The sequence below is a fragment of the Moschus berezovskii genome, chromosome 27, assembly GCF_049115385.1.
Source record: "Moschus berezovskii isolate FMDL1 chromosome 27, NW_MosBer_1.0, whole genome shotgun sequence".
NCBI lineage: Eukaryota > Metazoa > Chordata > Mammalia > Artiodactyla > Moschidae > Moschus > Moschus berezovskii.
Genome location: NC_142486.1, coordinates 19,421,087 through 19,688,325, shown reverse-complemented (window position 1 = coordinate 19,688,325; position 267,239 = coordinate 19,421,087). Strand labels below are relative to the sequence as shown.

At 44.7% G+C, this 267,239-nt stretch overlaps 3 protein-coding genes and 2 pseudogenes across 7 annotated transcripts; 3 read left to right on the top strand and 2 right to left on the bottom strand.

The window, feature by feature from the left end:
- Positions 1–31,842: 31,842 nt before the first annotated feature.
- On the top strand, positions 31,843–80,341 carry SLC5A11 (solute carrier family 5 member 11). The gene is made up of 15 exons (XM_055408908.2): positions 31,843–31,977; positions 35,456–35,527; positions 42,252–42,356; positions 43,556–43,615; positions 52,931–53,035; positions 54,555–54,660; positions 55,748–55,828; positions 61,221–61,426; positions 66,058–66,193; positions 73,379–73,486; positions 73,777–73,927; positions 76,838–77,006; positions 77,385–77,600; positions 78,462–78,630; positions 80,042–80,341. Exons 1-15 carry the CDS (start codon positions 31,843–31,845, stop codon positions 80,245–80,247), a joined length of 2,025 nt encoding a protein of 674 aa, XP_055264883.2. The 3' UTR covers positions 80,248–80,341.
- A 1,285-nt stretch (positions 80,342–81,626) lies between these two features.
- On the bottom strand, positions 81,627–182,585 carry ARHGAP17 (Rho GTPase activating protein 17). Of its 5 annotated transcripts, XR_008683712.2 has the most exons (22): positions 182,388–182,585; positions 141,434–141,473; positions 137,164–137,268; positions 131,440–131,513; positions 130,206–130,317; positions 129,906–129,982; positions 125,882–125,993; positions 122,186–122,254; positions 121,946–122,027; positions 117,180–117,307; positions 116,295–116,406; positions 115,676–115,757; positions 113,140–113,220; positions 111,038–111,151; positions 108,545–108,636; positions 105,614–105,773; positions 103,433–103,666; positions 101,919–102,082; positions 95,092–95,694; positions 93,841–93,888; positions 92,077–92,125; positions 86,275–86,360 (listed from the first exon to the last, which is right to left on the bottom strand). XR_008683712.2 is itself a non-coding variant. In XM_055409707.2 (21 exons), the coding sequence occupies exons 1-20, from the start codon at positions 182,438–182,440 to the stop codon at positions 93,842–93,844; spliced, it is 2,541 nt and encodes an 846-aa protein (XP_055265682.2). In that variant the 5' UTR covers positions 182,441–182,583; the 3' UTR covers positions 86,222–86,360; position 93,841. The 5 variants fall into 5 exon arrangements, 4 of the variants coding, with proteins under 4 accessions (XP_055265681.2, XP_055265684.2, XP_055265682.2 ...); XM_055409707.2 differs by lacking the exon at positions 92,077–92,125 and having other exon boundaries at positions 86,222–86,360; positions 182,388–182,583; XM_055409708.2 differs by lacking the exon at positions 93,841–93,888 and having other exon boundaries at positions 86,272–86,360.
- Positions 182,586–183,686: 1,101 nt separating this feature from the next.
- Positions 183,687–188,545, top strand: LOC148773660 (thyroid receptor-interacting protein 11 pseudogene; annotated as a pseudogene).
- Positions 188,546–199,358: 10,813 nt separating this feature from the next.
- Positions 199,359–266,026, top strand: LCMT1 (leucine carboxyl methyltransferase 1). The gene is made up of 11 exons (XM_055409710.2): positions 199,359–199,599; positions 224,282–224,373; positions 226,476–226,597; positions 233,817–233,893; positions 236,506–236,567; positions 247,884–247,986; positions 254,657–254,777; positions 259,081–259,182; positions 260,560–260,651; positions 262,331–262,428; positions 265,810–266,026. The coding sequence occupies exons 1-11, from the start codon at positions 199,493–199,495 to the stop codon at positions 265,830–265,832; spliced, it is 999 nt and encodes a 332-aa protein (XP_055265685.2). The 5' UTR covers positions 199,359–199,492; the 3' UTR covers positions 265,833–266,026.
- Positions 261,605–262,206, bottom strand: LOC148773659 (protein CEBPZOS pseudogene; annotated as a pseudogene).
- Positions 266,027–267,239: the final 1,213 nt, after the last annotated feature.

Here is a 267,239-nt window from a genome sequence, read left to right as displayed (position 1 = left end):
ATTGGAGTTTCAAACTAACCAGGGTGGAATCTGGGATGGTTAATTCTACATTCCAGCTTAGCTGGGCCATGGTCAAATATTATTCTGGATATTTCTGTGAGAGTATTTTTAAATATACAGACTTTTAAAAAATAGAAAGAAAATTAAAGGGACTTCCCTGGTGGTCCAGTGGTTAAGACATCGCTCTTCCACTGCAGAAGGCACAGGTTTGACCCCTGATCAGGGAACTAAGATACCACATGCCCTGTGGCACAGCCAAAAATTAAACAAATAAATACATAGGAATGAATTCTGACAGCAATAGGCCTTTGGACTTGAAATTCACTGTTGATTCTTCCTGGGTGTCCGGCCAGCTGGACTACGCTATAGATTTTGGATTTGCTGACCTCTATAATTGCATAAGCCAATTGCTTAAATGTCCTATTGTTTCTGTTTTTCTAGAGAGCCCTAAGATAGAATCTTAAATTTGAGAGTGAGACTGTTCTCATGACACAAAGCAGTTGAGCTATTAGATGTAGAATAGTTAGGAGCAGTGACCAGACAAGCTAAAACTGGTTTAAGTGTATGCCTCCAGTGGGTTGCAACTTCTAGAAAAAATAGGTTATATTTTTGTCTTAATTGATCTACTTTCACTCTAAGAGCATTCGCTTCTTTTTTTATATATATAACAACTTTATTGAGAGATAACTCACATGCCATAAAATCCAATGGTTTCTAGTATAGTCACAATTGTACAGTCATCTCCATGGTCAAGTATAGAACATTTCATCATTAGCAGTCACCCTCCATCTCCTCTCCATCTGCCAGCCCTGGGAAACCACTAACCTACTTTCTGCCACTATAAATTTGCCTGTTTCGGCCATTTCGTATAAATGATCTTTATCATCCAATATGTGGCCCTCCATGTCTAGCTTAATGTAAACCTCAAGTAGCATAATATTTTCAACATTCATCCATGTTGTTGCATGTGTCAAAATTTCCTTCCTTTTATTCATTTATGTATTCATATTTAATCATGCTACATGACATGCAGGATTCCCCGATTGAGGGTTGAAACTGTCCCCTGCAGAGGAAGCTCAGAATCCTAACCATTGGACCACTAGGAAATCCCCTCCTTCCTTTTTAAAATGGAATAATATACTGACAGTGTGATCCAGCCATTTCCCACCTAAGCGTTTACTCAAGAGAAGGGAAGAAGTGTATCTAGTCAAAGACTTATGCTGTTGTTCACACCACTTTATTCACAGTCACCCCAAATTGGAAATAAGCTAAACATCCACCAACAGATGAACAGATAAACAAATTGTGATACATCCACACAATGAAATTATCATGAAAAGAATATGTGTATATATATATATATATATAACTGAATCACTTTGCTGTACAGTAGAAATTAATGAAACATTGTAAATCAACTATATTTCCATTTAAAATTTTTAAATTAAAAAATCAAAACAATGAAGCTATCATAATTATAGATAAATCCAAGAACATGGATGAATCTCAAAATAGGATGCTGAGTGAAAAAAATGCCAGACAAAAAAGAGCGCCTGCAACCTAATCCTGTTTATATAAAACAAAGATCATGGCATCTGGTCCCATCACTTCATGGGAAATAGGTAGGGAAACAGTGGAAACAGTGTCAGACTTTATTTTTTTGGGCTCCAAAATCACTGCGGATGCTGATTGCAGCCATGAAATTAAAAGACGCTTACTCCTTGGAAGGAAAGTTATGACCAACCTTGATAGTATATTAAAAAGCAGAGACATTACTTTGCCAACAAAGGTCCATCTAGTCAAGGCTATGGTTTTTCCCATGGTCATGTATGGATGTGAGAGTTGGACTGTGAAGAAAGCTGATCGCCGAAGAATCGATGCTTTTGAACTGTGGTGCTGGAGAAGACTCTTGAGAGTCCGTTGGACTGCAAGGAGATCCAACCAGTCCATTCTAAAGGAGATCAGTCCTGGGTGTTCATTGGAAGGACTGATGCTAAAGCTGAAACTCCAATACTTTGGCTACCTCATGCAATGAGCTGACTCACTGGAAAAGAGTCTGATGCTGGGAAGGATTGGGGGCAGGAGGAGACAGGGTCGACAGAGAATGAGATGGCTGGATGGCATCACTGACTTGATGGACATGAGTTTGAGTGAACTCCGGGATTTGGTGATGGACAGGGAGGCCTGGCGTGCTGTGATTCATGGGGTCACAAAGAGTCGGACACGACTGAGTGACTGAACTGAACTGAACTGAACTGAGAATGTGTAAACTAGTCAACAGTGACAAAAACCATATCAGTGATTGTCTGGAGATGGAGTGGCTGCCAGGAAACATCGGGGGTGGTGAATATTCTCCTGTGTCATTGGTTTCATAGGTGCATGCACATATGTCGGATCTCATCCACTGTCTTTAACATAAATGATAGCAATATATTTTTTGGATCTGTCTCTCCTAAGACAAAGGAAATAAAAGCAAAAATAAGCAAATAGGACTTGACTTTTGCACAACAAAAGAAATCATCAGCAAAATGAAAAGACAACCTAGTGAATGGGAGAAAATAACTGCAAATGATATTTAACAAGGGGTTAATATCCAAAATATATAAACATCTCATACCACTCAACTTGAGAAAACAACCTAATTTTTGAAAATGGGCGGAAGACATGAATAGACATTTTTGCAAAGAAGACATGCAGATGGCCAATAAGCACATGAAAAGATGAGCTCTCAAGGTCGCCAGTAATGAAAGAAATGCAAATAATCAAAATCACAGAGAGAAAATTTGTTTATTTTTTCTTGTCTTGCCTTAAAATGCAAATTTTATTTCATCCCTTATGCTAGCTAAGATATGAAAGCAATCTAAGTGTCCACCAAAAAACTGAGGGAATGGATAAAGAAGATGTGGTGTATATGTAATAGAATACTGTACTGTGCTGTGCTCAGGCTCTCAGCTGTGTCCGACTCTTTGTGACCCCACGGACTGTAGCCCATCAGGTTCCTCTATCCACGGAATTCTCCAGGCAAGAAAACTGGAGTGGGTTGCCGTGCCCTCCTCCAGGGGACCTTCCCATCCCAGGGATCGAACCCAGGCCTCCTACTTGCAGGCGGCTTCTTTACCAGCTGAGCCACCAGGGAAGCCTGCAGTAGAATACTACTCAGCCATAAAAAAGAATAGAATGCTGCCATTTGTAACAACATGGATGAACTTGAGGGTTATTGTGCTTAGTGAAGTAAGTCAGATAGGGAAAGAGAAATACTGTATGATAGGGTGGAATATACGAAATCAAACCAGTGAACATAATAAAACAAAATCAGACTCATAGACCTAGACAACAAACTAGTGGTTACCAGTAGGGAGAAGGAAGGGGCAAGACAAGGGTAGGGGATTAAGAGACACAAACTACTATGTGCAAAATAAATAAGCTACAAGGATGTATTACACAGCTCAGGAGACATAGCTAAATTCTCTAACTACAAATGAAGTGTAACCTTTAAAATTGTGAATCACTGTGTTGTACAACTGAAATTTATACAACATTGTACATCAATTGTACGTCAATTAAAAAAAAAAAAAGCACCTCATCCTGAGACTTCCCTGGTGGTCCAGTGGTTATGACTGGACATTTTTTATACGTGTGGTTTGTTGTGCCTCAATTATGTTCCCATCTAGCCATTTTTTAGGACTCCTTTTGGTCAGTCTTGCATTAGAATGTCAATACTCTTGCAAACAGCCCTTTGCTTGCATGACCATTACAGCAGTTGTAGTGAGGAGTAGCCTTCAAGCCAAGCAGCCAGACCTCGTGAGAGCACAATCCTCATTTGCTGTGGGTTTCCTAACCCTTCGCAGGTTTTAGCCACTCGTCTGTAAATAAAGAAAATAGCCACCAGGGGGCGTATGGTGATTTTCCTTTTTTCTAGAAGAAAATTGGCGACATTAAGGTTTTCTGAGGTTAGCAGGCCTTTCCACCAGAACACTATAAAATCTTAAAAAAAAAAAAAAAAAAAAACCAGCCAAACAAAAAACCCTCAGAAACTCTTGTAAAAATCAATCTTCCACGGACCAGCAACCCCATGCCTAGGATCTGACCTAGAGGAATTCCAGTCTAAGAGAAGACGTTGACCACAATCTTCACAGCAGCCTTGCTTGTAATAAAAACTACAGACGGTAGACCCACCCTTCATTAAGGGTATCAGATCAGTCCTTCTAAAACAATGATGTGTGCGGACTCCCCTGGAGATTTTGTTAAAAGGCAGAGTCAGAGTCCCTAGGTCTGGGGTATGGCCAAGTGATGCCCCTGCTTTTGGTTAGAGGACCTCATGTTAGGAGTATTGGCTCACTGGCTGGACTAGAGAGACCCCAAAATGCAGCAGCTTCAACCACAGAACCGAGTGGCTGTGGCTGCTCCATCGCTGGCTGCCAAGTGTCAGGGCTGCTTGCCCGAGTTTCTCCGTCTGCGCGGTAAAGTTTCTCTCCTCTGCATGGCCTGAGACAGCTCCTTCCCACAGGCACATCCCAACCGGGGAGAACTGGTACAGCAGTGTGCAGAGGACACACCCCTTCTTTTTAAGGGCAGGACCCTCATGTCAATCCTCAAACATGCTCACTTCCCACAAGTCAGAGCTTGATCACGCCAATCTGGGAGGCTGTGACGTGTACTCTATTTGGAATGTCATGTCCTCATCTGCAGCGTAAGCGTTCTGTGATTAATGAAAAAGAGGAAACTGGGTATTGGGGAGCATCGGCAGTATTTGCTCCAAGAAGGGACTGGTTAAATTATAGTTTATCCAGAAGCTGGAATATTCAGCTACTAAGACGATGAGAAAGATAGGGATAAACCACTACAGAAAGGCATCTCTAACATGGCTAAGAGGGGGAAAAAAGTACAGTTGCAGAAGATCCTACTAGTATAATCTCATTTTTATTTGCGGGAAAATAAAGTCAGTGGGTCATGCATGCATTCTGCCTCTACACTGGTTAATTTTAGAAAGAGTCTGGAATGGTTCACAGGAGGGTATGTTTCCTCAGGAGATTATGTGATGGAAAGGAGTTACACAGAAAGAGGACAAAGGACTGCCTTGATTCCTGGGCCACCTGCCCTCTCGTGGAAGGGATTTGGGGCATTTGGTTTCTGAGAGGGGAAGGGTACAGCCACGTGTCTATGAGAGAGCCCATCACAAACTATGCCCCAGCCAAGCACTTTTCACTCAATTTTCATAATGAACCAATGAGCAAAGGAAATGGATTTGCATTGACTTTCTGTCCAGCACACCCTCCACCTTCTGGAAATACCAATCTTTATTTCCTTTGGGAACAACTCAAGGACAGCAGAGACATTACTTTGCCAACAAAGTGACTATGTCAATATAATCAAAGTTATGGTTTTCCCTCGGAGAAGGCAATGGCAAGCCACTCCAGTACTGTTGCCTAGAAAATCCCATGGATGGAGGAGCCTGGTAGGCTGCAGTCCGTGGGGTCACTAAGGGTCGGACACGACTGAGTGACTTCACTTTCACTTTTCACTTTCACACATTGGAGAAGGAAATGGCAACCCACTCCAGTGTTCTTGCCTGGAGAATCTCAGGGACGGGAGAGCCTGGTGGGCTTCCGTCTATGGGGTCGCACAGAGTCGGACACGACTGAAGTGACTTAGCAGCAGCAGCAGCAGCAGCAGCAGCATGGTTTTCCCTGTAGTCACGTATGGATGTGAGAGTTGGACCGTAATGAAGGCTGAACGCTGAAGAATTGATGCATTCAATTGTGATGCTTGAGAAGATTCTTGAGAGTCCCTCGGACAGCAAGGGGATGAAACCAGTCAATCCTAAGGAAATTAACCCTGAGTATTCCTTGGAAGGACTGACGCGGAACCTGAAGCTCCAATACTTTGGCCACCTGATGCAAAGAGGTGACTCACTGGAAAAGACTCTGATGCTGGGGAAGATTGAAGGCAAGAGAAGGGGACAGAGGATGAGATGGTTGGATAGCATCACTGACTCAATGGACATGAGTTTGAGCACACCCTGGGAGATAGTGAAGGACAGGGAAGCCTGGTGTGTTGCAGTTCATGGGGTAGCAAAGAGCTGGACACAACTTAGTGACTTAGCAAGTGAACGCCAAGTACAACAGGGACAAAGCAATTGTGCTCCGTGGCCCAGGTGAGTTGTTCAGAAATAGGTATGTGAACCAATAAGATTCAGGCCAGAGACTGTTAGGACTGTTGTCAGATTTGCTGGTGAGTCCTTGTTTCCTACTGGACTTGAACCTGAATGGATGGTAGCTGGAGATTTTTAGGACCATGATGAAGAAGAAAGCTGCTTGAGAGCAAAGACAAAACCAGAAATCACAGCCAGTGAAATAAAGTCCTGATGGCATAATTTGAGACAATGGGGCCTGCCAGACCGGAAGCTTGGTACATTTCATTGTGTGAGCCAATGTTTTTTCTTAAGCTAGTTTGAGTTGAGTTTCTGTTGCTCACACCTAAGAGAGCGTTTAATGATACCACTCCCCATTGAGTGCATGAAAAAAAAATGCAAAAAACTCTTTTTATTTATTTATTTTACCAGACTGCAGTAGGTTTAATAGTGGTCCCCAAAGGTATGCCCGAGTTGCAAACCCCAGAACCTACAAAGGTGACCTTATTTGGAAAATGATCTTTGCACATATATTTTGAGATGAGATCACCCTGGATTTAAAGTGGGGCCTTGTTTATTTGTTTGTGCTCAGTTGTGTCCTACTCTCTGCAACTCCATGGACTGTAGCCCTCCAGGCTTCTCTGTCCGTAGAATTTTCCATGCCAGAATACTGGAGTGGGTTGCCATTTTCTTTTCCTGGGGATCTTCCTTGTCCAGGGATTGGACCCACATCTCCTGCACTGGCAGGCTGATTCTTTACCACTGAGCCACCAGGGAAACCCCAAAGTCCCACTAGAGAGTGTCATATGGAATTTGTCCCACAGACAGTTGAAAGGTTTGTGAGTCAGGGTTCCAGCCTGAAACAAATATCACAGTCCAAAGAACTTAACCTAAGATAGTTTCATAAAGGGACAGTTGGTTGAGATGTAAGCAGGATCAGTGGCACCAACAAGGGTCAGTAAAACACCTGTCACAGGGTCACTGTGGGGAACAGCGATTCCTAGGCTGGAAAGAAGGAGGGAATAATGTTACAGAGCTTCTGCAGAGCAGTGGCCGTGGAGGAACGAAGAGGCAGCAAGAGAGCTGGGGTGGTGCGGTAGGGGGAGGGACAAACACCCCGACCACTCTCTGCTACTCTCGGACCTCCCATAGGTGCCTCTCATCAGCCAAGTCTACCTGGAGACCAGAGAGCAGAGGCCAGGTGATACAGCTCCGTGAAATGAGCCCACTGAAATGAAGCACCTGGCCCAGCAGGAGGAGCAGAAAAGGAACCCGGAGAGGGCGAAGTGGTTGAACAGGGCAGACTAACCATCTCCTTCTGCAAGGCTGCAGGGGAAGAACTGGAAGGAGATTCTCACTGCTTCCCTTTCATGTTGAGATGGTCTGTGTTTCCCCATAAGAACCCATTTGTAAAAAGACTCTTTGTTTTAAGACCTTTTTTTTTTCCGTATGAGTTTTTTTTTTTTTTTAATCGAAGTATAGTTGAGTTTGAGCAAGCTCTGGGAGATGGTAAAGGACAGGGAAGCCTGGTGTGCTGAAGCCCGTGAGGTCTCAAAGAGTTGGACACGATTGAGCAAACAACACTGAACAACACTCTGGCTGATTTGGGCTTCCCCAGTGGCTCAGTGGTAAAGAATCCGCCTGCCATTGCAGGAGACTTGGGTTCAATCCCTGGGATTCCCCTGGAGAAGGAAATGGCATCCCTCTCCAGTATTCTTGCCTGCAAAATCCCATGGACAGAGGAACCTGGTGGGCTACAGTCCATGGAGTCCCAGAGAGTCATTCACAACTAGCAACTGAGCACACATGCATGCATGTGTACACACACACACACACACAGTTGATTTACAATGCTGAGTCAGTTTCAGGTCTACAGCAAAGTGATTCAATTATATATATATATATATATATATATATATATATATATACATACAATTATATATATATATATATACATACAATTATATATATATATATATACATACACTTTTTCATATTTTTTTCCATTATGGTTTATCAGAGGGTATTGAATACAGTTTCCTATGCTATACAGTAGGACCTTGTTGTACAAGAACCTACAATCCAGATAATAAACAGACCCATCACCTCCAAAAGTTAGCTTGGCCCCTTTGTAATATCCTCTGTCCTGCCATCCCCTCACCCAGGCAAATGTTCATCTGCTGCCACAACAGATGCATTTACATTTTCCAGAATCTTGTGTAAATGGAATCATCCCATACATACTCTCTTTTATCTAGCTTCTTCCCCACAGTGCACTATTTTGAGATTTTAAGCATGAAAACATGTAATAGAGAGAAGTATTGAGAGATTGCTTTGTTCACAACCCTATCTTGTTCGTTTCTTCTCTCAATGGCTTTGACAAAGATATAGAAAGATTATATGGGCTTCCCTGGTGGTGCAGAGGTTAAAGCATTTGCCTGCAATGCGGGAGACCTGGGTTCGATCCCTGGGTTGGGAAGACCCCCTGGAGAAGGATATGGCAAACCACTCCAGTATTCCTGCCTGGAAAATCCCAAGGCCAGAGCATGAAAACATGTAATAGAGAGAAGAATTGAGAAATTGCTTTGTTCACAATCCTATCTTGTTCATTTCTTCTCTCAATGGTTTTGACAAAGATATAGAAAGATTATATATTTTATTAAAAGTCTCAAAATAACTTTTTTTGGGGGAGGGGACACACTGTTTAGCATTCAGGATCTTAGTTCCCTGACCAGGGATCGAACCCAAGACCCCTGCATTGGGAGCTCAGAGTTTTAACTACTGGGCGACCAGGGAAGTCCCCAAAGTCACCATATTGATGGTCAGACTGGAAGGCTTTTTTGTTTTGTTTTTGCCACACCACATAGCTTGAGGGATTAAGGGATTGTTCCCCAACCAGGGGTAGAACCAGTGTCCCTTGCAGTAGAAATGTGTGTGCCTGCTAAGTCGCCTCCATTGTGTCCCACTCTTTGTGACCCCGTGGACTGTAGTCCACCAGGCTCCTCTGTCCATGGAATTCTCCAGGCGAGAATACTGGGGTGGGTTGCCATGCCCTCCTTCAGGGGATCTTCCTGACCCTGGGATCCAATCTGCTTATGTCTCCTGCATTAGCAGTGGTTCTTTACCACTAGCGCCATCTGGGAAGGCCCAGAAAGATGGAAAGGTAGAGTCCTAACTTCTGGCCTGTCAGGGAATTCTCTTGGAGTGTTTCTGAGAATGACATATCTTTGTTACCAGAGACTTACCAGACTACATTCTTTCCACTGACATTTCCCCAACCAGTTGGCTGTATTGTCTTCTGAAAGGGAAAAGTAGGGTTGAAAATCTTTCCTGTTAGTGCCCCAAACTCTGGGGATGCTAACTCATTGAGTGATGCTATAAGTTAAGGGACAGCAAAAGTTTTCTGTAAGAGCCAGATGGTAAATATTTTAGGCTTTGCAGCCCATGTGGTCTCTGTCACAAGTACTCACATCTACCACTATAGCACAAAAGCAGTCAGAAACAAAATGCAAATAAATGGCATGACCGTGTTCCAATAAAACTTTATTTATAACAACAAGCAGGGGGCCATATTTGGCAGGGTGAAACTGAGTAGGCCCCCTGTAAAGTTCCTGAGTACAAATCCTTTCTATGTCCCCATTTTTTATTTGTAGAAAATAGGCTTTATTCAGCCTCCTTGACCATCCCTAAGTTCCTGAGGACAGGTTCAAACAGTAATCAGGAAAGGGAGGGATTGCAGAAACAAGGGAGGAGCAGTCAAGAGACAATAGCCCAGTGTTAAAGCAGGATCTGGGTTCCTCCTTGAGCAACATACAAAACCGTGTCTTTGAACTAAGGCTCCTACCCAGGTGGAGGATTGTAACTTTCCACTGAGCACAAGATCCCTGGAGCACCACCCTGTTACCTCACCACCAACCAATCAGAACAAAGTCACACACCTCCAACCCTTGCCCAAATTTTGTCTATGAAAACTGTTTGCCCAAACCACTGGGGAGTTCAGATTTTTTGAAACTTCAGCTACTTGTTCTTGATTGACCCTGAAATAAACTTTCTCTGCTCCAAGCTCCAGCTTCTTGGTTTGCTTGATCTGTGTGTTGGGTACAAAAACTTTTGTTCCTGTAATAAATATGGCTGTGATGTCAACAGGCACCATTAACAGGGTGACATTTCTTAAGACACGGCTGTTGTTGTTGAATCGCTAAGTTGTGTCCGACTCTGTGTGACCCCATAGACTATAACCCTCTGTTCGTGTGATTTCCCAGGCAAGAATACTGGAGTGGGTTGCTATTTTCCTTCTACAGGGGATCTTCCCAACCCGGGGAACAAACCCAGGTCTAGCACATTGCTGGTGGACTTTTACCATCTGAGCTGCCAGGGAAGTCTAGCGGGCCCCATTATCTGCCTTCTCTAATTTGTTCCCTCTCCCCACCACAGGCCATGGCTGTATGAGGACAGAGAAGGGCCTGGGACTGGAAACCAGACACTCCTTGTTTTCAGGTGATCAGTTCAGTTCAGTTCAGTTTAGTCGCTCAGTTGTGTCCAACTCTTTGTGACCCCATGGACTGCAGCACACCAGGCTTCCCTGTCTATCACCAACTCCCAGAGCTTGTTCAAACTCATGTCCATTGTTGTTGGTGATTCCATCCAACCATCTCATCCTCTGTTGTCCCCTTCTTCTCCAGCCTTCAATCTTTCCCAGCATCAGGGTCTTTTCCAATCAGTCAATTCTTCGCATCAGGTAGCCAAAGTTTTGGAGTTTCAGCTTCCGTTTCACTCCTTCCAATGAATATTCAGGGTTAATTTTCTTTAGGATTGACTGGCTTGATCTCCTTGCTGTCCAGGGGACTCTCAAGAGTCTTCTCCAACACCATAGTTGAAGGCGTCATTTCTTTGGTACTCAGCCTTTTTTACTGTCCAGCTCTCACATCCATACATGACTACTGGAAAAACCATAGCTTTGACTAGATGCACCTTTGTCAGCAAAATAATGTCTATGCTTTTTAATATGCTATCTAGGTTGGTCATAACTTCTCTTCCAAGGAGCAAGTGTCTTTTAACTTCATGGCTGCAGTCACCATCTGCAGTGATTTTGGAGCCCAAGGAAATAATGTCTGTCACTGTTTCCATTGTTTCCCCTTCTATTTGCCATGAAGTAATGGGACCAGATGCCATGATCTTAGCTTTTTGAATGTTGAATTTTAAGCCTCGTTTTTCACTCTCCTCTTTAATTTTCATCAAGAAGCTCTTTAATTCCTCTTTGCTTTCTACCATAAAGGTGGTGTCATCTGCATATCTGAGGCTATTGATATTTCTCCTAACAGTCTTGATTCTGGCTTGTGCTTCATCCAACCCAGCATTTTGCATGATGTACTCTGCATATAAGTTAAATAATCAGGGAGACAAAATACAGCCTTGACACACTCTTTTCCTAATTTTGAACCAATCTGTTGTTCCATGTCCTGTTCTAACTGTTGCTTCTTGACCTGCATACATGTTTCTCAGGAGGCAGGTAAGGTGGTCTGGTATTTCTGTCTCTTTTAAGAATTTCCCCCTGATCGCTCAGTTGGTAAAGAATCCACCTGCAATGCAGGAGACCCCAGTTTGATTCCTGGGTTGGGAAGATCCCCTGGAGAAGGGATAGTCTATCTACTCTAGTATTCTTGGGCTTCCCTTGTGACTCAACTGGTAAAGAATCTGCCTGCAATGTGGGAGACCTGGGTTCAATCCCTGGGTTGGGAAGATCCCTGGAGAAGGGAAAGTTACCCACTCCGATATTCTGGCCTGGAGAACTCCATGAACTCCATGGGGTCGAAAAGAGTCAGACACAACTGAGCGACTTTCACTTCACTTAAGAATTTCCCACAGTTTGTTGTGATCCACACAGTCAAAGGCTTTAGCATGGTCAATGAAGCAGATGTTTTTCTGGAATTCTCTTGCTTTTCTTATGATCCAACGAATATTGGCAATTTGATCTCTGGTTCCTCTGCCTTTTCTAAATCCAGCTTGAACATCTGGAAGTTCTCAGTTCACGTACTACTGAAGCCTGACTTGAAGGATTTTGAGCATTACTTTACTAGCGTGTGAGATGAGTGCAATTGTGCAGTAGTTTGAACATTCTTTGGCATTGCCTTTTTAAAAATTGGAATGAAAACTGACCTTTTCCAGTCCTGTGGCCACTGCTGAGTTTTCCAAATTTGCTGGCATATTTAGTGCAGCACTTTCACAGCATCATTTTTTAGGATTTGAAATAGCTCAACTGGAATTCCATCACTTCCATTAGCTTTGTTCACAGTGATGCTTCCTAAGGCCCACTTGACCTCACACTCCAGATGTCTGGCTCTAGGTGAGTGATCACACCATTGTGATTATCTTGGTCGTGAAGATCTTTTTTGTACAGTTCTTCTGTGTATTCTTGCCACCTCTTCTTAATATCTTCTGCTTCTGTTAGGTCTGTACCGTTTCTGTCCTTTATTGTGCCCATCTTTGCATGAAATGTTCCCTTGGTATCTCTAATTTTCTTGAAGAGATCTCTAGTCTTTCCCATTCTATTGTTTTCCTGTTTCTTTGCACTGATCACTTAGGAAGGCTTTCTCTGGCTGGCCAAGCACCTGCTAGATGCAGCAGCCAGATTAAGATTCAGAACAATTGCAATAGGTGGAAATTTATGAGACATCTCTGCCAGAAATTTGGAAGCAGTCACTAAAATAAGAGCACAAATTTAATCAGCCCTTGCAGATGAAACTTCAACAGTTTACATGGATTATATTGTTGAAGCCTCACCAACTCCCCTGTGTGGGAGGCATACTATTTCTCCTTGTTTAGCAGATGATGAAGAATCTTTGGAGAGTGACTTGCTCAGATCATACACTGAGTGAAGTTTGAAAGCAAAGTCAAATAGAGAACAGACCTGTGATTGCCAAGGGAGGAAAGGGAGGGGAGGGAGGGGAGGGTTGGGAATTTGGGATGAGCAGATGCAAATTATTATTTGTTGTTGTTCAGTCGCTAAGTCGAGTAAAACCTTCTTTATGGTCCAACTTTCACATCTGTACATGACTACTGGAAAAACCATAGCTTTGACTAGACAGACCTGTGTCAGCAAAGTGATGTCTCTGCTTTTTAATACACTGTCTAGTATTGTCATAGCTCTTCTTCCAAGGAGCAGACATCTTTTAATTTCCTGGCTGCAGTCACTGTCTGCAGTGATTTTGGAGTCCAAGAAAATAAAATCTGCCACTATTTCCACATTTTCCCCATCTATTTGCCATGAAGTGATGGGATCTGATGCCATGATCTTCGTTTACTATTTAAGTAGCAAGGTCCTACTGTATAGCACAGGGAAGTCTTCAATATTCAGGGATAGTCTATCATGGAATAGAATATGAAAAAGAATATATATACATGTATAACTGATTGACTTTGCTGTACAGCAGAAATTAACATTATAAATCAACTATATGTCAATAAAATAAGTTTAAAAACTAAAAATAAAAGCAAATTGAAATGTCTCTGCTCCACTGTCAAAGATTAAGAATGTGTTCTGGGTGTGTTTCCAGTGATGAGGGACAAGAAAAGGTGTGTCCTTCCAGAGCAGGACCCCCGGATCCTGATTGCAAATCTTAGTGATTATCATAGGTACAAACTCTTCCAAATGCTTTGTGGTTGTTCAGTCACACCAGGTTTCCCTGTCCTTCACTGTCTTTTGGAGTTTGCTCAAACTCAGTTCCATTGAGTTGATGATGCCATTCATCCAAATGTTTTGCTTTTATGTTTTAGGACAGAAGGCTGTGCTATTACAACCAGAGCCCCAGTGATGACTCATTAAGAAATGAAGCCCTTTCAGTTGGATTTTTCAGTCCACAGAGAGTCTCCACTTTGTTAACTTCTCTGCACCACCAGGGACCCCAGCTGCTGGCCTCCACAGGTGCCTCCAAGACCATCCTATTGTCACCATCCAGAGGAAGGGCAGGAAGGAGTGACAGCTCTGACCAGAGATCTGTCTTAAGCAAGAGAGAGAGAAATCATCTGGATCATATGCCCTCTCAAGCCAGCAGTCATACCCCGACACACATGTCGTGCAGGAAGGGAGAAGGGCAAATTTTACCAGCTAGTGTCCACCTCAGAAAATTCTTTTACTCCGTCCTTTTTGTTCAGTTGCTAAGTTGTGTCTGACTCTTCGCGACCCCGTGGACTACAGCACACCAGGCTCCTCTGTCCTCCACTGTCTCCTGAAGTTTGCTCAAATTCATGTTCATTAAGTTGATGATGCTATCTACCCTTAACCCTTACACACCCCTAACTAAATATCTGACAAATGGAGAACATCCAGGACCGGTGTGGTGAAGTAGAGTGATGACTGTCATCCACTAACTTAGTAGAACCAGGATTTAACCACACACGGGAAGCAGAGCCCAGGGACTGAGTACAAGCCTTATGACTGGCCCCACGCTGGAAGGATGCCAATGAGCTTGAGCCGTCCCTATAACCGTCTCTTGTAACCCAGACTCATGCTGGGGGCAGTGTTGGTCAAGCTGGCTTTCACGGGATGCTGTTCCACTCCAATAATCTCCAAGTGTGTTGAAGTCACACTCCAAACTTCAACCTCGCTGTCACAGATGACCTGCTGTTAAAGTGTTTAGTGATTAAGGAGAATCCTTGTTGATTCATTAACTATCCACACTATACCCTGACCCACAAGGTCTCCTGACTTACAAACAACTTTCTCTCAAAGACCCTACGGCCACGAACAGACTTCCCAGGTATGGTTCACTTTGATCAGAACATACCTTTTAATGAACTGTATGGATCTGGGTTTAGACCATTTCCAAGACTCTTCCCAGATCCACAGGTTCTTATTAAGTTTGTCATAGCACAGCGATTCTCAAACTTTTTGACCTCAGGATTCTTTCACTTCATTTATGTGGGTTATATTAATAGATAGATATATTTTACTGAATCAGATGCTTAAATGAAGAAACAATTAAATATATTAATTTTAACAGAACAGTAAGAAACCCATTATATGTTAAATAAATAATACTTTTATGAAAAACTACCAGACTTCCCAAAAACATTTAGTGAGAAGACTTGCATTGTTTTACACGTTTGCAAATCTCTTGAATGTTTGATTGAAAAGAAGACAGCTGGATGCTGACATCTGCTTCTGCATTTGGCCAACAAAGGTCCGTCTAATCAAGGCTATGGTTTTTCCCATGGTCATGTATGGATGTGAGAGTTGGACTGTGAAGAAAGCTGAGCACCGAAGAATTGATGCTTTTGAACTGTGGTGTTAGAGAAGACTCTTGAGAGTCCCTTGGACTGTAAGGAGATCCAACCAGTCCATTCTAAAGGAGATCGATCCTGGGTGTTCATTGGAAGGACTGATGCTAAAGCTGAAACTGCAATACTTTGGCCACCTCATGTGACGAGTTGACTCACTGGAAAAGACTCTGATGCTAGGAAAGGTTGGGGGCGGGAGGAGAAGGGGACGACAGAGAATGAGATGGCTGGATGGCATCACCGACTCTGTGGACATGAGTTTGAGTGAACTCCGGGAGTTGGTGATGGACAGGGAGGCCTTCTGTGCTGTGATTCATGGGGTCGCGGAGAGTCGGACACGACCGAGCGACTGAACTGAACTGAACATCTCAGGTCTTGTAATTTTCCAGAAACTTCACTAGACATTCATGAAATAACGAGAGAGAAAAGAAAAACAACATCTTAGTACTATGAAGAATCAACTCAATGGACATGAGTCTGGCACACTCAGGGAGACAGTGAAGAACAGGGAAGCCTGGCATGTGCAGTCCTTGGGGTCACCAAAAGCTGGACACAACTGAGCAACTGAACAACAATGGTTTAGTTTCTTGAGTCTTCCTGGTAAAATGGCTGTATGTTACTATTATGACGTCCCCTTTTCCAGGTGAGAAAATCTGGGTTCAGAACGCTTGAGTCATTTACGTGAGAACACACAGCTGGCAGCAGAGGAACTAGAAGGAGGTTGGGGTCTGCCTGACCCCATCTCTGGGCTCTTAACCTGCACACTGTCCTGCAGCCACTGTGGGTGAAAGGCCACCCACGTCCCAGATTTGTAGGAAACGTGATTCTGGGAGAAACGAACAAGCAAAACCAGAGAGAGAGATAATGCAGTGTTTACTGGTTGACGCCATCATAAAGATTTCTCTTTGTATATAGAAGGTTTGAGAGTCTCAGTGGCAACTAGACGCAAGAGAGGTACCTGGGGTTTATGTCTGGGAAGAGGGAAGGAGCCAGCATGGACTGAGCACCTTCTATTGCCCAGTGTTTCTCAGTGGTCTCTCATTTCATCTTCTGCCAAGACGGTGTTGTGAATATCGTTTGCAGCCAGGTCTCACAGTTTCTAAGTTCAAAAATGTATCACGTTTTGTCCCCCACTGGGCTCACTGCACTACCCTTGCCTATTGGTCAACACAGCTTACCTATTTCACTGTTTTTAAGCTTTGATCTCTTCAGTTGTTACTATAAACAGCGATATTGGTCTATAGTGTGTGAGTAGGTGAGGTGTGTTTCTAAAAGGCTGTAAAAAATACAGGAAGGAATTATGGCCTCACGCAGAGCTCAACCTGGACTCCAGACTAGCAAGGGATGTGACTTGGGGAAACTGGGTAAGATTGTGGGACCAATATCAACCTGTGGGTCCCTCTCCCCAGACCCCTCTCCTGGCCACCACGTGACGCCCTGACACCTGCCCCAGACTCTGTCTACCTGGAAGTAGCATCAGGGGACGACAGAGGATGAGATGGTTGGATGGCATCACCGACTCAATGGACATGAGTTTAAGCAAGCTCGGGGAGATGGTGAAGGACAGGGAAGCCTGGCATGCTGCAGTCCATGGGGTTGCAAAGAGTTGGACACGACTGAGCGACTGAACAACATGATTGAATCATGTTGGCTATTGGCAACTGAATCAAGCTCCAGCCCTTTCCTTCCCACTTCCCACTCCCAGGGGGTGGTCAGAGGGTTGGACTGAAACCCTCTCTGATTGCCAATCTGAGGCCCCAGAGTCATCTCATTAACAAAACAAAAAACATCTAAGCATGTTAAGCTAACATCTAAGCATGTTAAGCTAAGCATCTCATTAACAAAACAAAAAACAAAAAAGCATGCTAAGTTGCTTCAGTCATGTCTGACTCTTTGAGAGCCCATGGACTGCAGCCCACCAGGCTCCTCTGTCCATGGGTTTCTCCAGGCAGGAATATTGGATCTATTCCCTTCCCCTGGAAAAGCCATTTCCTTCTCCAGGGGATCTTCCTCTTCTGCATTACAGGCATATTCCTTACCATCTGAGCCACCAGGGAAGCCAGAAATAGAGGTGAAGACCAAATATATATTTCTTACTATAAACCACAATATTACACAGGGTTCCCAACACCATGCATGCATCACTTGGTACCCACAGTGGTTCCCCTGTATCCACAGGTGGTTTGTTCCAGGACCCATGGATACCAAAATTGGAGGATGCTTATGCTCCTTATATAAAAAGACATAGTATTTTTGTATAAAATACGTGTACCACTTTCTCCTGTATGAATGATCTTTAGATTACTTCTACTGCTTAATACCATGTAAATGCTTTATAAATAGTTGCCAGCATGTGACAAGTTCAAATTTTGGTTTTTAGAACTTTTCGGGTTTTTTGTCCCTGAATATTTTGGGTCTGTATGTGATTGAATTCTAGGATGCAGAAACTGCAGATACAGAAGGATGACTGTACAGCAGTTGTATCTGTTTTTGTTAATTCCAGACTACTCACTCAACCTTATAAAACAGAAGAGTCCATATAAAAATGGAGACTTTAGGATTTCTCTTGCAAAGTCAGGCACTTTGATGACATGGGACCCACCTTCTTACATGGAGACAATGGGCTGGAACTAAACCTGGGAGGTAAGATCTGAGTAGGGAGGTAAGATCTGAGTAAAGACCACAGCCTCCACCATCAGAGAAGCAAGAGCTGATTTGCCAAACACACCATTTGCACCTTCTACCCTGTTTTTTTTTAAAGGTGTAATTTGCATACAATGAAATGCACAAATTTTATTCAGTCCAATGGATTTGAACAGTGGTATATACCCATATAGTTACCACTTAAGATACAGAAATTTTCTTCTCCCCAGAAAGTACTCACATCTCTTATCACCATAGATTCATCTTTCCTGTTCTTGAACTTCACATAAATGGAATCATAAGATGTGTTTGCGCCTGGCATATTTCTGAGATTCATACATGGCTTTATGTCATAGTTTGTCCTACTAAAAACAAATGTGTTTCTCCATAGAGTATTGTCACCTGAAAACTGAGCTTGCCTCTTGGTGGGTGTCAAGCCTGTAACCAAACCAAAGATAAGGAGAAGGAAGGATTTATTATTACTTGCAGCAAGTGGGGAGAACACAAGGATCTTTCCCAAAGCAGTGTTTCCCAGAACAGCAAAATTGGGGAAATTGTTAAGCTACGGGCACATGTATATTCATGAAGGCACTTAAGCAGAGGAGAATTCAGCCTAGAATTGGGGCAAAGGGTGACAGGATCCAAGCTTTATTAGTTGATGAAGTCAGGAGGGTCAACAACGTCCTTCCATCCTCCACCTGGATGGGGGCCTTAGTGTCTGCAGAACTCAAAGTTATGTTATTATGTGTATCCCTGGAGGAAGAACCAGGACCCTGCCTTATCACTGCACCATTGTTTGATTGTCATTTCCCTGTTCATTTCTTTGTTTCTTTGTTGTTGTTCAGTCCCTAAGTCTTGTCCAACTCTGGGATCCTATGGACGCCAGGCTTCCCTGTCCTTCACCGTCTCCCTTTGTTCCCATAAAATCATCAATTACTGAGACCTATTCAAGGGTGAGTGTTATGGCCAAGCTTCGATCACAGAATGGCTTAGAGCAAAACGGGTTCTCTTCTGTCAGGAAAGCCATGCCTGGTTCTCCCTCTCCAGTGAATCCTTACCTACCCTCTCTGCTTGCAACATGAAAGCATCACGGTTTGCCCATTTTTCTATCGATCAACACTGAGCTGTTTTCCCCCTTTGAGGCTATTGTGAGCGAGGCTGCTCTGAACATTTGTGTAAAGTCTTTGTAGAACTTATGCTTTCATTTCTCCTGATAAACAACTAAGAGTGGAATTGCTGGGGCATCGGCTTTCCTGGTGGCTCAGATGGTAAAAAAAAAAAAAAAATCTGCCTGCAGTGCAGGAACCTGAGTTCGATCCCTGGGTAGGGAGGATCCCCTGGAGAAGAGAATGACAACCTACTCCAGTATTTTTGCCTGGAGAAATCCATGGACAGTGGAGCCTGGTGGATTACAGTCCATGGGGTCACAAAGAATCAGACAAGACCAAGCAACTAACACTTTCACTACTTTCAGTCAGCCGTCCCCCACCCCCACCCCACCTGTCAGTCCTCTGGAGAGAGACTGTCCAGCACAGGAGACTCAGTGTGTCATGCAGGCCACTGTCAGCAGAGATTAGTCCTCAGAGATGGAAAACCACTTCACATGTGACCTGCATTAGGCCTGCAGGAAGGAAAGACCTTCCTGATCTTACACATTCCTGAAAGATGTAAGAGCAATAGTTTCCCCTTTTCACCTGGGACCAATTAAACTGTCAGTTTGGGGATACTGGGCTCAGTATGGCTCAGTGCCAGGGCAATTTAAAAATATATCATGGTTTCCCTTCAAGCAAATTACTCAGTGATCAAAGTGGTGGAATGAACTAGAGAAGGGTAGAGACTAGGGAAGGAAATGGCAATCCACTCCAGTATTCTTGCCTGAAGAATCCCATGGACAGAGGAGCCTGGTGGGCTGCAGTCCATGCATAGACTTGGACACGACAAAGCAACTGGGCAAGAGGGTAGGAATATGCTAACTTCATAAGAAACTTCCAAAAGATTCCCCAAAGTGGCTGCACCACCTTCTCTCCTATACGTCTTAAAAAAATATTTATTTGGCTGTGCAAGGTCTTACTTGGGGCACGTGGGATCCAGTTCCCAGACCACCAGTGTTGGTGAAATAGTTTGGTGTCATTTCAGAGGGGGCTCCTAAGAGCTCTGGTACCATAGTTCTTTATGTCTCAGTACAGAAAAGAATTGAGCGAGAGGCAAAGTGATAGATAAGCAGTGATTTATTAGAATAGGATGCTTGTGAAGGTCACAAGTGGGCGACAGAAATGCTGCTCCCTGAGAACTGAGGCTACAGTTTCATAATCAAACGGAAAGTGGGAGGTAGCAGAAGAACTCGTTTGTCTTTGTTGAACAGACGTCATGCTTCCATCATCAACTCCTCCTTCAGGTTGGAGTTGGTCAGCCCGAGTTGGTCAAGCAAGTTCTACAGATTATTGTGGGTAGTTCAGTGGTAAAGAATCCATCTAGCAGTGAAGGAGACTCAGGAGATACAGGTTCAATCCCTGGGTCAGGAAGATCCCCTGGAGAAGGAAAGAGCATCCCATTCCAGTATTCTTGCATGGAGAATCCCATGGACAGAGAAGTCTGGTGGGTCATATAGTCCATAGGGTCGCAAAAAGTCAGACACGACTGAGTGACTAAGCAAGCACACACATGGTCAAAGTATTGTTTTTCATGTGTGCAGAGAGGTTATCCCAGGGGGTCATAAACTTACTGAGCTTACTGGGCAGTATGTGGGTCTCTTACCACCATTTTTTTTTCTGGTGGGGGGGGGCATGTCTCATGCTCCTGCTGCATGATTTTGTGGCTAAGCAAGTCAGCCTGGTTTTGTGGTTGAGCAAACCTGCCCTCTTGAGTGATCATTAACTTGCAGGGGTCTCTCATATTTTTTCTACTTACACTCCCCTTGTGGAATTAACTATTGAATCACCTACTTTGTCCCTTTACGCTGTCCCTATCACTGAGAGCGCAGAGTCTCAGCCACTGAACCACCAGGGAAGACCAATCTTCTATTCTTTACAGTATTGAACGAGAGCCAAAGAAGCTGGACAATGAGAGGAACTGTAGGAAGCGACGTTCCAGGGACCACTGGGACGCAATCATGAGGCTAAAATTCTGGACCTCTCATTTTTCCAGAACGATTGGAAGGTCTGGCCCCATTTGGCCTGTGTTCCCCCAGTTGGAGCTGAGCTGGGGACATAGCTCTCCCATCCACCATAGCGCCATCTGGCCTCTCTCGCTCATCTGTGTACTTTGTTTGTAGCCCTGTAACCAAGGAACCTGCCCGTGATCCCCCAGACATGCCCCTAAGCAGTCAGGACTGGACCTCGGGTTGATGGAGCCTGTTCTGCCTTTCTGGTGTTGAGTCCTCAGTCACAGGCTCAGGCTGTCCATTCTCCGGCTGTCTGTCTGCCAGTCCCCCTTCTCCAATTCCAGCTGTTCCTTCTGTCCATCTTTCCCCCTAGGAAGGTCCCCTGTTCATGCTGATGTCAGTCCAATTGCTGAGTGTCTGTGCATCCAGGCCACCTCCATCCACTGAGGTTGTTTCTAAGCTACCTCCACAGCTCTCTGGGTTTAATTCCCGGTTCTGCCACTCACAGCTGGTGACCTGGGCAAGCCACTCACCCATCTCTACCTCTGTCTTCTCATCAGTAAAATGGACATAAAACTATCAGTCCAGGCGGCTTGTTGGAAAGACCAAGTGAGCAGAGAATTGGAAGCACTGAGCCTGGAGCATATTGAGTCTCACCATGTTTTCTGAACTGCTCTGAGCCAGGGGTGGCCCCCGCCCAGGGCCCAGGTCGAGGGAAGGAGGCTGGAGGTGGCCTCTGTGGTGGAGGGAAGGTGGTCGGCCAGCACTCTGCTCTAGCCAGTGGCTGTCCTGCGGCCTTGTGGAATGGCCAGATCTTCAGATTGTTCTAGTAAACTGGGAAATCCAGAGTCTCATTCGATCCCTTGTTTTGCAAATGCTAGTAACTATCCTTTTCCTTTTTTAAAAAAACAATTTTTGGGGGGAACGCTCTGAGCATCCGGTGCAAGCCTTCCGTGGTCCCCTACTGCCTGTCCTGGTCTTGTGGGCCCCCGGCCCCCGGCTGTCACTCCTGACAACTCCTCTGGGCTCCAGGCGCCTGCCTTTGTCCCGCCTCGGTCTGGAGAGCGCAGGGCGAAGGACCCGAACAAAGGTGGTCACTGTGACTGGTGCTGTCCCAGCGGTGGGGCCGCCGCGAGAGCCCTCCTGGGACTGTCCCTCTGTCCCCTGCGTCCCCTGCCAGCCTCTCCCCTCCCCCGCCTCCAGCTCGTCCCGAGCCCGCTTGTCCCCAGCGCGGAGGCGGGCCAGTGGCAGAGTGGGCGAGCGGGGCAGGACGCGCCCGGGCGGCAGCCGCTGCCCGCCCCTCGTTGCCATGGGCCCCCCACCAGGTGAGGGGGTGGGGCCATGTGGGCGGGGCTCAGGTCAGCCCATCGTCCCCTCCGGGGCCTGCCCAGAGTTCAAGTTCAAGTTCAGGGTTGGGGCCGGCCGGGGGCCTCTCCTACCGGCCTGGGGGAGATCATTGACGCTTCCTCTAACCCCTGCAGTAAGCCCAGGCTGGAATTTGGAGTTTGACCTTCGAGGAGCCTCTCTCAGCAGGCGGGGCCGGAGGGAAGGCCACCGCTGTCCTTTCAAACTCTGGCTGCGAGGGAAAAGGAGCCCAGAAGTTTCCTCCTCTTCACCGCCAGCTCTGTCTCCCTCCGCCTCAGACGCCGCCGCCGCCGCCGGGACCCAGGACAGGTGGGCCCTGCACCCAGAGACAGGTAAGACTCCATCCAGCTCTCCCGCAGCCCCCAAACTGATACCCATTCTGCACACGGGGGGCAGCTACTCCGGGGCCAGAGGCAGCGCTGGCAAAGGACCGGGTGGGGGGCAGAGCTCCTCTCCCGGGAGGGGGCTGGTCCTGCCCCACGCACACGGGCGATGCAGCCCGAGCACCAGGCCGTGCCGAGGTCCCAGATCCTCCACTTGCCCGGCTTCAGGCTCCTGGGATGAGCATTTCTCCTTATCTGTCAATTGACAGTGTGAACCTCAGCGTAGCCCAGCCCACAGGTGTGGTGGACTCATGAGGCCCCAGGAGATAAGCAGGTGCAAAAATACCTACATAAACAGCGAAACACTGCTGGGGGCAGCAGGGGGCGTGTAGGGGGTGAGGGGGTGGAGGGGGCACTGCCTGTGACTGCCATGCGGCTGCTGTTAACTGCAAGCAAATAGGAGTCAGACTCTTTTGGGGCTGTGATAGTAGGGTGCCATCTGAAGGATGAGTAGGAGTTCGCCAAGCCAAGAGTGTAGGGAAGAGCATGCCAGGTGGGGGGAACAGAATGGCAAAGACCCTGAGGCAGAAGTAGCATCCATGGGCTAGAAAGAAGACCAGGGTGAGATGGGGCTGGCAGAGCAAGTCAGCAGGCGCTGAGATGCTTTGAGCAGGAAAAGGAACCCATCTGATTTATGTTCAAAGATCTTTCTGGCTTCCATGTGAGAGGAGTGGATTCCAAGGAAGCAAGAGTGGCACTGGGGAGGTAAGATTCTTCCTCTGCACTAGACACCAGTGATGGTGGCTTGAATGAAAGCAAGAGAAGTAAAGTGAGAGGAAATAGATGGAGTCTGGCCAGGCTTTGGACATACAACAGAATGGAGTCAGAGGTCAGTTCTGGGAGACTGAGATTCTGGGAGTTGAACAGGAGACACTATAATGTCTTTTTTGGTGTGTTTGCCAGGCCTAGCATCTTTGGTGCTTAGACACAGTACCTGGCGTGTAAGATGTGCTCACAGGCCACTGGAGGAGTGAATGAATGCAAAACTGAATGAATGCAAGATTTGAGGATGACTCTCAGACTTCTGGCCTGAGCAGCAGAGTGGATGGAGTTGCCGTTTAGGGAGACGGAATGGACTGGAAGCCCTTGAAGATCACCATCTCTGTCTTGGATGAGTTACCTTTGAGATGGCGACTGAGACCCCATGAGAGATTCCATGCCGGCACTTGGATGGGCAGGTCTGGGCTCAGAAGGTGCCCTTTTGACATGTGTTCTCTCTAGAAGTCATGAGACAAGGTCATCCCTGGAGTGGGGAGGGGGATGGAGAAGAAAAGCCTCACACCAGGGTCCCTTGCACTCACACCTGTTAACCCCGCAGGGACTCTTTGTGGAAAGCTGAAAGGCCCTACCGTGCCCATGGTTTTCTTGCTAATGACTGGGGAGGTGGCTCTTTCTAACAAGCAGGGGACAGTCCCAGCCTCTGCTTCAGCCCAGAGACCCCCGGAATCTGTCCTCTGGTCTCTTTCTAGAGACCTGTTCCTAATAAACCGCATGGCATTAGCTGTCAGGCCAGAAGTGGTCCTCCTTGCGTCCTCTCTTCTGCTGTTTTCGGCTCTGATGGCCCCGCTTAGCCTTTGCAGTACCGACCCCTCCCTCTGATGGGGCTGCCTCTACCATCAGCATCTTGAATTTGAGCCAAAGGCCAGGCTTATGGCTGAAGAGGGGGCTGTTACCTCCACAGGGGAATGGAAGAAAAGGGTGTGAGGGGTTGCCGGCCCCGGGAGGTGCAGCCTGTGTGGGCCCATGTGGTCACCTCTGGAATTTTCCCTGCTAAGGGCCCACTGTGCTGAGCGGTAGTTGAGAACTTGCAGATCAAGCCCCAGTTGGAAGCCCCAGTTCAGTCACTTACCAGTGGCGTGACCTTGGGGCCCCAGCTTGGGCTTTCTATGGGGTTAACCAGAGACCCGACCTCTTAAGGGTGCTATGTGCTTAAAATGAGATTCATACATGTAAGGCCCAGGATCTGCATGACCACAAAGTCCATGCTCTTTTTTAAAAAAATTTCCTTTCTTTTAATGATTTTACAAGAAGGATGGGTTGGGACTTCCCTGGTTGTCCAGAGGTTAAGACTCTGTGCTTCTACAGGGGGCTTGGGTTCGATCCCTGGTCAGGGAACTAAGATCCTGCATGCTGCTCAGAGTGGCCAAAAAAGTAAAAAATAAATGCTTGATGAAAAAAAAAAAAAAGAGGATGAGGTCAGACCTAGTAGGTCTGATCACATTCTATAATGAACTCGATTAATGCTTTTAGCAAAACTGTGACATAGGCCTGATTAATATCCCCATTTTATAGATGTGAAAACTAAGCCTCAGAGAAGTTATTTGCCCAAGATTACGGAGCTAGTGAGAGGTAGAGCTGGGATTTGAACTGGGCAATGCGGTTCTAACCTCTTTACAGTTGATCAAAGGCCATCTGTTTCCCAGGTAGTTTGTAAGAACTCCCGTAATTAACATTTGTAATTAGACAGTCATTGTCATCTTTAGCCAGTGCAGAGTTCTTCCCTGGTTTCTCTGTCCGTCTGTCTCATTCTCTGTCCCTGCGATATGTTTGTTATTCTTCAGCAAATAAGCCTGCATCCTGGCAACACAGTTGGTACTATTTTTCCCGTCAGCATGTATCCATATTTAACATACATGTATGGTTTTATGCTGTAAATCTTGCTCCATTTGTCTCTCTTTCTTTCATTATGAAATGTTTCAGATGCACACACATTGTAAAGAATAATGTGGGGAAAAAAATAACGTAGCCCCACCAGTGGATGCACATAGAGGAGCCAGCGTAAGAAACCCAACACAGTGAAGACAGTCAGAGCCCCCACGCTGCTGTGGGCATGCTGGCCCATCTTTGCCTAGCATCGGGGCTCAGAAAATTTCCTCATCTGCTCTGGCAAGTTATGTAAGCGGCCAGAAGGAAAGGGGTGAGCAGCCATCTCTGCTTGCTGAGTTTCCTCTGTTCTTGGGCCAGTTGGCAACTGCGAGGGTAGGGTGTTCTTGCAAACAGGGCCCTTGTTACAGCGCCCGCTTTGCATAGACTCCTGTTAACCCTGGCCTCCCACAGGGTGGTTCTGTCTTAGGAAGTGAAGCCCTCTGGGGCAATGCAGAGGGTGGCTATGGGCACAGAAGGGGCTGCAAAGGGTTGGGTGAGATCTTGCAAGGTCAGGGACTGGGTGAGATCTCGCGAGGATGGGGACCAGGTTCACTGTCATCACCACTTTGTCCCCCAGACCTAGCACAGAGCCTGGCACACAGCTGGTGCCTAATAAATGTTTGTGGAGAAGATACAAGTAGATGGAAGGTAGGAGGGGAGGAGAGAAAGAAGGATAGAAGGGCAGAGAGGAAAAGAGAGACAGACAAACCAGTATAGGGTAGCAATGAGCTTCAATTCAGGACCTGAGTTCGAATCCCACCTCTGCACTTCCTATGACCCAGAGGCCAGTGGAACAGCCGTGACCTGAACCCAGCTCACTCTTACTTCATGGTGGCTCCATTTCCCACCTGTGAAATGGAAGTATAACCTGGGTGGCTCAGTGGTAAAGAATCTGCTTGCCAATGAAAGAGACTTGGGTTCAATCCCTGGTTTGGGAAGATCCCCTGGAGAAGGGAATGGCAACTCACTCCGGTATTCTTGTCTGGGAAATCCCGTGGACAGAGGAGCCTGGTGGGCTACAGTCCAGGGGGTCACAAAGAGTCAGACACAACTCAGACTGAACGGTAGCAACAAGTGTGTTTGCCTCACCGGGCTGACCAGGATGAGTAAGAGGACCAACGCAAACTGAGTTCCAGGCCTGCAACTCCAATAAATAGCTTTAGAGATGCTCCCTGTTACAGTGATGGTGTGGCTTAGCTGTACGAGGGCACGTGGAGGGCTGCCCTGGGACATGTGGCCAAGGCTCCAGCACTTGGGTTCCGTAGCCTCTTTGGTCCATGTTGCTAGCTCCTATTCCCATCCTGAAGAAAGCCGTACATCCTGGCCACCGGCAGGGCCCCACCTCCCTGGGACTCGAGAAGAGCCTGGAGTCAGTGCCAGCCTGCCCAGAGCCGGTGATGAATGGCTTGTTTATCTGCTCCTGCCCCTCTCGGTGCCTGGCAGGCAGAGGCCTGGAAGGGGCAGCTGGGAGCGGGGCTGCGGACGGGGGAGGGCTGGCTCACCAGTCTGTCTGATGCCCCTCCTTCCCTCCTCCCCCTTCTCCCTTTCAGACCTGTGGAGTTCTAGGACAAGCCACCCCACTCCCCAGTTCAATATAAATCTCCACCTTAAGCTGCTTCCTCCACTCAGTCCTCATCTTCCTCAAGTCCCCAGTTTTGGAAGCAGCAGGGTACTTGAAAACAGTTGAAGTGTTTGAAAATGCAGGCTCTGAACCCTCCTATGCTGTCGGTCGGAATGTGAATTGGTGTACCACTATGGAGAACTATATGGCGGTTCCTCAAAAAGCTGGAGTTAACATATGATCCAGCAATCCCACTCCCGGGCGTGTATTCAGAGAAAACTCCAATCCAAAAGGATACATGCAGTATTCATAGCAGCTCTGTTTACAGTAGCCAAGACACAGAAGTGTCTATCAACAGAGTGGATAAAAAAGGTGTGGTACATATATACACAGTGGAATACTACTCAGCCATAAAAAAGAGTGAAATAATACCATTTGCAGCAACATGGGGGGTACCTAGAGATTATCATACCAAGTGAAGTAAATCAAAGAACACTGACAGGCGGAATCTAAAAAAATGAGCAAATTAATCTACATACGAAAGAGAAGCAGACACAGACATAGAAGACAAACTTATGATTACCAAAGGGAAGAGAGGAGAGATGAATTAAGATATACTACTATAGATAAAACAGGTAAGCCGCAAGGGCCTGCTGTCCTGAACTATATTCAATATCTTCAGTTCAGTTCAGTCGCTCAGTCATGTCCGACTCTTTGAGACCCCATGAACCACAGCATGCCAGGCCTCCCTGTCCATCACCAACTCCCGGAGTTCACTCAAACTCATGTCCATCGAGTCGGTGATGCCATCCAACCATCTCATTCTCTGCCGTCCCCATCTCCTCCTACCCCCAATCCCTCCTAGCATCAGACTCTTTTCCGGTGAGTCAACTCTTCGCATGAGGTGGCCAAAGTATTGGAGTTTCAGCTTTAGCATCAGTCCTTCCAATGAACACCCAGGATTGATCTCTTTTAGAATGGACTGGTTGGATTTCCTTGCAGTCCAAGGGACTCTCAAGAGTCTTCTCCAGCACCACAGTTCAAAAGCATCAATTCTTCGGTGCTCAGCTTTCTTCACAGTCCAACTCTCACATCCATACATGACCACGGGAAAAACCATAGCCTTGACTAGACGGACCTTTGTTGGCAAAGTAATGTCTCTGCTTTTTAATATGCTATCTAGGCTGGTCATAACTTTCCTTCCAAGGAGCAAGCGTCTTTTAATTTCATGGCTGCAATCAGCATCCGAAGACCTATAATGGAGAAGAATCTGAAAAAGGATATATATCACTTTGCTGTATACCAGAAACGGACACAATATTGTAAATCAGCTATATATTAATAATAATAATTTTTTTAAAAGGATGGTCAGGGAATTCCCTACTAGGGAATTCCTGGTAGTCCAGTGGCTAGGACTCCATGCTTTCACTGCTGAAGATGAGGGTTCAAACTAAAATCCCAAAATCTGCATAGTCAAAAAAAAATTAAAAAATAAAACACATAGTTCTGAAATCAGATCTGGAATTGAGTCCCGCCTTGGGCACTCAGTCACGTGACACCACTTCCTTGTCTGTGGAGTGGCAGTAAGAACACTGCTTAACCAAGGAAGGCTTCACCCTCGAGTCAGACCTTAAGGACCATCTAGCCCCCTTGTTTTCCAGCCTCCAAATCTGCCTCCAGGTTAGAGCCTCCTTTATGAATCTCTGCTTCCACCCTTGGGAGCTCTCCAGCAGTCTTCCCTTCCCACTTTCTCCTTGCAAGTTCTCTGGTTCAGTTAGGCTATTACCATCCCGTTGGACTGATGACAGTGACCATAAAACCTAGCTTGGCTGAGGCAGGGAGGGCTGAGGGGTGACCTGGGATGGAATTTGGGCTTCTGCTACGTACTCCTGCCTTCAAGCTGGGTCAGTGAGTTGGGTTTGCCTGACACTGGCAAGTCCATCTTCCTTCCTTCCCACCTTCTCTTGTCCGTCCATCTTTGGATCAGTGTTAAGGATCAGTGGTTGTTTGGATCATCTCTCAGGTCTGAGAAGCTGTGAGCAGCATCCTCTCAACAGAAGAGCGAGGCCCAGGCCCGGGGAGAGACGTTGGACACTCCACTTGCTGTGGGAAGGAACGGTAAAGGTTATTGAGCGCCCCCCTGAGGCATCGTCTCTAAATGAATGTCTCTAGAAGGAAATGGCAACTCACTCTAGTGTTCTTGCCTGGAGAATCCCAGGGACGGGGGAGCCTGGTGGGCTGCCGTCTATGGGGTCACACAGAGTCGGACACGACTGAAGTGACTTAGCAGCAGCAGCAGTCTCCTCCAGGGCTCTGAGGCAGTGCTTCTCAACCCAGGGGACATTTGTGGCTGCTGTGGCTGCTGCAGCTGTGGAGAGGTGCTGCTGGCCTCGAGTGGGTGGCTCCCAGGGATGCTGCTAAACATCTACAATGCACCAGGCAGCAAACCCCCCCCGCCCTTAACAAGGAATTACGAGATCCAAAATGCCCATAGTGTTGCAGATGAAAAGCCTTGCTTTAAGAACCAGGAGCGTGTCACCCAGGTGACCAGGCTACTCCACCTTTGGGCAGCTCTGGTTAGAAGCAGGAAACGGCTCCCCAGTTCTTCCCCTCTCAGTTAATCTACAGGTTCTATCAGTTCTGGGGCTTCCCTGGTGGCTCAGTTGGTAAAGAATCCACCTGCCATGCAGGAGACCCTGGTTTGATTCCTGGGTCTGGAAGATCCCCTGCAGAAGGGATAGGCTACCCACTCTAGTATTCTTGGGCTTCCCTGGTGGCTCAGACAGTAAAGAATCTGCCCACAATGCAGGATCCTTGGGTTCGATCCCTGGGTTGGGAAGATTCCCCTGGAGGAGGGTGTGGCTTTTTTTGGTTTTTTTACAGATTTAAACATTCTGGTTTTCCTCTGTAGAGTCACACTTTATTCTGTGCTTCTGGAATCAAATGGATTCCAGTTTTCTTATTTCTCTTAAATTCAAAACTTACTCAGTATAATGGGTAAAAGCATCTGACTCCCCCTTTGAGTCAGATGGAACAGTTATATGTTGAATTATCCATCATTTTAATCATAAATTGCTGTTCTTTTATTTCTCTTTTATAATAGAGCTTTATATTGATTTTTTAAAATGTGTGTAGGTAGGTAACATTATCTATGAGTTTCATTTCAGCATTCGGTAAAAAGAGTATTATAAAATATTTGTTATAGAAACAGGGGATAATATCTGAAGATGATGATATCTGCTTTCTGTAGAAAGAAAACTACTGACCTTACAGAATCCTTTGAATGACATCAAAGAGCTGGTATAATGCCTTCATAGATAATGAATCTCACTGCCCACTTCCCTGCTCTCAATCTTAATCTTCAGGAAAGAATCTGATGGTTCCTTCAGCACGACACATTTATTCACATCTTAATGTCTGTGGATACTGTTGCCTTAGCCTGGAATGTACCCCCATCCCTGCTCATGCCATGTAGGACCACCTACACACTCTTCAAAACCCAGCTCATATACTATCATATGTTTTCCTCCATGTAAAATTAGGTGGTCTTTGCCTCACTTTCTGTTGTAGAAAATTAGTAATAGTGATAATAGCATCTATAATTTACTGAGCACAGCTGTGGCATTGTTCTCCACACTTCACAGGTACTAGATCATGACGATCTATGAAACGCAACCTCTTATTGTCCCATTTTCAGATGGGAATGTGAAAAGTTAGAGAAGTTAGGGAATTTGTCCAAGCTCTCAGGATCAGTAAGGGGTGGAGCCAACTGGATGGCTCTTAGGCTTGAATCCTTAATACATCTGTCGTTTAACACACCCACTTGTATGAGACATCATGTTGTGTTATTATCCACGAGTTGAGTTACCCCATTATTGGGCTGCCTACTTTGCAAGGTTATAAACACTTAGGATGATGCCTGTCATGTAGCAGGTGCTATATAAATGTTTATTAAATAAACACATTTGAACTTCCTCGGTGGTCCAGTGGCCGAGAATCCACCTGCCAATGCATGGACACAGGTTCCATTTCTGGTCCTGGAAGATTCCACATGCCACGGGGCAACTAAGCCTGTGGGCCACAACTACCGAGCCTGTGCTCGAGAACCTGCGAGCCACAAATACTGAAGCCACACACTCTAGAGCTGGAGCTCTGCAACAAGAGAAGCCACCACAATGAAAAGCCCATGCACCGTGATGAGAGAAAGCTCACACGCAACAATGAAGACCCAGTGCAGCCAAAATAAAAAGCAAATGCAAACTTAAATAAACATACACATTTTATGGGCATATCCCACAGTGAAATAAGATCGTATTGACTGGCTGAGCCTTAGACAAAACTGCTGGCTTGACTTTCACCCGGCTGCGAGGTACCAGGGAAACAGACTGACTCGGGTGTCCTGTTTTCCTCTCACTCCTGGTTACGTGGAAGAGGGTGGTGAGACATCTATACTACTTAAGCTGTTTATTTTTCTTTGTATTTTGCCAAGTGAGTGGTGGAGTTGGTGAACATTAACTGTAGATTGGATGTGACTTCCTTGTAAATATTTGCTGAATGAGAGAGAGAATGGATGGATTTGCCTTCCTAGGTCTTTCTCCATCACATATCTTTCCACATGCGTCTTCCTGCTTGGTTGCCCAAGGAGGCAGTTACAGAGAGGGATAGAAGAGTGGCACCAGGTCCTGGTATGTGACGCACATTTGCACTTCCACAGTGTTGCAAGAGTTCGTTCAGGACCATGGAGAGCAGCGCCAGCAGCCCTCCCCCCACACAGTCACATCCCCTGGAGGCGTTTCCCCGGAGGAGACTGGAAGCAGGTGACATCGCAGTGCTGATTCTGTACTTCCTCTTTGTCCTGGCTGTTGGACTATGGGTAAGTCAGGTCAGAGGGAGAGACTGGCTCAAGGTCTTACAGTAAGTAGAACTTGATTCTTTTTTATTTTCATCTTTGGCCGCACTGCATGGCTTGTGGGTTCTTAGGTCCCCAACCAGGGATCACATCCATGCCCTGTGCAGTGAAAGTGTGGAGTCCTAACTGCTGGACCACCAGGGAAGTCCTAAGAGTCAAGGTTTTCAAGTCAGACAGGATTGGGATCAGGATTAAAGGGTACAGGCAGAGTTAGAATAAGGGTTAGAGTTGCTGAGAATCTGTATTTTCACAAGAGAATCAGGAGACTATGATGTAGGACTGGTTTGGGAAGTCCTGGATTTAGATGACCCCTTTTAGCTCAAGTTCTTTACTCTTGGAAAATACTTCTGGATTCAGCAGGAATGAGCCATAGTGTCTGTTTTCTATAGTAAGATCTTTTGCAGGGATGAAAAGATATCATTTCATGTCATCTCCCATCCAGTAAGACTCCTCTTACCAATATCTTCACCCAGTGCTGGGAGAAATTACAACTTATCCAAGATCATTTAGTGGTTTAAACGTCTTTACCTTTAGAGCCAAGAAGCTCACTCCTAAAGAGCTCTGAAATCAGGCTGACCTGGGTTTGCGTTCTCAGTCTTCCTCTCTGTAGAAATATGGCACTAGATAAGTGACTACTTCTGAGCCTTGGTTTGTTCATGTATTAGATTGGCTTGATGACATCAACCTCATAGAAACTGAAAGTGAAAGTTGCTCAGTCAAACTCTTTGTGACCCCATGGACTGTAGACTACTAGGCTCCTCTGTCCATGGAATTCTCCAGGCAAGAATACTGGAGTGGGTTTCCATTCCCTCCTCCAGAGGATCTTCCTAACCCAGGGATGGAACCTGGGTCTCCTGCATTGCAGGCAGATTCTTTATCATCTGAGACAACCGAAGAAATCTTGCACAGGAGTTGGTGAGAATTAAAATGAGATTATGCTTCAAAATGCTTACTGCAGAGCCTGGCATATAGTGAGTGAGTGAAAATCACTCAGTCGTGTCTAACTCTTTTTGATCCCATGGACTGTAGCCTTCCAGGCTCCTTTGTCCATGGAATTCTCCAGGCAAGAGTACTGGAGTGAGTTGCCACTTCTTCGGAGGATCTTCCCGACCCAAGGGATTGAACCCAGGTCTCCTGCATTGCAGGCAAATTCTTTACTGTCTGAGTCACCAGGGCAGCCCTGGCACATGGTACTGATACTCAATAAATGACAGCCACTGTGGGCTGTCACGGACAAACCATGGTCTAAGCTCAGATGCCTAGGGGAACCTAGTAAGTTACTATACATGTGTGAGGCAGGGAGCTGTAGTGGGTATTGACCTGAAGAGTTTGGCTCCTCTAAGGGATTCAAACGAAAATCTTAAAAACCAGATATCAAACAGGGACTCCCCTGGTGGACCAGTGGTTAAGACCCCACCTTCAAATCCAGGGAACACGGTCCGATCGCTGGTAGGGAACTAAGATCCCACCTGCGGTGGGGGGACTCCATCCATGCGCCGCAACCACTGAGCCCTTGTGCCACAATCAGAGAGAAGCCTGGGTGCCACAACCAAAACTCCACACAGCCAGAAACCAATAACAAGGAGCTATTAAAGAACACCCTTATGGCAGAAAGTGAAGAGGAACTCAAAAGCCTCTTGATGAAAGTGAAAGAGGAGAGTGAAAAGGTTGGCTTGAAGCTCAACATTCAGAAAACAAAGATCATGGCATCTGGTCCCATCACTTCATGGGAAATAGATGGAAAAACAGTGGAAACAGTGTCAGACTTTGTTTTTTTGGGCTCCAAAATCACTGCAGATGCTGATTGCAGCCATGAAATTAAAAGACGCTTGCTCCTTGGAAGGAAAGTTATGACCAACCTTAATAGTATATTAAAAAGCAGAGACATTACTTTGCCGACCAAGGTCCGTCTAGTCAAGGCAATGGTTTTTCCCGTGGTCATGTATGGATGTGAGAGTTGGACTGTGAAGAAGGCTGATCGCCGAAGAATCGATGCTTTTGAACTGTGGTGTTGGAGAAGACTCTTGAGAGTCCCTTATACTGCAAGGAGATCCAACCAGTCCATTCTAAAGGAGATCAATCCTGGATGTTCATTGGAGGGACTGATGCTAAAGCTGAAACTCCAATACTTTGGCCACCTCATGAGACGAGTTGACTCACTGGAAAAGACTCTGATGCTGGGAAAGGTTGGGGGCGGGAGGAGAAGGGGACGACGGAGAATGAGATGGCTGGATGGCATCACCGACTCTGTGGACATGAGTTTGAGTGTACTCCGGGAGTTGGTGATGGACAGGGAGGCCTGGCGTGCTGTGATTCATGGGGTCGCGGAGAGTCGGACACGACTGAGCGACTGAACTGAACTGAACTGATTAAAGAACAAACCGTGGGTCAGACAAAGCATATTTGATCTAAAAAGTACAACAAGCTAGTGAATGTAACTATAAAGAAGTAAAAGGACTTCCCTGGCTGGGTGTGGGTTCCAGCCTTGGTCAGGGAGCTAAGATTCCAACGTGCCTCGTGGCCAAAAAACCAAACAAAAAACCCCCACATGAAACAGAAGCAATATTGTAACAAATTCAATAAAGAATTTCAAAAATGATCCGCATCAAAAAACAATCTTAAGAAAAAAACAAAAAGAACAAAAAAGTAGAGTCACAGATATAAAGAAGAAACTAGTGGTTATCAGTGGGGGGGTGGGAGAAATACAGGAGTAGGGCATTAAGAGGTACAAATTATTATGCATAAAATAAGCTGCAAGAATATATTGCACAATACAGAGGATATAGTCAATATTTTATAACTATAAATGGAGCACAACCTTTAAAAATTGTAAACACCTATAAGTTATATCATATCATACATCACCTAAACTTTTTTTAAAAGGACCTCAGAGGCTTTTTTTTTTTTAATTAAAAAAATTTCATTTTGGGGCCTTACCACAGAGCATGTGGGATTTTAGTTCCCTAACTAGGGAAGTAGAAGAAAAGAGTCTTAACCTCTGAAACACCAGGGAAGTCCCTCACTTAAAAAAAAAAATTACAGTTTAGAGACTTTCCTGATGGTCCAGTGGTTAGCATGCCATGCTTTCACTGCCAAGGGCCCAGACTTCACCCCTGGTTGGGGAACTTTAATCCCACAAGCTGCGTGATGCAAAAGATAGTGAAGTAAGATATTTCATGCAAGCAATGCCCATGGGAAGTATTGCTCAGGGACTCTTACAAAAAAAACAAACAAAAACACAAACCAAACAAACCCCAAAATATATTCAACGTCTGAATCTGGCCTGCTGGACTCGCAGGTTATAATCAGGGACTAGACCATTTGGGGATGCCTCTGATTGCTATGGGATTGCACAGACTCAGACACGACTAAAGTGACTTAGCAGCAGCAGCAGCAGCTGAATGCTAACATTTCCTTTACCCACTGCCCTTCTCTGTTTCAGTCCACAGTGAAGACCAGAAGAGACACCGTGAAAGGCTACTTTCTAGCTGGAGGGAACATGCTGTGGTGGCCAGTAAGTAGTCTTTGGTTCAACTGAAAGACTCTTCAAGTCCCAGTACTCTGTCTAGCCTTTGCTTTCTCAGGACTCTCTGTTCCGTGTTGTCTGGAAGTCACAGTCTAAACTAGAGAAGACTTAGCTCCAGCTCAAAATTGTTTGAACAAAAAGAATCTATCAGGTCACCTAAGGGAAAAGACTAGAGTTGGTCTGGTTTCAGGTATGGCAGAGTATAGGGGCTCAAGTGATCATTGGGATCTGGTTTCTCCCTCTGTTTATCCCATCTATCTATCTATCTGTCTTTCTATTAATATCTGTCTATCTATTTGCTTGTCTATCTGGGCTTCCCTGATGGCTCAGAGAATAAAGAATCCGCCTGCAGTGCAGGAGACACAGAAGATGTGGGTTCGATCCCTGGGTTGGGAAGATCCCCTGGAGGAGGAAATGGCAACCCACTCCAGGATTCTTGCCTGGGAAAATCCCATAGAGGAACCTGGTGGGCTACAGTCCATAGGGTCAGGAAGAGTCGGACACAGGGCTGAGGGATTAAGCACACACATTTATCCATCTATCCATTATTTGTCTGTCACCTATCTCTATCAGCTTCTCTTCTTCTGGATGGGTGCCATTCCCAGACAAGCTCAACTTCATGTCAACAAGATGATGGCCATTGCTCCAGACTTTTCATCCTCTCCGTCTCCAGCCTAGCATGGGAAGAGCACCTGCCTCCATGGCAGGATCCCTGGAAAATATGTGTCCCAAGCCCATCCCTGTTAGTCACTGTGGCCGAGGTGGTTTGCTGTGTTAAGTGACTCAAGCCTGGGCCACACAGTGCCTCATCTGGAGGGCATGGCGCCTGCTCGGAGGCATGTGGGATGAGAAATAAGAAGGGCTAGACCCTGAAGGAAAACTGGAGACCGTTACTGAGACAAGGTGGGAAGAACATTGAGAACCCAAATAACAAATGCAAGCTGAGCACCGAAGAATTGATGCTTTTGAACTGTGGTGCTGGAGAAGACTCTTGAGAGTCCCTTGGACTACAAGGAGATCCAACCAGTCTATCCTAAATGAGATCGATCCTGGGTGTTCATTGGAAGGACTGATGCTAAAGCTGAAACTGCAATACTTTGGCCACCTCATGCGAAGAGTTGACTCACTGGAAAAGACTCTGATGCTGGGAAGGATTGGGGGCGGGAGGAGATGGGGACGACAGAGAATGAGACGGCTGGATGGCATCACCAACTCGATGGACATGAATTTGAGTGAACTCCGGGAGTTGGTGATGGACAGGGAGGCCTGGCGTGCTGAGATTCATGGGGTCTCAAAGAGTCGGACACGACTGAGCGACTGAACTGAACTGATTCAAGGGGAGCTAAAGGCATGCTGAATACTTTGCTGTTGTTGTTCAGTTGCTCAGTCATGTCCGACTCTTTGCGAGCCCATGGGGTGCAGCACACCAGACTTCCCTGTCCTTCACCATCTCCCGGAACCCGCTCCAACTCATGTGTGTTGAGTCAGTGATGCCATACAACCATCTCATCCTCTGTCATCCCCTTCTCCTCCTGCCTTCAATCTTTCCTAGCATCAGAGCATCAGGGTCTTTTCTAATGAGCTGGCTCATTGCATCAGATGGCCAAAGTATTAGAGCTTCAGCTTCAGCATCAGTCCTTCCAATGAATATTCAGGGTTAGTTTCCTTTAGGATTGATTGGTTTGGTCTTTGGCAGTCCAGGGACTCTCAAGAGTTTTCTCCAACACCACAGTTCAAAAGCATCAATTCTTCGGTGCTCAGTCTTCTTTATGGTCCAATTTTCACATCCATACATGACTATGGGAAAAACCATAGCTTTGACTAGAAGGACCTTTGTCGGCAAAGTAATGTCTCTGTTTTTTAATACACTGTCTAGGTTTGTCATAACTTTTCTTCCAAGGAGCAAGCATCTTTTAATTTCATGGCTGCAGTCACCAACTGCAGTGATATTGGAGCCCAAGAAAATAAAGTCTGACACTGTTTCCACTGTTTCTCCATCTATTTACCATCTATTTGAAGTGATGGGACCGGATGCCATGATCTTAGTTTTTTGAATGTTGAATTTTAAGTCACATTTTTCACTCTCCTCTTTCACCTTTGTCAAAAGACTCTTCAGTTCCTCTTTGCTTTCTACCATAAGGGTGGTGTCATCTGCATATCTGAGGTTATTGATATTTCTCCTGGCAATCTTGATTCTGGCTTGTGCTTCATTCAGCCTTTCATTTCGCATGGTGTACTCTGCGTATAAGTTAAATAAACAGGGCAACAATATAGAGCCTTGAGGTATTCCTTTCCCAATTTGTAACCAGTCTGTTGTTTCATGTCCGGTTCTAACTATTGCTTCTTGACCTGCATACAGGTTTCTCAGGAGGCAGGTAAGGTGATCTGGAGTTCCCACCTCTTGAAGAATTTTCCACAGTTTGTGGATATACGTACAAGCACATATATGTACACACATGTGTACACATGCACGCACACATATGCATACAGGCCTCTGCTTCATGAGTCCTGAGTAAGGAATCAGGAATGATAATTTTATTCATGATCTTCTATTATAAGTGTTAAATCTGCCAACTAAAAAGAGAGAAGACATTTCCCATTTGCAGGGAGTCCAAAAGGTATAAGATGCAGAGAGATAACAGGTATCCGAGCCGCTGGTCAATATGATGTCTGAAGGCAATGACCACACTATTCTCAAAAGATGCCAAAAACGAGCTCTGCGTTATATATTCAGTGAATTTATTAGAACAGTACCCTGTCCAGCACTGCAGCAAACAGAGGAGACATCATTGAGCTTGTCTTCACCCTCAAGGAGCTTGTAATCTAGTGCAGCGTTTGCCAAAATATGCACGACAGGTGCACCATGATTTTTCAGTTGTGTCCAGACACAGCATTAAATAACATCAGTTTACATTGTGGGAGTATTCCCTTTCCTATTCTCAGTTAGTCCTCTTGATTACATCGAAGAAAAGTCGGAGTTTGCTACTAAGATGGCTTTCCTGGTCTTTCAGCACTGACTAATCTGTGTTTAACAAAGAGAACGCAAGCCTCAGGTTCAGTAAGTTTGGTAGTCCAGAGATCCTGGATAGAATTTAATGATTTTTTTTTTCATTATTCGTATGGGTCTCTTCTATGTAAAGCAAGTGATACTGGTTTTCCACATAAAGTTGTAAATACATATATATGCATGTATCATATTAATATATAATAATTGGTTAAATAATAAAATATATAAGTTGAAGAAGAAGTCAGTATAAGGGAAAATATTGAGTAAATACCTGTGCAGGTGCAGTGGACTTAGAGATGGCTACTCAGTGACTGAATTTTTTTCTTTACAGTTTTTACTGAAATTGTTGCAATAATGCTTCTGTTTTATGTTTCGGTTTTTTGGCCATGAGGCATGTGAGATCTTAGCTCCCAACCAGGGATGGAACCCACACCCTGTGCATTGGAAGGTGAAATCTTAACCACTGGACCACCAGGGATGTCCCACAATGAGTGAACTTTAAGAAATGCTGGTCAAATGGTCTTTATGATGAGTGATGGGGGCTCAAAAAAAAATTCAGTTGGAATATAGCAGCTCACCTAAGTGTGCCTGCTTTTGCTTACTTGTATCCATTTCTTTGCTCATATGCTTGGGTGACCCTTCTCCAGGTCAAGAAGGAAAGGGCAGTTGTGGAACTTTCTTTGCTTTCTTCACTCAGGAGAATGATGTCAATGGAAAGGAGGTATGGTTAAGAGAACGGGCTTTGGAACAAGTGCATCAATTAGCTATTGCTGCCTAAGAAGCCACCCACAAATTTAGTGGCTCACAACCACTACAGTGTATTGTTTCTTTTTAAAATTTATTTTTAAAAAGCTGAAGTATAGCTGACTTACAATGTTATGTTAATTTCTGCTATACAGCAAAGTGGCTCCGTTTTATATATATATATATATATATATACACATAGTGTATTATATCTTTGTAAAAGATTAATTTTTGGTTATGCTGCATCTTCATCGCTCCACTTGGGCTTTGTCTAGTTGCAGTGAGTGGGGGCTGCTGTTCGTTGCAGTGCACAGGCTTCTCATTGCAGTGGCTTCTCTTGCTTCAGAGCACAGGCTCTACGTGCACGGGCTTCAGTAGTTGCCGTGCACAGGCTCAGTAGTGGCAGCTCGTGGGCTCTAGGGTGAGGGCTCAGGAGTTGTGGTGCACGGGCTTTAGTTGCTCAGTTCCACAGCATGTGGAATCTTCCCAGACCAGGGATCGAACCCATTTCCCCCGCATTGGCAGGCAGACTCTCGCTCACTGTACCACTAGGGAAGTCCCAGGGTATTATTCTAGTGATGGCATGGTTCAAGTGGGTGGTTCCCCTCCCCTGCTCTTTAGCACTTTAGCTCTTTGGCTGCATTTAGCTGTTGGCTGGATGGGCTAGAAGCCAAGACGGCCCCATCCACAGATGTGGCTCTGGTGGGGATGGCTAGAAGGCTGGGGCTTCACTCTCTACATGCCCTTCATCCTTTAGTGACCCAGCCAAAGGTTTTTACAAGGCATTTGACTCGAAAGGGCAAAAATGAAAGCTGCCGGGCTGCTGAGCCTTGACCTGGAAGTCACACAGTGTCACTTGCACCCCATCATATTGGTCAAAATAAGCCATGGGGCAGTGCAGGTTCTTTATGGGAAGAGTGGAAAAGTGACATTTCAGAGGAACATGCAGGGTGGTGTCATTGGGAATCGCAGAGTAAAGATGTTTGAAATTTCCTCTGGAGTGTTTTTATTTTAACTATTTATTTACTTTATTCTTTTTTGGTTGCTGGGTCTTTGTTGGGGCATGGACTTTGTCTAGTTGTGATAATCAGGGGCTCCTCTTCATTGCAGTGCATGGGTTTCTCATTGTGGTGACTTCTGTTGTTGCAGAGCACGGGCCCAGTAGTTGCAACTTGCTGGCTTTAGAGCATGGGCTCAGTAGTTGCCACACATGGGGTTTGTTGCTCCCCAGCATGTGGAACCGTTCCAGGCCCGGGATCAAACCTGTGTCCCCTGCATTGGCAGACAGATTCTTATCTACTGTACCACCAGGGAAGCTCCCCTGGTGTGTGTGTGTCCTAAGTCACTTGAGTCGTGTTTGACCCAGTGTGACCCTATGGATTGTAGCCCGTGGGATTCTCCAGGCAAGAGTTATGGAGCGGTTGCCATTTCTTTCTCCAGGGGATCTTCCCGACCCAGGGATTGAACCCATGTCTCTCACGTTTCCTGAAGTGGCAGGCAGGTTCTTTACCAGGGAAGCCCCCAGGGAGCTTTAATTCAAGAAAAACAACTGAATCTCAATAAGACCAGGAAGCTTTGTGGTGTTTTACCTGGCTCTATTCCCATCCCCTTCTCTCCAGCTCTGCAGTGGTCTTGAAAACCAGTAGGTTAGAACAGGATTGGATCTCGTTCAAAGCCCCATTCTCATATTATTGCCAGTGTTTTACCCTAGAAAGCACCCTTTGTACAACTTGTTTTTATTTGATCTGAATCAGTGATCACCCAGTGTGGGCAGCTTTTTATCCGGAGGTGTTAGTTCAAAACCCATCAATTTGACATTGCAGGTGCCTGAGCTAATAAGGGAATTAAAACGGCACATCAGGTAGTATCTAGTTAACACAAAGAGTAACAGTCCTTAAACTGAACTACAGAGTCAACACAATCCCCGTCATAATTCCATCTGCATCACCCCCCCCACCTTTTTTTATTTTGCAGAAATTGATAAGGCAACCCTAAAATTCAGATGGAAACACCAGGGACCCAGAATAGCTGAAACAATCTTGAAAAGGAAGAAAAACGTTGGAAGGTTTAGGACTTCTCAACTTCAAAACAGTACCAAGCTATAACACTCAAGAGAGTGTGATAGTGGCAGATCCATGCGTAGAGTCAGATGAAAACCAGAGACGAGAGAGTCAATGGGAGGAACCACAGTCTCTCTCTCTCTCTCCCCCCATCATCTGTCTCTATCTTTGTCTCTGTCTGGCTCTGTCCTCCCCTGAGCTGCCTTTCTCTGCAAGTCTTCTTCATTTTCCTCTCAGAGTGGCAGACATGAACGTGCTATTCACCCCGCTTCCCATCCCCTAGCTACACACACACACACACACACACACACGCTGCCCTGGGTCACATGTACCCCAGTCTAAGGGACCAGCAAAGATGATTTCCCAGGTCCAGATTCCCAGGAGAGAGAATGTAATTGGCCCAACTGGGGCCAGGTGCCCAAACTGTCTTATGTAATCAATGACGTCCAGGAATTGGGGTCTTCAAAAACTGTTCTGGCCACTTAGACTTCTACTGGAAGGGCTCTCTACTTTGCTAAGTGAGAAGTGGAGCTGAGGAACAGCACAGGCTTCCTGATTCTCTTCATGGAGCACTTTCTACAACACCTGTTATCCTCCCTAACCCCTAGGGAGACTGCATACCGTTGTTCAAGTTGTGCATTGCACAAGCCTGGTAGGGGGCACAATTTACATTTTCGGCATTCTAGATGTGCATATTTGTTATGTCAGTTTCCTAAAGATGAAAGTAAAAGAGTCTCGGAGAAGAGTTTTTTTTCTAATTTGAAAAAAATTGCTAGATAAACTAGGGATGGCCCCACTTTCTCCTTTTGTCTTGGTTCCTTTGGAGAATGGGAAGAAGGGGAGTGGGAAGAATCCACCCCAGACCTTGGCTGCAAGATCTGACCCGTCCATCTCTCCACAGGTGGGTGCATCCTTGTTTGCCAGCAATGTTGGAAGTGGACATTTCGTTGGCCTGGCAGGGTCAGGTGCTGCTGCTGGTCTTTCTGTAACAGCTTATGAGCTTAATGTAAGTATGTTTCCAGGGCAATGTCAGTTCAAGAATACCAAACAGGTGGATCCTGGGGGATGGGGTGGGTAGTTTTATGGATGCTCTGCTCTTCTAAATATAGAGTGGTGCTTTATGAAGAAACAAGCGGGAATCATCAAGGGCACCCCTGCTTAGCAAAAATCAATTTGATCTGCAAGTCATATTGCAGGCTTCCCCGTGTTTTCTTGATGGGAGTCCGTAAGGTGAATGCATGTGGGAAGAAGGCACAGAGTCTCTTCTGCGCAGATGCAGAAGACACAAGGTTTTTTGGGACTGGGGGGTGTTTCTGTGTATTAGATATCAATTGCCCATCACAAAACTTATGTGGTTCTGTGGTTCTTGATCTTTTTGCCACCCCACAGATACTCAGGAGATAGGACACACTCTCTGTGTAGCAGGCTCAATCAGGATATGATTTTTACTGAATGGGAGGGGATGCACTTATTAGTAGTGATCTTCATCTTCATAACAACTCATTTTTTTAAGTGCTTACCCTGTGCCATTGACTTAAGTACACTACATACATCATCATATTATGGGATTCAATTCCAGATTAGAACCAAACCATCTGGATTCAAATCTGGGCTCTAAAACTTACAAGCTGTGTGACCTTGGGCAAATTACTTGCCCTCTCTGAGACTCATGGATAAAACAGAGCAAATAATGGTACCTGCCATATGGGGTCATTGTGAGGATTAAATGACTCCATGCTTGTAAAGCGTGCACAGGAATGTCTGGAGTATAATAAGTGCTCAGTAAGCACCGTCTTACTGATTCCCTTGCAACAACCCAGTGGCGGCGCTGTTACTGTCATTGCACAGGTGAGAAAGAGTCTCAGAGACCTGTGTAAACTCTCCCAGCATTACCAGCTATTCATCAGCATGGTCTGCCTGACCTCACAGCCTTGTTTTAACCCCTGCCCAAGGAGGGGAGGGAACACAAGGGGACGAAGCAGGATATGCAAGGTTTAGAAGACACAGGCCTGGGAGCCACTCTGCCCCACTTCATCCCCATGTTCTGTTTAAATATGGGGATGTGGTGGCCCAGGGAGGGTGAGTTACTCAGTTAGAGATGGAACGAGAGGCAGACCAGACCAGGTTCCATCCAGACATAAGGAAATCCAAATTGTCACCACAATGTGGCCTGGAGCTGAGTCCTGATTCTGTTTTCTCCGGCAGGGCTTATTTTTCGTGCTGATGTTGTCCTGGATCTTCCTTCCAATCTACATCACTGGTCAGGTGAGTCTGAGGGGGTCCAGGTGCTATGGAATAGGAAGATCCTTAAGGAGGGTCAGCCCTGCATTCATCGCTTCCCTCCTAGCAGCATCCCTCTGGGCTGCCAGTGGACATCCGTTACACAGTCCCCAAGATGTTGCCGCACCGGTGAGGGGTGACTTGTGTATTAATTAGGACAATTAGGAACACTGTCCTTAGCAGTTCCCACCCAGTAACGAAGGGACATTTTGAGTAATGACATCAAAGAAACATGCGGGGTATTCAGAGGCTGGAAGAAATGTGGACTCCAAAAAAAATTTTTTAATGTCAAACACAAAATCACAGTCTTTTCTGAATGTTTAAGCCATGCAGATTACTGCTTTCAACACAGACACACAGACACACACGTACACACAATTCAGTGATTTTTTTTTCTTCCTTTCTATCCAAAACCATAATAATTGAGTTATTTCTGGCTGATGTGATATGTCAGACTTTTTGTTACAAAATAGTAGTGCTTTAGACTTTTTGACAAAGGTTGTTTAAAAAGTCACTCTACTCTTCTTGGCAACTTTCTATTACACATAGCCTCTAGACTTAATCTTGCTTTAGATATTCTACTGCACAGAGCAAGATCACACAATATCAGTGTTATTCATCAAGTAATAACTGATTTTAACTTTTTATTGTGGGAACTAAAAAAATATACAAAGTAGAAAAAACTACTTAATGATCAGAAAAATCATTTTAAAAAAATCACTCTGTACTGGAAGTTGTGCAATCTTATGCAAAGGCAGTGAGGTAGGAATAAATACATTATCTTGCTTGGAGATAATACTGAATCTAGAATCATAACTTTCGGTCGATGGGGAGCCTGGGTCTGCCCAGTCCCTACCTGGACAAAATCTCTGAGGCAGAATAGCACTGACTAGAAGTGAAGATCTCTGGATCAGTAGGTCTTTCTTGAACACCTTGTATAGGAAGGAGTAAAGGATGGCGGAGGTGTAGGTCAGTTTAAAGGTAGTGTGGCCAGATATTTTTAGCTGATGGTTTCTATTTTCTCTGTGAAGTAGAAGATAGTGTCATTTGCTGAGCGTGAGGAAGGAACTTGTGTGGTTGAAGGTTAAGAAGAGGCACGAAGAATTGAAATAACTGCTGTGGTTTGTAATAGAGAAACCTGGGGACTACCACAGTATCGCTGATAGGCGGATTGGGTATCCGTACTGTGAATATCATGCTGTGAAAAGGGCTGAAATTGACAGAGTTGTGCTGCTGTGAAAGGATCTCCAGGCTTTATTGCTCAATTAAAAATTCCTGTGGCTCCAGACATTCTTTGGTCAACATTTTATTCAAAGGGGAGATGAAGCTGATGTTAGATAATAAATGCCACAGTGCTGAGGAGCAATAAAATAAGTTACCCAATCCATTTCTATTGGGCAATAAAATAAACACAGAGAAGTGATAAGACACAAATGTGGTGCTTAACAAATTACTGTAAAACGAATACCCAAATCAAGTCACAAAGTATAATACCCTCCCTCACGTGCCTTTACCAGATAACAGTGTCTTCCTTTCTTTGTGACTTTCACTGAACTCACTCCCTTACTTTTCTTTGCAGTTTTAATTGTGCACACCTCAAGAATATGGTTTAATTTTACTTTTCTGGAATAAAATATAGTACATGGAATTGGGGGTAACTTTCTCTCCTTGCGTGTGCCTGGTTTGTTAATTTCCGTTGCTATGTAATATCCCGGAGTATAATTATACTCCAATATATTTGTTTCTTCTTTTGTTCACAAGCAATTAGGTGGTTCCTAATGGTGGCTCAGAGGTTAAAGCATCTGCCTCCAATGCGGGAGACCCGGGTTCGATCCCTGGGTCGGGAAGATCCCCTGGAGAAGGAAACGGTAACCCACTCCAGTATTCTTGCTTGGAGAATCCCATGGATGGAGAAGCCTGGTAGGCTACAGTCCATGGGGTCGCATAGAGTCGGACACGACTGAGCGACGGAACGGAACGGAACGAAATGTTAGCTTAGAGGAGAACATGGCCACCCACTCCAGTAGTCTTGCCTGGAGAACCCCCACGGGCCTGGTGGGCTAAACCGTACATGAGGTTGCGGAGTCAGACATGGCTGAGAGACTAAGCACAGCCCAGGGTTAGCCTGTGATGGACGGTGTTGCTGGTAACATTTTAAAAATTACTTATTTTTGGTTGTGCTGGGTCTGCGTTGCTGCATGTGGGCTTTCTCTAGTTGTGCTGAGTGGGGGCTGTTCTTCGCTGCAGTGCATGGGCTTCTCATTGCGGTGTCTTCTCTTGTTGCAGACCACAGGCTTTAGAGTGCAGGCTTAGTAATTGTGGTGCACAGACTTAGCTGCCTCACGGCATGTGGGATCTTCCCAGACCACGAACCCATGTCCCCTGTGTTGGCAGGTGGATTCTTAACCACTGGACCACCAGGGAAGTCCTGGTCACGTTTCTATACAAGTGTCGTGATGAATATAAACATTATGTTTATGGAGAAAAATCTAACTGTAGGTAGAATTTCTGGGTCATTGGATATGTTTGTCAAGTTTGCTTGCTGCTGCTGCTGCTAAGTCACTTCAGTCGTGTCTGACTCTGTGTGACCCCATAGACGGAAGCCCACCAGGCTCCCCCGTCCCTGGGATTCTCCAGGCAAGAACACTGGAGTGGGTTGCCATTTCCTTCTCCAATGTGTGAAAGTGGAAAGTGAAAAGTGAAAGTGAAGCCGCTCAGTCGTGTCCGACCCTTAGTGACCCCACGGACTGCAGCCCACCATTGCCAAATTCCTTCCCAGAGTAGTTCTATCAGTTTATACTTGCGGCAGCAGGGCATGCAGATCCCCTTTGCACCGTTGCTGTATGTCCTTGTTAATACTTGGTATTTTTCAGCTTTAAAATTCTTGCCAATTTGGTGACTGTGTAGTTTTCTTACTGTGCTTTCCATTGGCAATTCTGTTTATATATTTTCTGGCCATTTGGACAGAGAAGGCAATAGCCATTTGGATGTCCTCTTTGGGAAAGTAACATGTCTAGGACTTTTGCCAACTTTTCTCTTATGCTATAGAGTTTCTTCTTATTGATAGAAGTTCTTTGTACATTCTGGAAACAAGCCCTTAAGCTGATTACATGTATTGCAAATATCTTTGCGCCCCTACTTTGTGGTTCACCTTTTAACTCTTAATGGTATTTTTGGATAAACAGATCTTTTTAAAAACTATTTTATTCAAGTATGGTTGATTTACAACGTTGTGTTCATTTCTGCTGTATAGTAAATTGATGCAGTTATATATACATATATATATATATTCTTTTTCATATTCTTTTCCATTACGGTTTATCACAGGATGTTGAATATAGTTCCCTGTGCTATACAGGAGGACCTTGTTTATCCATTCTACAGATGAGATTCCATCTGCTAACCCCAAACTCCCAATCCACCCCTCCCCCACTCCTCACCCCCTTTGCAGCCACAAGTCTATTCTCTGTCTGAGGCTATTTCTGCTTTGTAGATAAGTTCATTCATGTCATATTTTAGATACTGAATATGTTACATTATACAATATTTGTTCTCTCTCTGACTTACTTCCTTAGTATGATAATCTCTAGGTGCATGCATGTTGCTGCAGATGGCATTATTTCACTCTTTCTTATGACTGTGTGATATTCCATTGTATATATATATATCACATCTTCTTCATCCATTTATTTGTTGATGGACATCTAGCTTGTTTCCATGTCTTGGCTATTTTAAATAATACTGCTTTGAATATGGGTTGCATGTGTCTTTTTGAATTATAATTTTTTCTGACATACATGCCCAGGAGTGGGATTACTGGATTATACAATAACTCTACGTTTAGTTTTCTAAGGAAACTCCACTTCCCTTGTGGCTCAGCTGGTAAAGAATCCGCCTGCAATGCAGGAGAACTGGGTTCGATCTCTGGTTTGGGAAGATCCCCTGGAGAAGGGAAAGGCTACCCACTCTGGTATTCTGGCCTGGAGAATTCTATGGACCTCGATTCCTTGGGGTCACAAAGAATCAGACACAACTGAGCAACTTTCACTCACTCAAGGAAACTTTGTACTGTTTTCCATAGTGAGTGTACCAATTTACGTTGCCATCAATAGTGTAAGAGAGTTCTCTTTAACAGATCTTAATTTTAATGTAGTTCCATTTACCACTTTTCCTTAATTACTGCCTTTTATATCTTATTTAAAAAATATTTTCCTATTCAAAGGTCATAAAGATATCCTCCTATATTACCATCTAGAACTTTTCATTTTTAAGTCAATTATCCACCTAGAATTGACTTTTGTATACCATGTTTTGAGACTGGGATAACGCTAATTGTATCCATCAAGAAAACTGCAGACCAATTTTACTTTTAAATACGGAAAATGACCCCTACTCTTTAGAGATCCACCCCACTCTCCATCCATAGTATACTCCTGTCAGTTCATTCATTTATTCGTTCTTTGAAGAAGCATTTATTGAGCTGTGTGCGAACTGTATTCCAGACACTACCTGACAGGTCCTCATCCTCACCAGGCTCTCTACATCACCAGCCTAAGGCAAAACTTTCCCCTCTTCTTGTAAAGTTTTCCTTTTCCTTTGTGGTTTGGTTAGTTCCTATCATCTGTCCAGTTCCTACTTTAAGCAACTCTTCCTCCAGAAAGACCCTTCTGGAGGGCTAACCTTTCTGGTTAAGTCTCCTTCTTCGTTTGCCATCACAGCTGTTTTGTATTTGCTTATGTGATTGTCAGATTAATACACCCCTCCTATTAGACTGTGTTTCTCCCACTATACGTTCTCAACATTAGCAGTGGTGACATTTGGGGCAGGCTAATTCTCTTTTTAAAAATATTCATTTATTTATTTGACTGTGTTGGGTCTTAGTTGCCACACATGGTATCTAGTTCCCTTACCAGAGATTGAACCCAGGCCCCTGCATTCAGAACACAGAGTCTTGGCTATTGGAACATCAGGGCAGTCCCTGAACCAGGATAATTCTCTGCTGTGTGTGTGTATATGCGTGTGTGAGGGGTGGTCCGTGCATTTTAGGTTGTTTTTTCAGCATCCGCTACCCCTATCCACTAGATGACAATTAGTGTTAGCTAGTGTTAGCCACTCAGTCATGCCTGACTCTTTGCGACCCCATGGACTGCAGCCCACCAGGCTCCTCTGTCCACGGGATTTTCCAGTCAAGGATACTGGAGTGGGGTTGCCATTTCCTTCTCCAGGGGATCTTCCCAACCCAGGGATCAGCACTGCAGGCAGATTCTTTACCAACTGAGCTACAACTAGATAACAATAGTGCCCTTCAAATTGTGGCAGCCACAACGTCTCCAGACATTGCCAGATGTTCCCTGGGGAGATATGAAATCTTCCTCCTTCCACTGAGAACCACTGCCCTAGACTGTGCGTCTCTACCATTAGATCGTAAGCCCCAGGAGGGCAGGTACCCGTTTTGGTTTCTCTCAGTATCTAGCATAACGTCTGGGGACTTCCTTGGTGGTCCAGTGGTTAAGAATCTGCTTGCCAGTGCAGAGGACATGGGTTTGATCCCTGGTCCAGGAAGATGTCACATGCTGCCGGGCAACTAAGCCTGTGGGTCACAACTACTAAGCCTGCACACTTAGAGACCATACGCTGCAACAAGAGATGGCACTGCAATCAAAAGCCTGCGTATACAGCAGCAAAGACCCAGGGCAGCCAAAAATAAATAAACAGTGTCTAATACGTAGTGGATACTTGAAAAATATTTGTTGAAGCTACTCAGTAGCAGGGTCCATGATTTCAGAAGGAATCAAAAGGAAGGATGAGCTGACATTCAAAAGAAGAGGCACCATTTAGGGACTAAAAGTCTCAGTTAAGTGCCAAAGCCAGGGTCATCAGACTGAGCAAATGAGATGGTGGCATTGATGAAAACTCTGAGGACTGGAGCTGAATGGAGTCCTGGAGATGACGAGGTTTGGATGCTGGCCAGAGAAATGAGTGGTTGAAGTGGAAATGCCTGTCTGTTGCTGGGGCTAAGACACTGTACAAGGTGTCCCATGTATGTGCTCTGCACTGTCCTTGAAACTGCTTCCAGACTGGGGGAAAGCCTGGAAACAGGGCAAGACCACAAAGGAGCTGAAATTGTCATTGGCTACTGAACAGGGTTCTGGGGAGGGTTGGGGTGAGCGGAGGTTGCTATGGCTGACGGCATGGCTTTCCAAGGAAGAGGGAGGGGTTTCCCACGAGGACAGAGTGTGGTGGTCTGGATGAGATTCAAGGGAGAGTAAGGCAGATGCCGACATACCCTGGCCGCCCTCCATCCCCAGGAGATGAGGAGCCCCCAGAGCGTGGAGCTCTCTCGGGGCCGCTGTCATTGGCTGCATTTATTTCCTGTTAACGTTCACCCAGCAACACTCAGAGGGTGGTTCCTGCGTCAACAGTCATTCTCATCTCTGTCTCTCAACCTTGTTTTCTGGCAAATTGCCTTCTCAGCCACTTTACAACTAACAGCCTGGGCTCTGCCTCCCATCTGTCAGCTAGCGCCACATTTCTCCCCAGAGTTTGATTTCTAGATCCCAGTGCTGCTCACTTTCTGATGACTTTCATGCCTCCTTCCTCTCTTAGCTCATTAGAAACTGCCTGCATGTAGCAGGCTGTGCAGCTCTCTGTAGATCGAAATGGAGCTCACTTGATAATAAAGGCTGTCAGTCAAGATAGGAATGTCGCTCTGCAGCAAGACCAGCTGGTGGTTGTCATTCACAGACCAGAGAGTGAATCCGCTGGAGCAGCATCATCCTTGGCCCACTTATCTGAATGGGCTGAAGCTTTCCTGCGCTCTCTCTAATTAGCTCTGACACCATCACCACGGGGCCTCCCAGGTGGCTCAGTGGTAAAGAATCTGCCTGCCAGGGAGATGTGGGTTTGATCCCTGGGTTGGGAAGATTCCCCTGGAGAAGGAGATGGCAACCCACTCCAGTATTCTTGCCTGGGAAATCCTGCGGACAGAGGTGTCTGGTGGGCTACAGCCCATGGGGTCGCAAAAGAGTCGGACACGACTCAGCAACTAACAAACAACAACACACCATCCCCCATAGTGTGTCCATTCAGTACGGTTTGATTGAATCCCTCTGTGTGTTATTCCCTGATAGTGTCAGACTTTAGTGCCATGTGCTTCAGGAAAAACCCCTGTTTGCCTTGCAACAAATCAGAAGGTTGAGACAAGACATTCGCCAGGGTCAGAATCCCTAAGTGCCCTTTCAGGGATGGGGGAGGGAAGAGATACTTTTTAAGCTTTTAAAAATTTGAGGTGTTCATTTATTTACTTCTATGGGCTTCCCTGGTGGCTCAGTCGGTAAAGAATCTGCCTGCGATGCGGGAGACCTGGGTTTGGGTTCGGAAGATCCCCTGGAGGAGGCCATGGTAACCCACTCGAGTATTCTTGCCTGGAGAATCCCCATGGACAGAGGAGCCTGGTGGGGTGCAGTTGATGGGGTCGGACACAACTGAGCGACTAAACACATATTTATTTCTAGAGTTCAATTTTTTGGCCAGTATTTTATTAGGAAAAGATTTTCAAACATACACTAATGTTGAAATAATTTTACACTGTACACCCTTATAGTCTTGAATACCCAGGTTCTACTATTAACAATTTGTCATTCTTTTTTTTAAATTTATTAATGTAGCTGCATTGGGTCTTCATTGTGGCAGGCAGGATCTTTAGTTGCAGCATGCAAACCCTTAACTGTGGCATGTGGGACCTAGTTTCCCAGGGAATGGGGAACTCAGGTCCATTGCATTGGGAGCACAGAATATTAGCCACTAGAGCACCAGGGAAGTCTCAGTTTATCATTCTTAAATCAAGTCTGGCCATCCAGTTTCTCCCAGTCTCCCCTCCGAGCTGCTTCTGCCTTCACATCTGACCTTGGGATGAATGGTTGGCCATTTGTCGGCTCATGTTTGGGTACCCATTAGCCTCCTCCCTGGGTCGGACTAGGAAATATCCAAGCAGCAGCAGCCTGGAAGAGGGACTGCAAACATTTCCGTGAATATAATCAGTACTCTGTCCTTCTCCATCTGAGGTCTAGGATCTCATGGAAGAAAATTTTTTGGTTTGAGGTTGTTTTGTCCAGACACAGCATCCATCCTCTGAACCCAAGTCTGGGGGTACAGTGAGGAGATTGGGAAAGGACATGCCATCCCCCAAGAAAAGTATCACCCAAATAATGGTTCTCATCAGCATGACCCAGCCCCTGGGGTGCCCCATATGGCAAGGACACCCAGCCTGGGACCACCCATCTGGACCATGGGCAAGCCGCTCACTCAGTGCTGCCCTGGTCTCTCTGCTGTCTCCGCAATGTGCACATTTTGCTTTTAGGATTCTCTGTTCCTCGTAACCTGGTTAACAGGTTACAGGAGAGTAATTTTCCCAAAGTTTAGAGCAAGGACAAGTGGAGATGCTTGAGATGATTGTATGCATTAGCTGTGGAGCCAGTGACACTGAATCATCTGGTGAAGTTATCACCTCCTCCATTGTCTTCAATGAGCTCAAGGGTAATGTCTCAGGTTGGTGTCAGTGTGCTTTTCACATCTGTCCAACACTTTTCTGATGATTTTTTTTTAAGAGTAGGTTCCAGGCCCAGGGATTTTGGTGTGCAAGAGGAAGGCGCCAGAAATGAATAGAACATAAATGAGTTATTTTATTATCAATGTGTATATTTTTGCTGGTCTCCTTAAGTTTAGGGTTGATTTTTCCATTTCACAGTAGTGATTTACATTGTTATTTATAAATGTGAGTGTGTGTGTCTGTGTGTGTTCAGTTGTGTCTGATTCTTTGCGACCCTGTGGACTGTAGACCACCAGGCTCCTCTGTCCATGGGATTCTCTAGGCAAGAATACAGAATACTGGAGTGGGTTGCCATTTCCTTCTCTTTTTAGATGTTTATTTAAATCTAAACATGATAAAGCAATTATCCTTCAATTAAAAAAATAAATAAATATAAAAAAATAAACATGAGTTGGTTTAAAGAAAAACATTGTTTTATAGTAACATTTATTATATTAATAAGTTTTATAAAATAACATTAATAGCACAGATGGCAAAATTTGGGATAGAATATGCATTTGGAATATATGATAGTTAAGTACATAGCTCTTCACAGAGCCCCAGTTCATCCTCACCCTACCCGTTGGTCCCCATTTTCTCCTCCCTCTTAAGTCTCCCATTGAGAATCCCAAGAAGAACATCTGTGCTTCTGAGTTTGGGGAGGAGGGGGAGGAAGGGCTGCTGGGTGGCAAAAGCTCAGCTCTGGTCCCCAGGTCACCACGATGCCAGAATACCTACGGAAACGGTTTGGTGGCAACAGGATTCCCGTCATCCTGGCTGTGCTCTACCTGTTTATCTACATCTTCACCAAGATCTCGGTAAGGTGGGGCCGCAGCCGGTGAGAAGCTCATTACAGCCCATTGCTGGTGGTGTCCGCTTCCTATCCACATTCTTCTCTTTTTGAGGAAGCTTCCGGGAGGTTCTAGGAAGATGGGAGGGGTGGGGGCAAAGGGTAAGCAGGGACGGAGGAAGAATGGGGAAAAGGTGGAGAGGACTCCTCCCCCGTCTCCTGCCAAAGCTTCTTCAGCAACATCTCAGGATGGCACCCGACTCTGAGTGGGGCTCCGAGAGCCCTGGGGTGAGTCTGTAACATTCCTCCTGGGATCAGGCAGTTATCAGCTATGATTCGTATGTGCTGACAACCACTCAACCTGCCCCACCCTAACCTTTGGATGGGCAGATCTCCTGGAAAGCGGACAAGAGCAGATGCTTGGCAATCTCCAGGAGGTGCGGCTCGGCCTGACTCACAAGGATGCCATCTTTTCTTCAGTCTGGAACTGGGGGAGACCTTGTCCGATGTGAGGTGGCATAGGGCGGGGTACAGGAATTGCACTGAATTCAAACAACAATAGCTGACTCTCTGCCAGCTCCAGATGTGAAAGAAAGACTTAGAAGGACAACGCTTGCTCTCATCCTGGTGGGAATCTACAGACGTGGGGAAGCCTTCCCAAGGGAAGTTATGTGTGAGAAAGATGCTGAGAAGATATAGAGAAAGAGGAACTGGCATTCCAGATGGATGGACAGAACAAGCAAGTTTGACTTGTTAGGGAAACAGGGTGTATTTCTGCATGCCTAGAGGACTGGGAGCTTGACGTGAGTAAAGGAAATGAAATCAGGTGGCAGGCAAACTGTGAAGCACCTGGCAGAGAGCTCTGACTTATTTGGACATTATCTGAGGGGCTCTTGAAGGTTCCTTGGACAGATCAAACTAGTCAATCCTCAAGGAATATTCATTGGGAGGACTGATGCTGATGCTGAAGCCTCAATACTTTGGCCACCTGATGCAAAGAGCTGATTCACTGGGAAAGACCTTGATGTTGGGAAAGATTGAGGGCAGGAGGAGAAGGGGACGATAGAGATCTTTGGATGGCATCACTGACTCAGTGGACATGAGCTTGAGCAAGCTCCGGAAGATAGTGAAGGACAGGGAAGCCTGGTGTGCTGCAGTTCATGGGGTCGCAAAGAGTCGGACACAACTTAGCAATTGAACAACAATCTTGGGGGCAAGCAGGGAGCCACTGAAGAGTTTTGATGAGGAGGAGAGGATGAGATGATCGTGATGGTATTTGATAAGGCTGCAGTGTGGAGGATGGAATGTAGGCAGATCAGGAAGAGAAGCAGGAAGGCCACTGAGGAGCTGCTGTTAGCCTAGTGAAGGGATCTCAAACATAGTCACTCACAGGGCTCCCATTTGAGACCCTTGATCTGGGAAGAGGTGGGTGAAGAAAGGACAACATATGATGTTTCTGTGTTTCTCAGAATCAAGGCTAGGGCCTGAACCTGGGGAAACTGCGCTAAAATGTCCATTCATTCATACACCCATCAACTTCTCTCTAGGTTGACATGTATGCAGGCGCCATCTTCATTCAGCAGTCCTTGCATGTGAATCTCTACTTGGCCATAGTCGGGTTGCTGGCCGTCACAGCTCTATACACCATTGCAGGTACAACTGGACAAGGGGTGATGCTGGGAGAGGTGGTGGGCGGGGGCTGTGGTCTACCCCATCTTCTCCTGGCCCGTCTTCTGATGTTCCAGTGTGCTAAGACCTTGTCTTCGTGAGTTCTCAATGTGTTACCCTGGAAGATATGATTTCGCTTGGCCATCGTCCAAAGGAAAAAGACTGCCTGATGGAAGGGAGGATTTCAAAATGTACCATGCCTGCATAAAGCTATTTTCCATTTATTCCTTTAAGAACGTTTCCTCAGAACCTGCTAAATGCTGAGCAGGTGTATTCACAAGCACTGTGCACAGCTGGACCACAAACCACTGCAATTTTGGAGCCTGAGGCTCCTCTTTTCCCCTAAGACTTGCATCCCAGAAGAGTGGCTGGTGGGGAGCAGGGCCTTGATATGCATCTGCTTTTTCTTTTCTGTAACGTTTATTTATCTGACTGTGCTGGGTCTTCACTATTGCACACGGCTTTCTCTGGTTATGGTTACTCTCCAGTTTTGGTGTGTGGGCTTCTCATTGTGGTGGCTTCTCTCGTTGTGGAGCAAAGGCTCTAGGGAGAGAGGTCTTCTCTAGCTGTGGCATGCAGGCTTAGTTGCTCTGCAGCATGTGGGATCTTCCTGGACCAGGGATCGAACTCGCGTTCTCTGCACTGGCAGGTGGATTGTTATCGACTGGGCCACCAGGGAAGTCCTAGACTAGGCTTCTTAAAGAAGCATAGCAGTCTTGGGACAACACAAGAACAAGAGCAGGGGCTGCAGGGGCCCCTTAAGGCCCAGGCTTGAAGCTCCGTAATAGCCCCCTCCACCATATCTATTGGTTAAAGCAAGCCATTTGGCCAAGCCACACTTAAGAGGAAGAGAAATCAACTTCACCTCAATATGAAAGGAGCAGCAAAGCTACATGACAAAATGAGCAGCACATGAAAAATGGATGCTGTTGTGGCCATCTTTGCCAAGAGTCAACGCTAAGACCTCTGTCCCATCAGGTCTTGAATTTCAAAGTTTCCTCTGCCACCACCCAGAATAACTCCTCTCCATCAGAGTACCTGACCGTCGCCTCTGTGCTCATCTCCCCTCTAGGTGGCCTGGCAGCTGTGATCTACACGGATGCTCTACAGACTCTGATCATGCTTATAGGAGCACTCATCCTGATGGGCTACAGTAAGTGGGATCCCAGGGTCATTTGGGTGGATGACAGCACCTCTCTCAAGAAGGGACATCTGCTTTCTTCACAGTTTCAAACCCAGCTGGGGATTCCTGCTTGAGGCATTGGTTATTTTAGCTGGAAGAGAACTGTGCTTATCATGGAAACGTAACTGTTTCTTAAGGAAAAATTAATAGATCTTCTTACACTGGTGTGGACAAATAGCAAAATGAAAGGAAGTAAAGGAATCATTCTTCCTTACAGGAAAATTCCAATTAATAAATGCAGGTGGGGTGAGGGAAATAGAATAACACCATTAGAACACCAAAGTAATAACTGCTACAGGCAAAAGCCAATGATAAATGCTGAAGTTAGCAACTGAGTTTATGAACAGCATATTTGCTTCATCTCAAAGTATCACATCCAAAATATTTATTAATTACAACGGGATGTACACCAAGTTTACAGTGGAGAAACATGGCACCACGGTATTAAATGATCGAGATATAGTTACTGATAACACAATAATCAGGTGTACCTACATGTAGCTCCTGATATGGTCACTGAGAAGGACACAGAATCACCTCTGTGCCATTCTTGCTGAAATATATATTATAAACGTCAGACAAACTGAGGGACATTTTACAAACTACAACGACCAGTATTCTTCAAAAGTATCAGGGGCGTAAAAAGAGAGGAGGAAAATAAAGAGACACAACAAATAAACACAGTGTAGGATCCTGAACTGACTTCCAGAAGAGTGAAAGAACATGAGTGGTGCGATTGGAACAGCTTCTACTGTAGTTAATGGTAATGCACCAATGTTAATTTCCTAGTTTCCGTAATACTAGGTGAAGGGTGTATGGAAACTTTCTGTGCTTCTTATACAACTCTTCTCTATGTCTGTAATTATCTCAAAATTAAAAGTTCAAAATTTAATAAGTATTAAAACCCTTGTGATCCGGATGTGCTGTCATTTAATGCTCACAGCAACCCAATGGTATTACTGGTATTCCCTTTGTCGGATGAGAAAATTAGGGCACCAACTGATAGAAAAGTTGCCCAATGTCACAAAGCTAGAATTCAAAGCCAGGATTCAAGTCCCGGTCAGACTGACCTCAGATCTCACCCTCTTCCTTCCTTATCACACTGCCTGGTGATAAGAGTAGGGAGATGATGTGGTAGTAACTTTATTGGGAAGAGTCTAGGAGCAGGAGTCAAGGAGTGTAGGCAAGAATTTTTACCTTAACTTTGTGTCTTTCTGCACAGTTATGCAGAATGTTGTGCGTGCGTTACTTTCACCTTTCAAACAAAATTTTTTAAAAATTCATGGAGTTATAAATTAGTTTCACACACACACAAAAAAACAGCAATAAGACTTGCTTATTATAAACTTTAACAGGAAATGTTCTGGGTCCTTACAAAGAAGAAAAACTTCACTGGTTTATATAAAGAAGAAAACAAATGAGGAATACATATATAAAGACACATGTTCAGCCTCACGAGACAAATGTTGAGTGTGGTTGCTATCATAACATTTTGAACCTCCCAGTGCCACCTAAGTGACTCATAACACTCTCAGGTTTTGGAGGCAAAAGAGCCAAAAGATAGACCTTCACATGGTTTGTTATTTAGCCAAACTTCCTGATCTTTCTTCCTACAATATGGGGTCTCAATGAGGAAGTTCCACTACTTAATTCATTATGATCGGTCAGGAGAGTGATTACCGATCCACCTTCAGCAACCTTCCTCATTCTGCTCTACCTAGCAGACTTTCTCCTAAGGTATCTGTAGGTTTTTAAATGTGGAAAACTGATTGACAATATACATATGATTTTCTTTCTTTCTTTTTTTAAATCATAAAGCTTATTATTTTTTAGAATTAATCTTTATTGGAATATAGTTGATTTACCATGCTATGTGAGTTTCTGCTGTACAGCAAAATCAATCAGTCATATATATATATATATATATATATATATGTATATCCACTCTTTTTAAGACTCTTTTCCCATGTAAGTTATTACCGAGTGTTTAGGAGAGTTGCCTGTGCTATGCAGTAGGTTCTTATTAGTTATCTAATTAATGTATAACAATGTGTATATGTCAATTCCAATCTCCTTGTTTATCATGGTTTTATTTCTGTGCCTTTAAAAAATTTTATTTACTTATTGGTTGTGCTGGGTCTTCATTGCTGTGTGGGCTTTTCTGTAGTTTCAGCAAGCGGGGACTACATTCTAGTTGTGGTGTGCTGGCTTCTCATTGCAGTGGTTTCTCTTGTTGCTGAGCATAGGCCCTAGGGTGCACAAGCTTCAGCAGCTGTGGTGTGACGGCTCAGTATTTGTGGTTCCTGGGCTGTAGAGCGCAGCCTCAATAGTTGTGGTGAACGGGCTTAGTTGCCCTGTGGCATGTGGAATCTTTCCAGACCAGGAATCTAACTCATGTCTCCTGCATTGGCAGGTGAATTCTTTACCACTGGGTCACCAGGAAAGTCCTGTTTTTGTGCTCTGAATTCTGTTCCATTGGTCTACAGGACTGCTTTTTCCTAATATCACACTATTTTGATTACTGTAGCTTTGTAATATACTTTGACATCAGGAAATGTGATGCTTCCATCTCTGATCTTTCTCAAGGTTACTTTGGCTTTTCAGGATCTTTTGTGGTTCCATGTAAATGCTAGGATTGTTTTTGTTTTCTTTCTTCTATTTCTGTGAACAATGCCATTGAAATTTAGATAGGGATTTCATTGCATCTGTGGATCACATTGAGTAGTATGGATGTTTTAACAATCTTGATCTTCCAGTCCATTTAACATGGAATATCTGTCCCCTTATTTGTGTCTTCTTCAATTTCTTTTATCACTCTTATTTATCATTTTCGGTGTACAGATCTTTTCACCTCCTTGATTAAACTGATTCCTATTTTATTCTTTTAGATGCAATTAGAAACGATAGTGTTTTCTTTTCATTAAAGTATAGTCAATTTACACTATTGTATTAGTTTGAGGTGTAAATATACATGTGTGTATATTTATTCAGATTCTTTTCCATTATAGATTATAAATTATTTAATATAGTGCCCTGTGCTATACAGTAAATCCATGTTGTTTATTTTATATGTAGTAATGAGTATTGGTACTATTTTCTGAATATCTCTTTCCAATAGTATTTGCTTATGTTTTAGTCGCTCAGTCGTGTCCAACTTTTTGTGACCCCATGGACTGTAGCCCACCAGGCTCCTCCCTTCCCTGGGGATTCTCCAGGCAAGAATACTGGAGTGGGTGGCCTTGCCCTTCTCCAGGGGATCTTCCCAACCCAGGGATCAAACCCAGGTCTCCCGCATTGCAGGCATATTCTTTACTGTCTAAGCCACCAGGGAAGCTTGAATAGTATATAGAAACACAATTGATTATTGCATATTGATTTTGTATTCTGCAGCTTTACTAGGTTCATTCATTTATTAGTTTTAACTGTTTTTGGTGGAATCTTTAGGATTTTTTATATATAATATCATATTATCAGCAAACAGAGACAACTTATCTTCAAATAGTGGAGATTTTTCTGATATATTTCTGTTATTAACTTTTTGTTTAATTCCATTACAATAATAGAATATATTTTGTATGATTTGATTTCTTATGAATTTATTGAGGTTTGTTCTATGGCCAGAAACATTGCCTATTTTGATGAACCTTCCAAGAGTACTTGAGAAGAATATGTATTCTGCTATTGTTAGGTGTAGTGCTTTATAAATTTCAATTGGGTCAACTTGGTTGATAGTGTTGCATAAATCTTCTTTATCTGTATAAATATTTTTGTCTACTTTTCCCATCAACCACTAAAAAGGGGGTGTTGAGGTCTCCAACTATCATTGTTGACTTCTTTCTCTTCTTAGGATTGTTATGAGCTCTTGGTGAATTGACCACCTTATCATTATGTGGTGTCCCTCTCTATCCTTGGCTGTATTCTTTGTTCTGGAGTCTAATTTGTCCAATATTAATATAGTCTGTCTAGCTTTCTCTTGACTTGAATGGTATATATTCAAGGTCCAATTACTGATAATTGGACCACAAATAATTATCCTTCCCTCCCACTACCACAAAATAATTTTTCAGGGAAAAAAGCATGACAAAAATTTATCATCAAAAATATTTCCCCCCCAGTAGCCACTGTTTACCACACTCTTCCACAAAAATAAGCCAGGCTGCAGGTTACATATCATTCTTACCCAAATGGTAACACTAACCTCTTCTCTTCCATATCAAGAAACAAACAAACAAACAAAAAATACCCAAGAAAAAAAAATGAAACAAAAAAGATGAACACAACCTTCCAAAACATAATCCAGTGAGAGCAATGTTATTTGGGGGATAACCTTGAATCCTTTCAATTAATATAAAGAAGCAAATTATCTGCAATCTACAGTGCTTTATTATTTTTTAAGGCCAACTCATGTTTGTGCCAGATGCTGTGCATTTTATGTGCAGTATCTCACTTAGTCTATGCTCCAGGGCTGTGAGGTTGGCACTATATTATTCCCACTCGCAGATTAAAAACTGAATCTCAGATGGAGAAATGACTTCTCAAGGCCATAGGTTACTTGGACCACTCTTGAAATACCATAAATTGGGATAGCTGAGAAGGAGTTTAGAGGTGAAAGTATGTTTCCTTAAGGCAGAGTTTCTTAACTTGGGGTCCATGGACAGAATTTACAGGTTTTGGGAACCTTGGATGGGAAAGAAATCCATCTCTGTTTTCACAAATCTATCAGTGACATTTAGCATCTTTCAGATATTAGTGTAGGCAGCTCACCACAGGAATATTAGCAATATCTATGACTTTGAAACCAAACTGTAACCCTGATGTTTTTACCCAAATGTTTTTAAATTGCTGCTGACGAAACACTGTTTGTGTCCATGGTTACTTTAAAACTAGATTGCTATTTGACCCACTGTGGAGTCTTTGTATTTAATGGTGCAAATAAATAAATTACTATGCCTGGGTTCTCAGGGTTTGATGAGTGCCTTCAATGTATTTGGTTTCCTTTATAATTGATGTAGTTTGTATTAAGAGGAAATGGTAACCCACTCCAACATTCTCGTCTGGGAAATCCCGTGGACAGAGGAGCCTGGCGGACTATAGTCCACGGGGTCGCAAGAGTCAGACATGACTTAGCAACTAAATGACAATTTTGTATTATATATTTAGAAATATTATTCTAAGAAGCAATCCATAGTCACTACCAAAAGCATTAAAAAAATTTTTTTTTAAATAGGAGGCTAAGAACTTCTAAGTCAATTAACTTTCCTGTGGTTCTAAGTAGGATTTCACCAATCTCCCACCATCCCCTCATGAGCTGCTGTGGATCAGTCTGAGTTCCTGGCAAATCTGGGCTTCCTCTGAATTCTAGGTTTCGCTGCAGTTGGTGGGTTGGAAGGCTTGGAGGAGAAATATTTCTTGGCCATGGCTAGCAACCGGAGCGGGAACAGCAGCTGCGGGTTGCCCCGGGAAGATGCCTTCCATATTTTCCGGGACCCAGTGACGTCTGATCTCCCGTGGCCCGGGATCCTATTTGGAATGTCCATCCCGTCTCTCTGGTATTGGTGCACCGATCAGGTACAGGGCAGCAGGCTGAGCGCCCGGAGTGCTTCCTTCCTTGCGGTATCTAGAAGCTGGGCTTTTGTCCTTCCCCATCTGTCCCCTATTTCTCTCCTTCTCCACACCTTATCCTCTTCTTCTTGCTCATATGGCAAATCTGAAGCTGCTGCTTTTTGCAAAGGGAAAACTTGATACATCCTGCTGAATGTCTGGAAAGACCCAGTAAGCAAACGCGGTGATATATTTTAAATGGAGGTTTTAGCTGACATTGGTATTATTTGCTCTGCAAATACTGGGTGTCCTCTCTGTACCAGCTGCTTGGAAGTCACAGGTAAACAAGGACACTTGGTCCTTGTAGAACTCTTGTTCTGACAGAAGTAGACGGCAGTTAGTAAATAAATGGAACATTACAAGGTGATCACTGTCATTAATTAAAAAAATAAAAAGGAGGTTGAGAGTGTGAGAGTGACATTTAAAATAGGGCGGTCAGGAGAATCATGGTTGAGAGGTGACCTTTGGGCAAAGGAGGAGAGCAAGTGGGTTCTGATGATTGTCAGGGAAGAGAGTTTGGGGCAGAGGGACCCACCTTTAAGCCAATCCCTTAAAGCAAATATATAACTGGTGTAAAAAAAAAAAAGAAATTAGAAAGGCAAAAGACACTGCTGTGGGTAAAATAAGCTTTTTGTGTTAAAAGGTGGGGTGGGGATAGAATCCATATTTGCATTTGCTTATATTTGCTGAAGAGCTTCCCAGGTGGCACTATTGGTAAAGAATCCACCTGCCAACGCAGGAGACATAAGAGACGCTGGTTCGATCCCTGGGTTGGGAAGATCCCCTGGAGGAGGACATGGCAGCCCTCACTAGTATTCATGTCTGGAGAATTCCATGGACAGAGGAGCCTGGTGGGCTACAGACCATAGGGTTGCAAAGAGCCAGACACGATTGAGCGACTGAAAGAGCACGGACGCACACGTGAACGTGCTGAAGGAAACTCCAGCTGGATTACCTAAAACTGAGAGCACACCTGGGGTAGGTGTGCCAGGAAGGATGGGAGCCATTTCACTGCACACCTGTTTATACTTTCTCAGATTCCAAACCCGTGAATATGTCATCTGTTGAAATCGGTTTTTCCATTACATTAAAGATCAGCAATGTGTGTGCCATTTTTGAAGCTGTATTTCATATTCAGAGCTGATGAGACTTTAATTAAAATAATGATCATGGAGTTAGACCACTGAATTGATGCAGGCGACACTGCAGAGAGTGAACCTTGGCCACCCCATGGGTGAGAACTCCTCTAAGTGAAGAGCTAAAGCCCAAGACAGAGATGGGTGCAATGTTGCCCCTTTAGAAAATCACTCTCCCCTCTTACCCCCCTCCCTTGATCTTTTCCTTAGCAAATATTGGGCTGGAGAGATCAGCCAATATTCAGCCCATCTGAACTGGGCGGGAGACCGTTCAGATGCAGGCTAAGAGCCTGGGCTTTCTAAACCGTAACAGGCTTGGACTCAAGTTCAGGTGGCATAACTTTGTTTGATATCTTCAGCCTCTGTTTTCTCATTAGTGGGGTTACTAATAATTGCAAAAGAGAGAAGCACTGGGAATTTGCTCATAGTCCTTTCTGTTGCAGGGGCATTTAATAAACCATTAAAATTATTTACATTTTTGCTGTGGTTTTATGCTCCTGCTCTTGACACGGGTCACCAGCTTATATTTATTAATTGATATGAATATTTCCTTGAGATGCCTCACCCCCTTACTAGCTGGGATTTCAGTGTACATCCCTGAAAGCCCACCTTCAACCCATCTCGTGTTGTTCAAGAGCCTGGGGACTTAATCCACGATGACTCGATCATCTTCCGGATGCCAGGGAGGGCGAGAGGGCCCAGAAAGCCAAGCCTTCTTTGGAGCCCACAGTTCTCCGTCTTGTTGCTGCTGAGCTGGATTCTGTGGCGCCCAAAGGCTGTGTTATGCGTTAGTTCATGTGCGGGTGCTGCCCTGGGAAACGCACATTTTTTGTCAGCTCTGGGAGTAGCTCACTTTAGAGCAGAAGAAAGGCCAAGAGGCATGCATGGTGCACTGATCGAGAGTGTATTTTAGATCTTTCTGTGCAGAGACAGAAGGGCAAATCACAATCAATAAAGTAACGACACGTAAACATTTATTGACAGCTGTGCCATTTACCAGTAATTGACTGAAGCGTTTCCTACATATTAACTCATTCATTTTCATAACATTTCTATGAGCTCTGCTCCATTACTTGGGTCTGGGGGTTGTCATACAGGGCCACACACTCTTCACAGGGCTTGTGGGGTTTTAAGCAGCACAACTCTCTTAAAACTTACTCAGCTACCTCTTAAATTCCCCTCTGGAGGCTCCACTTCATGGGAATAAAAGCCAACATTCTTTCAGTCACAGCTTTGAACCTGCCATCACAAGGGCTAGGTTTTCCAAAGCTATAAACTCTCCTATCTGCTTCCAGATGGACTGACAAGGATTGAAGCTTGAAGGCCTCTTTTGGCACTTTTGAGCGACTGTGTTCAGTTGCTCTGTCGTGTCTGACTCTTTGTGACTCCAGGGACCATAGCCCACCAGGCTCCTCTGTCTATGGAATTCTCCAGGTAAGAATACTGCAATGGGCTGCCATTTCCTTCTCCAGGGGATCTTCCCAATTCAGGGATCAAACCTGAGTCTCCTGTGCCTCCTGCATTGCAGGCAGATTCTTATCACTGAGCTACTGGGGATGCCCCTTCGGTGTCTTAATGAAGCCATTAAAAAAAGTATTCTATAGATGCTATGTTGTTACATATAACTACCACATTCTTAAGTATTCTAGAAAGCCCAGTGGGTGTATGTTTGTAGTTATGAGAAATGACAGGTAACAGTTAAATCAGACAAAGACAGCTAAGTCCCCAGTTCTGGATAGAGGGAGCCTCACTGTTCCCCCACCTCTCCTCAAATAAGCTGATTCCATGTTTTAGACTCATTCATTGACAGCATCCAAACAAATAATAATAATCCACGCAGGTGAGGGAACACTTGGTTGCAAGTCACAGGAAAAAAAACAACAACAACATAAAACATGTCAAATTTAAACCAGCTTAGGAAAAGGGTGGGAAATTTATTACCTCATGGATTATGAACTGCAGGAAGGTGTCCTAGCCTTTAGAAACTCCTGGAACTTACTCTGGTATCCTTCTCCATGGTTTTTATTTCTTACCTGCGGACTTCATTGTTTCTTATCAAGGTCCAGTGGAAAGAGACTGACAACTCCCAAAGTCCCAGATCCAAAAACCCTGTGGAAGGGCTCTGGTTGACCAAGCTGGGGTCATGTGCCTACCCGTGGATCAGGCAGGATCTGTGCCCAAGAAGACAGAATAGCCATGTGGAGAGGGGGTGGGTTTCAAAAGAAGAAGCAGGACACTCCAGCAAGCCTATGCCATTGATGAACACTTTTTAAAAATGGGAAGGATTCCAGCTTTGTCCTGCTCACCACAGTACTAATGGTGGGAATGACATTTCACTCCTCTTATCCACTGTTCCCGGAACCAACTTATAAAAGCTCTGGTAGATGGCTCAGTGGTAAAGAATCCGCCTGCTCATGCAGGAGACATGGGTTTGATCCCTGGGTTGGCAACCTCCCCTGAAGAAAGGAATGGCAATCCACTCCAGTATTCTTGTCTGGGAAATCTCATGGACAGAGGAGCCTGGTGGGCTATAGTCCATAGGATCACAAAGAGTCAGACGTGACTTAGCAACTAAACAACAATTCACCAAGGTCTCTGCAACTTCTCCAGATGCTTCAAGACTCCAAACCTCAGGAAATAGTAGAGAAAATTCTGAGTTCATGTAGATGCAATCTGAAGGCTGGAGCAGGATTTGTGGGGACCGGTCTTCTTTCTACTCAAAAAACACTCGACAGCATGTCATTCCCTTTGAGTGGATAAATCTTTTTTTGCTATTCAAAATTTGGGTATATTGCAAAATCATCACCAAAATAAGTGTAGTTATTTTTCATCACCATACATAGTTACAATATTTCTTTTGTGATGAGAACATTTTTAGTGCGATGAGAACTTTTAAGATCATCTCTTAGCAACTTAAAGATAGGCGACTCAGTATTAACTATAGTCACCATGCAGTACATTACATCCCTAGGACTTATTTTATAAATAAAATTTGTGCTTTCTGACCCCCTTCCCCCATTTTGCCCACCCCCACCCTTTGTCTCGGGCAACCTCCAACCTGTTCTGAAGGGATAAATCTTGATAAGACCTACCTTATGCCGCCCATCAGAGAGAAGCGGGTCAGGCTAAGACCTAGGGGTACCAATATGCAGTAACTATAAGCCCAGATATACCAATCCTGTTGGTAGCAATATCTCAGAACCTCTCTTTCTCTTCTATCTCCTTCCAGTTCTTGCTTTCTCTGCCTTGGTATAGCTCCTGCAGCTGTACCATTGGATCACAGGGATTGAGAATAAAAGAGATACCACTGGATCACAGGGATTGAGAATAAAAGAGATGCTTCTTTGGAGAAGTCACATCCACTAGGCTCCTGAGTCTACTATGCCTACCCAGAAGCCACGCACATCTAGTTTGCTTTCAGAGAAAGTCATCTCAACTTCCAACCACCCCACTGTTTTCCAGGTGATTGTTCAGCGGACTCTGGCTGCCAAGAACCTGTCCCATGCCAAAGGAGGCTCTCTGATGGCCGCATACCTGAAGGTGCTGCCCCTTTTCATCATGGTGTTCCCGGGTATGGTCAGCCGTGTCCTCTTTCCAGGTAAGAAGACAGTTGGGAGGAGAGATTGTCTGTGAGTCTCAGACCCAGTAAAATGTTCTAAACATATTACCAACTGCCCCATGAGAGTGAGACTGGTGTCCCTTCCTTGTGATTCCACGGAGGCATCTCCATTCCAGCATCTACCGACTCTGTGCTGTTTCCCAGTGTAGGTTCAATGGGCATGTCCTATAGATGCCCCAGGCCAAACAGAGTGGAGACGTATCCAGGGTTTTGTCTCAACTATATGTTTTAGTTATTTAGTTGACTGCACCAGGCCTTAGTTGCAAGCACTTGAGAGCTTTGATCTTTGTTGAGGCATGTGAGCACTTGGTTGTGGCATGTGGGATCTGGATCCCTTACCAGGGATTGAACCCAGGTCCCCTGCATTTGGAGTGTGGAGTCATAGCCACTGGAACACTAGGGAAGTCCCTCAACAATACATATATATTTTAAAACCAGAAACTAGGCTAAATCTTGTCCCAGATGTCAGCTCCCTGAAATCTCATGTGAGGGTGCCCCTCACACTTAAGCGGTTTGGCAACTTCAGCCCAATGGAACCCTTCAGTTCAGTTCAGTTCAGTCGCTCAGTTGTGTCCGACTCTTTGTGACCCCATGGACTGCAGCACCCCAGGCCTTCCTGTCCATCACCAACTCCCAGAGCTTGTTCAAACTCATGTCCATTGAGTCGGTGATGCCACCCAGCCACCTCATCCTCTGTCATGCCTTCAATCTTCTCTTCCTGCCCTCAATCTTTCCCAGCATCAGGGTCTTTTCCAATGGGTTCTTCCCTTCAGGTGGCCAAAGTATTGGAATTTCAGCTTCAGCATCAATCCTTCCAATGAATATTCAGAACTGATTTCCTTTAGGATTGACTGGTTTGATCTCCTTGCTGTCCAGGGGACTCTCAAGAGTCTTCTTCAACACCACAGTTCAAAAGCATCAATTCTTTGGCCCTCAGCTTTCTTTATAGTCCAACTCTCACATCCATAGGTGACTACTGGGAAAACCATAGCTCTGACTAGTTGGTCCTCTGTTGGCAAAGAAATACCTCTGCTTTTTAATATGCCACAAGGGAAGCATAGAACCCTTGGCGGGGTACTTTTCTTAACAAAATTGGGGTATCAAACCTCTAAAGTATTTGCCTTATCTATAAAAAAAAACTTGTTAGAGGAATGAGGTTTTCAGCATGGGGATTAAACAGGCCTAGGAGTGGAAAATGTCATTGGGAGTCATTGTAATGTCAGGAACTGGTGATCTATATATCTGTACCTGCGGACAGGTGCATCTGCTTCTAAAACCTGACTCTTAATCATGCTACTGTCTCTCTCAGGAAATCACATCTTAAGCTTTGGATCTATATTTGGAAGATCAATAACAAGACCCTGATCCTCACTCTTAGCAGTCAGCCAATCACTGATGATTATTAAATGAAACATAATGCCACATTCCATGACCCTAGGGAGTTGTAACATCTCAGATGAGTCTGGTACTCATGAAAAAGTAAAAGAAAATAGATATCAAAACACTCCAGCCGATGGTACCAGCAATAAGTGAGAAATGAATTTGAGAGAGTGAGACAGTGTGGAGATGGTGAGACGGGCACAGTGGATTTGAAGGTCTTGATCAGAGCTTCTCAAGGTGTGGTCCCCAGTCTAGCACCATCAGAGTTGCCTTGGAACTTGCTAGAAAGGCAAACTTTTCAGACCCCATCCAAGACCTATCGAATCCATATCTCTGGGGATGGGGCCCAACAGAAGGTGGAGAATCCCTGGTCTAAAGGGCCAGCAGCCAGGCCAAGCCACCATTCCTACCCATTTCCACTCTTCTTTCCATCTCAGCTCCAGCAGCTCCCTACTGAATCTTCAGATGGGTCCAGCACTGCCTCAAAGGATGCTCTGATCTTGGGCTCTCATGAGCCTGGATGACATCCTCTTCTGCTTAGTCCATCCAAAAAATAATACCCACTCATTAAGGAACACTGGTAGAAACGAAGAAAGAAGCAAAATGACCCTCAAAACAATGAAACACAAGAGTCTAGAAATGTACCTGTTTACAAAGCCAATCATCTCCACCTAAGCTTTGGAATAAACTAAGGTTTTGAGTCCTAGCCATGATCCTAGCTTTATGATTTGGGGATGTTATTTAGTCTCTGTGGGTCTCAATTTGCGTGTCTTTAAAATAGGTATAATAGGGACTTCCCTGGTGGTGCAGTGGTTAAGAATCTGCCTTGCAAGGCAGGTTCGATCCCCGGTTGGGGAACTAAGATCCCACATGCCATGGAGCAACTGAGCCCCCCTACCACAATTAGAGTCCAGGCACCACAACCCCATGACACAGTGAAGATGCTGCGTGCCACAATTAAGACCTGGGGCAGCCAAATAAATAAATATTTAAAACTCTGGCATAATAGCAATGTCTTCCCCACAGAGTTATGAAAATTACATGAGAAGGTATGTGTAGAGTGTTAATTTGCAGCATCTGCGTCACAGTACAGTTTCTATGAATGCTGGCATTTTGGAAGAAGGAGCTTTGGTGATGTGTTTGGATTGGACTCTGCTAGAGCCATCCTTTATTTCAAGCATCATAGGATCTGACAAGGGAATCCACTCAATGTATGAAATGGTTGATTAATTCACCCAAGACACATGAGCAGATATTAGTGAATCGTGGGTTAATGATCGCAAGGCTGTTGATTTCATTTATAACGTAGCGAGACAAATAGTTTCCTTGTGACAAACATATTTTTCAGCCTGAATGAACAAACATAATTTTCTGCCTTGAACATGCATTATAGACTTTGTGTCACATGTTTCATGGTTGAAGCTTGCATTCCTAGAGGGTTAAACAAAAACTTGGTTGTTAAATGAATGATTTCAGCAGGAGTCTTGCTCCTTCTTGGTGTCCCTTGAAGACAGAGTTTTTGGACAATGAGAGTTTGAACCCATAACATGTGAATGTAAGCAAGATCTTTGCCCCACTTGGGAGGCTTCCTATTGCCTTCTGGCCATAGGAATGTAACTATTTTCTGTTCTGTTCAGTCGCTCAGTCATGTCCGACTCTTTGCGACCCCGTGGACTGTAGCCTACCAGGCTTCTCCATCCATGGGATTCTCCAGGCAAGAATACTGGAGTGGGTTACCATTTCCTTCTCCAGGGGATCTTCCCGACCCAGGGATCGAACCCGGGTCTCCCGCCTTGGAGGCAGACGCGTTTACCTCTGAGCCACCAGGGACCTTCTCCAAAGCTTCCTCAGACAAATCATAAACAAGCCGAGAACTCTGACCTCTCAAAAGCATTTTTCTCAAAACGATTGTTCTTTCTCAATACTTCCTGTCAAATATCATTTTTGGTCTGCGATCTGAATTTTCTCTAAACTGAATCAGAGTTCTAGAGGCATCTACTTTTATTCCATAGCAATTGTTATTATTATTATTTTAAAATATATTTATTTATCTATTTGGCTGCGCTGGGTCTTAATTATGGCATCTTTGGTCTTTGTTGCAACATGCCAACTCTTAGTTGTGGGCTGTGGGATCTAGTTCTGCAACCAGCGATTGAACCTGGGCCCCCTGTTTTGTGAGTGTGGGGTCTTAGCCACTGGACCACCAGGGAAGTCCCCTTTTATTAGTGTTATTAATTGTAGCCACAGCACCCTTTCTCTCTCATGGATGTAAGTGAAGGGAAGGGTCCCGGCTTTGAGAAGACATAGCTGTGAGTGGAGAAATTTTACAAAGACCAGTTAGTTCTTGGGCTTCCTAATGGATGAAAGGGTCTGGGGTTATTTCCATTTCTTAGGTCTTATACTACCTTAAAAAAGAAAATGAAGAACTGGGATCTCCTTGGCAACCCAGTGATTAGGATTCTGTGCTTACACTGCACAGGACCCAGGTTCTATCCCTGGTTGGGGAACTAAAACCTTGCAAGCTATGCAGTGTGGCAAAAAGAACAATCAAAAATATTAGGGGGCAGGGAGGGGTAAATTAGGGATTTGGGATTAATAGATGCACACTACTATAGATAAACACCAAGGACCTACAGGGAACTATAGTCAATATTTTCTAATAATCTATAAAGGAAAGAATCTCAAAAAGAATATATGTATATATATACAAATATAACTGAATCACTTTGCTGTACACTTGAAACATTGTAAGCTTCTGTATTATACAACCATACTTCAATACAAAATTTTAAGTAAAGAAAAGAACAAACAGTATTAGGTTTAAAAGTTGTGATGTACTTTAAATGTTCACATTTATTAAACTAATAGTTTTAACACAGATAAAATTATAAAGGCCAGGCATACAACCTCATCTGGAGATAACGTTGCTGCCAGTGAATTTAAGGTTCTTTCTTTGTCCCGAAAGATTTCAGAGACAAAGTAGAGAGGCTGAGAAGATAAAGTGAGAGTTTATTTAAGCAAGGGGGACAGTGGGCAGACAGGTGAGGAGCTGCCACCCTGGGTTTCTTTATCGTCGGTGTTCAGGGGCTTCATACAAATGAAGGGGTGTAATATTCCCTGAGGAAGGAGAAGTTTGGAGTTTGTATTCCCTGATTTTAACCCCAGTTCCATTCTCCCAAGGGGAGGAGGGATTTTTGTCCCTATTTAGCTTAAATCAGAAGTGTCATGGCATGAGTGCATGGTGGGTACTTCTTATCTGTTCATGGGGTTCATGGGGTTCTCAAGGCAAGTATACTGAAGTGGTTTGCCATTCCCTTCTCCAAATAAGAACATGCTAAGCAAAAGGTTACCTTTGGAGGCAGGAGATTCCTGCCTTTCCCCACCTTTCTTAGTTACCTGAACCCTTATCACCTAAAATAGGTAGTTTCCTGTCAGTATGGAGTTTTCTGCTTTCCTTCATCTGCCTCACTATTTACAAGATGTCTACAAGATTTCCTGCCACCTGGCCCCTGCCCCCATTCCCCTGTTCATACTTAGCTACCTGCTTGCTATAACCCTGTCAAGCATCTGTGTTCCAGGCCACTTGTGAATTTGAGGCCTCAACTACACATTCATCATGAAATTGGTACTGCATCAGAACCTGGGAGGAGATGGGCGTGGGCAGTGATGGGCTCCAAGCCCACCCCTAAATTGAGTCTTGGGGTAGCTGTCACTTGCCATCGGAGGTGGGCTGGAAGGCAGTATCAGCCATCAGAGAGAGGAAGAAAGACAGAGGGAGGGTCTGGGAGTTGTTTATGGGAGTTACCCCTATTAATAGATCCAGCTGGCAAAAGAGATATGAGGATTTATAAATGGTCCAGTAAGGGTGAGTGGTGATGTTCTGGCATGGAGACGGTGGTGAGGAGCATAACTCAGCTCAGATATGAGGAGCTGAGGAAGACAGAAAGAAACAAGAAAGCTCTCATTCAAACACGTGCCAGACCCCTGGAACTAACTACACTCTAGGCCTTCTCTGAAACTTTGGATTGGGAGTTGCGAAACCTGTCTCCATCATGACCTTGCTGGGTGATTATAACCAGGTCCTGTCCCCTCTCTGAAGATAGCACTAATAATGAGATGGCTAGCCTCTTCCCAACAAAACTGTTTTGAGCAGATAGTCTTCACTGAAATTGTTTAGTGGCCTTTCAGGGGGGCTCCAAAGAGCTCCCGGTTCCACAGTCCTTTATGTCTCAGCACGGAATTCTGTGAGAAGCAAAGTGATGGATAAGAAGTGATTTCTTAGAATAGAACAGTTGTAAGTCTTACAAGCAGGTGGGCGAGGGGGTGCCATGTCCCGAGAACTTACTGGGCTACAGTTTCATAATCAAAGGAAAAGTAGGGGGTGGGGGAGAGGAACTTCTTTGTCTTTCTTCAGTAGACTTTCTTGCCTGTCTTTCTTGCTTCCAACATCAGCTCCTTCTCCAGGTTGCACAGGGGATTTTTCTCGTCCCTACAGGGTCAAGCTAGGTCCACAAATTATTGTTTTTCATGTGTGCAGAGAGCATGTCTTAGGAATCAGTAACTTACTGAGCTCACTGGGCAGCTTGTGGGTCTCGTGTCACCGTTGTTTCATTGTCTAGGGGCAGGTCCCGTGCTTCTGTTGCATGGTTTTGTTGCTAAGTCAGCCCGCTTGCTTTTGTGGTTGAGCAAACCTGTTCTCTTGAGTAATCATTAACTTACAAGGCTCCCCTATATATTTTTTTTACATACAGTCCCCTAGTGGGATTAACTATTTAATTGTCTACTTTGTCCCTATCAGTACCACACATTAGTATAATTTGTTTTTATCTCTTTCTATCTTGTAAGCAAGAGGTCTATGCTTGTATGCTTTGAATGTATTCATCACGATAACAGGTAGAGATGAAGAACTAGAGGTGCCAGGAATTCTAGATGGATTTACATTAGAAAATCAGAATGCTGCTTGGGAGAGAAAAGAATTGCTACAGAGGTGAGAAAACTTCCGAGTGGGTAGAGTTTTTATGAGTCTAAAATGAGGAACAGCTGTTGAACTATATGTGCTACTGGGAAGGAGATGGGGAAAAGAGGAATTTTTCAAATATTTGCCATGTGTCAAATGATGGCATTCTGCTTTGCACTTCCAATAAACTTAGGTAAAGAGGTGAATTGCTTGTGTCCTTTTTAGGGAGTTAAGGAACCTGATGTAGAACACTGTGCCGAGACTGGCCGTGAGGTGTCAGCTTTACTGAGGTTACAGTAAAAGTAGTTGAAATGAACTCAGCACTTCCCACGTCTCTGTGCTAAGTGTGTTAACGTGTACCATCTCAGTCCTCACTATAATCTTATGAAGTAAAGTTCCGTTACTGTCCCAGTTTCACAGATACAGCAACTGAGGTCCAGGATGGTTAAGTGAGAAGGCCATGGTTTATCAAGTCTGTTGTTTAGTCGCTAAATGATGTCTGACTTATTGCAACCCCATGGACTGTAGCCCGCCAGGCTCCTCTGTTCATGGGGTTTCCCAGTCAAAAATACTGGAGTGGGTTGCCATTTCCTCCTCCAGGGGATCTTCCTGACCTAAGGATCTACCCCGTGTCTCTTGCATTGGCAGGCAGATTCTTAACCACTGGGAAGCCCTTAATCAAGTCCAGGGTCCTTTTTATTTCATTGAGCTCTACACTTATATGCAGTAACCCTGTCTCCTGGTGCTGACCAGCGCCAGGCTGTGTTTTGGCCAGGCCTGAGGCTCTGAGGGTCCATCAGCTATCTCTGGGTATGTTTCCTCCACAGATGAAGTGGCTTGTGCAGACCCAGAAATCTGCCAGAAGGTCTGTAGCAACCCAGCCGGCTGCTCTGACATCGCGTATCCCAAACTTGTGCTGGAACTATTGCCTACAGGTAATGATCCATCACCCTTCAGCTGAGTTCCCCCGAGAAAGGAGGACCCTGGCTGGGCTCCGATCTGAGGTGGGGGACAAGATGTGAGGGTCCCAGTTGAAGCTCAGGCCCTGGCTACGCAGGGGGCTGTGCCCTACTCACCTCTGTGTCCCTCCTCTCAGCTCCCAGCCCTGAGCTCTGCCTTCTCAGCGTTGAACCTCTCAGGACCAGTTGGCCGCAGACCTGGGCAATGGGGTCAACAGTGAAGGCAGAAAAAGCCCAAGGCCCATAGAGCTCCCTTCTGCCCCCAGGGCTCCGCGGGCTCATGATGGCTGTGATGGTGGCGGCGCTCACGTCTTCCCTCACCTCCATCTTTAACAGTGCCAGCACCATCTTCACCATGGACCTCTGGAACCATCTCCGGCCTCGGGCATCTGAGAAGGAGCTCATGATTGTGGGCAGGTATGGTCTTACTCTGGTGGCTCAGACGGTAAAGCGTCTGCCTGCAATGCGGGAGACCTGGGTTTGATCCCTGGGTCAGGAAGATCCCCTGGAGAAGGCAATGGCAACCCACTCCAGTTACTCTTGCCTGGAAGATCCCACGGATGGAGGAGCCTGGTAGGCTACAGTCCATGGGGTCGCAAAGAGTCGGACATGACTGAGCAACTTCACTTTCTTTCACTTTTCACAGTCTTATTGGGTGGGGCCGGGCAAGAGTCTGAAAAGTCAGGATAACCCAGGGAGGAAAAAGCTGAGCCATTCAAAGGAAAAGTCCAAACGGTGACTTCTCCTGGTTGGCTCAGCCCCACTCTGATGGCCAAGCTGAAGGATACCAGGACTCTGTGGGTGAGTGAGGCATTCATTCATTCAAGAGCACCTCCTATGTGCCAGGGGCCGGGCACATAGCAGTGAAAAGAAAAGACTGATTTTGCTTTCCTGGAGCTAGAAGAAGAAAAACATAAGTAAACAGGTGGTTTTAACCACAATGAGTATTAATGACAGATGAGCCAGGAGAACTAGGGCTTCAGAGGAAAGTCTCTAACTTGGGTTGGGATTTGAGGGGTCAATAGGAGATAGCCAGGTAAAAGCAAGGAGGGTGTTATGGAGGTTTGGGGGAAGATTTCTCTACCAAGTCTTCTGCCAAGTCCTGAAGCGTAATGCAGGGAATGAAAATGACTGAAGTGAGTGGCATGCACATTTTATGCAAAATGTATGCTAACAAGCATCTCGTGGCTCTGCTTCTCAAGAAGCTGCATTCCTAGGGCTGTCTCAGCCATGGTTGAGGGATAGGTATGACAACAAAAGGCTTCTCTGGTAGCTCAGATGGTGAAGAATCCACCTGCAATGCAGGAGACCACGGTTTGATCCCTGGGTCAGAAACATCCCCTGGAGAAGGAAATGGCAACCTGCTCCAGTATTCTTGCCTGGAGAATTCCATGGACAGAGGGCCCTGGTGGGCTACAGTCCATGGGGTTTCAAAGAGTCGAACATGGGCAAGGGTGGGATAATTTGGGAGAAAGGATTGAAACATGTATATTATCATATGTGAAACGAACTGACGTGGTTGGGGGTTCCCCACCTCAACACTCTGTGGATTTAAGAGGCCGTTCCTTCCAGAAGTGTATAAATTAGCCTGGGATAGAACCTGCACGCTGAATTTACTAATTAAGAAATGAGAAACCAGAACTATAAAGGTGGCATAGAAACACAAGAAACTGTTCTTAAGTAATCTTTTAAAACTTTGAACAGAGTTACAGATTTTACCATTTGTTATAAACTGGTATATATAATTTAACCAGAACCATAAGAAAATTAGTACTGTGTGAATTCTGAAGCACTTTCAACACGTTGTAGGAATAATGTGGACTTTCTCGAGTTTTACACATTCATAAGTAAATGGTCTGTATCTCATGCAAAAAAAAAAAAAAAAGAGTCGAACATGACTGAGCCACTATGACATCAAAAGCATATTCTGTTAAAAAAAAAAAAAAGAAAGAGAGTTAAATTAGATCTCATCAAAACCCAAAACTTCTTCATTTCAAGAGAAAATAAGAAGGGGATTTGGGTGGTCCAGTGGTTAAGATTCTGAGCTTCCAATGCAAGGGGCTCAGGTTCGATCTCTGATCAGGGAACTAAGATCCCACATGCTGTGTAGGGTGGCCAGGAAAATAAAAAAGGAAAAAAAAAGAAAGAAAGCAAATGAGAAGATGAGTCACAGATTGGGAGAAACTATTTGCAAGCCAAATATTTGACAAAGGACTTGTAATCTAGAACAATCTTCAAAATGAGATTGTAATCTATTTTCTAATCTAATTTTCACAAAGACTGAAAATGACTTCAAGATACCACTGTACACCCACTAGTATGGCTATAACTGAAAAGCAGATAGGGAGGCAGAGAAGTTGGAATTCTTGTGAATTTCAGGTGTTAATATCTAATGGTTCAACTGTTCAAAACAGTTTGGCATTTTCTTAAAAAGTTAAATATAAACTTACCATATGACCCAGCAACTGCATTCCTAGAAATAAAACCATATGTCTGCACAAAGACTTGTATACAAGTGTTCATAGCAGCAGTTTTTACAAGAGCCAGAAAGTAGAAGCGATCTAAACGTCCACTTATGGGTGAAGGATAAATACTGTTACGCAACGGCGTATCCACTCAACGGAATGTTTTCAACAATAGTGACACAACGGCATATTCACTCAAGAATGTTTTCAACAATAAAAAGGAATGAAATACTGATACAGGACATCTGATGAACTTCAAAACATGCTAAATGAAAGAAGCCAATCACAAAAGACCATGTATTGTATACACTGTATACCATTTATGTGACATGTCCAGAAAAGCAAACCTATAGACACAGAAGCCCCTATGGGGCTTCCCTGGTGACTCATGGAAAAGAATCTGCCTGCAATGCAGGAGACCTGGGTTTGATTCCTGGGTCAGGAAGATCCCCTGGAGGAGGGCGTGGCAACCCATTTCATCATTCTTGCCTGGGAAATCCCAGGGACAGAGGAGCCTGGTGGGTACAGTCCACAGGATCACAGAGTCAGACATGGTTGAGGGACTAACCCTTTCACTTTCTTTCATAGAGATGGAAGCAGATGGAAGTGCCTCTTTAGGTTGGAAACAAGAATAAACTGTAAATGGGCACGAGGGGATGTTTTTGGAGTGATGTATATTCAAAAACTTTATTGTGATATTGGTTACATGACAATAAATTTACCGAAATTACTTGACTACACACTCATAATGGGTGAATCTTAGGGTATATAAATTCTACCTCCAGAAAGCTATTAAAAAAGAGAAGTATCCAGGGAGGACAACACTAATGCGGGGTGTGTGTCTCTCTCTGTCTGGAACCAGGGTGTTTGTGTTGCTTCTTGTATTGGTCTCCATCCTCTGGATCCCTGTGGTCCAGGCCAGCCAGGGCGGCCAGCTCTTCATCTACATCCAGTCCATCAGCTCCTATCTACAGCCTCCTGTGGCTGTGGTCTTCATCATGGGATGTTTCTGGAAGCGGGCCAATGAAAAGGTAGCTCTGGATCAGCCCTTCAGTCCATTGGATGGGAGAAGAGGGACTTGGAGAAGGGACTTGCAGATGTCAGGTGTCTCTGTGGGGGTGGTGATGAGATCTGGGGAGAAAGACCCAGGGAGGGTGTTACCTGGCTTTTGAAAACAAGCAATGAAGTTTCTACTTTGATGCATTTTGTCTTTCAAAAGGGAAGCTGAATTAACAGGGATATGTAGTGGATCAATTGTATGTAAAAGATAAGCAGATAAGTAGCTCCCATCATTTTTGAATCACTGACCCTTGCAGTGACCATCATGATACAGACCAGCTCTGGAGAGGGCTTGCTGAGGTTTCCGGAGGCACGTGTCTAAGATAGCTTTGCTTTGCTCTGCTTTGCAGGGTGCCTTCTTCGGTCTCGTCTTAGGCCTCCTCCTAGGCTTGGTTCGGCTGATCCTGGACTTCATCTACGTGCAGCCTCGCTGTGACCAGCTGGATGAGCGCCCAGCCGTGGTGAAGGATGTCCACTACCTCTACTTCTCTATGATCCTGTCCTCGGTCACCCTGATCACTGTGTGTAGCGTGAGCTGGTTCACAGAGCCGCCCTCCAAGGAAATGGTACTTTGGGGTTTGATCCTATATCCATTGAGAGCTAGTGACAGAAAACCAGGACTGATTTTCAAAAAGCTGAAAAGTCCAGGGTTCGGTCTTTGGAGGAACTTGATTTCAGAACACCGAAAAGACCATCTGAATCCGTTGGTCACCTCTTACTTCTTTTTTAAAAAAGATTTTATTATTTATTTTGGCTGCACTGGGTCTGTGTTATGGCACACGGTCTTTAGTTGTGGCTCATGGGCTTCAGTAGTTGTGGTGTGAGGGCTTAGTTGCTCCGTTGCATTCAGGATCTTAGTTACCTGACCTGTGTCTCCTGCATTGGGAGGTGGACTTTTAATCACTGGACCATCCCGAAAGTCTCTTCTCGCCTCTATTCCTATTCTCCAGCCCCTAATGGGGTCAGCAGCTTCTAGGAGACATCCTCTCTTAGTCTCATTAAGCAAAAGCATAAGCATTTTAGTCCCTGCATTTCCAGTGAAGCTGCTCATGCCCATTGATGGAGTCAGCCCAAGACACATGGTCACCCATGAACCAACCCAGTTGCTGTGGCCAGAGAAATGGATGAGCTGAATGCTGGTCGCTGGGTCCCACACACCCCTGGGCTGGGGTTAAGCTCTTATTAGTATGAGGGAGGGTGAGATCCCCACAAGAGGTTTGGGGCTTTCAAAGAAAGATGGGGAATGAGCGGGGGAAACGCTCATTCTGAAGAGTGCAGGGAGCTGAAGCTTGTTGGAAGGTGGAGTAGGAGAGCGAGACTGGAAGAGACTTGGACATGAAGGCTGAACCTGGGGTTGGAAGGAGGTGGGAGAAAGGGGTGAACGTCACCACCCCTCCCCCATCTCACAATTCCTCTCTGCTCCATAGGTCAGTCGCTTGACCTGGTTTACTCGCCACGACCCCGTGGTCCAGAAGGAACAGGTGCCATCAGCAACTCCCCCACCTCTTACCCTTTCTCAAGATGGGACACCAGAGGCCAGCGGCACCAACATCCAGTTCGAGATGGTTCAAGAAAACATGTCCAAAACCCACAGCTGTGAGTTGCCTTTTTCCTAGGTTAATAGTAGGAACCTCAAGAAGCATTATGTGTTTAAGAGGAAATTTTTCTATCATATCACTAGCAAGTACAGGGGCACACTTGACATTTTAGCATCTCCTCATTCCCAGGGGCTGGGCTTTCCTCACTCTCTGGCCACTGAAAGGGTTAGGAACTTTCGACAGATGCTTCAGGTGGGCAATGAGAGCCAACGTTTGTTGAGTGCCTACTAAAACACAGTTCATTTGATCCTTGCGAAACCCCACGTGGTAGACTGGGATTACTGCTGGCATTCTCTAAATTACTGGTTTTAAACTCTCAGCTTGCAGACATATTTTGGTTTAGGCCACCTACTCTTTTAATGTGAGTTATTTAAAAATCGGGAGATTTCATAACATTCCAGATTTCCACCTTCTTTTGAACAATTGGAAGGTCTGGCAGCATGGAGCCCACATGCCTGCCTGGCAAAAGTTGCCTGAAGGTGCAAAGCAGCTGGTCCTTAGACCTGGGTTATACAGTTAGTCAAAGTCCCCAGCAGTCCCTTCTGCCTACATGACCCCAAGGCTGTGGTTATCATTAATCACCACACATGACTTTTAAAGGAGTTTCCCTGGTGTCTCTGGTAAAGAATCTGCCTGCCAATGCAGGAGACTCAGGTTCGATCTCTAGGTCAGGAAGATCCCCTGGAGGAGGAAATGGCTACCCACTCCAGTATTCTTGCCTGGGAAATCCCACGGATGAGGAGCCTGGAGGGCTACAGTCTATGGGGTCATAAACAGTGGGACATGACTTGATGACTAAACAATAGCAAATGGCTTAAAAAAAATAATTGTGGCTATGAACCCATGGCATCCTATAGTGGGAAACGCAAGGATAGATGCAGAAGGCCATGTGCTTCAGGAAACATGAAAGAGAGAATCTTCCTTGGTAGAGGTGATGTGTGTAAGAAGCAAATCAGCTCCTCTGACTCCCATCGGCCACCTGCCTGGCTCCATCCGCAGTTGATTTCACAGCCCCAGCTCTGAGTGCAGACAGAGTTCCCTGCCTCCCTTCAGCCTCTGGGCAGGTGGTGCCACACACAGAGAGGGAGTCAGATCAAGCAGGTCCTAAACCCATCTCTGCCTCTGCTGATCCGCTCTGTGCGTCACTCAAGTTAGTCTGAGCCTCTGTCTGAGAGGCTGAAGTTCATCTGAAATTCCGCACCTAAACATCATGAAAAGTCTGAAAACACCAGCCTTTCAGAATTCAAGGACTTCGGTCTTCCAGGATTGAGGTATTCACAAATACCTCCCAGAAGAGGAACAGAAAGTTTTTATCACAGTGTCTGAAACATACCGGGTGAGACTCTTTTCCCTCTTGTCTGGGAGATGCGGCTTACCCTTATGACCTTTATCTGTTGTGCTCTCTTTAGGTGACACGACCACAAAGCGGTCCAAAGTGGTGAAAGCCATCTTTTGGCTCTGTGGGGTGGACAACAAGGGCAAGGAGCAGGCACCGAGCAGAGTGGACGTGATCATAGTCTCCCTGGAAGAAAACCCCTTGGTGAAAACCCTTCTGGACCTCAACCTCATCATTTGCATCAGCTGTGCCATCTTTCTCTGGGGCTACTTTGCTTAACATGGGGGTGAACCCAGGGGTCCGAGCTCTCATGTGTTATCAATGTTCTGATTTTTTTAATGAAGGAGAAAAAAATAATAAAGCTTTGTTTGTTTACCACTAGGCGTCAAAGCTGTTAATGAGCCATCTTCAACATCATATTTAGCCCTTCCTTCTTTTATTTATTTTTATCTATTTATTTATGTATGGCATCAGATCTTAGTTTCAGCAGGCGGGATCTTCATTCTACCACGCAGGATCTTTCCTTGAGGTGCATGAACTCTCTAGTTTGTGGTTCGCAGGCTCGGTAGTTGTGGCACCGAGGATTAGTTGCTCTGTGGCATGTGGGAGCTTAGTTTCTCGACCAGGGATCGGATCCGAGTCCCCTGTATTACAAGGTGGATTCTCAACCATTGGACCACCAGGGAAGTCCCTAGCCCTTCTTACAAGGGAATGAAGTTTAGAAGCTGGAAAAAGAGAGGAGTAAAGGCTTCTTTGTCTCAAAAGGCAGTCATTTACTCTTTCTGTCCACCATGTAACATCAACAGCCAAATCCAAAGCGGAGACTCCCAGCCCTCCAGGAGACACATCTCCTGGGCTGGGTGATCTCTTCCCCAGCTCCTCTTCCAAGCACAAGGAACGGGACCTGCCTTCTGTCTCCTGCCTTTCATACTTGCTGGCTTTGGGTGAAGAAATAGCTGGCCCCCAAAGGTTTTCTCACTGTGAAGTTTGCACCTCTTTATGATCTCTGGGAAACAGACCTGAGTTGGTGCCCCAGAATCTTGTGCCATAAGAAAATCAGGGGATCGGCTGCACGGCCCAAGTTCTGCCTTAGCTTGGGCCTTTCTGCTTTACTCACCACAATGATGTTCCCCTAAAACAAGCACCACAGCCACAAGGATCTAAAGTACAAACCCGACAGTCACTCCGCTCCTCCATCCACAGCCCGCTGCTCCCTGGCTGACTCTAAGGCCCTTCACACCCTTCACACTCCAGCTCCTGCTTCCCTCACCAGGCTCACTCCTTGCCCGTGGCCCACCTCCCCCTCTACTTCTGGGCTGCCTCTCACCTCACAGGCCATTCCTAGCACCGGGAGAGCCCACTTTTCCACTCCTCTCTCTGCCAACAGGGACCTTCCTCCCACGTGTTTCCATGGTCCACCCCTCCCCATCCCCCAGCCTCTCCCTGCTTCCAGGTCTTTGGAAGCTTCCTGCAGGCCAAGACCACGTTTGTGTGGCTCAGCTTGGTTCCCCAGGGTCTAGGTCAGTGTATGGAAGAGTAAGCCCATGGTATTCACCTAAAGAAGACACAGAAATCATTATAAGACACAGCTTCAATTCTAAACATCCTTAGGTGAAAGCAAGAATGCTGTTTCTATCATGAAATAACATGAAAAACACTTTGGGTCATCCAAATATAATTTATTGATATGTATGAAAACTGCATTCAAATACAAATATAGAAAGTAAAAACAGAACTCTGATGAATTTTTGTTTTTGTTCTTCTCAAAATATATTTGGCTCAAGTATATCCTGATGGGTCATTTGTGGTGACATTTTGACGTAGGTGATGGATAGACCCCAAGGTGGCCCTCAACGATCCCCACCTCCTGGTGTTTTCCTCTTGTGTAATCCCCTCCCCTTGAGTGTGGACAGAGCCTGTGACTGGCTTCTAGCCAACACAATATGGCAGGGGTGATGAGATGTCATCTGCGATTGTATTACAGCACGCAGACACTTTCTTGCCAGCAGACTCACTCTAGAGGTCTCCTTGTTGACTTGAAGTAGCAGCCTCCCTGGGGAAGCCCCTATGATGGGGATCTGCAGGCAGCACTTAGATCATGGTCAGCAAGAAGCACAGGCTCTCAGACCTTGTGGTCCTACAAGCACAAGCTCATGACTTCTGACAACATCCCGAGGGAGCTTAGGAGTGGGTCCTTCCCCAGCTGGACCTCCAGATGAGACCTCAGACCCATTTGACCCTTGACTGCAGCCTTGTGAGACCCAGGCAGAGGGGCCAGTTAAGTTCTGCCTGGACTTGTGACCCACAGAAACGACGACATAATAAATGTGCGTTGTTCTAAGCTGCTAAGTTTGTGGTCATGCTCAGCGATAGATAACTGACAGTGTGTACCATTTATGGATACCTGTGTGGATATGAAGGGTGGTGTGGTGTGGGGAGAGTTTGCCTGTGGGGTTGCCAGGGGTCTGGACAGCTACGTGCCGGAGAGTGAGCAGAAGGGGACAGCTTCTGTCGGCTGGGGTGATGAGACATTGCCTCTGTATTATAGCATGTAGTGATATACTCTCTTTTGAAGGTGTATCAAGTAGGAGTCATTTGCTTGCAAGTAACAGAGACAAACCCTATGAAGTTTAAGCAAAAAACAATAAAAAATAAAGGCGGGGCGAGGCGGGGGAGAGAATTTGTGGTGAGGGTACCAGGGCAAGAAATGCAGAATGGCCTCAGTGATGGAGATGGGTTGATGGGAGAGTGAACTGCAGAGACACCTCTAAAAGTGATGCCAGAGAAGGTGCCTCAACTCTGCACCACTCCATGCCTTTTCCCGAAGCTGGCGGCTCAGGCAGTTTGACCTGCTTTTTGCCCTTTGGTTGCATCGGAGCCAGTGGCTTCACTATGTCAGCAGATCTTTATCTTCAGCTCCATCACTAGGCTATTAGCAAAGTGGACGCCTTTGGTCTAGAAATATCTGTCAGTGGTGTGCCGCGCCACCCAGTCTCACGCAAGACCCTATACTGTGAGTCAGACTACTTAGGGCTCTGAAATGTGGTTACAGACCATCAGGCTCATGGTGCAGGTGGCAGAATGGTGGGACTAGACCACAGGTAGAGAAACTACAAAGAGGGTTTGTCTTAAGTCCTGCAAATATGAGCACTTTAAGGATTCACTGGGCTCAGGACAGTACTGGAAGCTGAAGCCCCAAGAAGGGAACAAAGGTTCATCCATGGAGCCCCCAAGGGAACCAGGGTATTAAAGAGGTTCAGGGATTCAGTCATTCCACCTGCATCTGACCTACTGGGAATTCACAGGGTAGAACCCAGTATAATCAAAGCAACCAGGGGACATCCTGACCCCCTGTAGCCTCCAAAGGACTGAACCAAGAACAGGCAAGATGGGTGCTGCCTGCAAGGGGTGCGTGGTGAGAGGCCCAGGTCCTTGACGCTGGTGTCACTGTGGGCAGGGAAGCAGGAACAGAAGGGCTGAGCTCCCAGGACTGACGCTGCAGATCCCCGCACCTTCCATGATGGTCAGGGAAGGCCATGTGAGTTTGGATTACAGGCCTCTCCACCTCTCTGATGGTGGATATGGTGAAGAGACTCTTGTCATGTGTAGTACCCCAGGCAAGGTGACAGCCACGTGGCAACCCCCGCTCCCCACGCAGGAGTGATTCTGTCTCTGCGGCACCTTGGGGGTGCTCCCGTGGTGATGCAATGACAGCTTTGACTACAAGCTGAGCCACCACGTCCCACACCATGACTCGCCCATTCAGGAAGGACAGCGGCCGCTGACACACACACAGGGGAAAGCAAGCTTCATTTTTCTTTAGGTGGGAGCTGCTGCGGTAGGGTGATAGCTACAAACAATAGGAGAGTGAAACGGGAACACTGTTCTCAAAGAGGGTAGGGTTTGCTGTATTTCAGAATCATTTTGTTCAAATCTCAGCATACATTCTGGAGAGGATGTTTGTTATGGCCCTTCCTCCTCCCCAGGCACCCACACCATCTCCTGGGCAATCGCCACATCCCAGCTCCCTCTGGAGTTCAGGCATCCTGGAAGAAGCGTCTCCAAGGTCTGCACAGATGCCTGACTGTGGATGGCTGAGCTCCTTGGAGAAGGGGTCAGTATTTAGGAGCAACGTTATCAATACACGGAGACTTTTGCTTTCCCTAGAGGGTTTGCTTTAGTGCTAAACGGGGATGGGAGGGAGCAGAGAAAAAGAATAGAGGTGGTGTATGAGGAAGGAAAGAGTGAGCCTTCAGTAAACATAAATTTCAGATAGGGGGTAAACAAGTTTACGGGTACATATTTTCAGTGTAACTTAAAAGTGCGGGGAGTTAAACTTTGAGTTAAGAGAAAAAAGTGATTGTCTTTTGCAAGTTAAATTTAAGTCAATTCACACAACTGTGTTGCTAGAGAAGACTCTTGAGAGTCCCTTGGACGGCAAGGAGATCAAACCAGTCAATCCTAAAGGAAATCAGTTCTCAATATTCATTGGAAGGACTGACGCTGCAGCTGAAGCCCATCTTTGGCCACCTGATGCGAACAGCCGACTTATTGGGAAAGACCCTGATGCTGGGAAAGACTGAAGGCGGGAGAAGAAGGGGGTGACAGAGGGTGAGACTGGTTGGATGGCCATCACTGATCCAATGGACATGAGTCTGAGCAAGTTCCTGGAGATGGTGAAGGACAGGGGAGCCTGGTGTGCTGTAGTCCATGGGGTCGCAAAGAGTCAGACACGACTGAGCGGCTGAAAAAACAGCAACAGGGGAAGGAGGCCCAGCGGCTTCTGAGCAGGGGTCGGGTCAAAGACGTGCCTGGCGAGCGACTCCATCAGTGGAGCCCTTAGGGCAGCCAGCATGGCAGCGTGTGTCCCAAGAGATGATGCCAAATCTGGGCCACGGGGAGGCACTACCAGCACGACAGGCGTCCAGCCAGTCGGCCTCACTTTGCTCCAGCCCCCCATCCACCCTTCCCAGGTTATTTCAATCCTGGGAAAGAAGTGTCTTCCGGTCACTAGAAGAGAGATTTCCCTGGAAGGTAATGAATGGCTCTGCCTCTTACACTGAGCCTGTGGGGCTGAGATACTGAGAGTTGGCCTCCAAGTGTCTGAGTGTCGCTGGACAAGTGTCAGGACTGGTAAGAGCAAAGGAAGAGCCCAGCCCCTGGAACATTTGATGAGAGGGAACCAGTCTGGGAGGTCTCTGGGTCCCCTGGGGGCGGGTCTCACTGCTGCGACCTTGCTCTTGACCCTTTCAAAATTCTACGTTCACAGTTAAGACTTTCAGCTGTCCCATCCACAAGTCTTTTTTTTTTTTTTTTTAATTAAAAATTTTTTTTTTGACATGTGAGATCTCAGTTTCCCTGGCCAGGGATGGAACTCACGCCTCCTACAGTGAAAGTGCAGACTCCTAACCACTGGGCTGCCAGGGAAGTCCCCCATCCACAGTTCTCTGTAGTTAAGTGACAAATGACAACATGCACATACACAATCCACAGTTTTGCCTGCAAGAATGATAGTTTTCATATAAACCACAGAATATATTTAATTCAATTAAACATGAAACTAGAATAACGTTCGGTCCTTATCAAGTAGCAATTACATTGTTTAAAAAAAAAAAAAAAGAACAGTACATTTCTGTCTACATTCTGGCAATCCAACAAGGCACGAGGCGATCCAGTTTGCTGAGGTGACGGATCCAGCAGTCACCCCCAATGCTCATGGTTCTGAGGGGTCGGAGAGACACAGACCATACTTCATACAAAACAATTCTGCAGCATGTCTGAAGGAGAGGAAACTCCCTTGTGATAGATGAGAAGGAAAGTCCAAGTAGCAGAAAGTAGGCGATCATAATGGATGTACTTCATTAAATAGCGAGTTAATGCACGGCTCTTTGTTCATTCCAAGTTGCCGATGGTGCGGCCTGCGTGAACAGCAGGGACAAAAGCTTCCTACACACATCTCGGCAATGATACACCTTCCACTGTAGGTATCTCTCTCTAAAAAAAAAAATTTTTGGCATGATTCTTTCCCATGTAAAGAAAGCCAACTTCTTCAAGACACAGGTCATCCAGCTTTAAGTGTCAGCCTCTGCTCTCTCCTGGGGCTCTCCTGGGGCTGTGAGAAGGCCAATTCCCGCATGGTGAGGCCTTTCTTTTTCCCCTTCACTGAAAGCTTCTCACTGTTTGGTCTATGAAGATTAACATCTGCCTGCCCCTGCTCCACTCGCCAGGGCGGAAGGGGTCAAGGGTGGGGCGTGGCTTTCTTCACAGGGCGGTGCTTTCTGTATCATTGTCCATATCCAACAGAATGCGGCCGGGCAGGTCTTTGCTGGCTGAGTCTGAATGCATTTCAGGAAAGATGCTGCGAAGCGGTTCTGAAACCCTAGAATTGGCGTCTGGACAAAAACATGAGGAGACATGGTATCAATGGCATGGAATTGCCCAAGAGGCCACCGAGGTTCTCTGAGAGGAGGAGAAGCTGGAGAGTCTGAGAGTCAGCCCATGCACACACACTCCCCTACTACAGGCACCATTAGCCCTAAGAAGTTGAGTCAAGCCTTGGAGACCCCTGGGGCAGCCATGTAGCACAGACCATCTGACTCTGGTGGTCCTTTCTGGGAGCCCACGGCAATCCTTAGAGATGCAACCCTGGAAGAATCTGCTTGCTGTGACTGAGGAAGAGAGACCTTATTCCTACCAATACCTCTAAGGCATTAACTGAAATTTGCTGACAACATCTGGGCTGTGGGAAGGGCTGAGCTTCACCGGAAAGGGTTCCCTCCTCTGAGGCCGGTGAGTTTCCTCCTGTTATTAATGAATGCTGTGCCTTCAACTTCGGCATTAATGACACATAGGGCCAGATTACCCTGGGTGTGGGGCTGTCTTATGCACTGTAGGATGCTGAGCAGCAGCATCCCTGCCCTTAACCTGTGAGATGCTAATGGCACACAGCTCTGCTTCCCACAGCTGACAACCAAAGATGTCTCTGGTCACTGCCAAATGTCCCTGGGAAGAGGTGGGAGAGCACAATCACCCCTGGCTACAATCACTGAGGCAGAGCACCAAATCTCCTACAAATATTAATTTTGGCATCTATTTCTAATACTTGTGCAAACATGCTCAGTCGCTTCAGTCATGTCCAACTCTGTGTGACCCTGTGGATTGTGGTTCACCAGGCTCCTCTGTCCATGGGACTCTCCAGGCAAGAATCCTGGAGTGGGTTGCCATGCCCTCCTTCAGGGGATTTCCTCACCCAGGGATTGAACCTGTGTCTCTTACATCTCCTGCATCGGCAGGTGGGTTCTTTACCACTAGCACCACCTGGGAAGCCCATTTCTAATACTTATATACCTCCAATTCCTTTTTCATGTCTTATTACGTTGGCTGGAACTCCTTTAGCTAGATGGCAAATACATGGTCCTCAAGCCATGGTTGCTCACAAGACACCTGAACCAATCACAGCCCTCTTCCTAGTGAGATGGTGAGTCTCAGATTCCTTCATCATGAACAAATACTTGCTCAGCACCTACCACATTCTAGCTGTGAGGACGCAATAGTGAACAAGTCAGACACAGCTTTAGTTGAAGCCCATGGCTAAGTTGGGGAGACAGGCCTTCCAGTCTTGGAAAATTTGTTTCTCTAGTAGATGTAAGGTAGTAGATGTGAATTCTAGCCAATGATGAGCCTTGTTAGGGATTTTAGGGCAGTGGAAGAGAGGCAGGAGATGTTTAGATGTGTTGTAGTTTCCTTTTGCCAGGTTAGAGCTAGTCATGTAGGGAGCAGGGAGGGAACCAGAGTGAGAGGGTGGTGCTGGGGCTTTCCTGTTATACTTAGAGCTGCTTTTCTATGCTGGCTGTGGTGCAGTCTGCCCCTGCTGGAAGCTGCTTTCAACAGTGCTATACAGTATTTCTGTTTTAGCCACTCCTGATTCACATGGGCAGAACTGGCAAATGCAGGTGTGTCGCTTCTTTGAGACTCCTGCTCTGACACATCCCAACAGCTCTGAGCTGCGAGAGGATCCGCTTACTTCCTGGGGTGTCCCTTTTCTCTCAGTCACTCCTGGGTTGGCAGACCATCCCTTGAGATTTGCTATGCACCATAACTCAGGTAAATGTCCGAATTTACGGAGGGGCCGAGGTGTCAAAGAGTTGAGGTGCCGCGTGTCACTTCAGACAGCTCAGGTCTTATGATAATCGTAAAATCAAATGAATGGTGCTGAACTGCACTGTCTAACGGTACAGGAAAGGGTGTTCTGTACATACAGAATACAGGCGGTCTCAGATTTGTCCTCAGCACAATGAAAGTCAACAAGGACAGGGACCATGTCTGTCCTACTCAGAGCGCATCCTTAGTGCCCAGAACAGTGATGAGTTAACAGCAAACATTCAATAAACGCTGTGGCTGTTTGTCTGTCTGGACAGAAGAACAGACAAAAAGTCATCTAGTCCAGCCATCTTTCTAACCTGCTTTGCCGACAGCCTTCGTGTAAAGAAGTAGCCATGTCTTGAAGACAACGCTGATACAAGAAACTCATTGCACATTCAACCCGTTTACCATTATCCTAACCCAACAAGACAGATGGGACAATCAGCCACTGCCGCTTCTTGCCTCATAGACTTCACACAGAACTATGCATGAGGAACTGACATACATGAGGCAAAGGGAGTGTGCATACGAGTTAGATTTCTACTGATCAGTATCTCTGCTGCTGCTGCTGCTAAGTCGCTTCAGTCGTGTCCGACTCTGTGCGACAGCCTGGTGGCAGCCCACCAGCTCCCCCGTCCCTGGGATTCTCCAGGCAAGAACCCTGGAGTGGGTTGCCATTTCCTTCTCCAATGCATGAAAGTGAAAAGTGAAAGTGAAGTCGCTCAGTTGTGTCCGACTCTTAGCGACCCCATGGACTACAGCCTACCAGGCTCCTCCATCCAAGGGATTTTCCAGGCTATTTACATGTAAATGTAACAGATCCTTTTCAGAGTACAAACTTGTTATCTTTCTTCTTCTTTTTTTTTAACATCACAAATAATTTCTGGACTTGACTTTTCTGAATTTCTCTAGCTATTTATGATGAACACACATTACTTACATACTTAGAAGAAAAATGTGTGATGGAGCATAGGGGAAATTCCTTTACTTCACCCTGCCTGGTTTGCCTGAGGCTGGTGGATTTTCCCCATCTTTTATATGAACCATTTTTTGAAAGAAAACAACAAATCTGTTTACACACAAAAAGCAGTAAGAATCATGGCAGGTGTGCAGAGCCAGCTTTCAGAAAGAGACTGATCTTTATCCCAGTAGCCAAAGCGACTAAGCAGCGACTACTTTCCAGGTGTGGTGCTAAGCGCGCCACACACATCACCACATCACAGCATCCCACTGAACCCTCGTGAAATCACCCCAAGGCGGCACTGGTGCCACCATAAGATAAGCAAGGGGGAGTCTGGGGCGGGGCTCGGCTCTCTGGTCCAGGGGACAAGGCCAGCACTGGAAGGAGGAGCTAAGCTAGATGGGTTGGGCTCTGGAGCCTGGTTCTTAATTTGCAGAAGGCCTCTCCGCCTCCCCAGAGGAGTCTGATGCCCCTGGAAGAGGGGCCTGGGAGAGAAGATAGCACCTGAGCAGATAATGGCTTGAGTCTTAAAGACTTTGGCTCATTTTAGTGACTTAAAGTGTCACTAGTGTCTTTAGTGACTTAAAGACTTTTGGCTCATTATTTGCAAAGGAGATAAAGGTTCTTTTAGAGAGATGCCTATAGGAGCCCTTCAATGTTTTTTAAAAAACACCTCCAAAACTTTCTGGTTATGGATTTACGCAAGGCATCATTTTTCACTATATGCACTCCAAGAAGGGCTGGTCTTTGAGCACATTTCTTGGAGTTAAGTTCATATGAAAGATATTATAAGAGGCCTGAGCAGGAGGGCCAAGTCACAGTCTCTGCTTGCTGGTAGAATGCCATGTGGTTCACCATTGCTCTGGGGCTCTGACTAACGCACCCTGGATCCTCCAATTCCACCAACAGAGGAGCCTGGTGGGCTACAGTCCATGGGGTTGCAAAGAGTCGGACACGACTGAGCTACTGAGCGCACACACACACACACACATTTAAGAGTGGGCCTTCTGAGGGTGGGAACTGGCATTCTACAGTTTAGGGTATGGTCCTAGAAAGTTTGTCATTTCAACAATATTGAGTATGTGATTTAGGTGGTAAACCTACCCTTCAGAAAGGCCAAGGTTATTCTGATAGCCACTTTGACACATTAATCCAAATACAAACCTGAAATTAAACATTTCAGGCACAAGTGCAGCGTGAATTACCCCCTCTCAATCATTAAATCCTTCTCTAAGCTAGAGTCTGAGGGAATGACTTCCTTATAATCCTCATCAGTTTTCTAGGGCTGGGAGAGGCTTACTCATCTATAAGCGACTTTGAGTCAACTTTTTATTATTTCAGTCAAAGGAGAGCGCCTGTTCCGGTCTCACTGGATGTTTATCTTGACATGATCCTGACATCCACTTATTAAAAATAAAATGCAACAAGAAGCAGAAGCCACTTACATGTCCAACTGTGAGCAATAAAACATCTGCTTAATGAAATATCATGTAGTCATTGAAAAACTATAACATGGGAAATAGCATATGATATAAAGTTATAAAAATTATATCATAATACAAGAAAAAGCACATGATGTAAAGTAAAATAAAAACGTAAAATCAAACTTTGTATATGCCAAACAATTATGATCATGCATCCCTTTGCCTTTTAGGAAAAAAGAAACTAGAAGGAAAAAATAAAATATGAATAGTGGACTTCTTCAGTTATGGAAGGGTGATTTCTTATTGTTTCTAATTTCCCAATTTGCTTTAGTATCCATATTTATCTATTTTTTTTAATATATTACTTTTTTGGAAAGATTTTTTTTTTTTTAGTGTGGACCATTTTTATGGTCTTTATTGAATTTGTTACAATATTGGTTCTGTTTTATGTTTTGGTTTTTTTGGCCACAAGGCCTGTGGCATCTTAGCTCCCCAGCCAGGGATAGAACCTGCACCCCCTACACTGGAAGGTGAATTCTCAACCACTGGACCACAAGGGAAGTCCCAACACATTACTTCCATGCTATAAAAAAAAAGTTTAATTTTAAAAAGCAAAAGCTATGAGAACCAGCAAAGTGTCGAGTGTTTGATGATGACTATCGTGACTCGTTCTTCCACTGTGCAGTGGACGAATGATTTACTAAATTAACTTTCAGGCTCACTAAATTAAGAATATCTTCTACTCCATTCCTGCACAGGGAGCTCAGCTCAGGGCTCTCTGATGACCTAGAGGGGTGGTGGGGTGGGAGGGTGGAAGAGAGGCTCAAGACGGAGGGGATATATGTATACATATAATTGATTCATGCTGTTGTACAGCAGAAACTAACACAACGTTGTAAAGCAATTATACTCCAATAAAAATATACATATATCTTCTACTGCAGAGCACTGTCTTTTCAACCCACTACCAAGTGGCACACTGGGATCAAAATATGGACCTGGGCTCCAGACCTAACATGTCTGGATCTGGGCATCTGAGTCTTTAAAATGGTGACAGACAAATCTAATACCTATGTCTGATTATCTATTTTTTCTCGATAAAAATGATAATAAATAGCTACCACTGACTCAGACCCCCTGTATATTAAGAACTGTAAGATCCTTTTCTTATTTTATCTGTTGTAACGCCTTGGATAGTTACTCTTGCAAATGTCACCGTTTTATAGATCAACCAGGTGATGCGGTGCCGTTGTTACATAGAAAGCTGAAATCTGAATTCAGGCATGTCTGATTTCAGTGTGTGTTTTTTCACTACCCCTCAAGCCTGCCCGGTACAGAAAAGACTAGAAGTTGAAGAGGTGACAAGGCCAGCCCGGTGACAACGTGTCGCGGGTGTGTGAGCACAGTACTCAGAGTACTTGGCAGCAAGCATGAACAAAGCCAGCCTCCCTTAGTGCATGCACTATTAGTGGGGGTGCGAGCAGGCAGGGTTAGAGTGAATGGTTAATATCAGGCATTAGTGCACGAACATGATCATCAAGTAGCAACAATGCTTTGGCCAATCAGGTGCCTTTTCCTTACCATTAAATATTCCAATTTCAGTTCTTACTGAATATGGCAGGTCATACATCTAAATTATTTAATGAAATGTTTAGATTAGAACACTCTAAAATCTATTACTTTAAAAACAGCAAGATGTAAACTCTTTTCCTTGCAAAGCTGAAATCCTACCGCTTTTCTGTTTTCCTACTGCTTTATAGAGTAACGATCAAGAAGAGATGCAGAATGACAGCAGAATCCCTCCTTTCTCTGGTGCTGAGCTGCCAGAAATTGACTGCCAAACCTGTTTGGTATCAGTAATCTCCCCTGAGAGCTTATCTTAATCCCCAGGCCATAAATCGGTTTTTAAGATTAAATGCTCTCAGTGAATAACCTGTTTTCAGGAATTTGTCTGTCTAGAGTTTTCCAAGTGAAAACATGATTTCATAATAAAGGACTACTTGTCTAGGGAAGTTAACATTTTCTTCTTCTTGAAAAACCCAATGACTGTATTCCAGATTGGTTAACAGCAGCATTCTAAATACTGGCCTTTTATGTACTTCTAATGGCAATTTAGGGGATTTGAAGAAATCAAAACTTAATTCTGTAAAACAAAGATATGGTGACCTGAAATTTCTTGAGTTAGGAGAATTTAAGGTACAGATTGATTTTTACAATATTTAGCTAATATCATAGGGAAAGTATTTATAACATAAAATGTCACTTATCTGACAATTGTCAAAGTACAGAACATTACAGTGTCATAGCACATCAATAAAATAAGTTTCTGGAATAAAAACACCTGGATAACAATGGTATTGAAGAGCAGATACAATTCTGACTGTAGTCTTTCCTCTAAACAAAAGTGAAGATCTGGAAATAAAATTCTGATGTATCACAAGAATTAAAGGGTTAAAAGGCTCAGCCTTAATTAGGATTTAGTCTTTTCACTCTGTGATTTCCACACCCAACTGGGTAACTGCAGACATCTGGGCTCATTAACCAGGAGTCAGGAAGGTGGAATAAGACCTGAGCCCGCCACTGGTTGTAAACACTGAGCTCTTGTTTTCCCATTCTGGTTTTTACAGAAAGTCTTCCTCGGGCCAAAGCTGGGAAAACTCTAAGTAGCCCACTGAAGGCTTAAGGCTCAGCTCAGCTGATTTAAAACTGAGTTGCACACATAACGAGAGCCTTATGCCGTCCAAGCGTGGACCTAAAGGCAAGATTCAGATGAGCCTCACAGTACCTTTCAAAAAGCTCATGTGGTTTAAGAAAGCAAAATATAAGCATGCCAGAATGCAAAGAAATTTAGTGTGGGATCTTTGGAGAAAGAATTGTTTTGGAGGGGATGGGGGATCCTGAGAATTTCAAACACCGAATTAAGAAGCTCCATGCAGTTAATTAAAAATTAAAGCTCAAGACATAAGGGATGCCATTTTCCGGGCTAACTGCACCCCAGTCCTCTTTGGTTGGATGCTGAGGAGCCAATCAATGACAGGGAAATCACGTTGAGCAGAGCAGATGCTTGGGAAAGGCTTACCAAAAAGAAAGGAAACGTTTCTTAGTATTCTTATCTGAGCAGCTTGAAATTGGGCTCGAGATCTATTGACACCTACATCTCGAATTTGGAGCACTGCAGTTCAAAGTGCTTCTGATATAAACAAGAGTGATGTCTACCGGCTACAGAATGGATGGCAGGGGGTCGGATGGCTGCTCTTGAGCACAAAGTCAAAAGCACGTATACAAAACATGGCTAAGCAGGAGCATTTGGGGCTGCGGGCAAGCTGCTTGGGGAGGGTTACAGACCTTACTCCTGGAAACCTTCCCCACCTGTGAGGGCGCTAGGAAGGGCATCTATTGGGAAACAAACAAACAAACAAACCAATGTGGCTTTGTTTTTTAAATAAAAGCTGAGGTGTCATCAGAAAAAAAGCTCACAATTTATAATACATGCAAATCACGCAATATATTCCTGGGGGAAAAAAAAAGTCATCAAAAGAGAGACTAGTCGGTTAACCTCATCACTTAGGGTGGGATGTATCTTTTGCTCACTTTAGAAGAGATGTCATTCAGCATGGCTGGAGGGCCCAGAGGTATTTCAGCTACTTCTCTATAAACAGCTCCACTTAGGAAAATGTAAAACTAGGGTGTTCTAAGAAATTATTCAAAGCTCCTAATTACCATTTTTAGAAACATTAAAAAAAAAATCCATCCATCTCATCCTTAAACAGTAAATTAGAGCACTTGGGATGGAAATTAAAAAAAAAAATCACAATTAAATAAATGGTCATATTCCAGACTGCCAATAAAAAATATTCCATGAGAGAGGTAAAATTTGTACAATTATCAGTACCTAAAACAGGTTTCCATAGAATTAAAAGGAAATCTCAATTCTTCTGTTCTTTGCCACTAAAGGCTGGCATTCTGATGTGTCTCAAATCTCCCTGCTGAGCGCATCTGGTTTAGTACAAAACATATTTTTAAAGATTATACCTGAAATGATTCATTTACTCTAAATATTTTTACTTTTAAAAAGAAAACAAGCATTTTAATGAGGAATTCCCTAAGAAATGAATATCATGCTCAAGTTGGACAATACCTTCCACTTGGATTAGGTCATTATACGTTGAAAACGTAAAGGTAGATGGTTCTTAAACATAGTGATCCTATACATCAGGGGCTGGCAAACTTGAAGGGCCAAGTAGAAACTCTGAAGGCTGTGGGAGTATACTACTTTCGAACGGAAGACACAACTCTGCTGTTTTAGTATCAGTTCAGTTCATTTCAGTCGCTCAGTCGTGTCCGACTTTGCGACCCCATGAATCACAGCACGCCAGGCCTCCCTGTCCATAGAAGCGGCTAAAAAGAACACGTCGACAAATGGGCGTGGTTGTGTTCCAATAAGGCTTTATTTATAAAAACAAGCTGGGGGCCAGATTTGGCCCACAGTCCTGGTTTGCCAACCCCTGATGTAAAATCGAAGCCTAAATGAAGGAGAAGAGTAAAAAGCAAGGTAGAGTTGGCAGGGGGAACTGCTTGAATCCGCTTCCCACTTACCTGTGACTATTTTGGAGGCGGTGGGAGCGGCGATGCTGAGGCTGCCATCCGCGGTGGGCTGCGCACCGGGAGGATGGGGCGGCGGGGGCACGTTGGGCCGGTTCCTCGGCTTTGGGACTGGTCTCGGTCTCGGTAGGGTTCCAGCGAGCGGCTGTGCGGTCTCGGGGTTACTCACCGCCTGGCCGGGGCTCTGTTTTCCGAGGGGCGGAGTGCTGGGGGGCGTCGGAGTCTGGGGAGGGGTGTGGGCCGACTGCTCGAGTCCAGGCTCACCGGGCGCCCCGGGCGCGGGTGGGCCCTGGCTGCCCGGCTTGGTGAGCGCCGACAGCGGTGCGGCCTGCGTGGGGGGCTGCGGCGGCGGGTGGCTGGGGGCTTGGATCGGCGGCAGGCTGCTGGAGTACCTCCGTGGTGCCGAGGGCTGCGAGGCGGCGCAGGGCTGGCCCGGGGCCTGGCCTGGGGGCTGGGTGGGGGGAGAAGGGCTGCGGGTGGACGGCTTTGGCGACAGGCTGGGTGGGTGCTGAGATGTTCCTGGAGAACTCTGGCCCCCGGGATGGCCGGGAGGCGGGTTTCCTGGTTTCGGGGGTGCTGGAGCAGGTTTTTTAACAGCTGCGCAAAGGAAAAACATCTCTCAGGAAGCGGAGTGCTGGGGATGGCCAACCCCCGCTGGACCAGGGTGCCGAGCTTAACCTCACCGTGTAAGCCAGGTGAGATCCGGACCTGCCCCTACTCCCAACCCCATGTCAGCCAGGGGCACCTCCCCTCCGTGGTCCTCCTTGCCCAACCCCACAGTCTCAGCCTAACCATGAGAAAAGCGTCTGACAAACGCAAATTGACAGACTGTCTTCAAAATGCCAGGCCTCCCCAGAACTGTCAAGGCCACGGAAAACTAAGGGAAGACTAAGAAACTGTCATAGTCTAGAAAACGGTAAGGAGAGGTGATGTGGACTAAATGCCACATGCTGTCCTGGGGGGCGGGGGTGGGGGAACAAGCTGGGGTCAGAAAAGGCCCAGTAGAGGAAAAATTGGGGCGATCTGAACAAAAAACAGAGTTTGGTTAGTAGTAAAGCAAGGAGATCCAACCAGTCCATTCTAAAGGAGATCAATCCTGGGTGTTCATTGGAAGGACTGATGCTAAAGCTGAAACTCCAATACTTTTGCCACCTCATGCGACGAGTTGACTCACTGGAAAAGACTCTGATGCTGGGAGGAGACGGGGACAACAGAGAATGAGATGGCTGGATGGCATCACCGACTCTATGGACATGAGTTTGAGTGAACTCCGGGAGTTGGTGATAGACAGGGAGGCCTGGCATGCTGTGATTCATGGAGTCGCAAAGAGTCGGACACGACTGAGCGACTGAACTGAACTGAAAGTACCAGAGCTGGTTTCACAGCCGTGATAAAGTACCTTGGTGATGGGAAAGTGAGTGAGAAGTACACCGAAACTCCTAGACTACCCTTGTAACTTTTCTGTAAATCTAAAATTATTCCAAAATAAAAAGGCAATTTTTTAAAAAAAGTACATTATACACATATAGGTCTTTAAAAACCCATCATTTTAAAAGCTGAATAATTAGAAAACTCAGTTAAAAGAGGCTGACCAACTTACATGGAGTCAAGCACCTTAAGAACAGCTAAGTATCATTCGCTCAGTCGTGTCCAACTCTTTGTGACCGCATGGACTGTAGCCTGTCAGGCTCCTCCATCCATGGAATTTTCCAGGCAAGAATACTGGAGTGGGTTGTCATTTCCTTATCCAAGAACAGCTAAGGGGGTCTCTAAGCATGACTGGGCCGCCTATACGTAACCATGGACCCCTTGCCCCGAGGTATCATCTCCTAGAGGGCATGATATTTATTATTATTATTAACAAATTCTACAAATTCCAGAATCATTTGTACTAATACATATGTTCTAGATAAAAGTGTAAATCTGGACGATCGCCTTGGATTCAGTTCCAAGAGCTGAACTGCATCACTCTACTCCCTACGCCAGCTGACATCACTATCACTGGGGGTGGGAATTTGGTACCAAGGATGGCAGGGTAAGAGAGAAAACCAGGTCTGGAGCTGGTGTGGGGTTGGGAGAAATGGGTGGAAAGGAGAAACTTCAGCATTTTTTCAAATTCTGCTGAGATCCTTCTAATCCTCCGAGAAAGGAAGAGGGAAACAAAGGGAAGAAATGAAAATGTATCGTTCACCTAATACATGACTGGCACCAAGTTAGGCCCTTTACATAGACTGTCTCGTTTAAGTCTCATAAGCTCACTGCAAGACAGGCATTATCATATCCATTTCATGGTGCAGAAAACCGAGGCTCAGAGAGGTCAAGTGTTTGTAAAAGGTCACACAGCCAGTGTAGAGCAGAGCAGAGGCTCACACCATGTCCTGTGGCCTCCTTGGACTCTTTCTCTCTCTTCTTCCTTCCTACACTGCCTGGCTCCCTTCTCATAAGGTCCAGAATTCAGGAATAAAAAAGGAATAAAGCTGCTCTGCTTGCCTGATAGAACTTTTGACCCTGGAAGTGGGAAGATCTTTTCCCATAGAAACAACCAACCCACTGACAAAGGAATCTGGAACATTAGCTGCACTCTGGTTATCATAAGCAACTTAAAAAGAAAAATTTCCAGCGTTCTGTTCTAAACAATATTAACTGCAAATTCATGCTGAATAAAAGATCATTCCTAACATTTAAGGGTATAGAGGGAATCAGGAGAGAAAGCGTGAGAGCAACATGACAAGGTCCAAGTCCAGCGTGGAGGCCAGGCTGGGAGGAAGGCAGGGCTTGTCTAAGCCCACCATGCAGGTGCTGGGAGGCTGAGCCAGGGTAGGTGGATGATGCACAAAGGCTCAGACTCTTCTTGTGAGGAAACCTGAGAACTATGATGCAGGAGAAACTCCTAAAGGGGCTATGAAGGAATCTCAGCCTCGATTCCGGGGCTATACCTGGAATCCAGGTAGAAAAGACCTAACTTCCCTCGAGCATCAGTTAGGATGCAGACAAAGATGATGGTGGCTTAGAGGAGAGCCTCTGCAAGATTTTTTAATAGCAAACTGTTATTTATTCTGTTTCCCCAGTCCTGATTACAGAGATGATAATACAAGAAAATTAACTCTAAATATACTCTTTGCCCATTTTTAAATGGGGTATTCTGTATGCTATTGAACCGTATGAGTTTCTTATATATCTTGGATATTAATCTCTTTATGTGATTGTGGTAATAACTTCACAGTGTATACATATATTAAATCATCACACTGTACACCTTAAAAAAATAACTGCAATGTGGGATTCTGGATTGATACTGGGACAGAAAGGGAACTTTACTGAAAAAACGGGGAAATGTGGTTAAAGCCTGAAGTTTAGCTAATAACACTATATCAGAGTTATTTCCTGATATCTACAGTTGTTCTATAAAACGTAAAAATTTAAGAGAGGTGCAGTGAAGACTATGTGGGCATGTTCTATACTATCTTTGCAACTCTCCTTTAAGTCTAAAGCTATATCGAATTTAATATTAAAAATATATATGTCATTTTACATTGAAGATCATCCATACGCTGATAAATGCAGTTTGGAGTTAAGACATAGAGTGCCCTGGTTCACATGGAATTTAATTGGCTTTACAAACATCAGTGAATCATGATGTTTAGAATCATGTTTAGAAACATCGGTGAATCATGCCTCTTTGTAGACCAGTTTCTCAGCCTCAGCATTACTGACACGTGGGGCTAGATGGTTCTGTGTTGTGGGGGGCTGACTTGCACATGGTAGGATGTTTACTAGCATCTTGGTCCTCCACACACTAGATGCCAATACCGCTCCGCTCCCTGGTGACAACCAAGAAGTCTCCAGACATTGCCAAATGTCCCAGATGGTGGGAGAAGAGCAAAATCATCCCAAGATCGGAATCATTCAAGCCTCTCTAGCTCCCAGACCATACATATTTGAGTATCCTCTCTGTAACAGGCACGGGACCAGGACTAGGAATATAGGAGTGCATGAGACAGGCAAGATCCCAGTTCTGTGAGCTACGAGGCGAAACTAGCAATATGTTAAAACACAAATTAAAAAAATTCAGATGGAGAAAAAGGCTCTGAAAGAAATAGAGTGATGTGATAAGAGAATGACTTATGTGAGTGGTGGTCCTCAGTTCAGACTGGGTGGTCAGCGAGGGTTCACTGGGGAAGTCGTTGAGCTGAGGCCTGAATGATGGAGGGAACAGAGAGCAGAGAAGTAAATCCGTGTCTGTACCATCAACTGATCTTCAACAGGGTATCAAGAATACACAATGGAAAAAGGATAGTTTTATCAACAGGCGATGCTGGGAAAACTGAATACTCACACGGGAAAGAATGAAACGGCACGCTTATCTTACACAAAACACAGAGGGCAATCCAACATGGATCGAAGACTTAAATGTAAGACCTGAAATTGTAAAACTCTTTGAAGAAAACACAAGGGGAAAGCTTCATAACACTGGTGTTGGCAGTGGTTTCATGGATATGACATCAAATGCATAGGCAACAAAAGCAAAAATAGATGTGTGGGATTATATCAAACGACTAAGCTGTGGTAAAGCAACAAAAGACACAAGTCGACAGAATGAAAAGGTGACTTACAGAATGGGAGAAAAATTTCAAAATCAGCTATCTCAGAAGGTGTAAATTCCCCAAATACATAAAGAACTCCTACAACTCAACAGCAAAAATAAGAAAGAACCTGATTTTAAAATAGACTCAAGATTTGAATAGGCATCTCTCTAAAGATGACATAAAAATGGCCAACAGACATATGAAAAGGTGCTCAACATTGTAACAATCAGGAAAATGCAAGTCAAAACCAAACGACATATTACCTTGCACCTGTTAGAATGGCTAATATCAAAAAACAAAAGACAGCAAGCGTTGGTGAGAATATGGAAAAACTGGAACTCTTATTCATTATTGGTGGGAACGTAGATAGGTACAGTCATTATGGAAAACAGAATGGAGTCTCCTAAAAAAATTAAAAATGAAATTACCACATTGATTCAAGAATCTCACTTCTGAGTATTTATCCAAAAGAACTGAAATCAGGATTTTGAAGAGATTGTTTGCACATCCATGTTCACTGAAGCATAACTCACAATAGCCAAGATGTGGAAACAATCTATTGCCCATTGATGGATAACTGGATTTTTTTTTTCTTTAAAGAAAAATGATCACTTTTACTGAGGAGGTGAAAAGGTATTTCTTAGTACAATTAACTTTTATCTCAATTTTATGATGAACAAGATGTCAGCCCTTTAAGTGGCTCCTGACTTTTTAAATTTCGTATTCAGTATATTGGATATGCATCTTCTATACTTTATTTGCATCAAAAATTACTTCCAAATTTTTTCCCTACTACACTGAGAAGGGATGACTGGATTTTTAAAAAGTTGGTATATACATAAAATGGAATATTATTTAGCCTCAAAAAGTAGGAAATTCTGTCACATATAACAACACGGATGAACCTTAAAGACATGATGTGACGTGAAACAAGCTAGTCACAGAAGGACCGAGTCTAACTGATTCCACTTACATGAAGTATCAAGAATAGTCAAACTCTTGGAACCAGGAGTGGGATGGGATTTGCCAGGGGCTGGGGGCAGGAGTAAAGATGGGGAGTGATGGAGAGCTGGTACTCAACAGGCCTAAGGTATCAATCACGTTAGGGAGCATCTGGAGATCTCCTGTGTACCACTGTGCCTACGGTACAGGACTGTATTATGCACTGAAGAGCGCAGTACTGTCCATTATACACACATATTTAAAAGCGTAGATCTCATGTGCTCCCACCCCAATAAAATAAAAAAGAAGGAACCATGTGAAGATGTGGGACAGAATGTTCTGGAAAAGAAAACATGTGCAGAAGCTCTAAAGAGGGAGTAAGCTTAGTGCATCTGAGGAACAGACAGTGGATCAGTGAGGCTGAAGTCAATGAGGGGGCAGGGGAAGAGCTGGGCTCAGAGGGGCCAACCTGGACCACGTGGCCAAGCCATGCAGGGTGCCTGGTGGGAGGTCTGCATGGAAGGGATGGAGAGTTCCAGCCAGGATGACGCACTCAGCTTTGTGGCTTAAAGCCATCCCCCTCCTGATGGGCATTACGCTGAGCGAGATAGGTCAGACAGAAGGACAAATCCTGTATGGTATCTCTTCTACGTGGAATCTAAGATACAACGGACTGGTGAATAGAACACAAAAGAAGCAGACTCGAAGATACACAGAACAAACCAGTGGTTACCACTAGGGAGAGGGATACGGGGAAGGGCAAGACAGGGGTACGGAAAAAAAGGGGGCATTATATGGGATTATATGAAACCACGAGTGCAAACCTTCGGAAAAACTGTAAAGCACTATAGAATTTAAAGAATTTTTCATAAAAAAAAAAAGCCATGTCCCTGCCTGCAGGGGTGAGAACCACAGTGGCACAGGTGGAAGCAGGTCAGATTATACGTGAATGGGGACCCAGAGGCCCAGAGCCCAATCCAGAGAGCCTGGGGGCTCCCAGACCCAGGAAGCCTGGCTGGGACAGAGGCTGTGGTTCCGAAAACAGAGCGAGGGCTTGCAACACCAGGTTCCTAGAAAACGGGGAGCATTTCTGGAGAAACAACTGTCTGTTAGGCTTGGTAGCTCAAACATATTCTGAAAGGTCTGCTTGCCTGCTCCCCATTTTTCCACTTCCCTTAAGGATTCTTTCCCTTAATGACTGGTATTTCTGCTTCCCAGCCTGACCGCTACAATGACCCAGGGAGGTATGTGTGTCCCTCCCCAAGGGCACGAGTGAAGGTGGCGGGGACTTACCTCGGCGCACAGTGTGAGGGCTCGGGCCGGCGGAATTGTGTGCAGGGCCCACAGAGAGTGGATGGGAGCCAGCAGCTGCCTGGGCCTGGCTTGGGCCGGGGGCCGCCTGACTGCTGTTCCTCCCGGGCGCAGGGGCAGCCGCAGAGTCCTTGGGCTTTGGAGGACTATGGAGAGCAGAAGCCATGTTAGATGTCAGGCATTTTCAGCTAGAAAAGCTAAACATGCTGTAAAGTATGGGATTCCCACTAGTTTTCCCCATAGCAGGCAAGGAGGTGGTCTGAACTTTTAAATAGCTCACTCGGGGTTTCTGAAGCTGGTATCTATTTGGTGCCAGCCAGGACCACAGATTTTGAGATTTATGGCACCAGATGGTCTTCCAACTACTCTGTCACTTAAAAATCATGAGAGAGGCCATTTTGCAGCAATCGATAAGATATTTCAAGTTCTTATGAGCTTGTACTTAAATTGGGCAACTTAAAAGACATGAAAGGGTTTCTGGACTTCAAAATAATGCCATTTTGATATACATGTTGGACAAAACTAAGCAAATAAGAGTAGCAAAACACTAATGCTACTCTGAATGATCAAGGACTCAATTATTATCAATAACATGGCCTGGAGGAAAGAGACAGTCTGACAGGCTAAATGATTACTCAAGGTCCAGTGTGGGTTAATAGTGGCGTAGAGATCAGACCTGAGGTTCCACTAATCCCTGGCTCAGAACTCTGTATACTGAACTTTACAGCTACAGTTTGTCAAGGTAAACGCCACTGATGAGATGTAACCCAGGATATCTACAGAGCACACACAAAAAAGAGCAAATTGATGACGGAGATCCTATTTGTCCTTCTGCGGTGAAGGCTGACTTCTGTCTTAAATAAAATATTTTGCCTGAGTAAAACAAATTGAATGCTTCAGGTAAATGAAAAATGTGTGAGTCTGCTAAGACTTTTTCTCCAAGCAAAAGATTTAGGCCCAAATGAACACCTGTGTGTCACCTCCCCTACAAGACTTAAAGTCAGGGGGCTGGGGGGATGCTCAGTATAGTGGCCAGCACAGACTATTCAGTACTCAGTTATTCAGTACATCTGACTGGATGGAAGGATGAGGGAAGGAATGCGAGGAATATAATTATCTTACTAACTTGTTACATTCCAGCGTTTACTAGTTAGCATTCTGGATGACAACAAGCAAATGCTACGTGAACAACCAGTACACATCAAACAGGTAAGAGAGGCTTATGAATGAGACACCTATTGGCTTCCAGCTTCCCAACCCTCAAGCAGCATGGTAAAGAATGCAAACAAATGTTGCTTTCTTTTGAAAACAGGAAAGGAAGCAAGCAATTTGCAGTCTTTTTTTTCCCATCCTTTGCCAAGAGGAGGAGTGAAGGCAAAGATGGTTCATGCCATGCCAAGTGATCCTTGGGGCATGGAGGCCATGCCCGCAGGCCAGCACCTGCAAGAAGGCTGGGGTGTCCGGCACCCACTGCCAGCAGAAGCTGGCCTCCTTACCTGCTGTCGCCTGGGCTGGGCCCCTGCTCCAGAATGCCCGCAGAGGAGGGGCCAGTCCCACCCCCTGTGCTGCTCTCGGCCCTAGAGCTCTGGGGAGGGGGCTCTGGGCCTGCCGGAGCCAAGGTGCTGCCATCTGTGGGCGGGAGTGGCGGCTGGAAAGCAGGGGATACGTGCTTTCTATTTAGGGTGCCACCCCGCCGGTGGGCCTGGAAGTCCATAAGCTTCACACCAAAGCTACACAGAGAGAAGAAACAGTGAACAACACACCATGCGAGCCGACCACTGACACAGAAGCCCGTCGGTCCCCGCGTGTTAAACCCCACACGCGGGGACAGCCACCCAAGTTACCCAGCATGCAATGAAGCGGCAAGGACCAGACGAATGGTCACTCCTGTTACCCAGGCACGGGGTAACAGGGCTTTAAATCTGGACCTGGTACTGACCAATGTCCTTTCTCAAAGTGGGTGTGAGTGGTTGAAAGCAAACACGCAGGCCTCATCCTGAGAGAGCGCCATCATGTCAGCGTGTTTATTTCCACAAGGCCATCACCTGGAATCTGTGTGTTTCGGCATCAAGGTGGAAGCTGAGTGCAGAAGTGCCACCAGCGGCAAAGTAAGACAGCCTTACATCGCCTCTTAAGCGGAGATGTAGAAACTTTGGTCTATGTGTATGCAAAGAATATATCCGAAAGGACGCATTGTTTGTTGTTTAGTTGCTAAGTCATGTCCGACTCTTTTGCAACTCCATGGACTGTAGGTTCCTCTGTCCATGGGATTCTCCAGACAAGAATACTGGAGCGGGCTGCCATTTCCCACTCCAAGGGATCTTTCTGACCCAGGGATCAAACCCACATCTCCTGCGTCTCTTGCATTGGCAGGCAGATTCTTTATCACTGAGCCACCAGGGAAGCCCAGAAATGATGGTAAATATGCAAAGAATATATCTGAAAAGATGTGTAGGACTGGAAAATAGTTGCTTTGGGAAAGGAGATGGTGGTTGGAAGATAGTTAGAAGGAAGATCCACTTTTTACTGAAGCCACTGGTGTATGAACTTTAACCCTTTTGGCCAGTTCAAAAGATTAAAAAGGTATATTGCTGCCTGAGCTTGTGGTTACTGGGTCAGTTGGTGGGGAGAATCCATCCAGGAAGATGACTGGGAACTCTTTATCATATGCTAACTAGACCCTAACAATGCATTCTGTAATTTCAAATATACAAAGGCTAATTCTGTGGACAGTTTGTCATCAGGAAGCTTTTCTGCCTGTGTGAATGTGGGTTCAGAGGAGTGAAGCTTCTGCACAGAATAAATGTGGCCTCCAGAGTGACAGAACAGAAAAGTACAGCCTTTTCCTTTGCCATGGGTTTTAAAAACAAACAAACAACAAAAAGGCAAAACAAAAAAACAGACCTCACTTTAAGAGCGGGCAGTTAGAAAAGAGCTTGTTGTTTAGTTTTAATGTAAAACTGTTTCCAGTAAGATTATTGCATGTACATGAGAAAAGCATGTGACTCCTAACTCAGCGTTACTGGTAAACACAGTAGCATGTCAGCATACATGTCAGATAGATTGGCATCTGAAGAAATCACAGATAATCTTAATAACCTTTGAAAATCCCACAGATCACCCAAGGAGCCTAGTATAGAGACTAGTACTGTCTCTTACTAATCCGACACCGTTTTTTTCCTTCTAGAACTGGCAAAAACTGAGGTTTCTAAAGGTTGTCATCCAATGAGGAACCAAGTTATACTAAACACGTGTGTCTTTAGACACCAACTCACACAGATCACCATGAGAGGTGGGTTGTTCTCACGTTCACTCCTGGACAGACATCCTCAATATTTAACTCTTTTTTTCTTTTTCTCCAATCAAGTACATTTAGGTGAATTCATAACATGTGTGTGATGCTACTGTGTAGGGCTCATCACAGACCACCAAGCAAAGCTTGAATGCATCAGGTGCAAGTGTTAACTGACGGCTACATACCTACTTTGGGGGCAGATTAATGTTTGCAATGAACTAGAGCCGAATTCCTGAAACTATTTGGACTCTAACAGGCCTGGGTGCAGACGGAGTCGCTCCCGAATGACAGGTCCACTGAGGCAGGACCGGGGACCACGGGTCCACCGACTCTCCCCTGCGCCATCTCCCACCACCGTGAAAAGCCACAGCTCTGAACACACCTCTCCTTCTTCACCAGGTCCCCCTCCATCACCGCCATGCTGGCAGGCCGCTTCCTCTCCAGGGTTCCCGAGTCGACAGAGTCATTTCCAGTGTGGGATGAGTGATTGGAATTTGGGGTGGTAAGAGGTACAAACGCTTCTGACACGTTAAATTCCACCTCTGCCGGAAGAAAAAGAAACACGTATGTGAGACACAGCACACAGGGGTCAAGAGAGCTGGAGGACACCCCACTGGGCTCGGAGACTCATTCTTTTGTCCATGAGCCCTCACTATTTCACAAGGGGGAGCCCCAGGCACCTCATCTTCTTAAGGACAGTTTACCAAACCAGGGTGGGGGGGATGGGGTAAGAAAATGAGAGCTAGGGGAGGGTATGAGTCAGAATCCAAGTTACACAACTCCCCTGCTTTCTCTTTTTTTTTTTCCCTAAAAGTTTTTAATGTATTATTTAAATTAATGATAAACTCTTACAAAGACATTTTATGATTACATCATAACAAGCAACTGTTTACTGGGACAAAGAAGATATGCTAAAAGACAAATGAATTATTATAGTTAAATATGCATAGCTTATTGACATTTTTCTTAAAACAAAAAAAATTAGGATATATCCACTGAATTCTAGGCATTCTACCATCACTTCTGTTAAAAACTGGAGTTAAACTTCCAAAATTATCATGATCTTGAATGTCTCGTTAAATGTTACAGGGCTTTTGTTTTTCTTTTAGCCACTAGATTTTTCAGGAAAAATTCACCTGCTTTGTATGAAGAACGCACCAGGGGGCCAGTTGCAGTATAATGAAGCTTTCTCTTTTCTTTTTTTTTTACAGAGAAGTTTTACTAAATGTTCAAGAAACAGATTATTCTAAATGTCCAGAATGTTTTCCAGATAAATGAAAAGAAAGGAGTATTCTTCCAAAGGATGAATGTAACTTAGAATCAAAATCAAAGACTGTATAGAAAAAAATCATAGGTCAATCTAGCTTTCTCTTTTCTTATAGGGAAGAGGATACTGAGCATGGGTGACTACTTATTGGAAGCAGAAAAAACTATTTATAGCTTGATATTAAATAGATAAAAAGGGCGGTATCAACTTCATATTGTCTATAGCAGGTTCTGCAGACTTGTTTTCTAGAAAGAAATCTTGGCTCTCAAAAGCATGATCAAGGAAGCCTGGGGTGCTGCAGCCCATGGGGTTGCAAAGAGTTGGACACGACTGAGCAACTGAACTTCTTGAAAAGCATGATGCTAAATGAAAGAAGCCAGATACAAAAGACTACACTCCATACTCTTATTTATATAAAAATTTTTAAAAGGCAGACTGTAGACACGGAAAGCAGATGAGTGATGGCCACAGGCTGATGATAGGAATGAGTGAGAAGGGTCATGAAAGACCTCTCTGGGATGATGGAAATAGTCTATATAATCGTTGTGGCAGCTACACACTCGATATATTTGTTAAACATCATTACACTGTACAGTCAGTTGTTAATTTATGCAAATTACACCTCAATAAACACTGACCCCCTCCAAAAAAAAGGAAACCCCGGGCAGAATGCCAATCATCACCTGTCTATCACACATTCACTATGCGTCCTTACATGAGTGGGGTGAGATTCCGGATGGCGGGAACTCAGGGGAAGAGACAGATGAGAAGAAAGACGATCATGAAGAAAAAAGACAGGAGAAGAGATGCTCTTGACTAGGCTTCAAGGAGCTTACACTCCAGAGGGTGACAGCTGGGCCGCTCCGGGCAAAGCTGGGGCGGGAGGGCCAGACTCCCAACCAGTACCCAAAAGGGGGCCCTGCACCCCTGAGGATCCCTGCATGTCAGTGTCACCTCTTCTGTAGAGCCATCCCTGGCCCTTTGCACCCGACACCTGAGTCTGTCAAATCCTCCCTCCGCCTTCCTTCAAATGTGTCATGTGCTAGTTTCTCTGATGATCAGGTCTCCTTCTCCAGGGAAGACAGCGCGTCTTACCAGCAAACACATGCACCTAGCGAGTACTCAGCATACGCTGGCTTCTGAATGGATGACTCCGTGTGCCATGAAACAAAGTGAAATACCCAACAGTGAGGCTACCATTGTGTGAAAACAGGAATGCCAAGGGTCTAAAAAGAAGCGTGAGAAAGTAAAGGCAATGTGACGGGATTACTTATGCATTTGCTTCCTTAAAAAGATTGTTTATACATAGAATTCTCATATAGCTCAGCAATTCCACTCCTGGAAATGTACCCAAAGTAACTGAAATCTGGGAATTAAAAAGGTACTTGTATACCGATATTTAGAGCAGCCAATTACCAATAGTCAAAAAGGTGCAATCAGCCTAAATGCCCGTCTGTCGGCTAACAGATAAACAAAATGCTGTTTATATATACAACGAATATTATTCAGATTTTTAAAATGGAATGAAATTCTGATATTTGCTACAACATGGATGATCCTTGAAATTTTTATGCTAAATGAAACAGGCCAGACACAAAGGGTTACAGATTCTATGATTCTACTTATAGGACACGCATAAAACAGGCAAATTCATAGAGACAGAAAGTTCAGTTCAGTTGCTCAGTTGTGTCCGACTCTTTGTGACCCCAAGGACTGTAGCACGCCAGGCTTCCCTGTCCATCACCAACTCCCACAGACAGAAAGTAGGACAGTATTAACAGTTACCAGAGACTGAGGGGCAGAGATAATGTAGATTTATCATTCAATGGGCAGAGAATTTCAGTTTGGAATGAAGAAGCTTTGGAAATAGATGATGATGGTTGCACAACACCGGGAATGCAGTTAATCTGAACTGGACACTTAAAACGGTAATTTCATGTTATGTGTATTTTACCACCATGAAAACTTCAAAGATAAACACCAAAGAAAGATTGTTTATACTACTGTTGTGTATCAGTGTGTCAATGAAATCGGAGTGGCAGTCACCTTCGGGGAAGAACCAGTTGGCGTGCTGGATGATGGGTTCGATGACTGCAACCACGTGGACGGATGTGGCAGCTGCCATCTCAGCGAGCGTTCTGCAAAGGAAGCTGACAAAGTTAAACCAGCTCCCCAGGGCAACCTCTAATTTCTGCAGGTTGAGTCAGGGCAATTCAATTACATCGAAAGGATAAAACATTTAAGTACAAAGGCAAAAATGAGATCCACCAGGCACTGGCCTAGGAGAGTGGCAGTGATCACCCAGGAAGAAAAATTACCCTAACTCAGCTGTCACTCTTAGTCTGTGCTAACAAGTATGATGTTAAGTCAGCGACTAATGGTGTCTCAGAATGCTGGTTTTCAGTTGTTTGGGGACAGGGCTGCATTTTCCCACTCCATACTCTTGCCTGTGGGAGTCACACTGTCTAAGACCCCGGATCACATATACAATGGTGATCATGGCTATGATGCAGCCGAGCGTATGCGGTGTCTCTTATCACACAGAAGACCTGGGCTCTGCGTTTACACATATTAACTAAGGTTGTCACATACGGACGTGGACTGGTCTCAAGGTGCGTGTTCAGAAGTTGACAGTGTCTGAATGCCAGGGCTCACAAGTAAGAAAATAAAGAATTGTTGTTCCTGCCATTAAAGAGCTCACATCCAGTCCAGGGTCAGAACACAGGACAGCAGATGGGCTGCAAGGGCCTGATATGTACTGGGCACCAACCATGTTCAGAGCCTCAGATTCTTCACTGCACTTAATTTTTACAGCATCAGGACTGTTCTGAGGTTCTTCATATAAAGGGGGACACTGGATCTCTGGCATCTGACACTGGATCCCACATCCGACTGCCCCAAACCTACTTCCTCCCTCCTTTTATCACTTGGACCTGTCTTTCCACTGGGAAGAATACTTTTGCTCTGATTTCCAACCACGTGAAAGTTCTAGCTCCTTTCAAATTCCAGATTAGTTGGAATCTGAATCCAAATTCTCCCTGAAAATCACCCTCCCCTCTGGTTCATACTTCCCTTCTACCCACCTGGATTCTGATCCTCCTGCCTTAGAACCTTAGCACTGGGGAGGAACGGTTCACTGGTATTCTTGGCCAATTTTGCTTTTTGAGGTGGTATTGTTTACCTATTGATTTCAAGACCTTTTTAAATATCTGGATGTTTTTAGAGGAACTCCTTTCCTGTTTGTGAATTGCCATTTATTTAAGGAGCTTTTTGACTTATCTGTTTCCTAAACTGCTTTTACGCTTATAAAATCCTCTTACATTATATGCTCAAAGCTAATAAATATTTACCTGACACATTTATGTTTATTTACTTATTTTTTTTAACTTGCTATGTTTACAACATCACTCTTTATATTTACCTCTTTGGTCTACCTTGGAATTTATTAGCTATACGATACGATGCACTATGTAATTAGCCTTTATATCCACTTATCTTTTGCTTTATGACGTTGGAGCTTTGTAATTTTTATAAATACTTACCAAAACAAGAGTGGGCATAACACGAGGAAATGGATGAACTAAAGACAGAAAAATTTTGATTCAGAAAGTCCTTGTATTTTTTGAATGGCAACTTGAACCATTCATGATTTTACAAAGCTGAAGAGCAGTGAGGGGAGGCAGGAAAGAGTGGTGAAAGTTAAGGACAGATCCTCTGGGCCCCACCACTTCCCTGCTGTGCAATAAGCAAATTATTTGTCCTCTCTAAACCTCAGCATCCTCATCTGTAAAAATGAGGACAGATCACTGGCTTCAAAAGGTTATGTGGCAGACGTCAACATGAGTGGTTTCCCAGACGCTTTCTAGTTGACCTCTTAGATACCTCTCCTCCAGTCAAGCTACATTTCTCAGAGCCAACAAATTATCTTTCTAAATGCAATTTGCTCAAGTCATTCTTCTGCTGGGAAATCTTGATGCTCTCTTCCAAGCATGACCCATAAAATAAGTTCCTAACATCTCAGCAAGATGCATGAGGCCCTTCATAAAGCGGCTCCATAAATTACAGCCATAGCCCCATGACCCCTGTGCTCTATATGAGACCATGTGACACCTACCCCCCACCCCCAAACACAGAGACCAGGGCCTTTCCACGCCCTCTGTGCCACGGCTCATTTGGGTCCTACCTACGGGAAACCACTCATCCATCATCAGCCAAGTGCCTCCCTCTCCTGAACTTCTCAGCCTGAGCTGTGTTCTTCCTTCATAACGTCTACGATGCAGAGATGTGTGTGTGGAGCTCATCACTGCACGATCGCCGTTCACCTGCCTGCCTGCCCAGGACTGGGGTCCTTGGAGGACGGGGACAAAGTCTCTTACACCTTTGTGTGATCAGTGTGTGGGACAGGACCCAGCACACAGTAAGGTCTGAGAAAGTCAGCTATAAGGGAAAGATCAACTTCAGAAGCGAGTTTCATGTCTACCCTTCCCATCAGGTGGGAAGCAGAACTTAGATAATAGGATACAGGGAACGGTTACTTACCCTTCATTTTTGGCCCATAACAAGTTAGGGCCTAACACGATTGCAATGTTGCTGGGGGTCATTTTATTAATGTCGCTGGTCTGAGCAAGCTTCGCAAGGAACTTGATTAAATACCTACGGAACAAAAGAGGAGAAAAGCATCTACTCTGAAATACTTGGAGGGGCAGCACCTTCCTGCCCAGGGGGTGCTCAGCCCCAGATCGCACATATGCCAACTGCAGGGTGTGACTTAACCCGAAGCTGCCTCGGGTTAAGTGTGTTTTTTGTTGTTGTTACTGAAGTAACCTTTATTGTCCCACTCTTTGTGACCCCATGGACTAGCCCACCAAGCTCCTCTGTCCATGGAATCCTCCAGACAAGAATACTACAGTGGGTTGTCATTTCCTTCTCCGTAAGTATGTGTTCTTTGTTCCAGGGAACAGATAGTTCAGAGGTTGGAACGGGAAAACAGCTCAAATGCAAACCTCAGTGATTCAATCTCTATGTGCTACATATTTCTAATCTGTTTCTCCTTTATGCCCTACCTCTCTACCCTGAAACAGATCACAGTATGATTAATAGTGGGGTCAATATGTTCTTAATATGAACACAGTTTCTTTTTTACAAACATGATTCTAAAAATACAAGTATAGGTTTATTGCTTAAAAGAAACTGTATATGAGAATGCTTTAGGCCCTAATTATGAAAAGATCCAATTTATCATATACTCTCAGGTACAGCAATAACACTATAAAAGCAAAAAATTAAGAACAATCCAACTATTTACCAAGAGGAGGCTGATTAAATAAATCACAGCATATCCATACAGTAGAGTACTATGTAGCCATAAGAATTTATTACACACTGATATGGACTAACCTTTGGTACATGTATTATAGCAAACAAGGCAAGGATGAGAATGCTGTAAATAATATACATTGCCATTTGGTTTAAAGAAAAGTGAAAGATGTGACAGAAATGTATGTAGATATATATATATGTGTATATATTTGATTCTACATCTATCAACTCTTACTGAGAGGATATACAAGAACCTGAAAACACAGGTTGTTTCTCAGGAGAGGTAGTAGGTGGCCGAGAGACAAGAAGAGGAAAGATTTTTTCCACAGTACATCTTTGAATTTTGAACCATGGAAATGTCCTCCCGAGTCAAAAAACAATTAGTAAAAATTATAATGAGTAAGTTAAACAAAATAAAAGCTCAGATCCCAAAGTACCAAGCACTGTAATTTAGTTTCCACCATAAGACACTGAACAAAGAGTACCTGCAATTACAAGCTGGGTGTGTTAAATGAATCAAATAAGGGATTATAAACTTAACACATTCACAAGGCAAGGTTGATAGCTAAGATATTAAAATGTTTAGATTTTAAAATATTAGCTAAATATTAGAATATTTAGCTTTAGCTTAGTGACAGGATCTAAGACTGAAATTAAAGGTCAGGCAACATACCAGAAATTTCACCAATAAAGTATCTGTCATTTCAGATCATATCTTCTTACAAAGTTGTCTTTGGTTTTAAATGACTTTATTACCTCGGGCTACCTTTTTTACCCTTCTCTCTGTGCTTCTTCAAAGTTACATTTTAAGTCAAAGAGAAAACTGAAGTTAAATACTAGAAATTGATTCCATGGCAAATTTTCCTACAAACACAGCCATTCCATAAACTAATACATAATCTCCATTTCTTGAAGTTTTCTTGAGCAGGATGATTTGTACTCTGCCTAAAATAAATTATATAGCATATGTGAAAGACATTACAGAAAGGACAACTATTGTTGAATTTCTGCCTTTTAGATACTGGACAATTTGGACTCCAAACCCAACATACTGTCAATCAAACTTTTCATAAGAATTTTTTCCCAACAGTTGCAGTGATGAAACGGTTAGGAGACGTACCTATCGAGGGCAGACATGATACCCGTGCTCCAGACGCATCACACGCCCCATCAAGCCCCACTCCCAGCAACCCCGAGTTACCCTTGAGAGCATTTTTTTGATGTGCCAAACATGCTTGAGTCCAGTGGTCTCTCTGCTGCGGATTAAACCTTTCTTCACTGCAGCTCGGTGGCTTAATTTGCAGAATGCCAATCATACATACCTAAAGTTAACAAAATTTTGTGGTGGCAACTTCTGACATGTTCTCCATAAATCCTGAAGTTTTTTGTCTTGATCCTGTACACTGAGAAAAAATATTATTTATAACCATTTATTAATACTCATTTTAGGAATACCTGTGTTCATCTGCTATATTAGCAGCGATGCCCCGACTGACAGATAAAGCACAGTTGGAAAACAGCACAGCAGTTTCTAGTGGTTAGGATTAGGCACTTTTCACTCCTGTGGCCCAGGTTCAATCCCTGGTCAGGGAACTGAGATCCTGCAGGCCGTGTGGCACAGTCAAGATTAAAAAAAAATTAAAGGGGCTTCTCTGGTGGTACAGACTCTGAGCTTCCAACGCATGGGGTGGGGGTGGGGGTGGTGGTGGTGGTGCAAGATCGATTCTTAGTTGGGGAACTAGGATCCAACATGCTAGTGTAGCCAAAAAATAAAAAATTAAATTAAAAAACTTTTTAATTAGAAAGCACAGATTTTGGAAAGAAACAAATGTGGAGTTAAATACTAACTGACATACGCTGAGCAGTTAGTCAGCCTCGTTAAGACTCAATCTCCTGAAGCGCCGAACTGGGGATAAGAATGTTAATTCTGCCAAGTGACGGTGAGCTTTCAGAGACAGAACAATGAGAAACCACCTAGATCAACGTTTGGCACACAGGAGGCATTCTGGAAAATTCTGTCTAGACAACGTGTGTATTCCTGTACAGCGTCCAGGGCTCAGGTCTCTTGTCCCATAGGTGGCCCAGCAGCAGATGAGCGGGCCAAGCTCCTAGCAACCCAATCCCCAGGGCTCTCCCTGAGCTCAGTACTGCCCAAAGGCTCTGGGCCAAGAAGCCCTTTCTGTTTTGAAGCAATTACAGGAATTCTTCTGCTGCAGAGTTTCAATGTGCGAGCTTTCACAGACCCAAAAAATGGTCAGATCAGAGCCCTCAGGGCAAGAATCAACTCTGCCCGCCAGCAGGAGAGGGTGTTAGAAGTTGCTCACACAACACACCTTCGGACTTAAAACCTCCTCGACAGCTGAACCAGCCTGAAGAGCTGTGGGTAGGGGTTAAACACAATGACACTCTAGAGGCCAGTGAATGTGTCACTGGGAGGGGATGACATTTCTCAAGTATAGAGTCAATACACCAGTAGACAGATTCCTTCTTTCACCACTTATTTCCTCACAGGGACGAGTCTGGGAATCTCAGAAAAGTCAAGGCCTAGGAGGAGGGAAGGAGCCCACCCAACACAAGACTCCAGAACCCTTGACCTGACACTGCTCGGTGGGTTCCTCCAGCCCCACAAATGTGGGTACCCATAGCAGGCAGTGCCCCATGCTGGTTCCAAGGACACAACTGGACTAAGAATTCACTCTTATTTTAAAATCCTCACTATCTACCAGGGATAACGTCTTGCTCCATAGCTGCAGAGAAAAGCTCAGGGACTTCCCTGATGGTCCAGTGATTAATAACTTGCCTTCCAATACAGGGGATATGGATTCAATCCCTGGTCAGGGCATTAAGACCCCACATTCTGCAACTAAGACCTGATACAACCAAAAATAAATATTTAAAGAAAAAAAAAGTCAACACCTTAAAAAAAAAAGCCCAAATGCCTGGTTCAACTGATGATGAATGACTCATCAGAACACATGGCTTATTCCTAATCACGGCTCGTTTGATGGGAACAGGTGAGCATTTGCAGGGAGGGGAAGGGAGGGGCGGTATATTCCCCTCCCCTCATAGGTGAGGAATTCGGCATTCTGAGAGGAAGCGAGTCAACTGGGAGGGGCAAGTTGACCAGGAGGCGGCCAGGGAGAAGCCTCTAGAACTTCTGCAATGAGTCCTGCCTTGCCTAAAGCTAACTACTTCTGGACAGACAGAAGCCGGAGTCGGAGGGGAAGAGATAAACCACAGGGACTCAGGCTTCGGGGCAGAGTTCTGGGTATGGATTCCAAGCTCTGTCAGTTAAGTGACACCAATCTTCTGTAAGCCTCAGTTTCCTCATCTGAACAGTGAGGATAACAACCATTTCTGCCTTTCATGTTATTAATTATTGGCTGCAGGAGTTCATGGGCATAAAGATTAGAACAGTACTTAGCATGCAATAAAGTGCTCAGTAAGCATCAACTATTGTTCTTGATTGTGTCAACAGTATTGCACAGCTGAGTTCCCACACAGCTCAAAATACCTGATTTTAATGTTGTTTTGTGGTCCCCAAGAGTAAGATGATTTACAAACAGGACAGAGTATTACACTGTTTTCTTTAACTTTTAAAATTCGGTGTTCTTTACATATACACTACCGTATGTGGAATGGACAGCCAGTGGGAATTTGCTGAATGACTCAGGGAGCTCAAACCAGTGCTCTGACAAGCTAGAGGGGTGGGATGGGGTGGGAGGTGGGAGGGGACATGTATACCTACAGCTGATTCATGCTGATGTATGGCAGAAGCCAACACAATATTGTAAAGCAATTATCCTTCAGTTAAAAGTAAATCAATTAAAAAAACAACTTGGTGTTCTTTACACTTACCTTGCAACTTGTGTCCATTCTTCATACAGATTAAAAGTCATCAAAGGTTCAGGCAGCTCCCGTAAATAGGACTTCAAAGCACCTGAAATTAGTAACACCCTCTTTGAGTGTGACAAGGGGCAAGGCTGGGACTCTTGGGATATATTATTTTGCGAATTCAAATGACCTCAATTATAACCACACACAATACATAGAACAAATCATGAATTGGCAGGAGTGGTTAGAGAATGAAATATTCACAAGACAATTTCTGTCCCTTGTAAAATATATTGAGAGATCAACAGAAAGTAAAATTAGCTTCAAAGTCATCTTAAGAGGCATCATTTCTCTAGGCAGACGGAGATTTGGGGGTAAAAGAAGGGAACAGAATACAAGCATGCCTCCAAACATCTGGATTATAAGCTGCTTTCGCCTGTACTTAATAATCAGGAAAATAAAACAAAACCCCCAAAACAGGAACAGAAAAGACACGTATGTGTAAGTGAAAGCACACACATTTTTGAGTTCTGTCATTTCAGTTTTGTCACTTAAATCTATTAAGGAGACCACTTCAGTTTTATCTGTTACTTCATACTGAACGCTCAGCTGATGCTGTGTCACCACCTTCCATGGAGCTCACCTGCGACAGCGTGGGGGTCAGAGTAGAACTCATCCAGGTGAGAAGTAGAGCAGTCGAGAGCGGCTTTCAGTTTCTTTAACTTGGAGGCCCCAGCCCCAATCCGGAAAAGGCCCTAAACACAACGAGAAGCCATTAGTATCACCTGCTGTATATACAGCACCTGGAACTCGGCTGGATGTGATGTGGCAGCCCAGGTGAGGCGGGAGTTTGGGAGAGAATGCATACGTGTATCTGTACGGCTGAGTCCCTCCACTGTTTACCTGGAGCTATCACAACATTGTTAAGCAGCTATTGGCTTTTGTTGTTCAGTTGTGAAGTTGTGTCCAACTCTTTGCGACCCCATGGGCTCTAGCCTGCTAGGTTTCTCTGTCCATGGAATTTCCCAGGCAAGGATACTGGGGTGGGTTGTCATCCCCTCCTCCAGGGGATCTTCCTGACCAAGGGATGGAACACTACGTCTCCTGCATTGGCAGGTGAGTTTTTTTTTTTACCACTAGCGCCACCTGGGGTAAGGATTTCATAAAATAAAGTATGTAAATACCACCCTCCCCCACCTCACAGAGTACTACACAAATGTAAGACTCTTGCTATCAGAAACTAAAGCTCACATAAGCTCTGGTTCAGTAGTACATCATGAAAATCACTTTCACAAATCATGACCACAGTGTAAAATGAAATAATCAAATGGGACCAAAAAATTTAAAAAAAAAAGGCAGAGTGTACTGCAGGTAGGCAAGGTAAATATTGCTCTGTGAAAGCTCTCTTTCATTCCATGTCAACAGAAGGTAACATTGACAGGGTTTCAGTGTGAAATGTGGTCACAGTGAACGCAGTTCAAGAGTCACTGGTCCGGGGAGACCGGCGCGGGACGGCGGGGCCCCTCACCTCCTCCTTCATGCCCGTCTCCAGCAGGAGCATCACGCAGGCCTCGATGGGCAGTGCGATCTCGCGGCCGCTCCGCTTCAGGTGTTCTTCCAAAGGCGTCCCAAAGGCAGGCTTCTCTGCCCACTTATCTAGGGCAGCAAACTGTCCAGTGAGACACTCGACAACCTCGCGGGCGTCGCCAAGTTATTTCCTCCCCCAGACTACCAGAAGGGAATTTTCTCTCTTTTTTTTTAGCAGCCCGTAGCTGAGGCTTTGCGAAAGGGGGAAATGTGTCCTCTTTGCTCATGTCATTTCCTGTTTACTAGAGCACAACGTATGTGCCAGGCTGGGAAGGTGACCTGTGGAACAGAGCCCGACACGCCCACGTGGTGCCCAATGTGAGATGCCCAGTGGAAGCTGCAGTGGGGCTTCTGGCCCAACATGCACCCGAGATGGGTGGGCTGCCTTGGACCAAGACCAATGGCCTATGTAAGCACTGAGTTTTCACTGAAAAGAAATTGATCTAGCCATGCAAAGCAGCACTGGTTTTCTATGTGGAGGACAAGAAATTGACTCCTTCCATTGAAAAAGGACGTGATTTCTTAAAAATGCAAACACCAGCCAAGTATTATCAAACAGGACTGGAGAAGGCCACTGTAAACTCCTACCCCCGGACCTGTGGCACCTCTTGCTGCCCGACCCCCAAACCGCCCAGGATTCTGAGTGGAGAGAACACAGCCCCACAAGGCAGCTCAGGCTGGAGGCTGTGCCGACAGCGGCAAAGCAACGCTGTGGATTATTTTCTGGTAATGTGCGCTGCTTCATTCCACGGAAGATGTGAGGCGGTTTAGCAGAAAAACATACAAGAAAGCGGGAAGACAGGAACAGGCATTTACAACGTGGATGCACAAGGGAGATTAAGAAGTGGTGGTGGGACCCGGGCTGCCTGGGGGCCCATGGAGACCCAGCACTGATGGAGATGCATGCAGAAGCCAAAGAGAGCAAACTGGCTGGTGGAAGGTACTCCACCGGGACACGTGGTTCAGGAAGGGTTCCTCTCGGCATGTGGACACATGTCCTTCAGCCACTTTGCTATTCGAATCTTGAATGCCAGGTGGGCAGTGTTACCCCAGCCTGGCTCTGACACCGCTCCGCACGTGATGGCAGGAGGGGCCCATTGCAGGAAGGAAAGGGAAATCCCACGAACCCGGAGACCTGGGCGCTCCTGGGAAGTCAGAGGTCAAAGGCTGCTTTTCTTTGATGGAAAGGGCAAGTAGGGTACAAGAAATCGACTCCTTCAGTTGAAAAAGGAAATAATTTCTTAAAAATGTAAACATACGCCGAGCATTATCATAAAGGACTGGAAAGGGCCAACATAAATTCCTACCCTAGGACCTTAAAGGAAGGGGTGAGCGGGGGGAGGGCAGTGGCCGCTCTCAGAACTGTCAGGAGGCCCCTTGTCCCTGGTGAGGGCCCCAGCCCTGGTCTGTGGAACTCTGAACACAACCAGCACCCAGGGGCCTGGCCCTTCTCAGAAGACAGAGCTCTGGGACAGTCCACTCAAAGGCCAGATCTTACCTCGAACACTTCATCCCTTTATTATAAGCAATGATTCTCAACACAGGCAGAAGAGGGCCAGCTGACCTTCCCCTGGAGGGGGGGACACATCAGAATCACCCAGGGACTTCTGAAAATGATTCCTGCCATCACCTCCCTGTTCCTGACCCTGTGATGCTGAGGGGCGGGCACACTCCAGACCCCGGCCGGAACTTTCAGGTCAACACCGGACAGGGTGTCCCACTCCCACCTTGATGTAACGTTGGCAGAGGATGGGTGTGACAGACGTTGGCTTAGAGACCACTCCGGAGGCAGACTTTACCACCGGGGCTGCCCCTTAAACGACAGACCCCTCAAGTGACAGACCCGCAGTGCTGGGTCAGAGATCACAGAGAACACCCCCCGAGCCCCACTCCCTGGGACGACAGCAATCCGAGTGGGAAGAAAACACAAGACGCACATGTAAATAGACAACAGAAATTAACAAGATGAGACGTGTTTGCTAAGTCACTGCAGAAAAATGGTATAGACGAGGGTCGCAAACATAACTGTGTGCAGGGCACCGCAGAAGCTCGATCCGGTGGGGAGCGTGCGCGTGGTCTGCCCCAAGGCAGCAGCCGCTCCTGGGAGCTGGACCCATGTCACCATGCGGGAAAGCAGATCCCAGCATCACCAGACGCTCTGAACTTCCAAGAGAAGCCAGAGATTAGGACTGTTAGGGTATTTAAATGATGGCAATTAGTTTAAAAAAATTTTTTTTTTTTTAAATGAGAAACGGCTGTTTGCGACTTCTGGTGTAGACCATAAATGCTAGAGCGATTGGGGAGACGCAAGTGTTCACTGTTGGCTTCAGTTGTCAGAGAAGGCTTCTCAAGGAGGGGAGCTTGGGGAAAGTATTAGAAGATGGACAGGGATTAAGTAGACCAGGAGGACTTAGGCTGAGAAGAGAGCAGGGATCCTGAGTCTGGGAACTGAGAGGGAATAGAGAGGAGGCATCAGAAAGGAAGGAAAAGAGGTTTGAAACCTGGACTGTCTGGGGAAAGGAGGTACCGAAGAGCCCGGGCGGGGGAAAAAGTCAGCTGGAGTGGGGGAGCATCAGTCTGCTGCTTGAGCTATGCTGAGTTTCAGATGACAGCCAGTCATCGCCTGACGCTGAGGCTATGTGGATGAAGACGCCGGTGAGAGTGGGAAGAGGGGAGGCAGAAGAACACAGGAGCAGGGACGGGATCGCAGAAAAGGCTCAACTTCTGCTGCGGAGGAAACCCAGCCCCAACAACGGTGGAGAACACACAATGAGTGGGGGAAACTGGCAAGGAAGAGCCCATTCAAGCCACGTCACACGCCAGAATCTGACGCTCCAGGATCACTGGCCCATTGGGACTTGCAGTGCTTTTTGTTTTCCATTGTTGGTTTCAATAGCAAAGTGACTGGGAGTGGAAATCAGACCACAAAGCACACGGGTGGGAAGGTGGTTAGAAAACTGAGGTGGTCGACAGAAATGGGTCATTTGAAGAGCCTCCCAGAAAAACAAAGGAGAGTGTGATGAAAAGAGGCTCCGTGCTGAGGAGAAGCAGGTACCGAACAAAGGCCAGACGACCAGAGTGGAAGACCAGGGCACTGGGTAGGAGGCTGAGCTTTTTCCCTACCATAAGGACACTCTGAGTCTTTCTAGAAATAGAGAGGAAGGAAGAGGAAGACAGAACTAAGATAAAAGGCAGATTGGAGGCAGAGGTGGGAGGGGCTGAACTGCAAGGCTTGGGTGAAGGCAGCAGCCTCAGAGAGAGAGAAAGAATCTCATTTCTTTCGACGGCTGCTCCCGCCACACGCCGGCTTCCCTTTTCCCTCCTAAAACGCCTGCCTGCCCCTGCCTGTTCCCCATGACTTTCTGACATGCTTCTCCAGGGAAAATAGCCTTGGGTAAAAATAGAACAGGAGCTTTTCAAAAGTGGGGAGTGGAGCTGCTAAAGAAATTTCTTTTTTGTGTCCTTTAGCCAACCCTTCCAGACTCGGCTTGAAGCCATTCAAAGGCTAAGATGGCGAGGTTTACTATTTTGTCCTGGGCAGAGCACTGTGCATAGGAGGTATCCCGTAACTACAGGCTCTTGGTGCTCTAACTTTGGCCAGCAAGAGCTGGCCCTTTGCAAGGCTGAGTGTTCCCTGGCTGCTTCGCTCCTCTGCACTGTGACTCAACCCCGTTACCCACGAATTAGGAGATGGGATCAGACGGGAGATGGGCTCAAGGGTCAGGCAAGACAGGATTCTCTAATTCTGAAATCTAACAACTCCCAGGCACAAAGACTATCTGTTGGGATTGCCTGCTATTAATATTTAGGAGAGGGGAGTGGCATTCTTGAGGGGCCAGTGTGTGTGCACAGCCACGCCCATGCACGCATGTGTGTTTCACAACCACGGAGTCGTCACACTCAGCACCTGGCTTAATCCTCTTTCAGCTCAAGACCAATGCTTCTGTTGGGGGCACTTAAGTTCCAAATGTCAGGACCATACCATAAGCCAAAGCACCCAACATGTCTAAAGGGGACAGCAGTGTTTGATCATTTACTGATCTCTGCTGGGAGATGCTCTGATAGCAAATCAGAGAGGATTAGAATCAAAAGAGTCAAAACTAAGCATCAAGGGAAAGTTTAGACTGCTCATAACTCAAGGGTAGGATCAGCAATGTGCCTGAACACAGTAGGCAAAGTGAGTGCTGATGAGAACAAGATCTGAACACGTGATCTGAAGCTGGTCACGTTCTCATGACCCAATCACACTGATGACATGCCTAATGCTGTGGTATCAGGTATTGGCTTCTAAAATTTCTTTTGGAAAGCCCCCAACTTTTTTCCTAGAATGTATGCTCCTGGAATCCCAGAGCCAGAATAACTCCCTATGGAACAAATAACTGATTTGGAAGAAGGTAATTAGAGGCTAGAAGGTTTTGAGCCTATTTAGAAGACAGGAAAACAGGCGCTCCCCCAAAGGGTGCAGCTTTCTCTTCAACTGAAGGTTTCAGAAGAACTGCGAATGCTCCATTAGTATGTTAATTTGGGCTTGGAAGAAATTAGAGAATGCAGCAAGGGAAGATGAAAGTGTGCTGGGGAACAGTGCCCGCCTAAGCAGAGCAGCTTTGTCCAGAGGAAGTGCATGCAAAGGAGCTGGGTGAAGAAGAACAGAGGCGGAAGTGGCAGAGGCGAGAAGGAGGTGTCAGGCCAGCACGCAGGTTACGTTACCTTGATGGGCTCGCAACTCGGGAAGGGCCTTTTCTAAGACTGCTAATGCTTTTCTATGGTAATCTGCTTGAGCTTCTAATAACTGAGAACAGACCCACATTCAAAAACAAAAGTAACGTTAGCATTGGATGGACATACACACAATGGCTGAGCAAAACCAAAAATGACATCTTTTGCAAAAAAGCTAAAATGACTCAACTTTTACAGTGCTTTCATGTCTCGCCAGGGCAAAGTGCTTACCGTAACAAAGAATTTGCCGTACTCCCCTTCTTTGGCCATAAAGTTGTACATGTCCGCTGCAAGTTGATCCTGTGTAAGTGGAAGAATAGATGTGTCATTGAAGAAAAGAGAAGTGAAAGCAAATAGCATCTGAGAATTGATGTCCATGAACTCCTAGAGCAAACCGTGATGAAACAGCCACAGACTAAATGTCTATCAGTTGACTGGTATACTCATACATAGGAATGATGAAAAGAATAAGCAAGCTTATTATGGCCTGATCTTATTATGTATGGCCTGATAATAAACCTCTAAGGTTTATTATCAAAATGCCTTGTTAAGACATGAAACAGAGAGCATTACTTCTGGTATAGTATGTTACTACCAGTGTAAAAGAGGGAGAGGAAAGATTTTTACCACCATGTTTGTATAAAAATATCTCTAGGAAAAAAAGCAAGGAGGTTTGCTTAATAACAGGGGTTACCTGTTGGGAGCAGTGGAAATTAGGAGGAGAAAGACAAGGGCAGAAGAAAGACTTAAAGACTTTATACTGTTTTATACTGTTGATATTTGAACTAATGTACAACGGATTGGTTCAAAATTGGGAAATGAATTCGTCAAGGCTGTATATTGTCAACCTGTTTATTTAATTTATATGCAGAATATCATGGGAAATGCTGGGGTGGATGACTCAAAAGCTGCATTCAAGACTGCTGGGAGAAAATATCAATAACCTCAGATATGTAGATGATACCACCCTAATGGCAGAAAGTGAAGAGAAACTAAAGAGTCTCTTGATGAGGATGTAAGAGTAAAAAAGTTGGCTTAAAACTCAACATTTAAAAAACTAAATGGCATCCGATCCCATCATTTCATGGCAAACAGATGGGGGAAAAGTGGAAACAGTGACAGATTTTATTTTCTTGGGCTCCAAAATCACTGCAGATGGTGACTACAGCCATGAAAGTAAAAGAACTCATGGAATTCTTGAAAGAAAAGCTATGACAAACCCAGACAGCATATTAAAAAGCAGAGACATTACATTGCCAACAAAGGTCTGCATAGTCAAAGCTATGGTTTTTTCATCAGTCATGTACAGATGTGAGAGTTGGACCATAAAGAAGGCTGAGCACCAAAGAATTGATACTTTTGAACTGTGGCGCTGGACAAGACTCTTGAGAGTCCCTTGGACAGCAAGGAGATCAAACCAGTCAATACTAAAGAAAATCACCCTGAGTATTCATTGGAAGAACTGATGCTGAAGCTGAAGCTCCAATACTTTGGCCACCTGATGCGAAAAGCCAACTCACTGGAGGAAAAAACAGGAGAAGGGGGTGACAGAGGATGAGATGGTTGGATGGCATCATTGACTCAATGGTTATGAGTTTGAGCAAACTCCGGGAGATAGTGAAGGACAGGGAAGCCTGGTGTGCTGCAGTCCATGGGGTCGCAAAGAGTTGGACACAACTTAGTGACTGAACAACAACAAAATGAATTACTTACATAAAAATTAAATAATTGGTTTAAAACTGATACGTTGGGCAATTGGTTATATCCATATTTCAAAATTTCATATGCATATGTATAGAATTTCATATATATACATATATATATATATATATATATTTTAGTGTACTACTTTCTGTTTTGGATAGGATCCTGTATCTGGAAAAGTAAAACATTTCCCTGAGAGTTCTCAAATACAGATCTACTTTCATGAGGGTTTGAAGTTTGAGTTGATTATATGTATGGTCTAGAAATCCTTACAATGAGAAAGTTTAGTTTAAAATTGCCCTGGACTGGCAATACTCTCTGGGAGACTGACTCCTAATTCCAAGAAGGCCCACAGATAAAGTCTCTCTTAAAATAAAATTCTGTTTATTTTGCTAACTTCTTAAACTGGCTGTATACTTGTATACTTATTGCTTTTCCTTTTTATGTAAAGTCTAATACATTTGAGGCCTCAGTGGATAATGTTTTCCATATCCCGTAGGTTTTAAGACTTTGTAATTTTGTTATCTTTCTGTAATGATGTTGTTTTTAAATGCCATGTACTCAGTGAGTGATATAAACACATTGTAAATTCCAGTTTTCTAATAAAAAATTTTGAAAATTAAAAAAAAAATAAAGATAGAAAAAAAATAAGCTCTTGATACAAAACTGCAGAACAGTCTACCATAAAGGAAACTCTCCCAGAAAATTTAAGAAGACAAAATGAACAAAGACTTAAGCATACATAAATGACTGAAAACATTAAAAAAGAATAATGCACTATCAAAAAAGGCAGACTTGAAGAATCAGAACTTTAAAATGAAAAATATAGTCAGTGGAATTTAAAACTCGATGTTAATTAAACATCAGATCATACATAGCGAAAGAGAGAATCAGTGAAACACAACTTAGATCTGAGAAACTACCTTATGGTAGGTAGTTTCATAGTAGGTAAGATAGTTTCCGAACTATCTTAGGGAGCTAGAAGTTAACATAAAGAGAGGAGGAGACAGAAAATATTTTCATAAGTTTTCATCATTTGACTTTCTGACAAGCCATGGTGTAGAAGTTCAGAGAAGAGACATCAGCCCATAATGCACCAGTTCAGACGCCCAAACTGCTAGCCAAATTTATATCCAGTAAGAAGCCAGCAGCCGAGAGCTAGGTTAGACCAGGTATGAATGACAATGGCAAAGCTACAACTCTCTGAACAAGAAAAAGCCAATGTGAGACTTTTATCAGAAGCATTTGTGTGGTTACCATCACCATCTTTTTAAATGCAAAGACTAGAGCATGACTTCAGTATTAATTCTTACCCACTATACTATTTTCAACAAGTCATTTTGCTGCAAATTGTCCAAGGTTTCCTATCATGAAAAGTGAATTACAGCATAACCTGAATAAACCAAAATATCTAGTCCTAATGCCAGTTTTGGAAAATGGTGAATAATAAGAGGAGGAAAAGTCTCAGGCCATGATTCTAAGACTCACCAAAGACTTGTTTCTTTACCACCTCAAATAACATTTGGAATAAACATCTATTTTCATAGATAAATGCATAGAGAATAAGATCACTTAGCTACCTAGCCTGGAATTTAATTTACAAGATACAAATTTCATATTTCTCCCATGTTAGAAACCAATTATCCTAGCAACATCTTAAAAATAATCCTTCCCTTTCCTATGGGCATATTATGACCCCATTACTATATATTCAACCCTTAAACATAACAGTATTCATTTTAGAAAACCTATACGATTCTGGTTCTGTGCCTACTCTGCATTATTTTAATTTCTATAACTTTTATGATATGTTTTTCTATAGTTGTCTCCCTTTATCTCCCCCCATTTTTTATTTTTGGTTGGAGGACAATTGCTTTACAATGTTGTATTCGTTTCTGCCATACATCAACATGAATCAGCCATAGGTATACCTATTAAAATCTTTGTTTTAAATAAGTTTAGACATTTAAGTCAAGTTTTTTAAAGAAAATATCCTACTTGAATTAAAAAAAAAATAATGTTTTATTCTGATTATAAAGCAATGTAGAGTCTTGGAAAATAAAGAAGGAAGAAGAAAATAGAAACCACCTTGAATATCATTCAGGGAATTCTAATAGGAATTATGTAAGACATTAAATAATTTGCAATATTTGACCTTTCATCCATCACTTGCAAAAACCAAAAGACTGATTTAAGTACACATTCATCAGGGACTTTTCCTACCTTGCATTGTTCTACTTTATTTCCAGCTTCATCCATCTCTTCCTTTAGGGTATCTATTTTTGATGGAAGCCCCTGAAAGTTGGTTCCTGAAGATTTGTGAGCCTGGTTCCACCTGCAGAAGCACAGGGATAGGTATTATCTGAGTTTCCACCAATATACGCAATATTGTGTATACGCAATCATATGGAATCAAGGATCTAACAGAGACAGATTCCTTTCCCAGAACTGATTCTACCCGGGACAGGTGTCAGTACCCAGGATGCCAGCTTCTCTGGAGTTTATCCTCTAAGAAAGGAAACTGGCAAAAGTGACACAGGCTTCCCGCCGTGACCGGACTCTCGTAGTGCTGGGAGTAGCTGTCCTCTCTGAGCAGAACTGACACATCTTGTCTCACGCAAGCCCCACTGCTGGAAATCAGTCCATGGAACTTCTTCCTCTAGTGTCCAATCTTGGGATCGTCGCCATGAAATACCCCCTTGTTCTCTTGCTTTGATCTAGAATGTTCCCTGTGCCACTGGGGGTCAGTTGCTGCTCTTCAGGACCCCTTATAATACCGCCAACAACTGTCGTGACCTGTGACTACTTTCAGCAAGTGAAAGCCAGAACTTCGGTCATGGAGCTAGTCATCGATAGCTGTGAAAGCACTTTAAGAATTAAAATCATTTGTAAGGATTAATATTCCAAAGACAACAGCTACAGCAAATCTGAAACATAATGTGGAATGTTTACATTCCTTTCACAGTAAGTCAAAAGGACTCCCTTCCCCCAAATTATAGAGCAACAGTCATGGCACGGGGTGGGGGGCAGTGCATGGGGAATAGCACTCTAAAACAACTTCTCTTAGGTTTTCAAGTGTGTTTTGACTCCTTTTTAAATACGCACATACATGCTATTGTGGAAAGTTCTAGAACTTCAAATTTAAACATGGATGTTACACGGATGCAGATGAGAACCCATGTGAGCAACTTATCAAGCTTCCCAGAAGACTGCATTGCCCTCAAAAGGCTCTGCCCCACTCTTTCTTGCTCCTGATGTGGTGCACTCCTCCACAGCAAGGCTTCAGTAAATCTGCTGAAGCAAAGCTGGCGATGGAAAAAGCACTGACTTTGAAGTCTCATAGGCTCAAGTCTAAAGCTCGGCTCTGCCTTCACGAGCTGTGTGAGCTCGGGCAGTGGTCTAACCTCTCTGTGCCTCAGGTTGTCTCATCTGCAAACTAAGAAAACAAATACCGTCTGCCCGCCAGAACTGTCCTAAGCAACAAAGGAGAGAACAAACATGTATGCATATGTGTGATGGAGTCCCACTTGACGTTAGCTGTTACCATTCTCCTCCAGTGAAAAACAACAGGGTTAAGTAAAACTAACAAGGAAATATTCATCTATTTCAGTTTCTCTGATCATTAAATGAACAGGGCCATGAACGCAGGACGACGAATCAGTGCTGGAAATCTCCTAAGGAATATGTGTGTTGCAGATGTAAATTCCGGGCAGGTAGGCATCTATAATATTGCTCAACCAACTCCAGCAAGAGTGATTCATAGCTTTGTTTAATTAACCATAAAAACATTCTTCCTTTTCTTCAGCAAAAATCTACCACTGGGCAGCCTGCACTCCCCAATCCTGGTTCTAGCCACAAGATACTAATCACACATACACAGATGGCAAGAAGATGATGGACTTCACGTTCAGAATCCTAGCTCTGCTGTTTATTATGTCTAAGGGCCAAAGCGAGTCAGAGACACGCCATGGGCAGGTGCCTCCTGTCTCTGCAATACAAGTCTCCTCTCAAAGTAGGAGATATCACATAACCTCCTAAACCTTGTCCCCCAACAACCCTCACTGAAGGGTTTCTGCATTTAGTATCTGATAGAGTCTAATTCACAGTAAGGACCTACTTCACGTCTGCTGAAAACATGAACAGGCAAATTGATAGGGACTGGTGGGAGAATCGAAGAACTGACATATCACATATGTGTATCTGGCATGTGGCAAGCAACCAGTTCAGTTCAGTTGCTCAGTCGTGTCTGACTCTTTGCGACCCCGTGAATCACAGCACACCAGGCCTCCCTGTCCATCACCAACTCCCGGAGTTCACTCAAACTCATGTCCATCGAGTCGGTGATGCCATCCAGCCATCTCATTCTCTGTTGTCCCCTTCTCCTCCTGCCCCCAATCCCTCCCAGCAGCAGTCTTTTCCAGTGAGTCAACTCTTCACATGAAGTGGCCAAAGTATTGGAATTTCAGCTTTAGCATCAGTCCTTCCAATGAACACCCAGGACTGATCTCCTTTAGGATGGACTGGTTGGATCTCCTTGCAGTCCAAGGGACTCTCAAGAGTCTTCGTGGTGGCAATTACCACTTTCACCATGTGTTAATTCCTAGATGTCCCTTTTATCATCTCAGCATTTGTTATAACAGGACGTGTCTTACCAATTGATTTGTACATTTAATACAGTGGTGTTTCTATTTCATCTCCCTCTCGAAGTTGGGTATTAAATCAGTGGTGCATCTGACACTCAATGGCATCTTAGAAGCAAGGAAATGCAGCCCTGTTACAGACTCTCTCAATCTGCAGACTCTCTCAATCTGCAGTAAAAGCATCTGACACATAGAAAGTCAGTAAATGGCGGCTGTGTCTCCATTTATTTGCCAAACAGAAATAACCATATCTATTTCACAAGAGCGCAATGACTATTAACAAAGCAGGGCTCAGCAAAGCCACCTGTTTTGCAAATAAAGTTTTATTCAAACACAGTCTTGCTCATGCATTTACACATTGCCTATGGCTACTCTTATGCTACAACAGCAGAGCTGAGGAGCCGGAACAGGGAGCATCTGGGTGGCAAAGCTGAAAATATTTATTATCTGGCCCTTTACAGAAAAAGCTTGTCAACCCCTGTATAAGGTATGAGAAAGGATCGGGCCTATGGGGGCCATCTTCCTTATCCCCATGCTTCTCATATAAATAATCGATACAAACGCCCTCACGGATGGAGCTGAGGCTGGAGCCCGGAGCGCTGACAGACAGATCACTTGACATCAGCCCTCTGGGATGGTTACTTGGGTTTACTTAGTTCCTCCCTGTTGAGCACAGCATTTCTTTCTTTCTATTTTTGAGTTAATTATATTGTATTTTGAATTATTTTCCCAGCTTTTCTGAATGTACTGCATGATGTTTTCTCTGATACAGTAAAACATTTGAATATACAATAGATTACAAGGTCCGCACTGATGAATTAAAGATAAAAGTGCTTTTTAATCTACTTGCAGACACAGCTTCAGATACAGTTCTTCCTGTTTTTGGCTGTTGGCAGAACATAAGCAGTTTCTTACATGTTTTTAAAATTTACAGTCAGGCTCTTTCCGTTTATCTGGAATGAAACTGAGTTCCCCTTTCTGCAGCACTTTCATCTTGTGGAAAAGAGACCACAGGAAAGTGCAGATGAGAAGGTCGGAGGGGAAGAGACGTTTGATAAAATGTGACAATTAGGAAATGAAACTAACTATGCTCTGGGAAGAAAGGACGATTTACTCCCTTTCCTGAGTCCTGTCTGTTCTCCACAAGCACCTGCAACGTGCAGGAACGCCTGTTCTAGGATGGAGTGGAACACTGTGAAAAATCATCAAAACCTCACAAGTGTATCTTGACAGAGTGGGACCCTTCGCAGTTGCTAAGATCACAGATCTATTTATTCCTACACTCCACTACTCCAAGAGCAACACTCTTAGTCTTTCTTAGAACTGTCTCTTCTTCCCTGAATACACTTAGTTGTGTTTTTTTTTTCCTGTCTCCTTTCACTGTTGGCTGATTAATAGCAGGGTGTTCTAACACCATCCCGCTGGGAGAATGAGGCCAGAAAGCAGGTGTAAGTAGGCTGTGACTCGGTCCGTGGAGTCAGGTGTATGAGTCTGCGGCGATTTCCGCTTTGTCCACCCAGTGGTCTTTATCTGTGTTGAGGAGGGGGATGGTTGCTGGGGATGTCATGGAAGACCGCATTGTGGGTTATTTTTCGGCTTTATCTTACCTGGCTCTGACCGAGTCCCAGTCTAACACCAGTTTGGTGAGCTGCTTCCTCTGCTTCTGGATGTTGGGAATCTCGACCTGGAAAGGACACACCATCACAGCACGTGGGACGAGCTCCAGGGCTTCCAGTTTAACATTTGAATCTTTATTTACCAATGTTTTTTCTCTTTAGGCAAAGGATTTTGTACCCTCCGCTTACTCCCCTTATTTCCAAAAAGAAGCGTAAATGTCAAAAGCACTGATTGTTAAAATTTCAGATACAAGCAAACCTTCCCCAGCCAGCCCCCACCAAAGCCCCCACCTCTGCGATGCCATACAGAGGGTCCACAATCTCCTTCTCGACAAAGACTTCGTGCTGAGAGAGTTCCAGAGCCAGCTGATTCTCAGCATCTCCACAGGTCTCCAGCATCTTCCTTTAAAAAACAAGATGCCCCGACAACACATGTACCTCCATTAAATCTGGCCCCCAAAGCCCACACTGAGCCAGCTCCACATGCCCCACGACAGGAACACCTTAGGGCACTACGTGATAGAGCCTTAAAGATGCTATATATTTCTTAGGGCGTGAATCCACAGGCTTGTTCTTTAAAATGAACAAGACTATCTCAGGTACACTGTGTGTGCACAGGTGGGGTGTGTAAACAGTGAGGTGACAATTCACTGAAAGGCTAGGTCCTCGGATCAGGGGACAACTAAGTATTCTTTTTTTTTTTCCAAGTATTCTTAAAAGCACTCTGCAAATCGTTTCAAACAGACATCAAGTTCATCATACTGTTTTGTTTTCTGTCTGCTAGAAAATAATAGTAAAGTTCATTGTACTGTATCTGTTTTCTGTCTTCAGGGCTTAGGCAGTGCCCTTCAAAGAATGACAGAGAACTATAGGGCGCAGAGCGTGGCAGACCCTGGAAATGGGCTGAAAAGTCCAAAGGTCGTACCCAGCTGGGAAAGCAGTGCTCGTGTTACAGCAGGAGAGAGAGCTGACAGGATCCAAGGACACTAGCCTCGTAGAGAAGCAGGTGGAAGGAAAGGTCAGCCTTCCCTTTTACAATGAAAACAGCTTTACTATTAGATTTTAAAACTATAATACATGATCATTGTAAAAAAAGAAACAAAGAAAGATCCACATAATTCAGCAAAGGCCCTATTTTGAGAAGATCTCCACTGACATTACAGTGATCATCTATAAAGAAGTGACTCTTAAGGACTGGAAGGGACTGGTCAGGGCCTACAAATCTGAGTCAACACCTGAACAGGGAAGGGACTGAGTTCTTTATATCCAGGCTCAGCAGAATAAACACTGACCTATCAATTACTTTGTTATTGGCCCTCTGTAGCATCGATCCCTGATTCTATTAAAAGAAAGATTCTCTAGCATCCCAGGGGCCTCCCCCGGGGCCTGAGCCGTTACCCTGGCAGATGGGCCATGACATCATGCTCAGGGTCCCTCTGGTCACACAGGAGGCCGCCCCCCAGCCACCCACTTCCACCAACCCACAGGGCGCTCGGCTCTCTTTCTCAGAGCAGTGAGTTCTTACCCCAGGAGAGAGTCTTCTAGCTGAGTTGATGCTTCCTGCATATTCTGAGCGAGAGCTGTCAGAGGGAGTTTTTTCTGGAAGGCAGAAGACAATGTGGTTTTATTTTTTTCATTATAGCTGACACCCATTCTTAATTACCTGCATCAGATCATCAGTCATTGGTTTCTTCTCCAGGTATCCTGCACAGGTAAGAGATACCTATTTAGGTTTAGGTTCCGGTCAAAAGGTATCAATTGTGTGACTTAACCTCTGTGTTCATTTCCTCATGCCTGGAAATTAGGGCTAACAGTGCAATGGTCCAAGGGCTGTCTGTTGACTAAAGGACATGTATCAAGGTCAAGCAACCCCCCACATGGTAAGTACTTAGTAGATGTAAGCTGCTATTATTACTGTTGTTATTGCTATTACTGTAATTACTGACTAATCAAGAGCATACTACGCCCCATGTACTAGGGACATGGGACATAAGATACAGATCATGCACTCTGATTATCATGGCAAATAAATGCCACGAACTGCTCAAATTTCAAAAACTGCTAGAATACTCATTCTTAAACTGGCTCTTACATTGGCCATAATCATAAAGATTTTGCTTCAGTTAAAAATTTGAAAATACCAAGCTAAATATCCAAAAAGGATTTTTAAGGTTTTTAAGCATAAAACCATTCCTATTCCTATCAGATATTGGTTTTTTCAGCTGGAAATGACCATAAGAGCCATCTGATTAATGTTCATATAGTGTGGCTGGGAAATGGGAAGCCCAGGGTGCTTACATGGCCTGACCAGGCACCCCAGTGAGGGCACGGAGCCAGGTGCTGATGGCCCAAGTCCCAGTTCAGAGTCTGTTCACACCTGGCTGGTGGTTTATTTCAGAATATGGGCAGAAGATGCCAGGACAGCTGCATGTAGGTTGGTCATAACACCATAACCTGCTAACAAAAAATGCTTTCAATGCTGCAGTACCCCATGTCATTTTGCCTTCCAAGTAGAAACAGCACTTATGTTTAAGACCCAGGGTTCACCTTGCCGTAGCATAGCTCTGCCTTGACCTCATGCATGGCACCTGCCTTTCCTGCTTTCAAAGGGGTCCACTCAATATACTTATAGACTTTCTCTGGAAGGCTATACAAGAAACTCCTACTACTGGTGGTCTTGGGGAGGGGGACTGGGTGCCCAGGGAACAGAGCAGGGAGAGACATCCTGTTATGTTCACTTGATTATTATGGATTTTGACCATGTAAATGGACAGCCCATTCAAAATGGTACATTTAAATTTAAAAATAAATAACAATGGGGACTTCCCTGGCCACCCAGTGCACTTCCATGCAGGGGTCACAGGTGCGATCCCTGGTCAGGGAACTTAGTTCCCACATGCTGCATGTTGCAGCAAAAACAAAACAAAATAACATAAAAAATAAATAAAAATAAATAACAAATATATTTATTCATCTCCCTTCCCCGTCAGGTTATTTTCAAATAAACAAACAACAGGCTTTACCTGCCCCACAAGGAGACGCTTCTGGCTTCCACCTTTCTAGACTAGGAAGCTATAAGAAAATGGGCAGTACACTTGGATCACAACAGAGGATAATTCATACCTTTTACTGATGCTGCCTTTCTAGGGGAACTTAATGTATGCTCAATGCAATAAGGAAGAGAAATACACTGTGTGCAACTCTAGATGGAGGTCTATGGGAAAACAAATCCTAAAGAGAAGAGTTTATTTTGACAAGCATCATTCAAGTACTCAGCTGTATCTAAGCTGTGGCTTCCATGCCCTGACTCGCAAGCACAACAATCCTGTTTCCTAATGTCCAGATTACAGACATTCTGCTCATTTGACACCTGAGCTGATTAATGAAGATCCTGTCTACTCACATCAGATGCCTCCACAGAGACGACTGAGGGCGTCCTAATTTACAAAAGGCATGCCAGCTGCACAAAAATAATTTCAGATCTAACATGTATGACCCACAATATAAGCTGAGAAGTTTGGGTTGAGAAGGCCACCTGCTCCGTCTCTCTTCCCTCCAATCGTTGCCTCTTCCCAAGCATGTAAGCTTTCGATAGGGCCTTGGGGAGGCTCCTCCAGTATTTCCTCAAGCCTGAGAGACTGCTGTGATTTTCTCAACATGACTGACTGCTGATGGCCACCTATCACTTGTCATTTCCACGGTGACTCTTCTTCCCACGTGCAGAGTGTAGACATTCTCAGAGCCTGTCTTGGGCGCTTTGATTTGAGGTTGGAAAACGAAGGCTAAGGCATTAGGTTTCAGAAATGAGGGCGATACACCTTTGCCCCTGCTGCCTGGAAGAGGCCCATCACCTGACACTCTTTCTCCTTTAAAGCTAGGCCACTGCCTCCTCCTCCAGGAAGCCTGCCTTAACTACCCCTCTCCTCCTCTGGTGTCCACTCTTGGTCCTGGGCTGTGTCTCAAAGTAGACCGAAGGAACAAAAAGACAGCTCTGTGTGAAGGACAATAACCTATAGCATGAATGGGAGGGAGCAGAAAATACTGAGACTGATAAGGAAAATTTGATTGGATTATAAAGGGCTCAAGTCATCTTTCCCAGGTGGCTCAGTGGTAAAGAATCTTCCTGAAATACAGGAGACGCAGGTTTAACCCCTAGGTGGGGAAGATCCCCTGGAGAAGGAAATGGCAACACACTCCAGTATTCTTGTCTGGATAATCCCAGGGGAAGAGAAGCCTGGTGGGCTACACTTCATAGAGTCGCGAAGAGTCGGACACAGCTGAGTGACTGAATACACAGAAGTCCTCTAAAGAGCTTGGACTTTAGGATATTTTGTACAACACAGAGAAAATGGCCAATATTTTATGACAATTTTAAATGGAGTGTAATTATAAAAATATTAAACCATGAAACTAATATCATATTGTAAGCCCACTATACTTCAATTAAAAGGGAAAGAAAGCTTGAACTTTAACCTAGGCAGTGAGGACCAGCCACTGTCCTGACACAACACTGCTGGCCTTATGGGATTCTTCCTTCTGTGGATCTATTCCTTCAGATACTGCAGAATGCTTAATATCTTGGTCCCTGCCCTCCAAATGTCAGGAGGGTCCCCCTGACCTTATGGCAACCAAAAAAGTCTCTACGCCTTTCCAAATATCCCCAGGAGTGTAGTTCTGGTCCCTGGTAAGAATAATTAAGCTTAAGATTTTTTTTTTTCTTAGGCAGAAGGATAACAGGATCAACTTTTCTGTTGTCTGTGTTTGTTTTTTGGCCTCTCTGCGTGGAATGTGGACTCTTAGTTTCCTGACCAGGGATCGAACCTATGCCCTCTGCGTTCGAAGTGCAGAGTCTTAACCCCTGGACTGCCAGGCAAGTCCAGGATCAATTTGTATTTCAGGAAACCAATTCTGGGGATCACACTGAAGAAAGGCTAGAAAAAGAAGGAAATTAGAGGCAGACAATGTTGCTCAAGAAGTGACTGAACAGTCCATATGAGAGGTAATCGAGTCTTGCGTTTAGGCGAAGGTGGTATAAAGATGGAGCGGAGGTGAGGAGTCCAAGACATAGTCACAGACAGAATCACAGGACTTGCAAATCAGGCAGCTATGGGAGGGAGAGGAAAAGACAAGAAGGAAAATAAGATAACCTGGTCTGCATAATAGGGGGCATGGAATTCACCAGTCAACACAGAAGGAAGACTAGGTTATGCGTGCTAAAATAGACAACCAGGGGAGGCAGTATTTTGCTGATTGAAAATGGTTGACAAGTTACAACAAGGTCCTACTTGTAGAGCATAAGGAACTCTGCTCAATGTTATACAGCAGCCTGGATGGGAGGTGAGTCTGGGGGAGAATGGATACGTGCATATGTATGGCTGAGTCCCTCCGCTGTCTACCTGAATCTATCACAACATTGTTAATCAGCTATACTCCAATACAAAATCAACAGTTTAATTAAAGAAAAAAAAGACAACATGGTTTACAGGTGCCTGAATAAACACGTTAGTTAGGAGCCATGAGGAGAGGAGGGCCCCAAGGATTACGGAGGTGAGAATAAGGAGATGAACGGCAGACCCTCAGGGAATGATATTAACAGGGTAGCAGAGCAGAGGCTGCGGCAAGAAAATGTGAAGGAATCGTGGGGGCAGGACCAGTGGGTTGGGCCTGGTTCTGATGGCAAGCTGGCCAGAAACATGTGTAGAAAATATCAAAGGAGATGACACAGATCATCTGCCACCAATTCTTATGTGACATCTAGTGACAAATAAAACAATATGGGAAATCATAGCTTCCCTGAAAGCCATCGAAACTCCCACTTTAAAGTTACACGGGCTTCTAAGGGTCAGAGTATGCTCATAGGCTGGGAACTTGTAACACTAAGGAGGGAACAGCCTGATGAACAAAGCGGCTATGCTCTGCTCAAGGGATATGGGAACTGGGACGCTTTGAGCAAACGTACCCTGGAGTAGACATCAGATTATTTCCTAGAGCCCATCCTTCCTCCTGCCTATAACAGCATCCTGAGTCCTGCTGAGGGTCTATTCTGGTTTTGATGGAGCCTACACGCTGGAGGTAAGAACACAGCCTAAACTCTGCAATAAGCTGTGATTAACTTAAGCTAACCAGCACGTCCCAACTCCTCACCCAAACTTACCCACACCCACCGTAACTGGTGGGGGTTGGGAGGAGATTGTTCAGGAATGGAGAATGTGACCCAACCCACATCAATGCAATGGGAAGGGACTTCTATCTGCCAATGGACTGGGAAAAAAGAAGTTTCCTTATTCCATTAAGGACACTACTAGAAGACACTACTACAAGTCTCTACTCCAGTTGGACACGCACAAAGAAGCAGGCGGCCCATGGAAGCTGCTGGTAGCCAGCCTGCACCGTGAGGGATAAAGCAGACACCGAAGAAGCTAAGAGGAGAGAAGGAAAGAAACTGGGGTCCTGGTTACATCACTGAAAAGCTAGACCAGGTCTTACCTGCAGTCATCCCAACCACTGAACTTACTAGTTAGTTCAGTTCAGTTCAGTTCAGTCGCTCAGTTGTGTCCGACTCTTTGCGACCCCGTGAATCACAGCACGCCAGGCCTCCCTGTCCATCACCAACTCCCGGAGTTCACTCAAACTCATGTCCATCGAGTCGGTGATGCCATCCAGCCATCTCATTCTCTGTCGTCCCCTTCTCCTCCCGCCCCCAATCACTCCCAGCATCAGATTCTTCAGTAAGTCAGTTAATTCTACTTTCTCAGATAATTCAAGAAAGGCTTTCAGCTTTCTGCCATCAAAGGATTTCTAACTGATGGTACAATCTCTAAAGGGCTTCCCTTGTGGCTCAGCTGGTAAAGAATCTGCCTGCAATGTGGGAGACCTCGGTTCAATCCCTGGGTTGGGAAGATCCCCTGGAGAAAGGAAAGGCTACCCCACTCCAGTATTCTGGCCTGGAGAATTCCATGGACTGTATAGTCCAGGGGGGTCGCAAAGAGTCAGACACGAGTGAGCGACTTTCACTTTTACTTTCAGTCTCTAAAAGCACCTGGAGAGAAGTCAGTGTGAGCAGGGTCTTCAGCTCAGGGAAGCATGAAAGAATGCTATGGTCAGACACAAGTCATGAGCGTGAATGGCGATACAAGGTTCATGTCTGCAGCCAAGCCTTCTGATGCTACTTGGGAAAAATCAACTGATAAAGGGCGAGAAGCTCTCAGGGACATGAGAATCAGGGCTCCGAGTCCCACCCGGTACTCACGTGTCTCCTCTCTGCGTCGGTGCCATGCTGGCCCTGGAAGCAGGCCATGAGACGCTTGTGGGAATGGTGACACATGGAGCGCACTGTGTCCAGGCGCCGCTCAATCTGAAAACACAGAGACAGGTGAGTGGTTGGCAGGGTTCAGGAACCAGCTCAGCCTCCTCTCCTGCAATGTCTGCATGCAGGCAGGGAAAAGTGCCCTGCCATCGAATTTTTCAGCTCTCAGGTGTAAATGGAAAAGGTTCCCATGCACCTACACCAGGGTTTCTCACTACTGACAACTGGGCTGGATAATTCTGGGCTAGGGGCAGCTGTCCTGTGCATTATCGGTATGTTTAGCATCATCTCTGGCTTCCACCCACTGGATGCGGTAGCACCCAACTGCCCCCTTTCTGACAACAAAAACTGTCCCTGGATATTGTCAAATACCCTCCCAGAGGCTAAAACAGCCTCTAGTTTTTCAGTGAAGCTTCAGATCCCTTAAAGGCTGACTCCATGTGCAGGAGGAGGGGACAGTCCTGACTAGAGCTTGCTCTTTGATGAGTGGTGGCCAAGTCACACTACAGCACCAGCAAAGCCCCTGGTCCAACCAGCAGCACTGCAGATGAACAAGCTGAGGCCAGCCCCAGGCCCACTGCCAAGTGGGAAAGCCACGGGGACATTCAGCTTTCTCCAGATTGTGGCAATGGAGTCCTCCACACACAGTACATCAGACAGAAGAGTCAAAAGATGTGCCCCACAACGGACACTTGAGATCAGTGTTTTCAAAATTATTCCTTAGTGTTCCTTCTTGGGCTTGGGATGGCGGGGGGTGGGGGGTGTTTTTGCCTTTATTTATTGATTGTTTTAGAACAAACCTCTAAAGCAAAATGGACAGCCAACAGTAAGAAACTCTGACTCCGCGGGGCCACTCATCATCATTAGCTTCCCAAAATGTTATTGCTGGGTTTTGGCTGTTTATGGCAAAGAGAGCTGCTTTTTACAGGAAGGAATGCCAAAAATGTGTATTCTGATGACTCATTAAGAATGAGGGCAGGCCCTTAGGGATGCTTTCTATTTTAAAGAAAAATCAACAGATTTCAAGCAGAATACATTTTTACCCCAAAACATTTTTCCCAAGGAGATGGTTTTGGGCCTCCTTCTCAAGCAGCCCTTCTTCAGACCCCAGATCTGCAGCCTCATTTATTTAGGACCAGATGCCACATCACTTGCCCCAAATTTTATAATGACCTGATTGTAAGGCATTGGAAAATTAATACACATTCTCCATTGGCCATAAAAGCAGGGGCAGGGGGAACCCAGAAAACTCCCATTTTTACTTGATTCCACTTTCCACTGGTGGTGGTTTAGTCACTAAGTCGTGTCCAATTTTTGTGACCCCATGTACTGTAGCCCGCCAGGCTCCTCTGTCCATGGGATTCTCCAGGCAAGAATAACAGAGTGGGTTGCCATTTCTGTCTCCAGGGGTTCTTCCCAACCCAGGAATCAAACCCAGGTCTCCTGCATTGGAGGCAGATTCTTTACTGACTGAGCTGCGAAGGAAGCCCCAATCTCCACTAGAATTCCTTGATGACTCAGACAGTAAAGAATTTGCCTGCAGTGCAGGAGACCTAGGTTGGATCTGTGGGTTGAGAAGATCACCTGGAGAAGGGAATGGCTACCCATTCCAGTATTCTTGTCTGGAGAATTCCATGGACATAGGAGCCTGGCAGGCTACAGTCCATGGGGTCGCAAAGAGTTAGACATGACTGAGCGACTTCACTTTTATGATGAAGTCCACAAGGACAGGGCCTTGGCCTGTTATGTTCACTGATTTATCCCAAGTGCTTTGATCACTGCCTGGCCCATGAATGGAAGGCAGTATCTGTTGAAGGAACAAGTATATACTGAATCCCTGTTCCACAGTATTAGAAAAACAAGAATAAATAATCTGCGGTTCTTGCCCTCCTGGGGTTGACAGCCTCTTGGGGAAACTCCATACAAACAAGATAAAAGGGAGGCCTCTTGAACTGCTCTAACTGAGGTCTAAGAAAAGAGCCAGGAGAAAGAGCAAATTAAGGGAAGTCTCACACCAGAAACAAAAGAACTTCCGTGGCTTGTGACAGTGGCAATCATATCAACAAGTCACTAGTATTTACCCCTTACTACAGGCCGGGCTCTGCTCCCAGGGCTGACCACGTTTAACCCATGAGCCCCTCCTAACAACCCCACAGGGTGATATGTCGATTACCCTCCTTCTAGAGAAGTGGAAACTGAGGCAGAGGGAGGTTCAGAGAATCCTTGAGGCCACCGAAATAGTTAGGGGCAGACCTGGCATGGAATACAGGTGGCTGGTCACCAGACTCAGCACTTTGAACCACGATGCACCTTCTTTATGGCTAAAGACCACAGAAATAAGAGCAGGGAAACAACTGCCGCAGATGTGGAGTATCTGTGTTATGAGGAGTTCCTATATCCTGTGATAAACCGCAATGGAAAAGAATACGAAAAAGGACAGATAGATCTATATAACTGAATCATTGTGCTGTACAGCAGAAATTAACAGGACCCTGCAAATCAGCTACACTTGAATAAAATAAATTTTAAAAAAATAAAAAGGATTTCTAGAAACTAGCAAACCCCTCAGCCCCCAGTGGATGTTTGAGCAAAGAGACAGGAACAGACAGTCACCATCTGAGTCCCGTGTGATCTTTGCAATCCTCTACCTGCCAGCCAGAGCTCTGGTCTCTTCTCAGAGCTTTGGGGATGAAATTACTGACATGAGATGTGGGAATGAGAATGTTCACAGGAAAACCTAGTGGAACTGGAATAAACAATATTCCTAAAAGTCTGAAAATGGATTTGAAACATCTGATAAAAGCTAGTGGGGAAATAGTGTTAAGAATCTGATTCTTAAGCTACAATATGTGTCTTAGTCGCTCAGTTGTGTCCGACTCTTTGTAACCCCCGTGGACTGTGGCCCACCAGGCTCCTCTGTCCATGGTATTCTCCAGGCAAAAATACTGGGTTGGATAGCCATTCTTTTCTCCAAGGGAGTTTCCTGACCCAGGGATTGAACCCAGGTTCCCAGATTATTTACCATCTGAGCCACCTGGGAAGCCCTAAACTATAATATTGTACATCAACTATACCTCAATAAAATTTTTTTTTAAAGATTAGATTCTTAAATAAATCTTTTTTTAAAAAACCTAGTCCTTGATAAAAATTTCTTGTCCTTAAAAACAGGAAAAAAAAAAAGTGCTCTTAAAATCTTCTACCTGCAGAAGACTGTCATGATTTAGGAGACTGTTTTGGCATGGGGTGGGAGCAGAGCACAGGCAGCGTTTTTCTAAATTATGCAGCTCCTGCTCTCCACTGGAAGAGACAGAAAGCCATCTGGGAGCAGATCTCTGGTCTCCAAGGACTCCTTGGAGCACACCCAACGCAGGTTATGAAAATAAGAGGCTAGAAGACAGGTGGAGAAGCCTTAACAAAACCTGCACGTGGAAGGGGTCCTGTCTTTCTCGAAGTATTTGGTGTGGGTGGGGATGGAGTGGGGTTGGGTGGAGTGATGTGTACATAAGGGTCCCAGCCCTCCTGGGAGAAATGCCCAGCCCCACAGTTAGGGAAGCCTATTGAGAGATGGCATAGAGTAGTGGTAATTAAGCTCCCAGGCAGGAAACGCCCCTCCCTGTACAGAGAGGAAAGTCTGGCCTAGCCATGTGAGGCCACCCTAGGGCCCCTGGGTGGTTTTGAGAGATCGGGTCACTGTCACTGAGACTCTGAGTCCTGCAGGACCCAACTTGGCTCAGTTTGGGGGAAACGAAGCATAAAATGGAGCAAAAAATCCAAACTCTGTTGGAGCTAGTGGGGTCACTGCTGCAGCTGGTGAGGTCTGTTGCATCAAGGGCACCGCGCAGTGGCCTGCAGGGACCTGTGACCTGACCGCGGTGCCAATGGCCCAGTCGGCCCAGCCAGGCTCCGCCCCCTGTCCCCACCCCAACACCTGGCACTTGAACGCGGGACTAGCCCCATCTGAACTTCATAACATGACACCAAGTTTCAGATCCCCTTTTATCACCGTGCGACTCAACTGCTTTTCTTTTCCTGCTCAAAACCATGCTAATCATGCTAATTCTGTTTCGGGAAAAATCCCCCCAAAACAAAGGAACCATAAGGTTCAGTTCTCCCCTATGGGTTTTTTTATTTGTTTGGTTTTTTCCTACCTATGGGCTTTTTTGTTGTTGTTCTTATTTAAATGGAGCACTTTAAAAAGTCTTTCTTTTGTTACCTGTAACAGATCTTCACTGAGGACTTCTGTTTTCTCAGCCCTGTGGGAAAAATTCAAAGTTCAGAGTTAGACGTCTGGAAATAAAAAGCAACCCATGAAACTGAGTAATTAGTATCCTGGAGTTTAAAACGCAACAGGTAGAAATGAATGATCACAAGGGGGGAATTTCTACCAGTTTTTATACTAGAGGGCGACTTTAGCAAAGCCACAAAGAAACAAATAAATGAAAGTTTCCAGAAACTAGCAACCCTAAAAACCAAATGATTGAGATCAGTGGTTCTCAAACTTGGGCCTACACAGACCCAGCAAGGGGGATGGGGTTGGGGGGAGTTGTGGCCTTAAAATGCCATATTCCAGAGTTTCTACCACTGTAGTGAGATCCCGAATTTGTAACAAGCCCCTCCCTGCCCAGAATTCCCTGGCAGGAGGCCTGTAGACCACCCTTTGAGAAAAGACTGCTCTGGAGAAAATTAAACTTCAGTTCTTAAAATGATCACTTCTGAGTTTCACAGCAAACAGTGTGTCACAGATCCATAAAGGTTATGCAATGATACACACTGGGTAACAACATTTAAGTCTTCCTTCCTTCAGCTATCTCATCTTTACTTTCAAAAGAGACAAAATATTTTCACTCTTATCTATGCTTCAGAACTCCTGCTGACCTTTCTAGAGGACTGATACAGCAGCCGACAATCAGCAGAGCACTGTGAGCTGCTGGAACCTCACGTGCCAGACCGCCATCCTTTTCCAAGAAGATTTTTCTCTGCAGTCCAAAACAGCAGCATTGTTGGTATACCCAGAATCATTACAAAAGAGCCATTCTGGACTTCTGCTTCAAATAGTGATTTAAGCCCAGTCATTTAACATCCCTACCAAATTCCCACTGAAATGAACTGGGAAATTTTTAAATGAAAATGAAAAAAAAAAAAATTTCAGTTCTGACCACACTGTAGAAGGGAGGAGGGAAGACCATTGATGAACCAGAAAATATGAATCCTTTTCGTAAGATACACTGCAGAACAGAAGGCTGCATGACCTTGATCTTGCCCATGAAACAACACAAGAGAATAAGAAGGCATCTGGCCAGGAAAACCGGTGGGACCCCCAAGAATGACCACAAAACACCGCTAGGCCCAGAAGAGCACTAGATGCAAGAACGGTGGCCCACACTCCCAATCCCATGCCTGGGAGATGGCACGTCAAGTGAAACCCAGCCGTTGGCACGGAGAGTTCCAATACCAGTCATTAACAACAGTGCCCCAGTTAACGTGGAGATGCCTACAGGAGTGGCTCACTTGTGGTTTCTGCAGGAAACTAGAACTCTGACCTGATTCAATCCTCCCAGGTCCAGAGGTGCAGAGCCTGGAGATCAGGCCAAGGCCCCAGGTTCCCAAAGAGGCCAACTCAACTCTATGAACGAGTCCTGGAAGCTGCTGGCCAAAATATGTCATCCTAGCCCTTGCTTGGCACACATGGTGCCAGGCATTGCTGAAGCGCCAAACACAGGTAGTCATGCCAGTTAGGGAAGTGGAGCAGGACCCCAGCTGACTATGATCTCAAGCAAGTGGCCTCGGAGAGAAGACTGTGAGTTGACAGAGCAGGGACAAACCTGGCATGAGATCACCATTAGTTCAGTCGCTCAGTCGTGTCTGACTCTTTGAGACCCCATGAATCACAGCACGCCAGGCCTCCCTGTCCATCACCAACTCTCGGAGTTCACTCAAACTCACCTCCATCGAGTCGGTGATGCCATCCAGCCATCTCATTCTCCGTTGTCCCCTTCCCCTCCTGCCTCCAATCCCTCCCAGCATCAAAGTCTTTTCTACTGAGTCAACTCTTCGCATGACATGGCCAAAGTATTGGAGCTTCAGCTTTAGCATCAGTCCTTCCAATGAACACCCAGGACTGATCTCCTTTAGAATGGACTGGTTGGATCTTTTGGCAGTCCAAGGGACTCTCACCAACACCACAGTTCAAAGGCATCAATTCTTCAGCATGAGATCACCATCAGTTCAGTTCAGTTCAGTCGCTCAGTCGTGTCCGACTCTTTGTGACCCCAAGAACCACAGCACGCCAGGCCTCCCTGTCCATCACCAACTCCCGGAGTTCAAACTTATGTCCATCGAGTCGGTGATGCCATCCAGGCATCTCATTCTCTGTCATCCCCTTCCCCTCCTGCCCCCAATCCCTCCCAGCATCAGAGTCTTTTCCAGTGAGTCAACTCGTCGCATGAGATGGCCAAAGTATTGGAGTTTCAGCTTTAGCATCAGTCCTTCCAATGAACACCCAGGACTGAGCTCCTTTAGGATGGACTGGTTGGATCTCCTTGCAGTCCAAGGGACTCTCAAGAGTCTTCTCCAGCACCACAGTTCAAAAGCATCAATTCTTCGGCAATCAGCTTTCTTCACAGTCCAACTCTCACATCCATACATGACCACGGGAAAAACAATAGCCTTGACTAGACGGACCTTTGTTGGCAAAGTAATGTCTCTGCTTTCTAATATGCTCTCTAGGTTGGTCATAACTTTCCTTCCAAGGAGTAAGCGTCTTTTAATTTCATGGCTGCAATCACCATAGGTTCATCATTAATCCCAGTCTTGCCACTCCTCGAGCAAAATACCACCTCAAGACTATGTAACTTTCATTTGTCTTCACTGGCCAGAACCCAAAGCTCTAGATAGGGCCCTGGACGATTCTGACAGCATGCTGCTATCTCCTTCTGTAAGTATAAGTATGTGCAGAGAAAAGTCCCAAGGCCTATTAAAATATTCACAAGTTCAAAAGAGAAGATGCAGAGCATATATGTCTACTTATGAAACAAAATTTTTAAAATAAAAGAGGAAATCTTAATTTTAAAACTCCCAGTGTGGCCAATGGGCACATGAAAAGATACTCAAGTTTGTTAATTATTAGAGAAATACAAATCAAAACTACAATGTAGTACACTTCACTGGTCAGAACGGCCATCATTAAAAAGTCTATAAATAATTTATGTTGGAGAGGTTATGGGAAAAAGAGAACCCTCCTATACTGTTGGTGAAGTGAAGTGAAAGTTGCTCAGTCATGTCCGACTCTCTGTGACCCCATGGACTATACAGTCCATGGAATTCTCCAGGCCTGAATACTGGAGTGGGTAGCCATTCCCTTCTCTAAGGGATCAAACCTGGATGGAACCCAGGTCTCCTGCATTGCAGGAAGATTCTTTACCAGCTAGGCCACACAGATTAATTATACTGTTGGTAGGAATGTATGTTGGTGCAGTCACCATGGAAAACAGTATGGAGTTTCCTCCTTAAAAAAACTAAACATAGAGTTATTGTATGACCCAGCAACTCCATTCTTCGGCATATATTCCAAACAAAATTATAACTCAAAAAGACATATGGGCTCCAGTATTCACTGCAGCACTATTTACAATAGACAAGATACAGAAGCAACATAAGTGTTGACAGATGAACAGATAAAGACGATGTGGTATGTGCACACACACACACAATGGAATATTACTCAGCTATAAAAAAGAATGAAATAACATCACTTGCAGCAAAACAGATGTACCTGAAGATGATCATACCAAGTGAAGTCAGAGAAAGACAAATATCATATGATATCAGTATATATGGAATCTAGAATACGATACAGATGAACCTATTTACAAAACAGAAAGAGACTCACAGACACAGAAAATAAACTTATGGTTACAGAATGGGAAGGAGACATGAGGGATAAGTTAGTAGGAGTTTGGGATGAACAGATAAAAACTACTATAAATAAAACAGATAAAAAGGTCATACTGCAATGGCACAGGGAATGATACTCAATATCTCATAATAAACCATAATGGAAAAGACTATGAAAAAAAATATGTATGTATGTGTAACTAAATCACCTTGGTGTATGCCAGAAATTAACACAACATTTAAAGCAACTATACTTCAATTTAAAACATAATTAATAAGATAAAATCCCAATGTGGGTGTTTGGCAGGTATGAGAGAGTTAGTAACAGCTCAGTGGTTTGAGAGAATAAACCATTTATCTTATCCCTGCTGCTTGTTCAGTGACCTCACAATGGTAACTTGAAATGAATTTTTAAAAAAAATCAAATACAATACAAACAAATACACATAATACAAATCAGGGCTTTTTCTTTGAGAGTCAGCTGTATGAGCACAGCACTGCTATAGCCACAAAGAAAATAAAGCTGATGTAAAAAGAAAGCAAGAATTAACTTCAGAAAAATCAAGTTGCTCCCTTTGATAGTTCAGCTGGTAGAGCGGAGGACTGTAGAAAAATCAAGTCTGTTGGCAAGACAGTCCGAGTTTACTACTACGCTTTGCTGCAAATAACTGACTGAACATAATAATATCTGTATCAAATAGCAATATATGCAAAAGTTGTAATGTAATTGTATTGGAAGGATGGGGAAGCAGAAGTAGAGAGCCCTAAACCCTCATTTATCATAACAGGAAGTCAATAAATAACATCTAAACTTGATAACTCAAAAGACAGTGGTTTATATATATTATCTATAAATATAGATAGGAGTTAATGCCAAAATAAACAGCTCAAATTTGAAAGCAGTTGCCTCTTCAGTGAGGGAATCTCAACTGGGAAAGTGCAGTGAGTGAGGAGAGAATCCACTGTAATTTCTGCATAAGCCTTTTCCTGTTATTTGACTTTTAAAATTACAACAAATTTCAAAAAAAAAATAACACTTCTTAAAATAGTTAAAAAGTAACAATAGTTCGTTACTTTTTTTCAGCAACACGCTTGATATGGTTTCAAGCGATGCATAAACTTAAGTGAAGCTTAACTTTAACTGTAAAGCGATGGGTCCAACTGTCAATCTGTACAAAAGAACAACAGAACACAGACATCAGAGCATCTGAAATACAAGGCAAATCGGTATATTTGTCGTCCTTTCTTCAGATTGACAACTGTGATCCTTTGCTTTAAATTTAGAGGCACTTTACTTGAAAAGGTATCTGCAGACTGAAAAACACACAGAACATACTATGTGAAAATGTTAACAGACAGTTTAAAGATAAGTTTATCAGTTCATCCTGTTTCTCTCCTTTGTGGACACTCGGTATACCACACTGATGAAGCTAACTTTAGAAAGAGATCCAGTGCATCTTCTTAATTAGATTTTTGCGTTCAATGAAATTAATTAAAATTGCCTATAATCAGGAAAGATTATTTCCCCCCTAGCTTTCAGTTCAGTTCAGTTGCTCAGTCGTGTCCGACTCTCCGCGACCCCATGAATCACAGCACGCCAGGCCTCCCTGTCCATCACCAACTCCCGGAGTTCACTCAAACTCATGTCCACAGAGTCGGTGATGCCATCCAGCCATCTCATTCTCGGTCGTCCTCTTCTCCTCCCGCCCCCAATCCCTCCCAGCATCAGAGTCTTTTCCAGTGAGTCAACTCGTCGCATGAGGTGGCCAAAGTATTGGAGTTTCAGCTTTAGCATCAGTCCTTCCAATGAACACCCAGGACTGAGCTCCTTTAGAATGGACTGGTTGGATCTCCTTGCAGTCCAAGGGACTCTCAAGAGTCTTCTCCAGCATCACAGTTCAAAAGCATCAATTCTTTGGCGATCAGCTTTCTTCACAGTCCAACTCTCACATCCATACGTGACCACAGGAAAAACCATAGCCTTGACTAGATGGGCCTTTACTGAGGTATAATTCACAAAACTCCGTGTATTTAAAGTATACAATGTGATGATCTGATTCACACACACACTGTGAAGTGACTACCACAAGCTTAATGAACACATCCCATTACCTTTTGTGTTATAGTTGGGAGAAAGCTTGAGACCCACTCTCAGCAGATGTCAAGGATGTATCATTAACTATAGTCACCACGCTGTAGTGAAAGTGAAAGCCATTCACTCGTGTCTGACTCTTTGCGACCCCGTGGACTAGACAGTCCATGGAATTCTCCAGGCCAGAATACTGGAGTGGGTAGCCTTTCCCTTCTCCAAGGGATCTTCCCAACCCAGGGATCGAACCCAGGTCTCCCGCACTGCAGGCGGATTCTTTACCAGCTGAGAGCCCCAAAATTTATTCATCTTATAATTGAGGGCTTTTACCTTCTGATTAGTATCCCCACCATTTCCCTGAGGCCCCATTCCCTGGTAACCACCACAATGTTTCTTTGAGTTCAACTTTGTTTTATTTGAGACTTAACACATAATTGAGATCATACAGTATTGGTCTTTCTCTGGCTTATTTCACTTAGCATAAAGTCCTTCTGGTTCATCCACGTGTTGCGAATGGCAGCATTTCCCAATTTCCTTCTTTCTCATGGCTGAATAATGTTCCTGTGTGCCTGTGTGTATACAAATTCTTTATCTATTCATCCATCATTGATGGACACTTTGTTTTTATACCTTATTGTAACTATGCTACAATGACCATGGACGTGTAACTATCTCTTAGAAATACTGATTCCACTTCCTTTGGATATACACCCAGAAATAGGATTCCTGGATCATATGGTACTTTTTTTTTTGAGGAACCTCCATACTGTTTCCCTTAATGGCTGCACCAATTTACACCACCGACAGTGTAAAAGGTTTTCAGTTACATTTTGGCCATATGGAAAAATGTCTTCATTGGATAAATGTCTGTTTAGGTCTTTTGACCATTTTTTAATCAGGTTATTTGTTTTTTGTGGGGTTTTTTTTTTTGGCTATTGCATTAATGAAATTGGCAAACTCATACAATATATTATATGATATATATATGATACTAACTCCTTATCAGATAGATGGTTTGCAAATATTTTCTGCCATTCCAAAAGTTGCCTTTCCATTTGGTAGATTGTTTCCTTAGCTGTGCTGAAGTTTTTTAGTTTGATGTAGTCCCATTTGTTTATTTTCACTTTTGTTGCCAGTGTTTCGACTGTTATGTATATTAAATTATTGCCAAGACCAATATCAATAAGGGGGAAGCAGCAGCAGCAGCAGCTTTCCCCTTATTTTCTTCTAGGACCTTTATGGTTTCAGGTCTTATATTTAAGTCTTTAATCCATTTCAAGTTAACTTTTGTGAGTGGTACTAGGTAGGAGTCCAGTTTAATTTTTTTGCATATGAATATGTATATTTCCCAACAGCATTTCAAACAGACTATCATTTCCCTACTCTGCATTCCTGGTGCCCTTGTCAAAGATTAGTTAACTGTGTATGTGTGGGTTTAGTTTTGGGCTCTTTATTTTGGTCCATTGGTCTATGTGTCTGTTCTTATCCCAGTGTCATAATGCTTTGATTACTGTAGCTTCATAATATAGTTTGAAATCAGGAAGTGTGATGCCTTCTGCTCTGTTCTTGCTCAGTAATGCTTTAGCTATTTCAAGGTCTTTTGCTGTTCCATATGAATTTTAGGATTGTTTTTTTCTATTTCTGTGAAAAGGGCCACTGGAATTTTGATGGGACTATACTGAATCTTTGGATTGCTTTGAGTAGTATAGAATTTTAAAATACTAATTCTTCCAATCCACGAATATGGGTTAGCTAGCAAAGATAACTTCTAAATCACAACTATAGAATGTAATATACAAACTAGGATGGCTCCCTCACACAGAAACTCCCCAGTGGACTGTGCTATCCCCATCTTAATTTTAGGGAGCCACCAATGTTTCCATCTCCCTCCGACATGTGGTCCAAATGACCTGACCTCCCTCATCACTGTGACTGGTCCAAGACTCAGCCCTTTCTATGCTGAAGTGCTTTGGAACACTTATCTTTACCAGAGATGTGGAATTTTTACCCTAAGGAAAGTTTGGCAATTAGCATTCAGAGCACTGGCCAAGGTCCCCATTTAAAAGCCATTTACCTAAGCCAAAGAAACTTAGTTTTACTGAGACTGAATTTATCAAGAAAAAGTGATCCAATTATAAAAATATACTTGCTAAATTGGATTGTTTTCAATCAAACATTTTGCTACACAGACCTAAACTCTTGGCATATGAGGTTTTTTTTTCTTTTCTTCTGCTTTGTCTGAGCCTTCCTTGTGTCCAGCATTCCATGCTTGAAAACACACTTGATGTTTCCTGTCTGTAAGTGGAAAAACAATACAGAGCAGGAAGGTACCTCCCACTCGCCATTTTACTCTGGGGGTTGTTTTTTCCTATGCAAGCCGCTGCACAATTTCACTAGTCATTCAGACAAGGCGTCCATCAGGCACGATTTTTAATTTACTTATCACTTTCTGATAAAGCATAAGATTTCCCTCTTCTAATTCCCAAAGTCTAAAAAGCAGCCATGCTGTGTGGGCCATAACGTAGTCATCTTTTCCAGAAAAGCTCAAGTGAGGAAAAGGGCCAAAGGAAGATTTCCAATTGGCCTTGACAATTTCCACCTCTAACCGTGGACTGACTTCTGGAGGAGTTTCTGCCATCACCACACTCAATGCCAGATGCTGCTATCATATCATGAACTGCCATTCTACTTCCTGGGGCACAGATATAAGCGTAAAGCACGGACCATGGGAGCCATAGACATAAATGCTCGAGTGTCCACACCTTCAATGCACACTGTGATCTTCCAAGCACTTTTTGAGCATTACTGACCTCATCCCAGCATGACAGATCACTCCCTGGGGGCAGGGACCAGGTCTATCTTAGCATCAACCCTCCCCCAGCACCTCGCTTAGCCCCTACCTGCCACACAGTAGGCACTTGAATGTGTGTTTGTGTGTGTGCTTAATCGTGTATATCTCTTTGTGACCCAGTGAATTGTAGTCTGCCAGGCGACTCTGCCCAGGCAAGAATACTGGATTGGGTTGCCATTTCCTCCTCCAGGGGATCTTTCTGACCCAGGGATCAAACCTGCATCTCCTACACTGCAGGCGGATTTTTTACTGCTAAGCCATCAGGGAACCCCAGACGCTTAGTAAATATATACGGAATGAATGAATGACAAAGTGACTGTCACAATGACAGAGAAAGATTTGCAATAAAGAATATTCTAGATTTCAAAATCTAGAACAGCAAGATTAGAATAGAGATAGTAAAGAAAACAGTCACACGAAGGCAGAAAAACAGCCACACATAAATACAGATTTGCCTTCCACTGTAAAATCCAGTGACTACAATGAAAATGCGATCTTCTCTTCTGAAATTCATCTTTCTTTCATGGAAAAAAAAACAAAAAACGTAAACCATCCCTATGACCAGGGTCAGCAAACTATGGTCTGTAGATCAAATCCAGTTCACTGACTATTTTTGTATGGACAGCAAGCTAAGAAGAGTTTTTATTTTTCAATGGTTGAAAGAACTCAAAAGAGCAATACACAACATTTTATCACATGTGAAAATTATGAAATTCAGGTTTCGGTGTGCACAAGTCAAGGTTTCCTAGGGCGCAGCCTGGCTGATCTGTTGATGTATAATCTATGGCCTCATTCACTATAGCAACAGAACTGAATTGCTGCAACAGAGACCTTGTGGTCTGCAGAGCTCAGTACACCAGCTGGCTGTTCACAGGAAGAGTCTGCTGACCCGGGGGCTGCAGCAGTGATGGCTACAGTGTGTGGTGCAAACCACGCCCACAGGCTTTTGAGAATCACTTTGCGGACTGGTATGTGAGGCTGGTCTGGAGGTGTATTTTCTCTGCCTTGTGTTCAAGAAGCAGCTGCTAAAATGAATGTGGGTTGCTGGCTCTGCCAGTATCGTTCAAAGGTGGAGGCACAGCCCAGGGCTGGTCACGCTGGTGACAGTGAAAAATCAGAAATTAAGCTTCCGCTCTGCCTACCCACTTCCACCCACCCACGTCCCCCCAGAAACTCATATTATAACGATGGTTTTCTCCTCGATTCTTGCTTGTAAACAGATTGCAGGATGAGAAATAAATACAATTGTCTGGTCAGGCATCGCACTTTTTCTGGAAAGACTAGACAATAAATACTTTAGGCTTGCAAGCCACATCGCCTCTGCTGCAATTACTCAGCACTGCCATGCAACACAAAAGCAGTCAGGGACAACATAAAAATGAATGAACCCGGCTGGGTTCCAATAAAATTTATTTATGGACACTGAAATTTGAATTCACACAATCTTCATATGTCAGGAAATATTCTTCTTCTTTTGATTTTTTTTCAACCATTTAAAAAGGCAAAAACCATCGTGAGCCTACTGCAGCTGGATTTGGTCCACAGGCCACAGTGTGCTGACTCCTGATCCATGTACAAGTGAAATACGGTTTCCCATGAAACTCCAATCCTTTTTAATCGCTTCTAAATTCTTCTGACTTTGAAGGGGGATTTCAGCACTTTCCCAACTTGCATTTCAGACACTGGCTTTTCAGGACACCATTAGATTACTCCTCTTCAGTCCCTTCAGCCACTCTGGGGGCTCATCTTTCTACCCACCCCGTACCCACTGTACCCAGGGATGCAAATCAGTGGTACAGGAGCCAGAACTACCGTCTAACGTCGAGGGCTTCCATTGCCTCCAAGATCACAGTGCAGCCATTTCTGGTTTAGAAATTCACAAGAGATCAAGTTCTGTAGGTTTTTCACTTACACTTTAGCTTTGATACGCCAATTAAAGTTGGGGGGGGGAGAAATGGGACATGGAGAGAATTTTTAATAAACTGATTTTAAATTCTGATTATCTGCAAATACCTAAATGCATCTCTGATGAACAAGATAAACTCTGATCAATCTTTTGCAGATTCTCAGTATCATACATGGGGCAACAGCACTGCATGGTCACTGCATGCACTGGAATTTATATTCTCAGAGGAATTACAGCAGCCAGACCCATGGCTAAGTGGTCTATTTCATTCTGCTGGGAACCAGATTTTGTGCAACGCTGTCATCTCCTGTTACAAGTGTTTATAAAATCCCCTTGAGCCTGGGCTCGGAGTTTGGGCTCACTCATCTGATTTCACAGTGAGTCAGGGGACTACTGAGTGAGTTTTTCCTGTTTTATCTCATTAGATTAGCTGTCTTCTTAAGTTCCTGGGAAGGAACTGCAAATCTACTTAATTGGATTTCAAAAATAAAGGCCCCTCTGACACTTTATAAATGAATCAATTTGCAACACATTCCACAAAGTAATTTTAAAAGCCTTAAAGGAGCATTTACAGAACTCTAAAGGGATAGTATAGGGGAAAAAAGTCTCCATACATAATGCTGAAAACAAACTGGGTACTAATCGGCTATACCCCAGTACAAAATAAAAAGTTTAAAAAAATCAGGGAAAATGATTAAGGAGAAACTGTTTCGGTAACAGTATGGGTGACAAACATCTCATAGTTCTCTACTTTGATTTATGTCCCCAAATGATGGGATTTTACCCACATATTTATAGCTGTTCTAAGTAATATATATCTATATATCTTACTTTAAATAACAATAACAAACCCTATAAATCTTAACTGAATCTCTGTAATATTATCTGAATTTGAATCAATGACTGAGGTGAATTGTTACATTTTAAAATAAGTTGAATTGAGTTTTATAATTTTCCTGCATACATAAGCTTGTCCCGCAGCTTTTTGTTTGGTCAGTTGGGTTTTCCCCCCTCTGGCACCTGGAATGGAATCTATTTGCCATCGCTGCTGTAACCATGAGATCAGCCTAAAAGCTCCACTGAGGACTTCTGCTTATGGCAAAGTGAGAAAGAAAGTTCATGGTCACCAGTACACTGTATGACTCCTTTCAGTGGTTGGGCGTCCAAGTGCCCCCCTCCCAGGCCTACTCTAGTCACTTACAGTACCTGCTCGTGCCTGGGGGCAGCTGAGTTTGCCATCTCAAAACTTTCTCTCAAAGCTTCCTCAAACAGGTAAAAAATACGTGAGGAATATTTTGCAAAGTATTGCAAACAGTGCATGCGGAGCTGAGACCTCTGGTGGGATGCGAGGAGGACCAGGAACAGGGGGTCAGGTCTTGTTCACTGCCAAGCAAGGCAAGAGGCCAGCAGCAACTACGAAGCCATGCAAGAAATCTAAATCGAAAGTGCCAAAGGCAAAGCCACACAAAGTCAAGGGCTCGGCTCTGACTCAGGGCCCGGGCCACCGGTGGAGGCATTCCGCGTCTGAAGACAGGTTGTGCTGGCTCCCTTCCAAAGGCTTCTTCCTAAGTCAGCACATTTGGACTTTGGAAAGCATGTTCCCATAGAAAGCAGGTTATAAATGATCATTACGTTCTCAGCCCAGCTTAGAGGGACCTACTTCGCTTACAGTTTATCTAAATGACAGCCCTCGTGGGCGGGCATTGGCTGAACCCAGGGAACATCAGTAAAAAAAGAAAAACCAGGAGATAACTGCGGTTCTCAACCATGGCTATGCATTACAATTCTTTCAGAATAATGCAGGGGGCTTTTGAAATAATGCAAACAATTCTGTCTATATAAAATGATCAGAAAAAGCAAATCTAGAGAAGCAGAAAGACGCCTAGTGGCCACCTGAAGGTAAGGGTGGGAATGTGGATTAGCAAGAGAGGGGAACGAGGGAATCTTCCCGGGTGATGCCACTGCTCTAAAGTCAGATGGTGGTGATGGTTACCCGACTTTGCAGATTTGCTAAAAATCATTGAATTGTATACTTAAGATGGGTGATGGGTGAATTTTATGACAAACAAAGTGTATCTCAGATTTCCCTGGTGGTCCATTGGTTAAGAATTCACTTGCCAATCAATGCAGGGGACAGGGGTTCAATCCCTGGTCCAGGAAGATCCTACATGCCTCAGGGCAAATTCCACAATGACTGAAGCCCTCAAACGCATGTTCCCCAACAAAAGAGGTCATCACAATGAACCCCGAGCACTGCAACTACAGAAAGCCTTTTTGGAGCAACAGAGACCCAGAGAAGCCAAAAGAAAAAAGAGTTTATCTCAATGAAGTTGTTAAAAAAAAGAATAATAGCTGGACCCCAAACCAGAAAGGTTGAATCAGAACTTTGAAGGGCAAGGCCTGGCTTTTTTTTTTTTAAAGCTCCCAGCCCACCCCAAAGTGTAGCCAGGGCTGAGAACCCCTGCATTAGATGGTCAGAGGCGATGGCAGAGAAAGTACCAGGACACGGTGGAGAGAGGGACCCGCAGTAAACGCAGACAGAGGGGAGAGCCCACAGTGTTCCTGGATAACAGGCCAGAGACCTTCGAGGTCAAGACCATTCAGGATGTGGTCTGATGGGAATGACTCACGACTGGATTCATGCTCTTCCTACTCAGGCAGAGTTCGCTGAGGGATAAGAAACTAATGGATGGCAGATTCTAAGTTTCATTTTAAGTTTCAAAGATAAGGAGACACAGCATAACAAGAGGCTGAGAGTCAGGGCTCTGGAGTCAGCCAGACCTGACTTTGAATCCCCGTGTTGTGGTCGGCTAAGCTGCAGGGCTTCCCTGTGGCTCAGAAGGTAAAGGATCTGCTTGCAATGCAGAAGACCCAGGTTTGATCCCTGGGTCGGGAAAACCCCCTGGAGGAGGGAATGGCCACCCCCACTCCAGTATTCTTGCCTGGAGAATTCCATGGACAGAGAAGCCTGGAGGGCTACAGTCCACGGGATCGCAAAGAGTCGGACACGATTGAGCAATTAACACACACACGCTGCAGACAGGAGGTTCCACTTCCTCCACTGTAAAACGGGAATAATCCTAAAACCTTCAAATAGGAATAACCATAATACCGTCACTTTAGCAGTTATTTAGAAATGCCATTTATCTCATTTGACTTATCTCTCATAAACTGGGTCTCTGGCACTGAGTTCATGGAATGTTAGTCGTTCTGAGAATTACAGCAAACAACAATCACCAGCAGATAAAACCAAGATAGTCCAGCTAAGGAAAAGCTTTCCGTAGTCATCAAGCTGTTGTAGCTCTTCCTGGGAGAAGTCAGGGCTGAGCCATGACAAAAAGCCATGTCACACTTACACAGCGGGAGCAGGGCAGGCTGGTCAGTTGCAACAGAGGCTTGGTTGTGATAATGCTGAGTGGGCTGCAGGCCACCAAAGAGAAGCACAGGCACAAAACACACAGAAACTTAGCGATCAAATATGTGGTGAGTTAGCAAAACCCTTCATCAAAGGATCAGCATCTTAAGCAGGCTGAGCCTCGCGGGGACGGTAATGAGGCTGTAACAATGCCAGCATCAGTGGCTCTCAAGCGTGAGCTCACGGAGGGGCTGAGGAACTCTGCAGAGAGAAACCACCCGAGGTAGGACCTGCCACAAGCTGTTTCTGATCTTGATTCATTCAGCCTGTATTCACGGAGCTCTCTCTAAATGTCAAGACCTGGGCAGGGAGGAAAAGAGAGAGATGCACCTCAGTCTCCACCCTGGGGGAGTTGATGGGAAAGACAGAAAAGTAAACAGGTTCGCATGGAGCTGCAGGAGCACAGGGAGAAGGGTAATGGACTGCGCGGCCAGGAGAGCTTTCACAGGGAAGCCATCCAAGAAGTTCTCAGATAAGACGGAACATTCGAACAGCGTGGGGGAAGGGATCTGGAGAGGCCGCTGCACTGGGGCACGGAGCACTGGGGGAGGGGACCTAGCTGAAACAGAGGCTCTGCCTGCTAAGGAAGCAGAGGGCAAAGGGGAGCCACTGATGGCGTCTCGGCAACGGAGCGGCAAGGCGAAGCCCAGGTCTGAATTTTAGAATGACAACCCTGACAGCAGGATGCAGGTAGGAAGAACACCTGGAGGACCCCGGGCATCATCCAGGAGACGGGATAAGAGAGACCCACCCCTCACAGTCTCATGCCAGCCAATGACATGCCGCTATTTTAACAGAAATAATAGGGCAGAATTAATAAACTCATGGCTTCAAAAACACGTTTTAAACGTTCCAGAAAGATGTATAAAGGATGGAGCTCTCTCTGCTCAAGAAATAAATCAAATGCAGACACTAAAATTCATGGATGGGACTTTCCTGGTGGTACGGTGGATAAGAATCCGCCTGCCAATCAGGGACACGGGTTCGATCCCTGGTCCAGGAAGATTCCACATGCTGAGGAGCCACTAAGCCTGTGCACCTCAACTGCTGGAGCCTAGGTGATCTAAAGCCCACGAGCCACAACTACTGAACCTGCATGCTGCAACTACTGAAGCGCATGTGCCTAGTGCCTGCGCTCTACCACAAGAGAGGTCACCACAATGAGAAGCCTGCGCACCGCAGAGAGACCAGCCCCTGCTCTCTAACTAGAAGCGCATGCGCCTAGTGCCTGCACTCTACCACAAGAGAGGTCACCACAATGAGAAGCCTGCACACCGCAGAGAGACCAGCCCCTGCTCTCTATAACTAGAAGCGCATGCGCCTAGCCTAGTGTCTGTGCTCTACCACAAGAGAGGCCACCACAATGAGAAGCCTGCGCAGCGCAGAGAGACCAGCCCCTGCTCTCTATAACTAGAGAAAAGCCTGAACAGCAATGATGACCCAGTGCAACCCCCCCAAAAAATAAATAAAATTCATGAATTATAACCTGTTTAAACCACCGTATCTCCAATATTAAATTAAGCCTTTGTATCTATTCCTTCTTTAAAAAAAAAAAAGAATGAAAGCACTTTCACATATATTATTTCAGTTTCTTATATTACACATACTCTTGTGGGGTAATTTTTATTATCCCTGCTTCATGGATGTGGAAACTGAGGCAAACATCCATTAAATAAATTACAGAATGAAACAAAACTCTTTGGACCCTCAGAAAGAGAGCAATTTCAAGATCATTAACCAAAGCTGAGTCTCTCTGAATTAATTTTCCTGCTAGATGCTGGTCCTAGCTTCACCACAAACTAACTGTATGGTCTAAAAACACATTCTTTACCTTCCTGTATCTCTACTTTATTTATATTTGCATCAACGATCTTACACAATTTTTAAAAGCCATAATAAAGCAGCAAATGAGAGGGTATTTTGAAACCTGCAAAACCGTGCTTTGCAAATTGAGGATTGCATCTCTATAAACAACAATCAATATTTTTTTAAAAGCAGGTAATACTGAGAATCTGGGTAAGTGTGGACCCTCTAGGTTTCTACAAGGAATACACATCACAGATGTAGCACAGAAAGTTCCATGATTAGTGTGGTGCACAAGATGAAGGGGAAAAAACATTCACCTGGAAAAATGGGGTGAGGCTGCTTTTGAGGGATGACGGATAGATTCTGGGTGGAGAACACCATCAATCTTAACTTGCCCTTTTCTAAAGGTCAAAGGGAAGAATGTTCCAACACCACAGCTTGATGGATGAACGGATGCTGTGGATGACTCGAAACAGAAAATGGATATTTTCAAAAGAGGCTTTTACTCAAAAAATGTTAACTGAGTGGAGCTTGCAGCCCAACATTGAGTCGCTGTCGTGCATATTTTGCCACTAACCTTCCCAAATGGTTAGTCACTGAACAAATATTTGTTGGGTTCCCTTCCATTGGCCATCACAAATAAGATACAGTCCCTGCCCTGACCAGCTGGAGGACTATCAAGGAAAATACACGATGACCTCCTGTGCAGTGAGTGCTCCAATGGGGAGCCCAGGACCCTCCAAGAGGGGTAGCTGTCTGTTATTATCACCATAGTTAACATTTGCTGAACTCATACCGTGCGCTTAGCACTGTTCCAGATGCTTCTAAGAATTAATTCCTGGGATTTTCCCCAGTGGTCCAATGGCTCAGATTCCAAGCTCCCAATGCAGGGGACCCAAGTTTGATCCCTGGCTGGGGAACTAAGATCCAACATGCTGCAACTCAGAATTCACATGCCACAACCAAGCTTTGACACAGTCAAATAAATATTTTTTTTAAAAAAAGAATTAATCCCTTAAGGCACAACAATAACTTCATGGCATAGAGAGAAGGCAATGGCAAGCCACTCCAGTACTCTTGCCTGGAAAATCCCATGGACGGAGGAGCCTGGTGGGCTGCAGTCCGTGGGGTCGCTACGAGTCAGACATGACCGAGTGACTTCACTTTCACTTTTCACTTCCACACACTGGAGAAGGAAATGGCAACCCACTCCAGTGTTCTTGCCTGGAGAATCCCAGGGACGGGGGAGCCTGGTGGGCTGCCGTCTATGGGGTCACACAGAGTCGGACACGACTGAAGTGACTTAGCAGCAGCAGCATGTTACAGATGAGGAAACTGAGGAACAGAGAAGGGACTTGCTCAAGGCTTTCACAGCTAAGCCCTGAATCTGGGCAGTTTTATTCCAGAGATCCTGTTCTTCATGTCTGTGTTCCAGGTGCTTTACATACAGTAACTCATTTGATCCTCAAGATAATGATGAGATCAATATTGCTATTACGTACATCTTACAGATGAGAAACCTAGGCACAGAGAAGTTAATTAATTTGCCAACGGTTACAGAGCAAAGAGAGGGCATCTAACGCAGACCAAAGACACCAGAAAGGTTTGCCGAAACTAGTGATGGCTTTTGAGGCCATCACTGGGTGAACTGGAGTTTGAAGCATGGGTGTTGGACAGAGAACAAGGGGACAGTGAGGCAGTGAGCACAGAGGTAAGAGGGACGGCAAGAGAGGGTACAGACACAAGGTGACACAGGTAGGGGAGAATGCCCTTTGGCCCGGACGCACAGACCTGCTGTAGTCTGAGGCAAAGCAGGAGGACTAGAGAAACCTTCCAGGACTCTGGGCCTCACACAGAGCAAGAGGCAGAGGCAGTCCACCACTTAGGGAAGGGGTGGGAGAGCTGGCACCTCCCACCCGAGGCTGCCCAACGCACAAGTATGCCGAGCCTGCTTAAGGGCGGAGAAACCTGCAGGACTCTGGTCCCTAACACGAGTATCAGGCAGTGGTCCTCAACCACAGGGAGGGGCAGAAGAGCTGAGAAGAGCTCTTCTGATGCAGGCACACAAGTCCTACTAAGCAGGATAAGCAAGAAAATTGAGCTAAAAGAGCCCTGACAGACGGAAAATTTTCAACCTGCCTTTGAAGAAGTTGAAGCCTGGGCCTGGAGTCACACAACAGACTAGACTGATTTGAGTCCTCACGATGATGGCCTGACAGAAGAGGGACGTGATCTCAGTTTCCACACACGTCTGGAACTCAGTCAAAACTTAACCACAGGAGAGAAACAGAAGGCATGCGTTACTAAGAGTCAACGGAGCTAGATCCACAGAAGCCAAGGTGTTGGAATTACCTTGCAGGGACTTTAGAACAACTATGATAAAAAAATATTAAAGGAGCTAATGGAAAAGGCATGCGTAGACAAGGGATTTTAGAGGAGATCTGGAAAATGAAACTAATTATCCAAGCTAAGAGGTGAAGTATTTAAAACCTACGGGACAGTGTCAGTCTCTCACATATGTAACTATACAGTGCTCAAGGGAAAAAAGAAAGAACAGAAGACAGAAGGAATGGTTGAACAAACAGTGGCTGAAAAGTTTCCAATTTAATGAACAACATCAAACCAGTAACCCCAGCTCAGAGAACTCTTAGTGGGATAAACACAAAGGAAAACACACCTGGAAAAAACAAGGTCAGAGGTTCTCTGGTGGTATAGTGGATAGGAATCCACTTGTCAATGCAGGGGACACAGGTTTGAACTCTGATCTGGGAAGATGACACATGCTGTGGAGCAACCAAGCTCATGCACTGCAACTACTGAACCTGTGCTCTAGAGCCTGAGAGTAGCAATTTCTGAGCCCGCATGCCGCCACTACTGAAGCCTGTGCACCCTAGAGCCTGTACTCCACAACAACAGAAGCCACCCCAATGAGAAGTCCAAGCACTGCAGTGAAGAGTAGATCCTGGTGGCTGCAACTAGAGAAAGTCTGAACACAGCAATGAAGACCCTGTGCAACCAGAAATAAATGAATAAATTAAAATAATTAAAAAAAAAAAAAAAGATTAAGGTCAGGGACTTCCTTTATGGTCCAGGGGTTAAGAATCTGCACTTCCACAGGTTTGATCCTTGGTCTGAGAACTAAAATTCCCCATGCTGCACGGCATGGCCGAATTAAAAACAAGCAAACAAAAACCTAAAAAACAAAGATCAAGGTCAAATTGTTAAAACTCAAAGATAAAGAGAAAATCTTACAAAGCAGAGAGGAAAAAGAAGAAGAAGAAAACAGAAGGGCACTTCACAGACAAGGGCACACCAACAAGAATGATGGCTGACTTGTCATCAAAAACGCTAGGACCAGATGACAATGGAATAACATCTGTAAAGTGGTGAGAGAAGAAAAGTCTACCAGTGATTCCACATCCTCAAAGATGAAGGTGAAATAAAGACATTTTTAGAGAGACAGAGGTTAAAAAGATTTCATCTTTTGAAGACCTCACTACAACACTGCAGTGGGGAGGACTGGGGAGATGGAGACAGTGTAGGCATAAGACATCCCTGCTTATCCAGTTTGGACTGGGGAAAGCCCTGAGCTCTTCCTTCCCAGGCCAAGTCCGATTAGTCATGACTGCCGGTAGCCTGGGTCAGAGAGGCACTGTGAGCCTGTACCCAAACCCCCTGGGAAAGAGAACGAGCCAGACTGACAGTGACAGAGTGGCAGAGAGATGGCCAGTCATTCCAACTGTGGATGTGTTTGCCCCAGGCACTCAGTGTCAGACTTAACGTCACACCCTAGTTCCACCATGCAGGCGGATTAGGCACAGTGAAATGTTAAGAGATTTCATCTACTTTCTAGTAAAGTATTAGAGGACAGTTTAACACAAAGAAGACTGCCAGTTTTTAGCTTTCAGATTTTCACTGCTTACATCTCTGAAGTCTTAGGAGATAAAGTAAAACTTTGGGCTACAAGTGTGCTAGGCAGTTTAGAGTTGACTTCTCAACCTTGGCACCACTGGTGTTTTGGTCTAGATAATTCCTTCTTGCTGGGAGTGCTGTCCTGGGCACTGCAGAATGTTAACAGTGGCCCTGGATCCTCCAGCTTAGAAGCCGGTGGCAGTGTATCCCCTTTACCCCAGAGATGAAAACCAAAATTATCTAGGTATACTGAAAAATGTTGGGGTGGGGGGCAAAACTGCCCTCGATTTTGGTTAATAGAAAGCACCTTGATGGCCATCAGAAAGGCAGAAAGACGGCATTCTTTCAGTGTGAAGATCAACGTAATTTATTCACACAAACGGGATGGGAGGTTGAAGGAAGAGAGAGCATACTCCTCTAATTTTGTAATGACCTAGCAAATAACTCTGTTTTTGTTTTATTAGTATTATTAGTATTATTCCTGATGATGTACATTTGGGGGAGTCCTGTACCCTGGAAAACAAAAGAACATAGAAACTTCCTTTACTTCTTTTCTGAAGACTACTTCTTTAGTCCCTTGAGAAACATTTTATGAAATGGTGATAGCATTGTATTTTTTTTTTAACTTCCAAGAACTCTGTATCTTTTTGTAGCCACCCCTCTTTTTTTTTTTTTAAGGGGAGGTAATATCTTTTCTGGGGACTTTTCTTACAAACTATGGTTCTGCCTTGAACAACGAATGAGCAAATAAAACAGCACTTGCTTTAGTCATCTGTAGAGCAACCTGCTACTCAAAAAGTCACTTGGGACTTTTTCTGAATGGCTTACAGTAACTTATTTTTTAATTAAAAAAAATTTTTTAATATCTCTTCTAACATTTCAACAGATTTTAATGGAAGAGAGGAAATAAATATGTATTTAGCCAATCATCTTAAATGAAACCATCTCTAATAATGTCTTAAGTTCCTCTCCTCAGCAGAGAATTTCCCTACCATGGATAATTTCAGGAAGCTACTAGTGGAGATGACAGTCCCAATTCGCTGTGCTGTAATATGTTATTATGATAGCTATGTCCCTAGGAATTTATAAAAATTCCTGATTAAAAAAATCAGCAGATCAAAAGGCAGAGGGAGAGCAATCCGACTGGAGCACCTTAAGCGAGCACAGGAATTTCTATGGCATCACGGGGCAAATCTGGTATTTTATCACATATGGATATCGCTCAAACAGGAAGCTAATCTTTCCTTACCACTACAAATGCTCTTATAAGTGAGAACACCTTATACATGCATTCCTCCTTTGCCACCTATAATTTTGAAAGTAGAATAGAAAAACACTCACAAAAGTGTTGATTTCAGAAGGTACCCACTCACACGCCCCCAGCTCCTTGTGGGCAGATGAGGTGGCTAAGTTGGCAAGGGCTCAAAGCCCCAACCACCACCTAAAAGTTGTGTAAGTACGAGGTTACTTCACATTTCTGGGCCTCTATTTCCTCAAGCGGAAAAATGGAAATTGTTGTTTAGTTGCTCAGTCATGTCCAAGTCTTTGGCAACCTCATAAACTGTAGCCCTCCAGGCTCCTCTGTCCATGGGATTTCCCAGGCAAGAATACTAGAGTGGGTTGCCATTTCCTTCTCCAGAGGATCTTCCCGACCCAGGGATCGAACCCACGTCTCCTGCATTGGCAGATGGATTCTTCATCACTGAGCCATCAAGCAAGCCCCAAAATGGAGATACTGAGTTTCTAAGTTAGAAACCTGAAAGGAATGAAAAAGATAATACATGAGCGGTGCTAATTTCTAGTTCAGTTCAGTTCAGTCACTCAGTCGTGTCCAACTCTTTGCGACCCCATGAATCACAGCACGCCAGGCCTCCCTGTCCATCACCTAGAATGCCCCTCAAATGGTTTCAGCTATTGTTTCATCACAGGATGTTAAGAGTACAGACTCTGGAGACAGACTTACAAGCTCTGTGGTCTCAGACAAGTTACTGAATCTCTGTTTTCTCACCTGTAAAAGGGGATAATCTGATACAATTGTGCCGGCTATTAAGTGAGTTGGTACATTACTAGCACTTGCAGTAGTGCCCGGTATACAGTAAGCACCCAAATAAATGTAAGCTATCATTATTACAATGATTTTTCTTTGGAAGGATGTTTCTGGCAACCGTGTGGAAAATGACTGAGGGGAAGACGCACTGGAGAGTGAGGAGAACGTTAAGAGACCCAACATATGAGATCCAAGTATGGGAAGAGGAGGGTCCAGACCCCACGTAAGAAAGCAGGGGGCAGGGCTTCCCTGGCGGTCCAAGAAACTGCTTTGCAATGAAGGGGACACCAGTTCAATCCTTGGCCAGGAAGATCCCACAGGATGTGGGACAACTAAGCCCGTGTGCCAAAACTACTGAGCCTCTGTGCTGCAACTACTGAAGGCTGTGAGCCTGGGGTCTGTGCTCAGCTACAAGAGAGGCCACTGCAGCAGAAGCCTGTGTGCCACAGCTAGAGAGAGCCCACATGCAGCAACGAAGGCCCAGCGCAACCAAAAACAAACATTTAAAAAAAGGGGGGAAAAAAAAGGAAAGCAGTGGGCAGGCAGAAGAGGGGACAGGAGTTTTTGCAGAGGTACAGTGATCAGGTCCTGGTGATGTGATGTGGGTGGGAAGCGAGAAGGAAGGGCCTAGAGTGATCACCAAGTTTCTATGTTGAGTGGCTAACGTGGATAGCAAGGCTCATCACCTAGAGAGGAGATCTGGAAGCATCTGCAAGTCAGTTCGATGAGGGCAGCTCCAGAAATGCCGAGTTTCAGGGTTCTGTTGAACGTTCGGGTGGAGCCGTCCTGTATGTTTTTTGATGTATGTGTGTACGGTTTGATGCATGTATGTTTTTTTGCTGTTTGGTTCGGAAGCACAGACAAGGTGTCCGGATAGGGGAGTTCAGATCCCCCAACTGAACGACGTAAGGACGTTCATCCATCGTAAGGATGAGTTGCAAACATGGATCTGGGGGGTAGTTCACTCCGAATCCTACAGAGAAGATGGGAAGATGGAGGCAGAGGACAGAAGGCTTGTAACAGAAGAGAAGAGATGCCAAGGCAGGGAACGGAACATGAGTCCCCTGGGCGGGGAGGGAAGCGAGGCTGAGACTGGCTAAAAATGCAAACGGTGGCAGAGAGGACAGCAAAGTATGAGGAGAATGGCTCCTGGAGGCCAAGATGCAGGGTGGAGGTGGGAGAGGCAAAGCTTTCTCAGAAAGCGGAGAGAAACCTGAACACAGCAGTCAAGAAGAAAGAGCCAGCGAAGGGAGGGAGGCCTGAAGATGCAGAAAAGACGGGGGAAGACCAATGAAGAAAAAAGGCCCCTGCGAGGTGGGCAGAGGAGAAGCAAGGATGAGTGTGAAGATGGCACCCCTTGAGCATCAGGGACCGAGAACCGGGGGCAGCAGCCGGTCTTCCCTGCAGTTAGGAGGCAGGTCATCTGAGGAGAGTGGGTGTGTCTGGAGCCGGGTGGAGCAAGTTTGAGAAAAGTAAAAAGTCTGGCGAAGGCACTTAGGAAAATGGGATGGGAAACTCAGCCAAGGATAGGAAGGCAGTATGAAAAGCCCAGCGGAGCTTGGAGGCCATAAACTTTTGGCAGCCCTAACCTGTACAATTGGATGATCTTTCTGGACCGCGCCCTGCATCCCAGGTATTGGAGTGAAGCTGCCAAGAAGATAAAGGCGTCAGGCTGCTGGGCTGCAGAACAGGCCAAAGGAAAAGGCCGGCTGAACAGAGTTCTGAAAGAGATGGCAAAGGGAGGCTGCCAGGATGGACTGAGGTTGGAGGAGGAAGGGGGGCTTCATCAAGGGCAGCAGGAACTGGATGACAGAGAAATCTGAGAGTATGAGATTGCAGTCGGGTGGTAGAGAATCTGGGGCTAAGACTTTTGAAGTGGTTCTTTCTCTTTTTTTAAATTTTTATTTTATATTGGACTATGGTTGATTTACAATGTTGTGATAGTTTTGGATGTATAGCAAAGTGATTTGGTTATACATATTTATATATCTACTCCTTTTCAAATTATTTCCCTATTTAGGCGATTACAGATTAAGCAGAGTTCCCTGTGCTATATAGTAGGTCCTTGCTGGTTAGACCTATTTTATTGTTTTAATGAATGTATTTTCTTTTTTAAAAAAATATTTTATTTATCTTCACTCATTTGGCCGCACAAAGCCTTCGTTGTGGCCCGTGAGATCTTCAGCTGGGGCATGTGGGATCTAGTTCCCTGACCAGGGAAGGAACCAGGGCCCCTGCTCTGGGAGCATGGAATCTTAGCCACTGGACCACCAGGGAAGTGCCCTGGTTATCTATCTTAAATATAGTAGTGTGTATATGTCAATTCCAGAGTCTCAATTTATCCTTCCTCCCCTACAATGAAGTGGTTCTTAAACACAATGGCAAATTCCTCTCTGGAAAAGAAAGCCACTTTGCACTTCTACCAGCAGTGCGTGACACAGCCTTCCTCCCCTCTCCCAAGGCAGCGATACAACATGAGTTTCAACTCTGCCAATTTGGTCAATGAAAAATGGAGTCGCAAAGCGTTGTGCTCCTTCAGTTCCTTGAATTTTGGAGAGTCGCACGCATTTGCTGCTCATCTGTACTTCCTCTGTGACTTTCTGCTCATGGTATTTGCTTATGGCAGTGAAAGTGAAAAGTGAAAGTGTTAGTTGCTTAGTCTTGTCTGACTCTTTGCGACCCCATGGGCTGTGGCCCGCCAGGCTCCTCTGTCCATGGGATTCTCCAGGCAAGAATACTGGAGTGGGGAGCCATTCCCTTCTCCAGCGGAACTTCCCGACCCAGGAACTGAACACCAGTCTCCTGCATCGCAAGTGGATGCTTTACTGCCTGAGACACCAAGGAAGCCCCAGTAGAGTTCTCTAAAATGTTTGGTAAGAAAGCTTTATATGTTAAGGATATTAACCCTCTGTTGTGGCTGCTCTTGACTTTTTACAGTTAATCATTCACCATAATTTTAATTATGATCTATGAGAGACAGAATTTTAGTTATGTGGCTAAATCTAAAGGCTATCTTTTATTGTTCATTCTCTGCATTTGTAAGGCAGTGCATGAAGTACTTTCCATATTTCCTTCTATTTATTTTACGGTTTTATTTTTTACACGAAACTCTTAATGCATTTGGAATTTCTCTTGGCACGCAGTGGTGAGGTGAACTCTCACCTGACTCTTCCCCAACACTAACTTGCTCTCAGACTGTTTCCATACTGTCTTATAATGTCTGCTTATCACCTGCCAACTTCCTAAACACACCCGGGCTTGTTCTCTGGCGGACAACTGCGGAAACTCAGCAGGGAGGCCGATCCGGCCAAGGTCAGAGAGAGAGAGAGCTAGCTAGTGAACAGCACAGTCAGGATCTCACATTCACCTCTTACCATACCCCAACTGCCCTAAAGCAATGTCAGCTTTCTTATGCCCTCATCTATAAGTTTAAAAAAATGTAACTAAATTAACAAACTGCCCAACAAGCTGATTTATTTTAAGGGGGAGTAATTTGATGTGCTCATCAAATCTCATTAATTAGAGAACCAAATTTCTGCTTTTGGCGGGGGAGGGCTCTCAGAGAGACCTCGAGTGTGTATTTTGGAGACCAGCAGAACAATACACATAGACAGATGTGTGAGGGACCCATCTGTACATTAAGACCAGTTCACAGCCTGGAAAGCTGCAGCCCAGCATCTCTCTGATCACCAGTAAGCTTCCTGAGCTGCAGACCATATAGATGGGTTTCCTTTAATCCTGGGGTTCTTGTCCAAGATGTCTGGGAAGTCCATGAAATTATATACAAGCGTGTATTTGTGGAGATTTTTTTTCTGGGGAGAAGACTGTTAGAACATTCATCAAAATCTGTGGGTTAGCAAGGTTTCTGTTCCTAAACACGATTCCAAGATTCAGAGACTACAATTAAGTCCATTGATCTGTGACCTACTGACCACTTGACAAGTTCTATAAACATATCGTCACATATGCTCCATTTAAACTCCTCTCATCAAAGGGAACCCTTTTGCACTGTTGGTGGGAATGTAAGCTGATACAGCCACTATGAAGAACAGAACGGAGATTTCCTTAAAAACTAGGAACAAAAAACTACCATATGACCCAGCCATCCTACTACTGGGCATATACTGAGAAAACCATAATTGAAAAGACACATGTACCCTTACGTTCACTGCAGCGCTATTTACAAGAGCCAGGACATGGACGCAACCTAGATGTCTGTCAACAGATGAATGGATAAAGAAGTTGTAGTACCTATGTGCAATGGAATATTCAGTTCAGTCCAGTCGCTCAGTTGTGTCCGACTCTCCGCGACCTCATGAATCACAGCACGCCAGGCCTCCCTGTCCATCACCAACTCCCGGAGTTCACTCAAACTCATGTCCACAGAGTCGGTGATGCCATCCAGCCATCTCATTCTCTGTCGTCCCCTTCTCCTCCCGCCCCCAACCTTTCCCAGCATCAGAGTCTTCACTCAGTCATAAAAAGAAAGAATCTGAGTCAATTCTAGTGAGGTGGATGAACCTAGAGCCTGTTATACAGAGTGAAACAAGTTAGAAAGAGAAAAGTATCAAATACTGATGCATATATATGGAATCTAGAAAAATCGTACTGACGAACCTATTCGCATGCAGGGCAGGAATAGAGACACAGACAGAGAGAACAGACTTATGGACACAGTAGGAGCAGGAGAGGATGGGACAAATTGAGAGAGTAGCGTTGAAATATATACATTATCATATGTAAAACAGATAGCTAGTGGGATGTTGCTGGATAACACAGGGAGCTCAGCCTGGCACCCTGAGACAACCCAGAGGGGCGGGATGGGGTAGGGGCTGGGAGGGAGGTTCCAGAGGGAGGGAGACATGTACACCGATGGCTGATTCATGCTGATGTACGGCAGAAACCAACACAACACTGCAAAGCAATTATCTTCCAATTAAAAGAAATAAGTTAAAAAAAAACCCTTCCATTTCTCAATTTTCTCTTCCAAGTCCTTCCTTAGCCTAAGTGCATTGTAGTTGCTTTCTCCATACAGGTGAACGCCTACAAGTTCAGCATTCTTCTCATAAGATCACCTGTCAATCTTATGACTAAGACACAGAATAAAGGCTCATCACACATATTAAAAGGTGTGAGGCTAAAAGAAAAGAGCGGAAGGACTTCCCTGGTGGCCCAGTGTTAAATTAAGACTCCATGCTTCCAAGGCAGGGGGTGAAAGTTTGATCCTTGGTGGGGGAACTAAGATCCCACATGCCAAGTGGTGTGGCCAAAAAAGAGAGAGAGAGAAGGATGGAGGGAAATGCTTGCTGATTTCTACTGGAAACCATTCGGATTAGGACATCTGCATTTTAGCAGGATTTAAGCATTCCTTATCATGTCTCTGGAACACCCATTAGGGGTGCAATCACATGCCCTTTATACAATATTGCTATAAACAAGCATACAGCTAAACATTATTTTGGAGAGTCTAATTAAATAAGGAAAGAAAAAGAAATCATTAAAATAATACCAAAAGAAATAGAAACAAACACAGATAATATTATATATACAGAAAAGTCAAAGAAGTAACAAAATTATCAGTTGTAGCTAGAGAAGTTGTAAAGTATATGCAAACATCAACATGACCCATGCTTACCGATTACACTAATGAGGCAGTATTGTCAACAACAACTATTGCAACAAAATATTTAGGAAGCACATAAATGCTTTGAGTCCATAAACAGATGTGTCATGCTCACGCTGTAAAGACATCAGTTCTCCCCAGGTCTAGCTCACAGGTCGCCTAGACCATAATTCCTCGGTTTTAGTTATCTCTGTCTCCTCAGGACCTAGCCCATAGCAGGCACCCAATAAATATTGCTTGGATAAGTGAGTGAGCTCCATATCAATCAAAATCCTAAAATGAATTTTTCTAGGAACTAGAAAAGTGATACCAAAATTCATTTTTAGACAGAAACAGGAAAGAATACCTGAAAAAGAAGAGCTCACGGAAACCAGGTGTACCAGATTCAAAACATGCTACCGCTCAACAGTTAGTAAGACAGTGTGGGACTGGTGTGCACATATATACAGTCACACGAAAGCCATAAATCAGTGGCAGAGAAAGTGCAATAGAAAAGGTAGGTATATGAACTATATGTTTAAAAAAAGAGAGAAGCATTACAAAACACTGGAAAAGCCAAGTATTCTCTATTTCTGTAAGTAACTTCTAACTGTACACCTCTGCCCTTCACCTCAAACCTCACACTGTTAAATGCATTTTCAAGTCAATTGCCAGTGCCCGTGTCTCAGCTCTGGCCACCACCACTTCCCTCAGTCAGAGCTTCCTGGCTCGTCTCCTTTCACCTTCTCCTCTTCCCCTTCCTCCACCTGCTGCCAGAATTGTCTTCCTAAAGAAAACCGACTAAATTTTCCCCACCCTCTGCATGTAAGGGCTCCCCAGATCCACTGCAGTGGTCCCCAGAGCTGAAACAGAAGTCTTCCTAATGATGGTCTTCCACAGAGGAGAACAAAAGCCAGTCAATGCTACCTGACTTCAAAAACTTGGGTGTCAGTGGTCATGGGTGATCATGTGTTTGAGTTCTGCCATACTGGGGTTGCTTGGGAATTATGATTAATCCTAGCATGTCCAGAAATGCAAAAGCAGTGAGAGTACTGAAAAGGCTATAAGAGAGGGCAAACAAGTATAATGGAAAGTAAAGAAACTAAAAGCTACACTGTGGAAATAATGCCTCAACAGACTTTCCATGTACAACAACTCTCTATTCAGGGGTAGATGGCCATTCATTGACACGAAGTGAAGAAAACTGAGTATACCGGTTTTAAGGCTTCTTACACTTTGAAGAACCAATTTACTTCTACTGGATGGAAATGCATCCAGGGACCTGTGAATTGAAATACCACAGTCATTCTGGACTTGAGATCATATGGATCCACACACAACCTTTCATTAGCTAATTTGAAAATAAGAGCTGGGTGGAGTTTTACCACTGTTAAGAGTCAGATATAGTTGTCTTTTTTCAATTTATAGACGAAAAAAATATTAAGTAAAGAAGATACTTTTCAGGGTTTTAGGTTTTCCACTATGAATTTTTCTTCTCTCTTGGAATTCTTAATCACCTGTCACCTCTTCCTGCCTGTTACCAACACTGCTAAAGTATCACATGTGAGAAAAGCTTCACTGAGCCCCCAGCACATTTCAGAGACCCCAAGCCTAAGCCCCTGCTCCATCTAGCCTAGCACTCACCACAGCGAGTGAAGCAGAAATACTCTGGTATATTTTCCCAAGGTACAGCTGGGCATGGGTTCAAGTGGCCACTCCAGGCAATGCATCTGAAAGTATCCAATGACCATGTGAAATCCAAGCTGGTAGAGGTGTAAACATTCACGCTGACAGGTAACAGGTAGTTGCCTACAAGAATTCCCGTGTCGCTCTGAACATTTATACATTTACATATTTGTATTTATTTCAGCCTTTGTTTACTTAGGCTACAATTTATGATTTAAACTCTAGGAGGCAAAAACTTGGCTAACCCATGTGGAAGAACACTGAGAAACCATAGAAGAAATGCTGATGAAACATTAAAAGAGAGATCAAATTGACTCCTAGATTAGACTATTGATAAGGAAGATACCTAAAAGAGAACTGAGGGGAAGGAGAGGAAGAGAAACATCTTAAGACTAATTAAAAGGAAGCTGCTGCTGCTGCTGCTAAGTCACTTCAGTCGTGTCCGACTCTGTGTGACCCCATAGACAGAAGCCCACCAGGCTCCCCTGTCCCTGGGATTCTCCAGGCAAGAACACTGGAGTGGGTTGCCATTTCCTTCTCCAATGTGTGAAAGTGAAAAGTGAAATTGAAGTCGCTCAGTCGTGTCCGACACTTAGCGACCCCATGGACTGCAGCCTACCAGGCTCCTCCATCCACGGGATTTTCTAGGCAAGAGTACTGGAGTGGCTTGCCATTGCCTTCTCCGAATTAAAAGGAAGAGGCCTATGCAAATAAGAAGCTGTGAAATATCAAGACACAGGAAGCCAATCTTACAACCCAGAGCACTGAGGTGAACTGAATATGTTTTCATTTCATCTGCTACAAATAGGCTCTACCTATTCAAAATCAAGATATGGCATTAATATTTACTTACTAACACCTGAAATCCACTAGAATAGATACATTTGGCTGTATTTGAATTATCTGTTTGTGTGGCTGTCTTCCCACTCAAGTTCCTAGCCGTCGGTTATATTTTTAACCCTGCCCCTAGCATTTGACAACTTCTCAATATACATTGGATATTCCCAGGTGGCACAGTGGTAAAGAATCCACCTTCCACTGCAGGAGACACAAGTTCAATCCCTGGGATGGGAAGATCATCTGGAGGAGGACATGGCAACCCACCCTAGTATTCTTGCCTGGAGAATCCTACAGACAGAGGAGCCTGGCAGGCTTCGGTCCATAGAGTCGCAAAGAGTCAGATACGACTGAAGCAACTTAGCACACACGCACAATACACGTTGGCTGAGCTGAACTGGTAACTGACAGTGAAACTGACAACTGAACAATAATTCCAAGGCAACTAAAGGTACAAATGACATACAGAAAACTTGAACATACAAGGAAACACAAATATAGCAACAATGGTCATTTCAACTCTAGTGGAAAAAATTAAAATAAGTAGTGAATTAAAAAAAAGACAACATCTGGACTTCCCTAGTGATCCAGTGGTTAGCAGTCCACCTGCCAACGCAGGGGACACGGCTTTGATTCCTGGTCCGGGAAAATTCCACATGCCAAGGAGCAACTAAGCCAACGTGCCACAACTACTGAAGCCCGTGCACCTAAAGCCTGTGCTCCGCAATTAAAGAAGCCACGGCAATGAGAAGCTCACACACCTCAATGAAGAGTAGCTCCTACTCACCACAACTAGAGAAAGCCTGCGTGCAGCAACAAAGACACAGCACAACCAAAAATAATTACTTATAAAAAAAGACGTCCGGGGCTACGAGGGTGGTGATGAGACACGGCACTCATCATGTCTTGCATGGTGATGTGCATTGCTGGGGGACATACTTGCTGTAAATGTCCTGCAAACAAAATGACCGTGCTGTCACGTTAGCAGGCAATTTGCAGTACACGCCTGCCTGCTCAGTCGCTCAGCTATGTCCAACTCTTGCGATCCCCATGGAGTGCAGCCCGCCAGGCTCCTCTGTCCATGGGATTTCCCAGGTAAGAATACTAGAGTGGGTTCCCATGCCCTTCTCCAGGGGATCTTCCCGACCCAGGGATAGAACCTGCGTTTCCTGCTTGACAGGTGGGTTCTTTACCACTGAGCCACCAGGGAACCCCCAATTTGCAATACAGTGACCACAAAAATACTGATTTCCTACAAATGTATGGATTCAAAACTCCAGAGAATTCATCAGGAAAAAAATAATAATAATTTAGAGGGGAACGGCTAAGATCATTAAAACAGTGACAGGCCATGTCAAAAGTAAGGGGAGAGCTAGATGTTCCGGAGAAGGGATAAGGACCAGCGCAAGTCAGCAGAGGCAGCTGGAAAGCCACTGTGGGTCCAGGTGGGGAAAAAAAAAAAAAGAAAGCTTGAACTAAGGTCATTGGAAGAATGGTCATCGAGGGGCAGAGACCAAGTCAAAAGATACTCAGGAGGCAGAACTGCCAGATGGTGGTGACAGCCTGGATATGAAAAAGGCGGGGGCTGGAGGGGGAGGGTGGCCTGACAGGCAACCGAGTAGGTGTGGTGGCATTCCACGCACTAGGGCAAGAGTCAGCAAACTCTTCTGTAAAGGGAACAGATGGTAAACGGCATAGGCTCTGTGGGCCATATGATCACCGTTAAAACTACTTAGTTCTGCTGCATCAGCGCATGGCTTTTTTTTTTTTTTTTTTTTAACAAAAAGCAGGTGGTGGGCAGGATTTGGCCTGCAGGCCAAAGTTTGTCGACCTGGTGACTAGGGAATCCAAGGAAAGGAGATCAATCTGGGGATGAAGTTCATGAGTTCAATGTTAGCAGGACACTTAAAGTGGAGACGTTCAGACTAGGGACAAAGAGATGCGAGGGCCAGACGCATACGATTGAGAGTCGTCAGTCTGGTGGCAGTGATGGGGCTGAGATCACCCGGGGGAAATGGGCTCAGAAGAGAAGGGATGAAGGGCACTTCCCTTTCCCAATCCAGGGCAGGTGGGCAATGTCACCTCAGCTCACTATGGCCCTGAAAAGACAGAGGCATTATAACCTAACCTCCCTTAACTCCTTTATCTTACAAAGAGGCTCCTATTTTAACACAGGGCTTTCATTCCCTTTTCCAAGGTTGATGACTTCCAAGATTGAGTTTCAATGTCACAGATGAAAAAGAAAACTTCCCACTTGCTGGAAAATAAGGCAATTCTAAAATAAAATACCTATCGACTTTTTAATGTTTCATTCTTATTATGAATTTTATACTCAAAACATCTATCACATGTGTGTTAAGTATAGTGAATGATGACAAAACAAATGTTTGGTCCCCCATCTTAAGAAGAAGTGAATCAAGTTCATCATCAAAACACTACTGTCCAACGTTCATACCATAAGAGTTAGTCTCTAAAACCAGAGGTCAAAGCACGCAGCCCAAGACCAGATAAAGCCTGAAGTCATATTTTCTTAGGCCTACACTAATTTTTTCTTTTTGGTTGTGAACGATTACACACCAAGAAATTGCATTCTGGAATATAAATATTATTAAAAATGGGGAGATGTGACCACAACATATGCACATTTCACCACAGCAACAAGTGCTGGAGCTGAGAGCAAATATTCCTTTTTTTTTAAGATTCTTTTTTTGATATGGACCATTTTTAAAGTCTTTATTGAATCTGTCACAATATTGCTTCAGTTTCATGTTTTAGTTTTTTGAATGCCAGGTGTGTGGGTTCTTAGCTCTCCGACCAGGGATCAAACCTGCAGCCCCCTGCACTGGAAGCCCAAGTCTTAACCACTGGACTGCCAGGGAGGTCCCGACTCTCCCCTTTAAATAAACACGCCTCACTAGGTTCACAGTCCTCACCGTGCCTGATGCCTTACACCTGCCTACCACTTCACTTACTAATTTTGCTTGCCCGGCATTTGAATTTGTGCCTCCCTCCTTACAGAGTATTAATTGTGGTTCCCAACTTTTTGGAAAATAGGAGACATTATGTAAAGCAAAATTTCAGACTCTCTCACCAGGAACATTACAGGTCCACAATCCCTTATCCATCACTCTAAAATTTAAAAAAAAGGCAAAAAAACCTTTTTTTTTTTGGCAACTCATTTGACAACATAACTTGACCTAAGCTAACACGAAGCTATTTATAATCTTAAGGGTTCCATTTAGTGTGAAATACGTTCATATATTTTGCCATAGAAGCATTAACATGTATGATTACTGGAGATATTATATTTAACAATAACAGCATATGTGCACTTTTCTTTAAAATCTGAAAAATTCTGAATTCTGAAGCCCATCTGACCCCAGAGGTTTTGGATAAAGGGGGGGCCTACTATACTTTTGTTATCTACTTTTAAGAACACATACACGCACACAAAGCAGATGGGAGTACAATAATAATATTTTTACAAGGATTTATACTTGATTAATTATACTGGCATTTATCTACATGTGAGAAACAGAAATAGAATGATATGCAAAACCATCGACAGTCTGAGAAGAATGCACAGAGCACAGGCTGACTCTCGGACCCTGTGTCAGAGTGTGGGACCCCACACCTGACCCCGGCGAGGCCAGCTGTGTACACACTGGGAATCAGCCGCAAAAGTGAAGGCCAGTCACCCGCTCGTGTCCGACGCTCTGCGACCCCCTAGACTACACAGTCCACGGAGCTCTCCAGGCCAGGATACTGGAGTGGGTAGACCTTCCCTTCTCCAGGCGATCTTCCCAACCCAGGGATCGAACCCAGGTCACCTGCATTGCAGGCGGATTCTTTACCAGCTGAGCCACAAGAGAAGCCCAAGAATACTGGAGCAGGTAGCCTATTCCTTCTCCAGACGATCTTTCCCACCCAGGAATCAAACTGGGGTCTCCTGCATTACATACTCTATATAATATGTGAAAATGATGCTATGTGACCACATCCTTTGGGTTTTTTTTTCCCCCTCTTGGTGAAATAATGGGTTTTCACTCACCTATAAATACCCTGTTTGCTATTCTAGGATTTCACAATATGTAAAGTACATCACAAGGCCACAGAAGATCAAATTCAGAAGAAGCTGCAAAGATACCAGATTCCTTGCCACCCATGCTCCAAGCAGAGGCTGGATGGAATCCACTCGGATTGGAGCAGAGCACAGCTGCCTCCTCTGTCTCAGAATCACTGTTCAGAGAAACTCAACGAGAGTAAAATGAGGCAGCAGAGTAGGGGGCGGATCCTCAGTAGCTTCAGCTGTGTCTGACTCTTTGAGACCCCATGGACTATAGCCCAGCAAGCTCTCCTGTCCACGGGATTCTCCAGGCAATCCCAAGGGCACTGCCATGCCCTCCTCCAGGGGATCTTGCAACCCAGGGTTCAAACCCAAGTCTCCCATGTCTCCTGCATTTGCAGGCGGATTCTTTACCAGCAGGGCCACCTGGGAAGCCCAGAGCAGGTGAGGGATGTAGTATGTGATGCTGACAAGAGCAAGGAAGGGCTGTCTCGTGGAAGAGAGACAAGATGGAGTCTGCGTGGCTCCAGAGGGCTATCCTGGGTGTGCGGGTAGAGGGGTATTGCTGACTCACCTTGAGAGTTTAGCGCTGCCCACCTGGGTGGGGGAGAAGGTCATTAGACATCTGTGACCTTCAGGGAGGGTCGGCAAAGACTGTATTGGGGTGACCAAAAAGTTCATTAGGATTTTTCCGTGACATCTTCAGGAAAACCCAGAGTGAACTTTTTGGCCAACCCAATAGCAGACTAAAACAAGCCAGGTAGGGACTGGGCTGAACTGGGCTGAACAGGAGCTCAGCTCCTGCCTCTTGTCCTTGGGAGGGGTGGCAGGCACTGCCAGGTCTTTTGAGATTTTACAAGCCACTGGAAATCCAGGTTTTCATATGAAAACTTCTCATTTTTAAATAGGAGCCAATGAAGACTCCAGTATTCTTTACCTGGAGAATCCCCATGGACAGAGGAGCCTGGTGGGCTACAGTCCATGGCCTCAGAAAGAGTTGGACACAACCAAGCGACTAAGCATATCACAACAGACTCCGAGCTCCCAATGCAGGGGCCCGGGTTCGAGCCCTGGTTGGGGAAACAGATCCTGCATGCTGCAGCTAAGATCTAGAGTGCCACAACTAAGACCCAGCACAGCCAAATAAATAAATAAAATATATTTTTAAAAATACATAAAAATACGAGCCAATGATTGTTTAAAAAAAAAAAAACGGTACTGAATAGGCCAAAGAGAACACATGGGTGCCTTGGTTTGGATAATTCACATGTCTGGATCCTGGAAGGACTAGAACAGGCTTTGTCAGTCTCAGCAGTCTTGAATTTGGGATCAGATAAGTCTGGGCTGTTGAGGCTCTGCGGTCAGGTGCATTGTAGCGTACGTAGCAGCCTCCCAGGACTCCACCTACCCCTCCCCCAACCAAGTCAGGGCAATCAAAAAACTATCTCCAGATGTCGCCAAATGTCCCCCAGGGGGTAAAACCATACCTGGTAAGAGCCACTAAACTAGAGCAATATCCAACTCTCAGCCTCAAGGATTTTAACAAACGCATCACTCACGACTCCTACAGGTTTCTTACCTAAGAGTTCCCACATGAAGTTCGAATTTACAGCTGCCTTGGAACTAGAATCCAGAGTTTAAATCTGTCATTTACTAGCTTGATGACCTCTCTGAGTTCTGGCTTCCTTATCATTATATCAGGAACAAACAACATCACCTCTTAGAGCTACTGAAAGAGGGCGATGGGATAATTTATGCAAAGCACTGAGCCCAGCAGCTTAATTAGCACCAAGGACATTTAATAAACATTAATCCTTCCCTGGTGAAAAGGCAGCCCAGCTTATGTAGTGGGAAGCATGTGGGATCCAGAGTCAGAAGCCCAGGACTCAAGTCACGCCTCAGCCTCTTAGTAGCGGTATGAACCTGGCAAGTCATTTCCCTCTTTCTAAAATAGAAATGATCATTGCCAGTAGCAAGAACCAAGCCAGGTGGTTTGGTACTGTGCTGTGTGCTTAGTTGCTCAGTCGTGTCTGACTCTTTGCGACCCAACTGACTGTCGTTTGTCAGGCTCCTCTGTCCATGGGGATTCTCCAGGCAAGAATCCCCATGCCCTCCTCCGGGGGATCTTCCTAACCCAGGGATCAAACCCAGGTCTCATGCATAGCAGGTGGATTCTTTATCATTTGAGCCACCAGGGAAGCCCTGGTTTGGTACAGCACTTGGTAAACCAACCAGAGAAAGGCTGACGAATAATACTATCAGATCTTTTAAAGATTTCCATCCTGGTGGCTCGGCGTAAAGAATTTGCCTGCAATGTGGGAGACCGCCTGCAATGCAGGAGATTTGTGTTCTATTCCTGGGCCAGGAAGAACCCCTGGAGAAGGAAACAGCAACCCACTACAGTTTCTTGCCTGGAAAATCTCATGGACACAGGAGCCTGGCAGGCTACAGTCCATGAGGTCGCAGGAGTCAGGTATGACTTAATAACTAAACTACCACCAGAAAGGAAAGAATGAGCTCTTCAACAAATCCAAAGAACCGAGAATGGAATAAAATCAGGGTGTGTGTTAGTCATTCAGTTATGTCCGACTCTTTGCAACCCCATGGACTGTAGCCCACCAGGCTCCTCTGTCCATGGATTCTCCAGGCAAGAATACTGGAGTGGGTTGCCATTGCCTTCTCCAATAATATCAGGGTAACGTACAGGAAAAATAATAATAGGGATCCTGAACTCCCAGGTCCTTCTAGACAAGCAATTGCCAGCTGGTGGCCCAAAGGCCAAATCTGGCCACTGATGGATTTTGTGTGCAAAACAAACAGTATCACAGCGATTGTCTCATTTGCATTAAATGCCAGCGAACATTTCATTAAAATCCAGATTTCAGGCTTTTCTGGAAAGCTGCAAGGGTTGAGTCACTCTGGGCCCATATTCTCATGTGCCCTTTTTGGTGAGACTGTAGGAGGGGAGCGGGGAGGGACACACCCCCAACCCTTACCTGTCTTCAGTCACTCATTTATTTTACTAGTCTGGCCCCTCCAGGTATTTGAGTTTGTAACCTTGGCTTATCTCAAAAGCTTTGAACCTCCAGGGAGTACTTCAGTCAAGGCAGGAACCCACACCCAATGAGACACTCCCTCCCAGAGCCTCACCTAGATCATAACTCTCCTGGTTAGGCCTTCAGATTCCTTTTCTCCTGGACACTCCGACCTCATAACTAAACTTTCCTCGAGGTCCTCATCCCGTGTACACTTTCCTCCTGGCAAGGCATCACCTCCTCCAAATCGCTACCTGCGTCCACTGGATTATCTGCACCAAGGATTTTCTAAGAACAAAATGTCTGCTTCTTGCTGCTGCTGTGGGCTGTGCTCAGTCGTGTCCAACTCTTTGCGACCCCATGGACTGTAGCCAGGCTCCTCTGTCCAGGGAATCAGACTACGAAAGACCTGACATGATGTTTCTTGTTTTCTAACCAGCACCCCAGTTTCCCTTAGGGAGCCAGTGCTCCCCGACTCTCAGTCCCTAAGGTTTAGATGGGAGTTGACTCCACACCCATTTCCAGGGAGAAGCAGGAGACCCAGTCAGAAGCACTGAGTCAATTTTGGGCCTGTGGAGATGGTGATTGGGAGAAAAGGTTTTTCCGTCCTTCTGGGACTAGAACTGAGGACGATGGAAGGTGGGGGCGGGGAGGGGTCCTCCTGTGGACACAACTTATCTGGAGAGTGAACCCCTGGGTCCAGCCCAGCCTGAAGCCAGACTCCTTTTGGATATTTTTTGGTCACATATAAGCCAGTTAATTCTCATCTTCTCTTATGGGAGCTTGAGACCTCATTAATACAAAAGAAATCTGAAAGTGCTTGAAGGTGGAAACAAAACTAAAAGGCTTTCCCCAAGCTTTCTTCTGTTTTTTGTTACCTCCCTCAATCCAATAAGAACCGGCATTAGCCAGCCCTCTGAAAGCACGCATCTCAGGGTAACAATTATTTCTTTGCTTGCCTATCTCTTCTACAAATGTATTGAGCTCCTTCAGGGCAGAAACGGGGAGGCAGAAATAGACTCCGATACCTCACATACCCACACACAGTTTTGGCCGAACAATTGTTGAATAGATGAATCAACAAAAGGCAGGGGGCACAAAAGAACCATTCTCATTGTCTCCTTTGGGACACCCACCTCAGGAGACCACCTCATTTGCACTACCTTCTGAAACAGACTCATCCACCCATTACAAACAAATTGCATCATGAGAACTCACTCCTTCCAGCCATTACTAATTCTCCCACATGTCGGTCCCATGGAACCTCACTGTGGGGTTACTCACAAGGTCCTCATTCTGCAAAGAGAATACTTCATCGCAAGATACCACCTAGAACTACAAACTGACAGTACACACTGTGGGCAAGTTATTCACACACACAACTTCATTTATGAGTAAGCATGTGTGTTTTGGCCTTTGTTTTGACCCCAATACATCCAGAAGCCTGGTTCCGATATCCACCAACCATCTGCTTCTGCCCAATAACAATTTCAGGCTCTCTCCTGCTTCCTCCATCTTTCCTCCCTAGTCCTTGATAATTACTTAAGTGGGGGGAAAAAAGACAAACATATATAGGAAATCAGCAGTAAAGCAACAGGTTCCCCAGTAAACACAGTTTTGACTTTAGGTGCATAATTGCCACACCCTTAATACCACTGTAATACCTGCAGCTTACACTGCATCAAGCAATAAAGATTTTCAAACAGAGTCAAAGGTCAGAGCCAGTATTACAGTCCTAGGGTGAGTCACATCACTCCACTCATCCTATCCAGCTCTCAGTTTCCCATACAACCTGAACAATCTAGTGAGAACTGGATTTACATTCATTTGACAATGTTTATTGAGGATCTGCCAAGTGATAGGAACCACAGAAGATCCTGGGAATCAAAGAAGAAAGAGTAAACATTCTTAAATGTTTAGCGTAATGAAGAATGCTGGCAAGTAAAGAAGCAATTACATTATGGAAAAACAGGTGCTGTATGGGATTAGGAAAGAGCCAAGGAGGGACATCCAAACTTTGTCCCAGAAAAGGCCTTTTAGAGGCAGAGACCTTTCCAAGGAGACCTGAGGAATGAGTGGGAGGTGACCGAGGGCAGGTGTGGTACAAGAGACTTCTTTCTAATAAGTAAGGAAAGTATAGCCTCTACTGAAAACTGAAAGTAGGCAAGTATGGCTAGAATTTAAAATTATAAAAAGAGAAGCTGCCACAGAGGAAGCAGGGGCCAAAGACACCCTGAACAATTTCCCTGAATCAGCGTCACAGCTTTTAAAGCCTTAGAACTTTGTTAAAAAAAAAAAAAAAAATCACTTGCCTGATACAATGTATAAACAGGCCAAAATGACGCTCTGACAAATGCATCTTGACATTCACTAAATATTGATTCCCTGATGCATGTTCCTGAGAACTCTAAGGGGGTAGAAAATTCACAGAATTATCTTGTAATTCATTCTCAGATTCTTGACGGAAACATGAGCCATCACCAATACTCTCTCCTGGTAGCTTAGCCATGAAGAATTCACCTGTGATGCAGGAGGCTGCCTGCAATACAGGAGACATGAGTTTGAATCCTGGGTCAGGAAGATTCCCCCAGAGAAGGAAATAGCAACCCACTCCAGTATTCTGGCCTGGGACATCCCATGGACAGAGGAGCCTGGCAGGCTACAGTCCACGGTCGCAAATCCGACACGATATAGCGACTCCACCACCACCACCACCGCAATTCTTTGCCTACCTTCCTCTCCATGTTATTTCTATCATTTCCCCACAAATAACACAAAACAAGGCACATCGAGGCTTTAGCCTAGACAGGAATTAACTCTGGAAAAAGGATAAACGCACCCCAAGCTAACAGGGTGGGGTACCCAAAAGACCTAAGCAACAAAACTAAGCAAAAAGTTGAGGGAAACGAAACAATAAAGAGCACATTTAGAAAACTCAAGAGGAAGTAAAAGTGTTTTCATACACACACACAAAAAAGAAGTGTGCCACGTGCTTTGGGCCAAACCAAACTCCCCCTTTGACTCAACTGCTGAAAAAAAGAAGCCAACGCGGTGAAAAAAATTCCCGCATTCATCTCTCTTCCCAGAATAAACAGCAAAATCGCTACCATACAGCTAACTTGCCCTGGATAGATCTTGAAAAATCTGCCCCAGGTAACAAAGCACATGACAGTCATCTTCAGAAGCTCTCAAGACCACAGACCAGTCCTGTCCCAATGGCCAGATCCTCTACTAACTCCGTTCTCTCCTGTCATTTCAGAATCAAGGCTTGTCAAGCAGTCAAGGAATCCCAAAGAAGCAGGGAGCAGGAGCTGCTTCCAAACCCAAAGTGAGAAAGACTTTTAAAATGAAATTTATTTTTAAACTGGCGCTAGGCGTTTCCAGAATCCTTTTCTCCTAATTTTTCCCCCCAAGCTTTTTTAAATGTCAAGCTGTCCAGTTCATATTCGCCTCTGGTCTAGAGACAGCACCACCTCGGAACTCCCTCAAAGGGCGTTGAAACTCACTAGGCAGATCAGCTGGGCTTATGACCCTTGCTTCTTGACTGCTCGCCACCCCCCGCCCCGCATCCCCCGCCCCCTGGCACTTGCAAGTGAGGTTTCGCAGCAGGGGGGCCACACGGAAAGGCTGGGAATGCCGCCCCCAAGCCCGGCAGCCCCGGACACACCACTGATCGGAGCTGCAGCCCCAGGCGGCGGCCCCGGGCTGCCCGATCCCGGGGTAGGGAAAGACGAGGGGCAGTTCCAGTCCCAGGAGGGCGATGCTCCGCGGGGCAGGGGGGACCCCGAGGGGTGGGAACGGGAGGCGCGGCCCGCCCGGCCGGTCTCCGGGGGCCAGGCGGCGGCCCAGAGCGGGCCTCCAGGCCGCGGCGTGGCGCAGACCCCGACCCTGGGCCCCGCCGGCCTCGGGCGGAGCCTCAGCCGGGCCCGTAGCGGCCGGGCGCGCGGAAGAAGCCGGCCCGCCCCCCGCGACCGCGACCCCCGGCCCGCGCGACCCCCGGCGGCCCGGCGCGGCGCACTCGCCTGCCCACGGTCTGGTTGGCCAGCTGCTTCATGCGGTTGAACTGCTTCTTCATGGCGGCGGCGGCGGCGGCCCGCGGGGCTCGGGCCGGGCAGGACGGGGGACGGCCTGGCGGCTCCTACATCGCTTCCCGGCCGAGGCGCGGCGGCGGCGGCGCGGCTCCCCAGGCCCGCGGCCCCGCCCTCGCCGCGTCACTTCCAGCGGCGCCGCCCGCCGGCCCGGCGGGGTCGGGGCGGCAGAGGAGCGCCAAGCCCCGGGCGGCGCGCGGCCCGGCCTCCGCCGCCCGCCCGCCCGCGGGCCGCGTGGTCCCCCGGCCTCCAGGGGGATCCCTGGGCCCGGCGACGCGCGGCCGCCCAGGGCCCCGCGGTCCACCCGGACCTCGGCGTGCTTGTGCTTCCGCTCAGCGATCGCCTGCTCGGGTGGTATTGATATTTAACTCACTTCCCGGACTAGATCGCAAACACGCGGTGGGCAAAGCAGACACAAAGAGTGGAGACCACAGGAACCGCCAAGAAGTCACCCTCGGGACTAGATCCCCGGGCAGGGCTCTCGGGGTGGGTAGGGGGCGCGAAGGGGAACGGGAAAGCAGCTTTGGGACGATGGAAACGGTCCAAGTCTTTATCAGGGCCGTGCTTATGCGCAGGTGTAGACGTTTGTCAAAATACACCAACTTGGACTCTTAAGACGGACGCGTGTCCCTATGTACACGTTACCTCGATTTTTTTTTAAAAGAAAAAAAAATAGTTGCGTGAGACAAGCTGCAGGACTCTGTGTATGTGAGATGCCACTTAGTAAAAAAGTCAGAGGCAATTAAATATATTTTATTCCCATTTGAATACTATTACTGTAGTACCGCTTCTCTTTTATTGATTTAAATCTACCTTGAATGTCACTCCATATCATAAAGAAGAGAAAAAGAGAAAGAGACGAGGTGTGCTTTCTATGAACATGCGCTCACCGATGGCGCCGTCAGAGCTGCGATGATGGGGCTAGTCCAGGGGACCGGGGTGTTACCGGCCCTGGGAAAATCACGCAAGCAAGAGAACTGCCCACCCCTAGCGCTGGGAAGTCCTGAGGATGAGCAGACGCCCGAGCGGGGACACGTCACAGGAGACAAGTTCTTTGTCAGGTCACAGGCCACTCCTGGGGCTCCGAGGGTTCTATAGAGGGGCCTTCGCAGCCCACGTTGCCTAGAAACTCCTCATTTTTTTCTTAACCTCGAGCTGGTCAGCAGTGAGTTTGTCCGACTCCGCTGGATCCTTTTCGCAGGACTGATGAGGTCAGTTCTACGACCTGTGACAATGTCCTGGTTTGGTGGCCTTGGCTCCAGCTTAGGCCAGTCCCTGGGGCAAGTGGGTGGTACTATGGCCTCTTTAACAGACTTGGTTTCTAGTTTCACAAAAGATGTGCTGAGGAAGGGAGCTGAAAAGGTGGAAGAACTCCCTGACTCTGCAAAAGAGGAGGTTGTCGACTTTCAATCAGTCTTAAAATCAGAGATTAAGAGGCTTCAAATTCTTTGTAGCGATCTGGAAGAGAAGTATGAAGCCTCAGAGCTTCAGCTGAAGCAGCAAACTACTAGCTACAGACATCAGTTACAGCAGAAAGACATGGAAATCAAACTTCTGACAGCAAGACAGGTAGCAATGAAGGATCAGTTGCTAAAACTGCAGTCAGTCACCCGCTCAGTAAATCTTCAGCCCTCAACTCCTGCACCCTCTTCACTGGGTTATGATGTCTATCGGCATGCTTTAGCTTTCCAGAATGATGATATGGACTTTGCTGATCTAATTTGGTCACAACAAGAAATAAATAGATTGTCAAATGAAGTTTTAAGACTTGAGGCTGATGTCAGCCATTGGAGACATTTTGCTCAAACTTCTACAGCCCATGGAGCAGATAGTTTTAATCTAAAGGAAATCTATAAACTGCAAAATACTATCAAGGAACTTGAACAGAATCGAAATAAGGAAATTGATGACCATCAACTTGAAATGGCAGTACTGCAGGAAATTCATCAGCAGAAACTGGCAGAAATAAGTGGCAGGCATCGAAAACAATTAAAGGACTACGAGGAGACGATTCATGATATGCAGAAAGCTATTCAAGTCCTAGCCACTGAAAAAGTAGCATCTACCAAGAAAATCAAAGGACTTGAGATTAGAGTAAAATACCTTAAAAAAAAATTATCTTCTGTAGAAAAGGAAATGGATGCTTTAGTTAGAGAACAAGACCAGATAAATGAAACGAATGAAAGATTTAAAAAAGGTGAGTTGACGCCTTCTACTAAGAAGCATAGTGATGCTGTGACAGAAAAGGAAAAAGTTCTTCCACAGAGAACATCCCTGGAAGAAGCATCCAGACAACAGTCTGATGCTGAAAATGAAATGATGGGATCAAGTAGCTTGAAGCAGAATAAAAATCTCATTGACGAGAACCTGAAGCTTCAAAAACGAGCCCAAGTTTTAGAAAAAGAAAATTCATTATTAAATAGAGAAAAGGAACAACTTCAACTAACACTTGTCAGATTGAGCAATGAATATGAATGCATTAAAAGCTCAACTATAGGACACGTTAACTTGGATTCAGAAGTACATCATTTAAGATATGACTTGGAAATCAAAGAAGGAAAACTCAATGAGAGCACTGCTGAAAAGAAATTACTGATCCCTGAGTCAGGAGAGCTGGACAGGCAGAAACAAAAAACGACAATGTGTGTGGTTTTGATGAAAGATCAGCAATCAAATAAAATGGAGACAGCATCATCAGTAAACTAAAACGAGATACGGAATGTGAAAAAAGAGTGTTCATCAACTTGAAGATGATAAAATGAACATTACTAAAGAGTTGGATGGGCAAAAAGGAAAGTTAATTCATTAAAAAATGCAAAAAGGACAGTTAGAAGCAGAATTGTGTCAGGTGGAACAGAGGCTGTTGGAAGAAAGGAGGAAGTCTGAGCAAGCTATTAAAGAACCGTCAAGAACAGAGAACCCAGACAGCTCTGCCTAATAGCTGGAGTGTGAGGGTTTGGTTAAACTCGGTCAAGAGAAATACTGTTAAGCAGATGATTGTTGACCACAAAGAAACCAAAGAAATTTTGTCATCTAGTTTAGAAGAGCAGAAGCAGTTGAAACAACATAAGGGAGAAAGACATTTTTATTGAAAAACTTCAAGGAGGTTCACAGCTTCAGGAGTATACTCAAGCCTTAAGAAAAATGGAAAATTTACAGTACACCATAGTAGAAAAAGTCAAAAGTCTTGCATCCATGAGAGAAGAAAATAATCATCTGAAAGAAGAACTGGAACGACCGAGGGAAGAACACAGTCAAACCGCAACAATGATTAACCCTAAAACTGTTCCAGAAATAGAATCTGAGGACTCTCCATGGAGCACAGTTGAAGGTAATCTTGAAATTAGATCTCATCCAAAGAAATAGAAAGATCTCAGATACCAACATGAGCAAATGAACATTAAACACAATCAGCTCTTTTCGGCCCAAGGGGAGGAAATTGGGAATTTGCAAAATGCAACAGAACAAATCAAAACCCAGTTTCCTGAAGAATCCCAGTACATGCCAGTAGAACACTGTGACATTTTTTAGGTAACTGAAGTTCAGAATCTTCACATAGAAAACAGAAGTGAAAAGCATGACTGATCTCAAGCCGAAACTGAAAGATTATTACAAGAAATAACAAAACTTGGAGATTAAACTTCTAACTGAAAAGAATACTCTTTAACTGAACAGATTGATCAGCTGTCCCATGGTGAGAATGGTAAGATAACTCAGTTCATCCGGCAAAAAGATCTGGAGAATGAAAGTATCTTCAGCTTCTTCCAGTGGCCAAGGTAATGAAGAGATTTATCAATTGCTAACATATGCTTTGGAAAGAGAACAAATGTTAGCTGTTTTAGAAGAGAAGACTAGGGAAAATAGTCATCTTACAAGAGAAAATTTCAGAATGATAGATATAATTGTTGCCAAAGAAGCTGACCTCGTGAAACTCAAAGATGCCACCACAGAACTCTCACCAGATTTGAAAAGAGTGGTTTCAGGATATGTTTAGAGAAATGATCCAGAATTCATCCCACATGGTTCAAAAAAAGATGTTGAAATTGATGCTTTGACTCAGAAATGTCAGACTTTACTGACAACAGTGCAAACGTCCAGCAGTGGTGGTAGTTGAGAGACGTTCATATGGATCCATTTGAGGAGCTTCTATGGGAACGTGATACATTGAGACAGCAGGTTAAGATGCTAAAAGAGCACGTGATGGCCATGGTACAGAATATGCAGCGTGGGTTAACCAGTCTTCAGAAAGAACTTCAAAACTTTCAGGCGCTGGTTTCAGTTGACAAGGTTAATAATTCTAAACTACAGATGAACAGTACTGACCTGATCAAAATAACAAAAGGAATAAAATCCAACTCAAACACTTGGAGCAGCAGGTAGCACAAATTAATCTCAACCTAGAGCAGCTTTGCTGTGCCAAAGGCTTTCTCTTTGCAGTGTCTGACCTGATTTTACCACAGCCTTCTGAAGAACCACTTAGCTCCAAGTCGGAAGACTTTCTTAAGGCAGTTAAACCTGATGAATTGAGTTACTCTTCCAAAATGCTCAAAGAGGAGATAGGAGAGTTAAGAAAATTAATGGAGGAAAAAGATGCAACCATTAGAACCCTCCAGGAAGATAATCAGAGATTGTCCAATTTCATCGCAGATGGTTCAGAACTGGAAAGAAAGCTACATGAACAAGTGGATTCAGAAATGAAGCAGCTACGGAGAAGGAAGATGACTTACAAAACTTAAGGAAAAGGAGCTTTTAATCCAAGCAAAAAGTGATGAATTACTCTGAGTGAAAATTTCACTAATAAAGTGAGTGAAAACGAACTTTTGAAGCAGGCAGTAATCAACCTGAAGGAGACAGCAGTCAGTGTTGAATCAGAGCTGTGTCAACTAGAAGAGGAAAAGGAAAAAATAGTAGAAACATCTAGGGAAAAGGAAGTAGAAAATCCAGCACTGCAAGAGACAAATACGCAGCTGTCTACGATGTGGAGAGAGAAAGAACTGGAATATTTTACAATGGAGGAGAAGGCACTTGCTTTTGAACATCCGTTAAAAAGAATGAGGCAAAATGGAAATAAGTCATTTTTTAAATTTAGTGACATCGATGCAAGAAAAGACACGATTCGACAGGAGGGAATTGAAGCCATACTGGTACTTAAACAGAAACAAATGGAAAACCATGCCCTCCAGACAGAGGTTCAACATTTACACAGCAAAGATCTACGCTTAAAGCAGGAGCAGGAGAGAGTGCATAATAGGCTGTAGAAGCAGAAGCGTCTCATAACTGCGAGGCTTTGGCTGCAGAAGACAGAGCGGCTAAACTAAGAATGAAAGTCACCGCATTGGAGGAAAAGTTCCTTCTGTCTTCCAATGCAATGGAAAGTGCAAATCAACAAGCCAGTTTGCAGACAGAGTCGTTGAAGGAACAAGTGAATATCACCCCAACGCAGAGAGATGACGCTTTGAGACAGCTTTCTCTGTCCTGAGAACAAGTAAAGGAGGATGCCCAAGCACTAGATAACCTGAAGGCAGTAGCCGCAGAATGGATGGCAAAGGTGGATAAACCTCGAAGGAAAATTAACATGGGCACAAGGACATCAGGAGAAAGTGAATGCTGCCTGGAATTTAAAGGAAGAACAAATGAAAGATCTGAAAAAAACAAAATGATGTCCAACAGGAAGTGCTAGACGAGGTACAGAAGTTGATGAACTTACTAAGTAACGCAGAAGAAGTTGACAAGAGCCTCATGAGGAACCTCTTCATAGGGTATTTTCAAACACCAAAAACAACAATGTCACGAAGTGTTGCAGATAATGGGTAACACTCTGGGTGTCACAAAGGAAGAAATTGATGTGATTTTGAATGAAGAGCAAGGCAGTGGTACCCTATGGATGACTGGCTGGTTTGGATCACAAAGTGTCCCCAACACACCTCTGAGACCAAATCAGCAATCGAGGATGAAGAATTCTTTCTTGGAACTCTGTTAAATTTCTAGAAACAGAATCTCATCTCACTCGTCTGCCACCCAAACCAAAGACTTTGGGTTCATCAGGAAAGATAAAACTACCTAAAAATGTAACACCAAGTCTTAAAACTTGAATCTCAGAATCCACACCCCCCAAACCAGATGTGAATCAATGTTCACAGCTATCTCTGTGACTAACCCACCCAGACCTGAAAGCGCTGAGTCTGGGCATCTTCTTTTAAATGCTGTTACTGATGTTTTGCCTATGTACCCACCTTTGGTGCTGTCACCTGGCAAGAGGGCTGGAGATGTGTTGAAAGACCTTTCAAAGCCACGGATGATTCTTCAGAGATGAGAAACTAAGCCACTTTAAAAAACCAAAGTCACCGTGTTTGTGTGCCTTACCAGAGCATGACTTTTCAGAGTTACTTTGCTTAATAAAAATATCAATACTTTTTTCTAAAAAGTGTATATTTTAAAGACTTCAAAGATAGTTACTTTTTATGAGACTTCAAACAGTAGTTACTTTTTATGAGAAAGGGCATGGGTGGGATTGAAGGCTGTGGCCAAGGGATGCTTCAAATAGTGTTTTTTATGCTTTCACTTTTTTATAAGAAGCAGGTACTTATGTAGACTCTGGGAAATTAAAATATTACCTTTTGTTAACATTCAAAATGGGACTTCCCATGTGGCGCTAGTGGTAAAGAACCTGCCTGCTAATGCAGGAAACTCAAAGAGGCACAGTTTCAATCCCTGATTCAGGGAGATACCCTGGAAGAGGGCATGGCAACCCACTCCAGTATTCTTGCCTGGGAAATCCTACGGACAGAGGAACCTGGCAGACTATAGTCCATGGGGTTGCAAAGAGTCAGACATGACTGAGCACACACACACACACACACACACACAGTGTTCATAATGATAGAATACACAAGTGCACAGTCTTTGTATAAGAAAAAAGGTGGACATCCCAAAAGTACAAGATGCATAAAATTTGTAAGAATGAAAGGTTACTTTTCCTGGCTAAGTCCCACTCCTCTTTTCATTGCCTGGTGCTATTGTGCTAAGTCACTTCAGTCATGTCGACTCCGTGCAGCCCTATGGACTGCAGCCCGCCAGGCTCCTCTGTCCATGGGATTCTCTACACAAGACTACTGGAGTGGGTTGCCTTGCCCCCCCTCCAGAGGATCTTCCTGGCTTAGGGATCAAACCTGCATCCCTTATGTCTCCTGTATTAGCAGGTGGGTTCTTCACCATTAGCGCCACCTGGAAAGCCCTTCATTGCCTGGAAAACCACTCTATTAGTAAACTGTGTTCTCTCAGGCTTTTTAGAAATATTTGCATATTTGTGTATATTCTCTGACTTGTTTTTTTTTTAAAAAAACAAACAAACAAACACTATGGACATGAGTTTGAGTGAACTCCGGGAGTTGGTGATGGACAGGGAGGCCTGGCGTGCTGTGATTCATGGGGTCGCAAAGAGTCGGACACGACTGAGCGACTGAACTGAACTGAACTGACACCTTAGAGATCTTTCCAGGTGTGAATGAATTCCCTCTTACCCTTTTTAAAAAGCAGCAGTTAGTGTGCTGTAGATGTACCCTAATTCTAGTTCCTATTAATCAGCATTTAAGCAGTTTGTATCCCCAAAACGATCATGGCCATGACCAACTCTCCTGCCCATTTCCTTAAGAACCGCTCCAAACTGTCATCACTTTCCTGAAGTATGCCTTACGCCCTCTTGCAGACACTAGAGGCCAGCAGTCAGGAACTCCCAATTTCCCACACCCCGTTCCTATATTTAACCTTCTACTCACTCTCTTCCACTTCTACTTTTCCCCTCTGTTGTAGAGGACAAGGGATCCAGCTTTGCAGTTAAAGTCTAATTGCTCCCTTGTGCCCTGGAAACGATCCACTCAGACTTTTTCAAAGACTTCATTCCACTGATTTTCCTTCCGGCCTTATCTTGTGCCTGTCTCTTTCCCCTAAGCTTCAGAGCCCGTCCCAGTCACTCCAGCAAGCAATCCTTACCTTTCTGCTCTTTCAGCTACCACCTTCTCTCTCTACCTTTCGCAACAAAGGTTCTGAAAAAAACTCTTCACTCCTCCCCACCATCTCATTTCTCACTGGCTTTTTAAAAAATTATTTTATCTGTGGCTGCGCTGGGTCTCTGTTGCTGTGCGGGCTTTCTCTAGTTGTGGACAGCGGGGCTACTCTCCAGTGGCGGGGCTCCAGCTTCTCACTGTGGGGGCTTCTCTTGTTGCAGAGCACGGGCTCTAGGACACGCGGGTTTCAGTAGTTGTGGTGCACGGGTTTAGTTGCTCTGCAGCATGCAGCATCTTCCCAGACCGGGGATCGAACCTGCGACCCTTGCATTGGCGGGTGGGTCCTTATTCACTCTGCTACCGTGGAAGTCCTCACGGACTTCTTTTTGAAAGCACCACAAAATCTTGCCTCAGTGTCCCAGGTATTTTCTAATGCATTAGAAAGTAGTCTTCTTATTTCCCTAAACTCTTGGTAGTAATCTGGTAATTGTTAGCCCCATCTTCATTCTTAAAATTTCTCTCCACCTTCTTTCTTTTGGAGATGCTACTCTCCTTGACTTCCTTTCCTAGCATCAGACTCTTCTTTCTCTGCTTCCTCTGTGACTTCTTTGGATCACTTTTTTTTTTAACTTTTTATATTGTATTGGGGTATAGCTGATTAACAATGTTATAGTTTCAGGTGAAGAGCAAAGGGACTCAGCCACACATATACATGTATTCAGTCTCCCGCAAACTCTCCTCCCATCCAGGCTGCCACCTAACATTGAGCAGAGTTCCCTTGCTCTGCAGCAGGTTCTTTGGACCACTTCTTGATGGATATGTTCTCTAAGGTACCACCGTCAGCTAACTGCACCTTCTCACTCTCCCTGTGGTCTCAGGGCAAGCTCATCCCCTCTACTTTCACCTGGACGCTGATGATGACTTCTGGATGCCTATATTTTACCTCCCCTTCTCCTGACTCCACACTGAATTATCTGATTGTCTGCTGGACACCTCTGTCAGGTTGTCCATGGGCTTCTCAAAATCAATGTGTCCAAAAGGGAACTCTGGATCTTCCTTCAGAATCCTCCTCCGTTCCTTTTATCATCTCCTAAAACCCATGTCCATCTTCTCACCCAAGCAAGAGGCATCAGAGTCATGATTGATCTTTTTTTCTCCCCTGCTCCATATCCAATCAATTACCAAAAAGCCCTCAATTCTTTCCTTTCCTGTCCCTTCCATGAACTAGTACAGTAGGCTCCTCACTGGTCTTGCTGGTGCCACTCCTGGGTTTCCTTGAGTCCATTTTGCAGACATCGGTAAAGCTGAACTTTCTAACATAAAGATCTGATGATACTTCCCAGCTTTAAATTACCTTAGGGTTTCCCACTGCCTGGAGCCAAACTTTAACAAAGTAACCAAAGCAACCTTACTTCCTACTCCTCAACCACTCACAGGCCACCCTCCAGCTATATGTGACTTCTTGCAAACCCAGACAGATTATTACCCGAATAACTTCAAGCCCACAAGCTTGATCATAGCAGGATAATGCGTCCCAAAGAGTGCAGATCAAAGAAGTGTCTCATTTGCTTCCTTTCCACCCATTGTGGGGAAGGGCATTCCCACTCTAGAGTTATGGGGAGGGCCCAACACTGAACAGATAAGCCCTCCAGCAGTTTTTTCGTCACATATACTCATAGCCCAGGGAAGGACGGGTCGACACCATGTAGGGCCACAGAGGCTGCACTTGGGAAAAGAGTGAAGAAGCAGGAGCTTTAGAGGGAGGACTTTGGAGGAACAAGAGATTGGAGGTATCTTTAATTCCCCCTCTGGAGGGTTGTTTGAATGACTTCAGAGACTGGCAGGGAACTGGAGACTGCTCTTGGGGGTATACTTTGCCTGGTCCCTGTGATAAGGAGAGTGGCTTGGCTAAGGAGACCTTACCTGTGGGAGCAGAAAGGGAGGGGAGTTTGAAGTCAGGTCATTTGAAGCCCTCTGATTTGATCAGATATCAAGGCAAAACACTTAACGCTTGATTTCACGGCTTTATACCACAATTGACTGTTTGATACCTTGGCATCAATTTATTTACTTTTTAAAGATCTTTTTTGATGTGGACTATTTTTAAAAGTTTTATTGAATTTGTTGGAATATCACTTCTGTTTCATGTTTTGGTTTTTTGGCCGTGAGTCATGTGGGATCTTAGTTTCCCAGCCAAGGATTGACCCCATACTCCCTGCATTAGAAAATGAAGTCTTAACTGCTGGACCACTGGGGACCTTGACATCAGTTTAAACCTTGCTGACGATGAAACTTTTAGGTAGTAGGTAAAGCCCTTTCCTAGGCAGTGACGCTGGTGCTTGGCCAAGAGGAAGAGAGGGTCCTCTACAACATCAAGTGTCTGAACTCACTGATATTCACTCAATTAATCCCAAAGGGCTGAGGGAGAGGTGACGTCTTCCAGCTCCATGGCATCTGGCAGTGGACTGATGACTGGAGGCCACGCCCACCTACGAGTAAGAAGTGCCAGGCGGCCCAGGTTTGGCTCCATCCTGTAGCAAGGAGGCCTTGCTACCCATGCTGAGCTTGGGGACCCATACCTTTGCTCCTATGTCGAGGAATAATGGGCAGCTGGGTATGGAAACTCAGAGTCTGGGAGAGACAGAGTTTCCAATGTGTGGCCAGCAATTCCTGCTCTGATGGGATGTGACACAGGACCAAAGAGGGCAATTTCTTGCCTCAGAAGCCCAAGGATGACTTATAGACAACATGGGCAGTCCAGAGGCTCCAGAGGCAGGAGGGGAAGTTGCTAAAGCCTCTTCACTGAAGGAGTCTCTGAGGGCGCTAAGGGGAGTGCCTGTCGATTTTAAGTTCTAGAGCCTGTTTTTGGAGGGGGTCTCCACTCAAGGTGGGCTCATTTAAAAGTACCAGCATAAACGGGCTCAAGTAAAATTTGTAAACCAGGGATATGTTTTCCCAAGAATCCAAAATGGCCTAAAAGATGTTTGACTCGTGTATCCTTAACAAATGTGTCAACCAAATGTGTGCAAAGGAGGATGTCATAAAGGTAATGTCATCCCTCACATATACATTATTGAGATGCATGTGTGTTGCGACCCTATGGACTGTAGCCCACCAGGCTCCTCTGTCCATAGAATTCTCCAGGCAAGAATACCTGAGTGAGTTGCCATTTTATGCTCCAGGGGATCTTCCAGATTCAAGGACTGAACCCGATTCTCTTATGTCTCAATGCAGACATTGGCAGGTGGGTTGTTTTTTTTTTAACCACGAGTGCCACCTAAGAAGCCCACACTATTGATACTATGTATAAAATAGACAACTGATGGGGACATACTTAAGGTACTGTGGGGACCTGAATGGGAGGGAAATCCTAAAGGGAAGAGATATATGCATATGGATGGCTGGTTCATTTTGCTGCGCAGTAGAAACTAACATAATATTGTAAAGCAATTATACTGCAATTAAAAACTAATTAAATAAAATACAGGTAATGTCACACCTGTACTCCTGGAGAAAGGTGGGTGCAGTTAAGCCTGTCTGCAAAGATGGTGTATGATAGCAGAGCTGTTTCGGGACCCTGTGGGTAGCAAGGTGAAAAGGTACTGTGCTTCTTTGGAGATGAAGGCAAACTGGCTGAAAGGATGTTGAAATCGGTATTGAATGAAACGTAGGAGCCAAATCTATAATTAGCAAAATATATAGCATATTTAAATTTAGGTGTTTTAGGGCTTCCCAGGTGGCGCTAGTGGTAAGGAACCTACCTGCCAATGCAGGAGACATAAGTGATGCTGGTTCGATCCCTGGGTTAGGAAGATACCCTGGAGGAGGGTATGGCAACCCACTCTGTCCATAGTGTTGCAAAGAGTCAGACACAACTGAAGTGACTTAGCAGCAGCAGGTGTTTTAAGGGTATCTGAGATTCATTTTAATCAGGTATGGTAAGACACAGAGATATAGAAATGAAGGAAGCTTTTTATGCCTACAGATCCTGAGAAAAGGAGGCCCAGCTCACCATGGAGGGCCACTTGGGGAAGTACAAGGGTCCATCAGGAGGCAGAGGGAGCAAGGAGCAGACAGGGGCAAGAGTCTTTTTCATGGTTTCTATGGGAAGGAGCAGGTAAGGCAAGGCAAGCAGGTTTAGGATTGGCTAATTTGAATAATCTCAGTGGGCTCTGGGGCACAGTGGTGTCCCTAACTATCTGGTGCCTGTCTCTGGGGTAATTAGAGCAGAGGGATAGTGGTCCAGATTGTAAGAGCCCCATAGAGCAGGTGGTTGTGAGTGTGGGCTCTGGTTGGCCAGTTTACATGTGAAAGGTACACTCACAGGTGAGTTGTTTGCTATCTCTAGGGATTAGCTAACCCTGGCAGGGCAGTTCCTCCAAGAGGAGCAAGGACTCAGATGTCAAAGCATTAACAGGAACTAGAAACCATGCTTTCTAGTTATATTACACTAGATATAACTGTAATTTGATGCTTTAGTATAAAGTCCATGAACGTTTGCCAACTGTTGCATTTTGGCAGATGTTAAAGTTAGTCCCAAACCCATGTTGCAGAGGCACAAAAGCCAATCAGCTCCCTTTATGTTTTTGCCATAAAAGGTATTTTTAGTAAATTTTGGTTTTCCATTGGGGTCAAATGGTGAATTTTTGTTTAATTGAATCTTTTGGTATCTCCCCCTGTATCTAGGTTTCTTTCACTCATTCTTTTTTGTCACTGGATATAATTAGGAGAAGGCAATGGCAAGCCACTCCAGTACTCTTGCCTGGAAAATCCCATGGACGGAGGAGCCTGGTGGGCTGCCGTCCATGGGGTCGCTAAGAGTCGGACACGACTAAGTGACTTCACTTTCACTCTTCACTTTCATACATTGGAGAAGGAAATGGCAACCCACTCCAGTGTTCTTGCCTGGAGAATCCCAGGGACGGGGGAGTCTGGTGGGCTGCCGTCTATGGGGTTGCACAGAGTTGGACACAACTGAGGCGACTTAGCAGCAGTAGCAGCAGCAGCATACTTGAGGAGGGAGGGTCTTTTTTGAAAAAAATTTGGCCACACCCCATAGCATGCAGAACCTGTTTCCCAACCAGGGATTGAAGCCATGCTGGAGGGGAGAGTCCTAACCACTGGATCACCAGGGAAGTTCCCGGGGTAGGGTTTTTTTTTTAACCCTGCTTACATTTATTATTATTATTTTCCTACAGAGAATCTCTCAGATCAGTATTTTCAGGATTAGGGCCTCTCTCATGACAGTGGTTATAGAGTTTAGCAACCTGGACTTAAGTCAGGTTTGAATTAATCCCTTCATGGTGACACAGGGCCACCACGAATGTTTTTGCTCATAACCCTGATGATGTGGATTTTGTGCCACACTGGTGGTTGATCAAAACCATCTTCTGCTGCAGCCCTACCTGTTCCCCATGTGCACTGTTCCCCCAAACCCCAGGAACACAGTGTCTCGGGACATTTTTGATTTCTAACCATCTAACATCACAGGTTTTTGTCTCTGTCCAATCACAAGTGGTGCAGAGCTTCTGGGTGGTTATGGGGAAAGAAAGCTGGATGGCAGGCCCCATAGAAGACTATTCCCTTCCTCCAGAGACTGCCAGCCCATCTCCACAGTGTTAGAATCCACATCCAGTAAGATCATTTTGTCTATGGGTTGGGTGGGGACCTCAAGCCCTAGATGACAAGATCAGTCCTTTGGTGTGCTGGTAAGTAACAATGGGAAGCAAAACTCACAGGTGTTGATTGGGGGTTTTGCACTGAGAAAGCAGTTGAGTATCAATGCCCCTTTCCCCCAACTTTTGTTTTTTTTAATCAGTTCTCGAACCAGGAACTGCCATGGATGTACACCTCCAAACCCTTAGCGGTCAGGAGAGCACACAACAATCTCAAGAGAAGTTGCAGCACAAGAGATGGGCAAAGTCACTACCTTTGCCTGAACAGCAATGACTCAGGAGTCAATTAAGTGGTCATTCTTAAATCTTGCTGACGTTGTGGCCTCCTTCCTTTCTACAAACAACACAAAGTTTCATCCCCAGGACTACAAGCACAAGCGCCCCACTGGGGCGCTACTTTCCCAAACAGAGTCCCTATGACTGCCCTAAGCAGCCAGTGATGGTCATCAGGCTACACACAGTAAGCAAAGTGCTGTGGAACTCTAGCATCCATCAGTTAGGACTTTATGTTGTTTCTGATCTCAAGTAGGAGACTCAGCGACCACCTGCTAGACACAAGCCACACTCCATGGCACCTCACTCTGGGATATAGTCAATTAACGTAATTCCTGCCTAGTTGGCCAGCATGAGACCACAGAGTGGAAAGAGATGGCAAAATCCATTTGAGATACCAGAACATGAGCTAAAGCCCAAGTTGGCCAGCAACTGGCACTTACATCCAAGACAGTAACTGCTGCCTTGCAAACCAGTTAACTAGCAAAGGAACCCATAGTTAAAGCTAACGAGGTGTCCTCAATTGAGTTAGACCATCCTATTTGTGATGCAAATTGTTTTACTTCTTCAATCCATCGGGGAAAGAGAGACTCCAACCTTAGGTTAATGGGGTTGGCTGACACTCAACATTTGACCCCAAAAGATGGGATCGACAGCAATTTACGAGCCGTATTTACCTACAGCCCAGGGGAAGACACCACATATCATGCAGGGCCACACAGGGGGTTGCACTTGGGAACAGAACAAACAAGCCGGGGCTTGGGAGGCAGATTTTGTAATACCAAAGAATGGGGATGAGCCCTGGTTCCTGCCTATTCGAATAATTCAGCGGGCTGAGCAGAACTGAAGTCTGCTACTTGGGAATGAGCAGGCACTGTGTCTGGTTCCTATGATAAGAAGGATAATATGGCTAGGGGAACTTTACCTGTGGGAGAAGAGGGAGTGGGGAATTGCCGTTAAGCCATTTGAGGCCCTCTCAAGTTTACTAGATGTTAAAACAGCTCTCAATGTTGAATCTTGGGACTTCCCTGGCAGTCCAGTGGTTGTGTCTCTGAGCTTCTACAGGAGGGAGCATGGGTTTGATCCCTGGTCAGGGAGCTAAGATCCTGTATGCTGTGAGAGTGAGTGAGTGAGTGAAAGTCGCTCAGTCGTGTCTGACTCTTTTCGACCCCATGGGCTGTACAGTCCATGGGATTCTCCAGGCCAGAATACTGGGGTGGGTAGCCTTTCCCTTCTCCAGGGGATCTTCCCAACCCAGGGATTGAACCCAGGTCTCCCACATTGCAGGCAGATTCTTTACCAGCTGAGCCACAAGGGAAGCCCTGTATGCTGTGAGGTACAGCAAAAAGAAGAAAAAACAATAGAACCCTAATTGCAGGCCTCATGCCACAAGAAGTTATTAAAAAGCAATTGAGTTCAATAAAGTCACAGGATACAAAATAAACACAATCATCAATGGTATTTCTAGATACTAGCAATGAACATGGGGGTGCCAAAAATTACAATACATTTACAATCACTAATTAAAATAATCAAGTGTAAATCTAATAAAGTATGCCCAGGATGTGTATACTGAAGACTCTACAACACTGATAAAATAAATCAAAGGTCTAAATAAATGCAGAGATATGCCATGGTCATGAATTTGAAGACAAAACATAGTAAAATGTCAATTCTCCCCAAACTGATAGATTTAATGTAATTCCTATCAAAACCCAGTATGCCTTTTCCCCTAGATATAGACAAGATTAATCTAAAATTCTATGGAAAGATAAGGGAACTAGAATAGCCAAAACAACTTTGAAAAAGTAACAAAATGGGAGCAGTCAGTCCACTGTTTTAAAACGTATTATTAATGCATATCTACAGTAACCAGGACTGTGGAGTATTTGCAGAGACACAGCTACATGGATCAATGAACACAGAACCCAGAAAGAGCCCCACACAAATATGCTGAACTAATTTTTGAGAAAGGTGCGAAAGTAGTTCAAAGGAGGAAAGACAGACTTTTCAATAGGCTACAGCTATGACATTACAGGCCAAAAACTCGGAATACTGGGGCAGCGAAGAGCGAATATAATGGTTTCATTGACATTCTATCAGGTGGTGATGGGTAGGGAGAAATAATGTACACTCAGCTCAGGATGAAAGCCCCAAGTGCTGGATAATGGTTTGTTTCATCTTTCTGAATTCAGCTTCTTCTGATTGATTAGCGTCACAGGTTCTGGTGATGTTCCCATAAGCTCCCACACTGCAAAGCCAGGTCACCCCAAACTGAGCACGCAGCCCTCCAGACTCCATGGGCCGTTCCAATAAGCATCATTCTCAGGCGATATGAGATAGCAGGATGGCTCTCGGTAGCTCCAAAGGTACAGCCTCCTGCGTTTAAGTCTGCCGGAAAAGAGAGTTTTTTCTACGTTTTGCGACTCCCATCCAACTCCTGGGATTCATTCTGATTGTACCAACCTGGTCACCACCACGACTTCACACACACACACTTGAAATGTAGCTAGGGTGATTTTGTGTGACTGGCGCGGAGCAGGCGCTCAATAAATATTTGTTGAGTTGCTGAATAAGACTGAGCCCCAACTCACTGTTAACACTGACACTTGTTTCCGGCTGGATTCTCTGTCCTTCGCCACAATGCTGAGGATCCTGCCAGCTCTTCCGCCCTGAGTTAATTACAGTTATAAAATTCCGTGACTAGCTGTGAAAAACCAGCTGGCCTTCCAAAGCAGCTAAGACTACACTTCCCGGAGAGCATTGCGGTGCTCTCTTGCGTCAATTTCAGTTTCCTTTCTCCCTCAGGGAATTTCCGGGTTGGTGGGCGGGGCCAAAGGAGTGATCCAATGGGCATCTCCTCAGGCTGAGGGGGTGGGAAATTGTCCAAAGAGCATCTCCATAGAGGGGCCAATCAGCGGGAAGCTGGGGCTGCCGCCGCGGGTGGCGTCACTAAGCTGCGCCAGCTGAACCTGGAGGAACCCAGCCCCTCTCTGCTGCTTTCTCTCCCGCTCACTCTCTCCTCTGGCGTGCGTCGATCCGGCTTTCATGTCTCCGGTGGACGCACCACCCCGAAACCTCCACACCCATGGCTGCTAGCCTGAGGAGGCCCTCTTTCACCGCCTGTGCTTCCCCTACCGACACGGACGACGAGGGCGTGCGCGGCACTTGCGAAGATGCTTCTATATGCAAGAGGTGCCTGCCTGGCGCGGGGTTAGGGGCTAGCGTTCCCGGGGGTCTGGGGCCTAGGTCGGGGGTGCCGGCTGTGTCTAAGGAATACGCTTTTACGCCAAAAGGCATCGGTCAACTCGTGTGACATCTGTGAAATGCTCAGAGCAGGGATTCATCTACTTAACTTTTAATTATCCAACTTTTGCCGTTTGCCAGGCACGGCACAAGCCTGGGGTTATTGTGCCTGGGACATGGCGCCGAACCAGGCACACATGGACTTGGCCTTCTCGGAGCCACATTTTTGTTGGAAACAAGTGAAGCAAGTATTAACTGCAGTTTTGATGGGTTATGAGAAGTGCAGATCCTCCCTTTTTCATAGGTTACGTTTCACTGGGACTCGTCATGATCCCCATTGTGCATCTGAAACTCAGGCCAGTTAATGGGGGAGATGACCTGTCCAGGGCCACTTAATATTTGCGTGCGGAGCCAGTATTTTCCAGAGCTGTTACCTGTATGTTATGGGAGTCTACACTTTTAGGGGCGTGGTGAGGGCTGTGTAGGGGACGCTGTGAGCAGAGGTATGTGTCAAGTACCTGAAAGCATGAAAAAGAAAACATGAGGCTTGAGTGTATGCTACTGTTTCATTCATTCAGCAGAAATTATTGAGAGCTTACTTTGTGCCAGGCTTTTCCTTTTGGTTGGTAGGTATTCAGTGATTGAGAACAAAAGATGAACAAGATTGACATGGTGTCTGAACTCACCTACCTGCTTGGAAAAGGCAGGAAGCAAGTAATTACTCAGGAAGTAGCATAATTACAATTTTGTGTTGTGCTGAGAAATACAATGCACCATCAGAGTTTGTACTTAAGTCGATAATGTTTGAGCTGGGAACAGAATACTTAAAGAGAATAGCCATGTAGGAGGGTGTTCAAGCAGAGCACGGAAGGCTCATGGACTGTTAGAGGAACTCATTAAATGCCTTGGAAGCTGGGGTCGTGTAGGTACTGGATCTGGAAAATAAAAAGTTTTGCGTTAGGGCTGGCACTTTCTGTAGGTTCTTGGAGACCAAGCATAGTGATTCAGAACATTGACTCTGGAGCCAGACTGTCAGGCTTGTCCCGACTGTGGAAACTTGTGCAGGCTACTCAACTATTCTCTGCCTCAATCTCCTGATCTATGAAGTGGGGATGAAATGATATTCAGTCATCTGTAAAGTAAAGATGAAATGATATTCACTATTAGTAAAGCACTTAGAACAGTGTCTGGCATGTACTAGGTATTAGTGGTGGTTGATTACATAAATAAATACATTCATAAGTATTAAAGGTATGAAGGCAGTTCTTGGTGGAATTTGTGAACTTAAATGAACTATACCCAACGTATTTTTTCTCCAGCTTTTGGTTGCTGTTGACTACATCCATAGCACTGTTGAATTAAGAGCAGTTTTTCTCCCATTGGCTGCTTGCTAAGAAAATCAGAAGTGTCTTCAGAATTATCAGAGGAAAATAAAATACTTTTCAAGAGCAGGTTAGGGTTAGGTTTATTTAATATCAATTGGTAATGATTGGCTTATTTAATATTTGTTGGTAACATTTGTGGCCAACTTGCTTGCTCACGTGTGTCGCTTCACTTGTGTCCGACTCTTTGTGCCCCCAATTCTATAGCCCACAAGGCTCCTCTGTTCCTGGGATTCTCCAGGCAAGAATACTGAAGTGATTTGCCGTGCCCTTCTCCAGGGGATCTTCCTGACTCAGGGATTGAACCTGCGTCTCTTAGGTCTCCTGCATTGACAGGGGGGTTCTTTACAACTAGCACTACCTGGGAAGCCTGGCCAACTTGCTTACTTAAAGCTAATTAGCCAGTATATATAAAAGAGATAACTAATAAGAACCTACTTTATAGCACCGGAAACTACTCAGTACTCCAAAATGACCTTTATGGGAAAAGAATCTAAAAAAGAGTGGAAATATGTATATATATAACTGGTTCACTTTGCTGTAACAGCAGAAACTAATGCAGCATTATAAATCAACCATATTCCAATAAAAATGATTTTTTAAAGAAAGCAAATTCGCTATAAAATAGTTCAGACACAAAAAGTTCAGAGAAATAATGTAACTCGAGCATGTCTTTCCTTGGCTCTTTCCTTGGATAGTTTATCCAAGAGACGAAGCTTCGGTTTTTAGTGCCCTCAGTGTTCTTCAGGCATCTCAACATTGTAGAGAAAGTTTGGGTTTGGAACTGCAGAGAATCTAAGGCCGTGGTTCCCAGCCTGAACTGCACACCAGCATAGCTTATGGAGCTTTTAAAAGATATGCAGTTACTCGGGCCCAACTCTGGATCCACTGAATCAGAACCTTCTGGGATGGGTCTTGGGTCTGTAAAAAACCAGCCCTATTTGCCATCTGGATGCATTTTTTCAGAGCCTGTTTGTTTTTTTTTTGCACCAGGTTTTCTCTTATCTGGAAAAAACATGTGATGAGATGGTGAGAATCCATAAGTTAATATTTTTAAAATATTTTGCAGGATTCAGGGACTTTCAAAGTCTGTGATACTGTGACCTGCATCTTCCCTGTAACGTTTGGAACCCATAAGTCTTGTCAAAAATTCATCTTGTTAAATAGGAATTCCTTGTATGAATTGTGGGCACATTAACTGTCTTTCTGCCTCAGTTTCCTCATCTTGAAAATGAAAATAGTAATGGTCACTGGCCTTTTGGATGGGAGGATTAAGGATTAAACGAGGTCATGCAGAGGTTAGCACAGGATCTGGCATGAGGAAAAGCCTAAAATAAATTCTTATTGCTAGTTTTAGTTTGCCTCCCGTCTGAATGTTATTTGTTTGAAGTTACTGAAATAGCTGTGGGTTCGACTGGTTCCTGCCACCCTGAGTTATAGCTGTAAGATCCCTAAAATAATGTTCAAAGAGCTAGTTAGCTCTGCTGGGCTTCTACTGTTCTGTTATTTCTTTCTTTCTTTCTTTTTTTTTTTTTTAATTGTTTATGTGGCTGCGTTGGGTATTAGTTGTGGCATGCTGGATCTTTCATTGCAGCATGCAGGCTCTTCATTGCAGTGCACAGATTGTCTAGTTGTGGCTCGTGGGCTTCATTGCTGTGTGGAATGTGGGATCTTAGTTCCCCAACCAGGGATCAAACCGTTAGTTCCTCTGCATTGGAAGGTGGATTCTTAACCACTGGTCCACCAGGGAAGTCCCTGTTGTTTCTGTTTTAACTTGCTCTCTTCTTTGGTACAGGGCCCTTCCTGGTCTTAGAGAGCTGTTGTGAGTATTAAATGTGGAGTGCCTCCAACAGTGCTTGGAACATAGTAGGTGTTCAGAATTGGTAGTTGTTGTCATCAGCAGCATCCCGTTGTCCCCAGTCTTCTTCATCGTCACTACTACAGACTCTGTCCCTCCTACAGTCCAATAGTTAGAACTCTTGTGATCAGGTATACTAGGTTTATGCCCAAGAATCCTGTCTGATTCAACAGCTATCTATAAAGCACTTAGCATTCTTGCTAACTTAACCACATTCCTCCTCTCCTATCTCCCACTTCATGCTGTGCCCCTCAGTTTCCCACTCTTGTTTACCTTTAACCCCCAGCCCCTTCCTGCAGCCCCCTCTGAGTCCTTTGAAATTACTACTCTGATCACCAGCCACCTCCATTTCCTTAGCCTCTCTTTAGTCATTCCCTCCCTCTTTGCACTGACCCTGGCCCTTCCCCAGGGGCATCGTTTACTTGAAGCCAAGTCACACCTCTGTTTTCTCATACCCTGGCTGTCCTAGCATTGTGTGCGTGCTTAGTTGCTTCACTCGTATCCGACTCTCTTTGACCCTATGGACTACGGCCTGCCAGGCTCCTCTGTCCATGGGATCCTCCAGGCAAGAATACTGGAGTGGGTTGTCATGGCCTTCTCCAGGGTCCTAGCCTTGCTGCTGCTGCTAAATCACTTCAGTCGTGTCCGACTCTGTGTGACCCCATAGACGGAAGCCCACCAGGCTCCCCCGTCCCTGGGATTCTCCAGGCAAGAACACTGGAGTGGGTTGCCATTTCCTTCTCCAATGTGTGAAAGTGAAAAGTGAAAGTGAAGTCGCTCAGTCGTGTCCGACCCCTAGCCGACCCCATGGACTGCAGCCCACCAGGCTCCTCCATCCATGGGATTTTCCAGGCAAGAGTACTGGAGTGGCTTGCCATAGCCTTAGGACGGTCAGAATTTGTGTCCTTACTGCCCTTTGTCTCCTCCCCCCATTTCTTTGAGACCCGTGTCCCCAGCATCCTCTTCTCCATATTACTGTTTTCTGTCTGCTTGCCGGTTACTCTCCTAATTCATTGATGACTTGGGCACCTGGCCCACAAGCCTTCCTCTGCCTCAGTTCATGCCATCGTCCTAGTTGACTTTCTCGTGTGTGTGTGCAGGACCCAGCCTGTAGGCGGGGCACTTGTTTTCTTGAACACCTCGCCTGCAGGGATTCCCTCTGCTCGTTCGCCTCTATTACCATTCCTGCCATAATCCCCTGGATTTCCAGGTGCTGTGTATACCACCTCACAGATGATCAGCGCAGCACCCTCCAACTCCAGTCTCTGTTCATCATGCTTGATCAGTTATTTCTGCTCTGCCTTCAAAACCTCAGGACATCCATGGTTTTCTCCAGCCTTTAGATGCTTCCCTATAGGCTTCTACCTGTCAGTTGAGCTCAGAGTTCATAGTCCATTCCTTGGTAATTCTCTTGGCAGTGCCTTTATCTCCCTTGCCCTTCATCCTAGTAAACCTCAGATCCTGGATTGAACCAGACTCTCCATTTCCGCCTTGAATCCTGATGGTAGAAATCACACAGCAGGGCAACTTGGCCCTGTGTGGATTTGTGTCAGCCAATCTCATCTGTATCCTTCCAGAGCTGACTCATTCATTCCAGTATGATTCTTTGGCAATTCCCTTTTCCAGTCTCCAGAGACTTAAATCAGACATTTCTCACTTTCTTCCAACTTTTGATTTACTTCACCTTCCCTTCATCCTCAAGATAACCAGGGTGATGCCAGGGTATTGCTCCACAGAAAGTGGAAGCCTTCAGATTGGCACTCAATAAACTTCCGTCCTGGAAACTTCACCATCCTTTCCTACCGTGAGAGTTGTCAGTGTCCTCCACCAGAGACCATTAGAAATATGTCTAATTTAGTTAAAACAGGATTTTTTTTTCTTTCTTTTAATTCAAGTATAGCTGCTTTCAAAATCACTGCAGATGGTGATTGCAGCCATGAAATATAAAGATGCTTACTCCTTGGAAGAAAACTTAATGACCAACCTAGACAACATATTAAAAAGCAGAGACATTAATTTGCCAACAAAGGTCCATTGGCCAAGGCTATGGTTTTTCCAGTGGTCATGTATGGATGTGAGAGTTGGACTATAAAGAAAGCTGAGCGCCGAAAAATTGATGCTTTTGAACTGTGGTGTTGCAGAAAACTCTTGAGAATCCCTTGGACTGCAAGGAGATCCAACCAAAAGGAGTTGAGTCCTGGGCGTTCATTGGAAGGACTGATGTTAAAGCTGGAACTTCAATACTTTGGCCACCTGGTGCAAAGAGCTGACTCATTTGAAAAGACCCTGATGCTGGGAAAGATTGAAGGCAGGAGGAGAAGGGGATGACAGAGGATGAGATGGTTGGATGGCATCACCGACTCAGTGGACATGGGTTTGGGTGGACTCCCGGAGTCGATGATGGAAAGGGAGGCCTGGTGTGCTGCGGTTCATGGGGTCACAAAGAGCCAGACACAACTGAGCAACTGAACTGAACTGATAGCTGCTTTAGGGGCTTCCCAGGTGGGTCAGTGGTAAATAACCTGCCTGCAGTGCAGGAGACACAGGTAGACTTGGGTTCGATCCCTACGTCGGGTTGAGCCTCTGGAGGAGAAATTGGCAACCTACTCAGTATTCTTGCTGGGAAAATCCCATGGACAGAGGAGCCTGGCGGGCTGCAGTCCATGGTGTTGCAGAGTTGGACACAACTGAGCACACATGTACACACACATAGTAGCTTTGCAGTGTTGTGTTAGTTTCTGCTGTTCCACATAGTGAATCAGACATACGTATATGTGCATCCCTTCTGTTTTGGATTTCCTTCCTATTTAGGTCACCACAGAGCATTGAGTAGAGTTCCCTGTGCTAGACAGTGGGTTCTCGTTATTTATCTGTTTTATACATAGCAGTGTCTATATGCCAGTCTCCTGATTCATCTCTCCCCCTCATCCCACCTTGATGTCCATATGTTTGTTCCCTGCATTTGTATCTGTTTCTGCTTTGCATATAGGTTCATCTGTACTATTTTTCTAGATTCCCAATATATTCATTAATATACGGTATTTATTTTTCTCTTTCTGACTTACTTTACTGTGTATGACAGTCTCTAGGTCCATCCACATCTCTGCAAATGGCACATTTTTGTTCCTTTTTATGGTAAATGGATTTAATGACATTCTCGGGAGGGAGAGCTCACCTCATGGGGAGCTTTGGGGTCTCTCCATAAGGGGTGTTAGAAAGAACTTACAGGATTTAGGCTTTGGTTGGATAATTTGGTGGGTGGTGTTTCAAGGAAGCAGGGATTTGCCCAGGATTGGGTGCTCACAGGAAGCAGAGACAGTTCTGTGATTGCGTAGGTAGCTCAGTCTTTTCTAGAAGGAGATGTGACAGACTTCCCTAGTGGTGCAGGGGACACAGGTTTGATCCCTGGTCCAGGAAGATCCCGCATACGCAGAACAAGGAAGCCTGGGCGCCGCAACTACTGAAGGCTGCGCAGGTAGAGCCCACACTGTGCAACAGGAGAAGCCGCCGCGATGAGAAGCCCAAGCACCGCATCAGAGTGTAGCCCCTGCTCACCGCAACTCGAGAAAGCCTGCGCAAAGCAATGAAGACCCAGCACAGCCTGAAATAAATAAACTCAAAAAGAGAATTAAGGTAAATTACAAAATTTATAAAAAAAAGAAGGAGATGTGACTAGAGTCAGACACGCTGTGGTAAATAAAGAAGCCACAGTCACACAACATCAGCTGGGGGAGGGGAGTATTTGGGACCCTGCAGCAGGCCTTGGTTTTGTCTGTTTGGACAAAATTATGAAGGAGTCCTGGTTTTGTCTCACTTCATCACTGTTTTAGTGTGACCTTGTGCAGGTCGTCCTGTGAGATTGTTTTTGTCCAAGTGGAGGACAGTGTGGCCTCTGTGAGTACCAGGCAAGCATCTAACAGCAGTGAAGCCTGGCTCGTGGCACCAGGCCGGCTCCTAGGCGTCAGCACCACTTTTCTTTTTTTTCATCAGGAGGAGTTGAGTCTTAGAAAGATGGGTGTTGGCCAGGCAGAAGAAAATAGAGACATCGAAGAGCATAGAGATTGCAGCTCTTGAGATTGAAGTGTTAGGGGAACTTGACCTCTAGTGGGAGCTAGGTAGAAAGAATTCTGGAGAGGTTAACAGAGAACAAAGCAGGAAAGGTCCTGAGGGTTTCAAAATTGGGGAACTGACATGCTCTGAGTTTGTGTTTTAGAAAAATCCCCAGGGATTTCCCTAGTGGTCCAGTGGTTAAGAATCCGCCTGCCAGTGCAGGGGACACGGGTTCGATCCCTGCTTCGGGAGGATCCCCCATGCTGTGGGGCAACTAGGCCTGTGAGCTGCAACTACTGAGTCCACATTCTAGATCCCGTGCTTTGCAACAATGAGAAGCCGGCTTGCTGCAACTCGAGAAAGCCTGCACGCAGCCTTGAAGACCTAGCCCAGTCAAAGCTAAATAAAAATTTAAAGAAAAGTCCCCAGCAGCTGTTGGGGAGACAGGCTGGCAATGGATGGAAAGTCTATTCCATTTTCTTCCTGTTGGCCGCAGCCCTTGCTCACCTGACCTGGCGCAGAACGTCCATATTGTTTTGCCCGCTTCTAGTCTGGCCACCTCCCCCGTCCCAAGTGTTTATGCTGTGGACAGGGTGATTTTTCAGAATCACAAATGTTACCCTGTCACTTTATTATTTGAACCTTTTTGATTCTCCATCCACCACAGGGTAAAACGTGACACTCGGTGGTAGGACGCATGTCACCTTTCCTGATCAAATCACACTGCTCCAGATCTATCCCTGCCAACCGGAAATCTCTGTTTCGTTGTCTCAGAATGACCTTGGGCTTCCCTGGTAGCTCAGCTGGTAAAGAATCTGCCTGCAGTGCTGGAGACCTGGGTTCGATCCCTGGGTTGGGAAGATCCCCTGGAGAAGGGAATGGCTACCCACTCCAGTATTCCAGCCTGGAGAATTCCATGCACAGAGGAGCTTGGCGGGTTACAGTCCATGGGGGTCTCAAAGAGTCGGACACAACCAAGCAACTTTCACTTTCAGAATGACCTCAAATTCATTATTTCTGAAACCGCACTCTAGATCATCTTCCCTAATTTTCTGACAAGCCATCCCTCTCCTGCCCCCTGCCCCCAAGTCAGTGGATGGTACCCCTTTCCACTTGGTTCACGAGTAAAAAAGATTGGAGTCATCATGGAACTGCCTTTTCACTTACCTCTCTGCGATCAATTGCTCAGACCTTAGAATGTACCTGGAAAATATTTCTGGAATCTCTTTCGTTCCCTCCACCTCCGCGGCTGCTTTCTCAGGTCATCCGTGATCTGAGCCAGGGCACTAATCTGCCAGCTGAGCTCCCCAGTGGTGCTTCCCTCCCCAAATCCAGTTCTCGCACCGAAGCCAGAGGTTTGGGAAAGGTGCCCGGGCCCATGTCACTCCCTGGTTTAATGGCTTTTTATTTCTGGAGTAGGAAATGGCAACCCACTCCAGTATTCTTGCCTGGAAAATTCCACAGACAGAGGAGCCTGGCGGGCCTCAGCCCATGGGGCTGAAAAGGGTCGGACACGACTGAGCGCGCACGCTCTTGCTGTTAGAAAAATAGCGAAGTTCCTCACGTGGCCCACCGGCCCTGCCTGCTCTACCCTGCTTCTCCAGTTTTGCTTCCCCTAACTGCCCTTCTCTCCACCGCCCCCTCGGTTCCTCCAGCATGCCCTGTGCCTGCCTTCCTTGGGGCCTTTCACCAGGCCAACCCCTCCCGAAATGCTTTCTCCCTCTCTCCCTTGTCTGATCAGCTCCACGTCATCCCTCAGATTAATTTCTCCACGTGATGTTCTTTATTGAGACCCTGCTCGATTTATGGAGGCCTGTGGTAGTGACAGTGTAGAAGTGAAGCAGGCACCAGCGGCCCTCTTGTGGGGCATGTAATGGGGGAAGCATCCAGGAAACAAACCAGCAACATACCTGGCACCTCCACTGGTGGGCGCTGCCACAGGAGTGCTGGAGGGAGTTGCCCCGTGAGCTGGGATGCCCAGGGACAGTCCCACCCAGAAGGTCAGTGCTGGGGAGGAAGTGAGCCCAAGGGTGGACAGCTGGGGAAGCAGTGTCCCAGGCAGAAGGTACGAAGGCCTTGGGGCAGGAGCTGGCCCGGCTGGTCCAGGAGGAGCAAGACCCGGGTGAAAGGCGGAGAGGAGCTCTTGTGAGGACCCAGCTTTCAGTGTCAGTGAGATGGAAGCCGCCGGGGGACTTGGAATGGAAGACAGATCCACCGTCTTGGGGTGGAACAGGATCCTCTCAGTGTCTGTGTTGAGAACAGGCTGTAGGGGGCAGCATGGAGGCGGGGAGACGTGAATGACTCAAGTCAGATGCTGGGGGCTTGGATCAGGATTGTAGTGGTAGAGACGCTGGGAATCCATGATTCTGGATACACTGAAGGCTGAGCTGATAGAGCGTATTGACGGATATACGGGAAGACTGAGGAGTCATAGATGGCAGCGAGGTTTTTGGCTTGTGTCAGATGTGGCTTCTCAGGTACCTGCAGACAAGATACAGCCCCTGTTCCATGTTCTCGTGACACTCTGTGTGTCTCCTTGGTGGTAATCAGCCCCGGCGTAGTTCAGACATGTTGTTTAACGTTTGTCTTTCCTCAGAATAAAAACAAAGCAGGGACCTGTCTACTTTAGTGCCATTCACAGTATAGACACACAGTAAGCATGTGTCAGATGGTTAAAGTGAGTAATGCTCGGCCACTAAGTCGGGTCCGACTCTTTTAGACTCCACAGACCGTGGCCCACGGGGCTCCTCTGTTCATGGGATTTCCCCAGGCAAGATTACTGGAGTGAGTTGCCATTTCCTTCCCTAGAAAATGATTAGACCTGAGTACAGGTGCTCAAGATGATACTTCCTAATGAGGTCTTAGAATTCTGGTATTCTGCTTTGCTGGTTTTCAGCAGTCTGTATGTGTTAGAAACCAGACCGGGGGCTGAAAGGCTGAAATTCTGTTATGCAAATTATAGAAGTTCATCTGATTTCTCAACTGAATCAAAAAATCTACCCCCCCACCCCCTGCCCCGCCACCATTGTCATGAAAGCAGGTCACAAGATCACCTCTTAGGAAAGCCGGTGTTTTCCTGAGGGCCCTGACCAACCTACTGATTGCATCTTCACAGCTGTACCCCAGAGAGCAGGGCCCAGTTTCTGATCTGAAATATTTTGAAGGCAAATGCCAAGCTGCTTTCCTATTTTTAATTTGCATTTCTAAAATCACAAGTGAGACTGAGCATTGTCTGTCTGCTCACACTCATGGATATTTATAGTGAGAATCCACTCTTCTATGTCACTTCCCTACTGGGTTGTTTTTTTTTTTGTTTGATTATTTGTATTTTTATTACTGATTTGTAAGGACTTTTTGTATCTGCAATAGTGATCCGTTGCTTTGCTATTTGTTGCCGTGTTTTCTTTCAAGCTGTTGCTTGTCTTTCAGTGTAGCTTGTACTGTCCATTTCATAATACAGAAATGGTGACTCTTCAGGTTGTTGAGTCTTGACAGTGTAACTTTATGGCTTGTGGTTTTTGGGTAAAGCTTTGAAAGGCCATTCTCCATCCTTTTCGCATTTTCTTTTAGCACTTCTGTGGCTTTGGCTTTATGGTTAGATCATTCATCCATCTTTATTATTTTGTACATCATAAGGCAGCAGTTGTAACTTATTTTTTCAAAGCTTATTTATTTGGCTGCCCTGAGTCTTCCTTGCTGTGCGTGGGCTTTCTCTAGTTGTGGGCGAGCAGGGGCTACTCTCTAGATGTGGTGCACAGGCGTCTCATTACAGTGGCTTCTGTTGTCGTGGAGCGCGGACTCTGGGCATGAGGGCTTCAGTAGTTGCTGCATGTGGGTTCAGTAGTTGTGGCTTGTGGGTTCAGTAGTTGCTGCATGTGGGTTCAATAGTTGTGGCTTGCAGGCTCTAGGCACTTGGGCTCAGTAGTTTTGGCACCTGGACTTAGTTGCCCTGCAGCCTGTGGGGTCTTCCTGGACCAGGGATTGAACCAGTGTCCCCTACATTGCAAGGCGGATTCTTAACCACTAGGCTACCAGGGAAGCCCTTACCTTAATTTTGTCTCCAATTATTAACCAGTTGTCCTTATACCATCTATTGAGTGGTCTGTATTTTCCCCATTGATTTGAAATGTCCCTTGTGTTATATACCAAATTCTTATATATATTTTAATGCAGTAATGCATATGTCATTCTTGATTTGCAGTTGAAATTGCCTTTTTTTTTTTTCATTTTAATGTTACTTTTGAGTAACAAAATTCAGTTCAGTTCAGTTGCTCAGTCGTGTCCGACTCTCCGCGACCCCATGAATCACAGCACGCCAGGCCTCTCTGTCCATCACCAACTCCCGGAGTTCACTCAAACTCATGTCCACAGAGTCGGTGATGCCATCCAGCCATCTCATTCTCTGTCGTCCCCTTCTCCTCCCGCCCCCAACCTTTCCCAGCATCAGAGTTTTCTCCAGTGAGTCAACCCATCGCATGAGGTGGCCAAAGTATTGCAGTTTCAGCTTTAGCATCAGTCCTTCCAATGAACACCCAGGATTGATCTCCTTTAGAATGGACTGGTTGGATCTCCTTGCAGTCCAAGGGACTCTCAAGAGTCTTCTCCAACACCACAGTTCAAAATCATCAATTCTTCGGCAATCAGTTGTAAATTGATTCAGACCTCCCATAGCTTGCTTCACAGGGGAAGGGTAGATTTATAGCAGGGTTATCAGAATTTTTTGTCCATTTGAGCAGCTGTGCTCCAGGAAGAAGGAAAAGGAAGGAATGCTAGCAAAGAGACACGTTGTGTGTCTGAAACTGCCCCTTTTCTTCAGGAAAGCAGTAGCTTTGGGGGAAGGCCTGCCCTGTAGACTTCCATTCTCATCAGCTAAGGTTAGAACACATGGCTCCGCTCCTGGGTGCAGGAAAGTGTGCGCCTAATTGTGCAGATTGATGCCTCAAAGCAAATCAGGGTCCTCTTAGGCAAGGGGGTGAGTGTGTATTGGAGAAGGAACTTGAGAATGTGCTACATCCTTGATCTTTTTTCCCTCGAGAATTTCCTCAGATAAGACCGTTTTTTATAGTTTTCTTTACTTTTGACTGTGCTGGGTGTTTGTTGCTATGCAGGCTTTTCCCTAGTTGCGGCGAGTGGGGCTACTCTCTAGTTGCGGTGCATGGCTTCTCACAGTTGGGGATTCTCTTGTTGCTGAGGCTGGGTCCTAGAGCACAGGCTCAGTAGTTGTGGCACACGGGTTTAGTTGCTGTGCAGCATGTGGGATCTTTCCAGATCAGGGATCAAACCCGCATCTCCTGCATTGGCAGGTGGATTCTTTACCACTGAGCAACCAGAGAAAGCTCCCTCAGATGTTGTTAGAAGGGTGGCAAGGAGAGGGACATCATTTATACAGAATAAGATATTCAGTTTGATGAGTGTTGGCAGTTGCATATATCTGTGTACCACCACCTGAAACAAGATATAAAATACTTCTGAGACTCCAAAAAGTTCCCTTGTATCTCTAGTTGGTCTTTTTACCAACTAGAGATGGTTGGTAACCTAGCAACCATTCTTCTGATTTGGGCTCTCACAGGTTTCCCAATTCTAGAATGTCATATAAACGGAGTCATACAGAATGCATTCTTTTTGTGTCTTTCACTCAAGATGGTCTTTGAGAGTCATCCATGTTGTGCACATTGTCAAAGATAAAACTGGATGCCAGTTAAAGTGGTAAGGTCAGATATTTTAATAAGTAATAACTATTGCAACAGGGAAAAGAATCCAGCATGGACTGAATTCAACTCTGATTTGTGTAGAGGGTGTGCTAAGGGGAGAGTGAGGGAGGAAGCAGGGGGACGAGCCAGGAATCAGAATCAGAGAAAAATTATAGAAAGTATGAAAAGGGGGGTTAGTCCCTGTGAACCGTCTGGATTTGCTAACTGGGAGACAGCAAGGATCTATCTTCAGGTGTTGCCTGGAACAAACAGTAAATTCTTCTTGAGTTTGCTCAGGTCGGCACCGTAAGGGGGATTGGAGACATCTTAGGGGTGTGGCCTTGAGCTGTTAGAAACTATTGTTAGTGTTTGCTCAGGTCTTTGTATTATAGGCCGAGATCGAGGTCTAGTCCAGGAGGGCTCAATGGAGCCTGGCCAGAGTTTGGTCAAGGAGAGAATCTTTGTCAGTGTAAAGTGGCTTGCTCCTCCTTCGTGTGCTGTGTGAATACACCATGATTTATTCATCCATTCAGCCGATGATCAACATTTGAGTTGTGTCTAGTTTTTGGCCATTCTGAATAGACTGCAATGAACATTCTTATATAAGCCTTAAATTTCACTTGGATCCAAGCATGCATTTAACCGCAGACTGATTTCCACAGTGGTTTATCAGATTATACTTCCCACCAGCAATGTGCCAAAGCTCTGGTTGCTCCATATCCTCATTTAACATTCATCAGTGGGTCTGCAATAGCATCTCATTATGGCCTTAAATGGCATTTCCTTGGTGACAGATGTATACTTATTGGCTATTCCTACATCTTCATTTCTGAATTACCTATTAAAGCCCTTTCCTATTTTTATTGATGATGGTAATGTTGATTTTGACTTGTTAGAGTTCATTATATATTTTGGATAGATGGATGTGTTTTAAATATACATACACATATAGAAAAATGTGGTGTGTGTGGTCATTTTGTAACTAAAATTGTGACCAACTCTTTGCAACCCTATGCACTGTAGCCTGCCAGGCTCCTCTGTCCATTCTGCAGGCAAGAATACTGGAGTGGGTTGCCATTTCCTTCTCTAGGGGACCTTCCCAACTTGAGGATCAAACCCTGGTCTCCTGCATTGCAGGCAGATTCTTTACTGACGGAGCCACCGGGGAAGCCCAACATATAGGAACATGAGCTGCTTTGGTGCTTTGGGTAAAAAACCAACTGGCAGCATTGGTATAGGTCTGTTTCTGTTTCATCAGTCTATTTTTCCACCTTTATGCTGAGACCACACTGTTTCGATGACTTCAGCTTTATAGTGGGTCTTAAAATTAAGTAGTATTAAGCAATTTTAGTTCTCCAGCTTCACTCTTCTTTTGAAGATTTGTTTGGGCTATTTTAGATCCTTTGTGTTTCCATTGTAGAATCAGTTGTTAGTTTCTTTTGAAAAAAAAAAAGATGGCTCGGGTTTTGACTGGGAGTTAGTTAGCAACTTAGCATTATTCAGGTCCATGCCATCCTGTTACTATGTTCTGTGTTATATAATTAATTTTCTGGGGTTTTTTTTTTTTGGTGGTGGTTGTTAAAAAGTTAGATATGGGACATTACACCAAGGGGACTGACTTGATTCTCGTACTTATTTCACTCTCTGTGAATGTAGGTTCCTTTTCCATTTACACTTGCCCCACTATTCAATGACTTCTTACAAGCAAGACAGTAGATTGTAGATCATATTACTCCTTGTAAAGTAATTAGATGTTACATGAAGCCAAGAGGCCATGCCAGTAGTCTCCTTTGGGAGGAAACTATCCTGTGAGTCTTCTTAGTTATTCAGACCCAGTTTTTCAGGTGATTGATCCCTTAAGGTCTGCCGATCCCCTCAGGAAAGCAACACGAAGCTTTCCAGAGTTCCCAGGAAGGAATTGAATCCAGACTCTGTTTAGGTACAGAGTCTGTTACCCTCAAGACTTTGCTTCCTGTCTTCCATTTATAAACCAAGAATGAAACCAACAGGAAATAGAAACCAAAAACTGAAACTAAAAGACGTAAGAGAACAACAGTAAATTAAAAAATTAGAACAGTATCTTAAAGACCACAGGGCTACCCTGGTGGCTCTGACAGTAAAAAATCTGCCTGCAATGCAGAGACCTGGGTTGGATCCCTGGATTGGGAAGATCCTCTGGAGAAAGGAATGGCTACGCATTCCAGTATTCTGCCTGGGGAATTCCATGGACAGAGGAGCTTGGCGGGTTACAGTCCATGGGGTTGTAAAGAGTTGGACACAACTGAGCAACTAACTCTTTCACTGAAAGACCACAAGCAGTGTACAGTTAGAATCCCTAACTGAAGAGTTCAGGTTTTTTTTAAGCACAAGTCACCTGTTCTCCTTGCTTGGCCCTGCAATAAACTTTTCTCTGCTTTAAAAAAAAGAAAAATCCCAAACTTGAAAAATTAAACAAATCTTTTAAATTATTTATGTGTTTTTTGGCCGTGCCAGGTCTTAGTTGCGGCACAAGGGATCTGGTTTTTTAGTTGTGGCATGAGAACTCTTAGTTGAGCCATGTGGGACCTAGTTCTCTGACCAGGGATCGAACCTGGGCCCCCTGCATTGGGAGTGCAGAGTCTTAGCCACTGGACCGCCAGGAGAGTCCCCCAAACTTGAAAATTAATGCTGAGAATACTCATTGATTTTTTTTTTTTTTTTTGCAACTGCATATCTATGGAATTACATATCTACATAGGCATCTAGGGGCTTCCCTCATGGCTCAGCTGGTAAAGAATCTGCCTGCAGTGTGGGAGACCTGGGTGTGATTTCTGGGTTGGGAAAATCTCCCGGAAAAGGGAATGGCTACCCACTCCAGTATTCTGGCCTGGAGAATTCCATGGACTGTGTAGTTCATGGGGTCGCAAAGAGTCAAACACAACTGAGCGGCTTTCACATATATGTACATCTGTAAGTACTTAATACACACACACACGCATACGACAAATACGTACCATTTAAGCACCTGAAACATTGGGTGGGCATGCATGCTTAGTTGCTTCAGTTGTGTCCAACTCTCTGCAACCCTATGGACTGTAGCCAGCCAGGCTCCTTTGCCCTTGGGATTCTCCAGGCGAAAATACTCGAGTGATTTGCCACACCCTCCTCCAGGGGATCTTCCTGACCTTGAGATTGAACCTGCAACTCCTGTGTTTCCTGCCTTGCAGGCAGATTCTTTACCAGTGAGGCACTGGGGAAGCCCTGAAATGTTGGGGGTGGGGTCTGAATCCATATGGGTAAGTAGGTTTGTAAAGCAGTCAAATTAATTTCCCTGAAGCTTCCACAGCTTGAACAAACTACTTAGGGTTGTTTTGATGATGCTGTTTGTTTCTGTTTGTCAGGCATTTGAATAATGCCTGGCACACAGCAAGCACAGGGTGAGTCTCTGGGAGAAGTGAAACAAACCAGCCGCTGCCTTGTTTCTGCTCCTCTGAGACAGCAGGGAGGGCCCCTTCCCATTCCCTGAATCCTCAGATGAAGAAATCCCTGTTGGAGGGCATTTCACAACTTTCCATGAATTTTCCAGTATTGCAGTTGACACTCATGCAAATAGGACCGAATCAGTAAATGTTTCTTTAATGAATAGGTGGTTGGGCCAGATCAGTGTTTCCCACGGGAGGAATGTGAGATGGTTTTAGGCGGGACGGAGATAGATGTTTTAAATGTTAATAATTAGGTGTTTGTTACAGTGTGTGTTAGAAGGAAATATTAGATAGCACATCAGAGCTGAGTACTAAGAAAATTGAGTTTATTTAAAGACATATTACTTTGGGGAGAGGGTGTTGGGGAAGGAAGGATTGAGAGTTTGGGGTTAGCAGGTACAAACTATTATATATAGGATGGATGAGCAATAAGGTCCTGCTGTATAGCCCAGGGAACTGTATTCAGTATCCAGTGATAAAAGCATAATGGACAAGAGTATGAAAAAGAATATATTAATAGATATATGTATAGCTGAGTCACTTTGCTGTTCAGGAGAAATTAACATAACATTGTAAATCAGCTGCTGCTGCTGCTACTAAGTCACTTCAGTCGTGTCCGACTCTGTGTGACCCCATAGACAGAAGCCCACCAGGCTCCCCCGTTCCTGGGATTCTCCAGGCAAGAACACTGGAGTGGGTTGCCATTTCCTTCTCCACTTCAGTAAAATAAATTTTTGAAAAAGACATATTACTTTGACTAGGTGGTACGTGAGTATCATGAACATTTTGAAAGCAGTTGTGGATTGGATGAAGATTGAGTGACTCTTTCAGGTCTTTGCAAATCTGAGATTTTTGACTGTTTGATCCTGAGTTTGAAACATGAAATCATGATATTCAGATAGAAGGGTTGTTTTCTGAGTTTGGGAAACAGGAGTGTGATCGTGGACACGACAGCAGACCTCGGTGCACAGTACAGGGAGGTCACCGCCGTTATTTCAGTATCTACTTTGTATGTTTTATACGTTCCTTCTAACAAACTTAGGGATGTCCTGTTCATGCAATCTTGCAGCCTATCTTGTTGTCCTGATACTATAACTCCAGGTTCAGTCGTCTTATAAAAAAAAAAAAAACCTTTGTGTTCATTCCTAATTATTTCTAAGGATAAAATCCCTGTAAGTGGGACTGTTGGCCATTGTGTTCACATGTAACTCTGGCTTTTTGTACTTGTTGCCACAGTGCCTTGAAGCATGACTGCCAGTTACCAGTTTGGGCAGTGGTGCCCCAGGGCCCTCTTCTCATCCCTTTCCAAAGCCAGGTTCTACTGAAAAAGAGTTTTATTGCAGATTTGATAGGAGCACTACTGCTCTCTGTTTTTGCTTTCATCTTCATTTTTTTTTTTCTTTTTGTGATCATCAGGCTGAGCTTTTTGTTGGTTCATTGGCGAGTTGCTTCTTTTGTGAATGGTTCATTTTTGTCCTTTACCCATTCTTCTGCGATGCTTGTTTTTTCCCTTATTAATGAGTCCTTTATATTGTAAGGATATCAGCACTTGATGACTTGTTACACGTTATTTTTCTAGTGTAATAATTGGCTTTTATGTTTGTTTATGAAGTCCAAAGTTACTGTCGCTCTTTTTTTTTTTTATCAATTAATTTTTTGGCTGCACTGGGTCTTTATTGCTGCTCTTGGGCTTTCTCTAGCTGTGGTGTGCAGACTTCTTATTGCAGTGGCTTCTCTTGTGGAGCGTGGGTTCTAGGGTACTCGGGCTCCAGTAGTTGTAGCACAAGGTATTAGTTGCATCATGGCCAAACTTCCTGTTGCTCTTGTTATAAAGCCAATATTAATTATTTGATGGGAAAAATTAACTTAAAAAGAAACAGAATAGCATCATTTAAAAATGGCAAATAATCCTCTTGTTAGTTATTTCACTGCTAAATGTTGACATCTGGTGAGTCCCTTATAGTCAAAGTGGTTCGTCATAGTTCAGTACTATTTTTTTTTTTAATTTAATTTTTTATTTATTTTTAAGTTAATTTTCATTGGAATATAGTTGCTTTACATTGTGGTGTTAGTTTTTACCATTCAGCAAAATGCATCAGCCCTACATATACACATATCGCCTCCCTTTTGGATTTCCTTCCCATTCAGGTCACCACAGAGCGTTAAGGAGAGTTCCCTGAGCTATACAGTAGGTTCTCATTAGTTACTTTATACGTAGTATCAGTAGTGTATGTATGTCAATCCCAGTCTTCCAGTTCCTCCCACCACCTTCCCTTCCCCTGCTTGGTGTCCATACATTTGTTCCCTGTATCTGCGTCTCTGTTTCTGCTTTGCAAATAGGATCATCTCTACCATTTTTCTGGATTCCACGTGCATGCATTAATACGCAATATTTGTTTTTCTCTTGTGACTTACTTCATTCTGTATGACAGTCTCTAGGTCCATCCACTTATCTACAGATGACCCACTTTCATTCCTTTTTATGGCCGAGTAATATTCCATTGTTTATAGGTACCACATCTTCTTCTATCCTCTCCTCTGTGATGGACACTTAGGTTGCTTCTGTACTATTTTTTAAAATCGAAGTATAGTTGATTTACATTATTGGTAGTTTCAGGTGTACAGCAAGGTGATTTCAGTTATACAGATATATGTGACAGTACCGTCTGAGCCATTCTGTGATGCACATGGTCTTGGATTTTAACTTCTGAAATCAGATGTGTCTTAACTCTCAACATTACTTGCAGTCACTGTCAAGTGTCGTTAGAGGTCCTTACGTGTGCAAGCAGACACAGAGGTTATCCCTGGTGGCATGGCCTGGTTGGAAAGCTGTGACCACAGTGTCCAGTGCTTTAGTCCACCTACCTTTTAAGGGCCATTTGAAGAAAGAACACAAATCCTGTTTGCTGTTGAAAATCATTCCTTGATATCTTCTGATGAGATCAAGAAAGAGCCAGTAGCCAGACTTCCAGGCTGAGGGTCAGCTGCTTGGAAGAAAATCTCAGAGAGAATGTTGGAGATCTCCTAAGAAATGCACCCTCGGGGGCTTCCCTGGGAGCTCAGTGGTTAAGAATCTGCCTGCCAGTGCAGGGGACATGGGTTCAATTCCTGATTTGGGAAGATCCCACATGCCATGGAGCAACTAAGCCCGTGTGCCCCAACTACTGAGCCTGTGTTCTAGAATCCGGGAGCCACAACTGCTGAAGCCCGCACCCCTGGAGCCCATGCTCTGCAATGAGAGAAGCCACTGCAGTGAGAAGCTCCTGCACAACTAGAGAGTGGCCCCTGCTCTCTGCAGCTAGAGGGAAAGCCTCGAGCAGCAGTGAAGAGCCAGCACAGGCAAAATAAATAAACAAATATTAAAGGAGAGAAATACATCCTCACCAGTGCCCTCGGTGACACAGAGCTCAGTATTGTGTGGAAAGGGACAGACATCCTGAAAGTGAAGGCTTAGCCAGCTTACCTCACTCTTCTTTCTGTCTGTACAAGAGAGAGGGAGATGATGACACTCTGGCCCAATAAAGGAGCTTTTTCAATAATGACAAAAGTAAAATTCTAAGCAGTTAAAAAAGAAACATTCACTAGTAGAGTAGTGTGTTTTTAATTTCTTTTTTCAATCTTGAAATTGATGGTGTCTTAGATATGATGAAATATAGTGTACGTTTTATGAACCTCTTGCCATGCCCAGTTCTTTTAGTTTGTTTTTTTTTTTCGGCCGCCCTACGCAGCCTGTGGGATCCTAGTTGCCCTACATCGGGGGTGTGGAGTCTTAACCACTGGACCATCAAGGAGAGTCCCCAGTTCCTGTTATAGATGACTGGTTAGTATTCATTGTACCAGTGCACCGTTACCTGCTCGGCTGCGTTGGCGGCCTGTAAATCCTGAATGATGGTGCTCAGCTCCCTTCAGACTTCCCAGGAGCAGCGCCCAGCAGCGCCCCCTTCCTTCCTCTTCCCAGCAGTGTGTTAATTCGGCTTTTTATCTTGGCTGCTTTTCCAGGCTGAGCTGTGAGATCCAAAACTCCGAGGCATGGTAACCACTGGCAGTCATCTGGGTCTGAGGACTGGGGAGAAACACGTGACGGTAACCTTAGGGAGCGGGAGTCATGGGAACTAGTGATCAGAGGTCCTTGGGTTATGTCTGTTCATCGCCCCACCTGTTTTGTACTGCCAAACATCACCTCATGCGAAGAGTTGACTCACTGGAAAAGACTCTGATGCTGGGAGGGATTGGGGGCAGGAGGAGAAGGGGACGACAGAGAATGAGATGGCTGGATGGCACCACTGCCTCGATGGACATGAGTTTGAGTGAACTCCGGGAGTTGGTGATGGACAGGGAGGCCTGGCGTGCTGTGATTCATGGGGTCGCGGAGAGTTGGACACGACTGAGTGACTGAACTGAACTGAAACATCACTGACCGCGCCCCGTGTGCTGTGGGGATCCATCCCAGGCTCCTGCCAGGCCCTGTATGACCTGAGTCTGCTTCTCTCTCCAGCCTCCTCTCCAGTTTCTCCTGTTTTCTTACTCTCCTCCAGCCCTCCCTATTCCCTGCTTCTGGAACATTCCACATGCACTCCCACCCCCGAGCGTTTCTGCCTGCAGTTCCTCCTGTCATGAATGCCTTTTGCACAGCTGCCCTTCCCTAATTCTCTAGGACTCAGCTCAGCCATGCCCTGTAAGAGGGGCTTTCCCTCTCACCGCTACATAGCTCCTCCATTCACCATGTATTACATCCCTCGTCTGTCGTGATCTCTGACTCTGTCACTCCTCTGTTTTGTTCACCACTGTAATCCAATGCCTGGCACTTAGCAGACAATAAATACTGCTAGACACTCAATACTAACATTGCTGGGCTGAATCGATAGTATTAAATCCACTGATAATGCAGAGTTGGAAGGAATAGAAACTGTTCCTTGTTATCCAAGAGGGCACTAATGAATCCAGCAGGGAACACGTAAAGGGAGGCAAATTGATCAGCTTTTCAGCAGTTTGAGCTTCTTGGTGGTGCCTTCTCTGTGCGGAGTAGTCAACAGTGGTTCTGTGTTGTCGACAGGATTCTTGCCCTGGATGTTGGGGCAGGAACAGATTGACTGTGTTCTCATCATATCTGCATCATCTACCGGTCTTGCTTCAACTGCACATATGACTTCTACCACTAGGTGGCGAGAAATGATTCCTAAACCAGTGGTTGTTTTTTTTTTTTTTTTTTTTTCATTTTGGTAATTGCTTGTGGGATCTTGGTTCCCCCCACCAGGGATTGAACCTATGTCTGTTGCAGTGGAAGCTCAGAGTTGCGAGTCTACCGCTGGACCTCCAGGGAGTTCTCAAGAACACTTTTTTCATAGTGCTTATATACCCAACGCACATTGAAACAAAAGTTTCACAAAAGCAGTCCTGACTTCTCCAATATAGTATGATGCTGCTATTTTCTGCTTTACTGTGTTCTACTTCATTTTTTTAAAATGGAGATTTGCAAACTATTACACTGATTTTGTGATATGAATGGGTCACAACTCATTGTTCGAAAAGTGCTACTTTTATTGGCCGAGATGCGTGTCTTAGTTCCCCAATCAGGAATTGAACCCTCAAAAAAAAAAAAAAGGAATTGAACCCTCGCCTTTAGCAGTGAAAGCATGAAGTCCTAAGCACTGGACCTCCAGGGAATTCCTGAGAATCACTGTTTTAGACAACTGAGTATTTTGGTATGTGCACACGTGCATATCTGGGATGCACATGTGCATGCGGGATATCACTTGGGATGTTTAAGGTTGTAAGTAACAGAAGCCTGACTCAATTTGATGTAAGTGGTAAAGACATTTGTTATCTCACTAAATTTTCATTGTGTGGTAGAGAAGGCTCTGGGCCCCTGGGTTGGGGGTGGTGGTGTGTGTGATGTGTCCCTAGGGATCCAGATTCCTTCCCTGACTTCTCATTTATCCTGAGGCTGGTTCCACTTATGATTGCCAGGAGATTTCCAATGGTAATCAGAGCTTTAACTCCCAGGCTTGGAACACGGCATCTATCATTGCTTGTAGTGTAAACTAGGGTTGAGAACCTTTAGGCTACCCTGGCATTTTCCAAATTGTAGCTGTTTTATTTGTTCCTGGTTTCTCCACTACAGCCTCCTAAGGGACATGAAAGGACTGTCAGAGTCAGGAGAAATACTTTGGTAGTTATTAGTGATATTTGCTATTTATTTTTGGGTCTCACTTCCCCTGGACACAAAACTCTTGTTTGAGCAGAGTTACCTGACTAGCTCTGGCCAGTGAGTTTGCTGTGTGAATAAATGTTCAAAGAGCTGTATGAAATATGAGGTGAGCTTACTTGCTGTTTAGGGTCCTGGAAAAGGAATTAATGATATGTGGGAATAGAGAGGTAAGAAATGAGTGTGATGGGAAGTGTGATGAGAGTGACTGTGAATGTAAAGGTGGGTGGATCAGTCTGTTTAAACTTGTGCTGGAGCATTAAATGTTATTTAACCTCTCATCTTTAAAAATTGAAGTGTAGTGGATTTCAGTTCAGTTCAGTTCAGTCGCTCAGTCGTGTCCGACTCTCCGCGACCCCATGAATCACAGCACGCCAGGCCTCCCGGTCCGTCACCAACTCCCGGAGTTCACTCAAACTCATGTCCACAGAGTCGGAGGTGCCATCCAGCCATCTCATTCTCTGTCGTCCCCTTCTCCTCCCGCCCCCAACCTTTCCCAGCATCAGAGTCTTTTCCAGTGAGTCAACTCGTCGCATGAGGTGGCCAAAGTATTGCAGTTTCAGCTTTAGCATCATTCCTTCCAATGAACACCCAGGATTGATCTCCTTTAGAATGGACTGGTTGGATCTCCTTGCAGTCCAAGGGACACTCAAGAGTCTTCTCCAGCACCACAGTTCAAAAGCATTGATTCTTCGGCGATCAGCCTTCTTCACAGTCCAACTCTCACATCCATACATGACCACGGGAAAAACCATAGCCTTGACTAGACGGACCTTTGTTGGCAAAGTAATGTCTCTGCTTTTTAATATACTATCAAGGTTGGTCATAACTTTCCTTCCAAGGAGTAAGCGTCTTTTAATTTCATGGCTGCAGTCAGCATCTGCAGTGATTTTGGAGCCCCCAAAAATAAAATCTGACACTGTTTCCACTGTTTTTCCATCTATTTCCCACGAAGTGATGGGACCAGATGCCATGATCTTTGTTTTCTGAATGTTGAGCTTGGATTTACAGTGTGTTAATTACTGCTTAAAACATAGTGATTCAGTTATATATATGTGTGTGTGTATATACTCCCACACATACGTTCTTTTTTAAAATATTCTTTTCTGTTATGGTTTAATGTAGGATATTGATTATAATTCTCTGCTATACAGTAGGACTTTGTTGTTTATACATTCTGTGCATAATAGCCTACATCTGCTAACCCCAGCCTTCCTCTCCATCCTCCACCAGTCCCCTCCCCTTTGACAACCACCAGTCTGTTCTCTGTGTCCATGATTCTGTTTCTGTTTCATCAGTTCAGTCGCTCAGTCGTGTCCAACTCTTTGCAACCCCATGGACTGCAGCACGCCAGGCTTCCCTGTCCATCACCAACTCCCGGAGCTTGCTCAAACTCATGTCCATTGAGTCGGTGATGCCATCCAACCATCTCATCCTCTGTTGTCCCCTTCTCTTTCAATCTTCCCCAGCATCAGGGTCTTTTCCACTGAGTCAGTTGTTTGCATCAGGTGGCCAAAGTATTGGAGTTTCAGCTTCAGCATCAGTCCTTCCAATGAGTATTAAGGACTGATTTCCTTTAGGATTGACTAGTTTGATCTCCTTGTAGTCCAGGGGACTCTCTGGAGTCTTCTCCAATACCACAGTTCAAAAGCATCAGTTCTTCGGTGCTCAGCTTTCTCTATAGTCCAGCTCTCATATCCAAACATGACTACTGGAAAAACCATAGCCTTGACTAGATGGACCTTTGTCGGCAAACGATTCTCATAGATAGGTTCATGTGTGTCGTAGTTTAGATTCCACATGTAAGTGATATCACATGGTATTTATCTTTCTTTTTCTGACTTCGCTTATTATGATAACCTCCAGTTGCATGGTTTGGCCAGAGATAAATCTTTGGATCCTTGACCTGGTTCCTGGGAACTTGCCCATGGAACCTGGCCTGACCCTACTCTCTAATCACCTGTTTCCTTTTTCATCTCTTTCAGGTTTGCAGTGAGCATTGGCTACTGGCAGGACCCTTACATCCAGCATTTGGTGAGACTCTCTAAAGAGAGGAAGGCTCCTGAAATTAACAGAGGCAAGTGCCCAGCTCCCTTCCCTACATCTCATGAATCCCTGGGGTTCTAGGAATTCATTCTTAAAAAGAGAGTTCTGGAGTGTACTGTCTCCACCAGAGTGTGAAAATGCTTGCTTCCCAACTTCCACACCAGCACAGTGTATTATGAAACTTTTAATCTTTATTCCTCTGGTACAAGAAAAATGATGTCTTACATTCCTCTTATTTTAAGGTGTGGTTGAAACTCATTATTCTGTGTTTAAAAGCCACTTACATATCTTTTCCTGAGAGCTGTCTGTTCATGTAGGGGGTTATTTTTGTTGTTGTTGCCCTATTTTGTTAGTAACACTGTTAGGTTATGCAAGTAATTTCCAGCAAGGAAGTCAAAGGATTTGAGACAGGAGTGTGACTTAGTTGCAGCCAGATTGAAAAATTGACCACTGACCATGATTCTTGTGGGTGGAGGGGAATCTGGGCCTTAAAGATGGGTCCTGTAGGTGGGTTGTGTAAGAACTGCAAAGAAATATGTAAATGGTGGTTCCTGAAGAGAAAGACATGGTAGTTAACATTGATCTAAGGGTAAAATTGGGCAGCAGTTAGCCCGGGCGAGGTGTGGCAAAGAGGCCTTCCTGAAGCCCGGCTTCCCCGCTGTCCAGACAGATTTCCCAGGGAATGTTCTGGAGGCAGGCAGCCGCTGTTCTTCGTAGCCCCAGGCCACATGGCAGCCCCCTTCCTTCTTCCTCTCCTGGGTCCACATCTCTAGACTGGGGACCTCCAGCCCAGGAGGAGAGCACTGCCCAAACGTCTGAGGTGAAGACATTTTTTCCTCAAATTGAATCCATTGCGGATGCTATTCCGCAGAATACAGTAAAGATGATTTACTAGAGGCATTTCCATAGCAGTCCAGCTGTTAAGACTCCATGCTTCCACTGCAGGGAGCACGGGTTTGAGCTCTGATTGGGGAACTAAGATCTAGCATGGCTCACGGTGCAGCCAGAAAAAAAAAAAAAGGTGATTTACTAGAAAAATAAAATTCAAACACAAGCCCAAAGTATTTGTTTGATTATAAGTCATGTAGGGATTATCAATTATTTATTTGGCTGAACCACACAGCTTTGCGGGATCTTAGTTTCCTGCCCAGGGATTGAACTCTGGTCCCCGGCAGTGGTAACACAGAGTCCTAACCACTGGACTGTTAGGGAATCCCCCCAGATTATTTATCAGCACATTCACTAAAATTTCTCTGTCAAATGACAAAGTTTCTGAATACTACTCTCAAATTTTGCTCTTAAAGTATTTACACCTTGCATATCAGGCCATTAGGACAGACAGCCGCTATCTTCCTGTCTCCCTTCTGGGTTTCCCGTCTCCTTTGTTCCCGCTCGTCACCCTGGAGCTTATCAAGTCCATTAATTAGGCCACCACTTGCTGGTATCTCTGCTTCCCCGCTTCGTCACCCTCACGTTGGTGATGCCATTTTGTAAACACAGAGGCTGTAACCCACACAGGATGGACGTGAAAGGAACAAGATAAGAATCATGGCTGTCTTTGCTTTGACATTCATCTGCCCAATTTCCTGACCTAAAAATGTTATTTTCCATGTGTGCTCAGTCCCTGAATCGTGTCCAACTCTTTGGGACCCTGTGGACTGTAGCTTGTCAGGCTTTGTCCATGGGATTCTTCAGGCAAGAATACTAGAGTGGGTTGCCATGCCCTCCTCCAGGGGATCTTCCCAACCCAGGGATCGAACCAGCATCTCCTGCTTCTCTTGCATTGCAGACAAGTTTTAGCAGAGTACTCATTAACTTCCCCTGGGGCCATGAAAAAGCACCTTTCCAAGAGGACATTTGGATCAGATGTCTTGATGAAAGACTCTCGTCTTTCCTAAGTAACAGGACAGGGCATTTTATTTTTCTTAAACTACCATTAAGTAGTTTATACTTATTTTGGTCTGACCAGCTTTTTTTTTTTCACCCTTAAAAAAAGGAAGAATTTGGAAGTCATTATTTCTCCTGACCCTGAAGAAGGGCACGGCGTTGTATTGCTCTCCCTAGCACTGTGGGCTTTGCACGGATTATTCTGTCGTCACCAAGTGATAGCTTGCTTCTGTCTCTGTCACTTAGGATATTTTGCTCGAGTCCATGGCGTCAGTCAGCTTACAAAGGCATTTCTACAGAAGACAGAATGTAATTGTCAAATTCTAAATCTTGGGGCCGGGATGGATACCACCTTCTGGATATTAAAGGTAAATTTCCCCTCTTCTCTTCAGTTGTTTTAGTTTGTTGAAGATGTTCACCTGGTTCAAAAACTTGAAAAAATAGATTACAACGGGGTGACAGCCTGTCTCCCATGCCCCACAACTTCCATCAGCTCCATACTTTATCCCACCAGGGCCCTAGTGGAGATATGTGGGTTATTGCTCACATTTTGCTGCCACAAACAGGGTTATAATACAATTCCTTGGGTACATTTTCCTCTGCATGTGTGGAAATGTATCAGGGGAAACAATTCTACCAGTAGAACTGCTGAGACAAAAGAACACATGTGTTTGTAATTTTGATGAGAACTGAAGATTTTATTGTTAGAATAACAGTGTCTTCGGTAGTAACATTGGGAGATTTGCAAGACTGGGTAAAGATAACATGATCCAAAGCCTTTTTGAAGTCATTCTCTGATTTGATTCCACAACTCTTCTGTTTGGGGTTGTTTGAGGGCAGGTATGATTATACTCACTCATACAGGTAAAGGAAACTTGGGTCTGGTTAGTGGCAGACCCAGGGCTTAAGTTCTGATCTTTGATTCCTGGACTAGATTTTACCACCAAACCTTTTCCCTACAAATATCTCACTGATGGCATTTTTCTTTCTTTCTTTTTTTTTTTTGGTAGGTTTTTACAGATTTTTCTTGGTTCTTCTATCAGGTGGCAGTAATGGGTATGTGCATTCTCCAGATTTCTTGCAGACAGAGAGCAAGATAAATCAGAGGGTACAGGCATAACTCAACCTGCATTATCTGTGTTGTCCCCTGTCACCTGATAAGAAGGTCTTTGGTCATAAGAACTCTCAACCTTTCTCTTACTCAAAAATCAGTGGCCTCAGCGTGGCCCTGGTGTTAATCATTTGCCGCTGCATTCTTCCTTCTAGATAAGATAACTGATATTTATGACGTGCTTTTTTTTTTTTTAATCTATTTATTTATTGCTGTGCTGGGTCTTCGTTGCTGTGCAAGCTTTTCTCTAGTTGCGGCAAGTGGGGACTGCTCTCTGGATGCAGGGCCTGGGCCTCTCATTGTGGTGGCTTCCCGTTACAGAGCATGGGCTCTAGGGCACAGACTCAGTAGTTATAGCACGTGGGCTTCAGTAGTTACAGCTCCCAGGCTCTAGAGCACAGGCTCAATAGCTACCTCTCTGTGGGATCTTCCCTGATCAGGGATTGAACCCGTGTCTCCTGCATTGGCCGGCAGATTCTTTACCACTAAGCCACCAGGGAAGTCCCTATGAAGTGCGGTTACATCCATGACCTCAGGAATTAACATGAGAGCTCTGTTGCGGGAGCTTACACAGATGGGGAATACGGGGCTTTGGAAGTTCTTCCCCCAAACTGGACAGCTAGTGGCACTGGATGTGGACCAACATTGGCCTGCAGCTCGTCAAACTCCCGATTCCTTCCTCTTTCCTCTGCATACTCCCTGTGGTCGCTTGAGGGGTCTTTTCTCTGGGGTAATTGTGCCCCTATGACACCGTGACCCTGGTGTGGTGGACGCAGCTGGAACAGAATACAGTGTGAAAGAGTGTGTACCGCCGGCATTAATATGGGCTGCTGGAGAGATCCCTCCTCGACCTGACACCCTTTAGATTTGGCCATGTTTTTTTTTTTCTTTTACCCCCATCTTGTAGGTGGGTTAATCATTAATAAATCTGAGATTTTAATTTCTGAGAAAGGTGCACGGAGGCTTATGTGCCCCTTGCAAGAAACAAAGACAAGGGGCTTCCCTAGTGGCTCAGTGAATAGGAATCCGCCTGCCAGATAAATGCCCGAGACAGGGGTTCAATCCATGATTCGGGAGGATCCCACATGCCACAGAGCAGCTAAGTCCATGCACCCCAGCTTTTGAGCCTGTGCTGTAGAGCCGGGGAGCCCCAACCACTGAGCCCGTGTACTGCAACTACGGAAGCCTGCCTGCCCGGGAGCCTGTCCTGTGCAACAAGAGAAGACACGGCAACTAGACACTGCATGCTGAAACTAGAGAAAAGCCCACACAACAGTGAAGACCCAACACAGCCAAAAATAAATAAAATTGTTAAAAAGAGGCGAGAGAGGGGGCTAGCACAGGGCCTCAAAGTCCCACGTGGAAATTTGGAAATCAGTGTAATTATTTGATAATTATATTGAGCTGAAGGATTAAAAAAAAAAATCTTAAGTTCTTCTTTTTAAGACAAATGTTATCTTATTTGCTCCCTTAGAGCAAGGGTTGCACAGGCCAAATCAGCCTGCTACCTGTTTTTGTGAATTAAGTTTTATTGGAATACAGCCACGCACATTTATTTACATCTTACCTGTGGCTGCTCTGGCACTTGGACAGCAGGGCTGAGTAGTTACGACAGAGATCTTCTGGTCTGCCAAAGCTAAACTGCTTACTTTCTTGCCAGAAAGTTTGCTAATCCCTGTTTTAGAGTTGTATGTGCCTCTGTAAAGGAGCAGGGAAATCTTGCCTATTGATCCTGATGTCTCGGACTCTTTCCACCTGGGACAGTGCCCCCCAGCTGCCCCAGCAAAGGTTCATCTGCAAGTCACAGGCTTTCTGGGGCCACGACCATGTGAGCTCATTCTGTATAATCTCAGGGGCTCAAGACTGAACAGTCACAGATGCCCATCTCCAGGCAGCAGGCAAGAACAGGGAAAGTTGATCTTGTCATGAGCCAAAAATAAAGGGTGAGTGAAACCCTGTAAGGGTCCTCGGTTCTTTTTTAAAATTATTTTTTAATTGAAGTGTAATTGCTTTACAGTGTTGTGTTAGTTTCTGCTGTACAGCAACATGAATCAGCTATGCTGTGCTTAGTCCTTCAGTCGTGTCCAACTCTTTTCGACACCATGGACTGTAGCCCGCCAGGCTCCTCTGTCCATGGGATTCACCAGGCAAGAATACTGGAGGGAGTTGCCATGCCCTCCTCCAGGGAATCTTCCCAATCCAGGGATTGAACCCAGGTCTCCCGCACTGCAGGCAGATTCTTTACCACCTGAGCCACCAGGGAAGCCCAAGTGAATCAGTGTACATATATCCCCTCCCTCTTGAGCCTTCCTTCCACCCGTCCATCCCACCCCTCTATGTCATCACAGAGGGGCCTTGGTTCTTGGTGGCCCTTGGATTCTGTGTCTGCCCAGACAGGGAGTCAGGTGTGGATGGGAAGCAGTCTCAATTTTGGCCACCTCTGAAGCAGTTGATCACGTTGGATCTTTGAGGAACCCCCCTTCTTCGTGGCTGTTCCTGGCTGCCCCCCGGTGGCCACAGTCAGCCTTGGGCTTCTCCCTGCCTCCTGTGCCCTGTGAGATACTTGGGAGTGGTGTCAGAAGGGCCACAGAGAGTCGCAGAATGAAAAGTTGAAGCATCACTTGCCAGAGCCATTTTACCCCTTTCTGAAAGCTAAGAAAGAGGATGGCTGTTTGTTAAAGTCTCCCCGTATGCCTTTTAGAAACTTTCTTTTGACAGTGATCCCTTATTCAGAATTCTTAGGAGGATCAAGTGCCCGAGTGCCTGGGAAAGCTCTTTAAAAAGTAAGAAGTGATGTAGGATTCTGTGCTGTCCTTCATCTATTTGGTTTGGATTGTCCTTGTGGTATTCTGGAATTTTAGGCCTTTTGTTTTGTTTTGTTTTAATTTTTAGTAGCTTTTTGGACTGCACTGGGTCTTCGCTGCTGCTCACAGGCTTTCTCTAGTTGCAGTGTGTAGACTTCTCCTTGTAGTGACTTCTCTTGGTCCAGAGCACAGGCTCTAGAGCACCGGCTTGGTAGCTGTGGTGCTTGGGCTCAGTAACCCCATGGCCCGTGGAATCTTGCCAGACGAGGGATCGAACCCGAGTCCCCTGCCTTGGCAAGCGGATTCTTAACCACTGGAACACCAGGAAAGTCCCAATTTTAGGGTGTTCTCATTGCTCCGTACCTTGTGAGTACAAGTTCTTGAAAGGTGGTGTAGAATTTCTTAGCAAGTCATATCAGTGTATCCTTTCAACATATCCTTCAAATATCTTCAGACAGCTTTCACCTAGCCCTGCTCTGCAGTCATGCAGCAGATGTGTGTTGCAATTCCAAGAGTGAACAGCTGAGGGTGGGTGAGCCCAGCTTTCCTCTGATGGCAGGAAACCATGTTTCCCTTTGTTTTGTTTCTTTTTTTCCTTCCTTCTTCCTTCCCTCTCCTTCTCCCTCCTTCCCTCTTCTTCTCCCGAACCAGATCCCCTGAAATTTTAACTGAGGACCATTTTCCATGTGGGTGGATCTCCTCATTCTGTTCCTTGCCCTTAGGGGTCACCTTCCTACCGGGAGGTGCGTGCCCATGGTTTCTGCCCCCTCACTGTGTCCTTGGGCAGGTCAGCTCCCCGTTCTACCTGTCCTCCGTCTCTCATTTGCTGCTGCTCCTGTTCAGTTGCTAGGTCGTGTCCGACTCTTTCTGACCCCTTGGACTGCAGCACGCCAGGCTCCCCTGTTCTTCACTGTCTCCAGGAGTTTGCGCCACTCTTCTCCAGGAGTATATTGGACACCTTCCGACCCGGGGGGCAGGGGCTCATCTTCCAGTGTCATATCTTTTTGCCTTTTCATATTGTTCATGGGGTTCTTGCAGCAAGAATACTGGAGTGGTTTGCCATTCTCTCCTCCAGTGGATCACGTTTTGTCTGAACTCTTCACTTTGACCTGTTCATCTTGGGTGACCGTGCATGGCATGGCTCATGACTTCACTGAGTTACATAAACCCCTTCGCCCACAACAAGGCTGTGATCCACGAAGGGGCCATCTCTCATTACTGTCTTCATAAATGGTACTTTTACCTGCCAGATCGCTCAAGTCGGAAACAAGGGTATCATCCTTACCCCGCCTTTTTCTTTGTCTTATTCTACACCAGAGAAGCCTCCACCAGGCTCTGGATATCAGCCCCTTTCTGGGTATGTTGGCCAGGTTGTGGGGCGCTTTGTTTCTTGCTAAGTTTTAGGGCATGACTAGCTGCTCCAGGCAAATGGGGGTGGTGTTTTTGTCTTCACAGCTGAAGATGCATCTTAGAAGTACAGTTGAATTACATTGTGTTACAGCAGAGTGATTCAGTTATACATATATGTCTTTTCCCTTAGAGGCTATTATGTGACTTCCTTTCATTTTTCACTTTCATGCATTGGAGAAGGAAATGGCAACCCACTCCAGTGTTCTTGCCTGGAGAATCCCAGGGACGGCGGAGCCTGGTGGGCTGCCGTCTATGGGGTCGCACAGAGTCGAACACGACTGAAGTGACTTAGCATCAGCAGCAGCAGTGTGTATATATGGGCTTCCCTGATAGCTCAGCTGGTAAAGAGTCCACCTGCAATGCAAGAGACCCTGGTTTGATTTCTGGGTTGGGAAGATCCCCTTGAGGGGGCATGGCAACCCACTCGAGTATTCTTACTGGAGAATCCCATGGACAGAGGAGCCTGGCGGGCTACAGTCCAGAGTCGAAGAGAGTCAGATTTGCCTGAGTGACTAAACACACAGCAGTGTATTTATATATAAAATTCCCAGTTTTTCCCTCTCTTCTTTCCCCTTTGATAACCATGTTTGTTTTCTGTGTCTGTGGGTCTGTTTCTGCTTTGTACATAAGTTCATTTGTATCATTTTTTTTAAGATTCCACATATAAGTGATATCATATAATTTGACATAATATTATGTTAGTTTCATAGTATTATTACATAGTGATCTCATATTTGCATACATTTGTGTGTGTGTGTGTGTTCACTTGCTTAGTCTTGTCCGATTCTTTGCGACCCCATGAACTGTAGCACACCAGGCTCCTCTGTCCACGGGATTCTCTAGGCAAGAATACTGGACTGGGTTGCCATTTCCTCAAGGGATCTTCCCGGCCCAGGGGTTGAACCTGAGTCTCCTGTGCCTCCAGAATTGCAGGTGGATTCTTTACATCTGAGCCACTGGGGAAACCCATTTGCATACATTTGGGGCTAAGTTATTGATTGGACAGGGAGGAGAAGCTGGAGAGAATTATAGCACAACCAGTAGTTGACTGGATGGGGATATAACCACTGACTAAGCTAGAAAAAGCAAGAGGGAAGCAGGGCTGTGTGTGTGTGTTTCACACTTTTAAAAATTGTAGCCACAGTTAAAAATACAACTGTATACCCCTAGCCAGGACCTAAATCTATGTATGTATGTCTGTACACACAAGATACAAGAGCACCCACGATGCTCGCTAAAGGCAGGCCCCATTCTGAGTGTTACTCATGTGTTTCTTCTTTAATGCTCACAGCCCTATGAGGTGTTAATCATTTTCTTTACTTTTCAAATAAGGAAACGTTGGCCCAGGGATTTTAGTGGCTGTCCCAAGGCCTTACAGCAAGCAAGTGGTGGAGTGGGGATTTGAACCTTTCCCCCACCCCTGGGCTCCAGACTACCTGCTGTTTACCACCCCACCCCACCCCACTATATATCACAAAATAATGCTGATCCTAATTCCATGTGAAATTTTCTGATATATATTACTTTATTTCACCCCCAATCTGCTGGTTACAACCCAGCACATTGGTTTCTTGACCCTATCTAATAGGTCTCAAGCTGCGTTTTTGAGAAATACTCTCATGTCCTGCTTCCAAACCACCTTTTAACATTCCTGTGACCATTCTCCTGGTTCAGACTCCCCATCACTTCTCTCTTGGACGACCACAATAATCTTCTTTTCCGCTCCATCTGTTATTGATGCTGAGACCAAGTAAATTGGAGAGAACATTTTTGACTGTATCATTTCCCTGATTTTAATTAATTTATTGTTTATTTTGACCACTCTTTGAGGCATGTGGGATCTTCATTCTCCCAACAGGGATCAAACCCTTGCTCCCAGCAGTAGAAGTGTGAGTCTTAAATCACTCGACTGCCAGGAAAGCCCTCATTACCCTGATTTTAAATCCTGAAGCACCCTCATTGTTCTTTGGGCCCCTAAGACTTGGTACATGAAAGTGATCAGTAAATGTATGAGTAATAATTATATAAAAATTGCAGGTGTGCTCAGTCACGAAGTCGTGTCCCATGGACTGTAGCCCACCAGGCTCTTCTGTCCGTGGGATTTCCCAGGCAAGAATACAGGAGTGGGTTGCCATTTCCTTCTCCAGGGGATCTTCCTGACCCAGGGATCAAACCTGTGTCTCCTACATTAGCAGGCAGGTTCTTTACCATTGAGCCACCGGGGAAACCTTGTATAAAGATTACTCTGTTTTTTTTCCTCAGGATGAAGATCTTCTACCAAGAAAATATTTTGAAATAGACTTTCCGATGATAGTCACGAGAAAGCTGCACAGCATCAAGTAAGTGTGGCTTTGGCCAGAAGCAAGAGCCTGGTGGGATTCAGAACCAGCTTCTGGGAGACCGCAGGTCTGGATGCAGGAAACCGCACATTTCATCCCCTCCCTACTCTCTTGCTTGCCCCAGGGCCCTCATTCCAACGTATTGCACAGTCGTCAACAGGAAATATACGGTCCTTTGTGACTCTTCTCTCTATTTATGTAATTCCCTTGAACATTAACAAAAAAGTGACTTATAGTAGATTAGTAATCTGAATTTAAAAATTTGTATGGAGTATAGTTGATTAACAATGTTGTGTATTAATCTAAAATTTTGTGTATATTTTGCTCACTCCTTTATCCCTAGGGTATAGAAAGGTGCCTGGCCCCAGAATAGATACATAGTAAAATTTTTTTCTTTTTTTAAATAACAATAGCATATTTGTTTATTTATTTTTTTGTGTGCTGAGTCTTGGTTGCACTGTAGGCTTTCTCTGGTTGTGGCAAGCAGGGGCTACTCTCTAGTGTTCTGCAGGCTTCTCATTCTGGTGGCTTCCCTTGTTGCAGAGCATGGGCTCTTGGGCAGTTGGACTTCAGTGTTTGTGGCACTCGGCTTAGTGGCATCTTCCTGGACCAGGGATCGAACCCGTGTCCCCTGCGTTGTCAGGTGGATTCTCAATCACTAAACCATCAGGGAAGTCCATTCAGAATTTTTTGAATGAATGGATGGGAGGCTATATAAGAGATGTTATAGGGGCCGTTCTGAGTTCAGTTTTCAAGGAGTTTGGAAAGTTGTAAGTGATGGGTTTGCTAGTCTTTCCCAAGAGTTTTTCTTTGCCTAGCCCCATGTTAAATGCTTCACTTGGACGGTCCCCTTCAGTCCTCAGAGAAGACTCGTAAATTAAATGGTATCATTGACCCCTTTCTTGGAGAAAGCAATGGCAACCCACTCCAGTACTCTTGTCTGGAAAATCCCATGGACGGAGGAGTCTGGTGGGCTGCAGCTAAGAGTCGGACATGACTGAGCTACTTCACTTTCACTTTTCACTTTCATGCATTGGAGAAGGACATGGCAACCCACTCCAGGGTTCTTGCCTGGAGAATCCCAGGGACGGCGGAGCCTGGTGGGCTGCCGTCTGTGGGGTTGCACAGAGTCAGACATGACTGAAGCAACTTAGCAGCAGCAGCAGCAGCATTGACCCCTTTCTACAGGATGAGAAAACTGAGGCTCAAATAAGTTTAATTTGCCTAAAGTTACCTAGCTAGAAAGGGGTGGAGCTGAAATTTAAACCCCAACTTCAAGACCAAGGTTAAGGTTTTCCAACAGTTATAACCTACAGGTCCACTCTCCTTTTTATAGTGATCATGTAAATAAAATTCCAATTCTTACATTTAACCAAATTTTTGATAAGCACAAAAGTTTCTGCTTATCCTTTAGAGATGTCTAATTCTCACAAATTGCAGGTCATTTTCAAACTTTATTTTTTTAGTTTATCCTTGTATCTTTTGCCACTGCAGGAGATGCAAGAGACACGAGTTTGATCCCTCTGTCGGGAAGATCCTCTAGAGGAGGAAATTGCAACCCGCTCCAGTATTCTTGACTGGAAAATTCCATGGACAGAGAAGACTGGCAGGTTACAGTCCAAGGGATCACAGAGAGTCAGACATGACTGTGCGCACACACACATGAAAATAAGTTTTTTTACCCTTTCTAAATATAAAATTATATCTTACGTTAAATATGTTATATAGGTGCTATACTGTGATTCTGATGTTCTGGGAACACTACAAAGTGTGACTGAATACAAAGTGTGACTAAATACAAAGTGTGACTAAACTTGTTGGAACTCTTGAAAGAAATCAGGGCAAGTAGGCTCAAGGCCCAGGGTGGTTTTCTGGGCTTAAAAAGCATTGACATTTGTGTATGGTTGTTGGGATGTTGAACTTGGTTCTCTGATTTCTGATTTTTCGCATGGTCTATTTTTTTCTTTGGCCATATCATGGCCTGTGGGATCTTAGTTGCCTGAACAGGGATCAAACCCAGGCCCCTGGAAGTGGAAGCACAGAGTCCTAACCACTGGACTGCTAGGGAATTCCTTAGTTTTTTGCTTTCTTGACTGAGGGAGTTATCACATAAATGTTACTAAACTTTAGGTCTCAGTAAGAGTCAATATTTTTTAGTTTGTCTGTGAGAAATAATAAACGCTCTTAAAAAGTTCTGTTTGAGAAGAGGCAGGACACTAGTGATGACTTGAAAAATACTGGAACATTTGAACGATTCTTGTTAGCCTGTCTGTGGCTGTTTCTAAGTAAGTGTGTTGTGATCCGTTTGTGATTTGATAGCAGATTCTCAGCTTAGCTGACCTAACCTGAGACTCACATCCCCAGACTTTTACTGTGTGTGTCTAAGGTCAAGTGTGATTAAACAGATGACCGTTTGGCGTGGTCCTTCCTTTGAACACTAGTGATAATGGATTGGTCAAGGAGTCTGTTGGATATTTCCATAATATCTGATGGAAAAACCCGAGTAAACTTTTTAGCCAACCTGATATCTGTTTGCTGTGTCTGTATGAGTGTCTGTGTTTTAGCAGTAAGTGAGCTACTTGCCTCATCTTTCTTTTTCCCGTCTTCTGCAGACTGAAACCTCTTCTATCAAAACCCATTTTAGACTTGCATTCAGAGGACACACTTCAAATGGGCAAGTATCCGTAACCTAAGTCATACAGCCTGGGCTGTAGGACCACGTCAGCTCTTTTTTCCCCTTTTCTTTTTAAAGATTGCGTGAGAGTGTGTGTGTGTGTGCGCGCACGCGCGTGGTCACGTGCATGCTCGCGTCTGTCCTTCTGTTTCTACAATGTTCTCTTCCACCACTGTTACCAGGAAGAACTTTAAAATGATTTTTGGTATGACTCGGGCTTCCCTGATAGCTCAGTTGGTAAAGAATCCACCTGCAATGCAGGAGACCCCAGTTTGGTTCCTGGGTTGGGAAGATCCCCTGGAGAAGGGAATGGCTACCCACTCCAGTATTCCGGCCTAGAGAATTCCACGGACTGTATGTATAGTCCATGGGGTCACAAAGAGTCAGAGACGACTGAGCGACTTTCACTCACTTGGTATGACTCATCTTAGATGTCCATAGTTCCCCAATCCTAAATCTTTTTTTAAAGAGAATTTAAATTAGTTGTCAGCATTTCAAAAGTAGATTTTTCGTGAAGTCTTGATTTCCAGTTTTGCTTGGAAATATCAGATCTTGGAAAACATCAGACGCTGACTCCTGCATGGTGGTCGCTGGGCAGCAGCTGCCTTGGTTAGACAGGTCGTGTCCTCCCCAGCTCTGACCCCACCACCTGCTCTTATCTCACCCCTGACCTGCTTCCTGGTTAATGTCACCGGCTTGGCCCCTGCCTTTCTTTTTCCACTCAATTTTTTTTTTTTTAATTTATATATTTGGCTACGCCGGGTCTTAATTGCAGTACTCAGGATGTTCCATCTTTCTGCGGCATGCAGGATCTTTTTAGTTGTGGCATATGGGATCTAGTTCCCTGCAAAGGGATTAAACCCAGGCCCCTTCCATTAGGAGTGTGGAGTCTTAGGCACTGGGCCACCAGGGAATTCCCTCCCCTCAAGTTTTAAGTATGAATGCTTGCACCAACACTTTCCTCATTTCTTAAGCCTCTCAAATTATAGTAGAACTCTTCCAGAATGTTCCACCGTTCTTAATCTGTATCTGATAGAGACGTTAAAGGGCCTTATTAAAAATTCAAGTCAGAAAATGTGCTTAGAGAGGACTGCCTTCTCGGATGGGTGACATAGATAGCACAACAAATGTCAGATAATTAGGCTCGCTGCCTCTTTCACACAACCACAGTGCCTTAGACCCCTGCTAGTGATCAGATTACTAAGAGTTTCCACAGAGAATAATGTCTCCCCCGTCCTCTGTTGCCCTTATACAGATTATAAGTAGAAACTATTCAAGCTTTGTCATTTGCTGGCTGATTTGCTTTCTCCACACTTTGCCTATCATGATTTTCTATATGTTTGGTTAATATTTGAGTCAGAATGATTATCTGTAGTGAACTGTCTAGTACCTTGCTGGAACTTTGATCCTTTGGTGTAGAAACATTCGAAGGAGAGAGGACTTCCATAATCCTTCCCCTTATCCAAGATAACCAGTGTTCCGAATATTTTCTCCTAGAGATGAACAGTGTACCCAGAGAAAGGTGAATATACATATAATAAAGTACACACATAAATATAATCCAATGCCTGGTACATAAAAGATGCAGTAAATTTTTGTTGAATGAATGTCTAAACACATTGAATAAATATCTGTTGTAGTTTAATATGTATTTGTTGAATGAATCTATGCTTCTATATATGAATATAGGTTTATATGTAATTTTAATAAAATAATTTATACATACTGTTTTGTGACTTGCTCTTTTCATGACCTGCTAAATCATGACTGTCTTTTCATGTCAGTGTATATAAGTGAAGTGAAGTCTTTTAGTCGTGTCCAACTCTTTGCGATCCCATGGATTGTAGTCTACCAGGCTTCTCTGTCCATGGGATTTTCCAGGCAAGAGTACTGGAGTGGGTTGCCATTTCCTTCTCCAGGGGATCTTCCTGACCAGGGATTGAACCCAGGTCTCCTGCATTGCAGGCAGATGCTTTACCCTCTGAGCCACCAGGCGTTCCTTATTATTTCTAGTGGCTTTATAGCCATTTCCTCTGCATGGAAATTCCATTTTATTTAATCTAGTCCCTACCGATGGTCCCTGATAGCTCAGTTGGTAAAGAATCCACCTGCAGTGTAGGAGACCCAGGTTCGATTCCTGGGTTGGAAAGATCCGCTGAAGAAGGAATGGGCTACCCACTCCAGTATTCTTGGGCTTCCCTTGTGGCTCAGCTGGTAAAGAATCCACCTGCAATGCGGGAGACCTGGGTTCGATCCCTGGGTCCCACCAGTATTCTGGCCTGGAGAATTCCTTGGACTGCATAGTCCATGGGTTCTCAAAGAATCCAACACAACTGAGTGACTTTCACTGCTGGTCATTTAGATTGCTGCCTTTTTATGTTTCTGTATTCAACAGTGCTGTGGAAGACACATGTATGTGTGCATATTTGCAGGAATTGCTAGGTTGAAGGATTGTGCATTGTGAATTTTAATAGCTTCTACCAAGATGATCTTCAGAATTCTTTTTATTAATTTATGTGTTCACTAAGTAGATGAGGATACTCTTTCTCTAAATCTTCACTAATGCTGGATATTTTCATATATTAAGTATTTTTAAATATTGGTAGAAATTTGTCAGTCTGATTAGCTGAAATGACGTCCTGTTGTTTTAAAATTTTATATTAACTTTGAGTGCTAGTGAGTTATCTTTCATTTCATTAGCCTTTGGGAATTTCTTTGTAAATTTCCTTTGCCCAATTTTTTCTTCAGTTGCAATGTTTCTTTTCTTTTTTTTTTTTTCAGCTTATAGGAACCCTTATAAAGATAGTATTCTTGTTTGTTTTTTTAACTCTGTGTCTTAATGTGGGTAAATTTTCCAGTCTTTATAGTTGTTGATGTTGCCATTGTATTGAGAAAAGAGAAACTGAATAAAAAATAGATGAAAATTAAAATGCAAATGAAAATCTGAGAAAAGTGATAGGTGATAATAAAAGAGACAGAAAGTTAAAAATTATCCTTTTTCTTCAAACTTGTGGGTCTGTCATTTTAAGAATCACCACTGTTTATCAGTAAGAAAGAAAGAGTGTTGACAAATTAAACAGATACATTAACAACTGTTAGATGCATCCTGATTTCAGACATGTTAAACTGTTAAAAAAAAATGCATCTTAGAATTAATGATAGATGTTTTCTTAAGCTGAAGTATTCATAGGGTAATAAATTAGAAGTAGATAAATGGATACACAATGAAAAGTAAATCAGGATGAGTTCTTAAAAAGCAAGTCAGCTTCTATGACTTTTCTGCTTAAATCTTCCCAGAGCTGAAATCCACATGGTTAATCCATCAAATGGATGCCTCCTCATTTTATTTTCGAACACAGTAACTAGGATCTCGCCACGCTGCCCTCCTGCTGTCCTCTGACTGTGCCAAGCCCTCTCTCATCTTCAGACCTTTCTTTTTTCCTCTCCGCTTGGTCTGGAATTCTTTCCCCCTAATCTTGCCTGATGGGCTCCGTGTCGTCATGTGTGTCTCCTTTCAGCTGCCACGTTGTACTCTATGCATACTCTTCTCTTGTTGCTCAGTTGTGTCCAACTCTTCGCGGCCCCATGAACTGCAGCACACCGGGCTCCTCAGTCCTCCATTATCTCTTGGAGTTTGCTCAGATTTATGTCCATTGTATCAGTGATGCCATCTAACTGTCTCATCCTCTGTCACCCCCTTCTCCTCCTGCCCTCAGGTCTTCCCAGCATCAGGGTCTTTTCCAATGAGTCATCTCTTCCCATCAGATGGCCAAAGCATTGGAGCTTCAGCTTCAGCATCAGTCTTTCCAGTGAATATTCAGGCCTGATTTTCTTGAGGATTGACTGGTTTGATATCCTTGCTGTCCAGGGGACTCTCACAAGTCAGTTCTTTGGCACTCAGCCTTCTTTATGGTCCAGCTCTCACATCCATACATGACTACTGGAGAAACCATAGCTTTGACTATATGGACCTTTGTTGGCAAAGTGATGTCTCTCCTTTTTAATATGCTGTCTAGGTTTCCTGTCCTCTTTTCTTCGTAGCCCTTAATACTCCGGTGTTATCTTAATTCTTCATTTGGTCTGTGACTCACTGTCTCCCTCTCTGAGGGGATAAGCCTTGAGAGCAGGGGCCCTTCCTGTCTCATTCAGCACTGTGTCCCTAGCACCCAAAACAGTGCTTGGAACACGGAGATTGTTAATGGAATAAACACATACCCGAAGGCTTGAATGAACAAACATCTGTGTTTTTGTAATCCATCTCAACTCCTGTGTGGAACTGGATGAATATAAAGTAAAAAGGGCAACCCAATCAAAACATTTCCAAATATCAGGCATTTCAGCTGAACCCTAAGAAGGAGAAACTCTAGGGAGAAGGTTTTCTCAGTCAAGGCAAGTGCAGGCAGGGGAGCGTGCAAGGATGCTGAAAGCCCAGCGTGACTGAACCTGGCAGTGGGGCAGTGTGTATCAGTGAAGCTGATGAAGCCATCAGGGACTGCATCGCCTACCTAGGATCTTGTAGGCCAGCTCAAGAAATCTGGACTCTGTTCTAAGGGAAGTGGGATCCTGTTCCCACAAGACCCCCCCCCATCTTTGTAGTGCTCTCCACACTTGCCCACTGTTCATCTTCCCTGCCGGATCACAGGCCCCATCGGGCAGGACAGTATCTCCCTGTTCATCCGCTTATTCCCAAAACTCAGTGCTCCGGACATAGTGAGAGCTCAGTAAGTGTTACCAGGTGGACTGATGGAGAGACAGACCAGCAAAACAGACCAGATTTCTATGTGGTCCAGAAATCCACCTGAGGCTGAATCCATTTTACAACATGCTACCTCACACCCCGCCCCCTTTTTAAATTAAAGTGTTCTAGGAAAATCTGTAGACCTGAAAACACCTTGCAGTCCTAATAATGCGTCTGTCGTTGAAGACATACAGTCAGTGAGATTGATGGGCTTCAGTCCAGCTTAACAGCACATAGGAACCCATCTCTTTTAAAATGCTGACGTGGAGGTGATGGAAGAGATCATGACTCATATGCACTGTGGATTCTTTGTGTGTGTGTGTGTTTATGCCTTTTATGGGCATGAGTTTGACGAGGCAGGTAATTAAAACCTGTGTGAGCTTTTGCTCTGAAACAAACCACTGGAAAGCACATGACTTAAAATAACAACTGTCTGTTTAGCTCACCATCCTGCAGCTTGCCAATTTGGGTTGGGTTCATCTGGGTTGGGGACTTCCCTGGTGGCTCAGATGGTAAAGAATCCATCTGCAATGCAGGAGATCCGGGTTTGATCCCTGGGTTGGGAAGATCCCTCAGAGAAGGGAATGCTACCCACTCCAGTGTTCCTGAGTGGAGGAGCCTGATGGGCTACAGTCTATAGGGTTGCAGTCAGACACGACTGAGCAACTAACACTTTTCATCTGGGTGTAGCTTCTCAGCACCTGCCTGGATTTAATCATCTGTGTCTGGTCTTCACAGAAGAGCTCCGTGACATCCCAGGCATTGGGTCAGGCAAGGAGTCCCTACTTGCCTTGGATCACAGCACCCCTAAGTGCCTCAGTAAACTTTTCATAGTGACTCTAGGTTACAAAACATATCAACAATTCTGTTTATTAATAAGTTTAGGCTCAAGCATTGTAAGCATTTATATTCTAACAGCTTCTTCATCATTTGAAAAAAAAGACGCATACAGTTTAAGAACAAATGCTCTTTTAATTTCCTTCTTAAATAACCACAGTTACTTCAAATGGGATATATGCTCCTGTCAGGCATGCCATGACCTTACCTGGGGGCAGGTGGGACACCACCAGCTGTTCCTCTTGCAATATTGCAAGTGATGTTTGAGCGGTAGTGGCATTTTTTTTTTTAATCACAGTCATATCTGAGAGGTCAACTTTGCAGAGATAGGGTGTCATTAAAAGTGCACAGAAGTCTCAAGTGGACACTGTGACTGCTTTGGACTGGTGGTTTGCTTGTGTCTGATCCATGTTGAGGGGTCTCTGTGTTCCCGTCAAGAATTTATTAAAGCATCCTGCTCTGCCACGTTGGTTGTGCTGTCCCAGGGCACCTCAGGGTACACAGTTTGGAAACCATGGAGCTTGCACTTTAAAAATAATTATTTTTGGTTGCCCTGGGTCTTTGTTGTGGTGCACGGACTCTTTGTTGCTCCGTGTAGGTTTCCCCTCACGGCAGCAAGCAGGAGCTGCTCGCGGGGTGTTCATTGCAGTGGATTCTCTTGTTGCAGCTGCCGGCTCTAGAGCATGGGCTTCCATAGTTGTGGCACACAGATTTAGTTGCCCTGCGCCATGTGGGATCTTAGTTCACAGTCCAGGGATCGAATCCATGTCCCCTGCACTGGCAGGCGGATTCTTAACCACTGAACCACCAGGGAAGCCCTGGAGCTCACTCTTGTACATTGCCCTTAATATTCGATATAGCCGTATGAGGTTGCCATTGTTTGAATTTTATGTTTAAAAGAAAGGTAGGCGTGAGTGGTATGTCACATGACTGGGAACTGGCAGAATAGAACTTTGCTCTTAGGGTTGTTTTGACTCCAAAGTCCGTTCCTCTGCTGATGCACTCCAGAGAATTTTCATCTTGGGAACCATATCCTGTTAAGTTTCCCCTGTCTGAGAATAATTAGAACGATTCAATAATTTTTTTAAACTTCAGCATCAACTAATGATCTTTGAATTTTTGTGTGTAAGTCTAGCACAGCATTTCTCAACCTCAGTCCTCCTAACATCTGGGGCTGGATAATTCCCTGTTGGGGGGCTGTCCCACACAATGTATAATGTTTTAGCATCGTCCTTGACCTCTACCTACTAGATGCCTCTAACATCCCCCAGTTGTGACAACCAAAAATGTCTCCAGACACCACCCCGTGTTCCCTGGGGACAAAGTTGAGAGCTGCTGCTTGAATGAAATGATAACCAAACCTGAGGAATCGGATTTTTATACTTGTCTCGCCATTCTGCCCTGGTATTAATTTGTTCTTAATTTTTTTAAAAAACCATGTCTTGATGTTATGTCTTCAGGACTTCTCCCTCTTACATCCTTTTAGAAGTCAGTCCTCTAATGATTGATCACAGAGAGAGCTACTGGTAGCAATTTAATGTTTTAAATCAGTGTTAATTGGCTTTCCAGAATTGGGTGGGTACCAGCTGTTCCTTTAAAAAGTTGTTCTTATGTGAATATCACACAAAATGCCTTGAAGTCCCCTTCTGTTTTTTTCTTTGGAAGTAGAATATAGAAATGAAGGGATTCTGAATCTCATTTTGGTGAGAAGGTCTTTTTCTTTTCTGTTTTCAGAAACATTCTAAAGGCACCAAGGTTTTTCTGTTGTTTTTTTGGTCTCTTGCCACTGTTAGATTTTCTAAAAATGGTGCATTTTCCTAGAATAGTAATGTGTGCTCAGTGATGTCTGGCTCTTTTGCAACCCCATGGAGGGTAGCCTGCCAGGCTCCTTTGTCCATGGGATTTTCCAGGCAAGAATTCTGGGGTGGATTGCCATTTCCTTCCCCTGGGGACCTTCCTGATGCAGGGATCGAACCCAAGTCTCTTGAGTCTCCTGCATTAGCAGGTAGGGTCTTTACCACTGTGCCACCTGGGAAGTCCCAGAATAGTATACCTTCCTTGAAACTTACCCTGGGCCTGTATCTTCTTTCTGTTTCTTGTGAAATGAGGATCAGACATTCTTCAAGGGCAGATAATAGACTTTCTATTTCTGTACAGCTTGAGTAGCCCCTGACTTCTGAGGATCATGACAGGTGTGGTGTTTGTGTGATTTAGAGCATCAGATTATATCGTTGGTGATACTTTGGGGTCATCGTGTCTAGGGCTTCCCAGGTAGTATGCCAGCTTGCCTGGGAATACAGCTAGGCCACTGCTGGGTGCACCCCAGGTCATTGCCCTTGCAACTCTGCCATACCTTATGCTCAATTTTTAAGAGTAATTATCACCATGTGCAATTTTCCCCTTGCATATACCTTTAGATCCACATCTCTTACTAAGACGGGTCTCTTGTGAATTGCATGGTCCGAGGGAACCACGTGCTTCAACATTCTGATGACCTCCCTCTCTTTTTTTGTGGTCAGGGATGGAAAACCTCAGCTTTAGTATCTATGTTATTTGTCAGAAGGCTCACAGGCATTTGAGAGTCATTGCTTGTTTTCACAGCAGGGCAAGCAAGTGCCTTCACATTCTTTATATTCTTTTCTGGACTCGGGTGTTGCAGGGCCCGGGACTGACTCTGGGTCTCCAAGCTTTGTCCTTGGGTGGTTTCCTGATATCTAGCAGGTTCCTAGAAGGTATTTCTTGTTGGCTTATGGGATGTGGCCAAGTGTATTTGAACTAGCTCAGCGGGGTTCTCAGGAAAGTAAGGGAAAACCAGCTCACATGCTGTTTCCCTTCCTCACACTTTTTTGCTGTGGGTTCTCAGGAAAGAACTGAGTTCTCAGCAGTGATAACAGGGTGGCTGTTGAATGTCCCAGCTCCTTCCATGGTTTGTACCTTTGAGGAAGTTGAGCAAACAGTAAATAATCAAGCAGTTTAATTTCTTTTTTATTCTAGTCTATCTTTAAAAATGGAAAGTTTAGATTGAAAAGAATTTCAGGGCTGCAGAAATAATGTGACTCGATTGATGAATCTCCATGTACCATCAGGTAGTTTTATTGCCAGTGTCATTTAATCTGTACCTGTGGTTCTAAAAGTGTAGTCCTGTGGGACTTCCCTGGTGGTCCAGTGCTAAGGCCCCATGCTTCCAGTGCAGGGGGTCTGGGTTTGATCCCTGGTCAAGGAACTAGATCCCACATGCTGCAACTAAGACCACGTACAGCCAAATAAATAAATATTGAAAAAATAAATAAAAGGGTCGCCCCACACTAACAGCATCAACACAATCTGGAAACTTACTAGAAATATGGATTTCCATTTTCGAAAGGACCCTGATGCTGGGAAGGATTGAAGCCAAGAAGAAAAGAAGGCAGCAGAGGATGAGATGGTTAGATGGCATTACCAACTCAATGGACATGAATTTGAGCAAACTCTGGGAAATAATGAAGGATAGGGAAGGCTGGCATTCTGTAGTCCATGGGGTCACAAAGAGTCAGATACAACTTAGTGACTGAATAACAATAACATTTTGAAAAATATAAATCAGAAACTCAGGGGGTGGAGCCTGATCAGTTGTTTCAACAAGTCCTCTGGGTGATTCTGATTCCTGCCAAAGCTTGAGAATCACCATATATACCATTTCATCCAACCTCTGTTGGAACATCTTAAAGGGAATATTATGTTACCTGCCTCCTGAGAAACCTGTATGTGGGTCAAGAAGCAACAGGTGGAATCTTACGTGGAACAACAGACTGGTTCAAAATCGAGAAGGAAGTATGACAAGGCTGTACATTGTCACCTCGTTTATTTAATTTACATGCCGGGTACATCATGTGAGATCCCTGGCTGGATGAATCACAAACTGGCATCAAGATTGCTGAGAGAAATATCAGCAGACTCAAATATGCAGCTGATGCCACTCTAATGCCAGAAAGTGAAGAGCAACTAAAGAGCCTTTTAATGAGGGTGAAAGAAGAGAGTGAAAAAGTTGGCTTAAAACTCAACATTCAGAAAACTAAGACCATGGCATCTGTTCCCAGCACTTCTTCACAAATAGAAGGGGGAAAAGTGGAAGCAGTGACAAATTTTATTTTCTTGGGCTCCAAAATCAGTGCAGATGGTGGTTAAAAAGACACTTACTCTTTGGAAGGAAAGCTATGACAAACCTAGACAGCATATTAAAAAACAGAGACATCACTTTACCAGTAAAAGTCCGTATAGTGAAAGCTATGGTTTTTCCAGTAGTTAGGTACAGATGTGCAGGTTGGACCACAAAGAAAGCTGAGCGCCAAAGAATTGATGCTTTCGAACTGTGGTGCTGGAGAAGACTCTTGAAGACTCTTGTTTCCTTTGGACAAGGAGATCAAACTAGTCAGTCCTCAAGGAAATCAACCCTAAATATTCATTGGAAAGACTGATGCTGAAGCTGGAGCCCCAATACGTTGGCCACCTGATGTGGAGAGCTGACTTATTGGAAAAGACCCTGATACTGGGAAGGATTGAAGGCAAAAGGAGAAGAGGGTGGCAGAAGATGAGATGGTTAGATAGCCTCACCAATTCAACAGACATGAATTTGAGGAAACTCTGTCTGGGAGTTAGTGAAGGACAGGGAAGCCTGTCATGCTGCCTTCCATGGGTTTGCAGAGTCAGACACAACTTAGCGACTGAACAACAAAATATTATTTTACCTGTAAATACTTTAGTACATCAACTGTTTTCTTTTAAATGTAATATCTTGCAAATTGACCAAACATTTTGAGAGCAATTAGTACCAATATTTAAATAGGCTTCCTCTTTGATCTCCTGATTCTGCTCATCATAACCAGCAAACTGGGCAAGTCCTTTGTAATATGTATATAAGGATATTCATTGCAATTCCTCGGATGAAATAAATTTGGAAATACTGCCTAATACTGAGTGATTGGCTAAGTTGTTTTATCTACTCAGTGAAGCACTGCGAAATCGTTACAGAGAATGTTGTCCCTCATACTGTTGTTTTTTTCCACCTTTTATTTTATGCTGGAATATAGCCGATTAACGACGTGATAGTTTCGGGTGAACGGTGAAGGGACTCAGCCATACATATACATGTAACCATTCTCCCCCAGACTCCCCTCCTATCTAGGCTGCCACATAACATTGAACTGAGTTCCATGTGCTGTACAGTATGTGACTACTGGTTGTCCGTTTTAAATATAGCAGTGTCAATATGTCCTTCCCAAACTCCCTAACTATCCCTCCCCCTACCCTTCCCTCCAGCAACCATAAGTTCATTCTCTAAGCCTGTGAGTCTCTTTCTGTTTTGTAAGTTCATTTGTTTCTGATACTGTTGTTAAATAGGAAAAGCTTTCAGAACAAGTATTGGGTGGTCCCATTTTCTTTTATTGTGCAAGGTGTGTGTGTGTGTGTGTATTGGAGGGGGGAGAAAGGGAGAGGGGAGGATATGTCTATGTTGTGTATATGAATTTAAGCACATAGAAAAAGAGATAGAATGTTATATATTAAAACACTAATAGTTATCTTTGAAAGGTATGATTTTAGTTAATTTTCACTTCCTGATTTTTTTTCCCCATAAGGAGCATGCATTTTTATAATGGAGAAAAACAGCACATTTAGTTTTGTTTTGAAAAAGCCATATCCATTGAAGTTACAGTCTCTTCCTGATCAGTTTCTGTTGAAATTACCATCTCGTCTTGCATTTACAGATGGGCACATGTTGGATTCAACAAGATATGCCGTCATTGGAGCAGATCTCCGAGATACAGCTGACCTGGAAGAGAAGCTAAAGAAATGTAACATGAGTACACAGTGAGAGTTTTTTTTAACCTCTTACATTTGTGATTCCATGCTAACTGGAGATAAGGCCAGTTGGAAGTACAGTGTAATTACATGTACCATTTTGTCCCCTGTAATCTCTGTCATTTCATTGCTATTTAGAGTAGTTTTCTGAAGTGTTTTAAGAAGCCGTGTTCCCCAAGTCTGTTTTTCCATGAGAATCGCTTGTATCGCTTTTATAAAATACTGATTCCTAATATCATAAGTTTGAGGGAAGATAATTGTATGCTTGGAAACATAATTGTAACATATAAAGAAAGGGTTAGCATCCAGGGTATAAAAGAATAGCTACTATTTTTTTAAAAAAAAGTCTGGTGGAAAAATGGGCAAAGGATAGATGACCAGGCAGCTCAGAGGAAACTGGGTATCATGTTAAAATGGTATTGAACATCAGTAGTAATCAGATGAAATCCTATTTTGCTACCACCAGGTTGGCAGAAGCGTAGGAGTCTGACAGTATCAAGTGTTAGCACGGATATTGGGGGAAAGGAATGGTCATACACCACTGGTAGAAGTGATCTTGGTATGACCATTGCAAGGAGCAATCTGGAATTTAGTCAAATTGCGGGTATCAGGTGATATTGCAGTTCCATGTTTGGGTGTGTCTCTCCTGAGAAGGTCTACATGTAGCTTTCATTTTTAGTAGCAGGAAATTGGAAACAACTGAAATGTCCATCAGGAGGAGAATGGATGAATGATACGTAAAATGCATGACTTTGGAGACAGCTCAAAAGTTTAGTGTTGAGTTTTTAAAAATTAGATGGCAGAGTTGTATGCAGAGTATGATACCAAATGTGTAAAATCAACTCCTCCCCCCAAATACTGTATTTTTGTGATTGCATGTATACATCAAGGAAGTGTTTTTAAAAGGGACCAGAAGGGTGCACACCAAATTCTTGAGTGTGGGTACCTTTGGGAGGCAGAGGAGGGGAGTGGGAGGTGTGGTTTTAGCACAGTGATGCTGGTCAAATGGATAAAGAGCTAGTGGGAGGAAAAGGCATATCTCCTTGGTCTGCCGTAGGTGAAGATGACACTTTCAAGGATATTTGAGGTGAAAGACTCAAGGGAGAGGTTTGGAAGGAAGGGAAGGGAAAGGGAAAGTTATTTTGAAAAATAAATTGAAGGCGAAGAATCAGCGGCAAACTGAAAAATGAACAATGAGGGAAATCATCGGAGGACAGGGAAGGGAGCAAGAAGAGCATGGACTCAGTTAACTCGCCTTTGAGGGAAGAGAAACACCCCCCAGTCTTCCGAGAGGGGAAGAAGGAGGGTAAGGACGGGCACAAATACAGACGCGCTTCGGGCGATGGAGGGTGAGGGAAGTGTAGAGGGTGGAAGAGTGATCTTCCTGATGCATCGGCGTGGCGATGGCTGCCATCTCAGCATCTTGAAGTTCTTGCGTACATTTCTTCTGGAATCATCAACTAGATTGTCATTCATAGGATTTACGTCCCCACCAACCCAAATGTTAAAATGGGCTTTGTCACTGCAGCTTTACTGTCTGGATCTGTCTCACTGAGTGTTGAGAGGTAAAGTCCATACATTGCAAAGACTATACTTCTTTTTTCCTTTGGGGAGATCCTTACATGGTTCACAAATTGCAGAATACAGTGTGTTTTCTTAAATTTATTTTTTTAATTGACCTATAGTTGATAAACAGTGTTGTGTTAGTTTTTGCTGTACAGCACAGTGACTCAGTTATACACACACTGACGTTCTTATTTATATTCTTTTGCATTATGATTTATCCCAGGATACCGAGTATAGTTCCCTGTGCTGTACAGTGGGACCTTGTTGAGTATCCGTTCCATATCTAATTGTTTACGTCTGCTAATCCCAGACTCGCAGTCCACTCCTCCTTCGTCCCCTCTACCCTTGGCAACCACAGATTTGATCTCTGTCTGTGAGTCTGTTTCCGTTTTGCAGATAGGTTCCTTTGTGCCATGTTTTAAGCTCCACGTATAAGTGATGTCATATGGTATTTGTCTTTCTCTTCAGACTTACTTCACTAAGCATGCTAACCTCTAGTTGGATCCGTACTGATGCAGATGCCACTGTTCCATTCTTTTTTATGACTGAGTAGTACTTCATTGTGTGTATATCTCATATCTTCTTCATCCACTCCTCTGTCGGTGGGCATTTAGGTGGTTTCCACATCTTGGCTGCTGTGAATAGTGCTGCTTTGACCATAGGAGTGCCTGTATCTTTTTGAATTGTAGTTTTGTCCAGATATATGTCTAGGAGGGGGATTGCTGGATCATACGGTAATTCTACTTTTAATTTTCCGAGGAACCTCCATACTGTTTTCCATAGTGGGTGTACCAACTTATGTTCCCACCAACGATGCAGGAGGGTTCCCTTTTCTCCACACTCCTCCAGCATTTATTTGTAGACTTTTGAATGAGGGCCCTTCTGACCAGCATGAGGTGATACCTCATTGTAGTTCTGATTTTCATTTCTCTAATAAAATTAGTGATGCTGAGCAAGTTGTGTGTATTCTTTTAGCAGAAGGAAAGTTTTGACTTTCAAGGGTGTGTTGCTGGATTTCTTGGGAGCATGTGGGTTTGTGAAGGTCAGCAGGAGATTAGTTAAAGCTGATAGCAGTGGTCCTGGAGCCCACTCAGAATGAAGGGAGCGCGAGTCTTGGAATCTTACCCTGGATTCCTATTTTACTTCTGCTTGTTGTTGTTCAGTCACCCAGTCGTCTCTGACTCTTTGCGACCCCACGGACCGTAGCACACAAGACCTCTCTGTCCCTAACCATCTCCTGAAGTTTGCCCAAGGCCATGTCCATTGCAGCTGTGATGCCATCCAGCCATCTCATCCTCTGACACCCTCTTCTTCTTCCCTCAATCTTTCCCAGCACCAGGGACTTTTCCAGTGAGTCAGCTGTTTGCATCAGATGACCAAAATACTGGAGTTTCAGCTTCCGCAACAGTCCTTCCAACAAATATTCAGGGTTGATTTCCCTTAAGATGGACTGGTTTGATCTCCTTGTTGTCCAGGGGACTTCTAGGAGTGTTTTCTAGCTTCCACTTACGATTATACAGTGGAAATGACAAAAAGATTCAAGGGATAAGATCTGACAGAGTGCCTGAAAAACTATGGTCAGAGGTTCATGACATTGTACAGGTGTCAGTGATCAAGACCAGCCCCAAGAAAAAGAAATCCAAAAAGGCAAACTGGTTGTCTGAGGAGGCCTTGCAAATAGCTGAGAAAAGAAGAGAAACTAAAGGCAAAGGAGAAAAGAAAAGATATACCCATCTGAATGCAGAGTTCCAAAGAATAGCTAGAAGAGATAAGAAAGCCTTCCTCAGTGATCATTGCAAAGAAATAGAGGTGGGCTTCCCTGGTGGCTCAGAGGTTAAAGTGTCTGCCTCCAGTGCGGGAGACCTGGGTTCGATCCCTGGGTCGGGAAGATCCCCTGGAGAAGGAAACGGTAACCCACTCCAGTATTCTTGCCTGGACAATCCCATGGACAGAGAAGCCTGGTAGGCTACGGTCCACAGGGTCGCATAGAGTCGGACACGACTGAGCGACGGAACGGAACGGACGGAATAGAATGGAAAAGACTAGAAATCTCTTCAAGGAAATTAGAGATACCAGGGGAACATTTCATGAAAAGATGGGCACAATAAAGGACAGAAATGGTATGGACCTAACAGAAGCAGAAGATATTAAGAAGAGGTGGCAAGAATACACAGAACTATACAAAAAAAAAGATCTTCGTGACCCCAATAAGCACGATGGTGTCATCACTCACCCAGAGTCAGACATCCTGGAATGCAAAGTCAAGTGGGGCTTAGGAGGCATCACTACGAACAAAGCTGGTGGAGGTGATGGAATTCCAGATGAGCTATTTGAAATCCTAAAAGATGATGCTGTGAAAGTGATGCTGCACTCAATATGCCAGCAAGTTTGGAAAACTCAGCAGTGGCCACAGGACTGGAAAAGGTCAGTTTTCATTCCAATCCCAAAGAAAGGCAATGCAAAGAATGTTCAAACTACTGCACAATTGTAGTCATCTCACACGCTAGTAAAGTAATGCTCAAAATTCTCCAAGCAAGGCTTCAACAGTATGTGAACCTTGAACTTCCAGATGTTCAAGCTGAATTTAGAAAGGGCACAGGAACCAGAGATCAAATTGCCAGCATCTGCTGGATCATCAAAAAAGCAAGAGTTCCAAAAAAACGTCTACTTCTGCTTTATTGACTACGCCAAAGCCTTTGACTGTGTGGATCACAACAAATTGTGGAAAATTCTTAAAGAGATGGGAATACCAGGCCACCTTACCTGCCTTCTGAGAGATCTGTATGCAGGTCAGGAAGCAAGAGTTAGAACTGGACATGGAACAACAGACTGGTTCCAAATCGGGAAAGGAGTATGTCAAGGCTGTATATTGTCACCCTGCTTATTTAACTTATATGTAGAGTACATCATGCAAAATGTGGGGCTGGATGAAGCACAAGCTGGAATCAAGATTGCTAGGAGAAATATCAATAACCTCAGATCTGCAGATGACACCACCGTTATGGCAGAAAGTGAAGAAGAACTAAAGAGCTTCTTGATGAAAGTGAAAGAGGAGAGTGAAAAAGTTGGCTTAAAACTCAACATTCAGAAAACTAAGGTCATGGCATCCAGTCCCATCACTTCATGTCAAATAGATGGGGAAACAATGAAAACAGTGAGAGATTTTATTTTGGGCGTCTCCAAAAATCACTGCAGATGGTGACTGCAGCCATGAAATTAAAAGATGCTTACTCCTTGGAAGAAAAGCTATGACCAACCTAAGCAGCACATTAAAAAGCAGAGACATTACTTTGCCAGCAAAGGTCCATCTAGTCAAAGCTATGGTTTTTCCAATAGTCATGTATGGATGTGAGAGGTGGACTATAAGGAAAACTGAGCACCAAAGAATTGATGCTCTTGAACTGTGGTGTTGGAGAAGACTCTTGAGAGTCCCTTGGACTGCAAGGAGATCCAGCCAGTCCATCCTAAAGGAAATCAGTCCTGAATATTCATTGGAAGGACTGATGCTGAAGCTGAAACTCCAATATTTTGGCCACCTCATGTGAAGAACTGACTCATTTGAAAAGACCCTGATGCTGGGAAAGATTGAAGGTGGGAGGAGAAGGGGACAACAGAGGATGAGATGGTTGGATGACATCACCGATTCGATGGACATGAGTTTTGAGTAAGCTGCAGGAGTTGGTGATGGACAGGGAAGTGTGGCGTGCTACAGTCCATGGGGTTGCAAAGAGTCAGACATGACTGAGCGACTGAACTGTACAGTGAAGGCATCAGTTCTTTGGTGTTCTGCCTTCTTTATGGTCCAGCTCTCACAACCATTCGTGACTACTGGGAAGACCATAGCCTTAACCATATGACCTTTGTCAGCAGAGTAATATCTCTGCTTTTCAACACACTGTCTAGGTTTGTCATAACTTTCTTGCCAAGAAGCTTACTTCTGCTTACTAGTTGTTTAATAGAGGGCAGGGTTTTGGGGTTTTGTGTTTTTAATCTCTTTTGAGCCTTAGTGTCTTCATTTATGAACTGGGATAAAAACTATTTCACATGATGGTTTTGAGGATCAGGTAGCACATGTGAAAACAGTTGAGCAGAAATTGGCCCATATTAGGCCCCTGAGTCAGCTGCATCTGACTCTGAGTACAGCTGCAGCTGTATAGCCAGCTGTTTGGAAAATGTGCTGGTAGGTCATGGAAGTAATCATGTATAAATCGGACCAGATCTTCATAGGAAGTTTGCCTCACTTTGGAGATCTACGAAACAGATGAAAAAAAAATTGGTGTAACAAGTATTCAGATTACATATTCTTCCCTGTGGTTTCATTTATGTTCTCTGTTTTCCTTTATGGGCTATCTTGCCTGCTTTTCTTTCACTTACATTTTGAAAAGTGTTAATCCTCTTTCTAATGTTGCTAATGGCTACCTTTTACAAAATATACTGTAAAAATGTTTAACTTCATTTTTTAAATGATTCAAGTCTACAAAGAAGTTGCAAAAATCATACAAAAAATTCCCAAATAGCCTTCTTTACCTGGCCTGGGCTTAGCTGGGTGGTTCATCTGCTAGGGGCCAGGTTTAGCTCATGTCCTCTGGGGTTTGTTCATGTGGAGAACAGATTGGTCAGTGGAGCTGTGTCATTCTCAACCACAGGACCTCCCCTCCTAGGACAAGCTAGCTTGGGTTCATTTCCATAGTGGTTTCAGGTTTCCAAGTACAGCAAGAGAGCAAGTGCCAGGGTCCAGGTCATTTCCAAGCTTCTGCTGGTATCACGTTTGTTGCTATTCCATTGGCCAAAGCACGTTACATGACTCACCCAGATTCCAGGGGGAGGGAAATAAACTCTGCTTCCTGAGTGGGAGACTCTGCCTGCACCGTGCCACAGTGTGGGTGTACAGTTAGGAAGAACCTGTAGCCATTTTTATAGTCTGCATTTTCAACCGCAAGACAAAAATGATTGCTGATCGCTCACGTTTTTGCATTGTAAAACTTAGAGTCGTGTTATATTGATTGTTAATATGAAAACCAAAAGCACTGGGCTATGAACTACAATGTGAGTGCATTTAGAGAGTCCCATCTGGATGAAAACATATTTGTGTGCTTTTTTTTCTTCCTTTAAGATTGCCAACCCTCCTGATCGCTGAATGTGTGCTGGTATACATGACTCCAGAGCAGTCTGCAAACCTCCTCAAGTGGGCCGCCAATAGTTTTGAGACTGCCATGTTCATAAACTACGAACAGGTGAGAGGAAGCTCAAGAAATCCACGTTCTGTGCAGGACTCCAGGGGTGGCTTTCTCTCTCTTGAGCACCCTTGGAATATGCTTTCCCTTATTATTTTCCTTCTGCCTCTGTAGCTCCTTTGTTAATCAATTCCAGCAAACCTAGTATTCTTTTCTTTTCTTGAGGTTTATTTATTTATTTAATTTTTTTTTTTGGTTGAATTGGGTCTTCATTGCTGCACATGGACTTTCTCTGGCAGCAGCCGACAGGGACTACTCTCTAATTACAGTGCCAGGGCTTGTGGTGGTGGCTTCTCTCGCTGCGGAGCACGGCCTTGAGAGTGAGGGCACAGTAGTCGTGGCACATGGGCTTAGTTGCCAGGCGGCATGTGGGATCTTCCCGGACTAGGGATTGAACCAGTGTCCCTTGCATTCCAGGGTGGATTGCTAACCACTGCCCTAAACCTAGTATTTTTGAGTTCATAACTGCCTGCAGACTTTTATCTAGAGTTTCTGAACTTCCATCTTGGCCTTTACGGAAGCTTTTTGTGTTCTTACTTTATCACTGTGTTTACTATAAAATCATAGATCTTGATGGAGGGAATTTTGGCTGTCATCAGGGTAGGGGTAGTGAACTCACATGCCTTCAGAGGCAGATAGTGATGCAAATGGAGAAGCTGGCCAGGTGTTATACATTGTGAAGTAGTGGGGCCTGTGGTGAACTGGGACACCCACATCCCATTTCATGGATGCCCGCTTTTCCGGGCCAGTCCGTTGTTACCATGTGGTAACAGGCCTAGAGTTGCCTGAACTCCCAAGTTTTCAAGAGAGATTAGAAATCTAGGATTTTACTGTAACATTTCCTGTGGCTCAGATGGAATGAGCTGAGCTGAGCTCATTTATTGAGCTCACAGCTCCTGCGGTGCGGGAGACCTGGGTTCAATCCCTGGGTTGGGAAGATCCCCTAAAGAAGAGAAAGGCTACCCACTCCAGTGTTCTGGCCTGGAGAATGGCAGGGACTAAATTCCCGGAGAATTCACTTCACTTTCCTGATTTCTGAAGTCACTGAGTCTGGCCTATGGCTTGTGTTCTCTTCTCATCTGGTGCCTAAAGGGTTATGATTTAGTGTTTTGGAATGATTCGTCTTGGGTCTGTGTGACCTGCAGCAGAATTGCTCTGTGGTTGGGAGTTCATGCTGTGGAGACAGACTGCCTGGCTCTGTGATCTGGACAAGTTACCTAGCCTCTCTGTGCCCATTTCCTCATCGGAAAAATGAGGATAACAGTACCCCAACTTCAAAGCTCATATGTGGGTCAACAGGTGCGCAAGCACGGACAGCATTAAGTAAGCTGTTATTAACTCAGTTAATATTTGGATCTCTCGGAGCCCCAGGGATAAGAGTACCTGCCTCTCTAGTCTAAATAATCCAGACTAAATTTGGCAAGTGCATTCATTAAAAAAAGAAGACTTGTCTCTCTGGATTATTATGGGAACTCCTGAGATGCTGAACAGCAGTGGACTGATGATAAGCAGTGCCAATACATGTTAGCGACTTCTATTGTTTATTTTAGTTTAGCTTTATTGATTTTATTTTATTTTTTTTTACTGCTTTTTATTTTATTTTCAAATGTTTTTACAGATAAGGACAGTGCAGGGCCTTGCCCCCTGTCACGTAGCTACAAACAGGTCTGGGGCTGGACCTTGGTCTCCTGTCTTCCCCACCCCCCACCCAGCCCAGGTTCTGGTATAGGTGGGTCTTGGTTGGTAGATTTTTCTTCTTTTCCTCTCTTTAATTGGAAGCATTCCTCAGATGTCGTCTTTTTTTAAAAAAAAAAAAAATTTAAATATTTATGTATTTATTTTTGACTGCACTGGGTCTTCGTTGCTCACGCGGGCTTTCTCTGGTTGCAGAGTGGGGACTGCTCTCGAGTTTTGGTGCTCAGACTTCTCATTGCAGTGGCTTTTTTTGTGGAGCGCGGGCTCTAGGGCACACAGACTTCAGTAGTTGAGGCTCACTGGGCTTAGTTGCTCCAAGGCATGTGGGATCTTCCCAGACCAGGGTTCGAACTGGGAACCCCTGCACTGCAAAGTGGATTCTTAATCACTGGACCACCAGGGAAGCCACAGACATTGTCCTTTGACCTGGTGAATGAACATAATGGCTGCTGGCCTTGTCAGCCTATACTACCAACGTGGGTAAATCCTGGCGACCTGTCTCTGTTTTCGGGACACCATACCTGGGAAGAAGGAATTTCGTTTCCACATGTTTCAGATATTCACTGTTTCATTTGTGTGTTCTTTGATTCAACATGATGTGAGAGATAAAGGGTTAAAGAAATTTTGGCCAGAGACCCTGTCACTTTGGAGCAGGGCTGAGATTGTACTAGTTTTTAGTATGTTGACAACAGCGTCCCTCAGTGGGGTTAAACCCTCCCCACCACCTTCATTTTATGAATAATCAACTTTTAATTCATTATTTCCTGACAAGTGCAGAATCATCAGCCTTATGTTCGTCAATTGCTCATATGTCTTATGTTGTTATTTAATTAATAGTTAAATGACAAAACGACATGGATGATGATTATTTCAGTAATAATGATTTCAGATTCTTAGAATTTGATTGCTTATGTAGCCGGTGCTTTTCTTTGAGTTTCACATATATTAACCTTTTTAATCATTACAGCAGCCCACAAGGTAGGTACTTGACACTATCCTGGATTTACAGGTAAGGGTTTGAACCAGGGGATTAGGTATCTTGGTCACAGCTATTAAATATCAAGCCAGGATTCAAACCAAGGCAATAAAATGAAGGAGTTTGTGCTCATAAATATGCTCTGTTCTGAATGAATAGTCTGTAATCATAGCATTACTGCCACATAAGCCCTATGCATCCCCCCCACAAAAGAGTACCATTGGTTCTTGCCTTGCACAGGATTGGGGAATCACTTCACATATTGTTCAAGTGCTGAATTTTTGATGCCTTATATATGACAAAGTACCAGTGTGTGTGCTACATTAATGTGCATAAAATTTTGTTTTGCACACATATATGCTGCTGCTGCTGCTAAGTCGCTTCAGTCGTTTCCGACTCTGTGCGACCCCAGAGATGGCAGCCCACCAGGCTCCCCCATCGCTGGGATTCTCCAGGCAAGAACACAGGAGTGGGTTGCAATTTCCTGTACATGATGTTATTTGTTTATTTAAATTGGAGGCTAATTACTGTACAGTATTGTAGTGGTTTTTGCCATACATTGACATGCCTCAGCCATTTTGCACACATATGTACATGATGTTTTTTAAACCTTTTTTTTTTTTATTCAGAGGTAGGTAAGGTGGTCTGGTATTCCCATCTCTAAGAATTTTCCACAGTTTGTGTTGTGATCCTCACAGTCAAAGTCTTTAGCGTAGCCAGTGAAGCATAAGTAGATGTTTTTCTGGAATTCCCTCGCTTTTTCTATGATCCAACGGATATTGGCAATTTGATCTCTGGTTCCTCTGCCTTTTCTAAATCCTGTTTTGAAATACATCTGAAAGTTCTTGGTTCACATACTGTTGAAGCCTTGCTTGAAGGATATTGAGCATTACCTTGCTAGAATGTGAGATGAGTGCAGTTGTATAGTAGTCTGAACATTCTTTGGCATTGCCTTTCTTCTTTATTCAGAGAGTAATACCACATGTGAAAAAAAAAAAAAAAGTCATATAGTTTGAAGGGTAAACAAAGAAAAGTCTCTCATGTATCGCAGATCTCAGCCTCTAACCTGGGAAGCAACCTTGCTGTATACTAGAATTTTCCTGTGCATATATAAATGTGAAGAGAGATTTTTTTTCCCCCTAAAGATAGATGGGAGCATACTATACACATTCTTCTGTAAATTACTTTTCAAGAGTTTATCTTGGGGGCCGTCTCATCTGTCTATCTTCTTTTTATATTTTCATGGCTATATGGTATTTCATTGTATAAACCTGCCAGAATTTATTTAACCCCAAGCACTGGATATTTAAGTTCTTTCCAGATCCTTTCTATCATACATAGTGCTGCAGTAAATATTCTCCCATCTTCTCATACACACGCAAGTCTACCTGTGAGACAGACTCCTGGCAGTGGAGTTATCTGGTCCCAGGCTGAGTGTTTGCAGTGGATGAACCGTGCTTAGTTGCTTTTTGAGGGCTGTACTCCATCAGCACTGCACTTGGGGTTCTGTGACCTGCGCTGGGTATTATCAGCCTTGACTGCTTAGAAATAGGATGTGGTTATTTTATTTTGCATGTTTTAAGAACCAGAGAGACCCTGTGGCAGTGCCCAGCCTCCTGTCTCCCTTCCCAGGTGAACATGGATGACCGGTTTGGGCAGATCATGATCGAGAACCTGCGGAGACGACAGTGTGACCTGGCCGGAGTGGAGACTTGCAAGTCGCTGGAGTCGCAGGTCAGAGTGCAGAGACCCGGATGTCCTCTCGCACCCTGGCCAACCGAGAACGGGCCTCCTCCCTATGCAGATGGGAGAACGTGAGAGTCCTTCCGGAGTGCCTGCCTGCAGGCAGCCAGGGCTCCACGTGGCCACTGGTTCATCGTGCGGGGGAGATCCAAGCCCTGTGCTACCATCTTGGCATGGAAAATACAAGTTTACATTTCCTGTCTCCTGTTACTTTGATTTTTTATTATGCTGTTTTTCAAACAACATAAGAGTAGAAGGAGTAATTAAAGCGAACACCTATGTCCCACCAGCCAGCTTCCAATAATTAATAATATTTTGTCATTGCCATATTGTTACCCCTTCCCCCAAATTTTTGTTGGTGGTGTCATTGGAAAGGTAGCTCAGTGGTAAAGAATCTGCCGGCAGTTCAGGATTCACGAGTAGATGTGGGTTCAATCCCTGGGTCAGGAAGATCCCCTGGAGGAGGAAATGGCAGTCCACTCCAGTGTTCTTGCTTGGATAATCCCACTGACAGAGAAGTCTGGTGGGCTACAGTCCATGGGGTCACAAAGAGTCAGACATGACTGAGTGTCTGAGCACATCATTGGAATATTTAAGGCAAATCTCAGATACTGTTTCATTTCCCTCTTAAGTACTTCAGTGTGAATCTCTTACCAGTAAGGACCTTCCTCTGCCCAGGATAACGATAACACTACTATCATATCTGACAAGTCGACATGCTCCTTCATAGCAGCTGCTGCTACTGCTGCTGCTAAGTCACTTCAGTCGTGTCCGACTCTGTGTGACCCCATAGATGGAAGCCCACCAGGGTCCCCCGTCCCTGGGATTCTCCAAGCAAGAACACTGGAGTGGGTTGCCATTTCCTTCTCCAATGTCATAGCAGCTGACACCCACCCAGTTCATACTAGGTTTTTACCAGTCATCTAAAAAATTGTTCATGGTTGGTGTATTTGGATCAGGATCCAAACATGATTCCCACTTTGTACTTGACTTAAATTCTTGCAATCTGTAATTGTTCCCCCCAAATTTAGAAATTTTTTGGTAAAGAGGCACTTCCCCACCCCTACCCCCTTTTAAATGGCTTATTTTTTACATGGCTTGTGTCATTACCGCCGGGGGCCCTTTAAAAACCTATTGCTTATATAGAAGTTTCTTCCTTTATTTCTCTTTAAATATTATACTTTAGGGTGCCCCCATTGTAACAGTACCTGTTGAGTAGAGAAAATGGGGAAACTGAAAAGACAGATGAGAGGGTCCAGAATGGGCTTTTGAAAGAGGAGCCCTTCGAGGGAGGCTGTGTGTGCAAAGAGCGCCTCGGGTTGTGTGACAGCTCCTGTCGTCTCCCTTTCTCTCCACCCCACGTTTTAGAGAGAACGGCTCCTGTCCAGCGGGTGGGAGTCGGCAACAGCCATCGACATGATGGAATTGTACAGCAAGTTGCCTCGTGCCGAAGTGATCAGGTACAGGATTGACAAGAGTCCGCTCCATGGCAAATAATTGTGAATGAAAGGCATCATTGTCCTTACCTTTTAATGTTTAAAAAAAAAAAGCAACCCAACCCCAAACTAGACCTATTTTGAAACCAGTTAACTGCTGCTAACATAGATTAAACATTGCTAGCTCCTTGAGAGTAACTCATTAGCTATTAGCCAAGATAAGGTTTATGCCCAAACAGATTATTTTAGTCAAAATAAGCAGTTACACCTCTGCAGTGGAAATCTTGCACAATCTCTGTGTTTTGGAAAAGGAGGAAAGTCACGTTGCCCAAGGGGTCCTAAGCGGGTGGGGGAGTCTGCTTATGGATTTTTAAGTGGACTTTCCCCCTCATTATAAAAGAAATACATGCTTGTTGTTCTAAAACAATTTTCAAGTAAAGTGCATGAAGCATAGAGCAGTTGTGTGCTTTGAGTAAATCGGAGTATATTCTTTTTCTATGTGTATATAACTATTTATCAATCTATAGATCTGTATTTTTTGAATCAGTAGGTTGATCCATGTATTTGTCTGTAAACCACCATCCTTTCAAAAGCTTAACAGGAGTTTGTATTCGTCTCTGCATGTCAGGATGTTCAGGGTTGCCATGTCCTGGTGTTTGTACTGCTGTGTGGATATATGCTAACGACAGCAGTTTTTCAAATTGAGATGTAATTGACAGACAACATTAGTTTCAGCTGCACAACATTTTTTTAAGGAGAACCACTTTATTTTGAGTAGTAAACAAAACTCCATTTATAGTGTAATAAAAGAAACCCTCCATCAATTTCTTCACAGTTAGTCTGAAGAATAAAATCTCCAGCTTAATTAGAGTTTACATTTAAGCTTAAATATTCTAAAATGCATCCATGTCAGCTTTGGAGTTTTAATCTTGCCCGATCCTATGAAATAGAACAAACCTTGATCGATAATCAGACTCCTAATTTTTGCCGTTCAACCATATTTCTTGATCTTGCTTTCTGACTCCATACATTCCATCCAGAGTGTTCAGTGGATTTGTAATAAACTCCCAAGGTGAAGGGAAATGTCTTGCTTGTCGTTTGCCTAAAATCTTGGCTTGTGTTCATCTTTTTAAACAACAAACACACACCAAAAATGCCCATAGGTTCCACTACTAAAACGCCTTTAAAGATCTTCTCTGCCAGTGGCTGCGGAGCTCAGTCCATGACACCTGAAGCAAGGTCTTGGAGCAGAACCCCACCGCGTGCAGCAGACAGCAGGCAGGACATGGCAGCAGTCCTGGTTTAATTTACATTTCTTTTCACATAAATGAAATTGAAAAGCTCTTGTTTTTTTCCTTGCCATTGATCTGGTCTTTTACCCATCTTTTAAATGAGTTTTAAAAAGTGTTCTTTCTTACTGAAGTGTAACAGCTCGTTTATATGACCAGGAAATCTACCACCTTGTCATTTGTATTACAAACATTCTCTTCTGGTTTGTCATCTGTCACTTTTGACTTTGCTTATAGAGATTTTTTTCTTCTTTTCAAAAATTAAGCAAAAATGGGCTCACGCCATACATACTATTCTGTAGCCCGCTTCTTTTCACATAGGCTATCCTGAACGCTTTCCCATGCCCAGCAGTATATGTCATGGCCTTCATTTTTAATTGGATACGTTTGTACTATTGTCTTTTCATTCCACAGAATAGAGTCCCTTGAATTTCTGGATGAAATGGAGCTTCTTGAACAGCTCATGCAGCATTACTGTCTTTGCTGGGCCACTAAAGGAGGAAGTGAACTAGGTAGGTGACTTCACTTATTTTGATTGGAATTTTTCTAGGGATTTTTTTGTCTCCAGAGAGCATAACTCTCAATGGGAATTTTCTACCCAGGAGGAACTAGGGCTCGTATACATGGATCTGTGAACACAGAGAATCAGCAGTTAAATCCTCTGTTTTTATAGCACAAAACCCAGGAGAACTATTTAAATAAACCACATGTATGAAAACCAACCAACAGGGTTGTTTGTGGAATTTCCTCAGCTGGATGGTAAGAAACCTTGAGTCTTGTAACCATCTTAATGAAAGGATTCAATGTTCAGCTTTTTGATCTGCTTGTAACCAGGTTTCAGTTCAGTTCAGTCGCTCAGTCGTGTCCGACTCTCCGCGACCCCACGAATCACAGCACGCCAGGCCTCCCTGTCCATCACCAACTCCCGGAGTTCACTCAAACTCATGTCCATCAAGTCGGTGATGCCATCCAGCCATCTCATTCTCCGTCGTCCCCTTCTCCTCCCGCCCCCAACCTTTCCCAGCATCAGAGTCTTTTCCAGTGAGTCAACTCTTCGCATGAGGTGGCCAAAGTATTGCAGTTTCAGCTTTAGCATCAGTCCCTCCAATGAATACCCAGGATTGATCTCCTTTAGAATGGACTGATTGGATCTCCTTGCAGTCCAAGGGACTCTCAAGAGTCTTCTCCAGCACCACAGTTCAAAAGCATCAATTCTTCGGCAATCGGCTTTCTTCACAGTCCAACTCTCACATCCATACATGACCACGGGAAAAACCATAGCCTTGACTAGACGGACCTTTGTAACCAGGTTTACTGGATGTTAAAACACACAGGTCGTTATTTCTGCCTAACACCCCTGCAGCTGTGGGGTGAATTTCTCTCTCTTATCTTCTTTTATATGGAAGGTGGATCCCCTGGCTTGGAAGAGTTGGGCCATGGGGACAAAGCAAAGAGCCTGTCTCAGTGCCTTGTTTGCTTGGTCTTGACCCAGCTCCTCCTTTACAGCTGCCCCTTGTTGACCTTGCTCCCCTGGGCGTCTCTCCAGCCCACTGGAGATAGTTTTAGATCCCAGTTCTGGGATCTTTGCTATTATTTTGCCCTCAGACTTCCTATAGCTGTGTCTGACATACTGCCTTAGGCAGGTAGTGAATATAAAACAAAGCGCTTGGGGAAGTCAAGGACTGTCTCCTGTGTGAAAATTCCAGGTTGTTAATCGTCCTCCTTGGGCTTATCTTTCCACCAGTTTATAAATTTACCCAGCTGGGCAGTTCAGTCCACAAAATCCATTTAGTTTTTATTTAAAAAATCATTTATTACTGTGTTTTTGTACTGCTGTTTTCCCCCATTTTTGAAAACAGTGTAATTTTAAGCAGAGACTTTGGAAACTTCTAAAAAAAAAGTATGGCAAAGAAAAAAAAAATCACCCATATGCCCATCACTCAGAGATAACCTCTGGCAGCTTTTCCCTTCTGTTCTTTTTCTAGCTGTTGATTTGTTTTTAGTGGGGCTTAATTTATCTATGTAACCTCGATTCCAGATCTTTTTAAGCTTAATATTGTAACATAAGCATTTCCCCTTGCTATTAAAAACTCTGCATGAGCATGATTTTCATGGCTTTATAAATATTCTGTCATGAAGCTCTGTCTGCATTGACTTAATTTTCTTACACTTTTAAAAAATTTAGGTAACTTGTAATAATATAGAATTAATTCTAGATTCTGTCAAGTAATGATGCATTGAGCTCTTCTGTGTTAGGGGCTTCTTTTCCCCACTTCTCACCTGGCTACTTGTGGTATCAGTATAGTAAGTCACTTACATACGAACCTTCAAGTTGCGAACGTTTAAAGATGTGAACGTGTGTTCCGTCAGTGTCAGGTGTGAGTGACACTGCGGCTTCTCCTCCGTCTCCTATTGCTGACAGTCCTTCAGCTCTACAGCCTCCCACCTCCCTGCCCCCTTCCGTCAGTAACTCTTTTTGCCTCTTCACTCAATGCCAGCCCCTGTATGCTGAGCTGTTGTCCTGTACTACTGTACTTTTCAAGGTACTGTACTGTGAGATTAAAAATGTTTTCTTTATTTTGTGTGTTTGTTTTTATGTATTATTTGTGTGAAAAGTATTATAAACCTATTACAGTACAGTACTATACAGCCAATTGTGTTAGCTGGGTACGGAGGCTAACTTCGTTGGACTTATGAACAAATTGGACTTGCTAATGTGCTCTTGGAATGGAATGGAATGGAACTCATTCGTATGTAAGGGACTTACTGTACTTAACTTGTATGTGTGTAGAGGAGAAATTGTCTGTTTGCTCGAAGTTCAGCATTTAAAAGACCAAGTTCCTAGAGAATAGACTGTAGGACAAAATCTGAACAGATTGATACTAAACAAACCCACAGCCAAGACTCTGGAAAATCAGATTGATTCTTCAATAATAAAATCACCTGCTAAAACACAATTCAACACTCTTCAGAGGAAGGTCTCAGAATTCAGAGTCTCCTCAGCTTACCACTCACCGTGTTCAGTTTAGTTCAGTCACTCAGTCGTGTCCAACTCTTTGCGACCCCATGGACCACAGCACACCAGGCTTCCCTGTCCATCAGCAACTCCTAGAGGTTGCTGAAACCCATGTCCATCGAGTCGGTGATGCCATCCAACCATCTCATCCTCTGTTGTTCCCCTCTCCTCCTACCCTCAATCTCTCCTAGCATCAGGGTCCTTTCCAGTGAGTCAGTCTTTCATATCAGGTGGCCAAAGTATTGGAGTTCTAGCTTCAGCATCAGACCTTCCAATGAATATTCAGGACTGATTTCCTTTAGGATGGACTGGTTAGTATTTGATAAAAAAAAAATTACTAGATATGTGAAGAAATAAATTGCCTACACCAGTCACTTTTATTACTGAATTTGACTCAAAGAGAAAAGGGTGAACAAAATTGCTAAGGCTAGCTAGTCAGTAACCCTTTGACTTCTTTCTCACCCAAAACGGGCCAATAATAATTTTCAAATGTATTTAAGGTAAAAAGCAAAACACTCAAGAATGAACTCATTAAACAAGTTGTCTGAATGAAAGGTATTAATTCAGAAAAAAAAAGTTCAGGATTTAAAGAATAGACTTGTGGGTTTTACTGCGGAGAGCCCATAAACTGCTGTAACATTTCTTAATCCCTTTTAAACCGCCCGTAAACAGTCTCATCCAGCCTCCTGTTTCCTTGTGGAATCTTATCTTACACAACCAGGAGGCCCGGGTGCAGTAATTGAATGTGCAGCCGTCGCCCCAGAGCCGGTCCCTGTGGACCTGGGGCCCCAGGGTCACATTCTTCCACCTCTGACTGTTTTCTCTGCCTCAGCCTGTGACAATCCCTTCTCAGCATCTGTGCGTTTCCTCCCCTCAGGTTTGAAGGAAATAACTTATTGATCTGTTCAAGACTCGTGCTGAGCCAGAGCTGAAGCCGGCGACCTTTCCGGAGTTGAGTCTCCAAGTTTCCTGAGTGATGGGGAGGCCCCAGCTGCCATTCTCCCCCACTCTCCAAGAAGCCTCGTTTACTGGGGTAGTTGTACAAGTTCATGTTCCTGTTGGCTGACAGTTTAAATAAATCTCCGTTGCCAGTTGCCGGTGTGTTGGTCCTCTGCTGTTTATCTTTTGCTCCCCTGGGGGGACTGTGGTTCCCCTCTTTGTCAGCTGGAACTGAAGATCCTCAGCCCAGCCTTGACATTGGCCCACTGCCCGTGAGTCAGACTCAGCTCCTGCCCTTGCATCCATTGTGGGATTTACTCCTGTGTGCTCTTGTGTGTGGCACCTGGCCTTGCGCTTGGCATCCAGACTGGAGGTTGGAGCTCGTCTCTGCTCCCGTTTCTACCCTTGCCTGCTCAAGTCCTCCTTCACCTTGGTCACTGTGGCAGGCTGAATGATGACCCTTTAAAATGTCCCTTCCCAGTCCCCCCACCCGAGATATGTTACCTTGTATGGCAAAAGGGGCTTTGCAGATACGATTAAGTTAAGGATCTTGAGGTGGGAACATCCAGGTGGGCTGGATGTAATCACAAGAGTCCTTCCTTTTAAGGGAAGGAGGGAGGGCAGAGTCAGAGGAACAGGCGGTGTGACGCCACAAGCAGAGACCGGAGTGATAGACTTTGAAGATGAGGGAAGGGCGAAAGTTGAATATAAATGGCCACTGGATGCTGAAAAGGGCAAGAGAATATCTCAGAGCATCCAGAAGGAACCAGTCTTGCCAACACTTGGACTTTAGCCCAGTGAAACTAATTTCAAATTTCTTACTCCCAGGACAGGAAGAGAATAAACTTGTATTGTTGTAAGCTGGTGAGTCTGTGGTCATTTGTTATAGCAGCAGTAAGAAACTAATACAGATACGATTCTAGTACAGATTAAAGGGTCCCTGGAGATTCAGAATCATAAGGCCTGTCCTTGCCTGATAACATTCTTGGTTATGTGAGTGAGCTGTGAACTTGAACCTGAGTATGCAGAATGGCAGCAAGGCAGCCCCCCAGCCCTATCGTCTAGAGGTTGCAGAATCAGAGATCAGTGTTCCCTAGAGTGTGACCTGCGTCCCACTACACAACAACGTGCTTGTGGGCAGGAGTGGGTGGTGAGACAGCATGAAATAACATTGAATCACCCAGTGAGAAAGTTACTTGCTTCTCACTTATCTTTCAGATCTTAAGAATTAGTTCAAGGAAAAGATCGCAGGCTGGTACTGATGGGGCTTCAACACTAATGTCATATTTACTAATTCATTGATTCTGTAACCATGTACTAGCCATTAATGGGTGGCGAATCCATCTGGGGAGTCAAGTCCATTATTTT

Bases quoted from the DNA above. Each gene is read 5' to 3' on its own strand.
- SLC5A11 (XM_055408908.2), top strand. From the start codon at position 31,843: ATGGAGAGCAGCGCCAGCAGCCCTCCCCCCACACAGTCACATCCCCTG. The intron at 42,357-43,555 runs GTAAGTATGTTT...TTTCTCCGGCAG, and splicing joins TAACAGCTTATGAGCTTAAT to GGCTTATTTTTCGTGCTGAT. The intron at 78,631-80,041 runs GTGAGTTGCCTT...TGCTCTCTTTAG, and splicing joins CATGTCCAAAACCCACAGCT to GTGACACGACCACAAAGCGG.
- ARHGAP17 (XM_055409706.2), bottom strand. From the start codon at position 182,440: ATGAAGAAGCAGTTCAACCGCATGAAGCAGCTGGCCAACCAGACCGTG. The intron at 116,407-117,179 runs GTGAGGGGCCCC...CGTTGTGTTTAG, and splicing joins AGACGGGCATGAAGGAGGAG to GGCCTTTTCCGGATTGGGGC. The intron at 111,152-113,139 runs GTATGTATGATT...TTTGTTCCGTAG, and splicing joins CAAAATTTTGTTAACTTTAG to GTATTTAATCAAGTTCCTTG.
- LCMT1 (XM_055409710.2), top strand. From the start codon at position 199,493: ATGGCTGCTAGCCTGAGGAGGCCCTCTTTCACCGCCTGTGCTTCCCCT. The intron at 226,598-233,816 runs GTAAATTTCCCC...TTTTTTCCTCAG, and splicing joins CCACCTTCTGGATATTAAAG to GATGAAGATCTTCTACCAAG. The intron at 233,894-236,505 runs GTAAGTGTGGCT...CGTCTTCTGCAG, and splicing joins AGAAAGCTGCACAGCATCAA to ACTGAAACCTCTTCTATCAA.